Here is a 283,246-nt window from a genome sequence, read left to right as displayed (position 1 = left end):
AAACATAGGCGGCGCAATAGAAATTAATGAGTAAACTTTTATTTTTAAATTATGGTTCAATATTTGTTAAACAGTAATAATGTTGTTAACTGTTCACATTTCTTTATGAAATTGACACCAAAGATAATTAAAAATACATAATACAAATGAAATTTAACGTGCTTATTAATTTGAGAACTAAAGAAATAAGACTACACTTTGAATATACACATAAAATACATGAAAACGAACAATTCCTCTTCCAGTCGAATTGTCTAATTCATGACTAATGAAGAGATCACTTTTACTACTGTATAGTATTTTTACTACAAAAGCGATATTACGTAGGTCAAAATTTTTGACGTAAGAGAACTGTCAAAACATTAGAATGTGACTCTTCATTATATCCATGTTTATAATAAACATGGCAATAATGAAATTTCACATTCTAATGTTTTGACAGTTCTCTTACGTCAAAAATTTTGACCTACGTAATATCGCTTTTGTAGTAAAAATACTATATATAGGACATATTTTTGACAAGTTGAAATATATCACTATCCGTGTGTTCAGAACTTGATTCGACACTTGTCGTGTTCATAACTACCACACCAATATTGGAAAAGAAGTGAAAGGCGCAATTTACACAACAGTCAACAGTTATCAGACCAATAATGACATAAATACGCGGCAGAAACACGACTTGATACAGAAAGGACAGAAAGAATGCTAGAAACAGCAGAGATGAAAATACTTTGAAAAATCGATGGGATATGGGAAGAGGTAGAAGTGCAGATATACGACAGATATGCAAGGTGGACAACATCAATAACTTGGTAAAAAGCAGAAGAGTATAATGGAACAACTACATGAGCCAAATGACAAAAAACAAAGTAGTAAGGACGGCGAGAGACGGTTCCCCAATAGGAAGACGATCAGTTAGGTCTGTATCCCGCGTATGAAAAAAAAAGTTGATTAATAGTAAGCTGAAAATTTGTTAATAGCTTAAACGGTGTCTAGTCGGATAAACTGTGATATATGAGAACACTGTAACAGGGGCAGTTTTAATTGTGGTTAAAAATTTGGAACGGTCAGACTTAAACTCTCCGAACAGAGATTAAACTCTCATGCAAAAATCAGACTGCTATTTATCAGCTGTCATAATTCCTGTCATTTGACATATTCTACATGTTCCACTCATTAAAACGCCCATTTGGTGATAAATAGTAGGCTGATTTTTGCATGAGAGTTTAATCTCTGTTCGGAGAGTTTAAGTCTGTTCTGTCGGACAAAATACATGTGCCGTTTTCGTGGTCTGGCCGTTCCAAATTTTTAACCTGTTCCACAATTAAAACTTCCCCTATTCCAGTGTTCCCATTTATCAAAGTTTCTCCAACTACACACCCTTAAGCTATTAAAAAATTTTCAGCTTGCTATTAATCAACTTTTTTTCATACGCGGGATCCAAAACTAAGTGGGAAGACCACGAAAACGATGGAATGACAACTTACTGGAGCCACATTGAAAAACAGACAGTCATGTCTGCACAAGAAGAAGAAGAAGGAAAAGAAGAAGAAGACATTAATATTGGTGACAAAGCAAGATAATATTTTTATTTTACTTGAACTTGAGCTACACAATTTTTCCAAATGTCACTTTTGACTTGTAAGTATATATATTGTATTAAAACAGAAAATAGTGAAGAATTACCAAGAATGATGGAAGCACTAGATAGTGAATCGACAAAGATGGGACTGAACATCGCTTACAGTAAAACAAAAGCCATGACCAATCAACAAGGAGAACCAATAATTACAGTGGCACAAACAAGAATAAAGCAAGTAAAAGAGATATTCTAGGACAAATCACTAAATTAAATAAAAAAAATCAGACCGAAGAAATAAAAAAAAATAATAAGATTGGCCTGGGCATCACTCGGAAAACTGTCTTTTATTCTAAAGAAAAAAAAATACCCCCAATACCTAAAATCAAGAGTCTTCAATCAATGTACACTCCCTCTCCTCATATATGGCTCTTAGACATGGACACATACAAAGGAAAATATGGAAAAAATAAAAATATGAAACATGAAAAATTCCATTAATTACATTATCCAATCAGCGGACTGAGCAAATTGACGTCATTAAATCTCGCATAATATATGGGACATCCTGTATAAACAATACAGTTTCAGTATAATACAATACAATAAAATTTAAAATTGATCATTAAAAGTATATAATACTTACAAATGCAATTTAATGTGCTTATTCATTTTTTAAGTACTAAAGAAATGAGACAAAAAATGTATTATAAAAATAAAATAATTGTAAGTTATGACGACGACACTGTTTATTTAGTGTTTATATTGCTTGCCGCCTTTAAAACATGAGAAGGTATTTTGACCAGATAACGATATGATTTGAGCCTAAGCACTTCCGAACAATTTGACCAATTACTCTTCAGTATTGCCCAATAAGATACGTTAGAAAGTAGTAAGCCACACCCGCGTCCATGTGGACTAATACAAGGAGTGATCAATTTTGAAGCAAGCAAATGTTTATATGGTTTATCTTTATTTCTATGCTCTTCGTAGAATTATTGACCGGACCCCAAAAATGCTTCTGGTCCAACTGACATCGTAAGAACAGTACATCCAAACTAAATTCTAATAAATTTTAAAACAGCTCAATATACAGGGTGTATCAAATTTATGTGCCCGCGTTATTTAAAAAAATTTAATTTATTTTTATTTTGCTTTTGATTGATAAAATGCAAACACAATAATATATATATATTCTATAAATTTATTAAAATTTCGATGAATTTTAGGTGAAATGATGTTTTAATTACACATCCATAAACTTATACATAATATCCATTCGTACCGCGTATGCGTAGAAAGCTAGGATCTGCAATCAGCTTGTGCTTGTAGTCGGTTCGGTTCAGTTTATAATCCTTGGCGCTGTGCGGACATCTAAGTCAGAGTTAGAGCCAGTGGCCGATACTTTCTCCTGAATGATTAATTATTCAACAATTTGGGCAGCGATATACCGAAAGTTTCAGGCTACAGAAGAGATGCATTAAAAATTAAACACAAGTGCGGGAGTTGCATATTGCATAGGGTGTTCGCAATATATGCAAACAATATAGCGTTTTTCTCTTTCTATTTTCGAGAACAAAATATACTAACTTACAAAGAAAGATATTTGTGAGTTATTATGTAATAAAACTCTGTATTGCTATTTAGTTATTAAGAACAAAATGCAAAAAATGCAATTGTTTTACAATTTTTCCTAGCCATTAGAAAGGTAAATATTTGAAGTATGAAATTTTTTTAAAAACTTACACCTTTGATATTGTCCAAAGTTGTATCTTGTGGTACATAATATTCCCTCAATATTATACTCAAATACTGAGTAGTCTAGATGAATAGAAGGAAAACTATAAATTTATTTACTTAAAAACAGGAAAAAGGAATTGCTCAATTTGTCGATCGGATAGCCAAACGGAACGGGAGGTCGTCGGCACACCACTACGCTGTGATAGATGTTAGTTCAAATCCTGGCCCGGAGAACGGGAAAACAAAAAAGATAACAAAGCAGTTTAAAATTTTAGTATATGAATCTGAAGCTTAGACTGGGATACGCTGGTGTCTTATCGGTATATAAAAAGCAGTACAAGTACAGTAAGAGTTAAGGGCTTGCGGCTCAGTGATACTCCTCCATAGATCCCTACCGGAAGGCCGTTGACTCTTAAATACGGGTGTGTGTGTGTGTGTGTGTGTTTTAAACTACTCAGTTTTATCTATCGCTGAATTTTATTGATGGGATTTGATGTTCTTTTTAATTATTAAGTATTTTTGCATACATTACAAGTATACAATTGGATATTAAATGTACTATAATATTATTTATATTATTAGTAAAAACTTTTAATCAAATTACGTAAAAACGAAAAATATAATGGTACTATTAGAGTATAACAAAATAGAGGAACCTTAAATAACGAAGTAAGAATGATAGTAAGAACAAAAGAAAAAACCGAATACAATAAGGATTTAACGTTAAAGCCGGAAACACAGTTTTAAGGAGGGATATATAAATTTCCTGGCAAATCAAACGAATACGTTTGAAGGATAAAGAGAAGAGAATAATCTAATACCTAGTTTAGAGTGATTTTTTTATATTTGATTGAATTAAGAATATTTGACAAAATCCTATTTTTTAATAGTGGAGGATACATTGCCACTTATTTGGTAAGTTAAATTTAAAATAGTATCAAGCTTGGCTAGATGTACTATATAATATAATACAGAATATCTATGTGACGGCACTGATTAGACTATTGTTACCCTTTCGGCAGAACCCTCGTTAGTTACCAAGATTTACTGAGTAAATGCCAAAGAGCTATTCCATTGTCCGAGTCGACGAAATTACGCTGGACAGTCCATGAATATCGTACAAGGAAAATTCTGTATGTTAGTGTTATGTTCATATATCTTCCTGCTTGTTATGTCTTTCGGGAATCTGACCTAATTCGCCGGCATGTACAGCATTTGCTGCACCGTTAAACCTTGTGTGTTTTGGAGTTTGTAATAACATTCAGGCCTAAATTCATTTTAGACTAATATATGTCTCGCCAGAATAGTCAAGGCCATGTTCCATTAAATGATGTATAACTATTATAAGAGTCAGAGTTCAAATGAACGCTGACGGTAATGAACCTTAGCATCGATATACAGGGTGTTTGTAAATAAGTACGACAAACTTTAAGGGTTAATTGTCTTCTTCTTCTTCTTTTTTTTTTGTATAGACATAACTCTGTCTGTTTTTTCAATGTGCCTCTAGTAAGTTATCGTTCCATCGTTTTCGTGGTCTTCCCACTGATCGTCTTCCTATTGGGGAACCGTCTCTCGCTGTCCTGACTATCATATTTGTTGTCATTCGGCTTATGTGGTAATTCCATTCTATTCTTCTATTTCTTACCCTGTTATTAATGTTATCCACCTTGCATCTCCGTCGTATATCTGTACTTCTAGCTCTGTCCCATAGACTCTTACCATCGATTTTTCGAAGGGTTTTCATCTCCGCTGTTTCGAGCAATCTTTTTGTCCTCTCCGTGTCGGGTCGTGTTTCTGCCGCGTATGTCATTATTGGTCTGATGACTGTTTTATAAATTCTGCCTTTCATTTCTTTTCCGATATTTTTATTTCTCCATATTGTGTCACTCAGGCAACCTGCGGCTCTGTTTGCTCTATTCACTTGATCTTCCAGTTCTGTTTCGAGCCTTCCGTAGCTAGATAGTGTGATGCTTAGGTATTTAAACTCCATCACTTGTTATGTTATCTGACCTTCCAGCTCCAATTTACATGTTATTGAATCTGCTGTTATAACCATGCATTTTGTCTTTTGTGAGGAAATTAACATGTTAAATTTTCTGGTGATTATGTTGAATTGGTGCAGCATAATCATCTGGTAAATCATCTTCACTTTGAGATATTAGTATTGCATCGTCCGCATAGCAGATTATTTTAAGTTGTTTTTCTCCCATTTGGTATCCTTTTTTAGTTCTTACTTTTTTGAGTTATACTTCTTTAGGCGCGATTGAGATTGAGGGTGAATTTATATTATGCTGCGCGCATGCGCACACCGACAGTATGGTATTAGTCGTTATACAGGCTCTGATTAGGTGTTGAAATGATCTGTCAATAATAAATAATTGTTCAATATGAAGGTAAACAAATGTATAATATATTAGTTTTATTGTTGTGAGGACAGCAACAAAAAAGTTTATAATTGTAGTGACATTTAAATAGTTTTTAAAAGCAACAGGTACGTAATAATTGTAAATGTATCATAGGTACCTACCTATTTGAACCTACCAAAATACATAGTATGTAATACTTTTATTTACATAATTTGATTACCATCAAAATTTCTATCAATATTCACCTAATATATTGTTTTCTTACTCTATGTTTTGTTGTATTTTTTCAATTCTAAATCATTTCAATTCAAAATCAAAATAATTTGATTAAATTCAAAAATGTCAAAAGTTTAATCCGTTTAGTTAGTCGATCTTCGCACATAATGACACATTGTCTCCGTGGCGAAGCGTTTAAGGCGAATGAACCCCAATACCAACCGCGCTGATAAGCTGGTTCGAATCCCAATAGAAACTTTTATTTTTTTATTTTTTTTATACATTTTATGATTGTAAGTATATTTATTATATAATTTTATTTTCAGAAAATACGTATTTAGTTAAAAAAATTTCCGACAATTAATGTTCAGAAATCATTTGTGGCATTTTTAATGTGTTTGTGTGTGTTTTATTCTTTTATTATTTTAATTTTTGGCACTGTTTTAATAAAAATGTTTGAGAAGTAGTAAGTATAAATTAGTTTAATATTTAAATAAAATATAAATAAAAAGTATATTAATTTCGTTTAAATCGTATAATAGAAGTATAACTTCTTACGTGCGTACAAAGTACACACACATTCTTTTTTATTATTTCGTCCATGATCAGGTTGAAAAATACAGGACTCAAGGAATCCCCCTGTTATCCCATTGCCGGCTTCAATTGGGTCAGTTAATTCATCGTCCACTTTTACTTTTATTGTGTTGTTCTGGTAGATGTTTTCAATCGTTTTAATTATTCCGAGAGGTACCTCTCTCGAGTATAACAAATGGATAAGGTCCTTTAATGTGACCCTGCCAAATGCTTTCTTAAGGTCCACGAAACATAAATATGCCGGTTTGTTATATTCCAACGATTTCTCTTGAACTTGCCTCATTACAAATATAGCGTCAGTGCATGACCTTCCCGACCTAAAACCTTGTTGTTTTTCTGCTAATGTTATAATTTTATTCAATTTGTTTGTTATCACTTTGGTTGTTAATTTTAATGTTGTGTTTAATAAGTTAATTCCTCTGTAATTCTCCGGGCCAGATTTGTCTCCTTTTTTGAAGAAAGGTATTAGGATGCTTGATCTCCGTTCTTGTGGTATTCTGTTTTGTTCTATTATTTTTTGTATTAGTTTTAATAGTTGTTTAGTTAGATCTTGTCCTCCGTACTTTAGGAGTTCGTTCGATATTCTGTCCTCTCCTGGAGATTTTCTATTTTTTAATTTTTTCAACGCTTCCTTTACTTCTCCCTCCTCGATGTTTATTTCTTCGTTTGTTGTAACTTGAGGTGTTGGTGGTTTATTATCGTCGCCTTTAGCAAATAGAGATCAAAAATAGTCTGCCCATGTTTCCTTCTGAATGTGTTTCGCTTTTATTAATTCGCTCATCTTTTTTTTTCTGATCATTCTCCATACTTCTTTTTGTGTTCCACTGGGAAGGGAAAAACTGGGGAAAAAGGAGCACTGGCAGAGTTTCTCAAAACAGATGGAACACGACTTCTACGAAACACAAAAAGATGGTTAATTGTGCATGAAAAAAATAATTAAATTTTGTTCGATAAACGTATGTCCGCAAATGTTTCCAAGATACGGATGTTGAAATTTTTCTTACAAACTGACCATTTATTTGTTTCTCTAAAACCAGTCGAGATATGCAAATAAAATTTGGTGGGTTTGAAGACGTAGCTATTGCGCATTTTTTGACATACAAAAATAAAAGAAGTGAAGAAATTCTATATTAAAGTGTGTAATAGTTATTAAGGTACCAAGGCTATTATAAGGATAATACCGCTTGAAGTTAATGGTGTGTATCCTGAGGGTCTTTGGTCCGAGGTATATACGTTGACCGAAAGCGTTATTATCTATAATACCCGTGGTGCCTTCAACGTTTAATGTCCGACTAAATTATACTTTATATGCAAAAAAATTGAATGAATTTGTAATTAATTAATTTTCTAATAAGTACATTTACCAGAAATAGTCGTAACGTAATTGTGGTAACCATAGTTTTACTTAGAGTTTTATTTGTCAACTTGACAGTATTTAACTAGTTATTTAAATTTAACGCCCAAGGCCGTTATTTTTCACAATAACACCCTAGGGCATTATATCATACTTAACTGACTTCGAAATCATGTCAGTATTTATCAAATAATATACCAGTCGGATATTAACGTATTTTATTTCCTTAGCTAAGCGCTTTCGACAAAATTATCATCATCGGAGTTAATGGTCAATGTATGAAAAAAGAAGTACCACTACTTAAAGTCGTGTGCGTAACCATCATGTTGAACATTAGAAATTCTAAATATATTACAATATATAAATTAAATGCTTCAGTTGTCTCTTGTGCAACCTCGGATCTTGAACTAGAAAAAAAAAACAGCCACTAAAATGTTACAAACACATTAAGGCCGTCCGCACATGGGTCGATCGAAGATAAATCTCGAAGTTCGCGCGTCTTGCTCGTCTTGTACGAACCCTGCGGCACAAGCGATTGCTCTCCGCCCACTATAGTCGATTCAGTGTGCTCACATCTTCCAACCAGGAAGGACGCATTTTATATATATCAACCAAAACGATTATTTCGATCTGTGAAAAATACGGTATTGAAAAATACCATATAAATGTTGGAGTTGGTCTGTGCTAATTGAAATGGCAATTACCTAGTTTTTTCGAGCAGGGAAGCATGTTGCTCTTTAGGCACATACATAATTTAATCTTGTAACATCGACTTGTAGTAACAATATTTTATCAAAATTTATAATGTAAGCCATATATTATGAGGTTACCACCTTCATTGGTGTGCTAGTTACAACTACTTTGCGGAATGCACTGAAGATGTTCTGTTCAGAACGAAAACGTTTTGCAATCCATGTGGATGACTTTTAGATAGTTTTTAAATAAACGATTTTATACCAAAATACAATTTGAAGTTTTTACTTCTGTATAGGTTTTTTATATAAATGTATTCAGTTGATAGGTGATTACATTATTCTGCTCTAACGGTATGACAGCCCTGGCATTAAGGCTATCTTCTCCCGGTGAGGGTGGTTATCCCTTATCCGAGGGGTGGAATAATTGATACGCTTTTACTTGTTGAGTTGTTTTATTTACACTCGCATGAGCATAAGCTGGTAGCACCGCACCCAAAGAACGTCTCGTGAAGAAAAAGAGACACTATCTTTAATGTGGAAATATTACGTCTGATCACCAAAATAGAATGACGAATGTCTAATATAATAATAAGAATTCCCTTGTTATAGTTTTGCTGTTTATATATTTAGAAATGCCTATTCAGCATCGACCATGAAAAGTGTTTATAATTGACTCTGCAATTATTAGTGAATCGTGATCTAGGATAACAATATTTATATAATCGAATGAAGGTTGTAATATTGTTATGATGACATAAATAACTGAAAGTAATTATCGTAGATAATTACAGGGTGTTTTTAAGATATATCTACTGAGTACAGATGAATTCTTGTACAACGGCAGCAACCTCCCAAACCTAACTAACTAATTCGACTGACCCACTAATGCTCAAATCTGATTGTGTTCCCATATTTATCAAATACTTCGTTACGTAAATATGTTTGTATATATTCTCGTTACTGTGTCAAATGAATAGTCAACCTTGTTGATCTAAGCAAAACGTGGACTTTAGCTAAGGTGTTCTACTTTGCAATTATTATAACAAATATTCGTGATGTTTATTGTTTTATAAATAAACATCTAACGAATACTTTAGTTAATTTAAGGATTTTTAAAAGATCTTAATAATGAGATAAATCCCATTATATCATCTCCCTTAGAAAGAAAATTTTCTGAGCCATGTACCGTGCTTCATTTTCCTCCCCGAAGAGAAGAAAATTTTCTTACTATCATCATCAACTGATTACGTTATATGTATAGATTTATACAAATTTTTACAAAAAAATATATAAACAAAATTTACAAATATATACAATTTATTTCACTAATTATCAAACATCGTCTATTCTTAGTTATTTCTGTCCTTATGAGTTGCGAAAATCTATATTCATAAATTGTATTTTATACTTTACTTTGATTTCAGAGGTTTAAAAAAAATTACAACTCCTACATTTGAACTTACTTGTTAATTCTACTTCTTTACTAGACCTTTAACCAATCTTTTGATGTTCTCAAATTTTACATATTCTTCTATTAGAAATTATCTCTTTTTTCTTCTTCTTCTTCTTGTCTGGTACTTCACAATAATTACATATTATACTACTAGTGCTACAATCAACAAATATAACATTCACTTAAAAAAAACTAAAATTTAATTCAGCGCAAAAATCAACATAAAACAAGGAAGGAAATAATATATACTTGGAAACGTGCGTCTCACTCGAACTTTCTCGTGCGCTACCGATCGCAAAGGACGAGAGTCATACAAGACGAGTAGATTTGCAATCCTAAACGCCCCGTCTACGGAGCTCAATGCCACAACGAAGGAACTTAACTGGTGGGGAGAGATCTACGACTGGAATCGAGTCGACCACTTAGAACGTCGCCCCATGTGCGGACGGCCTTAAACTTTGATCATGGCGTGGGTTTTTTCCTCCAACCATTACGGCTGACGAGGAATAGTTGACTCATAGTTAACTGAGTCCAGACAGGTGGTCCGCATATCTCTCTTTACCGCGCGATCCCGCACATGTAACAGATAAAGATGGCTAGACCACTCAGAGAGTATTGGCCAATGACGTCCTTGATATTGGCGTTACACCTGGATTCACAGAGCGGCCCATACATTACCTAGTTTATTTTTATATCTATGTTATAGCGTATACTGGGAACCGGAAAAATAACGCAAAAGACACATAATACGTTGTGAAATAAAAAGAGATGGAAATAAACTTGTAGAGGTGGGAAATTATCAATAGAAGCCTAAAAATTTCAAATTATATTGATAGTTTGCCACCTTTAGACGTGTCGTAGGAGTTTGGCATCTGCCACTGTTTATAAAATTCTCCTGTGACAGTTTGACTACGATACTACGATTAAGGATATTATCAGCAGAAAGTGGTTCCACGAGAATTTTCAGATTTAATGTTTAGATCTGGGACTTCTCATTTCTCTTTAATAAATGTGACCACTACCGCTGTCGCTACAGCTTGATTTCGTTTCCATTCAGAGGGGTTCTCTCCACTGAAGAGGTCTGGAGAGACTCAAACGTACGTATGGGGATGGTGGATCATCTCTGAACCGAAATGAAAGATAAGCTGTGTTTAATTTTTAATTTAGTTTTAATTTTTTAGTTTTAAATGTATAGGTTTATATTGAAAATTTCCCACCTCTACTAGTTTCGTCTCCTTTAATTTCACAACACATTATGTTTTCCGTCTTTTCCGTTATTATGCCGATTATTATCGCACTCATCACTGAACTCTTTGTATCTGAAAATAAAATTATTGGTTTTACTATTCTTCGAACAACTTCATCATATTTTTCTCACCATTTAAACATTCTTTTACTTCTACACAATTACACATACAGGGTGTCCAGAAACTCTAGCGACAAACGAAGACAGGAGATTCCTCAGGTAATTTTAATACAATTTAACCAAATTCACCCTGTCCGAAAATGCTTCCTAAGTGAGCTAGGGCTCTTTGAAGAGGGCGTCTTGTATTTAGTTTTTCTTAAATGCCTCCAGAACGGTTCTAGTTAGAAAAACGAAAATTGATACGCATATTTATCTTCCAGAGAAAAATCGATTCCATCCATTGCGAATTTATAGTACCGGTCATAGGCGTCCGTTTTGGGTAAGGTAACGGTTATCTTACCGCATAACTTTTTTATCTTTACATTTTAAGCATCTTTCACTTTGAATTATTAAATTGTGAGGTATGTTAGTACTAAAAGGTACTCTTGAGTTAAGTCGGTAGGACACACCGTTTTCTAGAAAAATCGATTTAAATATTTTTCGTCTCTTGAATTTGAAAAAAAAATTGAAAAAAAATTTGAAAACAAAACGGTGTATTTTACCAACTTGAAGCAAGAGGAACTTTTACTACTAGAATACCTCATAATTTAATAATCTAGTGTCAAAAATGCTTAAAAATTAAAGACAAAAAGACAAATCACTGGAATATAATTGAACGTATAAGTTTTCGTTTTTCTAAATAGTTTTCTTTGAAAATTTTTTTTTGAAATTTAAAAAATGAAAAATTTTCAAATTAATTTTTCTAGAAAACGGTGTATCCTATCGACTTAAAATAAAAGTACCTTTTAGTACAAGAATACCTCACAATTTAATAATCCATAGTCGAAAATGCTCAAAAGTTAAAGACAAAAAAGATTAGTTCAGAGAAATAAGGAAAAAAAATAGCCTGTTGGTGACACAACCCCCTCCAGGCCGAAACCAAATTTTTTGAGTAGTGTGGACATCTATAATAATCACCTATATGTTTCCTGCAGCCGATTTTGATGATATACATAGTTATAAACAATTGAAGGTCAAAAAACGCCAACTTTTCGCTTTTTTCGTTTATTGCCAAATGGCTAAGCATTTTAAACAAATTTGGAAGTAAGAAACTCATAAACCATACAAAAAACTTCAATATGGCTCCCGCTGAATATGTCTATCCTTATTGGTTGCTTAGAAAATTGCAAAATAATTCATAAATTTTGAGTTTTTATAAATATTCATAACTTATGTAAAAATGAACTTAGAATCTTCTTATTACACAGATTGCTGATACTTCTGGTGCTTATATTATACACTAAATTTCATAATAATTGGTCAAATAGTTTAAAAGTTATTTAATTTGTTTATCCCGAATTAATTTTTTTTGTAACACTATAAGTCAGAAAATGATGAAGTTACAATAATACTTTGGATAGTTTATGAAAGAAGAAGATTTATACTAATAACTTAATTAAAAAAGAATGACAAAAAATAATTCTAAGTACCGCAAAATTATTTTGCAAGTTCCATTTTTTGCTTATAAACAATTAGAATAACTTTTTAACCATTACCCGTAGAAAAATTATTTTTTCACATTTAGAAAGACTGAATTTTTAAACAAATTTAAAAAAAGAAAAAATTGTCCTAGGACAATTAGGGACGAAGTTGCCGCCCCCCATTTTTTAATTCACAGCAACTTTCTTTATAACAATTACGAAATCAAATCAGTCACATTGGAAAGAACGTACTTCAGAGTTTTATTGTACCAAATATAAAAAATATATACTTTCAAACAAATCGTCCACAAAGCTTCAAAATATGACCCTTAAAATCGGCCGGCCTCGAAACTTGGGAGATCGATGAGAAGGGGGAAGGAAATGTTAGCTGTATCTCTTGTTCTCGGCTATGAATTTCGACGTTTCTTTTTTAATTTGTATGTACTTTTTGCGTACAGTACCAGTATGCATTATTTAAATAAATTAATTGTTATATACACCATCAAATTTATTTAAACAATTTTTTTTCAATTTTTTTTTAATAAAATTTGAAGTAATTTTAATCACAAAACATACATATTTATGAATAATATAATAATACATAGTTTTTATTAAACTTAGTAATAATTTAAAGTATGAAAAAACAAATTATCCCATTCGATGGTTTCTAAAAATAGTATTGGTCTATGGAAATCAGAAAATCTCAAATAAACTAGGTTTTATTTTTTTAGTAAACGTCCTATTAGATGAATGAAAAACTGAAGTTACAGAACCACCAAAAAAGAGATAAACGTAATTGATTGGGGTTGGACATTAAGCTAAGAACCGTTAGTCCGATCCGATCAACAGATCTTCTTTATATCAGATATTTTATTAAAATAAACTATCTGCTCTTGCAAAACTGGTTGCACCGAGTACTTGTTAGTAAAGAGATATAAATAGTTTATGGACTTCGATTATCAAAACCTCAATCTTTCTCTATTATCTATTTTGGAGTTTCTTTTTTAATCTGTATGTACTCTTTGCGTACGTTACGAATATGTTTTTTGTTAATAAAGTGGTTATTTAATTAACTATGTAAATTGTGTAAACAATTTTTGGAAATTCTTTTACGATATTTTTGGGATGACTTTGTTGGCAATTATAGGAGTGGATCATATGTACTTGACTTTACAAAAACTTATAATAAATGGGTAACTGATAATTTTTACGTTTTTCATAAAAATACAAGTATTCCTAGATAAACCTCCTTTAATTTTATTTTAATAGTCTTGCTATCATACCAAAATGTATGAAATATCTTAATTTTTGTTTTTTTGCAATCTTAAAATTATAACTTTCAATGTTGTAAGATACAATTATTACAATATTGTAGAAAAATTCTGAAAATAATTTTGTTCTTTTTATCCTCTCTCTAATTTTGTTACATTTCATTTTTCGTTTATCTAGTAGAATGTTTATCAAGAAATAAATCCTAGTTTATTTGAGATTTTTTATTTTCAATTTAATATTATAAGCCAATTTTAGATTTAGGAATAATTGAATAGGATTAGTAATATAATAATTACAGGATGTAACAAAAATACAGGTCATAAATATAATCGCATATTCTGGGACCAAAAATAGTTCGATTGAACCTAACTTACCTTAGTATAAAAATATGCAGATAAAAAAAGTTACAGCCCTTTGAATTTACAAAATGAAAATCGATTTTGTCCAATATATAGAAGAGATTTTTTATTGAAAATAGACATGTGGTATTTTTATGGCAGGAGCATCTTACAAAAAAATTATATTAAAATTTTGACACCCCATAAAAATTTTATGGGGATTTTGTTCCTTTAAACTCCCCCAAACTTTTGTGTTCGTTCCAATTAAATTATTAATGTAGTACTATTAGTTAAACACAATGTTTTTAAAATTTTTTGCCTCTTAGTACTTTTTCGAAAAGTCAGTTTTTATTGAGATATTTTAAATATTCGTCAAATCCACCACATATTTGTATAATATGGTTAAGTACGATTATGAAGACTTGGTAATCGTATGAAAATTTATTATTTATAATTTACATTTTTAGGCACATTTTGAACCATATTAAAAAAGAAGCCACATCTTGATAAAAGGTGCCTTATCGAAAAAATTCTAAGAGACAAAAAAGTTTTAGAAACATTGTGTTTAACTAATGGTAGCGCAGTAATAGTTCAATTGGAGTGTACACAAACATTTGAGGGGTGTAAAGGAACAAACCCCCATAAAATTTTTATGTAAACATATTAAAAAAGAAGCCACAACTCGATAAAAACTGCCTTATCGACAAAATACTAAGAGGCAAAAAAGTTTTAAAAATAGTGAGTTTAACTAATGGTACCACAATAATAATTTAATTGGGTTCTACACAAAATTTTGGGGGGTTTAAAGGAACAAAACCCCCATAAAATTTTTATGGGATGCAAAAATTTCACTATAATTTTTCTTTAAGATGTTCCTGTCATAAGAATGATACATGTCCATTTTCAATAAAAAATCTCTAAAATAGTTTTCGATATATTGGAAAAATCGATTTTCATTTTGTAACTTCAAAGGGCTATAACTTTTTTTATGTGCACATTTGTATTAAGGTAAGTTAGGACCAATCGATCTATTTTTGGTCCCAGAATATGTGATTTAATTTATGACCTGTATTTTTGTTACGCCCTGTATAACTAATATGTAAGTTTTACAATAAAAGTTACATCAAGTATTATTAAAAAAATTGAAAATAAATTGTTTAAACAAATTTGATGTTGTATATAACAATTAGTTTATTTAAATAACGCATATTCGTAATGTACGTAAAAAGTACAGACAAATTAAAAAAAGAAACAACGAAATAAATAATCGAGAACCAGAGATACAGTTAACAGCTCCTTCCCCCCTCTCATCGCTCTCCCAAGTTTCAACGCCGGCCGATTTTAAGGGCCACATTTTTAAGCTTTGTGGACGATTTCCTTGAAAGCAAATCTTTTGTATACTTGGTATGTAAAAACTTTGAAGTATGTTCTTTCAAATGCGGCTAATTTTATTTCTTAATTGTTATAAACAAAGCTGCCGTGAATTAAAAAAAAGGGGGCTAGCTTTGTCCCTAATGGTCTTAGGACAATTGTTTTTCTTTCTAAATGTGTATAAAAATTTAGTCTTTCTAAATATGGAAAAATTATTTTTCTACGGATAACGGTTAAAAAGTTATTCTAATTGTTTATAAGCAAAAAATCGACATGATCTTTCAAAATAATTTTACACTATTTATAATCATTTTTTGTCATTTTTTTTTAAATTAAGTTAATAGCATAAATCTTCTTCTTTCATAAACTGTCCGAAGTATTACTGTAACCTAATCGTTTTCTGACTTATAGTGTTACAAAAAAAATTAATTTGGGATAAACAAATTAAATAACTTTTAAACTATTTGACCAATTGCTTTGAAATATAGAATATAATTTAAGCACCAGAAGTCTCAGCATTTTGTGTAATAAGAAGCTTCTAACTTAATTTTTACATAAGTTATGAACATTTATAAAATCTCAAAATTTATGATTTATTTTGCAATTTTCTAAGCAACAAATAAGGACAGACATATGCAGTGAACGCCATATTGAAGTTTTTTATATGATTTATCAGTTTTCTACTCTCAAATTTGTTTAAAACGCTTCACTTTTTAGTAATAGACGAAAAAAGCAAAAATTTAGCGTTTTTTGATCTTCATTTGTTTATAGCTATGTATATCATCAAAATTGGCTGCAGGAAACATATAGGTTATTAATATATATGTCCATACTACTCAAAAAATTTGGTTTCGGCCTGGAGGGGGATGTGTCACGAGAAAAATCTTATTTCTCTGGACTAGATATGCGATAAAGTAACCGCTGCCCTACCCAAAACGGTCGCCTATGACCGGTACTAGAAATTTGCAATGGATGGAATCGATTTATCTCTGGAAGATGAATATGCATACCAATTTTTGTTTTTCTAGGTACAAGCGTTCCGGAGGTATTTAAGAAAAACTAATTACCAGACGTCATCTTCAAATAGCTCTAGCTCACTTAGGAAGCATTTTTGGACTAAGTGAATTGGGTTAAATTGTCTTAAAATTGTCTGAGGAATCACCTGTATTGGTTCGTCGGTAGAGTTTCTGGAGACCCTGTATTATATCAAAGTTAAAATTTGGCCAATCGATCCAATCGTTCTCAAGTTGCATAATACGATTAAAAAATAAAATGGCGTGTGTTAAACGTTGTTAAAGATAATGAAAATACCTGCATGCAGAGTGTGTTTTTTAATTTATTAATTTCCATAGGTTTTTATTGTTTAGAAGATTAAATGTGTACGTAGAATCTGTTTTTCTATTATTGAAAGCCCTGTTGTATTCTGCTATACGTTTGTTAAAATTTCGCCAGTTTGACTGATGTAAGTAAAATATAGACATAATTCTGAATGAACAATTTAAGACAAACAACTCCCCACTCCCCAAATTCATTTAAAGACTCTAAAGTACAGACACGCAGAAAATACTTCACTTGAGAAAGGCACTATGCCGAAACAGCTGTAGTATCATTAACTTATAATAAAGTTAGTAAAAATATTGAAAACAAAAGAAGTTTTTCTGTATTTTATTGTTCTTCTTCTTCATATACCATGCCCTTGCAGAACTTTGGTTACCATCATAGCTATCTTAATATTGATGCCGAGCTTATTAAAATAGGCGGTCATGAATTCTAATTTTATGAAAATGAAAAAGGTCCTATGTAGCAAAAATTTAACAAACTCATACAGAAGTAAAAACTTCAAATTGTATTCTGGTATAAAATTGTTTATTAAAAATATCTAAAAAGTCATCCAAATGGATTGCAAAACGTTTTCGTTCTAATTAAGAACATCTTCAGTGCATTCTGCAGAGTAATTTGAAACTAGCACACTATTTAAAGTGGTAACCCCATATATGGTTTACATATTTCATATTAGTAGAATATGTTGACTACAAGTCGATGTTGTTAGATATAATTATAATGTATGCCTAAAGGGCAACATGCTTCCCTGCTCGAAAATGATAAGTACTTGCCAGTTCAATGGGCACAGACCAACTAAAATTTAAAAATTTAACATTAGCTCTTAAAGTACGCCTAACAAAATGTTACGTATACAGTGTACTATACTATGGAGTGCAATCATGGACGTTAAATGTAGAGACAATGAGAGGACTTAACGCCTTTGAAATGTGGACCTATAGAAGAATTATGAGGGTTTCCTGGGTAGATAGAGTTACGAACAACGAAGTACTGAGAAGAATAGGTAAAGAGAAGGAAGTTTAACACAATTAAAGAAAGAAAACTACAGTATCTCGGAGATGTGATGCGGGGCGAGAAGTATGGCATCCTGCGACTCATAATGCAAGGAAAGATAGATGGCAGAAGCAGCATCGGAAGAAGATGAATTTCATGTCTGAAGAACCTGAGAGAATGAGTTGGATGCAGCTCAAAACAACTATTTAGAGCAACTGCCTCAAAAATTAAAATAGCTATGATGATTGCCAACCTCCGTAGGGGATATGGCATCTAAAGAAGAAGAAGAATCAATTAATAGAAAGGCCTGGCATCAAGAAATAATGCCGAAAGAATGGTGTGGTAGTATTATTGTAACAATACACAAGAAAGGAAAAAGGAATCATGCATGAATTACAGAGGAATCTCACTAATCAACACTACGTATGAAATATTGGCTTCGATATTATTAAAAAGATTACTACCATACGCCAAAGAAATAGTTGGTGACTATTAATACCAGTGTGGTTTCAGCCCTGGAAGATCGACTATTGGTCAAATATTTACAATAAGACAAATGCTTAAAAAGTATTGGGAATATAATCAGGACGTGCATCAGATCTTTATAGATTTCAAACAGGCTTATGATTCAATTAAATGTGCAACATTATGGAAGGCCATGATCGAGCTCGGCGTACCCAAGAAACTAACTGCGTTAACACAAATGTGTGTAAGTAACTCCTTTGCACAAGTTAGAATAGGGGGAAGAATATCAAATGAAGAGTACAGGGGAAAAACAAGGAATGTCACTTTTTCGTGAATTTTGGCTTTTCTCGCCATGTGGAAGCAAAAACTGAGGACTATCGACTAGTCTATCGATTCAGGATAATAACCAGAAAGGTCAGTCTATTGTACCTATACATTTTCTAAGAATTTGTATCCAGGCGGAATTTTTCGGCAAATTCATTAAAAAATTAGTCAAAATTCATTACTCTGGGGTTTTTGAGGTCGCTGACGACGAATATGACATCGGAACTGATCTCCGGAGTACCTGATGCCCAGGGTACCTACTGTTTACCTCGTCTTCCAGAGTTTTCGGCAAATTCATTAAAAAATTAGTCAAAAATCATTAGTCACGAGATAAACAGTAGGTACCCTGGGCACCAGGTACTCCGGAAATCACTTCCGATGTCATATTCGTCGTCAGCGACCCCAAAAACCCCCTAAGTAATGATTTTTGACTAATTTTTTTATAATTTTTTTGCCGAAAACTCCACAAGACGAGATAAACAGAAGATACCCTGGGCACTAGGTACTCCGGAGATCACTTACGACGTCATATTCGTTTTGAGCGACCCCAAAAACTCCCGAGTAACAAAATTGAACTTATTTCCGCAGATAGTTGACGAGTTCTAAATTTTTTTTATTGTTTGTTTGAGATGCACTTTAAGAATGCATTTTTTGTATGCAGTTTTTCAATATTATTATATATGATGTCCCTGGTTGACAAAGTTTCCTGGCGCATTCACGAATCGAATGCAAAAAGAATTATTAAGATCGGTCTTCTTTTTTTTTCGGAGGTTCAGTGCTTTATTGCTTCGACTATACAGTACTACGATTATAGAATAAGAATTGCTATAATTCGGCTAGGAATCTCCTAAGTAGTTTTTTAGATATCACAAGAATTAAACCTTTATTGGTGCTTATCTCAATATGTATAAAATCTGACATTCCTTGTTTCTACCCTGTACTCTTCAAATGCTTTCTGCGTAAATTCTGGACTGAGACAGGGACATTCGTTGTTCCCATTGTTGTTTAACCTGGCCTTAGAATATGTCATGCGACAAATTTATCCAAAAATCAAACCAGACATAACTGCTCGAGAAGCAAAAATCATACTCGCCTTTGCCGATGACTAGACGCAGAGGCACGATGCCGAACGAGCTGCATTAAACATGGGTCTAAAAAAAATGAAGACAAAACAAAATACATGGTTGTCTCAAAACAATAACGACGGCGAATAAGGCAAAGCATTACTGTAAACGATCATAACTTCGAAGTGGTTAAAGAATTTAAATATGTAGGAGCAACAATCGCAAATGTCAGCAAAATAGAGCGAGAAATTGAAACGCAAATAATAGCAGGAAACGGATCTTTCTTTGCAATGCAACATCTAATGAAGTCAAAACTTCTTTCACAAGGTGCAAAAATCCAGAAGGCCATAATACGACCAGCAGTCGCGTATGAAAGCGACACATGGACGCTAACAAAAAGAGAAGTAAATAAATTGCTGGTGTGGGAACGTAAGATCCTTCGAATGATATATAGCCCTTGCAGAGACAGCGTGACAACAACGAGTTAGAGCCTCTATGCGGAAAGGAAAATCTAGTCAGGTGTATAAAGGCCAATAGACTCAGATGAGCAGGACATGTGATACTCAGTAACGATAATCGCCTTATAAACAATGTGTTCTGGCAAAAACCAGATGGAAGAAGGTCTGTAGTACGACTTAGAAAAAGGTGGAAAAATACGGTCAAGGAAAATCTAGATAAAGTGGGAGCAAGACAATGGGAATTAGTGGCACAGGATCGACAAACATGGAAGACAATAGTAAACGCGGCAAAGACTCACGAAGAGTTGTAACGCCATTGATGATGATGATGACTATCTTAATTTTATTCACTGCCACCTATAATAGCATGCTTGCATCAATACCATACCAATTTTTTGTTGGAAAAAATCGATTTCCATCAAGTAACGTTCGAATCCATCACTTATAACTTTGTTTCTTCAAATTTAATCGACAATTATCGCCCATCAGTATGTTATTCTTATGATACATTTTGATTACAATTTTTTATCAGTGTACGTCTACGTGTACTGCGGCAAACCTTTTGTAAAAGAACTGCCTTAATGTTTGATCAACACACTGAATTTTCTGTAATGCATTAAATTTATTATAATGGGAAAACAGTACGTCTACGAAAATTTAAATTTATAACGATTTTAACTTCTTATACGAAGAAGCGGGAAGCCAATATAAGAAAGAAAATTGCAATCTTGCTGGTAGGGTTGATTTCGAATTTATTATAATATATTGTGTTCGGTCTCTCCTAAAATAAAAAAAGATTTGTCTACTACTTGTATTTAAAAGAATATTCATTTATTCATTGTATCTTCAATAAGAATTAAATGCAATGTTAGCTCGTTTGCTAAAATAATAAATGGTAACGTGGATGTGTTCCTCATAGTATTATAAATCACGTGATCATGTTTGCGATGACCTTAGATTCGCCAGCGGTGTTTAGGAGTAGGACAGTTGAGTATCAGTATTCAGTATTCGGTGTAGAAAGAGTAGCGTTTAGAGTTTAAATCTTTTCACAAGGAAGAAATTCCTGTAGCTGGCTCTATACCATTAATTACAAGTAAAATTTAATAAAAAAATTTTATCGTGGTTAAAGGTATATTAGTTTAAAAAGCCCCTATAGGGCTACAAACATAGAAACAAAACGTTTTCGCTCTGTAACAGGAGCATCATCAGTGTTACAAGCACATGGTGAGCCACCCAAAAATACAAAGGTTGAAACATTTTACAAATAGACTAAAAGTCTTATATAAATATAAACATCCTAAAACCCAAAAGATGGATAAAATTCCTACGGATATGGCTTTAGGGCAACATATGACTCCCACAGGTGGTAAGTGGGTTGAATTAATTAACCAGGCAGTTTTTATCGAGTTGCGGCTTCATTTTTAATATGTTTACATAAAAATTTTATGGGGTTTTGTTCCTTTGAACCCCCAAATGTTTGTGTACGTTCCAATTAAACTATTACTGCGGTACCATTAGTTAAACACAGTGTTTTTAGAACTTTTTTGCTTGTTTGTATTTTTTCTCTAATGCACCTTTTATCGAGATGTGGCTTCTTTTTGTTTCAAAATATACCTAAAAATGTAAATCATAAATAAATTTTCATATTATTACCATGTCTCCATAATCGTACTTAACCATATACAAAAATATGTGGTGGATTTGACAAATATTCAAAATATCTCGATAAAAACTCGAGTTTTCGAAAAAGTACTAAGAGGCAAAAAGTTTTTAAAACATAGTGTTTAACTAATGGTACTACAATAATAATTAAATTGGAACGTACAAAAGAGTTTGGGGGGGTTTAAAACAACAAAACCGCCATAAATTTTTTATGGGGTGTCTATCTAAATGTGACTATAATTTTTTCTTAAGATGCTACTGCCATAAGAATGCCACATGCCCATTTTCAATAAAATATCTCTAATAGTATTCGGTATATTGGAAAAAATCGATTTTTATTTTGTAACTTCAAAGGACTTTTTATGTGCACATTTGTACTAAGGTAAGTTAGGTTCAATCGAACTATTTTTGGTTCCAGGATATGTGATTAAATTTATGACCAGTATTTTTGTTACACCCTGTATATTCAAATTCTTGACAAAGACTAACAATTTCTGGATTATACTTATGGGTTTTGCTGGGTATCGGTTTCGATGGTAACTTCTTGATGTCGAATGGTACTGCTGTTTCTGCAACTGGCACTGGGGTTCTACTAGAGGCTGTATTCCACCAGGCTTACAGATGTTGGTCGTTGCAGTCTAGATGAGATTCATTGCAGTCTATTAGATAATTTGGTCCTTGTTGTTGTATCGCCGGCGATTGAGGATGCTTGAAGCTCCCGGAGGAAGAAAAGTGATTTTATTTCAAACTATAACTAGAAGATAAAATACATATCAAACATCAACAAGTTAAAACCAAAGTGTGCCAAGTTTGATAATAATAGGAAAAAGTATCAATAGATTAAATGGAATTATAGTGATGGTTACTAGTTAAATTATCTAATTTACATATGCATATATGTAAGTTAAACATTAAAATATTAAGACAACACACGTGAGTGGAGATTTGGAGGTTAGTTAAAAAAGATTATAAAAACTAGGTATTCATGTAGGAATGAATTTAATAATTAGAACTCTTACCCCAAGAGAAGATTTGATGAAATAAAACGGCCTAATTAAAAATCAATGGCTTTAATAATTTCATTAATTTTTCCCTCTCCATTACTAATTGTCACTCTCATTGACATGACAGCGCAAAGTAGAGGGAGATGGACAACCATGTTCTGTATTAATAGACAGATACCTACAGAGTAAGAATAAGTATATGAAGTACGTTCAGTGTGATTATTTAGATGTTAGATGAAAAGAAAGATAGGAAATAGAGGATAATGAAAGAGGGCACCAAACAGGTTTTTAACGGGAAACAAGTTAAAACGAATAAAGAAGATAATTATTAATGAAATGTCAAAGAAAATAAAGTGAAATAATTATTTAAAAACAAAATAGCAAAGATGTGACGTTTGTGACGTTGCAGAGTAAGAGTAGATTTCATACTTACATATCAGTTATTTGTAGTAACTTTGTATACGAAAATTTACGTACCTTTGATGGTTTTGTAATTACATAGATTGAAAAGGATGGTGTTTTTTAAACTGTCAACAAAATTTTTTCACTGTAAACATAATTTTTTCAAAATTATTCATTTTAAATTTTCGGATAAAATTTTTGATGCTCAAATAACGTGAATCTTTGGTTTTTTCTCACGAAAAATGAGGAATAGATGGTCTTAAGTTTATCATTAGTACCATATGAACTTAGGCCCTACCTGATATGCCAAAAAGTTCTGCAAAGTCACAGTGCCTTCTATATTGAGTATTTAAAATTGTTCGATAATATACATGGTAACCAGAAACTATCATGATAAACGAAGACCCGAGATTCGTTAGATAACTTTAACACAATTTAACCCAATTCACCTAGTCCCAAAATGCTTCCAAAGGGAGTCAGAGCTCTTTAAAGATGACGTCTTGTAATTGGTTTTTTAAATACCTCCTAACGCTTCTATTTAGAAAACCGAAAACTGGTACGACTATTTATCTTGCAGAAATAAATCGATTAGATCAATTGCGAATTTCTAGTACCGGTTATAGGCGTCCGTTTTGGGTAGGGCAACGGTTATTTTATCACATAACTTTTTATCTTTAACTTTTAAGCATTTTTGACACTGGAATATTAAATTGTGAGACATTATAGTAGTAAAAGTTACTCTTACTTTAAGTCGGTAAGATAAACCGTTTTTATAGAAAAATCAAATTGAAAATTTTTCGTTTTTTGAATTTGAAAGCAATGTAAAAAAAAACTATGCAGAAAAACGAAAACTGGTAAGTTTATTTATCTTACAGAGATAAATCGATTTCCCAAATTGCGAATTTCTGGTATCAGTCATATGCTTCCGTTTTGGGTAGGTCCACGGTTATTTTATCGCATAACTATTTTATCTTTAATTTTTAAGCATTTTTGACACATTATTATTAAATTATGAGATGTTCTACAACCCTCTCTTGTCGGTAAAATGCACTTTTTTTTTTAAAAAATTTTCAAATTTTTTTCAAATTCAAAAACGAAAAATTGTCAAATCGATTTTTCTAGAAAACGGTGCATCCTACCAACTTAAACCAAAAGTACATTTTAGTACTAGAATACCTTACAATGTGTCAAAAATGCTTAAAAGTTAAAGACAAAAAAATATGCGATAAAATCACCGTGACCCTACTCAAGACGGACGCCTATGACCGGGACTAGAAATTCGCAATTGATGGATTCGATTTATCTCTAGAAGATAAATAGGCGTACCAGTTTTCGTTTTTCTAAATAGCAGCGTTGTGGTGATATGAAAAAAAAACTAATTAAAAGGCGCCATCTTTCCTGCTAGGTGAATTGGGTTAAATTGTCTTATAGTTATCTGAGGAATCTCCAGTCTTCGTTAAGAGAGTTTCTCGACACCCTGTATATATATTATAAACTTACATAAATATACATGTATATTATTATACAGGGTGTCCCGAAAAGATTGGTCATAAATTATACCACAGGTTCTGGGGTCAAAAATAGGTTGATTGGACCTCACTTACCCATATACAATAGTGCACACAAAAAAAGTTACAGCCCTTTGAATTTACAAAATGAAACTCGAATTTTTTTCATATATCGAAAACTCTTAGAGATTTTTTATTGAAAATGGACATGTGGCATTTTTATGACATCAACATCTTAAAAAAAATTAAAGTGAAATTTGTGCACCCCATATGAATTTTATGGGGGTTTTGTTCCTTTAAACCCCCCAAACTTTCCTGTACGTTCCAATTAAATTATTATTGTGGCACCATTAGTTAAATACAATGGTTTTAAAACTTGTTTGCCTCTTAGTACTTTTTCGATAAACCAGTGTTTATCGACATATTTTGAATATTTGTCGAATCCACCACATATTTGTATATGGTTAAGTACGATTATAGAGACCTGTTAATAATATGAAAATTTATTTATAATTTACATTTTTAGGTATATTTTGGAAAATAAGCCATATCTCGATAAAAAGTGACTTGCCAAAAAAAGACTAAGAGGCAAAAAAGTTTTAGAAATACTGTGTTTAACTAATGCTACCGCAGTAATAGTTTAATTGGAACGTACACAAACATTTGGGGGGTTTAAAGGAGCAAAACCCCCATAAAATTTTTCTGTAAATATATTAAAAAAGAAACCGCATCTCGATAAAAACTGGTTTATCGAAAAAATACTAATTGGCAAAAAAGTTTTAAAAACGTTGTGTTTAACTAATGGTACCACAATAATAAATTAATTGGAACGTACACAAACGTTTGGGGGGGTTTAAAGGAACAAAACCCCCATAAATTTTTTATGGGGTTGACAAACTTCACTACAATTTTGTCTTAAGATGTTACTGTCATATGAATGATACATGTCCATTTTCAATAAAAAATCTCGTAACAGTTTTCGATATATTAAAAAAAATCGATTTTTATTTCGTAACTTCAAAGGGCTATAACTTTTTTTATGAGTACATTTGTACTAAGGTAAGTTACGTTTAATCGAACTATTTTTGACCCCAGAATGTGTGGTATAATTTATGACCAATCTTTTCGGGACACCCTGTATAGATGACGATTCCACAATAATTTATGGCAACACAATCATCATATCTCTGGAACGTAATCTTCAAATAAAAAGGGTGACCAGCTTTCACGAAATCAGTATATATGACATAAAAACCAATTAAAGTACACGATGTAAAACTATTAGGAAGTTGGAATAAATATTTCTTTGTTGCCTTCATGTCAGATATCGTTATCTCCCCCTAACTAATATTTGTATGTAAATGATTTCGCCTGGCAATTATAAAATTAAAAGCATTGAAAATTTATGTTCTGAAATATCATGTGCCCGAGCCCGACCTGAGGGGAATGCAATCAGAAAGGAGCATGGGGTGCAATCGTTTGTCATTTTTGTAATTAGTTTTGTGAATTATTTTGACATAAAATGCAAACTTTTATCCAACTTATTAAGCGAATATATTCAGGTCGTATTTGGGCAATAGATAGTATAAAAACAGCAGAAGAAAATACCTTCGTTTTATTAAACTTAATTTGGATAACATTTTCGTTAAAGCAGTTGATTATATTTTTCTAATATAATTATTTTCTATGTATCTACAATATATGCACATATATTGCTCTATAATAGATATATGATTTTACTTTTATCAATTTATTGTGGAATTTGAATTGCTGGTGTTTCTGATAGATGCTAAATATTGTTTACATCAAAATTTCTTTTCAATTACTTAAAGGCTTAAGTTTGTTGGATAACGGTGTAATATTACCTTTATTTGGGATTTAGAGTTCTTTAGCTCTAGTAGATATGTTCAGAATTAAGTACAGTCACAACCATCAATAAACCTCTAAATTTAAAGATATTTAAAATATTTTCGGCACTGTTCATGAATAATGCAGTGTCTTGGTGAACAGTATTATAAGTAGGTACTGCTAAGATTGCAGAAGGTTCGAGCCAGTCTTAAAACATTGTTCTAGTAGCAAGTACGTAGTATTATTCACATTTATTTATGATAATTGATTGTTTTTCTTATAATCTATTATTACTAATTTCCTATAAAGGGTGTTTCTTAATAAGTATGACAAAAGACTAAGTTTTCAATCTAATAGCACATAAAATAACATCAAAAATATTACTCTACATCCCACCAGACTAAAAACAATGGGAACCTTCTCTGGTTACACCTCCGAGGCTTCTAAAATTTGCAAGCCATAACGGATGCTGAGACCAAAGAAGATGAGGGAATTTTACAATTTATAATTCACGTCCCATTTGCTCAGCGCGGTAAAGTTCCAAAGAGAATGGTTCCCTTCGTACTTCAATCGAAGTAAATATGTAAATCAAAAATGAATAACCATTTTTAATTTCATTGCAACACGAAACTACCGCCGCACTATATTCTAGTTCAATCAGAGAATGCAGCAAGCACCTCTACCGGTTTCGAAACTTATTAGTCTCTCATCAAAAGGCACATGCTCTCTCTGACCCAACCAGGACAAACCCCGGCGTGCAGCCACGGATTGCAACGAACGAAATGGAAGGGATGCCCTAGCGGCAGCTGCTGCTATGGGTCGTGATGCTGAGCAGATATGACGTGAATTGTAAATTGTAAAATTCCCTCATCTTCTTTAGTCTCAACATCCGTTATGGCTTGCAAATTTTAGAAGCCTCGGAGGTGTAACCAGAGAAGGTTTCCATTGTTTTCAGTCTGGTGGGATGTAGAGTAATATTTTTGATGTTATTTTATGTGCTATTAGATTGAAAACTTAGTCTTTTGCTAGCAGTTGCCGCTAGGGCATCCCTTCCATTTCGTTCGTTGCAATCCGTGGCTGCACGCCGGGGTTTGTCCTGGTTGGGTCAGAGAGAGCAGCATATGTGCCTCCTGATGAGAGACTAATAAGTTTCGAAACCCGTAGAGGTGCTTGCTGCACTCTCTGATTGAACCAGGATATAGTGCGGCGGTAGTTTCGTGTTGCAACGAAATTAAAAATGGTTATTCATTTTTGAAGTATGACAAACTTTAAGGGATAATTCTACATGAAAAGCATTATGTCCGTAAATGCTTAGTTTCCGAGATATGGGGCGTTAAAGTTTTTCTTTCAAACGGCCAATTTATTTATTGCTCCAAGAATGGATCAGCTATGAAAATTAAATTTGGTGTATTTTAAGACATACCTAGTTATTGTTCTTTTTTTTAACATACAAATAAGAATTTTGTATTCATCATTGACGTGCATACAGGTAATGACTGAATTGTTTTAACCCGGGAGTAGTCGCGCTCACTTCTGTAACGTCGATAGTCGCGTGTGAGATTCTATCTCAAAATACGAATTTAAAACAGATTTTTATTTTGTACTATTTTTATCTACTTTTTATATTGAAAATATATATTTCCAACAATTTTATTAAAAAAACCTGTGTTAACGGCCACCTGCCAACATCGGCCACCTGTCCTAACGGCCAGTTTAAAAATTTCCTTCTTTCATTTTTAGTGGCCGTTACTGACAAATTTTACTGTACAGTAAAACCTGTGTTAACGGCTGCCTGCTAACATCGGCCACCTGTCCTAACGGCCAGTTTAAAAATTTCCCAAACTAATTATATGTAGACTACAAAAACTGGCAATAGCGGCCACCTTTCTATATCGGCCAATAGTTCTTTTATTTTTAGTGGCCGTTACTGACAGGTTTTACTGTATTACGAAAAAGGATGAAATATGAGATTCTATCTAACGGCGCGACTACTCGCGGGTTAAAGCTAATTGGCTCTCCCCAAAGCCATAAATTCCACAGAAAGAAGAAGAAAAAGAAGAAAAAGAAGAAGAAGAAAAATTCCTACGCATTACTACACCCTTCCTCGAGGCACTTCGAAATTTTTTCAAAATTGCAAAATTTTTCATCAAGTTATCGCGAAAAAGGATAAAAATTGAGATTCTATCTCACCGCGTGACTACTGGCGGGGGAAAGAAAAAATAGTACGCCACTGAGATATTTTGAGTTAAAAATTATTTTTAAATTCCACGTTTAATTTATGATAAAAAACCTTTATTGTCTTATTATCATGCGGTGCACCGTTTTTATGCAAAAAAATAAACATCTTAGTGCGTATTTTTGATTTTTTTATTACATTATCAAGAACTAACTAAAATACTCTAATACAATAATACTAAACTAAAACAGCATCAGAAAATAAGAATAATAAGATTTAAACTAGGCGCAAAGCTACAAAAAATGTTCAAAATGACCTCCTTCAGAGGCGTTGGCGCGTGTACGGGTAATGGTCTGAATTTCTTAATGAAAAAATTAGTACGCCACTGAGATATTTCAAATTAAAAATCATTTTTGAATTCCTCTTTCAATGTACGACCATAAATCGTTCTTCATTTTTTTCATATGAAGCGCCGTTTTTTGCGAAACAATAAAACATATTAACGTTTACAAAGTATGTATTTAAAATAAGTTTTTATGCATATGGAAACTACTACATACATAATATGTACATACTTCGAATACTGTGTGCGCTTTATTTGTGCGATTTATTTTTTTTTTTTTTTGTATAAAAATGGTGCGTCACATAAAAAAAGGCAAGATATATTGTTTGTCGCAAATTATGCGAGGAATTCAAAAAGTATGTTTAATTTGACATAACTCAGTGGCGTACTATTTTTTCTTAAAAAAATTCAGACCATTACACGTACGCGCGCCAATGATGAATATAAAATTCTTCTGTCACCAGTGAAGGAGGTAATTTTGAACATTTGTTGTAGTTTTGCGCCCAGTTGAAATCTTATTAGTGTTATTTTCTGTTATTGTTTTAGTTTAATATTATTGATTGTGTGGATATTCAAACACAATTGATAAAATTGGAGTACTATGGAATAAGGGGTACCATACACGACCTTTTAAAATCATATCTTACAGGAAAAACACAGATTGTTGCATTTAATAATCAAGAATCTAATACTTTACCAGTTTCAACTGGAGTACCACAAGGATCAGTTTTGGGACCTCTGCTATTCTTGATATATAGAAATGATTTACCAAGTGCCTTGGATAACACCAACTGTGTTCTTTTTGCAGATGACACAACCTTATTATGTAGAGGTAAAACTGATTACAGTCAGGAAATATTAAAAATATCTAAATCCTGGTTTAACTGTAACAAACGTAAGTTAAACGAGCAGAAAACCCAGACAATAGGATTTAGTTCTGATAGATGGGTTAAACCATCTGAACCAGTAAAGTTACTAGGTATTACTATGGATAAAAGGTTGAACTTGTCGCACCATATTGAAGGATTGTGTAAGAAGCTCGCCTCACAGATTTTTGCTATGCGCAGGTTGACTACTTCTGTGAGTCGAGATATTCTTAGATCAGTTTATTTTGGAATGGTTCATAGTATCCTCACATATTGCATACTTCTTTGGGGAAACTCGTCCTATGCATATAAAGTTTTCACTTTTCAAAAAGCAGCAATCTGAATTATTTACTCAGCGGAATATCCCGGCAGCTGTAAACCATTGTTTAAAAAGTATGGCATTCATCCTTTACCTTCAATATAATATATATTTGAAACTTTGTTAACTGTTCATAATAATATACAAGATGTAAAAACACATGCTGATCAACCAAGAAACAAAAGTCATATCATTATACCTTATTCCGATTGTGTGTTACACAACTTAATACAATAGACTATAATCTGTATAATTGTTTTTTAAACCTAAACAAAAATATTGATATTAAGGCAATGAATTCTAAACAATTTTATAAATTAGCAAAACACTTCCTGTTGGAACACCGTTTCTATAGTATACAGGAATTTGTTTGTTTGTGCTCCTAGTGTGGTGTTTTTATGAAAACTATATTACACCTAACTGAATTGTTTTTTTTTTTATTTTTATATTTCTATTTTTCACTGTATATGTTATATTATGTGTTCTTGTATTATTTCTTAGTTATTTCCTATGTATACAAAAGTGACTTATTTATATTGTGACATGACATGTAGTGCTTACTATGTAAAAATTGTCAATAAACGTATTAGGTCTGGATCCCGCGTATGAAAAAAAAGTTGATTAATAGCAAGCTGAAAATTTGTTAATAGCTTAAGGGTGTCTAGTTGGACAAACTTTGATATATGGGAACACTGGAACAGGGGAAGTTTTAATTGTGGAACAGGTTAAAAATTTGAAACGGTCAGACCACGAAAACAGCACATGTATTTTGTCCGACAGAACAGACTTAAACTCTCCGAACAGAGATTAAACCCTCATGCAAAAATCAGACTGCTATTTATCACCAAATGGGCGTTTTAATGAGTGGAACATGTAGAATATGTCAAATGACAGGAATGATGACAGGTGATAAATAGCAGTCTGATTTTTGCATGAGAGTTTAATCTCTGTTCGGAGAGTTTAAGTCTATTCTGCCGGACAAAATAAATGTGCCGTTTTCGTGGTCTGACCGTTCCAAATTTTTAACCTGTTCCACAATTAAAACTGCCCCTGTTCCAGTGTTACCATATATCAAAGTTTATCCGACTAGACACCCTTAAGCTATTACCAAATTTTCAGCTTGCTATTAATCAACTTTTTTTTCATACGCGGGATCCAGACCTATATCTATCTATCTATCTATTGTATTAGATAGTTCTTGACAATTTAGGTATTAATGAAATGAAAAATACGCGCTAAGATGTTTATTTTTTGCATAAAAGGGTGCATCATATGAAAATAAGACAAGAGAGATTTTTTATCATAAATTAAAAATTGAATTTAAAAATAATGTTGAATTTGAAATATATCAGCAGCGTACTATTTTTTTTTTCTTTAAAAAAATTCAGATCATTACCCGTATTTGCGCCAGTGATATAATATAAAATACTACTTGCATATGAAATAACAATATGAATGTGTAACGAAAGTTACGGTAAAATGTATCCTTCTTAAAAAATACTTCAAAAACATAAAAAAAACTCACACAAATACGGTAATAGTGTGAATTATATCATGATAATGAGGTGCTAGGTAAAATATGAAGATGTATGCAACTTTTTTAAAAGACTGATAATAGAGATAAGAAAGAGAGGTGTGTCCTACTGTCAAACATATTCCGGTAGTTAAAAAATGTTTGTATCATTGAAATTATTACATGACTTTTTATGATTAGATTCGAAAATATATTGTCTACAAGAAATTTGTTGAGTAAACAAAAAGAACATATTTCAAAACCGACAATATAAATAGTTGATGTTCCTTTAAAGATGATACCTTAAGATAATTTGAAATATTTGCAGTAGCGATACAGATATTTTCATTTAAATTTTTTTAAGTAACAAGAAAACCCGACCAAAGTTAATACATTCAACAGGATATTTTATTCAAAACTATATGCGAGTATGTTAAAAACCGACTAAAAGTGAAACCATGAACACAATCCCGAACAAAAGCGAAATTATATGCAAATCCAGATCTGCATCTCATTGTTGCCAAACCGACTGGAAGATATGAATGATTTCCACCCTGAAAAGGAGTATTATTTCGCAAGACAAAAGCTTGTGCTCCAGCCTACTACTTGCTTCCACGGAAACAGAGTAGGACTAGCTCTGTTTCTGATTAGCTCTGAATTTTAAAAACATCTTATCTAAACATATTTATATATTTAGTGACATTAGAAGTATTACACACAGAAGGAATAATTTCTTGAACTTAATTTTTTAACATGGTAAATTTACATCAAGAATGAAACGATAACGTTCACAATAATTTTATTAGCATGTAGTCATCATCATTCTCTTTGCCTTATCCCTATGCGAGGTCGGCTTCCCTAATTCCATTTCTCCACACAATTCTATCTTGGGTCATATCAATATTAATCCATTTACCAACATGTCCTGCCTAATCGTCTCCCCCCACGTCTTCTTTGGCCTTCCTCTCCTACTCCTTCCAGGAATCTGCACTTCAGCTATTCTTCGTATTGGGTGATTAACGTCTCGACGTTGAACATGACCAAACAATCTTAACCTATGCTCTCTCATTTTGGCATCAATTGGTGCCACACCTAGACTTCCCCTAATATACTCATTCCTAATTTTATCCTTCTTTGTCACTTCATTCATCCATCTAAGCATTCTCATTTTCGCCACATGCATTCGTTGTTCCTCTTTCTTTTACACTGCCCAACATTCATTTCCGTACATCATAGCCGGTCTTATGGCTGTTTTATAGAATTTTCCCTTCAGCTTCATTGGAATTTTTCTGTCACACAACACACCACTCGCTTCTTTCCACTTCATTCATCCAGCCCTAATTCTACTGCATGCATCTCCATCTATTTCTCCATTACTCTGTAATAGCGATCCTAGATATTTAAAACTATTGCTTTTCACAATCCTTTCACCATCCAAAAATACCATTTTATTTGTAGTAACTCCATCTTTAAATGAACAATCCAAATACTCTTTTTTTGTCCTACTAAGTCTTAAACCTTTTTCCTCCAGAGCTTGTCTCCACTGTTCCAGTTTGTGTTCTAAGTCTCTTTCACTATTTCCTACTAACACTGCATCATCAGCATACATTAGGCACCATGGAATGCTACCCTGTAGTTTCGTTGTTATTTGGTCCAAAACTAATGAGAATAAATAAGGAGTAAGCACCGAGCCTTGGTGCAATCCTACTTTCACCTGAAATTTATCAGTCTCTCCCACACCTGTCCTAACACTAGTCGTTACTCCCTCATACATATCTCTCACAATCTTTACATATTCGCCAGGGACTCCTTTCTTATTGAGTGCCTACCACAGAATCTCTCGAGGAACTCTATCATATGCTTTCTCAAGATCAATGAATACCATATGAGCGTTGGTCTCTTTATTCCTGTATTTTTCCATCAGTTGCCTTACAATGAAAATTGCATCTGTTGTTGACCTGCCCTGCATAAAGCCAAATTGGTTATAGGATATTTCGGTTTCTTCACGTATCCGTCTATCGATTACTCTTTCCCATATTTTCATGGTGTGGCTAGGTAGTTTTATAGCCCTGTAGTTTGTACATTGTTGTATGTCTCCCTTGTTTTTGTAGACAGGTACTAATATACTGCTTCTCCATTCGTCTGGCATTTGTCCAACTTCCATAATTCTATTAAATAGATCTGCTAGCCAACTTATTCCTGTCTCTCCCAATGCTCTCCATACTTCCCCAGGAATATCATCTGGTCCGACTGCTTTTCCTTTCTTTATTTTTTGAAGCGCTTGAGCCACTTCCTCGTTTGTTATTCTGGTAACCATTGCTGTTACTGTCTCCGTTAACTCCACAGGCTGTCTGTCAAATTCTTGATTTAATAAACTGTCAAAATACTTTCTCAATCTCTTTTTGACATCCTTTTTGTGAATTAGTATTTTGTTATTTTCATCTCAGATACATCTAATCTAATTAAAATCTCTTGCTTTCTTTGCTCTCTGTTTGGCTATTTTATATATCTTTGCTTCGCCTTCCCTGGTATCAAGTTGATCGTATAGGTTTGAATACGCTTCTGCCTTAGCTTTTGCTACTGCTACTTTCGCTTCCTTTTTGGCGACCATATAGTTTTGAAGATCTATGTCCGATCTGGTTTATTGCCACTTTTCTTATAATTTTCCATTCTTTTTTATTTTTCCTTGTACTTCATTTGACCACCACCAAGTCTCTTTATCCTCAAACTTCTTTCCTGACGTTTTCCCAAGTATTTCAATAGCCGTCTCTCTAATAATATTGGCCATTTTTCTCTAAATTGTGTTAGGGCTTTCTATCATGTTCCAACAGATTTTTTCTACTATTCTTTCCCTGATAGACCCACCACTTGATTTTTTGTGGTCCTCTCTGATATTTTTGTTTAGTTTCGCTTTTTACTTCGATGTCCAGAACAAACAGCTTATGTTGTTGGCTTATTGTCTCACTAACTATTACCTTGCAGTCCTTGCATTCACGTATGTCTTCTTTCCTTATCATGAAGTAGTCTATTTGGGATTGATGTTGTCCACTTTTGTAGGTAATAAGTTGAGTTTCTCTCTTTTTAAAGAATGTGTTAACAATCGCCATATCCAATGATGTTGCTAATTCAAGCATGTCATCTCCAGCTTCATTTCTAGTTCCAAAGCCTAATCCCCCATGTATTGTTTCATATCCTGTCTTGGCTTGGGCCACATGTGCATTAAAATCACCTCCAATTATAACTTTCTCCTCCGCTGGAATATCACTCAGTACGTCTGCTAATTGGTCATAGAAAGCTCTTCTTTCATTCTCACCCAGACCTGTTTGAGGAGCATGTTTGAGGACCTGTTTGAGGACCTGTTTGTTTTATTAGCATGTAGTCAAAAAAATATATAAAATATGTTAGGCGACTCTGTAGCTGAATATACTCCTGTACATTTCTAGGCATTGACAAAATGAGACGATCGATTTCTGCTTGTGGCACTTCCTTCCAAGCAACTCAAACTTCATGGATTAACTGTGCAAGAGTCTATGGAGGATGGTGCCAAGTGGACAGTCTTCGCATCATCCATCATCACCCACATATATTCGATAGGGTTAAAATCCGGTGAATGGGGTGGCCACGGCAAAACATTAACCACAGCTTCTTGAAGAAAGTCCATAGTTCGACGAGCAATATTGTTGAAAAGGGTAAAACATTAATATTGAAAATAAATACAGTTAATTGTAAAAGGTAAAACATTGATTAAGTTCAACACATTATGTCTTCTGGGTGTAACACTTCTAGTGTCACTAAGTATATTTATTGGTATTTTGTCTTTCTGTATGGATTAGTTACTAGTTTTGTATACTGGCATTCTAAGCCAGAGGGTAAGATTTCGATTCTCAACACCAGCACCGAAATTTTCGTCGATTCCTCTGCGACGGATTTAAATGCAGGGGTATGTGTCTATCCAAAGATAACCCAGGTATCTATATAGAATATAATAGAATTAAGCTAAAAACTATAAAAAAATCTAAAGATATCATAGAAAGAGGTAGGTATCATGAAGAAATATGGAAGGATTTAAAAAAAAATTAATCTCCGCGTCAAGTACACCACGAATAGCAGATAATAAAGATTATTTATAATTTTTTTTAACAAGACATTTCTTTTCTTCTTAAAGTGTCCTTCTCTCAATGGAGGTTGGCTACTACAATTATTACAAACTCTTGTCTGTCTTCCGCTATTCTTATTAGCTGTTCAAAATTTAGCCCTGTCCATTGTCGGATATTTCTTAGCCTTGGAAGTCTTTTCCTAACTAATCCTCTCGTTCTCTCGATCTTTCCTTTCTAACTTTCACTGTGTTGAGAAGTTCTCGTTCTTTGGCTATTCTATGCAGCACTTCTTCGTTTGAGACATGCGATGTCCATGAACTTTATAGGATTTTCCGGTAGATCTACATTTAAAAAGTCTTAAGTTTATTTGCGGTTGATGTTTTAAGGGTCCACGTCTCAATTGTATAGAGAAAAGTCAGTTTATACAGTTCCACTCTAATGTAATTGTATCCTCTCCTGTACACTTCTTCTTGTTCTTCTTTGAGTAAAGTGTCCCAATTTTTAGGCATGGGTAGCTTCCATAACAATTGGCCGATATTGTTGTAGAACCTTGATCGGCATGGAACAATTCGTCTACTGATAACACTGGTAAACACACAATTTGCTGCCGGAAATTTTTTTACTGTTTCTGGGTAATTTGGGTCTGCTGAATCCAAAAATGCCACCAGATTTGCTCCATCAGATCGTTTTCAGAAAATACGACAACAGATCACATTTCTAACATATAGGGTAATTTAACGCAGCACTACCTATATATTGGTAGTGCTGCTACCCATAAAATAAACCAAATACGAATAAAAAGTAAGATATTTATTTTACAATACTGTACTTACAAAAATCATCACACATATCTGCCAAAAAAACTTGACTTTTCTTATAACTTAACCGGCAGCGTCGCGACAAAAATCTGTTATTCAACGTCACCTACAAACTTCCTTTTATATGATTTTCTTGCAAAGGCTTTAAAAGGACGGTCCCTTTGAAGACTCCAGCAGTAATCCGCCATCATGTGATAGCCCCATCTCCCTGATACCCCTCTTCCATCGTTTTGATATCTTGTTGAAGATTTTCTGGGAAACGGTCTAAGTGGCTCTGGAGGTAATGCATTTTAATACGCATATGACAACCGTGTTTGTTAAAATTGTTGAGCATTTCTTCCACTCTAATGCCCAATTGGTATGCTTCCATACTTGTTGCCATTATGTAGAAGGACACACTTTAAACTTCATTTGGAACTGTCGATAAAAAGACGCCAGTGATCTGGTGTATACTCCGATACACAAATTTTTTCTAACAGTCCTTTAATATTGTTATAAAAAACCATATCACCTTGTTGAGAAAAAAAGGAAAAGATCTTTTATCTCTATTACGGTAGTATGTAATTTATGTCTGGGTGAAAAACATTCTTTTCTTTTAGTCTGGAGGTAAGCAACTCGGAAGAATCCTTTGAGAGGTTCAAATTTCTGATAATATCGCTTAGCTCTTCCTGAGTAAAGCGGTCAGGACGTATTGAATCCCCTTCAAAATTATTGTTGTCTTCCTCAAATCTACTAGTCTGCAGCTCGTCAGATAACGTTTCGGCATTATCCTCTGGTAACATAGGTAGACTGCTAAATATTGGAATGGGTATCTGCTCAAGCTGATGTGGAATTGGTCTTATTGCTGAATCCAGGTTAGGATATGTTCACGTATGTCGATTGTTATGATTAATGCCCTTTATATTCACAAGACAGAAATAGCAATCGTCAAAGTAATTTTTTGGTTCCGTCCATACCATTGGAAAACCAAATTTAAACATTTTCGTTGTCCTTTCGTCCACTGTCGCAAGTTTTCAAGACAAGTTTTGCACACTACATGTGGAGCTCAGGATTTATCTTGATCTCCTAAATGAACACCAAAATAAGCCCTTTTGTTCATTTGCCCATGTCTTAGAATTTTTTAAGTTTGTTTATAAACATATTGCAATTATAGTGGTGGAATATACAGAAATGTAAGAATATTTAAGTATTTGATAAGTATGTTATATCTCGAAAACTAGAGCTGATACAAAGAAAAGTTTGTATTTTTGGAATCAGCACAGATGAATTAACTAAAATCAGTTGATTTTTTTCGGAAGCAAGACAAACATTTTTTTTTGTTGGGCTGTGTAAGCCGTATTTTATTTGCTGATAGTCAATTAATGAAGCTTTCGGAGTCATGAATATTTCTTTCCACCAATTCCTCTTTTTCCCTTGCTCTTTTTGTTGATTATTAGGAAAATGCGGGATGTGCTATCTCTTATTATATATATTCTGATTTAGACGTCATGTTTGACATGCGTTGAACCCATGTGTTCTAGCACCAGTTTCAAACGGTTTGAAACCATCAGCCAATATTCGACCAGAGAGGATGGCACTGGTGACTGTATTATGTTCTCTCACTGACCAACTGTTTGCTGACGGTTTCTGACTAGTTTGACTGTTTGCTAGAACAAACCTACTATTCTAGTTGGGAAATAAGCCACAATTTAACTTGAAAAACGATTTTATTGACGTTTCGACTTCCACTTTCAACTGATATTTTAACCAGTATGGAACATGGCCACATCTCGAAAGCTTCTAATTTATTCAGCTGGATCATTCATGATCCAGATTTCACATACATATGGTAATACAGGATATACATAATATTTTAGGAAGGTTAAATCTAGTTTTAAGTTCAGTTGAAAATTTCAAGTTTTAATTTCTTCATCAGAATTTAGATTATCTAACATCCTAAGTATTTAAAATGATTAACTTAACAACATCTTGTTTACTAACCACAAATATGTGTTCCTTTGATGTATTTATGGTAAGGCCTTTATTGGAGCATTCTCTAATGACTCGATCTATAAGAAATTGAATGACTTCGATACTTTTAGCCATGATCGCTGTGTCATCTGTATACCTGACGTTATTAATATTTTCTTGATAGATGAAAAATCAATGTAAACCGTTACTTGGTGTTTTTGGAGTCGCTAAACACTAGTGTCCCGTCGGCAATAATGTGCGAGGCGTCTGGTGCCCAGGATAGGCGTCGCCTCCTGGATTTTTGTGGAAATTTGATACAAAGTCAATACAAACTTTTTACTCGGCGTGTTTTTGGGGTCGCTGCATATCGGCGATGGTCTCCGAGACACCTGGTGCACGTAATGAGTCTCATTTGGAGTTTAAACGAAATTCGATCCAAAAAGTGCAAATTCATTATTTTGTGAGGGGGTTGAGAACACTGATCACGAATATAATGACAGCAATGGTCTCTGAGCCATGTGGTGCTCAGGACGGCCATAGTCTCCTGGAGGACAGAAATTCTATACAAAAGCAATTCAGACTCGTTATTCGGAGATGTTAAGGAACGTTGAATACAAATATTATGTCGTCAGTAGACTTCGAGATACGTGGGGTCCAAAAAGAGACTCGTCTACAGTATTTTTATGTAAATTTGATACAAAATCAGTTAATCCGGCACAGCAGCCTCGGAGACCATCGCCGACGCCGACATGATGTTCATGTTGAGCAATCCCAAAAACTCCCGATTAACGACTGTTCAATTTGTTTTGTATCTCATTTTTACAAAACTCCTGGAGACGAGGCTCATAATGGTCACCAAGTGCATCAGAAATCATCGCCGTCATAATGTTCATGATCCCCGTCCCCAAAAACTCCCGAGTAATTAGTTTGCATGATTTTATATCGAATTTTCATAAAACTCTAGATGAGACCCATTTTGGCCATCAGGTGTCTCGAAGATCATCGCCAACGTGATATTAGGGTTTAGCGACACCAAAAACTCTTAAAATTGAACTCATTTCTGTCAATTATTTCTGAATTACAAATTTATCATTTTTCGTCACTTCAAAATGCATTTTAGAAAATACATTTTCCGTGTTCAGTAATGCAATTTGCATTTCTTCATCATAATTTTTGTTCACAAAGTTTATTAAGGCTTTTCCGAATCGAATGCAGAAAGTTTCTTTGAGAACTGCAAAAATTTGGTAGGTTTTGGGCCTTTTACTGTATCTACGAACAAGGATTTTTCTTGGGCATCAAAATATGACTTTTTGTTAAGTTAAGCCTTTAGGTTTTCCTTAGTTTACAATAAGAATCTTAATCTTTATATTATTTGCATTTATAGATCACCTGACTCTTCCGTGGAACTATTTTTTCAGAACCTGCTAAATTTGTTAGATGACCTGCCCCATAAAAGTAGAAACATTTTATGCGGGGACTTTAACATTGATTATGCTGCTGCTAGTGCTACACAAATATCCTTAGTCAACATATTTGAATCGTATGGTCTAACAATGCACGTCGATTCTCCTACAAGGATTACAAAAACTTCATCTACCATAATTGATAATACTCTCTCAGATTTCTCACCCCTTGATGTCCACTCTACAATTATTAATGCTGGACTATCTGATCATGAAGCAGTTTATACGAAGTTTAATATCTTAATCAAACCCTCCTCGGAAACCCGACGTTTAGGCAGCATTTTTTTCACCCAGAACTTTCGTAATTTCCAAAATTTATGCTTAACCTCTGAGTGGCGCTTTCCTGCTAGGGACGTGGATAATAATTTCAGTGATTTTTTAGATAAGCTTGTCTGTATCTTCAATAAAGCATTTCCTTTAATTGCAATTAAGCCAAAACATCGCAAACCCTGGACTACTAAAGATATCCGAATATCTTGGAAGAATATGCGTTCTCTTCTTATATGAAGAAATTGACTACCAACGTCTCTATCACTGAATATATCACCAAGTACAGGGCAACCTATCTTAAACTTATAAAATCAGATAAAAAGAGTACTACTATAACCGTCTGGGAAGCTCAAAAAGTGTTGCAAAAGAAACTTGGTCCATAATAAACGATCTTCGAAATAAAACCCACGCTGCTCAAACATTTTCCCTTCCAGACCCTGAAAATCTAAATGAATACTTTGTTAATGTGAGTAAAAATATTACATCAACTATTTTGCCACAACAAGATCCCATTTCTTATCTCCCTAATTCAAGAAAAGTCTCGAATTCATTCTTTATAAAACCAGTCGATAAATCTGAACTGATCCAAGTAATAAATAATAGTATCAAAAGTAGTGTTGCCCAAAATCGGTCTTGGTCTTGCAGTCTTTGTCTTGTTCTTGCGTTTTCGCAAGACCAAGACCAAGTTTTTGATGTAAAACGTTTCCTCCTTTTTTTATAAATTCTCCATTTATACCATCATTTCCTGGTGCTTTGTGATCTTTAAGAGATGCTATTGCATTCTTTACTTCTTGGAGTGTTGGTGGTGGTATTTCCACATCTGCAGAATGAAATGTAGTCTCTGATTCCTCCATCTCACTTTCAATATTTAGTAAATTCCGAAAGTATTCCTTCCATCGCTCTACGATTTCTGTTTCCATCATTATCAGTTCACCTGCTTCATTTCTCATAGCTTGTGTTACCCCAACATTTCCACCTTGTCTGACTGTCTTCACTTTCCTAAAGAATTTTCTTATTTGATTCCTCTCGCCACTTATTTCCATTACTCGTATTTGCTGTTCTATGTAGCTTCTCTTTTTAGTTCTGAGTAGTTGCCTTGTCTGTGCCCTCGTTCTGCGAAAATCTGCTTTGTTGTCATCTGTAGGGTTTTGTAGCATTTTCATTCTTTTGTGAGTTTTTGTTTCCAGCATTTCTTCGCATTGTTTGTCAAACCATTTCTGTTTTGGGCGAGTCCTCTTTTTCCCAATGGTTTCTTTCGCTGCTTGTTCTATCACTGATGCCACTCGCTGCCATGCATCTCCTAGGTCTACATTTTGGTCTTCCTCTCCCAGCAATTGAAATCTGTTGCTTATGGCTACTTGGTACTCCAGTTCTTTATTTGGTGTTTGAAGAGCTTCTATGTCCCATCTTTCTCTTTGTTCTTGTTGCTCCATCTTCTGTACTGATATTCGTGTTCTCAACTTTGATTTTACAAGAAAATGATCACTATCGCTGTCAGCTCCTCTCATACTTCGTGTATTAATAATGCTACTAGAGTGTCTTGCATCAATGAGGACATGATCTATTTGGTTACGTGTTCTTCCATCATTTGACACCCATGTGACCTTGTAAATGTTCTTTCTTTCAAATTGGGTGGATTTAATAATCATGTTATTAGATATTGCGAATTGTGTTAGCCGGTGTCCATTATCATTTGTTGTATCGTGTAGGCTATGTTTACCAATTACTTCTCTTAAATAGTCTTCCTTACCTAGTTTAGCATTACAGTCCCCCATTACTATTTTGATGTCATGTTTTGGCGCTGCTTTATACTGTTGGTCTAGTAATTCGTAAAATTCGTCCTTCCTATCTTCCTCGGCATCTTCTGTTGGGGCATAAATTGAGAATATAGTGAGATTGAACCACTTACCTTTGAGTCTAATATAGCAGATGCGTTCGTTTATTGGCTTGAAATCTATCACTGCCGTTTTTAATCTTTTTGCAATTACGAATCCACATCCGTATTCATGTCTGTTCTCACTACCCGACCAAAAGACTATAACATCTTCCATTTCTAAATTTCCCGTTGCTGTCCATCTTATTTCCTGTATTGCTGTTATATCCATGTTATATTCTTGCAGTTGTCTAATGGCTCTTGTCGCTATTCCAGGTCTGTACCAACTTAACACAGTCCACGTACCTATGCAAATATCCTTATTCCGTTGCGTGTGTCGTTTATATCGAGTATCCGTCTTGTTCCGAGGCAATAGTTTTGTGTTTCGTGGCTTCAAAATTTTCATATGTACGGGACGCCGGCCCATAGCACAACCCCCTTTTCGGAGGACCATTTCACCCGCTCTCGTCCGTTCCCGACCCCACTTTCCACCCGGGTTTGATACCGGATCTCCGGCGGGGTTGCTCGGTTTAACAGGAGGTACCAGCGTGAAGGTTAGAGTCGGATTTGAGTAGAAGAGGCTAAGTGGAGTAAACTGGAATCAACTCCATATATTCGCATTCTACCCCTTTACCCCCCTTTACTACTATCGGTACTCTCCAAAATTATTGAGAGACTCATAAAATCCCAACTTATGTCTTTTTTAGTTGAAAACAACATTTTATCACAAAATCAGTTCGGCTCTTTAAATAATAAATGCACCACTGAGGTTTATCAAGCACTGAACAATAATCTTCACACTGCCACCGTTTTTTGTGACTACGCCAAAGCTTTTGATTGTGTAAATCACAACATTTTGATAAAAAAACTAAATTTCTACGGAATTCGAGGTATTTCTTTAGATTGGTTCCAATCTTACTTGGATGATAGGAAACAACTGGTTAGAGCAAATGATACAGACTCTAGTCTCAAAAACATTGTATGTGGGGTGTCTCAAGTTTGAGTATTGGGTCCTCTACTTTTCCTTATCTTTATTAATGACATCACTAGTTTAAAAATCGATGGAAAAATCTTTCTTTTTGCTGATGATATCAGTATCCCTTGGAGCAACTCAAATATTGCAACTCTTTATGCTATACTATAACTTCTGATCTACTTACAATAAAAACCTGGTCTGACTCTAATTTACTCTCGTTTAACGTAGATAAAACAGTAGCCCTTGTCTTATAAAGCAGCTCTTCAACCCTTACCTCTTAATAACAGCCAGATCAGTACCGTTGATTCTGTAAAATTTCTTGGTATTTATTTAGATAGCAACCTTAAATGGTCCCACCATATCGATTTGTTAAGGAAGGAATTATCCCCAGCTTGCTATGCTATAAGATCTGTTTCGAATGAACTCAATTTAGCATCTTCCAAAATAACATATTTTTCTTTGTTCGAGTCACATCTTCGTTATGGTCTTCCTTTTTGGGGTTCTGGTACAGCTGCCCAATTCGATGTTATTTACAAATTACAAAAAAGAGCAATAAGATATCTGTTTGGCCTCAGAAGAACAACACATTGCAGAAGTTACTTCAAAGATCACGGAATTTTAACCCTTCCATCTTTGTATATCTTAGAGACTGTTTGCTTAATTCGTAAACATCTACATGTCTTTCCACCAAGACCTAATCATGACTACTTCACGAGAAATTTTACGTTTGACGTCTATTTGCCTACCCCGTCCTCTGAGTTACTAAAGAAATCTATATTATATTCCGCAAAAAAACTTTACAACCATCTCCCTCTACAACTTAAATCTGCAGCAGCTTTCCACAAATTCCGTAAACTAACAAAAGCCTACCTATCTGAAAGACCATATTATTCAGTAGAAGATTTTCTTAATCAATAACTAAGAAACTACAGTACCCTTTGCACAAATAGTATTTTTATTATTTTTTTGTCTATTTGGATGTCACATGCAGCAGCTTAACTTTTAAACTTATTAATTACTATGTAGACTATGCATTTGCAATTTATTTAAATTTTGCAATTGATTATTTCTGTTTAACTTCATTAGTATTATTATTATTGTAAAAATATTGACGATTTATGTAATTTAATAAATTGGATTGTTATTGTTTTGTTTTCTTGAATATCTATAAGCTTTGTCGATAAAATTGTACAATTTTTCATGACAATAAAGCATATTTCTATTCTATTCTATACTGCGTCATTGCCTTGCCTCAATTGAATGATAAAATATTAATATAGATCATTCTGTCCGTTGATGTCGTAGGTAGAAAATATCTGGCCAATTGTCTTTAGCCCAGTCCGTTCCTGGTTTGGTGGATAGCTTGTTGTGTACCAGCTTCCACAAAGACGTTTTATTATGCGATGATGAAGTGCGTATGTTTCTGTTTTTACCACCGCGACTTGATAAATGTTGAGATTAGGGATAGAAGATAGAAACAGAAACGTGAACGTAGTAAATTTCAGTCAAGGCTGAGCCAGCCTAAGTAGACATAAAAAACACAGAAGCACTGTCTACTTTTCATCACATTTCGGAGAGAGTGAAAGTGTTAGAGGGTGCCAATGGCCTTTATCTGTTTAATGATTGAGAAGTTAAAGACGTTTAAAGGGGTTAAGGACAACTCTATTACATCATTTGTCTTAAATGTCACAGTGAATAAGTACCTACGGTTATGATACTGCTGTTTTTCCATTTTTGTCACAATCGCAATTACGTAGTCAATGCAAATTGGAAAATTGACGTTAATATCAATAGGAAAAAAGAAAATTATAGAGCTATTGTTAATTTTTCGTAGTAGGTATACTTTTAAGTGTGTGGAAAAAAAGCTTATGTCAAAAGCGCTAGCGCTATTGTATGTTGAATTTGATAAATATGCAATATCCAGTAGAATAATTATTATCCTTCATATTTTATTCTGCATGCTGCCAACGTACGCTTCAGATGGTAAGGTTTTTTGACCTTACCATGATCAAATCTCTGTAATCTGTAATGTGTTTTTGTGTGAGAGTCCTTTGTGTCCGTATGAGATGTCCTCAATGTTTCAACCACAATCGACAACACCATCAATTTTTTTTCCAAAAGTCAGACAAAGTTTTTTCTACCAATAAAAAAACGGCAAACGAAGTAGAAGTTTTTTAAATCTTACATGGGATCCTTCTCTCTTCATAGTGATATTTTGAAATTATTGACCATAGCTCTGAAGATCCCGGGCAACCCCCGGAAAGAAGGAAAAGGGGCAGACCGAAAACAACCTGGATAAGTGGAATCCAGAAAGCCATGTCTGAGAGAGATCTCCGACCAGATGATTGGACAGATCGACGCGGCTGGAGAATAGGAACCGGAAGGCGCCAGACGCTATAAACCGGTGTTAAATATAGCTCTGAAGATGGCTATATAAGCCGGAAGCGCTCAGCCAGTCCCGGACTAAGAATCTGGAGGGCCCTAGGCAACCCAAGCTAGGAGGCCCCTTAAGAAACTTGTTTTTTCCCTCCAAAACCTCGGATAACCCCCTCCATCTCCGAGCGGTATTCCTTTGATATTATATTAGTTGACATTTTGTAGATTTATACTTAAATTTTTGTTTCATTTTGTAAAACTTCTTGCTTGAAGAAAAAAAAAACAAAGAAATAGTCAAGAAACTGACTAAAACTTTTCCAATAAAAAATTATCTTAATTTTTTTTTTGTTATAGTTATCAGTAAACGAACGATTAATATTAAGGAATAATAATTTTTCTTATAATGAAAAACAAAGAAGGTCGTAGAAAAAGTATAGTATTCTATTCACATGTAATGGCTATTAGTCACTCTGATGAATAACGACACTCGCCTTCGGCTCGTGGAATTGAGGATAATGCTATTCTATTTTGTGCCGGTGACAGTTTTTAATAATTTTAATTTTTGAAAATGGCCTGTTGCATTTGTAATCATTAGCGTAATGCCTCCTCTACATATCAGCAGACGCGTCTGCGGATGCATCTGCCGATGTATCTGATGCCTCCTCTACATATCAGCAGACGCGTCCGCGGATGACATCCCCGTATGCATCCTATGCACCCCATTCCTTTGATGGAATGTGTCTGAAGATATTCAACCTCTCATCTTCACTGATGAGCCCAGAGAGGTTGAAGAGGGCGAAACACATTTCTAAGAACTGGTGTTTGGATCTTTGATTCTATTCAAAAAAATTTTCCCAGCCCGAAATGGTGGCTGTGTGAATTACTCGTAAGGGGATTTTTCCACATTCTCCATTTCATTTGTTTGATTTCGTACGAGTGGTCGTTAAACCAGTACCTGTGGATCTTTTGATCAGTGCGTGTGTTTCAAAGATCTACATCTTTTGTTTTTTCATAAACATTATCTTACTTTAAGTAATTAGGGAATTAAAACTTGAGACTGTCATTGTCAGGTTGGGCGTAGATTTACGCTCCTGCTATGTCTATGTCTCGAATGTTGTTTTTTGATGGAATGTGTCTGAAGATATTCAACCTCTCATCTTCACTGATGAGCCCAGAGAGGTTGAAGAGGGCGAAACACATTTCTAAGAACTGGTGTTTGGATCTTTGATTCTATTCAAAAAATTTTTCCCAGCCCGAAATGGTGGATGTGTGAATTATTCGTAAGGGGATTTTCCACATTCTCCATTTCATTTGTTTGATTTCGTACGAGTGGTCGTTAAACCAGTACCTGTGGATCTTTTGATCACTGAGTGTGTTTCAAAGATCTACATCTTTTGTTTTTCATAAACATTATCTTACTTTAAATAATTAGGGAATTAAAACTTGAGACTGTTATTGTCAGGTTGGGCGTAGATTTACGCTCCTGCTATGTCTATGTCTCGAATGTTGTTTTTTGATGGAATGTGTCTGAAGATATTCAACCTCTCATCTTCACTGATGAGCCCAGAGAGGTTGAAGAGGGCGAAACACATTTCTAAGAACTGGTGTTTGGATCTTTGATTCTATTCAAAAAATTTTTCCCAGCCCGAAATGGTGGATGTATGAATTATTCGTAAGGGGATTTTTCCGCATTCTCCATTTCATTTGTTTGATTGTTTTTTACCATAAAACAAATCCATTTTGGTGGCGTTTTTATGACGCTCGAAGTCCAGCCGAACGTCATCTCGGACGCGTTTCTTACCAACAAGCGTGCTACAACTGCAGCTCAAGACTGCATTTTTAATTAACCGCTAGAAGACAACCAACAATAATTACAGCACCTGAATTGGTTAGCGACTTGCAGCGGGCACACCCGGTAACCATAGGCCGTGATAGTGTAAGAAATAGTCTCCATGAAGCCAACCATCTCCACAGTTGAAGGCCATTGAGATGTCCACCTATCTCCAAAGGCTCTATCTTTTGCTGCTCTAAGATCTTTTCAGAATGAGTTTCCAGCTGAATTCTTAATTTGGTCAGACCATCTAGTTGGTGATCGTCCTCTTAATCTTCTCCCCGAAAAGTTTCCAGAAACAATTAATCTCTCCAAACTATCGTCACCTTTGCGAACCACGTGACCGAAGAATTGCAGAATTCATTGCAGACATATTATGGATAGCCTTTTTAATCTCTGAGATGGTTTAGAATGAAAACGTTTGACCCATTAGATGTCCAAGGTATGCGCAGCATTCTTCTCCAGCACCACATCTCAAAAGCATCAATTTTTTGGCGCTCGAATGCGCAAAAAGTCCAAGTCTCTGCCCCGTACAGAAATATTGAGAATACCAAGGCGTTCACCAGGGCACACATAGTCGGTGGCAGAATGGACCTTGCTTTTCCAAACCGCTTTCTTACATCTCAGCAGTACCTCGACACCATTATACAACCTATCGTTGGTCCGTTTGCTGATGCGGCTGGTCAAAACTTCCACCTCATGCATGATAATACTCGTCCAAATGTCGCACGCCCAAAAACAGACTTTTTTACCAACGAATGTATTGATGTGTTGCCTTTGCCAGCCAAATCCCCCTACCTGAATCCCATCGAGCATGTATGGGAGATGCTTCAACGAATACTTACTCCATATATAGATAACGTATCCACGCCAAAAACGTTTGATAGAAGAATGGGCAAATGTACCTCACCTCAACAGGATATCTACAATAATATTTTATCTATGAAAGACAGATGTAGAGCCGTAATAAATCAGTGTGGACCCTATACTGTTAATTAATTTTGTTTTTTTTTATTACGGCCATATTTTGTGATGACCTAAGTTTTTTTAATTATTGAAATTCTCGATATTTTTTACATTTCCGATGTATAACGATATTATACTGCTAGGCATTCAAATCGTAAACACAAAAAAATGTCGTGTTAATAAATTATAATATAAAGGTAATAAATAATCTTATATCAATTCGATTATATAACTTAGGAATATGAAAAAAAATATTTTTATAATACGCTCGTAAAAAGACGATTAATTAGCCATCGAAGATATCTATGAAACACTTAACAGTTGTAGAACATGGACTCATGAAACCATATCCTTTCGTGTTAAAGGAAAACACTTTTTCTGAATCGACTAGTCTCTTCATTCCTGACAAAACCATTAAACCGGACTCATCACTTATCCATTAACAAAAAGCCTCGGAGAAACCTTTCTGGAAATCACCAAACCGAAAAGAACAGTTCATAAAAAACCCATCCATTCAACTTAACAAAACATCCTTGCATGAACTGTAAGGGCCCTTCCTATAAACAATAGATAATCAGTGGCGTGCTTGGTGATCTTATACGATCTTATACTACCAATAAAATATTGTATTACAGATAGTAACTAAATTAGAAACAATCGTTCTGATTCCTAACAGGATGATATAAAACGGTGACGAAATGCTGAAAAATATATAAAAAGAATGTTGTAAATATATCCTTTTTTTCCATATTTTCCCAGTGTCTATTTCTATTTTTTTTTTATTAATGTTCCAACAAACTTAGGGTACTTTTTACTGCAATATTATCAATAATGATCAATGAGCAGTTCTATTCTAGCCTAAATTACACTTCACTTTAAAATCTATAGTTCCATTCAGCCAGTGGCGGCCGGTCAGGGTCGGCAGGGTCGGCAGTGCCGACCCACACATTTATAGATATAAATTTTTTTAATATTTGTATCTGTGAAGTAAAAAAAATCTGTCAGATAATACAGACTAAATTTTATTCATGGTTTTTAAATGGATTTGATCAATCCGAGCATTAAGTGATCCCTGCGCATAACAGACTTCTCAAAAAATGAATGATCCGAGCCATTCATCTGACTTTTCGGCTAGCCGTACCCAACTCATCCGTAGCTTGACGATGTACACGTAAAACTCAACGAAATAACAAGTCGATGAGCAAGCGAAAGCGCACATAAAACATTCTCTCCGTAAGCATTAAGCGGTCAGGTACGGCACATTTAAATCTGCCGGTCGGTGTTTCATTTGGAGCATCGCATCGGCAGAAATTGTCAAAAATAATCACGCCGTTTTACGTCGTTTGATATTGTAATTTTTTTAAGTTGTCAGGAATTATCATTTAGTGGACATGATGGATCGAAGCATTTGTTAAAAATCAAAGTAATTATAGAAAATTAATAAAATTGTTTTAGAAATATTTACTTTCTGATTCGAAGGGTATTCGTAATATAGAATGAACTAATACATATATAATCAAATAGTTACATTTTGAATAACGTTATTGAATCTGAGAGTTAGAAAACCATTTGCTTTTCGCTGGAAGTAGATGAAACTTCTGATTATCATGTCATTCACAATTATCAATTATTGTTGTTCGATACGCGTTACGTGGTAATATTTATGAGAGGTTTTTAGGGTTTAGAGACGTGAGTAAAAGCAATAAGGCAGAATATATTTTTGGTGTTTTAAAGAACAGATTAAAATTTTTTGATATCAAAAATAAATTGGTAGGGCAAACTGGGGCAACCTTATGACGGCGTTGCTGTGATGTGTGGTGAATTAAATGGTCTCCAGGCAAAAGTTAAAACTATTGCACCATAAGCTTTATTTACTCACTATGAACTATGATGCGCATATTATAATGAATTTAGTTTTGCATGATACGTGTAAAAAAATAAAGAATATCGTCTTTTCTTGCCAGTTTAGCTCACCTAAACGGATTACTTCTTTAGAACAAATTTGTTTCGAAAAAACAGCGAAGAGTTTGTCAGACGCGATGAAATTTTAAATCTCGGTTAGTTTTATCTAAGCAGATTATCTCTAGTAGTTTTAGTATCTGTAGCAGATTTTCGTGAACAGCTTTTGAAATTTTTTGATTTTATTATCGAAGGCGACGATTTTGAAAGCGGCGATACCTCGATCCGTGAAGCAATCGGTTTGAGAACTTTATTAAATGATTACTCTTTTAATATTCTTTTAAATATTTTTAAGACAGAGTTGGCCCAAAATATTCATTGTTGTTCAAAATAAGTTCAATAATAAACTGACATTATTAATTCCAAAAATAGAATACGAAAGCTGGTGCAAAATCTCAGAGATTTCCGTAATGATAGTGGTTTCCAATATATACGCAGTGACGTTTTGGATTCGCTTGATATTTCCGAACCATCCCAAAAAAGACACTGAAATGATACATATCTCGAAAAACGAGTAGGTATATCTTGATATTTTATATACCTACTATTATATGCAAATAGATACTCGTTTTTCAAATTTTGAAGAGTTGCAAATTTTTGACCTCTTTTACGATTCAAAATTTAAAAGTTCCCTTTGCCAAATAATTTCCAAGATACTTATTATTACAAGTTAGGTACTTAAAAATTATGCCGATCCAAATATTTTCAGAAAGTGGGATAAGTTACAAAATATGTATGTATAATTCTATGTAGTAAGTACTGCAATTCATTACAACAAACTGTTCATCAATTTTCTTATTACCACCAATTTCTGCCTCAAATAAACTATATTTATCTTGTCTCGAAAGAATCAACACGTATTGTCGAAACACCATCAAACAAGAGAGAATGTCAAGTACATCAAATAAAAAAAAACAAAAAACAACAAAATCTCCTATGATGATTTAAGCCTTTTAGTTTGATGGTATACCTATATGAGGAGACAAAAAACACCTTGTTGACCCTGTCTCCAAGGTCACGAGCCGCCACTGCATTCAGTAATGTTTCTATAGGTAAAATCTTATTGGGACCGTGCAAGTTCGGAAAAGCGACACCTGGTTTCATAGCTCAGCAACATTATTTGCACTTTTAATTATATTGGCCAATTATATTAGTCCTGGTTGCTGGATAATTATTGTCAAGGCCATAGCCCAAAAAAATTATAAGAAGAAAAAGTAAGATTTAGGTTATGCTATTAAAAGGTAAACAATTGTATGTAGTGAATAAAATTAATTATCAAAATGCTGTTTGCAGTACTGTAACATAAAATTATTTAAATTTACTTTTATATAATAATTGCTTATCATATCAATATTGTAGAGCAACTTATAATTTTTCTTCTTCAATGACAGTAGATATGAAATATACGTGAATTTGACAATTTCAATTGACAATATGATTTATTTAGGAAAGTTTTCTCAAGATTTCTCCGCTATTCTCCCTCCACCTCCAAGTACTTGCACACCGCGAATATAGTAATATTTATACTTTACACAGGTATATTAGACTCACACAATGCTCTGAATTTACACTAACTTTTTGAAGTTATACTTCTTTAGGCGCGATTGGGAGTGAATGTAAATGTGCGCGAATTCATCAAAATTGTTGGTGCCAGGCGCAGCTACATTATACGTTAGCTCTGATTGGGTATTTCAATGAATTATCTAATATGGATTTATAATAATCGTACTGACTTTTTAAATAGTTTTTGTATATTTTTTGAACTTATTAATATAGAAAAAAAGTATGTGTGTGTACTTTGTACGCACGTTAGAAGTTATACTTCTATTAAAATTGTGTAGAAAATCTGACGTTTTTTAGATTTTCTAGGATTCTTCAAGGAAAAGCAATTGCTGGGATGCACCAGTTTGTCAAAAAATGACCGATTAACATTATTTATCGAAAATTTACCATTTCTAATGAATTTAAAATTTGACGAAAATACAGCGGAGATTCGAAACGCTAGTATTTAAAGGTATTATTTTTGGTATTATTTTAAGTATGTATTACAATTAGTTTAATATTTAAATAAAAATACAATTAAAATGTTTAAAATATATTTGTTGTGTTGAAATAAAAATAAAAGTATAACTTCTTACGTGCGTATAAAGTAGACACTCTTTTTTTCACATTTTTCAGTTAACTAAATCGAAGTGTTTTGTTCTCTTGAACCTTTTTTCTATACCTGCGGTATCGATATTCACATGTTGAAGTAGACGTTGTTCATGTCTGCTGGCACATTTGATTATTATTTGGTCCACTGTTTCCGTCTTCAGACCTCGGTGTCTGCAGCAATTTTTTACGTACCATGGAGCATCAACTCTGCTCCTTAGCACCATTAGCACCCTTCAATGTTGTTTTTGCTGGTACATCCCCATAGCTGTGCGTTGTACATCCATACTGGTCTTAGTATTTGCTTATAAATCAGTAATGTACCTGTTATCAATGGATAGTTTTGAATTTCTTCCAAGCATCCAGTACATATGTTTCTACATTTTAAGTTAAGTTCGCCTCTCTTCTTATTAATATTGACTTTCCAACGTAGGGGAAGGACGGAAGATGACGCAGCGTCTAAGATGGCGCACCTCTGTATTTTATCAAGTACTTCACTAAATTCAGTTTTTATACCCGTGGCGCCCTCCTTTAGAAACTACTATTACTTTAAAACTTCATCGGTCAGCTTTCGTACTGTTTAGTATCTGTGAGGCAGAGTAACGCGATACACGTTGATTTCTTGTTATTTTTGACACTGCGAATATTAATGGTAAGTTGTTTAAAAATGGTTCCATTGGATTTTCTTCATATTCATGGGAGTAGGTGATATTTATTTTCAGTTAGCGAGGATTTATCTGTTAAATATTTGATGATGGATAATTTTGATAACCATTTTTTGTAGGTTATGCTGAACAGGCTAAGTTGACGCAGACTGCGTCATCTTTGCTGTTATAGTGCGTCATCTTTGCCTTTTCAGTTCATTACCTTAAATAACAATGGAGTATAGAATATTTATTATTTAGTGTCTATTTTGCATTTTGAGGCATCTTTTTCTTTTTTAGAAATGGGAAAATATATACGAAAAACACAGAGAGGATCATTTTCTGCAGCAGCTCTTAATGCAGCATTGAATGCAATTTGTAGAGATGGTCGTAAAATTCGGGAAGTGGCAAGGGCATTTTCAATACCAGAAGCTACATTGAGGAGAAAACTTAAGGTTAAAAATTTATTAAAGGAAGTCAAATCAGAGTCTCTTGGTAGAGCCCCATTGTTTTCGGCACATCATGAAAAGGAGATACTAGATCATGTTCTCAAGCTGGCCAATTTATTTTTTGGTATCACTTGCATAGAGCTGAGAACCATGGCATTTGCTTATGCAGAACGCAATGAAATTAAACACAATTTTAATAAGAATAAACAAATGGCTGGAAAAGACTGGTATCTAGGACTTATAAAACGAAATCCTCAAATTTCCTTGAGAAAGCCAGAAGCTACAAGCATTAATAGAATAACAGCCTTCAATAAAATAGAAGTAGACCGCTTTTTTTAAAATTTGGAAACAGTGCAAGAAAAATATAAATTTCTGCCAGATCGCATTTACAATGTTGATGAAACCGGTATATCTACGGTTCCTAAAGAATCATGTAAAAGACTTGGACCCAAAGGAGTAAAGCAGTTTGGAATCATTTCTTCGTGGGAACGAGGGCAGAATATCACGGTAATAATGGCATTCAGTGCCTCCGGTAACTACATACCTCCATTATTTATATTTCCCAGGAAGAGGATGAGCCCACAGCTTCAGAAAAATGGACCAAGCGGTACGATTTACAACTGCACGGATAATGGATGGAGTAATACGTCTATGTTTTTATTATGGCTGAAGCATTTCCAAAAAAAAGTCCTGTCTAGTCCAGATAATCCCGTGCTGTTAGTATTAGATAATCACTCGAGCCATATTTCACTGGATATTTATAATTACTGCAAAGAGAATGGGATTATAATGGTTAGTATTCCACCCCACACATCCCACAAATTACAACCTCTTGATGTGTCATTTTTTTCTGCATTAAAATATGCGTATGGTCGCCATTGCAATTCCTTTCTAAAATCTAAGATCAGCAACTCAGAGTTTGAAGATAAAATTACTCCATATGATGTCGCCGAGATTTTTAAGTTAGCATATGATCAGGTGGCAAATATTGATAAGGCCGTTTCTGGTTTCGGAACGTGCGGAATTTTTCCGTTAAACTCTGATAAGTTCACAGAAGATGACTTTTTTCCTGCTGATAATTTAAACAATGATAGCTTGGATAGAGATGTTTCTCCTGAACCTGCACCTCAGGGAACACCTCCACTAATAACAACACCATCTATAAGAGAACCAGAATTACCACGTCCATCAACCAGCCGACAGTCTCCTGAAAGTCGTCACACAACCCCCACAAAACAAAATGAAATAACCAAACGTCCACATATTTCTCTTTCACTTATTTCTCCAGTTCCTTTGCCCAATAAAAAAATTAAAAGAAAATATGGACGACAAAAGCAACATTCTGAAATTCTAACAAGCACCCCTTTAAAAGAATTCTTAGAAGAAAAAGAGAATAAAAAAAAAGAAAAACTGGCGAAGTCGGAAGAAGGAAAGAAAAAAGTAACCAGACAAGTATTGGTTAATGATGCAGGATTAAAACTAAATAAAAATAAAGGGAAAGCCAAAGTAGAAAAAATAATGAAACAAAAAATAAACAAAAAAATCTTGGAGGATAGCGATACTGAAGAAAGCGATTTTGATGAAGAAGGTCTTTGCAATGACGATGAGTTGGATGACATAATCAACGAGGGAGGTGAAACTGATATGCATATTATGTGGAGACTTCGGCAAAAAGACGGAAACATGGTTCAGATGCACAAGTTGTGGACAATGGGTGCATAAAGAATGCAGTGGAGCTAAAAGTCCCGAAAACTACATTTGTGACTTTTGTTAATATGTTAAAAAAGCTTTGTTTACATTTTCTTACTTTCAGTATTAAAAAATAAATTTTCTTTTCATATCACTTGCGCTTTTAATATAGATACCTACATGCGCCATCTTCACCATCACTGTGCGTCATCTTTCCCTCGGTGGAAGGTAAGATGGCGCAAAACCATTTTTTTTTAAAGCCGCATAAAAAATACTTCCTTTTATTGAATTTAAAAATAATCCTAGAAATTGGTTATAGAAATGTCCAAATTACAGGCTCGTAGCATTCAAAGTTAGCTTAAATATTTTTTACCCTTAAATAAAATGTATTTTGCTTAGGTGCGTCATCTTCGACGTCCTTCCCCTAGGCTCTTGTCCAAATGTAACCCTAGGAATTTTGCAGAATCTGCAACTGTATGTTATAAATTCTAATAGATGATATCGCTCTCTTTTATACGCGAGATTGGCATGCACTCATTTTGTACCGTTTAGTTTAATTCTCCACTTTTTTGTCCAATGACTGATATTATTCCCTGATATAGTCTGTTCGCTAAACTCAGACATAACTGGCTAGTGATTTTAGTGGGTAATTTTTTTGTTTTTGGCCCATTTTGCCAAAATTGGCAAAACTACTAACTATTTAGTAATTATTCACTATTTAGTAATTATTTTTTGCCATTTTTACCAAATTGCCAAAATTACTTACTAAAATCACTAGCCAGTTGTGTCTGAGTTTAGCGAACCTGGAATTTGAATCTGGAGTTTTCTTACAGTTTTTTCATGGTCTTCACCAACGAAAAGAATAGCCTGATTGTCAGCAAAGGTTCCTATCATATCTTCTTCAAATCACCAAACTGAAAAGAACAGTTCACAAAAACCCATCCATTCAACTTAACAAAACATAAGACGAATAAATATTGTATTAGAGCAATAAGTATTGTATTAACTTAAACATGTTTTTAGAAAAAATCTTTTATATTAATTATTCTCATTTTTTCCCATTTCCCATTACCCATTTCCAATTTTGTTGAAATACAACCCACAACAGATTTTCACCTAAAAGTGAACTACAAAAAAAATTGAAAACGTACTACGATCTAAAGTCTTGTTAGTTATGTCAATTTCATTTTTTATAAAAGCAAAAACATCACAACAGACTGTATTTAGAAACAGTGTTATAGAAGAGTCTTGACAAGCTCCTTATCAATTCAATACATTTTCATTCTACAAAAGCAATTGTACGTAAGTCCTAGGTTTTCACTTTTTTCCTATTTATAAGCTTAAGCCACTTTTTACATTATCTTCGTCTTCTTATCTCCCTTCTCCTCTCTGCATGGAATCTTTTACCCATCTCTTCTTCGCTATATTCTCACCACGTGCCCTAACCATCTGTCTTTTTATTCTAATAATCTGGCTATTTTTTGGTTTCCTGCAAAGCAGTCTAATTTCTGCATTTGTTCATATCCTTCAAGAGTTTTCTTTATTTCTGATTCCACCGCAAATTTTTCTCAAAATATTTCGCTATCAGACATATTTCTGGTTTTTGCTCATTATCCAGGTTGCACTGCCGTAAAGAGCCGTGGGTTGGATTACTGCGCTATAGCCTCAGCTTTGCTGCCCTGGTAATAGAAGTTTAAAATAATGAAGTAGCTAAATTATAGTCTCCGAATATACTTCCAAAATATAATAGAGAGGCGAAATACAAAATGATAACATAATTTGTAAATATCTTAACATCACTTCCCTGAAAACGTTCATTTTTCTGAAGTGAACCCTGCAATACATCTTATTGACAGTATTTATGAACAACAGCCCATTGATTTCTATATTTTACTTATCCCCAAGACATTTCGAGTACGTGGGGAACTAACAAACCTTTATGCTGAACAAACGTTGAAAAATAAAAATATGGTGGATAAAATTTTGGGATTGGGACTAATGAAACTATCTCGCATAAAAACATATTGGAGTACTAAGATATATTCTAATGAAGTAAAAAAATCATATCCAGAGATCAATTTGAATAACTATTCGGAAAGATAGGCTCAGAAAATTATCTCCGTTTATAAATCAGTTGTAAGTAAGTAAGTAAGGTATGCTTTATTGTCAAAAAATTTTATCAATTTGTGGACAAAGCTTATACAAAATAAAAAAATACAATAAAAAACAAAAAATAATAAAAAACTACAAACAAAACAAAAACAGAAACAGACACCAAGTAAATGGCGTGAGTTATACTACTTAATATAATTTTATAGTTATTAAGTACACATTAAAAAATTTAAAATTTTGCAAACAATATGTATACAAGGTCAGAGCAAAAAGAAGGCGAACGAGGAAAAGGGAAAGGGAAAGTAAATCAAAAGTTCTATGCCGCTGCAAATATGTATAAAAGTACTCGAAAGTAATAATCCTGCAAGTCAATTTGCTGAATTCAAATCGTTTATAAAAAAGTCATTTACTGTATAAAAAGCTCTCTCCAGCAAATAAGCTTTCAAGGCCTTGCGAAAAGCGGGAAATGCTGCAATAGATTTGATGTTAGATGGCAGGTGATTGTACATTTTTCTCGAATTGTATAGTATAGAGCACTTAACCAGCTCAGACCGTGGGGTTGGCAGATAAAGATTATGCTCCACGTTTCTAAGGGGATAGTTGTGAATGGGTCTCTCTGGACCTTCTGATGCATGTTTGCGGATTAAACAAACGGATTCAAAAACAAACAAAGAAGGAAGAGTTAATATTTTACAATTTTTTAAAGAATTCTTGGCAATGAACTCTGCTATTGAGTCTCAGGGAGTAACGAAGAGCTCTCTTGTGTAGTTTAAAAATACGCTCAAATTGAGTCGCACAACACGTACCCCAGAATGGAAGGGCGTACCGAAGATGAGACTCAAAAAGGGCATAATAAACGGTCCTAGATGTTGACAAATTCATTTCCGTAGCAACTGATCTTAGCGCAAAACAAGCAGAACTTAATTTTTTGTGTAAGGCATCAATGTGTTGAAAGAGAGGTTTTAAACATTTGTTACCCCTTAATCTGAAAAAGAATGTGTGTGTACTTTGTACGCACGTAAGAAGTTATACTTCTATTATATGATTTAAACGAAATTAATATACTTTTTATTTATATTTAATTAAACTTTTAAACTTATTAAACTTTATATTTTATAAAACTAAATATTAAACTAATTTATACTTACTACTTCTCAAACACTTTTATTAAAACAGTGCCAAAAATTAAAATAATAAAAGAATAAAACACACACAAACACATTAAAAATGCCACAAATGATTTCTGAACATTAATTGTCGGAAAAGTTTTTAACTAAATACGTATTTTCTGAAAATAAAATTATATAATAAATATACTTACAATCATAAAATGTATAAAAAAAATAAAAGTTTTTATTGGGATTCGAACCAGCTATCAGCGCGGTTGGTATATTGGGGTTCATTCGCCTTAAACTCTTCGCCACGGAGGCAATGTGTCATTATGTGCGAAGATCGACTAACTAAACGGATTAAGCTTTTGACATTTTTGAATTGAAATGATTTAGAATTGAAAAAATACAACAAAACATAGAGTAAGAAAACAATATATTAGGTGAACATTGATAGAAATTTTGATGGTAATCAAATTATGTAAATAAAAGTATTACATACTATGTACTTTGGTAGGTTCAAATAGGTAGGTACCTATGATACATTTACAATTATTACGTACCTGTTGCTTTTAAAAACTATTTAAATGTCACTACAATTATAAACTTTATTGTTTCTGTCCTCACAACAATAAAACTAATATATTATACATTTGTTTACCTTCATATTGAACAATTATTTATTATTGACAGATCATTTCAACACCCAATCAGAGCCCGTATAACGACTAATACCATACTGTCGGTGTGCGCATGCGCACAGATCAATATAAATTCACCCTCAATCTCAATCGCGCCTAAAGAAGTATAACTTCAATAATATACAGGGTGTTAGTAAATAAGTATTAAAAAATTTTAAGGGCTAATTCTACATGAAAAATTAATACCAGTTTGCTCTATAAACATAATATGTCCGCCAATGCTTAGTTTCGGAGATACGGGGTGTTGAAGTTTTTATTTCAAACTGCCAATTTATTTATTGCTCTAAGACCAGTTGAGCTATGAAAATGAAATTTAGTGAGTTTTAGGAGGAAGTTATTACGAAATTTTTGACATACAATTTAGAATTTTGTATTCATCGTTGGCGCGCCTACGGGCAATGGTCTGAATTTTTTTAAAGAAAAAAATAGTACGCCACTGAGATATTTCGAATTAAAAATTATTTTTAAATTCCACGTCTAATTTATGATAAAAAACCTTTCTTGTCTTTTTTTCATATGATGCACCGTTTTTATGCAGAAAAATAAATCATCTTGGCGCGTATTTCTCATTTCTTAATACATCATCAAGAACTATCCAATATAACAATACTAAACTAGAACAATAACAGAAAATATTACTAATAAGATTTCAACTAGGTGGAAAGCTGCAAGAAATGTTTAAAATGATCTATCTTTACAGATAACAGAAGAATTTTATATTCATCATTGGCGCGCGTACGGGTAATGGTCTGAATTTTTTGAAGAAAAAAATAGTACGCCACTGAGATATGTCAAACTAAAAATCATTTTTGAATTTCTCGTTCAATTTACGACAAAAAATCTTTCTTTCCTTTTTTTCATACGAGGCGCCTTTTTTATACAAAAAAATAAAATATCTTAACGCTTACCAAGTATTTGAGGTAGTTTCCATATGCATAGAAACGTAGTTCAAATACTTTGTAAACGTTAAGATATTTAATTTTTTGCATAAAAACGGCGCCACATATGAAAAAAAGGCAAGAAAGATTTTTTGTCGTCAATTGAACGAGGAATTCAAAAATAATTTTTAGTTTGACATATCTCAGTGGCGTACTATTTTTTTCTTCAAAAAATTCAGACCATTACCCGTACGCGCGCCAATGATGAATATAAAATTCTTCTGTTACCTGTAAAGGAGATCATTTTAAACATTTCTTGCAGATTTGCACCTAGTTGAAATGGTATTAGTAATATTTTCTGTTATTGTTCTAGTTTAGTATTATTATATTGGATAGTTCTTGATGATGTATTAAGAAATGAAAAATATGCGCCAAGAAGTTTTATTTTTCTGTATAAAAACGGTGCATCATATGAAAAAAAGGCTAGAAAGGTTTTTTATCATAAATTAGACGTGGAATTTAAAAATAATTTCTAATTCGAAATATCTCAGTGGCGTACTATTTTTTTCTTTAAAATAATTCAGACTATTGCACGTAGGCGCGCCAATGATGAATACAAAACTCTTAATTGTATGTCATAAAATTTGTAATAACTACATCCTAAAACTCACCAAATTTCATTTTCATAGCTCAACTGGTCTTAGAGCAATAAATAAATTGGCAGTTTGAAATAAAAATTTCAACACCCCATATCTCCGAAACTAAGCATTTGCGGACATATTATGTTTATAGAGCAAACTGGCATTAATTTTTCATGTAGAATTGGCCCTTAAAATTTTTCATACTTATTTACTAACACCCTGTATACTAACGAACTGTAATTTCATTTATTAGAGGATGTTTAAAATTTAAACAATATATAAAAAATAAAAAAGCAAGTTTGTCATAAAGTAAAATTATGTTCTATGTGGGTACACGTATAGTTTCAGAAGATACCGCAGAGAGAACACTAATTCTAGTAGCAACACTTTATAAGACGTTTTTTCACTTTGATGAAGGATCCTTTTAATTAACAAAAGAAGATTCCCCTCTACTTACAATTCCTATTCGATTGTTTCTCTGGCGTCTTTTCTATTAGAAAACAAATTCATTTATTGACTTTGGGATGTATAGTCTAGTCGCAACATAGGGGGTCCCGTGGGAAATTCTAGCTCGCCGTGATTTGATGGTGGTAATATAGGTTTTTTGGGTCGCTGAATTCAATGTAAGTGGTCTGGAAGCCCAAATATGGTGCGTTTAATTGTTATTAACAAGTTATGGTAAAATTAGGTATTTATCAGGAATTATTAGAAGCATAAATTGATAGTGTTAATGTCTTGGCTGGTGTATTTTTGGTCGCTGAATCGAATGCGACTAGTCGCAGAAAAGCTCGAAATAATGCGCCATCTACAGCAAGTTTGTAGTCTTTTTCGTAGTATTTATATACGCTAAATCGATTGCCACTAGTCGTGATAGCTTAAACCACGCTCCGACTTTGTTATTAATAAAATATTGCAAAAATAACGGTTTATAGTACGTTTACTCACAGTTTTTGCTCTAAATTTTAAAAAATCACTTGGATTGACATAAAATTTGGCATACACGTAGCTAACATGTAACAGCTGGAAATCACCGGGAGGGAGATACAAGAATCAAATAGACCACATAATAATTGAATATAAATGGAGAAGCTGGCTGCAAGATGTCAGGAGCTTAAGAGGTACTGATGTGGGATCAGACCACATGCTAATCAAAGCGAGACTAAAAATGAAATTAGTCAGAGATAAAAACCAAAAAATCAGCAGAAGGAACAAGTACAACGTTGATGCCCTAAAACAAGAATGTATAAGAAATAAATTCAGTGAGAAACTGGCAATTAACCGAACAGTATCACAACAAACTGGAGAGTCAGTCGAAGAAACATGGAAATATTTTAAAGAAGTGATGATGAATACAGCAAAAGAAACAATCGGATTAAAAAAAAGACAAAATAAAAAATGGATTACCAAAGACACTCTACTACTGATAAAAGAAAGAAAAAAAATCAAAGAAGAAATTCTACAAAAGGAAGGATCGGAAGAAGAGAGGGCACTTGAAAGGAAATACAAGGCAAAAAACGCAGAAGTAAAAAACAAGCCAGAAAAGATAAAAGAAACTATATAAATGAGATGCTAAATATATCAGAAGAAGCAGCGAAAGAAAACGACTTAGGAACACAATATACAATCATACGAAACTTAACAGGAAAATCACAACGAAATATACGAGAAGTAAAGGATAAACAAGGAAATAGAATAAAAAATGAGAAAGAAATAATACAAAGATGGAAGGAATACTTCGAAGAGATATATGCTAAGCATGAAATAACTCAAATCATAGAAAATGAAGTAGAATCACCAGAGCTAGAAGTGAATATTGGAGAAATTACAATGGAAGAAATTGGAAACACCCTAAAACTACTAAAAAATGGCAAAGCCGCAGGAATCGACAATATACCCATTGACATAATAAAAGCAGACACCGAGCAGTCAGTAGAGATGCTACATACACTTTTGAATAAAATATGGACGGACGAAGAATTGCCAAAGGAGTGGAAAGAGGGATTGATTATAAAAATACCCAAAAAAGGAGACCTGAGCAAATGCAACAATTGGCGTGCAATAACACTACTAAGTGCCACATCCAAAGTGCTGACCAAAATCATTTTGGAAATATTGAAGCCGGAACTAGATAAAAAACTGAGAAACAACCAAGCAGGCTTCCGTTTCAACCATTCCACTATTGATCACATTTGCACCCTTAGAATTATCTTGGAACAAACAAATGAATGGAATAAAGATATAGATGTGAGTTTTATCGACTTCGAAAAGGCCTTTGACCGTGTAAATAGGGCACAGATGTGGAAAATCCTTAGATTATATGGGATACCACAAAAAATCATAAACTTTTTTAAACTCTTCTACGAAGGATACAAAGCCAAACTAGAACATTCAGGTGAAGTAACAGAAGAAATATCCATAGAAAGTGGAGTCAAACAGGGTTGTGTACTATCCCCTACCCTATTTCTTATTATGATAGATTGGGTAATGAGGAAAGTAATCGACGATCGAACAGGCATCAGGTGGAACCTTTTCAAACAGCTAGAAGATCTCGAATTTGCAGATGACATCTGCCTGATAACTGAACACCGAAATTATATGCAAGCAAAAATTGACAAATTGGCACAGTACTCCGACACGATCGGACTTCGAAAAAACACAGAAAAAACTAAACTTCTAAAAAATAATAACCATCCAAATAATAAAATAATGATAAACGGTAAAGAAGTAGAAGAGGTAGACAAGTTCACATATCTGGGATCTGTCATGGAAAGGAGCGGGGGGTGTAAAAAGGATATACAGACGAAAATAACAAAGGCGCAACACGCATTCAACGCTTTAAATAAAATTTGGCAAACAAACGAAATATCGGAAACAACAAAAATTAAAATTTTTAACAGTTGCATTAAAAGTGTACTGCTCTATGGAGCAGAAACATGGAAACAGGACGAAAATACAACTAAAAAACTACAAACATTTGTAAACAAATCTCTAAGAAAAATCCTGAAAATATACTGGCCAAACAAAATAACTAATACAGAACTATGGGAAAGGACAAAACAAACTAACGTATCTACTACAGTCAAGGAAAAAAAATGGAAATGGATCGGCCACACTTTAAGGAAAAACCAAAACAGCATAGCAAGACAAGTACTTGAATACCAACCAGAGGGGAAAAGAAAGAGGGGCAGACCAGACAACAGCTGGAAAAGAACAACAACGAGAGAACACGAAAAAATTGGACTAAGATGGGGCGAAGTCAAAAAGAGAGCAAAAGATAGAAGAGAGTGGAGGGAATTAGTTCACAATTTATCCAGAGAATAAAAACAAAAGGAGATGCGCTGTCCCGGCTAGACAGCAATCTTACACTTTTGGCCAAGAAACGCATAAGCGCCCAATACTCCACAAGGAGGGATGGAACGAGAGAGATCATTTCTAAGTATGTACCCCGAATATGATGCTTTTTATCTTTTTAATGGTTGTCAAAAGTTCTGTGTCTCTTCCCATTATGTGCAACACCATTTCCTTCGTAATATGATCGGTCCACGGTATTTTCAAAATTATCCTGAAAAACCACATCTCAAAAGCTTCTTACCCATCAACTAGACAAATAAATATTGGAACCATCTTTTTTATAAGAATTATAATTTGAATTATAATTCAAAACTTATATTCAATTTATATTTTTTGCAATGTTTGCAATAAAATTTCTTTTTACAAGTTTACAATATTTTTTTTTTAAGCACGCAAGATTTAATTTCTACCCCTTACTAGGGATGGGAAACCCTACCGGTTTTAACCTAAAACCGGTTTTTTAACTTCGCAATAACCTGTTTTATCGCTTTTTTTGTCCCGGTTATAGTCTATTAAGTTCTTACTGTGATTAGGATTAGGTTAAGTCTTATTTTGGATCCCAATCATAATTATTACTCTCAAGTAATTATTCCAAACAAAACCAGAATTCAAATTTTATTTTATTAATACAGAAACAAACTGAAAGTGCAAACCCACATCAGCCAGAAACAATTAAGTTTTATTATAATATTTCGTTGAAAAGGTATTTGTAATCATAATATTTACATAAGAAGTGATCTGGTTGAAGTAGACGCAAACATCATCTATTTTTCACACTTGACTCCCCAAGTAGCAATTTTTCGACGCATTGGTTGTCAGTACAAACAAATGCACTGTATATAACGTTGCCACAGTGGACTTTCAGTTGTTTCGGCCAACGACCCCTAACCCGACTGACATTACGATGTTACAACGTTAAGTAATGTCTTTAGTTATATGGGCAACTAAGTTATTACTATTGTGACAACTACATATCACAGTTAAGTTTTTTCAACAATCGCAACTACTTAAAAACGTTATAATGCTAAACTAATTTACGCCCATGGGTTTTCTGGCCGACTAGGTAGTTGTCTCTCACGACCCCAGGGCCTTTACGTATAGTTCTATAGATGTGTTTCACGCTTACGGCAACTTCAGGAGCAAAAAAAGAATTTACTTTATAACCTTACTTTTTTCTTATTATTTTATATTTTATTTTGCTGGAAATTTTCGATTTATTTAACAACCTGTTTATTTGTTTTTTATTAGCTGGTTTCTCCATTGTCCATTCTTTTATCAGTAAATTTGATAAGCTTAAATCTTTGTATCAGCTTTGCTAGACAGGGTTGCCAGGCCAATTCTTACTCTTTCAGTACTATATCCGTTGCAAGATAATTTGGCTGAAACTCCGACAAAATATGTACTTTTTGTACATATTTTGTCTGAATTCCATCCGAATCAGAGCCGTGCGGTACATCTTTTCAACATGATGCAAGTCTTCGGAATGCCGCCCCCTAAATATTATTGAAACTTAATACTAATACTAGTAATTATTTTTATTAAATGAAATTGCACAAAATGAACGAAAACTTTTATTTTAAAAGCAAAACATACTTTAAATTAAATGAAATAATATGTATTAACATTAAATAACATTTATGAAAATTACAATTTCATCCTTTTGATTTTAATTTTGGCAAACTCGTCAATCAGATTGGTGTAGTTTAAACTAGCAGCTAGTGAGGACTCTATTGAAATAAGTTCTAATTTTTTTAGTTTTGTTTTTCTTATGGAGCTTCGTAAAGAGATTTTAATCATTTTTAATTTGGAAAAACTTCTTTCCCCAAGCTACCGAGAGAGAGAGAGAGAGAGAGAGAGAGAGAGAGAGAGAGAGAGAGAGAGAGAGAGAGAGACTGTTAGTAAAATTCTTAGGGCCGGTACTTTCTGCACCTCGTATGACAAAATTCCTCTAACCGGGTTTTAATTGGAACAGATAATCCCGGCCCTTAGTGATATGTACAAGTATATTTGGGTATAAAGAAATTAGGTTATTTTGGCACAAATAGTTCAAAACCTCTAATAGGTCTGGATCCCGCGTATGAAAAAAAGTTTATTAATAGCAAGCTGAAAATTCGTTAATAGCTTAAGGGTGTCTAGTCGGACAAACTTTGATATATGGGAACACTGGAACAGGGGAAGTTTTAATTGTGGAACAGGTTAAAAATTTAAAACGGTCAGACCACGAAAACGGCACATGTATTTTGTCCGACAGAACAGACTTAAACTCTCTGAACAGAGATTAAACTCTCCTGCAAAAATCAGATTGCTATTTATTACCAAATGGGCGTTTTAATGAGTGGAACATGTAGAATATGTCAAATGACAGGAATTATGACAGGTGATAAATAGCAGTCTGATTTTTGCATGAGAGTTTAATCTCTGTTCGGAGAGTTTAAGTCTATTCTGTCGGACAAAATAAATGTGGCGTTTTCGTGGTCTGACCGTTCCAAATTTTTAACCTGTTCCACAATTAAAACTGCCCCTGTTCCAGTGTTCCCATATGTCAAAGTTTATCCCACTAGACACCCTTAAGCTATTAACAAATTTTCAGCTTGCTATTAATCAACTTTTTTTTCATACGCGGGATCCAGACCTATAAAGGTTTCATGGAGTATGGTATCATTTGGGATAAATCATGCAATAAATCTTCTAGAAAATCATTTGTCTCTATATCCGATTCTTTTTTTATGAAAAGTATTGAATGAATATTTTCTAGTATTTTTCTAGTATTTTATCATCTTTCCCTTTTCTTATATTTCCCTCAATTTAAAAATATCATATATAAAAATTTAAAATTTTTATTATGAGTTTCTCAAAGCGAAAATCGATCAATCAAAGAATTAAAGGCAATGTTTAAAATAGAGATGAAAACATTTACTTTAAATTTATCTTTCTCTGTTGAGAGCTAATCCACAGATCAAATTGACGCATTTTTCTCTTGCCTTAATATTCGTTTTCATCAGGAAATTCGCAACTTATTCACAAGATTTTCTGCAATTTCATTATCAGTAATTTTCATTTGGTCATAGCCAAATTGTCAGTAAATTTTCATTTTTTTTTTCCATAGTTTCTGACATTTTTACACAATCTGACATTTTTATAGTTACATGTTGCAACATCTTCGAGACTGAATTTATATAAAATAAAATATCATGCCAAAGAACTACACCGCATATAAATTTATAATTTTTAATATTTTTACTAATCCTCGTGCTTTGACTTTAGTTTCTGAATTATTGTTGACGTCTTCTATTATTTCGAATACGGCATTATGTATTTCACAAAATTGGAATCTTAGAGGTTTCAATGCATCTATTCGACTTAACCAGTACTCAACGGTTTTAGTGTTAGTTGTGAAACATTTTTTTTTCAGAACTTCCCAACGCTTTGTAAAACCAGAAAAAAAGTGTACAGTTCTTGTATAATACAAACAAAAGTTTGTTGTTTCTGTAGAAGAAGACGCTGCGTCATTTATGACTAATGTGGCATGCGCAGGGCACGTAAAACGCCCTCTGATATTTTTCAAATATTCTGTTTTGCACACCTTTTCTTATTCCTTTCATATTAACCCCGTTATCATAACCTTGTCCTCTGAGCCGTTTTAAATCAAGAACTATTTTTTTCCAAATTTGTCAAAATAAGTTCTGTTAAACCTTCACCAGTTAAATATTTTCGGCTGACACTTGGTCCTATATATACTTTTAATTGTTGAATGGCTCAATTTGTATTTTGATTTTACTGATTATGCCGCCTGATGCACGTCTATTACGCCAGATCATCCATTTCATAAGTCCATATTTGGAATAGTTTCATATTTTTTTGCTAATTTTTTGCTAATTTATTACCACAAAAACAAATTTTTTGCTCCACCCCTAACCGAGAAACAATGGTTGATGTAGCGTAATATTACGTCACATCAACGATAGCCATATCTCGCGAACCTAAAGAGCTAGAAAATCGTACTACGCGGCATATTTTTTTGCTAATTTATTGCTGTCGATCTGCATATGCAACATACCCCAACACCACCCCTGCTTCCCTTACAGCTAAACAACACCCCCAAAAAACAAAGAAAAATCTTGAAAAATGATTTTTGTGATATAGTTGACGGTTGATATTTAATTGCTAATTTTTTGCTGTCATTAGCCGCAAAAAACAATTTTTTTGCTCCACCCCTAACCGAGAAACAATGGTTGATGTAGCGTAATATTACGTCACATCAACGATAGCCATATCTCGCGAACCTAAAGAGCTCGAAAATCGTACGACGCGGCATATTTTTTTGCTAATTTATTGCTGTCGATCTGAATATGCAACATACCCCAAAACCACCCCTGCTTCCCTTACAGCTAAACAACACCCCCAAAAAACAACGAAAAATCTTGAAAAATGATTTTTGTGATATAGTTGACGATTGATATTTAATTGCTTATTTTTTGCTGTCATTAGCCGTAAAAAACAATTTTTTTGCTCCACCCCTAACTGAGAAACAATGGTTGATGTAGCTTAATATTATGTCACATCATCGATAGCCATATCACGCGAACCTAAATAGCTAGAAAATCGTACGACGCGGCATATTTTTTTGCTAATTTATTGCTATCTGAATATGCAACATACCCCAAAACCACCCCTGCTTCCCTTACAGCTAAACAACACCCCCAAAAAACAACGAAACATCTTGAAAAATGATTTTTGTGATATAGTTGACGGTTGAGATTTAATTGCTAATTTTTTGCTGTCATTAGCCGTAAAAAACAATTTTTTTGCTCCACCCCTAACTGACAAACAATGGTTGATGTAGCTTAATATTATGTCACCTCATCGATAGCCATATCTCGCGAACCTAAAGAGCTAGAAAATCGTACGACGCGGCATATTTTTTTGCTAATTTATTGCTGTCGATCTGCATACGCAACATACCTTAAAACCACCCCTGCTTCCCTTACAGCTAAACAACACCCAAAAAACAACGAAAAATCTTGAAAAATGATTTTTGTGATATAGTTGACAGTTGATATTTAATTGCTAATTTTTTGCTGTCATTAGCCGCAAAAAACAATTTTTTTGCTTCACCCCTAACTGAGAAACAATGGTTGATGTAGCTTAATATTACGTCACATCAACGATAGCCATATCTCGCGAACCTAAAGAGCTAGAAAATCGTACTACGCGGCATATTTTTTTGCTAATTTATTGCTGTCGATCTGCATATGCAACATACCCCAAAACCACCCCTGCTTCCCTTACAGCTAAACAACACCCCCAAAAAACAACGAAAAATCTTGAAAAATTATTTTTGTGATATAGTTGACGGTTGATATTTAATTGCTAATTTTTTGCTGTCATTAGCCGCAAAAAACAATTTTTTTGCTCCACCCCTAACCGAGAAACAATGGTTGATGTAGCTTAATATTATGTCACATCATCGATAGCCATATCTCGCGAACCTAAATAGCTAGAAAATCGTACGACGCGGCATATTTTTTTGCTAATTTATTGCTATCTGAATATGCAACATACCCCAAAACCACCCCTGCTTCCCTTACAGCTAAACAACACCCCCAAAAAACAACGAAAAATCTTGAAAAATGATTTTTGTGATATAGTTGACGGTTGATATTTAATTGCTAATTTTTTGCTGTCATTAGCCGCAAAAAACAATTTTTTTGCTCCACCCCTAACCGAGAAACAATGGTTGATGTAGCTTAATATTACGTCACATCAACGATAGCCATATCTCGCGAACCCAAAGAGCTAGAAAATCGTACTACGCGGCATATTTTTTTGCTAATTTATTTCTGTCGATCTGCATATGCAACATACCCCAACACCACCCCTGCTTCCCTTACAGCTAAACAACACCCCAAAAAACAACGAAAAATCTTGAAAAATGATTTTTGTGATATAGTTGACGGTTGATATTTAATTGCTAATTTTTTGCTGTCATTAGCCGCAAAAAACAATTTTTTTGCTCCACCCCTAACTGAGAAACAATGGTTGAAGTATCTTAATATTATGTCACATCATCGATAGCCATATCTCGCGAACCTAAAGAGCTAGAAAATCGTACGACGCGGCATATTTTTTTGCTAATTTATTGCTGTCGATCTGAATATGCAACATACCCCAAAACCACCCCTGCTTCCCTTACAGCTAAACAACACCCCCAAAAAACAACGAAAAATCTTGAAAAATGATTTTTGTGATATAGTTGACGGTTGATATTTAATTGCTAATTTTTTGCTGTCATTAGCCGTAAAAAACAAATTTTTTGCTCCACCCCTAACTGAGAAACAATGGTTGATGTAGCTTAATATTTTGTCACATCATCGATAGCCATATCTCGCGAACCTAAAGAGCTAGAAAATCGTACGACGCGGCATATTTTTTTGCTAATTTATTGCTGTCGATCTGAATATGCAACATACCCCAAAACGTATTTCCCAAATTATTTCCCATTTAGAATAGTTGATTATAATAATTAACTTACGTATAAAAATTATTTTAACAATATTTTGTACGTGTTATGTCAACTGAATACATATATTTATTTTGCTAACCTAAATATATACTTTTATATATACATTGATTTATTACAATTAAGTTTAAAACATCTGAATAGTTCTGCTTCCCTTCCTTTAACAAATATTTTTATATCAAACAAACACTAAACATATCAAAATATCTTGTACCAAAATATACAGTCACTGCGCACGCTAAATAATGACGTCACTGGCTATCTGAATAGTTCTGCTTCCCTTCCTTTAACAAATATTTTTCTATCAAACAAACACTAAACATATCAAAATATCTTGTACCAAAATATACAGTCACTGCGCACACTAAATAATGACGTCACTGGCTTGATGAAGTTTAATTCGCGTGTATTTTTTTCATACCTAACTTTTTTTATTGGCGTACACGTTAGCGTGTACCTAGACACAGCGAAATATAACCATAATAAAAACTAATGCAAAACTATGTGACGTCACGTGCCGTTTGAACTATTTTATACCGCTGAAGACTTTAAATATGTATTTCTAAGTTATTACGAGTTTTTGAAGCGTGAAATTTTGGAAATCTCATTTTTAGACAAAACTGAACATTATTATGTAATAAAAAAAAATTGTGCAAGTTCCCTATTGTTCGAAAAAATTTTATAACAGATTTCGAAAGCTTGTTGCTTGGAAACAGACCGACGCTGTAGGCGGAGGTCTGTTGCCTGTAAGCAACAAACTTGAGAAAGTTGTTAAAAAATTTTTGAGCATTTATCAATGTTCGAGGGAAGCAGGGGTGGTTTTGGTGTATGTTGCATATTCAGATCGACAGCAATAAATTAGCAAAAAAATATGCCGCGTCGTACGATTTTCTAGCTCTTTAGGTTCGCGAGATATGGCTATCGATGATGTGACATAATATTAAGCTACATCAACCATTGTTTGTCAGTTAGGGGTGGAGCAAAAAAATTGTTTTTTACGGCTAATGACAGTAAAAAATTAGCAATTAAATCTCAACCAGTGTTGCCAATCGGCGGATAATTATCCGATTTGCGTACCTTTTTGAGAGTTGTCGTATCTTCTTCGTATCTTTAAATAAATCGGATATTTGCGGATATTTTTCAGTGTATCTACCATCGACTAAAACTTTCTCATTCATATATTCCCAACACCAACAACACATTAATTTTGTTTGGTTCCACCCAAATTTTTATAAATAGCCTATACTGGATGAATGTTAGTGACATCCGATACTTTTCATCTTTTGACAAAAGAGACATGTGCCGATTATTTAGTTTAGAATTTAAATGCACAAGTGCATCCATTTAAGGCATACTAATCCCATTCAAATTTCAAAAACCGTCTGCCGTCCGATGTTATTTATGAGTTTTTAGTTTTTAGTCTTTAACCTATGAAAGCTAATTCACGCACGATTTAGTATTATTTTCATTTTATGTAGTGCAGTGCTTAAGTAAACGTTTCCCGATTTCTCGGACATGAGATGTAGTTAAATCTAGTTCTTTTTTGTAAAGTTCTATCAAATCTAATATCTTAAACAAAACCATTTCATCAAAACATGTTATACTTACCTAATTATATTTATGATTTCTTTGAGGAATGTAATGGTACTATGCAGAAAAGAACTTTCCGGCACAGAAACGTCACTTTTTTGCACACTACTGTCAGTTATGCTGTGAGAAAATATTAAGTTTGGTAACATAAAATTGTGCAGAAAAATGCATTTGGAATAGTGGTTGTAGAAAAATCTACTTATTTGAAACTAGTAATATCTAGATATCTACTAATTAACTCAAAAATCCTTAAAATTTTTTGCCTATAAAAATTATTTAGTCGGGCATTAACGTTGAACGCATCACGGGTATTATGGATAATAACTTTGATACCTTAATAACTACAAGACTGTCAAATACATCTCTATTTTTTAGTTGTAATAAATCTTTAATTGTTAAAAGAGCGTAGGCGCAAAATTTCGGACCAATAATCTTTAAACGTATTTATTTTTTTCGAATCCTGAGAAAACTAATAAATATTTTTGAAAAATTTGAACGCAGAATAAAAGATTACATTATTACCGAGGGCTGAAAGTCCCTTAGAATAAACAAAACGTTTCTTTTGAATGAGATATTTGAAATTAAAAATCACACTTAATATTCTCTTTTCCTTTTACCCCTGTAACATATTAGAATAAAAATTATAGAAATCTTCAGGGACTTTTGGCCCTCGGTAATAATGTAATCTTTCATTCTGCGTTTAAATTTTTAAATAATACTTATTAGCTTTTCAGGACTCGAAAAAAATAATCCATTTTAAAAGCATTGACCAGAAATTTTGCGCCTATGCTATTAATGTAGCTGTAGTTTATTTTGTATTGATTTATTTATTATTTATTTTTCCAGTACCTAGTTTTAGGTAGTTATTACGTTTTAATAAAATAATATTTAAAAGTGAAAATAATGAAATATTTAGATTTATTTATTTATAATTTAACACTTACGATAATACAAAATACGAATAATATAATAATAGTAAGTAAATAGTATTTACATCCATGAATTAGGTAATAATCAGCTAGGATACGAGATTTTCATCTATAAACGAAAATTTTTAAATTGTGAAATAGAATTGTTCTGAAGCTATTTTCTTGTGGCATTTTTACAATTTTAACTATTTATAATGGGAAATAAGCCACAATATTATTAAAAAATGATTTTTATTAACGTTTCGACGCCCAAATCGGGTGCCGTTGTCAAAATACAAAATACTACTAACATAAACAAAAATGTTGTTGCTTAGTAAAAAAATTCTTCTAATAATTTATTTAATTTGACTCATTTATATCGGCAATTCAGATACATATGATACATTTTAAAGTAGAAGACTTTAAAATGATATTGCCAATATTTATGAGTTACGTTCCTGGGACGACTTTACTGAAAGCTAGTTCATTCGATTACATGAAATCAATCCCAACTCAAGAATATCCGTCACAAAAAAAATCATAGCATGTGATCTGTCTTTAAAAAGACAACCGCATGCAACGGTGACATTAAAATTCTCGCGTTAGAGATCTCATAGTAATTTATATTATGAGATCTCATAACATCTCATAGATTCTACTTTAAAATGTATCATATATATCTGAATTGCCGATATATATGAGTCAAATTAAATAAATTATTAGAAGAATTTTTTTACTAAGCAACAACATTTTTGTTTATGTTAGTAGTATTTTGTATTTTGACAACGGCACCCGATTTGGGTGTCGAAACGTTAATAAAAATCATTTTTTAATAATATTGTGGCTTATTTCCCATTATAAAAAGTTAAAATTGTGAAATAGAGAATCCAGTAGATTAAAGGGCCGGTTGTTCGAACGCTAATCAAAAATGGAATCAACTGATCATTATCAAATATTTAATTACTGTCAATGTCAACTTTGACTGGGTTGCTGAAAACATAATTTATTACAATTATGAGATTAATTGATTAATCAAACAAGTATGTTAATAATTGTTACGTTAATTGATAATTAATAATTAATAATTCAATCAATTATGTTAATTATCATAATGATAATTGATTACAATCAACTGATTGGCGTACGAACAACGGATTTTGTTATTTGATGGTTGTTAAGGGGACTAAAAGAATAACATTGGCAACATTGATTTTAATAACAGAATAATTTTTGACCTAGCGTACCTTTTCGTGACAAATCGGATATTTTTCGAGCGATCATCGGATAATCTAGAAAAATGCGATTGGCAACACTGATCTCAACCGTCAACTATATCACAAAAATCATTTTTCAAGATTTTTCGTTGTTTTTTGGGGGTGTTGTTTAGCTGTAAGGGAAGCAGGGGTGGTGTTGGGGTATGTTGCATATGCAGATCGACAGCAATAAATTAGCAAAAAAATATGCCGCGTAGTACGATTTTCTAGCTCTTTAGGTTCGCGAGATATGGCTATCGTTGATGTGACGTAATATTACGCTACATCAACCATTGTTTCTCGGTTAGGGGTGGAGCAAAAAATTTGTTTTTGTGGTAATAAATTAGCAAAAAATTAGCAAAAAAATATGAAACTATTCCAAATATGGACTTATGAAATGGATGATCTGGCGTAATAGACGTGCCTGATGCGGCTGCCTCACCGCATCATAGCACCGCACGGCCCTGATCCGAATTATCTTGCAGCGGATAGTAGTTTTGCTTTCAAAAAATCCATAGAAATCAGTAGATTCTTTTTAGGTAAATACAGTAAAATCTGTGTTAACGGTTACCTGTCAAAATCGCCCGGTTTCATAATCAACTTAAAGTAAACATTTCACTTTAAAGTTGACATTTACCCATATATGAATGGTGATAAAGGTAATAGGTACCAACTTACTTAAAATTTAAAAAACTGATTATGAAACCGAGCGTTACAATCATTTTGAAAATTCTCCAAACCAATTATATGAAGATTTCCTTATTTAGATCTGGTATTTACCAGTTTCATTTCTCTGTCCATATATTATCATCATCTACGTCCTGAATCTTATTTTCGGTAATGACATTGGGAAATTGTAACAAAATGTCTGAAAATTAATTTAGAAATAGGGTGAATACTATTAAAAAGCAAATTTTATTTTAGTGAAAACAAAATATTGAAATATACCAAACATCTAATAAAAAACATTGCCTACTAGAATTTTTTAAATAATATCAAAAATATATCAAAACAGTAGATATCTACTAAATGTGGCAACGCTGTTAAGGAGAATGATGCACTTCATTGCACTGGTCACATGACCTCTGTCACCCAATAAGAGGGTGCGTTCTAAAGTGGTTAGGATAGTCGGTCCAGGCCGTGTTTGGTCGGCGATTGGACTTCTCGGTTGTCTCATCCGTCTATGGTTGGTAATAAGGTATATTTTAAGTAATATTGGTAATGTTGTTTAATGCACCATTTTGGTTTTTTTTTGGGATGTAAAGAAAATAAAAACACAAAATATAAAAAATGCAGGCATTTTCTAATACCTTTAAAAGCACCATCAATACATTAAATTTATACAAAACATCTTTAACATAAATTCTGGCTTTTATATTAAAATTAGATTTTTTAAATTTACATATTTTTTATTAAAAAGGTGATAAAAAATGAGCGCGTGTGTTTTTTAAAGGTGGAATATCCATATTTGACGGTAATCTGAGATGCGTTTATAAATTTCACATCAGGTAATTTTGTTTAAGTCCTTATTTATGTATTTATATAAATTTAAATACCTGATATGATGTCAAAATAGTTTACTTTTTATATAGGTAAAAAAACATAACCAGTCCGACTCTTTGAGCAACCATTGCACGCAGGCACTTTTTATGGTCGTTTCAGTTGTCTTATGCAACGCTTAAGGTTGCCTAGGCAACGTCAAGACAACTCAAAAATCGTCCACCAAATTAGTGCAGAATTGGGTCGTCTTCTAGGCAATCACAACGTTGTAACAAAACGTTGCCACGCGGTAGACAACGTTGTCGCGTCGACAAATTGCTACTTGGGTCTTGACATTGAAAGTGGGTGAATGACTTTTACTAGTTACCAAAAATAATGTTCTGACTATGAATATCGAATTACCGATTACGAATACGAATCTCCAAGTATTTCCTTACGTTTTCAAAACGATACACCCATACAGGAAGTATTAAATGAGTTAAAATATACCTATTAGACAAATATACAAAGGTGTTAAAAGAAATACATGATAATAGTTATTTATGAAACAGTTCGTGAAGTATGCTTTTTTGCGAACGCACGCGATGTTTAGAGCACGAGCGACAACGGAGCGAGTGCTATACAATATTTTATCTATGATGAACAAATAAAAAAACTGTAACTCTTCGTCACTGGAATTTATTTGTATTCTACAATTTTTAGAACTTTGACATTTAAAAATTCTAACTTCTTTCAAACCACAAAACTCTCAAAACTTTTGTCGTAATTTATTGCTCATTATGTCATCACCATGACAACGCGAAAGTTACGGATATTTGATTATATGAAAGTGTGTCAAAAACAGTGCGAAAAAGTAAGTCCCATTTAAAATACATTATTACTTCACGCACACTTTAAACACTTCACGCACTGCTATCTATAATGACAGTTTTCACAAACTAAAAACTTATACATAATATGACATAGAGTAGATAATTTTTTTTGATGGTAGTAAAAATAAAATATAAATTGCATTTATTCAATTTATTTTTAAGTAAAATATTTATGTTGATATTATTTTTTTTAAATCTCATTTCAAAGAGTCTGGGAAATTTTTTATAAGTTGAAATGGTTGGGTTAAATTGTATATTATTGCAATATGCATCCTCATGCATCCCTCATCTCCACCGCTGAATTGAAACGCTGTCAAGGTCGGTAGCCAACAAGGGAATCCTTCTCCTTATGCCTTTTGCAGAAAACAAGTGACGGACGATGTGACGAGAGCCTCCTGGTCATTATTGTGGTCACTACGTTCCGCCCTTCCGGGAGTTCGACTCCCCCGGGGTAACTTCTCTACATCTATCACTGTGATCCTCCTGTCTTTTGTCTTCGAGTGTGCTCCTAATTCATTATAAGTCAGTGGCAGCACTTCATAGACACAAAACATGCCATCGTTAATTTTGCAAATCTTTGGAATAGGGTCACAAATTTGCCATGCTTTGGACTGAATTTTGGTCTAGATTTTATTATCCAACATAAGCGATTGAATCAAAAAACAGAATGTTATGAAAATCTGAGGCTATAGTTGGGTTTTAATTTCAGTATTTGATAAATGTTAAAATATTCCACAGGGTGAGGTGAACTTTGAGAAAAAAACACAGTTTGATTGGTACACCCGGTATACAATGACAATTTACTTGTCTAGCAACAATATTATTATAACGATACTGTTAAAGAATAAGGCTACAACACATTTAAAAAATCACTTAAATCGGACGACAGGTTTAGGAAATTCGAGACATCAAAAAAACTCATTTTTATGGTGGTGCGTTAATTTCTTGGAATAGTGTATACATGTGTGATAGTAAAACTGATAGGACGATAGTTTTTTAAATTTGTTATGTTTATTTTTTTGTATATTAAAAGAATGACTGCATTTTTTTTTCATTAAGAAGGGGTTTTCCCTGTTAGATGGATTTGGTTCCATGCTGAAAAGTTTGGTCAAAGCCTGGATAACTTTATTTCCACCTTTTTTGATCGCCTTGATCACTACCTCGTTATCGCCAGGTGATTTGTTATTTTTCATTTCTAAAAGTGTCGTTTTGACTTCATAGAGCATTAGACAGCACTCCCTTTCCGTTTCAGTTTCTTTTAGTGCATTCGTTAGGAGATAATTTGCTTGCTCAATATCTTCTATTTCGTTTTCTAATGTATCTTCATACAGGTATCTATCTAATTTTTGACACTGCTATCTGGGCATATTAATATCCATTTACGCTGAGCTTTTATCCAAAAAAGCGTTCATCTTGAAAAAATTTGCTTGGAAAAAGTTGAGCAGACTTTGCCATCGTTCATTTCCTTCTGACTGTACAAAAAAAATAAAAGAAGATATAGATGACACCCAGTTTGGATTCAGAGGAGGACTAGAAATAAGAGAGGCTCTGTTCGCTTTTAGCGTTCTAGTACAACGACGACTAGATAGGAACCAGGATATCTATGTCTGATTTATAGATTATCAAAAGGCTTTTGATAGAGTACGACATCAGAAACTCGTAGAACTTTTAAAAGGAAAGAATATGGACAGTCGAGATATACGGGTTATTGTCAATCTGTACTGAAAACCAAAAAGCAAAGGTTAAAATCGAAAATTTCGAAACGGAAACCATAGAAATCAAAAGAGGTGTTTGACAGGGTTTCGTGAAGGAACTACAAGAAGAAGAAGAAGAATTTCCTTCGCCATATCAGCTATACTTGCCCATTGCTACTTCTGCTCATTTTGTTTAAAGCCTATTTTCGAATTAAAGTCGCTCATACTAAATTATTGTGTAATATGCTGGTTCTATGATACGTTTTATAAAATCATATTATTCAATTTATATAAATTAACATGTACTAAAACAATTTTAAAATTCATATAATTTTTATTGTCTGTATTTTAAATGGATAGTGGAATAGGTTTGTCCAAAACAAAAGAATTATATTAATTTATTTCCATATATATCATCAAAACGTTTCACAAATAAATAAAAAGAATTCATTAAATGCAGACATTTATTTTAAATATATTATTAGTAATTAATTTCACCACTTTTACAAAATTATAAAATGGTTTGTTGGTCAAAAATAAAGATATTTTGTTAGTCTGGTAATTATATTCAGAAAATTGTTTTAAAGAATGTTGTTGTTTTTCGGTTAATCTATTAGGCACTATTGCCTGTCGCGGTACCCATCGTTTTCTTTTTCATGTCATCCTGTTCTTCATCGTGAACAGGTCGCAGGTCAGAAATTTGTTTCAAGAAGGTGGTAACGCTGACCAAAAAATAAAGTTTCCTAAAATCGAGGGACTTGCTGTAGATCCGCGACAATATAATACAGAAACTCTGCAGCACTTCATGTGGGTCCACAGCATCAACTTTAAGATCCTCTGCTCTTGGCCTGATATATCCGGTGGCAGAATACTGTACACCAGTGTGGCTAAATAGCAGGCACACCCACCTGGTCGACACTCAACTAAACTGTGTTATGCGTATGATAACAGGCACAATTAAGCTCACCCCTACAATGTGGCTACCTACCCTTAGTAATATAGTGCCACCCAACCGACGCCGCGCTGCGAACATGCATTGGTTAAAGAATATAACAAAATAATGGACAGTCGCCAGCTTCTAGTCCACAACGACATCCCCGATATTCTTGGAAACCGTCTCCGATCCAGGTTACCCCCCTACAATCTGCTCAAGCGCTGCAGCAATCCAACTTTGACTTAAATACCCGATGGAGAGAAGATTGGGAGAGTAAGACAGATCCGCATTACCATAGTCTACCGGACATCATAGGAAAACCTGGCGAATTTGAACGTCCCGGTAAGATTTGGGCAGCCCTTAATCGAATTCGAACAAACTCTGAAAGATGTGCTGACTCCCTCTACAGATGGGGTAAACTTCCCTCGCGTTCTTGTGACTGCGGCGCTGCAAGATATACAATCAGTCATATTCTTTAGGACTGCCCACGCAGAGCATATACAGGCGACCCTATAGACTTTGTAATGGCAACCGAAGGGTCAATCGAATATATAAAAAAAAACTGGACATCTGTTTGTGATGCATAAATCTAAATATATTCTGTGATGTACTTAAGCCATAGCCTAAATAAATAAATTGCTGTGGATCATGCTGTATTCAATTAGTTGTGTATCGTGTATCTAAGGCTAGAAAGCTGAACAAGCCAAGGACTTGAAGTTGCGCAATGTCTAGGGACTAAGTCACTTGAAGGCATGAAATGGTTTGTTAGAAAGATTTCGTCGTCGACTTACTTTATCTGACAAAGCATTACTTTCAAGACATTATTTGGTAAATTCACTAATGTTAATGTCAAAAACGTGAAAACTTAGAAAGAAAGGCTATCGTAAAATATTAGGCTCCAAAAGATGTGTTTAATGCAGATGAAATGGATCTAAAAGTCCAGAACGAAATGGTTGGATGACGTGGAAGACGACTTGAAAGTCATGAATATAAGACAATGGAAGAGAAGGACACAAGAGAGATTTAAATGGAAGAACTTAGCCAAATTACTTAGCAGGGTAATGATTTTCAAAAAAAGGAAGATACATTCCTGTCACACACCTCTTTTTAGCTATTAATCTGTTTTTTTTACTTCATGTATCCGTTTTAAACTACACTACATATTATTTGCTGTGTCCTGATATTTTATAACATTTCTAGATCATTTCAGTTTCCCACATGAACTATATTTATAGTGTAGTCGATGTCAATTAATGTTTCGTGGAAATGTTTTTGATTTTGGAGTAATAAATCAAGTACTAGAATTGGAAAATGAAGTACATGACCGTCAAAAGAACCTTACAGTAAAAATATTATTTCAATAGACTACTACTATAATACCACTGAACGTGTACATATCTAGCAACATTAATGCACGTATTTCCAGTGGGAATTGTAGCAACCTATATGGTTGTGAAACCTGGGTAATGACGAAAAAAGATTAAGCACAATGCAAACCATTTAAGAGAAAGATACTGAGAAAAGTATATGGCACGGTGCAAGATGAAAACGGCACATTGAAAATCAGGAGAAACGAAGAGGTTAATGAATTGAATAGAGGGTATGATATTGTAAGATATTGTGGAAAAGTCAAAGACCGTCATGGCTGGGATACCTATATCTAGAGACAAGAAGATGCAAGAACAGCGAAAAAAAATATTAAGATGGAAGCCGATAGGAAGACGAAAACCAGGAAGGCCTAGAACGAGATGATTGGATGACGTGGAAGACGACTTGAAAACCATGAATATGAGACAATGAAGGAGAGGGGCACAAGAGAAATCTGAATGGAACGAGATAACCAGACAGGCAAAGACTCATCCAGGGTTATGATTTTCCAAAAGAAGAAAAAGTACACCCCTATCAGATACCTCCTTTTATCTATTTTTTACTTCAGATCTCCGTTTTCTTCTTCATCTTCGTCTTTATAAGCAATTCTGCTTGCTCGTTGGCGGATTGATACCTGTCCTGTTTGTAAGACTGTCACTCCATCTTTTGCGTTGTCGGCCAATACTTCTTCTACCGATTTGCTCTCTTGCTATTTTAACCACACGTGTATCCCCCATTTTGCTTATGTGGTTACTCCATTCTTATTTTCCACTTAGTGTGCAGTCGTTTATACACTGCATGTAACATTTTCTTCTAATGTCTTTACTTCTCTTTCGATCTCTCAGCGTCTATCTATCTATCTATTAGCCTTGCGACATCCAATATTGGACATAGGCCTCCCCTTCGCTCCTCCATCTTTCTCTATCCTGAGCCATGTGCATCCATTTTGAGCCTGCTTGGTGTTTTAGGTCATCTACCCATCTCATTTGTGGTCTCCCTCTCTTTCGTTTATATGTCCATGTTCTCCACTCTGTAATAATTTTATTCCATCTTTCGTCTTTTTGTCTAATCGTATGACCGGCGAATTTCCATTTTAGTTTAGCTGTTTGACGAGTAGCATCTTTAACTTTTGTGATATTCCTTACCCAGGAATTCCTTTTTCTATCTGACAGTCTTACGTTGATCATTTGTCTTTCCATTGCTCTTTGTGTTTTCGCAATTCTGTCTATATTCGCTTTTGTGAACGTCCATGTTTGACATCCATATGTTAGGACCGGAAGAATACACTGGTCGTAGATTTTCATTTTTAGATATTGAGGGTATTTTTTATTCTTCAATATGAAGCTGAGCTTACCAAACGAGGCCCACGCTAACTTCGTTCGTCTCTTTATTTCTGCTGTTTGGTTGTCTCTATTCAATTTTATTATTTGTCCCAAGTATATGTATTCATTCACTTCCTCTATTTGGTTTTGTTTAACTACGATTCTTAACTCTCTAATTCTTCTCAGTACTCTCTCTCATCTTTGCGGTTTCCAGTAGTCTTTGTGTTGTGGCTGTATCGGGTCTTGTTACTGATGAATATGGCATTATTGGTTTTACACTGGATTTATAAATTGTTGACTTCACTCAGTGTTAATATATATCGGTTTCGCCATATGGTTTTATTAACGCAGTCTATTTGCTTTTTGCGCTTGAGTTCTCATTTCTTTGTCCAGGTCTCCGTAGCTAAACGATGTAATTCCAAGGTATTTTATTTCCATTCCTTGTTCAATACTGATACCATCAATTTCTATTTTACATCTGATTGGTTCTTTACTGATTACTATTGTGTCAGTTTTCTGAGATGAAATTGTCCTATTGAATTATTTTGCTCTTATGTTAAATCTGTGGATAAGTCTTTGCAGACTATATCTTCATCTTGGGCTTTCAATATTGCGTCGTCTGCGTAACTAGTATTTGTTCTTCTTTATTTCCAATTCGGTGTCCTGTTCCTTTGTTGACGCTTTTGATGATTTCATCCATGATTAAATTTGTAAGCATAGAGCTTATCAATGAGTCTCCCTGTCTTATTCCGCTGCCTAGAGCCGGATTTAAGGCAGTGGGGGCCCCTGGGTAGAATTGGTGTTGGGCCCTACCCCATACCATTAAAAAAATTGTTGTTATAACTATGGTATACAGCCAACTACACGGTTTTCCCTTTTAGAAATTAAAAAAAAATGTTGATCTACTTTTATAAATATATTTTTAAATAATAAAAAATACAAGAGCTCTATCTTGTTACAGTAAATTATTAAAAATATTTCAATGCTCATTATAGAGAGCTGATTCAAACGCTCTTGGTCCATCATTGACCGAACTTTTGATAATGATCTCTTATAATTATCTCTCCACTGCAGTTACTTAGCATCAGAACTAAATATAAACGAAGTGTCACCACAACGTTTGGAAACGCATCATTCACATTCTTTTCTTTTAGCAGTCGGTACATTTGAAGTTCTTTACTTATCTATATTTGATGAGCCCATTTCGTCTTTAAATGAATTGAAAAATTATCCAATTTGTACCAGTTCTTCATTTAAATCATTGCCATAAATGTCGGTAAGCTTCAGTGAGTGAGCTTCAATTTTATTGGGAGTTAAATTTTCCAAATAATGTAAAAATCCAAAATTGGAATGAATGGATTCATATGCAGAAAGCCTCTGACTTAAAGAAGAAATGAAGGGATCTATAATAGCGATAACATTTTGAGTCCTAAATTTCTATGGTGTCATTTCAGTCTTTGAAATATTCCTTAAAAGAATATAAATTCTTTGAGCGATCTAAGTGCCGCCATTCCTGAATTAAGGTCAATATCTGGATCTTGAAGAATACGACTTGTGCTGTTTGTCCTCTCTAAGATTTCATTCCAAATTCCAAAATATTGCAAATATTCCTGTTTCCAGTAAACACATTCCATTATAAAAACCATTTGCATCGTTACGAGTTTCAAATTATTATGGCTCATCGTCTTCTGAAATTTTGGAAAATGCTCCTTTAATCTGGTTATAACATTTAACTAGTCTTTTGTGGCGGCACTTCTAGATGACTATCTAGTAGTATTTACTCTTTTAGGAACAATAATATTTCTGCCACGGTCGGCGTTTTAAACATTCGATAAACAAGTTGTATCTGCTAGTAATAGATAGTTGAAGTTTTATTTTCCTCTACTAGTAGAGGGAGTGAAAATTACATGGTTCATATATAGTCCTTCCAAGAAATCAAAGAATGATATGGTAGCAGGACAACACTTAGCTACAGCTTTTGCTTTTGCAACTAAATCTAGAGAGTGGGCGTAACATGGATCCACAACGCCAAGATATTATGTTGTGTAATTTTAGCCTGAACACTGAACACCATTGCATTTTCCACTCATAACTGATGCGTTGTCGTAGGACTGTCCTCTACAGTTTTTCAAATCGATAGCATCTTCTTGGTAGAATGTCATTAGTCATTAGAGAAATAAATATATTATCTTCTGCTTTATGACCGTGATTTGGCAAAAATACATTTTCAACAGGAGAGAAACCTTCCATGAAACGAAGTAATTAATTGATTGACAAACATTATTCTATGTGAATAATATGCTGATTTTTAAGTGTGGGTGTTTGTGGGGGCACCGGGCAGCTGCCCATCCTGCCCCCCTTAAATCCGGCCCTGCCGCTGCCTATGTCTATAAGTTCTGTAAGTTGTCCATCTATTCTGACTTCCATTTTGTTGTTTTGGGAGATGTTTTTAATAGTTTTTATGATAGAGAGGGGATCTATTATAGAGAAGATGGGTTACATCTTTGAGTCTTACTCTGTCAAATGCTTTCTTTAATTCCTCTGATTCATTAGTTCTTGTCGAATTTTAGTTGGAAGTTTTAGAGTAGTATTCGCAAGTTAATACCTTCTGTAATTTTCTGGCTGCTTTTTATCTCTTTTTTGGATAGTAGGACCTTCAGATCTCCGTTTTATCCTAGACTATTATTTGGTGTGTCCTGCTATTTTATAACGTTTTTAAATAGCCTCAGTTTCCCACATGAACTATTTATAGCTCGGTCGATTAATGTTTCATGGAAATGTTTTTGATTTTGGAGTGATAAATCAAGTACTAGAATTGGTTATTACCGCGAATGTGATTGTTTGGCCAATTCAGGGATTGTTTGAACGCTATGCAAAAACTTCAATTGCCCCATTCGGTTGCACAAAAGATCATTTGTCTGCCATGATGTATTATTTTAATCAGAATTATACAGGAAAGGCAGGCAGCGCGTTTTTGTTGCGGAGACAGTTACGATATTTCACTCTCGTGTTTTACTGTTGGTTATGAAGTGAGAATTGATATATGAGCTCTACCACCCTTATTGCTAAACAATGTAGCAAGAATAAAGGACTCGCCAGCTTTAAAATTAAGTTGTTTATATTTACATCAACGTATAGCATAGTAAAGATATGTGATTTTGGATAATACAAAATTTTATTGATTATTTCATTCGTAGAGATTCTGACCAATGGAAAGCTACATAAATAAAAATTACAGCGATTATTTCATTCATAGGAGATTTTGACCAATAGAAAGCTACAGAAATCTAAATTAAACTGATAATTTTTGATAATTTCCCGTCGTCAAGTATATTACGTCAGATGCCCTTCGTTGCTATGAAAAAATACATTTAGTGACATTAATGACCATTAATGTTTTAAAAATTATAAAAGTGATGACTTTCAACCGTAAAATATTTATAACAACTGTGTGTTTAATTGTACTAATTTGTACTTACATAGATAAATTACAATAAAATTTTGGTTTTGAACAGTTTTATTCATGAAATAATCGCAACAAATTACACTCGATCTCTAAAATTAATATAGAATTTTCCCTCGTGACACTTTGACATAATTTCACTCGCCTTCGGCTCGTGAAATTAAAACTGTCAAATTGTCACTCGGGAAAAATTCAATAATTTTAGAGCCCTTGTGCAATTACTACTGATTATTTCATTCATAGGAGATTCTGACCAATAGAAAGCTACATAAATCTAAATTAAATCAATAATTTTTGATAATTTCCCGTCGTCAAGTATATTACGTCAGATGCCCTTCGTTGCTACGAAAAAATACATTCAGTGACATTAATGACAATTAATGTTTTAAAAATTATAAAAGTGATGACTTTCAACCGTCAAATTAATATTTATAACAACTGTGTGTTTAATTGTATTAATTTGTACTTACATAAATAAATTACAATAAAATTTTGGTGTTGAATAGTTTTATTCATGAAATAATCACAACAAATTGCACTCGATCTCTAAAATTAATATAGAACTTTTGCCTTCGTGACACTTTGACATAATTTCACTCGCCTTCGGCTCGTGAAATTAAAACTGTCAAAGTGTCACTCGGGAAGAGTTCAATAATTTTAGAGCTCTTGTGCAATTAGGTACTACTGATAATTATTGCATAGTAGAAATCGAAAATTGCACTGTCATGTTTTTAATTGTTGAATTTGACAATCACATACTAACAACAGCTTTGTTTATTTAATATGTCAATTTGACATTTCATATATTTGCAAACATTTTTCTATAAAAAGGTCTCTAAATTTCTTTTCATCCAAAGGAATCGGGAAATAATGTAAACAATTATTATAACTGTCTCTTTAATAATTATTAGTTTTTTTAAGATTGGGTTTTGTTGTATTGTTAAATAAATTTTTTAGAAAATTATTATTTCTTCGTTTGATAGTTTCACTTTCTTCGAGTAATTTTCTCCCTAAATTACACTCGTGCATCAAAATACTCTAGACTTCAAACAGAGGCATACGACTCAGTCAAAAGCAACAAACTATACTATATATTGGCTGAATTGGCAATACCACACAAGCTAATAAGACTCATAAAAGCCACAATGGATGAAACTCAGACGTGTGTACGAATACAAACCACCGGACAGACTTTTTCAAACTTTCGCAGGGACTAAATCAGGGAGATGGGCTGGCCCTAGCATTGTTTAACCTGGCACTGGAGTATGCGGTTAGGCAAATGCAAACTGGACGAGGAAACCTACTGACCAACCGAACGGTTCAACTGGCCGCTTATGCCGATGATATTAATATTATGAGTAGAACATCAATAGGAGCACAGGAAACATACGCAGCGTTAAAAATGCAAACAAAAAGGCTAGGTCTGGAAATTGACACAGAAAAAAACAAAAATAATGATACAGACGAGAAAAAATATAGTCCCACAAGACATTATATGTACATGAAGATGACATTTAAACGGTTTGAAAATTTACATACCTGGGAGTAGCACTATATGCCGACGGATTAAAAGATGGAGAAATACGAAAGATAATAACGCAGGCAAACAGAGCTTATTTTGCCTTCTCCCATATATTTCGATCTAAAAGTGTCCACCGAAATAGAAAGATGAGAATATATAAAACTTTAATTCGACCAATAACATGCTATGGCAGTGAAGCCTGGGTGATGAAAGAAACATCTCAGAAACAAACTCGACACATTCAAAAGGAAAGTACTAAGGAGAATACTAGAATTTTCAGAAGTCGATACAACAACGAGCTTTATCAACTTTATAAGGAAACACCACTGTCAGACTTCATTAGAATACAAAGATAGGAATGGGCCGGACATGTGATAAGAATGGGAGAGGATAGGCTACCAAAAAGAGCACTGAATGGGAGAATCCAGGGAAAGAGACCGGTAGGAGTCCGTTTATAGAGAAGAGCAGCCACAGACAAGCAAGGGTGGAGGCAAAAAATGAAGGAGGCCAAGGATCAATTTGGGCTGTAGTGTCGTATAAGAAGAAGAAGAATCAAAATAATCAGATAATTTAGCTTTCAAGTGTATTGCCTTTTAAAAGCTACTCTCGTTTATTTTCACATTTTGGTGAAAGAGCCCTTCTCTTTCGGAGTCGGGCTCTTTCGCCAAAATATGAAAATAAACGAGGGTAGTTTTTAGGCAATACGCTTTCAAGCAAAATTATCGATAATTTTGATGCACTTGTGTAATTACCCCGATTATTTCATTCATAGGAGATTCTGACCAATAGAAAGCTAGAGAAATAAAAATTAAAGTGATAATTTTTGCTAATATCCCGTTGTCAAGCATTACGTCAGATGCCCTTCGTTACTAAGCAAAAATGAAAATTTAGTGACATTAATGACAATTAATGTTTTACAACTTGTTACAGAAAACGCCAAGAGAAACAGGTATAGCAAATATTCAGATGAAGATATCAATAATATATTAGTTAAAATTATTTAAAAAGACAGTTTTATTCATGAAACAATCTCAGCGAATTACCCTCGATCTCTAAAATTATTATCGACTTGTTGCCCTCGTACCACTTTGACATAATTTCACTCCCCTTCGGGTCGTCAAATTAAAACTGTCAAAGTGACACTCGGGATAAAAATCGATGATTTTAGAAAGCTACAGAAATAAAAATTAAAGTGATAATTTTTGATAATATCCCGTCGGTCGTCAAGTATATTACGTCAGATGCCCTTCGTTGCTACGAAAAAATACATTTAGTGACATTAATGACAATTACTGTTTTAAAAGTTATAAAAGTGATGACTTTCAACCGTCAAATATTTATAACAACTGTGTTTAACTGTAGTAATTTGTACTTACATAAATAAATTACAATAAAATTTTGGTTTTCAACAGTTTTATTCATGAAATAATCGCACCAAATTGCACTCGATCTCTAAAATTATTATCGAATTAAGACTAAGTTTTCACTCTAATGGCATATAAAACAAGATAATGCTATTATACACCCCACCAGAATAAAAACAATGGGAACCTTCTCTGGTTACACCTCCGAGGCTTCTACAATATGCAAGCCATACGGATGCTGAGACTAAGGAAGATGAGGGAATTCTACAATTTACAATTCACGTCCCATCTGCTCAGCGCGGTAAAATTCCAACGAGAATGGTTCCCTTCGTACTCCAATCAGAGTAAATGTAAATCAAAAATGAATAACCATTTTCAGTTTCGTTGCAAAACGAAAATACAGCCATTTGAATTTTCGAAATTGAAAATGGTTATTCATTTTTTATTTACATTTACTCTGATTGGAGTACGAAGGGAACCATTCTCGTTGGAATTTTACAGCGCTGAGCAGATGGGACGTGAATTGTAAATTGTAGAATTCCCTCATGTTCCTTAGTCTCAGCATCCGTATGGCTTGCATATTGTGGAAGCCTCGGAGGTGTAACCAGAGAAGGTTCCCATTGTTTTCATTCTGGTGGGGTGTAGAATAGCATTATGTTGTTTTATATGCCATTAGAGTGAAAACTGGAGAAAACATTATATGTCAGACCATGGAGTTTAGGGTGTCTACATTGTAAAAATTACGTGAACCTTATCCTCCATGCTATGGCATGCTGGACGAGCCATACAGTCTGTAGTCAACACCCCGAAGTATGAGCGGGAACACAAAGCGTACCAATACTCATACGCTTATGAAACGCACCTGGCGGATCATAAGGGCCTTCACATTTTACTCTTCTTCAACTTGTCTTGAGTGAAATGTCTTTAATCTTTTCTATCAGCCTCTCTTGGCTAACTCTTGTTTTTTTCCGACCCCGAATGGCGATTAGGTTTCCGAAGGCAGACGGGTCACTATATTTCTTTCTACCACAGATTCTTCCCATATACACCTTTTTCCCTCCCCATCTTACCCAACAAAATATGGAGAAAACCAGATGCAAAAAATCCGTAAGTTAAGGTGGAAGCTATCGTGCTAAAAACTGAATGGTCGCACGTCACGTGGCCGCTAACGATGCTCTTGGGACACCGGGCGAAATCCCATTGAAAATTAGCCTTGTTCCTGTACGCGGGGCTCTACAGGAATCGACAACGATCCCCAGCTACTCGTGGGAATAAATATGAATACTCACCAACATGCAAGGCAAGCACGGTGTTTAAATGCCACAAACCCGACCAGTGTAAACCAACCCTATTCAAAGTGCGTCAAAAATATAAACCTCAACATCGCCACATATAATGCTCGGTCGCTCTCTACCGAAGAAAGGTTCGAAGAAATGGAGGAAGAACTTTCAAAAGTGAATTGGGATATTGTGGGTATCAGCGAAGTTAGAAAAAAAGGAGAGAATCTTATCTCACTCCCATCAGGCCATCTGTGGTACTACAAAGGAGAAGAGGAATCGACAGTCGGAGGAGTCGGCTTCTTTGTTCACAAAAGAATTGCGAACAGAATTGTGTCAATAAACCAAATATCAACAAGGGTGGTCTACTTAAACATCAAAATGAGCACCAGATATATCCTAAAGTTCATTCAAGTATACGCACCTACTACAGGCCATTCAGATGAAGAAGTCCAAATATTCTACGACCAAATATCCTGTGCAATCAAGGAAAATCCTGGCCACTTCTTAATAATAGGCGGTGATTTCAACGCCAAAATAGGTACCAAGGAAGACCCCTCTGAAATAATATTGGGAAATTTTGGAAGCGAAGGCAGAAATGATAGAGGCAAACAACTGTTAACTTTTCTTTTGGAAAACAATCTCTATCAAATGAACAGCTTCTTTAAAAAGAAAAAACACAGAAGATGGACCTGGGAAAGTCCAGATGGAAAAACAAGGAACGAAATCGACTATTTCTTAACAAATAAAAAAGAATTATTTAAAGACGTAAATGTGTTAAACCAGTTCAGCACAAGCAGTGATCACAGGTTAGTAAGAGCTAAAATAACGATATCGATCGAAAAGGAAAGACTCAAAATGATAAATAAGAAACACCCAAAGAAATGGGTAAAACCAACTAATATTCAGGAGTTCGAAAAATATATTAATGATACATTGAAAGATACAACAACAACAGACATTAATATACTGAACAAGCAAATAATCACCACAATACAACAGGCTCAAACTAAATACTGTCCAACAAACCAAAAAGATGAAAAACTAAGTCAACCTACTAAAACCCTTATAGAACTAAGACGACAGATGAAAGGAGATACAAGTTCCAGCAAAGAAGCGCTAAATCAAATAAATAAGACTATCACAAAGTCAATAAGAAAAGACATAAGAAACTACAATGTAGAAAAAACAAAACAAGCAATAGAGCAAAATAAGAACATGAAAGTTTTGAAGAACGTAAGCGTACAAAAAGGAAAAATAGAAATCAACAAACTAAGAAACAGAACTGGAAAAGAAACTACAAACAGAGATGAAATATTAACAATAGTCGAAGAGTTCTACACAGAGTTATACAAATCAAGAAAAAAAGATGACAATGCGCAACCTCCAATTACAGTAAAAACTGGAGTATTAAATCAAGGATCGGATTTAATGCCCGATATAACAAAATCAGAAATCAAAGAGGCTCTGAAGAAAATGAAAAATAATCGAACCCCAGGTGAAGATGGAATAGTATCAGAAGCACTAAAAATTGGAGGAAATATACTACTTGAAAAAATTAAACAACTTTTCAATATCTGCCTTCACAACGCCAATATTCCAACAGACTGGAACAACGCTACTATGATTCTATTACACAAAGCAGGAGACAAAGCCAATTTAGAGAATTACAGACCGATTAGCCTCCTCAGCCATTTATATAAGTTATTTACGCGAATAATAGTTAAGAGAATGGAAAGAAAGTTAGAGACTTATCAACCAAGAGAACAGGCAGGATTCCGAAAAAATTACGGAACAAATGACCATCTACAAAGTATAAAAACCCTGATAGAGAAAGTAGTGGAATACAATAAACCCCTAGTTCTAGTTTTTATCGATTTTCATAAAGCCTTTGATACAGTTGAACTTAGCAAAATATTACAGGCGCTTAAAGAATGCAGGCTAGATTATAGGTATACAAAATTATTACACAAAATATACTTACAGGCAACAACCACTGTCAACTTACATACTAACAGTAATCGCATAAAAATAGAACGGGGGGTTAGACAAGGAGACCCAATGTCACCTAAACTTTTTAATACGGTCTTAGAACATGCTTTCAAGAGTTTGGATTGGATGACAAAGGGAATAAAAATAGATGGAGAATACCTAAACAACTTACGTTTCGCCGATGATATAGTCATAGTAGCTGAGGATCTAGGTATGGCAAGAGAGATGGTACAAGAACTCGTTGTAGCTACAGAAAATGTTGGTTTAAATATAAACATCTCAAAAACAAAAATAATGACAAATTTGGTACCCAACCAGAACATCAGTATTGGTGGGAAGGAAATAGAACTCGTAGATAGATATAAATACCTGGGACATGAAATTACGATTGGCAGGGATAACCAGACTCATGAGCTGAAGAGAAGAATCGGTCTTGGGTGGGCAGCATTTGGAAAACTGAGAGAAACTTTTAAAAGTGAGTTACCCACATGTCTAAAGAGAAAGGTATTCGATCAGTGCGTCCTCCCAGTCTTGACGTACGGATCAGAAACACTTACCTTAACTAAAGCCTCGGCTACCAAACTAAGAGTCACGCAGAGAAGAATGGAGCGGTCAATGTTAGGAATAACTCTGCGAGACAAAATCAGAAACGAAGAAATCAGGAGAAGAACAAAGGTGACTGACGTCATCGAGAGGATAGCCAGGTTGAAGTGGAGATGGGCAGGACACGTAGCCAGAATGACAGATGGGCGATGGACGAAGAGGTTATTGGAATGGAGGCCAAGAGAAGACAAGAGAAGCGTCGGTCGACCGCCTACAAGATGGACTGACGACTTAAGAAAGGTAAATAAAAACTGGATGAGGGCGGCGCAGGATAGATGGGGTTGGAAACGAGGGGAGGAGGCCTATGTTCAGCAGTGGACTTTTGAGGCTGGATGATGAAGAGTGAAAACTTAGTCTTGTTGTAGCAGTTGCCGCTAGGGCATCTATGCCATTTCGTTCGTTGCAATCCGGGACTGCACGCTGGGGTTTGTTTTGGTTGGATCAGGGAGAGCAGCATATGTGCCTCCTGATGAGAGACTAATAAGTTTCGAAACCGGTAGAGGTGCTTGCCGCATTCTCTGATTGGACTAGAATATGGTTCGGCTGTATTTTCGTTTTGCAACGAAATTGAAAATGGTTATTCATTTTTTATTATCGAATTGTTTTCCTCGTGCCACTTTGTCAGTCAAAGTGTCACTCGGGAAAAATTCGATAATGTTAGAGCTCTTGTGCAATTACTACTGATAATTTTCGATAATTTGCCGTTGTCAAGTATTACGTCAGATGCCCTTCGTTGCTACGAAAAAATGAAGATTCAGTGACATTAATGACAATTATTGTTTTACAACTTGTCACAGAGCACACCAGGAACAAGTTTAGCAAATATTCAGTGGAGCCCAAGCGGGAATTTTTTCAGTTATTCGAGCGCGTCAGATTATTACATGGTGAGAAACCATGTACCCTGAAAATGTACCTCTACCATATATTGGTTCTTAATGCGGGGGGCGAAAAAAAATCTATCCTTAAAAAAACTCGCAATCGTCAGATTAAGACAAGTTATACATTAAGACATTAAGTTAAGTACATGCAAAACAGTGTATATTTTAAAAATCTGACGATTTGAGCGGGGCGTAAGGAAATGAGTGAGTAACAAAGTTTCACAAGAAAAAAGCGAATATTTCGCGAATTTAATGACAGATCGAGAAGCTAAAAAATACGTACCTACTCAATATTTTTCAAAAATCTATCGAATGATACCAAACACGACTTCCCACGGAGAGGGGTGGGGAGTTACTTTAAAATCTTAAATAGGAGCCCCATTTTTTATTGCATATTTGGATTCCTTACGTAAAAATAAGTAACTTTTATTCGAGACATTTTTTAAGTTATGGATATATGGCGCTATAATCTAAAAAAAACCATTGTTGGAAATGGAAAATTAAACTAAACATGGAAAGTCCCCACTAAAATGGAAAACTTTACTTAACTTTTTTTGGTTTTAGGACCTACTCTTCACAACCCAATAGGTCCCCAAAGCGCTCAAGTGACTGCACATTTAGCATACTTTGCTCCCCTACTATTACCTAACTATTAGCCGGAGAGATAGAAGCGGATTTTGTGCGTGATAAGTAATATGGAAAAACTATATAGGGATATGTTGAATTAGTTGTGTACATGACTTTCACCAACGGCCGGCAATCAGAGTGGGGGACGAGGGTAGTTATAATGGTTAAAGTCGCGGTTTTTATTATTTTTTTGTTGTGACGCTCATGATCGAGATAGTGCACCAAAATTTGGGAATAAGTAGACCATGACATAACTAAGTAAAATCCCCAGAGCCGGAAACCAGAGTCGTGGACGAGGATAGTTATAAGAGGTCAAAATCGCGGTTATTATTTTTTTTGTGACGCTCATAATCGAGATAATGCACCAAAATTTGGGAATAAGTAGGTCATGACGTAACTAAGTAAAATCTCCAGGGGTAGAACGCTGCGTGGCCGACAAAGGGGTTGGGGTAGGGTTGAATATAAAAAATATAAGGGTTTTTTTGCGACGTTCGTGATTGAGATAGTGCATCAAAATTTAGGAATAAGTAGACCATGACATAAATAAGTACAATCACCAGAGCCGGAAACCAGAGTGGGGGACGAGGGTAGTTATAAGGGGTCAAAGTCACGGTTTTTATTATTTTTTTTTGTGACGCTCATGATCGAGATAATGCACCAAAATTTGGGAATAAGTAGGTCATGACGTAACTAAGTAAAATCTCCAGGGGCAGAACGCTGCGTGGGCGACAAAGGGGTGGGGGCATATGTAAATATAAAAATTATAAGGGATTTTTTGTGACGTTCGTGATCGAGATAATGAACCAAAATTTGGGAGTAAGTAGATCATGACGTAACTAAGCAAAATCTCCAGGGGCGGAAACCAGAGTTGGGGATGAGGGTAGTTTTAGGCGGTCAAAATCGCAGTTTGTATTATTTTTTTGTGACGCAGCACAACATTTGTCCCCCACGCACCGTTCCGCCACCAAAGATTTTATTTAGTAATGTCATGATCTACTTATTCCCAAATTATGCTGCATTATCTCCAATATAAGCGTCACAAAAAAAATCATAGAAACCGCGACTTTTACCCCTTATCACTACCCTCGTCCCAGACTCTGGTTTTCGCCTCTGGGGATTTTACTTAGTTATGTCATATTCTACTTATTCCCAAATTTTGGTGCACTATCTCAATCACGAACGCCGCAAAAAACTCCTTTAATTTTTTATATTCACCCCTGCCCCACACCTTTGTCGGCCACGCAGCGTACCACCCCTGGAGATTTTACTTAGTTACGTGTCATGACCTACTTACTCCAAAATTTTGGTGCACTATCTCCATCATAAGCGTCAAAAAAAATAATAGAAACCGCGACTTTTACCTCTTATCATTACCCTCGTCCACGACTCTGGTTTCCGCGTCTGGGGATTTTACTTAAGGCCCCGTCTCACCATCAAATAATTGACAGTTATTTGATCAAACTTGACAGTCAAACTTGACTAGTGACACAAACTATACATACTAACTGTCACTTTGTGTCACTAACTGTCAAGTTTGATCAAATAACTGTCAATTATTTGATGGTGAGACGGGGCCTTTAGTTATGTCATGTTCTACTTATTCCCAAATTTTGGTGCACTATCTTAATCACGAACGTCGCAGAAAAACCCTTATATTTTTTATATTCACCCCAGCCCCACCACTTTGTCGGCCACGCAGCGTTCCACCCCTGGAAATTTTACTTAGTTACGTCATGACCTACTTATTCCCAAATTTTGGTCCACTATCTCGATCATGAGCGTCACAAAAAAATAATATAAATCGCGACTTTGACCCCTTATAACTACCCTCGTCCCGCACTCTGGTTTCCGACTCAGGGGATTTTACTTAGTTATGTCATGTTCTACTTATTCCCAAATTTTGGCGCACTATCTCATCACGAACGTCGCAAAAAACCCTTATATTTTTTTATATTCACCCCTACCCCCACCCCTTTGTCGGCTACGCAGCGTTCCGCCCCTAGAGGTTTTACTTAGTTACGTCATGACCTACTTATTCCCAAATTTTGGTGCCCTATCTCGATCATGAGCGTCACAAAAAAAAATAATAAAAACCGCGACTTTGACCCCTTATAACTACCCTCGTCCCCCACTCTGGTTTCCGGCCGTTGGGGAAAGTCATGTACACAACTAATTCAACCTATCCCTGTATAGTTTGTCCATATTACTTATCACGCACAAAATCCGCTCCCAGCTCTATAAATTACAATTAAAGTGTATTAACATGTTTATGTTGCTATGATTATTTTATATTTATATTAATATTAATAAACCATTAAAAATCCATTAAAAAGTAGAGTAACTCTAGATTGCCCAATATGTATGAAAAAGTTATAACGCTTGTATTTAATATTGCCTATATATCAGGCCGACTAAATTAATATCAATAAAATGATACCGTTTAAAAATTAAAGCTCAAAATAAAATATTTATATTTTTTATTTATTGCATTACAATTTTTATCATGACCTAGCGTGTTTAAGGTGATTCTGATATTTTTCACATCAAAGGAAACACTTCGCGAAAAAATGACTGGGAAATTTTGATCATGTGCTTTCTAACCTTGAACTGATGGGAAACGTCAAATAGTAGGGATGCGCAAAAATGTCAAAACATCGATATTTACATCGAATGATGTATCAAACGACTAACATCGATTTTACTGAATTATCGGATTGAAAACATCGATGTTTTAATATCGAAACATCGCCCATTACCACAGCAGCCACCTACAGGATCTTTTAATAAAGTACAAATACAGATGACATGTTACATGTCGAATCTTTTATTTTGACAAATAACATTAAATATGTTTGTGTTTGTATTTGTAAAATATAAATAAAACAAATGTACGATTCTATGTTGTTACCTATTTACCTATAAATGAGATCAAACGTTAAAATAAGATCAGTGAAAATGTACAAAAATTTTCCAAAAACATCGCTAAAAACATCGACATAAATATCGATGTTCGCCGATATTATCGAAACAAAAAAAATCGATGTAAAAGTCGATTATCGAAAGCAGAATATCGATGTTTTTAAATCATCGATATATCGTGCGCATCCCTATCAAATAGTCAAATTAAATTTAAAAATAAATAATAATATGTTTATTTTTTAAAACACTACCATGTCTGAGATTTTATTGGAGCCTTCTTTAGAAATAAGAAAATTACGTCCTAGTCAGATTAGAGAATTATCATCTATTTTAGAGACCCATGAACTATGGAAACGTTTAATGAGCATAATTCCAAAAACGCTGGAGAAAACCAACTACAAATGTGATTTAACTACTCATAATCCTCATAAATATACTGCTGAACACTTTAGGTAAGCAATACAATAAGCATATCGACAAAGTATTTGAAATTAAGATATTTACAATTAGATTTAATGGGTAGACCCTACTCAAGTTTAATGATGATAAGAATCCTTCTCTTTCCTGTTTCTTGAAGATGTTAGGTTGTTGAGCAATGAAACTATAAAACCTACTAGAATTAAGTGATATTAAGATCTCTTCTCCATATATCTGTTTCTTAACTCTTAATCAGGGACATGCGGTTTGCTATACCGCTCTGAAAATATATTTTGTCATTTGAGAAACCTGACATGTCCAAAAAAATCAATTTTCGTTTTTTTTGCATTCTTACTAACCTTAGATATAGAGTCACATGTTTCAGAAGAAAGCTGACCCTATTACTTCCCGACTACCCGAGATACTTTTTGTACTTTTCCACAACTTTGCTTTTGTGGACATGTCAGGTTTCTCAAACGACAGGTGCAATTGTTCTGCATTTGGTATCTGAGTCCATTCACAAATGTTTTTTAACCAAGAAACTTGTTGTCTTCCTACACTTGTACGACCCTCTATTTTGCCTTTGAGGATCAGTTGTAGCATTTTATATCAATTACTTCTTATTATAATATGTCCCAGACTCCCAGTCATATGGCGAGACAGTCACTCGGATCTTGTTCTATTTGCTAGGCCCAGTCTTCCACCTCCCACCCTTCAATCGTATTGGGACCGTGCAAGTTTGGAAAAGCGACACCTGGTTCCTTCGCTCTGCACTTTTATTCGCACTTTTAATTATATTGGCCAATCATATGGTCCTGGTTACTGGATAATTGTCAAGGCCATAGTCCGAAAAAAAAATAAGAAGAAAAAATCAGATTTAGGTTATGTTATTAAAACGTAAACAATTGTATGTAGTAAATAAAATTAGTAATTAAAATGCAGTACTGCAAGCAAAATACAATTAATTAAATTTACCTTTATATAATAATTGCATATCATATCAATATTGTGGAGCAATATATAATTTTTCTTCTTAAATGACAATAGGTATGAAATGTACGTCAATTTGACAATTTCAATTGACAATATGAATTATTTAAGAAAGTTGCAATATTTCTCCGCTATTCGTGCACAATTGTTTCGCGTATCCCTTCCGAGTACTTGCACACCGCGAATACTCGCCAGTCCACTTGGTATGTGTAAACAACACTCGCTGTGTAACTGTGCATATTACCACTTTATCAGAGGAGACGACTTGTGATTCTCAAAAATAGCTAACAAATGGAACTCAGATAGGACAATAAAGTGTCAATTCTATAGAAAGTCATACCTGTGCTTATGAAATTTCAAATCCTTGGAGTATAAAAATAAACAAAAACCTGATGCAGCATATGTATCGATTGTAGAAGAAATAAATATTGTTGGTTTTAAAACTCAAGAAGTCAAAATAAAATAAAAAATTTAAATTCGACATACAGACAAGTAAAGACATAAAGAAATAAAAAAATCAATGAATCGACGAAATCGGGAGCAGCAAGATTTAGTCTTCTTAAAATCCATTGTCTATAGTCCAAAGACGCTTATCTCCTTCTCATAATATATCCCTTAATTCTTGTATATGTAATGGTCAAGCGGTCTAACTGTGTATACTTTTAGATGCATCTAATCTGGGACGGAACTGACGTCACATACTGTTTACAATTTCTGACGTGAAGTTGGCGTTGACAGGTGTTTATGTGGTTAATAAATAATAAATATTTTATTTGGTGACATATTTTAATGTAAAACACATTGTAAAACAGGTAACATTATGTATTAAGCCAGTATTAAGTCAATAATTTAATGCATTCCTGTTGGTAAATCAAGAAATTATTCCGGAAACCAAGAGTCGGCCATTGTTATGTCAAGTTATGAGCTACTTTTTATCAGCTACTTTGGACGCCAGAATTTGGCTCATAGGTTCTATCCTGGGTATTTTTATATCAATGGTAATGGTATAAGCCGTTTGATATATTTTTAAGGTTAGCTTTACGATCCATAAGTACCTCCTTGTTTTTGTGAATCGAAACTGAACTGACTCACCTCCAAATTCAAAAATTGCCACATACATATACAGTGAAACTTGGATATTACGGCCTAAGTAGTTACGTCACCTCGGTTGTAACGACAATTTTTAATAGGTCCGGCCAAAAACTATTCGATAACTTTATTAAAAACCCGGTTTTAGCGGTAAAAATAAAGTAACCCTCGTCTATAGCGTCATGAAATTTTACAGTAGGTTGTTGTGTTTTCATTTTATGAAGAATAAAGTGCAATGCGTTTCCAGCTTTGCGACATTGCTCCTTCCAAGAATGTGAGAAAGGCCCATTATCCTATTGTGTACAGTTATGTAGTCCTGGCAGTTTATGATTTCTTATTATTTGTCAGTGCCATCATAAAGAGTCAAATTTTCTGCTGTAATAAAATAGTGCGAATAATGCTGTAATAAAATTTTGCCTGGTTAAAATTTCATTTTTTTCTACCTCTTTTATAACGTCACTCTGATATAGCGTCATTTTTTTACTGGACCCTTCAATGACGTTATAACCAAGTTCCACTGTAAACCATCTCTCGGCCTAGTAACAGTTTGCTGTCTCGCCACTGTACTCGTTACATGTAATCAAGCCATTTGTACTTCTTCATTAGTTTTTCTTGCTGTCCAAGGTATCTTCAGCATCCGTCTATGAATCCACATTTCCAATGCTTCAATTCTGTTCATGGTTGATACTTTTAGTGTCCACACTCTTGCACCATACAAAAGTATAAACCAAACATAGCACTTAATCATTTTTTGTCTTATGTTCTAAACTGAGATGATTATTGCAAAGAAATGACTTCATTTTCAGAAAAGTAGTTTGAGTTGCTATTCTGTCTGGATCTAGTTGGTCTGTTGTGACAGTTCCCAAATATGTCATTTTATGAACTTTTTTAACTTGGGCTCCATTTAATTGAAGCTTTGCATCTGAATGTGGGTTATGACTAAAAACTAAAAATTTGGTTTTGTTTGACTATATTTTAATGCCCATTTCCTTTCCTACTTTGTGAATATGATCAAGCAGAATTTGGAGACCATCAACATTATCTTACAGAATTACAGTATCATCCGCATATCTAATTACATTATATAGTTCTCCTTAGAGTTTAATTTCATATGGCTGTGTCTCAAGTGCCTTTTTAAATAACTGGTCCAAGTAAATATTAAACAATGTTGCTGACAAAATGCAACATTGTCTGACTCCTCGTTGTATGGAGATTTCATTGGTGTAGTTATCTCCAATTTTTATGACAGCAGTTTGATTCCAGTACAATTGTTTAATAATAAGATTATCTTTGTCATATATTTCTTTATTTTTTAGCATGTAACATGCTCAGTGTCTGTTTCGATTTGGGTCTACCACATCTCCTTTTTCCTCCTGGTTGCCATAATATCATAGCTTTTGATACTGATTCTGGTCTTTGTCGCCATATATTATGACCCAGCCATTTGGTTCTTTGTACTTTTATTTTCGTTACTATATCTTCTCTATTTAATTCTTCTAAAATTTCTTTATTTATTCTCCTTGTATATTCTTGTTCTTCGATTCTCACTGGACCCAGTATTGTCCTTATTTTCTTTTGTTCATTTATGTTTAATTTCTCTTCTTCTACTGTTGGATCACTGCTAGAAATACTTGCTGCATTGGCGGCAATATATTGTATGGTAATTTTTTATATTTCAAAAATATTGCAGGTATCGGAATGTGGATAGTAGAATTGTAAATTAACTGTTTGCAGTCAAACGCAATAACAAGTAAAGTCTAAAAGCGTTTAAGTCATTGGAGTTTTTTAGCTACATATGCCTACTGAACTGTGTGTATGTTTGATTCTATTTATTCTAAAGTATTCGAATTTTGTAGAACTGAATTTAAAATGGACTTATATGTTAATTAAACTCTAATTTGGTCCAAATAAAATTCATGTTTTTTTACTACAATTTGTTGTTAAATTTTATTAGCATATTTTAAACACAAACTTAAATTAAATTTAGGTTGAACTATATTACAGACTAATGTAGGTATATATTCTTTATAAAGTCAACACAACTCCACATAAACACTTCTCTTTAATTAAAATGGAAACATGTGTAACTAGCATAAGTCATCATCATCAACAGGGCTTTTCATTCCGGCTGGAATGTTTGCCGCTCTTACTTAGAGCTCTCTGATTCGCTTCTTGTGGTAAATCACTCTGTATTCTACTTGTATGTTGTCAAAGTTTGTTGAATGACTTGGCTTTCGTTACAATTTTCTTCCACTCATTTCGATATATGCATAGTTCCCTCCAGTTTCTCACTTCCAGAATTTTGATATCTCTCATGACTTGGTCCTCCCATCTCTATCTGGGTCTTCCCCTTGGTCTTTCAGTTTCTGGTTTCCATCTGGTGATATTCTTAATCAGTAGGTCGTTTTTCCTTCTCTCTATGTGTCCCAGCCACCTCAGCCTCTGTGCTTTAATAAATCTAACTATATCTTCTCCCTTCATTATGTCTCTTAGTTTATGGTTCATTCTTCTTCTCATTTCTCTGTTGTCCATTCTTATCGAGCCCATAATCCGTCTGAGGATTTTCCTTTCGAATATTCTCAATTTTTCTTCATCTTTTTCGGTGAGGCTCATTGTCTCAGCTGCATACGTAACTACTGGTCTGATTGCAACTCTGTATATTTTCAGTTTTGTATTTCTGGATAAGTTCTTGTCCTTCATAAGCCTATGATATCTCCAGTATGTTTTGTTACCTGCTAGTATTCGTTCCGTTACTTCTTCACTTCTCTCGTTTTGGCCATTCAGTATTACTCCCAAATATTTAAATTGTTGGACTCTTTCAAAAGTGTAGTTTTCTATTTTGATTTCTCTCGTCCTGTTATCTTCTCTTCTAGAGCAGCGTAGATATTTTGTTTTTCCTTCGTTAATTTCTAGACCTCTTTTCCGTGCTTCTTTTGCCAAGATTGTTACTGCTTCTTTTAATATTTCCTTGTCTCTTCCCATAAGAACTAAATCATCTGCATATGCAACTATTTGTGTTGAGGCGTGGGCTATAATAGTTCCTTTAATTTTGCTGATTGACTGTTCCTTCTGCTGCTATGTTGAATAATGTGGTTGACAGGGAATCGCCTTGTCACACTCCCGTTTCTATTGCAATTGATTTTGTGCTACCTTCTTCTGTTGTTACTTTAGCTCGAGATCCATCCATGGTCATTTTTGTTAATCTGATTAATTTTGCTGGTATATCTTGATTTTTCATTTCAATAAATAATTTATTTCTTCCAATACAGTCAAAGGCTTGTCTGAAGTCTACGAAGAGGATGTGGAGTTCTATGTTGTGTTCGTGGCATTTTTCGATTGTTTGTGTAACTATGTGGATCGCATCTGTAGTGGATCTGCCTTCTCTGAATCCTTGCTGGTAGTCTCCAATTTTTTTCTCTGGAAATTGAGTGAGTTTTGTTTGATGAGGGCTGTTAGAATTTTATAGGTTGTACTCAGTAGAGATATTCCTCTATAGTTGTTGCAGTTTGTTACTTCTCCTTTCTTAAATATTGGTATAATTCTGGCTTCTTTCCAATCCTCGGGCGTTTCTTCTGCTTCTCATACTCTCACTATTAGGTTGTAGATACTTGTTAATAACTTTCCCCTCCGGTTTTAATTAGCTCATTGGGAATTTCATCTGAGCCAGGTGTTCTTTTCTGTTTAATTTTTCGAATGATGTCTAAATATTCATCATATTATGTTGGTATCCCTATTTCATTATCTCTAATGTCTTCCATTGCGCCTACTTCCTCTTCCGGGCTTTCTTTGCATCTGTATAGTTCTGTGAAGTGTGTTTCCCATGATCTATTGTCAATTTTAACTACTGGTCTGCTTTTTCTTTGTAGAGCTTTTAGGTATCCAAATTAGGTACTTGCATAAGTCTCACATACATAAAATTTTCATGTTTTGTCATGACAATGTCCATGTTTTACGATTTTCATATATGACATCCAGGGAACCTGTGGGAAAATTTGTGTTAGTAAATTTATATGAGTTTTAATGGTGTCATGTATTTCATGACAACGACAGCAAAGGGTTAAAGTCACTATTAAAAATATGCCTGTTGTAAGGTTCTTTCACGGGAGTTTGGTTGAATTCTTGACACATTGCACTATAATATATTCCGTTGATTTTTCGTAGATTTAGATCCAGCAATAAATAATGTGTATTGTCATTTTGCGAAAGTGAATAGTGCCTTTTGTATTTCGGTAATTTTTGGATGTGAGCTTTTATTGTATTTATACTCTGGGCTAATTAGCAAAATTCATGGAAAAGTTATTTACCAGCAATTTTATTGCTGGAATCGAATTATAAGATCCTATATATTAATAATATAGTTATGCAAAGTCCGCAGATAGTGTGCTACTTTTTTTATAAACAAAATGGCGCCGACAAATCGTATTTTTTTCAATTATTGCTCTATAACTCCGAAGATTTTAACTTTCAACAAAAACACCCAAATAAAAATTCACCGCAATTAAATTCTGCATAGAGATATGTTTTTCACGATTTGCTCCGACGAAAATTTTCCTCGGAAAATGCTGATTTTCCTAACAAAAACTCTAATTTTCAAATAAAGTTTTAGGTAAGTAATTATTAATCAATAATTAAATAACTTAGTGACATCAAAGCTTTCTTGGTATAGATTGTAATTATAGAAGCCGGTGAAAATTAAACGAATATTTTAGCACCAATTCAATTGTTAATTAACAATTTACGATCGCAATAATAACCAAAATAATCATGATACATTGATCAAACTTATAAAGATTATAAAGATGAGATGCTTATTTAATATTTTATCGACAAAATATAACTTTTTCTTTTTTTGCATAATCTTTAAATTTTGAAAAAAAAAATAGTTATAATACGCTGGTCTAATTAGTAATGTACAAAGAAAGGTTATTTACCGGCAATTTTATTGCTGGAATCGAATTATAAGATCCTATACAGTGCTAGTCAAAAGTCCGTACCCCCCCTCGTATCTTTTGAACGGTTATACCTATAATAGTGAAATTTGGAGATAGGAAATAAACGGACGTAAGCTTCTTAACTAGTCATGATAGGTGACGTAATAGTGACAGATGACTTTACAGCGCCACTGTGACAGATAATTTTAAATGGGACCTTATGGCAAGTGACACCTCGTTTGAAAGGTATTGAAAATACCTATTCAGTCATACTAATATTGTTTAAGTTTAAGCTAATTTTGACGAATTAATGAAATAAATATAAAATTGTAGTTTCATTTAATTAATTCAAAATTCAAAATTCCGCCTATGATTACTTGTCAAAAAGGTTGACGTTGACGTAAAAACTACTAGAGAATCGAAAAACGTCAACTTTTTTGACAAAAAAACCATAGGCGTACATTTGAATTTTTATTAATTAAATGCGAAGCTACAATATTATATTTATTTAATTTATTCACCAAAATCAAAATCAACTAAAACACAAAAAAATTAGTATGGCTGAGTAGGTATTTTGAATACCTTTCAAACGAGGTATCACTTGCCATAAGGTCCCATTTAAAATTATCGGTCACAGTGGCTCTGTAACGTCATCTGTCACTATTACGTCACCTGTCATAACTAGTTAAGAAGCTTACGTCAGTTAATTTCCTCCATCCAAATTTCACTATTATAGGTAAAACCGTTCAAAAGATAAGAGGGGGGGTACGGACTTTTGACTAGCACTATATTATTAATGTAGGTATGCAAAGTCCGCAGATAGTGTGCTACTTTTTTATAACAAAATGGCGCCGACAAATCGTATTTTTTTCAATTATTGCTCTATAACTCCGAAGATTTTAACTTTACACCAAAAACACTCTAATAAAAATTCACCCCAATTTAATTCTACATAGAGGCATGTTTTTCACGATTTGCTCCGACGAAAATTTTCCTCGGAAAATGTGGGTTTTCCCAACAAAATCTCGAATTTTCAAATAAATTTTTTGGGCCAGTAATTATTTATCAATAATTATATAGCTTGGTGAAATAAAAGCTTTCTTGGTATAGATTATAAATTCAGAAGCCGGTGAAAATGAAACGAATATTTTAGCAACAATTCAATTGTTAATTAACAATTTACAGTCGCAATAACAACCAAAATAATCATGAGACATTGATCAAACTTAGAAAGATTATAAAGGTGTGATGCCTATTTAATATTTTGTCGACAAAATATAATTTTTTCATTTTTTTGCATAATCTTTAAATGTTTAAAAAAAATTGTTATAAACAAATTAAAATTTCTCAGAAATTGTCTATTATATTCTAATTTTAAAAAATACTTAAAATGCGTATTTCATAGGCCTTGAAAATGAATGCTTTAAAAAAAATTTCCAACCATTTGCAAAAAAGTTATGAAACAGCAAAGTAAATATACGATTTTTCCGTTGTTTATAATTTGTTTTAATTGTTTCAAAGCTTAAAAGTGAGTCTATGGTACAATCTAATTACTCACAAAGAATGTCAAAAATTAGTGCAATGGTTATATTTTAATCAAAGATTAAAAATACTTTTTTAGTCGGAGCTAAAATGTTCACTCGAAGCGACTGACACGCAGCATACATTATTTATTAAAAGTGTACGTCGCGCGGCTGATCGTCGCTCCGAGTGAAAATTTTAGCTACAGTACTGTATTAGTCTAGTTTCGGTCGTGTAAATTACAAAAAAAATATATTTATAATCTTTAATGAAAATATAACCATTAAACTGATAATCGATATTTTTTTGTAAATAATTAGCTTGTACTTTAAACTCACTTCTACGCTTTGAAAGAATTAAAAAAAAATTATAAACACCGTAGTAATCGTATGTTTACTTTGCTGTTTCATAACTTTTTTGAAAATGGTTGCAAATAAATTCATTTTCAAGATATTAGAAATGCGCATTTTAGCTATTTTTTAAAATTTTAATATAATAAAAACTTTCTGAGAAACGTTAATTTGTTTATAACTATTTTTTTAAACATTTAAAGATTATGCAAAAAAATAAAAAATTTATATTTTGTCGACAAAATGTTAAATGGGCATTTCATCTTTATAAGATTTCAAAGTTTGATCAGTGTATCATAATTATTTTGGTTATTATTGCGGCCGTAAATTATTAATTAACAATTGAATTGTTGCTAAAATATTCGTTTAATTTTCACCAGCTTCTGGAACTATAATCTAAACCAAGAAGGGTTTTAAGTTACCGAATTATTTAATTATTGGTAGATAATTACTTATCTAAAACTTTATTTGAAAATTAAAGATTTTGTTGGGAAAACCCGCATTTTCCGAGGAAAATTTTCGTCGGAGCAGATCTGGAAAAACACGTCTCTATGCAGAATTTAATCACGGTGAATTTTTATTTGAGTGTTTTTGTTGTAAAGTTAAAATCTTTGGAGTTATAGAGCAATAATTGAAAAAACACGATTTTCGGGCGCCATTTTGTTTATAAAAAAAGTAGCACACTATCTGAGGACTTTGCATACCTATATTATTAATATATAGGATCTTATAATTCGATTCCAGCAATAAAATTGCTGGTAAATAACTTTTCCCAAAAATGGCCTATTCTCCGATAATCAGCCCAGACTATTATGGATTTAATAGATATTTTGTTTTTGGGTTGGTGACATCCCCTCGTGTCAGGTACTACAAATGTAAATACATAGTATTCTATCCTTTCTTACGACAGTTCATTTTTGGGCTTTGAGGAGCTTTTTTCCAATAAATGAAGCAAGATAATTCATTTTTAAATCATAATGTAGGCAGTTTTTGTGATTTCCTAATAGCCCAGTAAATGAACGGGAAATTCGGCGATACCGTGTAATTTTCAGGGGCAACTCCGAATTTCATGAAAATTTGGATTTAGGTTCTACTTACCCTCCACTTCAAAGTTGAAATTGTGCCGTTGGTTGCTTTTACTTGGGGGGTGACAGTTACCCCTTCTCGGGGGTGAAAAAACATACATTCAAGATAAGACCGGAAATGGATAAATTACCTGATTTTCAGCAACTTTTGTTCCATAGAGTTTTTTACTTAAGTCAATACTTTTCGAGTTATTTGCCATTGAAAATGTTGATTTTTCGACAAAAAAAAACTACGTTTTCAGACGGTTTTTCGCAAATAACTCAAAAAGTAAATATTTTATCGAAAAAAGTATCCTTAGCAAAAGTGTAGCTAATAAAAAACCCAAAAAAATGGTGTATCAGTAAAGTCTATCAATCAAATAAAAACAAAGTTGTAGCTCATGAAAAATACGTTCTTATTCGTCTAATTCCAAATCGACTATTTCAAGGTGAAATCACCGAAAAATTAAGCACTTTTCGGGAAAAACCCATTTAAACTTTTCTAAAGTGTTTATAAAGAGCTTTGTTTTAATTGTTAACAAAAGTTTTAGCATTAAAAATAAGCGAGTTACGCTCAAAATAAAGTTGGCCCTCTTTTTTTTTGTAAAAAATCATGAAAATCTCGCCGTGTTTAGCTCCCCAAATGAAATTAATCGCTACCGCTTTACAAACAATTTACTTACCTATCTATTTTTTATATGATCTGTCAGTCTTACCGGTTTAAAATGTTTATTTTTGAAAGGGTTATAATTGAGAAAGCTTGAATGGGTCACTAATCACGAGTGTATGCAAATTTTGAACAGCCATATCTTAACCAATTTTTGTCTTACGGAGAAACAAAATGAAACTAGCATATTTATAATAGCAAAACCTACATTTTTTTTACTCTTTAAGATTTTTCTTATCACTAATACTTTTTAAGTTATTTTAAAAAAATGAAATTTTTAGAAAAATTTTTTTTACTATAAAACCAAATGTTTTCAAAAATAAGCACTTCAAACCAATCAAACTTATAGATCATATAAACAATACACATACAGTTAAAATAGATGGTAAAGTCAAACGATTAATTTCATTTAGGGTGATAAATAGAGGGAGGTTTTCACGATTTTTTTTTACCAAAAAAAAGGGGCCAACTTTTTTTTCAGTGTAACTCGTTTATTTTTGATGCTGTAAACTTTTGTAAAAAACAAATAATACGCTTTTTTTCAATACTTTAAAAATGTTAATAAGGTTTTCCCGAAAAACGCTTCTTTCTTCGGTGATTTCGCGTTGAATTATTCGATTTGGAATTAGACGAATAAGAACGTATTTTTCATGAGCTACAACCTTGCTTCTTCTCAATTTGTAGACTTTATTGGTTCACCATTTTTTTCGTTTTTTTATAGCTACACTTTTGCTAAAAATATTTTTTTCGGTCAAATATTTACTTTTTGAGTTATTTGGAAAAAACGGTCTGAAAACGTAGTTTTTTTGTCGAAAAATCAACATTTTAAATCGCGAATAACTCGAAAAGTATTGACTTACGTAAAAAACTTTATAGAACAAAGGGTGCTTAAAAAAGTCAATTTATGCATTTCTGGCCATATTTTATACACGCGTTTTTCACCCCCCGAGAAGGGGTAAATGTCACCCCCAAGTAAAAGCAACCAACGGCATAAATTCAACTTTGAAGTGGAGGGTAAGTAGAACCTAAATCCAAATTTTCATGCAATTCGGAGTTGCCCCTGGAAATTACACTCCAAAACGGTCATTTATTGGGCTATAAAAAGTATTTGTCATTTCTCTAAAGAAATGGTTTACATCTATATCTGCAATACTTCTACATACAGTATGTATGCCAGAATTGTTTACTGATGGTATTTAGGCCATTTGTGTCAGTTGTGGTGAATTAATTAATCAGATATATTTTATTTTCCCTCTGACAAACCGACAGTCTATTTATGTTACATATAATTCCTGTTATGTTAAATCATTATACAGGGTGTCCAGAAACTCTACCGACAAACGAAGACAGGAGATTCCTCAGATTATTTTAAGACAATTTAACCCAATTCACCTAGTCCGAAAATGGTTCTTAAGGGAGCTAGAGCTCTTTGAAGACGGCGTCATGAAATTAGTTTTTCTTAAATACCTCCAGAACGCTTCTATTTAGAAAAATGAAAATTGGTATGCACATTTACTTTTCAGAGATAAATCGATTCCATCCATTGCAAATTTCTAGTACCGGTCATAGGCGTGCGTTTTGGGTAGAGCAACGGGTATTTTATCGCATAACTTTTTTGTCCTTAACTTTTATGCATTTTTGACACCGGATTATTAAATTGTGAGATATTCTAGTACTAAACGGTACTCTTGATTTAAGTCGGTAGGACACACCGTTTTCTAGAAAAATCGATTTGAAAGTTTTTCGTTTTTGGAATTTGAAAAAAAATTGAAAAGAACTTTTCAACAAAAAACGAAGTATTTTACCAACATAAAGTAAGAGTAACTTTTAGTACTCGAATACCTCATAATTTAATAATCTAGTGTCAAAAATGCTCAAAAATTCAAGACAAAAAATTATGCTATAAAATAACTGTTGACCTACCCAAAACGGACGCCTATGACAAGTACTAGTAATTCGCAATTAGTGAAATCGATTTATCTCTGGAATATAAATAAATGTACCAGTTTTCGTTTTTCTAAAAAGTTTTTTTTTAATTTTTTTTATTTAAAAAGCGAAAAGATTTCAAATCGATTTTTCTAGAAAACGGTGTATCCTACCGATTTAAAACAAGAGTACCTTTTAGTACTAAAATACTTCCCAATTTAATAATCCATTATCAGAAATGCATAAAAGTTAAAGATAAAAAAGTTATGCGATAAAATAACCGTTGCCCTACCCAAAACGGACGCCTATGTTCGGTACTAGAAATTTGCAATGGATGGATTATATTTATATTTTGAAGATAAATACGCGTGCCAATTTTTGTTTTTCTAAATAGAAGCGTTCTTGAGGTATTTAAGAAAAACTAATTACAAGACGCCATCTTCAAAGAGCTCTAGCTCCCTTTTCGGACTAAGTGAATTGGGTTAAATTATCTTAAAATTATCTGAAGAATCTCCTGTCTTCGTTTGTCGGTAGAGTTTCTGGAGACCCTGTATAATTTTATTTAGAACAGAGATTTTTAATTTTAGTCATAAAAAGTCTGTTCCCATGTTTTCTGGTGTAGCACTAGTTTTAAAAAAGTGTAGAAGTTCTACACTAAGTTTTTCCTTTACAAGGTGTATTGGCACAATACTCTGTTCCAGTTAAAAGTGAAGCAAAAAAAAAGTGTAACACCAATCTAGATAACTCTATACCTATTTCTGAGAGGGCGGCTATCTACACTCGTCTACATTTGTCTTGCGCCGTATCATACAACCGAGTTTGATAACTGTTAAGCTGTTAACAGTGTTTGTTTACAAAAAATATATTTTTCTTTTTAGTTTAATTTACATTTAAAAACTGTTAGTAGGTAAAATAGTAGTAACTGTAAAGTAGGTACCTACAAATTTCAGTTTAACTTAATTTTTTATTTTGTTTATTCTAACCTGACCAAAATAACCTGACTTTTTATAATCATAGACATATACCTAATTATTACATATATATATATATATATATATATATATATATATATATATATATATATATATATATATATATATATAATTCGGGTTCAAAACGTCCTCCGACGTTGTCCGATGCCTTGTTGCCAATATCTTCTATCATTGCAGTTTTCATCTTTAATCCTCGTACACTCATTGATCGTCTTACTCCTTGTATCCATGTCGTTCTTGGCCTTCCTCTTTTTCTGTTTTCTGTGGGTATCCATTTCATAATTTTCTTTGGCAGTCTTTCCTCCCCCATTCTCTGAACATGTCCGTACCACGTTAATTGTTTCTTCTCAATGCATTCTACAACCGTTTCTTGTAAATTCATTCTTCGCTTTACTTCCTCATTTCTAACCCGGTCCAATCTCGATGTTCTACTTGCTCTTCTTAGGGCGTCCATCTCAGTAGCTTCTAATTTTCGTTTTAGATGTTCCTTTATTCTCCATGTTTCGGATCCGTATACCAATGTGCTCTTAATCATGGTGTTGTATATTCGCATTTTTCTTTGTTTCCCTATCTCGGTACTCCATAAAACTCCGTTCAATGATTTAATTATCGTTCTTGCTTTATTTATTCTGCTCTTAATTTCTGCATCGTCAGTACCTTCCTTGTTGAAATTAATGCCCAAATACTTATATTTATCACAGCTAGTTATTTTCTGATTATTGTCCAATATCATATCAGTTGAATCCTCACCTAGGCATAAATATTGTGTTTTTTCTACATTCATCTGCAATCCCCATTTTTCGTATTCTTCCTTCAATTTGCGAGTCATATATTCCAAATCTTCTTTATCGTTTGCACATATTATCTGATCGTCTGCAAACTGAAGGGTGTACAGGCAGGTGTTGTCGTCGATTTGGATGCCCATTCCACTGCATTTTCTTTTCCATATTGCAAGGGCTTTGGCGATATAAATGTTAAACAGACTCGGTGATATGCAACATCCTTGTCGTAGACCTTTGTTGACTGTAAACAAATCTGTTATTTTGTTTCCTAATTTTACTGCAGATTTCATGTCACTGTATAAATTTTGAACAGCTTTTATGAGAGTAAAGTTAATGTTGGAGTTTTGCAGTACTTCCCATAGTTTCGGTATCGGTATATTGTCATACGCTTTTTGTAAATCTATAAAAACTAGGTGTATTGGCCTATTCCGTTCTAATTTTTTTCGATGATTTGCTTTAACGAAAATACATTATCCGTACAGGACCTTCCAGCTCTAAACCCGCATTGTTCTTCTTCTTCGTATTCTGAGTATTCTTGTTCAATCAGTTCTCTTAAAATTTTTGTATATACTCTGCTTATTGTATTTGTTACTGATATTCCGCGATAATTGCTACATTTTAGTTTATTGCCCTTTTTATGAATCGATGATATATAAGCTATTTTCCAGTCACTGGGTACATTTTCGCCATTGATGTACTTTGTAAATACATATGCCAGAGATTCGAAAAGTTTTTTAGTTCCATTTTTCAGTAGTTCGGCATTGATTCCACCTGGACCAGGAGATCTTCCATTTTTTAGTTGTTTAATTGCATTTTTAACTGCTACAGTGTTTATGTTTATTTCTTCCCCTACAATTTGTATTTCCGTCTCTGTTGGTTGTGAGTATTCGGGCCTTTGTTCAGTTAATAAGTCCTTATAATGTTGAACCCATTTATCTGTTGGTATTAATTGTAGTTTGTCGTTGCGTGTTTCGTTATTCTTGATCTTGTTTAGAAATTTCCATGATTCACTGCATTTTCGTCCTCCTATGTGTGCTTCGATTTCTTGGCACTTTCGATCCCAGGTCTCTCTCTTACTTTGAATGATTTTATGTCTTGATTCTCTTTTCGTTTCTCTATATCTGTTGTAGTCTTCTTCATTTTTTGTGTTAAGCTATTTTTGGTATAGTATCTTTTTTTCCTTGACTAGTCTCTCTGTCTCTGAATTCCACCAGTATTTGTTACTTTTTCTAATTTCTCTGATACCAAGGGCTTCCTTTGCAGCTGCTTTTATGCAGTATACTATATTATTATAAACATCTTCTGTTGTTAGATTATTCGGGCTTAGTATGTAATTGTCGAGTCTCGTTTGATAGAGATATTTAACACTTTCATGTAATAGGCTCTCTAAGTTATATTTCTCGTCTGTTATATTTGAAATATTTTTGTCTGCATCCGGGATTGTTTTCGTCTTCGTTATTGTGTGTCTTATCGGGAAGAATATTTTAGCTCTTAGGAAATGATGATCTGATATGTTACATATTCCTCTGCATACTCGTATATCTTCAACTTTCAATAAGGTTTGTTGTTTTAGTATTGCGTAGTCAATTATTGATCTTAAATTTCTTGTCGGCTGTGTCCATGTATATTTATGTACCTCTTTGTGGTTAAAATAGCCGTTGTTAATTCTTAACTGAAGTTGGTCGCATAAGTCTATAAGTCTTTCGCCATTGTCGTTGACTATTTCTTCACTAAAAGGTCCTATTATGTTGTTGTTTTCCATTTTTCCCGTTCGACTATTGATGTCTCCTAATATAATTATTTCTCTAGTGTCACCAATTTTCGATATCTCTTGATGTAACGTTTGAAAGAATATTTCTTTTTCACTGACGACACTATCATTTGACACACCGTATACTGCAAAAACAGTGAGTTTATGATGCAAGCTGTTTATGTTTACTCGTTTGATATTTTCATTTATTGCATCCCAATCTGTTATTTTATTCTTTAATGTCTTTCTAATTAATACCGATGTTAGTACCGGTTATTACATGTTTATGGTATTAAACAGTTAAAACTGTAAAGAAAAGGTCGCGAAAAAGATAGAAAAAGAATAGAAGTAGTAGAAACGGATTATCTAAGGAGAGCGTGAGGTATGTCCAAAAAAAGATCACATTAGGAATGAAGATATTAGAAGGAGGACAAATACTGTATATTCCAGTGTCGATCGAATTGAAACGAGACAACTAGTGTGGTATGGTCACGTGAAACGAATGAATGAAGGTAGATGACCAAAGAAAGTTTTAAATTACATACCACAACAAAGAAGAAGAAGGGGAAGGCCTTCAGTTGCCTGGGAAGAAAATGCACGGCACATCATGAGAGATAGAGCCATCAAAGAAGACGAATGGATGGACGGAAAAAGATGGCGGTCGAAATGCGAGAATCGGCAGAGGCTGTAGGAACCTCGCTTATAGATAGATAACTGTAAAGACGAAAAAAAACGCTAGAATGTTCCTTTGCTTATTGGCACAGCCATGATTTTGGTTTGACACTATAGCCTATACAGTTTAGCCTATTCGTGGTTTGCAAGTACTTGGAAGGGATACGTTAAACGATCGTGCGCGAATAGCGGAGAAATATTGCAACTTTCTTAAATAATTCATATTGTCAATTGAAATTGTCAAATTGACGTACATTTCATATCTACTGTCATTGAAAAAGAAAAATTATATGTTGCTCCACAATATTGATATGATATGCAATTATTATATAAAGGTTTTAATTAATTGTATTTTGCTTGCAGTACTGCATTTTAATAACTAATTTGATTTACTACATGCAATTGTTTACGTTTTAATAACATAGCCTGAATCTTATTTTTTCTTCTTATTATTTTTTTGGGCTATGGCCTTGACAATTATCCAGTAACTAGGACTAATATAATTGGCCAATATAATTAAATGGTCTAAGAGCTAGCAACGTTTTCGAGCAACTATTTTAAGACAGCTCATTCTTTAATGTATTATTCCCTATGCATCCTAGAACACCTTACCGGTCATCTGGCTACTGAGACAGGTTGCGTTCATTACTGCGCAGCTCACCTGTACAGCTAAATATATCGAATTTAAAATTATTTTAAGACGAAAAATTTTTTTGCCATTACTTGTAAAACATTCTTAGAAATATGAATTATAATTGCCAGACATTTCTTGGTTGCTAAATACGTGCCAGACACTATAGTCTAAATGGCTATCAACGTTTTCGAGAAAGTATTTTAAGACAGCTAATTCTTTAATATATTATTCCCTATGAATCCTCGAAAACCTTCCCGGCCATCTGGCTACTAAAACAGATTGCGTTCATTACCGCGCAGCACACCTGCACAGGTAAATATATCGAATTTAAAATTATTTTAAGACGAAAAATTTTTTTGCCATTACTTTTTAAACATTATCAGAAACATGAATTACAATTGCCAGACATTTCTGTGGTTGCTAAATGCGCGCCAGACGGTATTTATTATAAATAATAATAGAAAAATTTAAATCATTTTAGTATGTCTGTAATTTTAATATTATATTATTAACACATAAATACATTCAAAATTAATTTGCCATACATTAACTCGGTTGCAGTCATCAGCCAGATGGATTTAAAATCATTTAAAATGATATATATTTTCATCAAAACGTGCGCTGGCTGTGTTAAGAAATAAGACAAACAAAAGATACAGGTAAATATATTTGAAATTAGTTTAAAACGAAAAATTTTTTTGTCATTACTTTTTAAACATTATTAGAAACATGAATTATAATTGCCAGACGTTTCTGTGGTTGCTAAATTCTATCTGTAGTCTGTCTGTAGTCTAAATTATGTCTGTAATGTATGTAATTTTAATATTATATTATTAACACAAAAATAAATGCAAAATTAATTTGCCAGACATTAACTCGGCTGCAGTCATCAGCCATCAAATTAAAGTTGTAGGGTATTCCAGTAATATATTAGTTATTACAGAAATATAGCGGTAGAGTAGACTGGCGGAAAGAGACAGGAATAAAAGACAGGAATGTAATTTTGTTACCCACTCTGTTATTTTATCATATATCTTAACATCATTACAGGACTGTAAAATTTGTTTCTTACACTTCAATTGTTTTCGATCTTTTCCACAATAAAAACATATTCTTTTATTACCTGTGTCTGTTGACTGATGATCATCAATCGGCGGGATTTCATGACAAAAGTTTGTTTCTTGGAAATTTGAATTGGTACATGAACTTGAAGAAGCCTCGTCATATGCCACTGTTTCACTTATACTAATTGAAGTTTTTGGTAATAATGTCTTAGAACTAGATGTACCAGAAAAACCTGTCGACGATAAATTGGAAAATTCATCACTATCTAAAACAGTGTCACTCACACTTGACAGAGAAGAACGTGATGTATGACGAAGATTTGACAAAACTGAATTAATATCAGATATTTTACGATACTTAGCCATTAAGACTGCAAAAGAATTGTAACATTTTTTATGGTATCCCTCAGTGGAATTCACTTGGTCGGGTAACTGTACATTATTATATTTTAAATTATATTTAATACGCTCACTCAAAACTTCTTTACAATTTAACAGTTTTTCATCCACAAAAGTTATTACATTCTCGTTTTTTCCTTGCAAAACACACATTGTATTTTATTTGCCATTATATTGTATCACAATTACTTTTCACTAAATAGAAACTCGACAAGAATCGTTAACAAACTGTGAATTTATTGTGACTGACCCATCTTAATAACATGTGCGGACAACATTCACCCCCGAAATTGTCGTATCTTTTGTTTGTCTAGTTTCTTAACCCAACCAGCGATCGTTTTGCTGAAAATACACATTATTTTTATGATTTTAAATCCATCTGGCTGGTGAATGCAACCGAATTAATGCCTGGCAAATTAATTTTGCATTTATTTATGTGTAAATAATATAATATTAAAATTTCAGACATACTAAAATGATTTAAACTTTTCAATTATTATTTATAAAAAATAGCGTCTGGCGCATATTTAGCAACCACAGAAATGCCTGGCAATTATAATTCATATTTCTAATAATCTTTAAAAAGGAATGGCAAAAAAATTTTTCGTCTTAAAATAATTTTAAATTCGATATATTTACCTGTAAAGGTGCGCTGCGCAGTAATGAACGCAACCTGTCTCAGTAGCCAGATGGCCAGTAAGGTGTTCAAGGAAGCATAGGGAATAATATATTAAAAAACCAAGTGTCTTAAAATCACTGTTTTTCCGACGTTGGTCCAAAAAGTGCGAATAAAGTTGCAGAGCGTAGAAATAGGTGTCACTTTGCCGAACTTGCACGGTCCCAATACTAAACTACACTCGAAAGTACTACACTAGAAAACAAAGGAACAGACCTAATGTTAGAAAGCATTCAGAAACATCTAATAGAAACGTAAAGTATTATGCCCTCATAATCTGTGGTTTTCCAAAGAAAATTCTAAAAATATCAAATTTGCCATTGTATTCTGTTCACCTCAAAATTGTTATTTGTAGATTAATTGAAAATAGAAAAGACAAATCTAGATCATGTACAGAAATTTTATTAGATGAGTGGGGCACTTCAGGAAGAATAAGACCTGCTCTGGGACATCTTCTTTATCTTCTTACCAAAGCAAAGTTATTTCGAGCTGCAGATTATGTGGCTGTTGACCTTCTTCATCAAGAGAAGCCCAAGAGACCAGATGTCGGCCCTGAGGCAGAAATTCCTGTTAATCTTAGTGAAATAATTCAGCAAAGGGATGAAGATGAAGATATCGAGCATTTACTTGATGATGTGGATTATGTCACTGAAGCAGTGAATTTAATAAGAAGGTAAGAGCAAACTAAATTTGCTTCCAAATCAGTCATAAGCATTGTTATTATAGATACTCATTATCTAGGGAAATAGTTGTGTGAATTTCAAATAGTGTTTATCATCAATAATTGCTTTCATATTTTTGTATATCAAAAGTAACATTTTGCCAATTCTAATTTTTTTTTAAGAAAAAGACGAAAAGCCCCAGATACAAAGTTTACTATAATAATTAAAAATAACTAAAATAAAAATAATAAACAATATTTTAGATCTAAGACTTTTCGTTAAAAGAAACTGCTTTCTAGCAGCCTCCTAAATCCCTGGCTTTTACAATTTATAAGCACAGAGACGGCGAATATAGAAGAAAGCGGAAAGACACAGTAACGTATCCACTTTCTTTTCGTCTAGGAAAAGGTCCGAAAGACAGTTTCGAGTATTCAAAATCTGAGTAAAGATGAAAAGGGAAAAGACAGATTTTATTTTTATTTGATTCAGAATTGGACCACCATCTCAAAACAGCTGTCTGAAGATGGTGGTCCAACTCTGAATCAAATAAAAACAAAAACTGTCCTTTCCCTTCTCATTTTTTTAGTAGTCTTGCTGAAGACGAATCCTGAAGAAGAATCTTTCCTAGTGAGTCATTGCGTTCTTTATAAACTGTACTAACAAACGCCTGCCAGCCACCGGTAAGATGTTGGATGGTTTCTTGAGCTTGGCATCCATATCAACATTTGTCATTTTGGATTTGAGGGTCTTTTACAATTAATTTCAGTTAATGTACTTACTTACTTAAGCTGCCCTCTTATACCTTACGGTGTCAAGGTATACCTTCAGTTAATGTTTAGTTAGAATAATCTGATCCTAAATAGCAAATGAAACCCTCTGTCTCGGGAAACATATTTCCTGATGTGAACCAATAGTTTGATGCTGTATTGTCGACATATTCTGGGTTCACCTTATTGAGATGCCGCCCAAAATAAATTCTTAAATTAGCAATTTGTGTATCCAATTGCTCTCATAATATATTCATGGGTCCTCTTCCCCTTAGATACAGCGGTAATATTGTTCTCTCTGCTGCGCAGGATGATGTTTTTGAGCCTTTGTGAGAAGTGTCTTACTTTCCACTGAAGACTTTGTCAGGGCCGTAACTGCCATTGGGGCAACCGGGGCAGGGCTCCGGGGCCCCCGTTTCGTGGGCCGTGCATAGATTTTAACGAGGAAAATAAAAATATGTATTTAAAAACCGATCCAAACGAAATACTTTTAAATGACACAGTTTTAAAAAGACCGCAACATAGTTTTAATTTTTCATTGGGGAAATTAGTCTTTTCTACTAAAATGCAACTGGGACAGCACAGGGCCCTTGAGGCCTGAGCTAAGCTGGGGCCCCCGAAACCTTAACATAAAAATTTAAATTAATACTTAGGAAATTAGTTATTTCGGCGTAATAAAACCTAAAATGCCATTAGAAGAGGGGGCCCGGGCTAAGCTGGGGCCCCCGAGACCTTTCTTAAACATATAAATTGTGACTGAGGAAATTAGTTATTTTGGCGAAATAAAAACTGAAATGCAACCGAAATAGGGGTCCCAGGTCCCAGCTACTTTGTCTTAACCAATTTACCCCAGACCACATCTTGGTACGTGAAAGGAACCACATATTGAAAATAAAGATAAGATAGAATGAGCACTGAGCACATTAGGATCAGTCCCACCAGTACACTGACCAGCTTCACTGCGTCTGGTTAGCTCACACTGCAGTAGCTTAAGACACCTTAAGGTGCATTTAAATCAAAGCGAACACGAACGAAGGAACGAATTCGTAGGTGTTCGCTTGGTTATTCGTTCGGTACAAAGTAGTGATGTTAGAAGAGAATATTCTCAAGAGAATATTCTTGAGAACGAGAATATTCTCCAGAATATTCTCGGCCAGAAAATTCTCTCGAGAATATTCTCGGCAAAAATTTTCTATATTTTCAAAAATAAAAACTAGATACGGTTCAAATTATTATAATTTAAAAAATATGTAGATATATTATTTTTGCCAATCCCATGAACCACTAGCAAGGGTGTTTACAGTGTCAATATTTATTGTTTTGGTGCAATATTAACGTGCAAATATTAGAATGGTGTTCATCTAAGCAGAGAAGAACAAGTTGAGGAAACTGAGTTTGTAGATAATTTATCAACTTTAAAATATGGTAATGAGTCGGCTGAAAAAATGGCAGATTTGGCACTTTATCGGTCTAAGGAGGGATTTTTTGGAAAACCATACGTTGTAAAATCAATTGAAAAACTAGACTTAGTCATATGGTGAAAAGGTACATGTTTCGGAACAAAATTAGGTAACTAAAATAGTAGTTGATATATTAAGCATGCCTTCATCCAGTGCAGCGACTTAGGGGCTATGCTAGTGTAAAAGTACGAAATTCGTATACTTTTTTGAGAATTTCTAAAATAAAAAGTACTGTAGTACCAATTGTTTTGAAAAATTTGCATGAGCATTTATTATAAAAAGAAGTACATACATGTAACACAATTTTTATACAAAAAATATTAAAAATTAAACGATTTATGCGCCATCAACTGGCAAATGAAATGCTAAAATGCTAAAATGAAAACAGAGCTCCACTGCTGCAGTAATTGGGACTATATAATAAGAGATCCTGAAACATAAAATTTCAAAGTTATTATTGAAGTAGAAGTTATTTTCTGTACCATCAACTAGGAGTGTTTTGATCGGATAAAAAATGTCAATTTGGCAATTTTTGAAACTGAAAATGTTTTAACTAATTTAAAAAAAAAATTCAACACTTCGTCATTTTTCCAAATTTTAATATTTTTCAAAAATCCTAATTCATGGTATAGGAAAAAACTTATATTTCAATAATCACTTTGAAATTTTATGTTTCAGAATCTCAGTTAGTCCCAATCACTGCAGCTGTGGAGCTATGTTTTTTATTCACGGTGCCAGTGGATGGCGCAATAATCGTTTAATTTTCAATATTTTTTTATGAAAATTGTTTTACATTCACTTATTTCGTACTTTTACACTGGGATAGCCCCTTAAAGAATTTTCAGTACTTATGGTTTTTTTATCCAATTCTCTAAAAGAAACCGGCTCACTGCTGAACGGGCTCGTAAGGTAACTTTCATTGCTCACAATTTAAAATTGTTAGACGTAGACCAATCCATGACTGAGCTGACCACTCGTGAAAAACAAAATCCCACAACTCATCAGTACATTATAATGCAGATTGTAGATGACTAGGATGAGCTAATGATAGAAATAGATTCTGAATCTGAGGTCTCATCTTTTATCATACCACATCGATTTTTGCTGTTAAGAAGAAAATTTAATTTTTTTATCAAAGAAATTTTGTGTTTTCTGTTGTTTTTGTATTTTTTATATACAAAGAACACTGTTGTTTCGTCTCATAGTTTTGTATATAAGATCATGATTTTTAAAACCCTATTTTTCATCTTCAACAATATTCTTAAGTGGGTCATGGGGTTCATTCTCAGAAAATTCTCCATATTGAGAGTATTCTCGAGAATATTCTCCGATTTTTCATTCTCGAGAATTTTCCAACACTAGTACAAAGTAAGACCATTTATATTGTCACGAACGAACGCATTCGTTGATAATCCGTCCGCAATGTCAGATACAGATGAAGATGTAATCATTAGCGCTGCTAATTTTATAGTTATTACAGGACATGAAAAAAATAAAGAAGAGACTGTGGTGTTCTGACAGGAGGGAAAATGCACTTTCAAGAGGTTAAATATCAAACATTTTCCGGACCCCCTTGCGCTGGGGGTAAATTCCCCAGACCTTCCGGTAGGGGGCCTCCAGATCACATTTGTCCCGGGGCCCCCAACATCGTACTTATGGCCCTGCTTACGGCTCGCACTCCCTCTGAAGGGAAAATGCAATCATCACAGCTACCTACTGTATCAGAAGTATTGAGCTCTGGTGGGAATCTTTCCGTGTTATTGAGTATCCCCCAAAAATTTTCGTACGCATCTGGGCGTCGAGAGTAGCACAGCTTTCTGCATGGTCTTATAGAAATGTTCATTTAGACCCAGTTTTTTTTATTTTCTATGAGGTTCTTTGGAATGACTCCAATAGAAGAACTAACAATAGGTATTATCTGTGTACTTTCCATTCACCCATTCTCCATTGTCTCCTTATTTGTATCTTGAGATCTCTATACTTGGCGATCTTTTTATTTTGCTTAACATGCAGATTATTGTTGTTTTTCTAACTCGCTACGAGTATAAATAGTTTTTTATTTATATCATATTTTTATTTTAGATATTCAGATAAAACACCAAAGAAAGTTAACAAAATTCCTGACATTGTTATAACTCCAGATGTAGAAGAGAATAGAGTGCCAGCATTCCAAACACCAATAGTAACGGTCAGACCCAAAGAACCAGAAGTCCAGGAAGATGTATCAGATATGATTAAATTTTCAACCACACAAATTCAAAATAGTACAGTGACAGAAATGGATTCTCAAGAAATTCCAGCAGTGGTCAATATCATAAATTCTGAGAACGTGTCTGAGCCCCAGGAAATGAACATGCCAAATTTGTCCATGATTATGAATTCGAATAGTAACAATAGTAGCACTAGCAACAATGAGAGTACAGTTGACAATTCAGCTTCGTCCATTTCGAATACTATGTCCGAGAGTTATTCACAGTCTTCGGTGCAGTCTGAAAGTTCTGTTACTGACAGCTACAGCCCTGCATTCAGTCAGATTTTAGGTCCAACGATCCAACCAGAAACGACAGGAGAAAATGTTCCCAATCTGTCAGTTTTGAATTTGCAGCCTGAAGGGAGTGATTCGGAAGTAAATGTAGAAGGTAAGTTTTCACATTTCTCGTAGCACTACAACCGGAGTGGGTATTTGCTGGCTGCACAACTCGCTTACATCTCGAACGGTCGTCCATGATAGTTGGGTCAGTGGTTTGTTACCTATCCGTACTCTGGATCTACAGCCATTTCCACATATTTTAACAAGCTGGATAATTTTTTTTGGGGAACTGAAAGTTCTGTCATTGCACTCCATATCTGATCCCTTAATATCGTACGCTGGTTGTGGATAGTTCTATTGTTATAGTTTATCAATAGGTATAGGATGTTATAGGATTTTATATAGGATAGTTTTCACATCGACCTTAAATATTAGGGTTCCTTTGTATAATAAGTTTTTTTGCTGTGCGAAGCTCGAAGTTCAAATGTTAAATGGGGTGGTGTGTAATAGTCACTTCGCAGTTGTTAATATTTTATAATTTAAACGTTTATTGAGTATAAAAAGCGCTCTTAGAAAATAGATAACAACCTTGAAATTAAAAAGTTATATATTATTGTGCTCTCTGTATTTAATAATTAGATTAATTAATTATTTTAATTGCTACATGAAAACAAAACCAAAATTTAATAAAACTTTTCAATAAAAACTATTCTCAGGGCTAATTGATTGGATGTATTACCTTTATTTTGTGGCTTCTAGTATTTCTCGTTGCTTACTTTATGCAGGACAAAACAGGGAAAATAAATATACTCAAAATCATATAAATTGTATAACTATTATTTATTTATATACTATACGATAAATATAAAACATTAAAAATTTATGCTAAACTTTATTCTCTTGTAAAAATTTCTTATCTAATCAAAAATAAATCTTTAATTCTACTATCTCCTTTTTTGGACCAAAATTCATTCAACTGAATCGGTAGACTGTTCTTATTATTATTAAAAAAAATTAATTTTCACTTTTTAAATAGATTACTTATATCTTCTATGAATTTATGAATGCATAATTTATGCTGTGGAACTGTTAAGTTTACAAAAAACAAATATAATACATGTAAATGTAATACAAAATAACTCTCTCTTTTCACAAATAATCTGACTAACCTTTTCTATCATCCTTATTTCTTCTCCTGGATTGTGTTGTCCTCAGTTCTCCCACAACGTGCTCCTCGGATGTTGCAACTGTCCTTATACTTCAAACGGTTTAAAAAAAATAGCACTCGCTCGAATTCTCTCCTTAATTAAATCTTTGACTCGATAAAAACAATATCAATTTTTAAAATTCCAAGATTATTCTCTCGTTCCAGACAGAAACTGCAATCTATTCGGACACAAGGAGTTTGTACTTCTCGACTTGATCACGATTTCATCTCAACACGAATCTGCTTCCACGGTCACCAAATTAACACACTTTACACAAAAATACCGCTTTCAAACTGGACTGATCGCTTTCGATGTTAATTACCCAATAAATCTTTTTCCCTCATCAATCTGAGACTCACCACTCTATTCCCCTTCCATCGGTCTCCTCTCCAATCACAAGCATTCTCCACACATCATATCCCTACTTTTTTTCTTAGAACAAATATTGTTGTATACAAATTTTCTGTCTTGTAAATTTCCAGGAGATATTAAAATTAAATTTACTTACAGTCTAGAAAAACCCTCTATTCTAACTAAACAAAATTGTTTACGATCCGTTTCTTTCTGCGAAAACATTTAGAAATATTGTCCATTGCTTACTCCAACCGCGGATACGTTAACTTTCTAAAACAACCGTTTTTTAGTTCATTGTGTTGAAATGTATAAATCGTTCGTAGAAACTTTACCACTAAATTTTTACTCTTCCACGAAACACTGCTTACGGCTAATTTTTTTATTTGCAAATTTACTATATGCCATGAAAATTTACGATCTCATGGTCTTTGACATAAAATTAATTCTCTAAATTCTCCCCATAAAAATTATTTAACAATATACACGTGTTGTTTCGTTGAAAGTTGGAACTCGAATCCCTTTTTTTGGTAACTTTTCAATATAGCACCTTTGTAAGGGGCGGGGTAGTAAGAAAAATAAATCATATAAGCCTCATTCGCCTACTTGGTCGTAGTTTAAGATTAAGTAAGCGTAAATACAGTTTAAGCCAGTTTAACAACTTGTACATATTTATTTAAGGAAAATAAAGAGAAAATATTTTTTCGAGATGTGTAAAATATTGAATTTTTGGTTAAGGACTTCCGGTCTTAACATATCATCTGGTACCTGGAATGCGGAGATCGCATAGTTCGCCACTAAAGCAACAAGTACTCTTTGTACGTGCCTGAAATTTGTGGCAAATCATGAGGTCTGCAATCTAAAATAATCTATGATTTGATAGAAATCACGGTTACATTAAGACCATACTTAGATGTAATACTAGACATATGCATATGTAGGATCGCTCTAGACTCTAGACAGTGTTTATGTTACAGTTCAAGTTGATTCTCAGTTAGAGTTGACTCCAACTAGTTGGAGTCAACTCCAACTGAAACGAGCAGTAAAAGTTGATTTTAAAAATTTAAATTAACTTTTACTAGTTGGAGTTGACTTTTCCTGGATCGATTCAGTAAATGTTGATTATACGAGAATCTCAAGTGCATTTTTGATGAGTGTGCGTTTCTTTGTTTTGCCCGTTTCAACTACTTATTAGTATAGTCTGTAACGTCGCCCCCGTTAGGTAAATTATTCTGATTCGATTTTTTGCACAAACTTACTCAAAGAAATACATCCGTATAACAATCCTTATTCGCGGTGTGCAAGTACTTGGAAGGGATACGCGAAACGGTCGTGCGCGAATAGCGGAGAAATATCGCAACTTTCTTAAATAATTCATATTGTCAACTGAAATTGTCAAATTGGCGTACATTTTATACCTATTGTCATTTAAGAAGAAAAATTATATATTGCTTCACAATATTGATATGATATGCAATTATTATATAAAGGTAAATTTAATTAATTGTATTTTGCTTGCAATACTGCATTTTAATAACTAATTTTATTTACTACATACAATTGTTTACGTTTGAATAACACAACCTAAATCTTATTTTTTCTTCTTATTATTTTTTTTGGACTATGGCCTTGACAATTATCCAGTAACCAGGACCATATGATTGGCCAATATAATTAAAAGTGCGAATAAAAGTTCAGAGCGTAGAAATAGGTGTCGCTTTTCCGAACTTGCACGGTCCCAATAACAAATACACAGGGGTCACGCGGTACCGCGGTCGAAAAATTGTTTAACCAATTTCAGTAAAGTCAGTCAGTAAAGTGACTCTTTATCGAACGAGTCTGATATTACGAGCAGAGGAACAGACGCGTTCGATAAAGAGTATTGAGGTGGTGCGTACAAAATTGTATCGTCAATCATAAAAAACATTAACACTTACTTACAACTTTGAGGAAATTTTTTTAATTTTAGACGAAATAAAAAATTCGTATGACAGTAATGACAGATGACTTTTGCATGATGGCTGGTTTTGATGTTTAATCGATAGTTATCAATATTGTATACCTACCTAATTACTAAATCTGTAAAGTTTTGATTTATTTTGTATGAATATAATTGCGAAACACTACAGAATTTTACTTTTTGACATAAATTTTATTAATAATAAAATAAATTTTGTACAATATTTTTAATAATTAAAGTAAATAAATTTTAATTTCACTCAAATAAATAATCGATTGCTGCCATTGACCACTTGCATTCAATCTCGGTTAATTTGATTAATTATCGCGGCAGGCAAAGTAACATTCTTCTTTCAATACAACAAAGTGTTTCTTTACTGCCGAAAATGAGGGCAAATGAGTACAATAATGAATGATTTTAGTTAAGTTTGGCGATAAACAATGATTTTAAACAAATTCGCAAAAGTACATAATTTTTTCACTTTGTACAATTTTTTTTTTTAAATCCGTTGGGCCTTTTTTCTCTAAAATTGACGGTTGTCGAGTTATTAGCGACTTAAAATTTGAAAAACGCCAAAATAACCATTTTCAAGGTTTAATAACTCGGTTAAAGATAATTATTGTGAAAGTCGAGCGAGCGGCCGTGGAGTAACGGCATAATCGCTGGCCTCATACGCCAGTGCACGTGGGTTCGAGCCCTGCTAAAGACAAACCATTTTCATTTTCAATAATGACACGAGCCGTCTCACCGTGCCTCGGAGAGCATGTTAAGTAGTCGGTCCCCCTGGGCTAGTGTACATCGACACTAGTTACTTGAAACTGGGTTAAATATGTAATTGGCGCCGGAACTGTCCGAGAGGCAAAAATGCCATACGATATTATATATTGTGAAAGTCAGAAACTAAAAAAAAATCAAAGATTAAAGCTACCTCTATAAGATTCTGAAGAAATTTTTGTCATTATTTCATTAATAAGATATTATTTTTAATTATCAACAATGAGCACTAACCGTGTATTGAGGCGGCCGTCAATGTGAGTGCAAGTGAGATTCACCATTGGACGGTTGGAATGGTGCATCTCTTTAGCACTCACCATTGACGGCCGCCTAATACGCACTTAGCGCTCATTGTTAATAATTAAAGATAAAGCTTAGTAATAAAATAGTGACAAAAATTTCTGCTGGATCTTGTAGAGGGGCTATAAACTTTGATTTGGTCACTTTCTGACTTTCATAATAATGGATTTTAACCGAGTTATTAAGCCTTGAAAATGGCTATTTTCGCATTTTTCAAATTTTAAATCGCGTATAACTCGACAACAATCAATTTTAGAGAAAAACCACAAAATACCTTTTTTTGCTCAGAATAACCCAAATGATCTAAAAAAAATTGTTCGAAGTGAAAAAATTATTTTTGTGAATTTGTCTAAAAAAAATTGTTTAAACAATTTATTGATCAAGGTACTACCTGGCACCCAGTAGATTTGTTATAAGGACCTCTTTTTGAGTAAGTTTGTGCAAAAAATTCGAATCGGAGTAATTTACCTAACGGGGGCGACGATACAGCCTAGACTAATTTGAACATATTCAGTAACATTTCATTTCTAGAATCGGCTGTTTGTGTGAATTAGAATCAACTTTTACTAAATGGCATTGGGAAGAGTATACTTTTCCTAGTTGGAGTCTACTTTTACTAGTAAATGTTGAATATAAATCTTCATTTTATATTTATAATCAACTTTTACTGAAACCAGCTGTTCGACCGCTCCAATTAGTTGGAGTCAACTCCAACTGGATAATCAACTTGAACTGTAACATTTATAAGCTAACTCGGGCTCAGCATTTAAAACTCAGTCTGGAAACTTTAAGGTTTGGAACAGTGCAGTCCATGAAGATGTCTACATACAGTATGTCTCTAAATCAAGGTTTATAACTCCCACTAAAAATTATCATAAATGAGTGAGTTAACACAAAACTAAATCGCGCAATTCATAGGAAGTGCGCTCATATATTATACTAATGGGTAAAAATACATGAGGGAGTATGACTAGGCTTTACTGGTATTAATATTCGACTGTCAATAGCTGTTAAAATTACTTCTACAATTGTTCAAGCAGAACTATCCACACTGCAGTGAGGACTAGTAAGTTTACTAGTACTTAGTTACTGGCTAAGCATCCCAAAATAACCTTTTTACGGGTACCAAAGAACTGCTTTTAACAAGATTGCTAATAGTCGTGCTATTAGAGCTAATACTCCTTTGCAAAAAACCGCATGGGAAAAAGAACTTAGGTAGCCTACTGGGAAAATATTCGAGACTGAAGGCAAACGAGAAGGTTATTGCAACTTACAGAACTCATAGGTTCGAACTTCAATAGACTGAAGTAATCTCACAATCAGCCGTGTGATGGATGACCGAAGTTATCTTTAACGTTTGAGTTAAAGTTAAGATTACTCTCAGGTATAACGATGCCCATAACTATTTAGGTAAAATTCGGTGTGATGTATTCTTCACAGTTAGGAGATAGTTATTTTTTCAACGTTATTCGCGATTGAAACGTAATATAGAGGGCAGCTCGAATGCAGGAAAATGGCCGATATAAATGGTATAAACAAACATTGAATTGAGGAACAGAACAATACCGATTTGATTTAAAATATTTTAATGTAATGTAATGTAAATTCAACAATTTTCTGGTTTGTTTATACCACTTATAGTAGTTCAAATTTATTCCTCCAGAGGTCAGATACTTTGTTTTCCATCACGAATATTAGAAAAATAACATTTTAGGAACAAAGTTTGACGTAACAAAGAGAACCTTATGTAGAAATAGGACAAGTTAGAGTGAGCGCCAGAGATTGTACGGAACATGCTACAGGATGGGTAGATGACCGTAAAAGTAAATACCCATCGTCGGCCACCGTCGATAACCGAACAGTGCCTAACAGCAAACAGCTGTTCGGGTTCGGTGGTATTTCAAACGGTAGATAGAAACAGGGTTGCCAGATTGGTGTATTTTCCCACAATTTTTGGGTAATTTGAAAGCGTCTAGGGAAATTTTTGTAAGCAGAAATTGTAGTGGGATTTTTTGGGGGCGGAAAATTATGAACGATTTTAAGGTGTCATGGTAAATTAAATTTGCAAATGTACATAGAACTGTATATTATACTCCCTTATAATCGAAGACGATAGGAACTATGGATTATTTCCAGGGCCCTCATTGATAAGTATGTAGTATAATTTTGGTTTACTGTTCTCTTCATTTGACTACTGATTTATTAAAATGCGGCAAGAATTTAAATTTGGGGTATTTGAGCTTCAATTTGAGGAAATTTCAGTTTCTAAGTGGGAGATTTATAAAATATCATCTGGCAACTCTGGATAGGAAGCTCAGTGGGTACTTAAAATAAAATTTAAACTTATATCTCTCAATTTTATTTTTGTATAATTTTTAAAATTGTATTACCCTTCTATTCTTAATTATTAAATTATTAGCTTCTAAATTCACTTAATTTCTGTCTAAGAACAAGTCAAAAGATGAACCCAACCTTACATATCCTTACATAACTACAAAGTTATCTCATAACTTGAGGTTTAACGTCGCGTTATAAAGTTACAGTTGATATATTAAATAGCTCAAGAACTGTCAAGAAATAACGCAAGTAGTTAAGTTAAATATGATACATCGCACCAATTTGAGGATTAAAACTTAATAGTATAGTATAGTTGATCCAAAAGATGGCATAACCCAGACATCCAAAGTGAAAGTTATCCTTCAACACCAAATTGTTCTATATGGTCCACACAATGTCCAGAAAAAAGTCACACCATTTTGAGCGTCGGGTTTGGGGGAGAGAGGGGGGAGAAATCGGTAAATTCGTAGTTTTTTAAGTTTTTCGCCAATATTTCTAAAACTATGCGGTTTAGCATGAACAACCCTCTATACAAGATTGTTCTACATTATATTTGAAATAAAAAAGGTCCTATGCATAATCTTTCTAAAATGAATGGTTCCAAAGTTACGGAGGTAGTATAGTATAACTGGTCCAAAAAAAGGCCTAACCAAAACATCCAAAGTAAAAGTTTTCCTCCAACACTAAAATGTTCTATATGGTCCACATATTGTTCAGTAAAAAGTTACACCATTTTGAGCGTCCGGTTTGGGAGGGAGATGGGAGAGAAGCCGATAAATTAGTAGTTTTTATAAGTTTTTCGTCAATATTTCTAAAACTATGCTTTAGCGTAAACAATGTAATATGCAAAAATGTTCTACATGAAATTTAAAACAAAATATGTTCTACACATAATTGTTATAAAATCAACGGTTCCAGAGTTACAGAGGGTGAAAATTCGAAGTTTTCGATACTTTTTATATTTTTTGGGCAATATTTATGATTACTATTCCAAAAACCCAGACATCCAAAGTGAAAGTTATCCTCCAACACCAAATTGTTCTATATGGTTCACATAATGTGCAGAAAAAGTCACACCATTTTGAGCGTCGGGTTTGGGGGCGGGGGAGAGGGGGAGAAATCGGTAAATATAAAAAGTATCGAAAACCTCCACTTTCACCCTCCGTAACTCTGGAACCGTTGATTTTATAACAATTATGTATAGAACCTTTTTTGTTTTAAATTTTATGTAGAATATTTTTCCATAGAACATTCCTTACGCTAAAGCATAGTTTTAGAAATATTGACGAAAAACGTAAAAAAAACTACTAATTTACCGACTTCTCCCCCATCTCCCCCCCCCCAAACCGGAAGCTGAAAATGGTGTAACTTTTTACTGAACAATATGTGGACCATATAGAACAATTTGGTGTTGAAGGAAAACTTTTACTTTGGATGTCTGGGTTAGGCCTTTTTTTGAACCAATTATATTATACTATCTCCGTAACTTTGAAACCGTTCATTTTAGAAGGGTTATGCATCGGGCTTTTTTATTTCAAATTTAATGTAGAACAATTTTGTGCAGAGGATTGTTCATGCTAAACCGCTTAGTTTTAGAAATATTGAGGAAAAACGTAAAAAACTACGAATTTGCAGATTTCTCCCCCCTCTCCCCCCCCCCAAACCCGACGCTCAAAATGGTGTGACTTTTTTCTGAACATTATGTGGACCATATAGAACAATTTGGTGTTGGAGGATAACTTTCACTTTGGATGTCTGGGTTTGGGTCTAACTATACCATACTATAAGGTACTAGTACACTTTAGAAGACCAAAAATAATAATTTTTTTCAAGAATTTTTTTCTCAGAACCTTTATTAAAAATGAACATAAAACTTTTTACATATTAATATCTACCTCTTAGAGAGTACAAAAAATATATCTCTTTTCATGTATGCACGTACACTAATATTGTAGAGGGCGCAAAAGTCAAGGCCTCGAAAAATGATGGCGGACAGTTAATCTCAGGATCGAGATATCTGAAACAAAAAAATCGTACTGCATTTGACAAATAACGGTTTCTTACGTGACAATTTACCACGATTTGACCAAAAAATAAAAAATATATATTTTTTAACTATGAAAAACTGAAGAAAAACGGGCGATTTTTTCAAATTTCCGTAAAATCTTTTTTTGGCAGAATTTTTCACTAACGGTGGTAAATTGTCACGTAAGAAACCTTCCTTTTTCAAATTCCGTACGATTTTTTTGTTTCAGAGGTCCCAATCCTGAGATTAACTGTCCGCCATCGGAACTACTTTTTTTCGAAGCCTCGACGTTGGCGCCCTCTACAATATTAGTGAACGTGCATAAATTAAAGAAGATATAATTTTTGTATTCTCTAAGAGTAAGATATTAATATGTAAAAGGTTTTATGTTCATTTTTAGTAAAGATTCGGAGAAGAAAAATCTTGAAAAATGCTTATTTTTGGTCTTCTAAAGTGTACTAGTACCTTAACTACGTGATAACTTTACGTTAAAAATAACTTCGGTCATCTATCACACGACTGAATATCAAATTTATGATCAACTATCTGCTTTCTAACCAGTCCTTTGTTATCTTCTGGGGATTTCTAAGATGTCTTCGCACGTATGTAATAATTTACACAAGGGGACATGTAAGAGCTATCCCTCAATTGGAATGGAAAAGAAAAACTACTAGTAGTAAAGTGTAATACTACTTTACCCCTCAGTACTGGTGGAGGTAGTCAAGGAGCTTCTTTTGCGGAGATTCCAGAACTCCTGGGCTAATAGTGGATGTATGAGACAGGCTAAGCTACACATAACGGGGCGAGTCCAAAAGTCTTACAGCCCAACTTCTCCTTCTAAGCCAAAGAAGATGGCGGACAGCTTGGATATTAGTGCACCCTATGTAACCAACAGCTGAATCTTATGTTTTTGCGTTACAGTGTTGCCATACTGTTTGCTTTATTTCTTTCATAATTTCAATCAATGTTAAATGTACCTACAAGAATTAATAGAATAATTTTATAAGAACGTTTACTTCTCCGTCATTATACCAGGTAGAATGACAAATGAGGTGTCAAATGAAAGCTTATAATCCAAGGATTGTACTAAAGGTGAGAAATTAGACCTAGGTTGTCTGTCCGTCTGACCGCGAATATAACTCCTCCGTCACTATACCAGCTAGAATGACAAATGAGGTGTCAAACGAAAGCTTATAATCCAAGGATGGTACTAAAGGTGGTACTAAAGGTACGGACAGACGGACACACAGCCTATGTCAAACTTCTCACCTTTAGTACCATCCTTGGATTATAAGCTTTCATTTGACACATCATTTGTTGTTCTACCTGGTATAGTGACGAAGGAATTATATTCGCGGTTGGACGGACAGACAGCCTATGTCAGATTTTTCACCTTTAGTACCATCCTTGGATTATAAGCATTCATTTGACACTTCATTTGTCATTCTACCTGGTATAATGACGGAGGAGTTGAGTATACAGACAGACAAGACGGACGGACGGACAGACGGACGTGGATAATTCAACGTTTTCATATTTTTTCAAAATTGTTGAAAACAACAACATAATGAACTTTACTTAATTGGTGTTTCAAAATTACTTATTTTTTACACATTACACAATATTACAAGGTTTCTAGCAAGTTAAACTTCACACAATGATTTAAAATAATCAAGTAAAAACCGATCTATACATAACATATTAGAACATACTTAAAATACACAAATGATACATTTCACACACAAATATAATATCACAAAAAATTGTAATGTGATAGTATGAAAAAATAGAGGATACGGCAACGGTGTTACCTGTTATGCTCGGATCCAATGCCAAAATCTACACAGACATATTAGGGTGCACTAATATACAAGCTGTCCGAAGATGGCTGTCTGGTGGTCAGTACGCTTACCGGCCATTGTATACTCAGGCGGGGTCTACATCTGCTTGGATTGGCTGATTGTTCACGGATTGTCTGTGATAAGGAGAAGGAAACCTCCTCACATGTTCTCTGGAAGTACAGCACTGGCTTCTTAAGAGGAGGCAGATCCTGGGTTCGGCCTTTATCCAACACAGTCAAATGAAGGAGTTACCCCTAAACAGACTCGTGGATTTATATGAGGCCACAAGGTTACTCAAGGATTAGATGTTCGAAACGACCAGAAGAGCTCAGAGTTGGGGCCTCTGCTGATTCTAGCAGATATGGGAGCCCAAAATAGTCTGTGCCCCAAAAACGCCAGAGTCCAGGTCGGTATGGAGTTTATTGTTTATGGTATAAGTATACTTTTACTGCACTTATACCCTATAAATTTTCTCATTCGGGTCAATCCATGCCAATTGGTCCAATATAAATTAAGTTGGTTGCTTGACTATTTTTAATATTTTTTATTTTTCTACCTTTTAAACTTCAGTCTATAGAGACTACAAAATTCCATTTATTTTATTTTTAAAAAATTTAGTTTGCCGATGACGGCCATTTTTGTTAACGCGTATCGATAATTTCCACGGAAAACATGGCTTCACTCTTTAACCAATATTTTCACTGAGGTTTGTCCTAGAACAATAAATTAAAAACCAAAATTTTTAGAAAAGTATGCTCTAAAAAAACGGCCTATAGCATTATTTAATTTCAAACTACTCTTAAGGCCTTAAATGAACCTCAAAGTTTGAAAAGATAAACTGATAAAATTCTATTTCAGCATTTTTTAACAGCATAAGGCAAGTCGATAATGGTTTGTAATTTTTTTCTTGAAAAGACATACGTACATACTTTGAATAAAAAAAGTTTGAGCTTTGAGACTTGAGTAAATTTTTTCAAAAAAATCTCAAAAATGTAATTTTTTGAAAAATCTCAAAGCTTGACCCCTTATATCTCTGAAATTTGGCTGAATGTTAGCCCCTAGCAAGTAGAATAAGGAGTAAAAATTTGGAGTTGCAGACTTACGTCATATAGGAGTTACAGGCCTGAAAAATGGTCAAAAATCAAAATGGTCAAAATTTGAGCGTTTGCAGGCAGGGTAATTAAAATTTAAATAAACTGTCTAATGAAATAAAAATTAATGTATTTTCACCAGATTTCACAATGAATACAAATTTATACAGGGTGGGCCAAAGAGTCCACCTCGATATTTGGCAATAGTTACATATTAGATTTTAAGGAAATGACGAAATAGGTCCATTTTTATTTTTATTATATTGCAACTTTTTGGGATATATTTCATACTACGTGACGTCATCCATTAGAGTGTGATGACGTAATTGATGATTTTTTAAATGGGAATAGGGGTCTTGTGGTATTTCATTTGAAAGCGTGTTCAATTCTCTATTCAGTAATATAAACATTATGATCATTATTTATACAGGGTGATCAAGTTGCAATATAATAAAAATAAAAATGAACCTATTTCGGCATTTCCTTAAAATCTAATAGATAACTATTGCCACATATCGAGGTGGACTCTTTTCTTTGGCCCACCCTGTATAAATTTGTATTCATTGTGAAATCTGGTGAAAATACAATAATTTTTATTTCATTAGACAGTTTATTTGAATTTTAATTACCCTGCCCGCAAACGCTCAAATTTTGACCATTTTTCAGGTCTGTAACTCCTATATGACGTAAGTCTGCAACTCCAAATTTTTACTCCTTATTCTACCTGCTAGGGGCTAACATTCAGCCAAATTTAAATTTTTTTGATCCGTGCTCATCAAAGATATAAGGGGTCAAACTTTGAGATTTTTCAAAAAATTACATTTTTGAGATTTTTTTTTGAAAAAATTTACTTAAGTCTCAAAGCTTACACTTTTTTTTATTTAAAGTATGTACGTATGTCTTTTCCAGAAAAAAATTACAAACAATTATCGGCTTGCCTTATGCTGTAAAAAAATGCTGAAAATGGCATTTTATCAATTTACCTTTTCAAACTTTGAGGTTAATTTAAGGCCTTAAGGGTAGTTTGAAATTAAATAATGCTACAGGCAATTTTTTTAGAGTATGCTTTTCTAAAAAGTTTGGTTTTTGATTTATTGTTCTAGGACAAACCTCAGTAAAAATATTGGCTAAAGAACGAAGCCCTGTTTTCCGTGAAAATGATCGACACACTTTAACAAAATTGACCGTCATCGGCACACTAAATTTTTTAAAAATAAAATGAATACAATTTTGTACTCTCTATAGACTGAAGTTTAAAAGGTAGAAAAATAAAAAATATTAAAAATAGTCAAGCAACCACCTTTGGACCACTTGGCTTGGATTGACCCATTCTAGACTTAGTATTGGCATAATTTATTTTTTTACGTATTAAACAACTGCAACTTTTTTTGTTTTAATGTTTATGTATCCTTAATCGGGAACCTTACGATGGGCTGAAATTGTACTGAAAAATTGCAATAAAACTAATTCTAAAATCTTTCTTTTCTGTTTTCAACAATTCATTATTGCTAATGTAATTAATTTAACATTTTAGCGAATGAAACAACGTCAGAAGCCAACATGATGCCCGATTTGGATTTATTACAGCAACAGTCAGAAGTCATTACTGATTCAAATAATTTACCTGACTTTAACACACTACAAGTTAGTAACACAGCGAGCCAGAGTATCCAGCTTAGCACTGCGTCACAAGTTTCATCAGAGAGTTCAACAAAAACGCGTTCTTGTTCATCTCCTCTGCCGAATCTATCTTTGGATACCGTTTTGCCACATTACAGCTATCAAAACCTTGAAACAGCAACAAATTATTTTAACGAAAGTAAATATATGGGTCAGAAATATGAGGGGAGATTTTTAGGTTCTGGAGAATTCGGATCGGTTTTCTTGGCTCTAGGTTTGTTAAATAAACCAATTGCCGTAAAGAAATTGTTTATTGGTGATGTGGAAGTGGTTGACATCGACGACGAGGTTACTAAGCAGTTCAGAACTGAAGTTGAAGTGTTGAGCAAGTATAAACATGACAATTTACTGTCTCTTCTGGGTTATTCCTGTGATGGAAGCACATATTGTTTGTTGTATGACTACATTCCTGGAGGGCCGTTAAAGGATAGATTACAGGTAATTCATTTTCGAACACAAATGGAAGTTTATGCCTATATAACTGGTGGTGTAGGGTAAACCTATTACAATATGTATTGTAAACAAAAGACTCACGTTCACTTGTAGTAACTTTCTTCTTCTTCTTCCTACTTTATAAATAGGCTCAATGCCTGTTTTACTTCGGTTTTTAGCCTCAATTGACATTGCCTGACCATCTTTTCCTCAGTTGTCCCAATGATCTTCTTCCATTTGGCGATTTGTCTCTTGCTATTCGTACTATTCTATTTTCTGTCATTCTTTCTATGTGTTGATTTCATTCTGTTTTTCTTCTTTCGATCTGCATGATTATTTCTTTTATACCACATCTCGCTCGTATTTCCTCACTTCTTACTCTGTCTCTTAGAGTTTGGTTTGTTATTTTTCGTAAGACTTTTATTTCTGCTGTTTCTAGCAGTCTTTGTGTTTTCGCCGTATCTGCTCTTGTTTCCGCTGTGTACGTCATTATCGGTCTTATTGTTGATTTATATATCCTGGTTTTCGTTTCCATTGTGAGGTATTTGTTTCTCCAGATTGTGTTGTTGACACATCCTGCTGATCTGTTCGCCATGTTCACTTGTTTTTGTACTTCTTCTTCCACTTTTCCGTAGCTTGACAGTTTTACTCCCAAGTATTCCGTTTCCATCACTTGTTCTATTATTTTGTTATTTACGACCAATTTACATCGTCTCGGTTCCGCTGATATTCCTATCGATTTAGTTTTCTCTGTTGAGATCACCATGTTGTATATGAGAGCCGTGTCTTCGAATTCTTTAATTAATCTTTGTAGGTCATCTTCATTTTCGGCTGTTATTATGGCGTCGTCGGCGTAGCAGATTATCTTTATTTCCTTTTCTCCCATTCTATATCCTCTTCTTTTTTTAACTTTCTTTATAATTTCATCCATTATCAGATTAAATATTAATGGGCTCAGCGAATCTCATTGTCTAATGCCAGTTTCTTACTTGATAGGTTGCGATAGTTTTCCCTTACATCTTACCATAGCTATGTTATCTTTATTAAATCCAGTGATATTCCCTTTTCATATAATAAATCTATCGCGTCCCGAATTCTCACTCTATCAAACGCTTTCTTCAAATCTATCAGGCACATATATGCTGGTTTGTTGTATTCCAGGGACTTTTCTTTTATTTGTCTTATTACAAAAACTGCATCCGTGCATGATCTTCCTGTCCGAAATCCTGGCTGTTCCTCTTGCAGAGTTATGCGTTCGTTTATTTTTGTCGCTATAATTCTTGTTGTCAATTTGTGTGTTGTATTTACGCCTATATAACTGATGGTGTAGGGTAAACCTATTACAATACTGCTAAACAAAAGACTCACGTTCACGTGTAGTAACTTTAATGGTAATAATATTTAATTAAAACTTTAAAATTAATATTCAGTAATTCAACTTGGTTCCTTAAGTTCTGCAGCAGTAACTGTTGTTTCTATTTTTTTTTTACCTTCTTCGATGGTCACAATTTCGGTTTTTTCTTGTTTCCACCTTTTTATTTTTTTAATTACTCTTTATTTAAGGACCTTGCTCTTTTTGTCTTCTTTGGTTACAACTGGTGTCATTTGAACTTCTGGCAATTCTTCAACAGTGTATGTTAACTTCTCCGGTACAACTTCTTCGGGTTCTTCGGCTAAGATCTATTTATGACATATGGCCAAGCCGACACCTCACTGCCTAGTTCATTGATCCCAGTTCAAAATGTTTAACAAAAATTAGTTTAATGTTGGAAGTTGTCGTTTGTTCTCATTCGGTTTATAATCGTTCCATTCTACTCCGGTGTCGGAAAGTTGGTCAAGAACACTTCGTCGACGAAAAATTAGTCCATATTTGGTCGACAAACACAATTCATCGAATGTACAATTCGTCAACGAACATTTGATCGAATGGATTTTTCATCGACAAAGATCCAAAGGGAATAATACATGGCGGAAACACACTAATATATAAAGTTAGTTTCTTTGTACCATATCAAAAAAAATTATTTTATAGTTTGCCAATCCTAAGCCTTGGATAAAATGTGAAGGGAAGTTTATTCTCACGATTTCTTTACTTTTTTATTGATATTGACTGATTATTGCAGTCGAAAACATTGTACGGAAATGCCTCGATTCCCTAACAATTTATTTACCTCAGCATCTCGCATATTTCGTCTTGTCCGCAAGTGCCCCCAAATTTGACTTCTCCGGAAATACTCCGTTCGCAAGTGCGCCGACACCAAAAAGAAGAACGGTACAACATCACTAATTAAAATATCGGTTTATATTTGCAGTCTACTCTCCCACCGCAGCCAATTTTTTCATTAAATTTAAAAATAATTAAGATTTAGAAAAAAAATTAACAAAACCCCCAAAAAAATAAATTCAGATATGTATAATACAATATTCCAGTTACCAAAATAAAAACCAATAATCCGTCGTTTGTCACAATTAATCCCTTTATCCTAAAGATAAATAACAGTTTGTCGACTAAAAATCCATTCGAACAAATAGTCCAAGAGGACAGCGCTGAAAAATCTCTCTGAATTTACTAAAGCTAGTTATTTCACAGTTGATTACTGTGATTGTGTAGAGAAACATACTGCGGTCGGTCAAACGAAACGTAGAACAGGTGGTACTGACAGCTTGTCAAAGTTGCTTACCTGCGGAGATAATTAAATCCATTTACTAAGGCTGAAAATCATTACATACATTCTACATTGAATATAAATAAATTATTATAGTCGGTCAGCTGTATGATGGGACAGAGCCGGTCGGTCGGCCCCAATGAATGTACAGGGTTATTCACTATATTTTGACCCCCTCTAAACTGATTTATTTACAGAATTAGAAAAAATGTAAAATACAAAACTTATTCAATTTTAAATTATGATTTTTTTAACATATATATCGTACTAGTGACGTCATCCATCTGGGCGTGATGACGTAATCGACTATTTTTTTAAATGAGAATAGGGGTCGCGTGCTAGCTCATTTGAAAGGTTATTCAATTCCCTATTTAGTCATATAAACATTAACATGATTGTTTATGCAGGGTGTCCAAAAAAAATTTTTAATTAAATTAATTGTTTAATTAATAATTCAAAAAAAATTTTTGGACACCCTGTATAAATAATGATCTTAATGTTTATATTACTGTATAGAGAATTGAATAACCTTTCAAATGAGCTACCACACGACCCCTATTCTCATTTAAAAAATAGTCGATTTCGTCATCACGCCCAGATGGATGACGTCACTAGTACGATATGTATGTCAAAAAATCATAATTAAAAATCGAATAACTTTTGTATTTTACATTTTTTCTAGTTCTGTAAATAAAGCAGTTTACAAGGGGGTCAAAATATAGTGAATAACCCTGTACATTCATTGGGACCGACCGACCGGCTCTGTCCCGTCATACAGCTGACCGACTATAATAACTTTTATTTATATTCAATTTAGAATGTGTGTACTGATTTTCAGCCTTAGTAAATGGAAATAATTACCTTCGTAGGTAAGCAACTTTGATACCCTCTCAGTAACCCCTGTTCTACGTTTCGCTTGACCGACCGCAGTATGTTTCTCTACACAATCACGGTAATCAACTGTGAAAAAACTAGCTTTAGTTTTCAGAGAGCGAATTCAGAGAGATTTTTCGGCGCTGCCTCTCCGTCTAAAATGTTCGTCGACGAATTGTACATTCGATGAATTGTGCATTCGACCAACTGTGTGTCGACGAAATGTTCTCGACCAACTTTCCTAGACCCATTCTACTCTTCTCTTTCTTAACCACTCATTGATGTTCTCCCCTTTTGCATCTCCGTCTTATATCTGTACTACTACTAGCTCTATTCAATAGTGACATATACCATCTATTTTTCTAAGGGTTTTCATCCAACTTTTTCTAGCATCCTTTTTGTTCTCTCTATATTGGATCGTGTTTCTGCGTGTTATTATTGGTCCGATTTGTAAATTCCGACGTTCACTGCTGTCCCGATATTTTTAAAAATAATGTTGAATGTTAAAAAATATACAGATTGAGAAATAAAGTCTCTGTTTAAACTCGGAAAGTCCGCTTCGGATAACGATGAAAGTTTGCAAAGAGTTGCCTATCACGTGCCAGAGTTTTTAGTGGTACAAAGGTTTTAAAGAGGGGATGTAGTGTAGTATGTTAAAGATGACGAACGCCACAGGCGGCCTGTGGCTTAAACGTTCAAAAAGTGACCTAAGTGGTTCGAAGAGACAGTCGATTAAATATTGAAGCCAGTGTTGAACATGTGGACATTAATAAAGAAATTGTGACAAAAACTTTTCATGCGAAAAGTGTGTACTACGCTTCTACCCAGCCTTCTAACCTTTGTCATACCTTATGACAAAACATGTAATTATCAATATGACCCTGAGAGCAAACGGCAATCCATACATGCAGTGAAAGACTCAAAACTCTCACAGTCAAAAAAGCGAGGGTGAGCAAGTCCAAATTCAAGGCGGTGTTGTTTTCTTCGATATATGAAACTCCAGAGGATACAGAAATCCTGGATCCTTCATCACGACAAGGCGCTCATAACGTCTCGTCTCTCAAGGAGTATTTGACCACAATCCAGGTCTCAGTCATGAAGCGCCCACCTTATTCTCCAAATTTAGCATCCTGCGACTTCTACCTGTTCCCAAGAATCAAATGCTGGTTGAAAGGAACTTGTCACTAGTCATTTAAGATTAGTCAACTGTGAAGCTAGTCAACAACCCGTCATGAGTTGACCTATAGCACTGCCTCGTACACCTCTAGAAATTTTGAATAAAGTACATGTCGAATGTAGAAGCTGCTGGTTGAGTAGTACTCATGAAACTAGAGTATTGCCGTTATAATAATTACTTCTACATTTTTCTTAATTATTTCATTTAGGTGTTAAATTTTTTTATTCTGTTTTAGAATATTTCGAATATACTGTCGTGGAAACAACGATTAAATATAGCGATGGGAACTTCAAGAGCTATAGCTTATCTACACACAGCATTTCCAACACCACTTCTTCACAGAGACATCAAATCTGCCAACATCCTTCTAGACTCTCGAGGTCAGCCAAAGGTATGTACTCGAAAGAAATTAGACTTCTGGTAGAATTATAACAACTATTTACAGATTATTCTTCTACATAACTACAAGTATTAATATTTTTTATATCCATTGATGTCTCTAATAATGTATGAGCGCTTTTTTGAAATCATTCATGGTTTTTTGTATTTGTTTTGTACAGTCAGAAACAAAAAACATATTGTACAGCAATAATACTGCATACGAAAGCAGAATGAAACGACAAATGACCAATTGATTTCAATATTTTATCCATCAAATAATTAATTTCCTGTTGAGAATAACATTTATTGGTGAGTTTTTATGTCAAAAACTACATGGCTCTTTACCATTGATAAATTGATATAGTCGATTCATTGAGCTTGAGAATATTTCGACAGTAGTTCTCGGAAACAGACAACATAAAAATTCCTACCACTCATTATTCATCTTTGTCTTTTGGCATCACAGCACTGGACGGGTCTTTGCCTGTCTGACTATGTCGTTTCATTCAGACCTCCTTTGTGCCCTTCTCGTTCATATAGACAAGGCGAAAACGGCGGGTTCGTTGGGAAAAATATTCCCATGAGATTTTTTTGCATAATCACATTTGTAATACACCCCAGAATAAGGTTCAAGAAGTCGCCCACAAGAAAAGTGGTCCAAATTTTTTTAACAATTTTTTTTTAATCAAATAGCAAAAATTATTATTTTTGGTCTGGACTATTTTTTTTTTTTTAGTTTTTTTAGGCCATTCTGGACAAAGAAGGTCTCTTGTAATTTTTCTCTAAAGTTGATGGTTTTCGAGTTATAAGCAATTTAAAATTTGAAAAACGCAAAAATGGCCATTTTTAAGACTTAATAACTCGGTTAAAAATTATGAAAGTCAGAAAGTGTCTAAATCAATGTTTAAAGCCCCCCCTACATGATCCTAAACAAATTTATGTCATTAATTTATTACTAAGCTGTTATTTTTAATTATTAAAAATGAGCGGTAAGATCGTATTGACGCGGCTGTAAATGTGAGTGCGAGTAAGATGCACCATTGACTGCCGGAATGGCATATCTCTCGCACTCACCATAGACGGCCGCCTAATACGTGCTGGCGCTCATTATTACTACTTAAAAATAACAGCTTAGTAATAAAATTATGTCATCTACTGTCATCTATTCTGACAAAGATATAAATTCAGACAAAGAAAAGGGGGTGGCATTAATGTTAAATAAAACATCGGCCCAAGCATTGGTGGAATGGGAGAATGTCTCTGAGAGAATTATATGGGGAAGATTTCAAAGCAAATTTAGAAACTTAATAATAATTAATGCGTATGCTCCAACAAATCAACAAGAAGATGAAACAAAGGAAGAGTTCTACGACCATATGTATATGCTGCTAGCAAAAATACAAAAAAAAAACATATAAACGGGATATAAAAATCGTTTTGGGGGATTGGAACGCCAAAGTAGGATCTAATAATAATGGAAAGGAACATGTAATGGGGATTCATGGCATGGGAGAAAGGAATGACAATGGCACGAGATTAATAGAACTTTGCTCGACAAATAATATGATGATTGGGGGAACATTATTCCAACATAAAGATATCCATAAAACAACATGGACGTCACCAGGAGGAAAATTTAAGAACCCCAAATTGACCACATTCTCATTGAAAAGAAGTGGAAAAATTCCTTACAAGATGTGAGAGCAATGAGAGGAGCTGACTGTACATCAGACCACGAATTAGTGAGAGCAAAAATAAAAATTAGCCTCAAGGCTAATTATAAATCAAACAAAAAACAGAAAATTCAATACAAATAAATTAAGAGACTCTAGCATAACAAATAAATACCAACAAACGCTGGAGAGGCATGTGGGGAACCTGGAACAAGTAGGAAAATCTAGAATTGAAGGCATATGGGAAATATATAAAAACGCGTACATGGAAGCAGGGAAAGAGATATTAGGGTGCAAGGAGAAAGCTGATCAACCATATATAAAAACGCGGGAAATATATAAAAACGCGTACATGGAAGCAGGGAAAGAGATATTAGGGTGCAAGGAGAAAGCTGATCAACCATGGATAACGCTGGACACTAAAACAAAAATCAAGGGAAGAAGAGCAATCAAAACTGAATTGATCAAAACAACAAACCCGATAAAACGAAAAGAAATGCAGGAAAAATACACAGAAAAAAATAAAGAAGTTAAAAAACAAGCCAGAACAGATAAAAGGCTGTTAGGGTGGAGTGAAAAAATTTTTTTTTGAAATTTGATTAGCACTATTTAGCAAAAGTTGCCTTTGATGTAGTAGATGACCTGTAATTTTTTTAAAAATTAAAAAAAAAATTCTTCATTCCCTGCCGCAGGCCCAAAAAATTAAAAATATTTTTTTTCTGTAGATAATCTACAATTAAAAAAAATATATATTATAACATTTTTTCATTCCCCGCCATGATCCTAAAAAAAGTTACGCGCCAAAACTTGTTAAAACATTGGTCATTTTATGGCTTCTTAACATTAGAAAAATCCAATTCTCTATATTTACTAGAAAAAAAATTGTTTAAAAAAAATGCATAATTGTCAGTAAATAAAACATCGATTTGACCTTCAGCTCGTTTTTTTAACCCATTGCTACTTTTGTCAGCATCGCATATTATCGCGTCACGTCGGTTGAGAGCGCAGACTCTCGGCGCGGTCTCGGCTCTCGGTCTAGTCGATCTCAATCAACCACAGTTCAGTTCTTGGTTAATTGTCGCTTAAGTAAGTTCTGCTACGTAGTGCGTGTTGTGTTTTTGTACGAGAATAAAGAATACTTTAAATTAAGTTACCCAAATAATAGTGGTCGTGGATTTACTTCGTAGTAAATAATGACGACGCGAAGTAAAACAAATTGTCCTATAATTGGGCCTTCGATTGATTTAAATTCGGGAGGAACAATGTTGCCCTCTAGGGAACAAGTGCTTCAATATTATAATTTTATAAGACAAAAGAAACAAAGTGAAGGACAATACAAACCAAAGGTTGGTGAAATCTATGACGAAATTGCGACGACGTTGGAGGAAATATGGAAAAAAGCCTCTATTCCTACAGTTCATCATGTCACAATTACCAATCAAATAAAAATAGAGCACGAAAAGCTAAACAATATCCTTAAGTCTTATTCACACGCTCGCAAAGAAACCGAAAGTTTTAAAAATAAAGTGGCATCTTTTAGGCAAAATGCTTCTTATTTGTTTGACATAGCATATTGCAAATGCAAATCGTTTGAAGAATGTGTCTGCGACATATCACACAAAGTACCGCTATTAGAAAGGCCATTTCTTTTGGACCAGCGAACTACACGAGTCATGGCTATAGGATCCCTAGACCGATTAACAACTGACAAGCTTAATAAGAAAATGTTAAGAAAATCTAAGGAATCTATGCGAGAGAAACAAGTTGAGTTTGAAAAAAAATTCCAAAAGAGATGCCTAAAGAAAAAGAAGCAGTTCTTAAAAATTTGGAGGAAGATATTCAACCCACGCCGTCAACATCGCAAACAAGAATTAACCTGCCGACTTTTGCAAGAGCTTGTGATAGGTATGGAATCGCAGACCGGCCAGCCGCAGCAATTGCTTCTGCATTATTGCATGATGTAAATATAAATAAAGAGGTCAAGGGAGAAATAAAGTGTACTACGGAGGCGGCGATAATTATCGATAGAAGCAAAGTAAGGAGGGAAAGGAAAAAGATGCGACTAGATTTACAGGAAATGGAAAATGTTAGGGATTTAACTATTAAGGGCCTTTACTTCGACGGTAGAAAGGATAAGACGATGACAATGGTTCAAGCAGACGGTGGTATTAGTAAACGAACAATGGTTACAGAAGAACATGTTTCAATTATTTACGAACCGGGATCAGGTTATTTAGGACACGTTTCGCCATTAAGTGGGTCAGCTAAAAACATTAAGAATGCGATATGTATGTTTTTAACAGAGTTTAATATTAATAGATCCGATATACTAGCAATAGATTGCGATGGAACTGTAATAAATACAGGTAACCTCGGTGGTGTCATGTGTCTTTTGGAAAAAGAATTCGGTAGACATTTGCATTGGATTGTCTGCCAATTACATTCTAACGAACTTCCTCTGAGGCATTTAATTGAAAAGTTGGATGGAACCACGTCTGGTCCTAGGGGATTCTCGGGACCCATCGGAAAGAGCTTAGCAATTTGCGACCAGTTACCAGTAATAAATTATAAACCTATTAAAAGTGAACTGCCCGAAGTAGATAGAGAACAACTAAGTACCGATCAAAAGTTCCTCTTCGATATAAGCACCGCTGTAAGTACAGGTGAATTTCCTGCCAGTCTTGCTTCCAAGAATCCTGGTAAATTATCTCATGCGAGATGGCTTAGAGAAGCCTTTGAGATGTGGTCGTATCATAGAATGCTCAGAATATCTTGGGTTCAACGCATTTCAAACAGTGAAGTCTTAAACAGAGTAGGTCAAGGCGAAATGAAGATGATAAAAAAGAGAAAACTTGAATATCTGGGGCATATAATGAGAGGTAGCACATACAGGATGCTGCAGTTAATACTCAATGGAAAGATCGACGGAAAAAGAGGAATTGGTCGAAAGAAATATTCATGGCTCCGAAACCTTCGTCAATGGACTGGCTTATCAGCAGATCAATTATTACATGCCGCACAAGATCGAGAACGATATCGGCAAATTGTTATGGAAGCTACCCACGCCTAAAAATTTGGGCACGGTATTTAAAGAAGAAGAAGAGATGGCTTACCACTGCCAACAGAATTTTAAGGCTCTATGTAAGCACATTGAATCCATCAGAAAACTTAATAGAAATCGCAACTTTTATTAATAAGGTATATGCCCCAATGTGGTTTACTATTAAAACCAAACCAAAAATAAAAGATGCGCCGTTCAATTTATGGAAAAGTATATATTTGAGCCGATATTTAAAGAAAGATTTAAGAGAAATTGTTGATACAACTATACAAAGAAATGCATTTTTCGCCCACCCTGAAAGTTTATTGGTTGCAATGATAACTGATGAAAGGTGACATATTCGAGAGCTAGCTATGCGCCGAATATTATCCATTAGAGCAAAGAAGTCTGCAGCGGGGGAAGAAATTGAAATAAGAAAGTTTCAGGTCCCTAAAATAAACTTGTTGGCGACGGACTATGTTGACCTTATTTTTTGGCAAGAGCAAGTTATTAGTGAGTCAACATTAACCCAACATTTAAGTGACGAAGAGCTGAAAAATACAATCGATAAAAACTCACTTATCTCTCAATTAACTTTTGATTTACCTTGTCACACTCAAGCCGTTGAGAGATGTGTTAAAGTTGTGTCAGAAGCATCTTTAAATGTTTGTGGCGCTGGTGCTCGAGATGGTTTTATAAGATCGCAATATAATGCCAATATTTGAAACCAAACGGCATTATAAGGCGGAATAACGAGTTGCTATAAAGTAGAAAATTAAAAATAATAATTAAAATAGGGTGGTTGGAGGGCGAGTAGGGGTGGTGGAACACGAAATGCAGCCACCTCCACGTGGTGTGTTCTGGGTAGTTTATAAAACCAGCTGAGAGCTGCATATTGGTCTAAAACTAAAAAAATTAAATATTCTTAAGTTAATGGGGGAATGAAGGAGTGGTCAAAATTAACCAAAAAAAAAAACATGAATGATCTACTAGTGCCTAAAAATAGATTAGCTGATAGTGCAATCTTGTATAAAAAATGTGAAAATTTTTTTAAGGTCACGGCGGGGCATAATTTCAAGGTCAAAAAATTTTGAAAAAAATTGGTAAACATCTACTACTGTATAGGCAACTTTTGACGACACAAGGACACTTTACTCAATAACCAAAGAAATTAAAGGGCAAGAGCCAGCAAAGAACAAAACTAATGGGGAAAGAAGGAGAAATATTCATAACTCAAAAAGAAATTGCTCAAAGATGGACACAATTCTTCGCAGAACTCTATGAAGAAGGAATTGAATCACAAATAGAGAGAAACGAAACATTAATCATAAGAAACGACGAATTTACGAAGGACGAAATAAGGTATGCTATAAACCTTTTAAAAAACGACAAAGCGGCTGGTGTTGATGGAATTCCCGCAGAACTGATAAAATCACACTTAAACTTCTCAATGGATATGTACTACTTACTATTAAAAAAAATGGATCGAGGAAAAGATACCAAAAGATTGGGGTGAAGGAGTTATAATAAAGCTACCAAAGAAAGGAAATCTCACACTATGCGAAAACTGGAGACCAATCACTCTTCTCACTGTAGCTACCAAAATAATGGCCAGAATAATGTTGGAGATAGGGATGGACACAAGCTCGAGCTTAGCTCGGCTCGGCTCGAGGCTCGGCTCGTTTGACGAGCCGAGCTTCGAGCTCAAGCCTGTTTGTTTCTTGCGAGCCGAGCTTCGAGCCGAGCCAAATTTTTTTCGAGCCGAGCCGAGCTGAATTGGAAACGAGCCGAGCTTTCCTTAACGAGCTTGTCAATATTTTAGCTAATACTCTAATATTTTTTCTATTTATTTTTGATACCACTGATACTTTTGTTTGAGAATAAGTAATTTAGACGACAAATATGTATTTGCAATATACAGTGTGTCCGTAATGTATTAAATAAATGGGATATTTCCTAAACTAAAAGTCTTTTGAAAAAAATCTAAAACACGTCGATTTTTAATTTTAATGATCTACATTTTACAACCAAATTTAATTACACAGAGTGATACACATAAAGGTGATGACGCCATCGGATTTTTTGTAAATATAACAGCTTCATACACAATACCTGCAAAAGGTAAATATGTGGGCTAACAATTATCGGACCCTACTTTTCAAAGGTAATTGAAAGGAGTCGCATAACATCAGTCTTTAACGGGGTATCTCGCACCTACTTTAATTTATTTATTTCCCAGTAGAATTAATCCTGGAGGTTTTGATGAAAGTTTATGGTTTCAATAGGATATTGCGCCTCCGCATTATGCTGTAGATGTTCCAAGGTACGTAGACGAAATTTTTCCGAACAGGTGGATTGGAAGACGTGGGAGTGTGAAAATTTAAGATAAAGTCATGTATCAATTACTGGATTACTTTCAAATTCTTAGATTAATAATTTGAAATCAATAAAATTTATTTTCATAGCGCATATCTTTGAAATTCTGTCCGTTAGACCCCAAGTATCATACCTTTTTAACATCAGCTCATTTTTTCGATCTAAAAATGTCACAACGTAGGTACAGAGTGTACATTTACCTCATACATATCAGCTTAATGTATATCAACCTGGATAATCAAATTTTATGGTAGAAGGTAGAACATTAAAATTAAAACTCCACGAATTCCAGATATTTTTAAAAAGGATTAAGGAAGTATCTAATTTATTACATATTTTACGGACACTCTGTATAAATTCCTTTTTAAATAATATTCTTGCATTTCGATTATCCCTAATATCGTCACTAAATATTTGAATAGGATTTATAAAATGCAGTTATGTACTTCTCATTTTTACTATAGTTACTCGGAAGAGGTAAAAATTTTAATGAACATATTTTTTTGTTATGGTAAAATGTAAATATTCGCATTCCTAGAAGTTAGTCTTTTTGATAAACAAATTCTTAAGAAGGTTACAAGAGGCAGTTTAAGTTTATGGAGGATTATAAAATTGGGATTCTACCTCGTACCTCCATACTTGAATGGTTTTGGACATAATGATATGAATTTAACAATAGAAATTTACTGTTAATCTGTACAGTTGAATGTTTTATTGTAACTTATTTCTCAGTATAAACTTTGCTAAATCTGTAGGTATTAAGAAAATAATTCCGATTTTAAGAAAACTAGCACCTTTGTATTTTACGGGTAGTAGGAAAGAAATCTAATAGTTATTACAATCTTTTCAGTCTTGAGAAAGAAGTTGAAGTTGCTGTTCGTCCATTTCTGTTTAGGAACCTAATTCCAAATTTTTCGCGTTTTTAAAATGTTTAATTACGATAGTGATGATAGTTTTATGGACACAAATCTTCCTTCTCCAAGTCCAAGTGAAAATAGTGAAGTGTCAACTAAGTCGACTGAAAGCGTTAGCGGCGATTATACTCTTGACGAAACTTCGACATTTCGGAGCAAGTTTACATGCTTTTTTGAGTTTAAAATTATTGACAAAATAAACAAATTAGCGACATGCAAATTATGTAACAAACGAAAAATTAAAAGTGAGTTTAAAGTAAAACTTTCCGTTACAACTACTTTAAAAAGGCACTTATTAAGTAAACATCCAAAGGAATATGGTACTATTTTTCCAAAGCTCTCTCAACCTGGAACTAGCAAAGCTGGACCACTTCATAATTTCTTAACAATTAAGGTAAGAACACATTTTACTATTGTAATGTCAATATTCAAAGTATTAACGCCAAAGTTTTCGATGTGCCAAAACAATGCAAATATTCAAAAATAATATTTTATTATTTTTTTGCATGATGTTTCAGTTTTTATTTATTATTGTTGGAAAAAAAAGTGTAATAAAATTTTTTGTTCATAACCAGTTTTTTTGGGAATTTTCTTAATAAAATTTTGGTCGATGTAATAATCTGATAAATATTTGGCATTAAATAATTGCTTAACGTTAAACAATGTTGTCAAACTGAGTAAAATTATAAAATTTTAAGCTGTTAGTTTTCAGTACTAACAATTGCATTAATTATAATGAAAATTGATATACCTACTTAACCTAAAATGCAAATCCGAGATCCATTGTCTAGTCGCAACAGAGGGGGTCCCGTGGGAAAGTTCGAGCTCCCCGTGATTTAATGGTGGTATTATAAGTTTTTTGGGTCGCTGAATCCAATGGAAGTGGTCTGGAAGCCCAAATATGGTCCGTTTAATTGTTATTAACAAATTATGGTAAAATAAGGGCTTTATGAGAAGCCTTGTAAAGAAATTGATAGTATTAAGGTCTTTTTAGATTCTTTGGATAATTCTGAGCAAAAAAGGTCTCTTGTGATATTTGTCTAAAATTAGTTGTTGTCGAGTTATAAGCGATGACCTCTGCCAAACGTCATTTTAAAGAGGAAGGATGAATTTGCATTTTTTTATTATATTTTTTAAAAAACACTTTTAAACTTTAAAAGGTGATAATTCAATAGTAAATTTAATTTCGAACAATTTTGCTGTAGAAATGTATGTACTAAAAGGGCATAGAACTCATACTATGCACCTTAGTTCATAGGGGTTAATTCACCCCTTTCTCAAAAACGCACCCCTGTAAATGGAAGAACTCCGCGGTGTTTTCATATTTAGAGGTCCATTGACCATATGAAACAAGAAACAATAAAACCCCGTGAACGTTGTAGTTCCTTTTAGCCATCTTATTTTGAACATAATCAATAGCCTAATATATTCTCTTCTATTACATCATCATCATTATACATATTTGCCTTTTTTGTCTTGAGCCACATCAGAATAAATATTCTTTACCGCCATGTCATTCCTAACTTTACCATAACGGCTTCTTCTTCCTCTCTTACTAGCTCCAGGTGCGACACACATTTTCGCTTTTTGGATGAAATGGTACCTTTGCGCATTGTACGCGCCATAACCACCTTAAACTTATCTCATTTTATCTTTAATAATTGGTACCACACCCAAACTCTCTTTTATGTTTTTTACCATGTTTTATCACTTTCATTTTACTTTTATAAAACTTTTCCGTCTGCGACAAGTAATTCTTGCCGTTTTCGTCCATAATTTAGTTTTTAATTACTTCTATTTTTGTGTTGTTTGAAACCAAAGCTTACAAAAGTCTGAAAGGAACCAAAAATTAAAATATAAAATACGTAAAGAACATTTAACACTTAACAACCATTGTCTCCTTATTCTTGCTAATATTCTTGTTGGTTCAATTGCCGTAAAGTTGGTAAAAATAATTTTGTTTACCCGCTGGGCTGCTATAATAATTCTAAACAATTAGATAATTTCTCATTATCTATTACTACTTTTCTCAATGATTTAGTTTTTTAACAATGTAAATGATATTGACTTAAAGAACAAATAAAAGTTATAATTAAAATATTTTATATTTCATAATTTTCTAAAAGACTAGGTCAATTTAATTTGTTTATTTATGGAAAAACCAAAAAAAAAGTTCAAAAAATTCAGCGCCCAATTCGGTAATCCCTTTAGTGCGCAGTTCATTGTACCTACCCAACGACCTCCAATCCTATTTTAACTATTAGCGGGCTCTGGTAATTTAGTGTGAATTCATGTTGGCTGGGAAATAATAAATAGCAAAATAAATACAATAAAATAATAGCTTTATTTTAAAAATAATTCAAATTTACATTCAAATATCAAGTAATTTACACTCGTTTATGTTTATTGCAGAAATCCGTGAATGAACCTAAAGATGAAAACTTTATCGTTGATTGGGTGGCCACTAAATACCTACCTTTTTCGTTTTTTGACGACGAAGCAACAAGGAACTTCTTCGATCAAATCAAACCTGGAATAAACCTGCCTGGACGAAAAGCTTTAAAGAGAATGGTTGTGTCCCGTTTTGAACAGGATCAAAAAAAAGTTATGCATATACTACAACAAAACACATCAAGAATATCTTTTACCATTGATGGCTGGACGGCAATTAATGGAAAATCTTATTATGGGATCACCGCCCACTTTATTGATGACCATTGGCAACTCCAGTCTGTAGTTATCGATTTCTCACCTTCACATGGGCTTCATACTGGGAGAGATATTGCCAAGTTGTTTTATGAATCTTTGCAGAGCTATGGCATCACATCGAAAATTCAAGGCATAACTGTTGACAACACTGCAGCAAATACAACGTTCATGCAGGAGTTAAAAAAGCTTATTCCTTCTTTTGATGACGTTAATCAACATTTTAAATGTGTAGCACATATTCTGAACTTGGCTGTTCAAGATTGCTTAAAATCTCTGAAAATAGAAGAAGACGTAGGAGGGGAGGCTGAAGATGAAGAAAGCAGTAACGTAGATGAAGAGGTTGAGTTCGAACACAACGATGTTCTAGATGAAGATATTCAAACACCAACTAACTGTTTGGATAAAATTCGTTATATATTTAAGAAAATAAAAAAATCTGAAAAATTACGGATCCGTTTTAAAAGTGCGTGCCAAACTGCTGGGGCATCTACACAGATTTCACCTATTCTGGATGTTCCAACAAGATGGAACTCCACTCATGATATGTTGGATGTCGCATTAAAGTTAAAAAAGGGGATCGACTGTCTATGTGCAAGCGACAGTGTCAATAAATTAAACAATTTTCGACTACACCAAAACGAATGGCAGATGTTAGCTTCCGTCTGTAAATTTTTAAAGATGTTTAAAATAGTAAGCGAAAACCTTGGAGGAGACAAATACGCAACGCTTCCATCAGTGATAGTCAGTTTAAATATACTGTTAGACAAAATCGAATTACAATCAAAGTTGCTTGACGATAAACCGAATCGTTCCTGTGTAGATGAACAACTTTTAACTGCATTTCAAAAGGCCAGAGATAAAATTTTAAAACATTACAGACAAACAAATTGGATTTACTGTGCAGTACTTATTTTAGACCCAAGACATAAACTTGAAGCATTTGATAACTCACTTTGGGGAAGGGACTTAAAGAACGAATCGTATTCAGTGTTTAAAAAACTGTTAAAAAAGTATGAAGGAAATCAGCAAGCTGTAGAAAATATAACGCAAAGTACATCTGAATCGTCGGTGGTCATGGAAGTACAAGATGAGCTTGAAATCAATTTCGAAAGCTATTATCATTCAAAGGTCATAACAAAACCAAAAGACTTAAGTACTGAATTCTATGACTACATAGCACTCCCGCAAAGTACTGGCAACGAAGATATTTTAAAGTGGTGGCAGGTAAATAAAGGAAGATTTCCTGTTCTTGCTGAAATGGCCAGAGACTTACTAAGTATTCCTGCTACGTCCGTACCATCTGAGCGATTGTTTTCGAAAGCTGGCTTAATTATTCGAAAACAACGCAATAGATTGACTAATGAATCGGCTAAGTGCCTCTTATGTCTAAACTCTTGGGTAGAAAACCCAATTTTGAAAAATGTGTAAAACAATTTTTTTTTTAATTTTAATCGTTTAAATTAGTTCTAGGTTTAATTTTATTTATTGTTGAAGTAGAGTCGTATATGTATAATTTGGTAAGAATAGAGTTATAATGTTATTTTTAAATATATACCTACACTTTCCTCCTTTCCTCTTGTAAATGATTTTTATTAACAATGTAATTTTTTTTTAAATAGTATCTCCGATATAAAATGTTAATGGAGATACTATGTACCTATTTATAATTGACTGTAAGTGTACAAAAATATTTTTCAGGTGACACAGGTTTTTTAGTTACTTAATTAAAAAAAAAAGAGTTACAACTCATCTGTATTAAGTTTAGTGAAAGATTTATTTTATGCGAATCTAGTAATATAAGACAATAAAATACTTGATACTTTTTATTTATATTTTTTATTTATTTATGCAGGCCTTTTAGGTGGTAGGTACTACATTACAATATTACCAATAGTATTATACAGTGTGGCAAAGCCAAATGGAATAAATTCATTATTTCGTGAATGAGCGATTTTGGAAAAAGATCTCAAAACAGGTCGATTTTTATTTTTAAATTACGATTTTTTGGCATATATAATACCTACATATATCATACTAATGACGTCATCCATCTGGGCGTCATGACGTAATCGATTATTTTTTTAAATGGGAATAGGGGTCATGTGCTAGCTCATTTGAAAGGTTATTAAATTCTCTATTCAGTAATATCAATATTAACATAATTATGTATACAGTGTGTCCAAAAAAAAATTCGAATTAAATTAATTAACACAAAAAGAAGAATGTATGTAATTTATTTAATTCACAATACATTTTACTGCTGTCAGAAAACATAAAAAATGTTTATTTGACAAATAAACACAGCTTTTCGCTTAAATTAAATGTTCAAACTACCAAGAGGCAGGTGAGTGGCATCTTGAACATTGAATTTAAGTGAAAAGCTATGTTTATTTGTCAAATGAACATTCTTTCTGTTTACTGACAGTAGCAAAATGTATTTTGAATTAAATAAATTACATATACATTCTCATTTTTGTGTCAATTAATTTAATTAAAAAAAAATTGGACACCCTGTATATTATGTTAATATTTATATTACTGAATAGAGAATTTCATAACCGTTCAAATGAGCTACTATCATATACGAGTATATGCCAAAAAATTGTAATTTAAAAATAAAAACCGACCTGTTTCGGATTTTTTTTCCAAAAGCGCTTATTCACGAAATAATAAATTTATTCCATTTGGCTTGGCCACACTGTATGTACATATGAATATTGATATTTAAAAAAATGTTTTCATAAAATATGCTGCTTTTTCCTACTCCGATTATTTATGGATTAGTCTGGTCGTATTAGACTTTACTTTTTATTGTTATTTGTATTATTTATTATCACTACACTATACGAAATCCGGGTGTTATCAAACAATTCATCCACTATCTTGTCATAATACTTAATACAAATATGCCATCTTATTTGAAATTTATATTAAACTATCGTAATATATCTACCTATATAGTTTCTCAGCGATAAAACTATTTTCTTGGCTTCCTTTAAATCCGGTTATTTTAAAAAGACTGACATTATTTCAGGACGAACACTAAAATCATACATTATCATAGTTTTTTAAACAGAAATTAAGACAAACTGTGAAATAAACATTTTTAATTTCTCCTATTTGTTCATTAATCTAAGAAAAAAAATATCTCGCTCTTCTTGTCTCCTAACGTTACTATGACAGAGTATGTAGCTATTATGTGAAAAGCATTTAGTGAATTTCTTATTATTTCTTATATTTGACTATTATAAGTAAAAAAAATTACTACGAATGTTATATTTTACATTCATTATTATGTTTTTGAGCTCGGCTCGGCTCGGCTCGAACTATTCGAGCCGAGCCGGCACGAGCCACGAGCTCAACCTGCAAGCTCGAAGTTCAAGCCGAGCTTCTATCTCGAGCTCGGCTCGAAATTTCGAGCCGAGCACAAGCTTTTCAAAAGCTCGGCTTGGCTCGGCTCGAGTCCATCCCTAGTTGGAGAGAATTAAAGATCCCATAAATGAAAAATTAAGAATTAACCAAATAGGATTCAGACCGAACAGTTCCTGTATTGACCATATAAATACCCTAAGAATCATCCTGGAACAATCAGCGGAAATGAATCAGGAAATTTATATCAACTTTGTAGACTTCGAAAAAGCGTTTGATTCAATAAATCGTAATATGATGTGGAGGATATTAAAACTCTATGGAATACCAGACAAATATATAAGAGTAATAAGGCTTTTCTACGACGAATGTTTTGCCAGAGTTGAACATGAAGGGGAACTATCCCAACAAATAAGCATCAAAAAAGGAGTAAGACGGGGGTGTGTCTTGTCACCGACGTTGTTTATAATAGTCATAGATTGGATAATGAAACAAACTGAAGATAAAAAACAGGTATACAATGGTCACCATCTAAAAAACTAGAGGATCTAGAGTTCGCTGACGACATATGCCTCATAACATCAAACAGACAACACATGCAAAACAAAATCACCAGATTGAACAACATAGCAAAAACAACCGGCTTAAAAATAAATCCCAAAAAAACGAAAATACTATCAAATGGGGAAACGAACGGACACAATATATATTTGGAAGGGAAACAAATAGAAGAAGTAAAAGATTTCTGTTATTTGGGCAGTCTGCTAAACACAACAGGAGGCACAGAAAAGGACATAACACAAAGAATAAGCTTCGCACAAAACGCTTTCAACTCTTTGCGCAAGATATGGGCCTCGACAAACATCAGCAGAAGAACAAAGCTACGATTATTTGAAACTAATTTAAAGTCTGTCCTGTTATATGGAGCAGAAACATGGAAACACCATAAAAAATTCTTTCAGAAAATACAATCCTTCATTAACAGGTGCCTACGTATTATACTGAGAATATTTTGGCCAAACAAAATTACTAATGACGAATTGTGGAGAATAACAAATGAAGAAAGGATAGAACATACAATAAAAAAAACGGAAATGGAAGTGGATAGGACACACCTTACGAAAACCAGCAACAAATATTGCTAGACAAGCTCTACATTACAATGCTCAAGGCAAAAGAAGAATGGGTAGACCATCTTATACGTGGAAAAGAACAATGGAGAAAGAACTCAAAGAAAATAATTTAACATGGAACGATGCAAAAAAGATAGCAAAAAACAGAAGAGAATGGAGAAAACTAGTAAACAAAATTGGACGGAACTCAACAGATGATGCGTGGGACTAGCAACCTCACCATCATTCCTCATGCTACTTGAAACACCGCAAGGTGGCAAGGTACATCCACTTGGAGATGTATGATTATGATGATGATGAATAAAATTATGACAAAAATTTCTTCAGGATCTTGTAGAGGGGGCTTTAAACTTTGATTTAGTCACTTTCTGACTTTCATAATAATAACTTTTCGCCATTTTTCGTTTTTTTTTTCAATTTTAAATTGTTTGTGACTCGAATACGATCAACTTTAGAGAAAAATTACAAGAGACCTTTTTTGTCGAGAATGGTCCAAAAAACCTTGTACGGGCCAAAAATATTGATTTTTGCAATTTGATTAAAAAAAATTGTTAAAAAAAATTGGATCACTTTTTACGTGGGCGACTTCTTGAACCTTATTCTGGAATGTCTCACGAATGCGATTATGCAAAGAGAACGAACCCGCCGTTTTCGCCTTGTCTAATACTTTTCACGTCGTCTTCCACGTCATCTAGCCAACTCGTTCTGAGTCTTTCTTTCGTTCGTCTTCCCGTCGGTTTCCATTGTAACATTTTCTTTGTTGTTTTTAGCACTTCTTGTTATTGGACAAAGCCAAAGGACTTTTTACAAAGCATACAATGCTATCTCTCTTTTTCTCTCTCTCTCTCTCTCTCTCTCTCTCTCTCTCTCTCTCTCTCTCTCTCTTCTCTTTCTCTCTTGCCGTGGATCCATCATCAGATTTCATAATCGAAAGATCGAGAGTTGAATCACTCATTAAACAAATATAATGTACTGTTAATTTTATAATGGTAGGGGAGCAAAGTATGCTAAATGTGCAGTCACTCGAGCGTTATGGGGACCTATTGGGTTGTGGAGAGTAGGTCCTAAAACCAAAAAAAGTTAAGTAAAGTTTTCAATTTCCAACAATCGTTTTTTAGATTATAGCGTCATCTATCCATAATTCGAAAAAATGTGTCGAATAAAAGTTACTTATTTTTACGTAAGGAATCCAAATCTGCAATAAAAAATGGGGGCTCCCATTTAAGATTTTATAGTAACCCTCCACCCCACCTCCGTGGGAGGTCGGGGACGCCCGTTTGGTGCCATTCGATAGATTTTTCAAAAATGTTGAATAAGTGTATTTTTCAGTTTTTCGATATGATGTTCATTTCGCGAAATGTCGCGGGATTCGTATTTAAAATATTAAATTTACCTCCCACCCCTCTCCGTGGGAAGTCGTGTTTGATATCATTCGATAGATTTTTGAAAAATATTGAGCACGTATTTTTTAGTTTTTCGATCTGTCATTCATTTCGAGAAATATTCGCTTTTTCCTTGTGAAACTTTGGAACTCGCCCATTTCCTTACGCCTCGCTCAAATCGTCAGAATTTTGAAATATAGACTGTTTTGCATGTACCTAACTTACCTTATCTTAATCTGACGATTTCGAGTTTTTCTAACGGTAGATTTTTTTTCGCCCCCCCCCCCTTAGAATAGAATAGAATAGAAATATGCTTTATTGTCATGAAAAATTGTTCAATTTTATCGACAAAGCTTATAAAAAGTCAAGAAAACAAAACAATAACAATCCAATTTACTAAAATTACATAAATCGTCAATATATTTACACAATAATAACAATAATTATGAAGTTAAACAGAAATAATCAATTGCAAAATTTAAGTAAATTGCAAATGCATAGTCTACCTAGTAATTAATAAGTTTAAAAGTTAAGCTGCTGCATATGACACCCAAATATAGACAAAAAAATGATAATAAAAATACTACTTGTGCAAAGGGTACTGTAATTTCTTAGTTATTGATTAAGAAATTCTTCTACTGAATAATATGGTCTTTCAGATAGATAGGCTTTTGTCAGTTTACGGAATTTGGGGAAAGATGCTGCAGATTTAAGTTGTAGAGGGAGATGGTTGTAAAGTTTTTTTGCGGAATATAATATAGATTTCTTTACTAATTCAGAGGACGGGGTCGGCATATAGACGTCAAACGTAGAATTTCTCGTGAAGTAGTCATGATTAGGTCTTGGTGGAAAGACATGTAGATGTTTACGAATTAAGCAAACAGTTTCTAAAATATACAAAGATGGAAGGGTTAAAATTCCGTGATCTTTGAAGTAACTTTTGCAATGTGTTGTTCTTCTGAGGCCAAACAGATATCTAATTGCTCTTTTTTGTAATTTAAAAATAACATCGAATTGGGCAGCTGTACCAGAACCCCAAAAAGGAAGACCATAACGAAGATGTGACTCGAACAAAGAAAAATATGTTATTTTGGAAGATGCTAAATTGAGTTCATTCGAAACAGATCTTAAAGCGTAGCAAGCTGAGGATAGTTTCTTCCTTAACAAATCGATATGGAGGGACCATTTAAGGTTGCTGTCTAAAAAAATACCAAGAAATTTTACAGAATCAACGGTACTGATCTGGCTGTTATTAAGAGGTAAGGGTTGAAGAGCTCCTTTACAAGACAATGCTACTGTTTTATCTACGTTAAACGAGGGTAAATTAGAGTCAGACCAGGTTTTTATTGTAAGTAGATCAGAAGTTATAGTAGCATGAAGAGTTGCAATATTTGAGTTGCTCCAAGTGATACTGGTATCATCAGCAAAAAAAAAATTTTCCATCGATTTTTAAACTAGTGATGTCATTAATAAAGATAAGGAAAAGTAGAGGACCCAATACTGAACCTTGAGGTACCCCACATACAATGTTTTTGACACTAGAGTCTGTATCATTTGATCTAACCAGTTGTTTCCTATCATCCAAATAAGATTGGAACCAATCTAAAGAAATACCTCGAATTCCGTAGAAATTTAGTTTTTTTATCAAAATGTTGTGATTTACACAATCGAAAGCTTTGGCGTAGTCACAAAAAACGGTGGCAGTGTGAAGATTATTGTTCAGTGCTTGATAAACCTCATGTAGTACAGAAAAGATGGCATCAGTGGTGCATTTATTATTTAAAAAGCCGAACTGATTTTGTGATAAAATGTTGTTTTCAACTAGAAAGGACATAAGTCGGGCTTTTATGAGTCTCTCAGTAATTTTGGAGTACCGGTAGTAGTGCAATAGGTCTATAATTGCAGGTATTAGATATTTCACCACCCTTATGAAGAGAAATAATGATGGCTGTCTTCAGGCACTCTGAAAATTTACCTTTCTCAAAGGAATCATTAATTAGTGAGATGAGGACTTCTAACACATTTTCTGGGAGATTAGAAAAAATTTTTATCGATAGACCATCAGTACTACAGGAAGATTTGCTTTGAATACTATTGATTGTTTGGATCAGTTCGGATTTATCGACTGGTTTTATAAAGAATGAATTCGAGACCTTTCTTGAATTAGGGAGATAGGCAATGGGATCTTGTTGTGGCAAAATAGTTGATGTAATATTTTTACTCACATTAACAAAGTATTCATTTAGATTTTCAGGGTCTGGAAGGGAAATTGTTTGAGCAGTGTGGGTTTTATTTCGAAGAGCGTTTATTATGGACCAAGTTTCTTTTACAACACTTTTTGAGCTTCCCAGACGGTTATGGTAGTAGTCTTTTTTAGCTGATTTTATAAGTTTAAGATAGGTTGCCCTGTACTTGGTGATATATTCAGTGATAGAGACGTTGTTAGTAAATTTCCTGATATAGAGAAGAGAACGCATATTCTTGGAAGATATTTTTTGGCGAAGATATAGTTTGCGATGTTTTGGCTTAATTGCAATTAAAGGAAATGCTTTATTGAAGATACAGACAAGCTTATCTAAAAAAGCACTGAAATTATTATTCACGTCCATAGCAGGAACTCCCCTGCATTAAGAGCCAATATATCCTAGAGGTGCATTTTCAGGGTACAAGGTTTCTCCCCATGTAATAATCTAACGCGCCCGAGTAACTGCAAAAATCCCCGCTTGGGCTCCCCTACCATAATAAACTAAAATATACCTGAAAAGTGGTGGTCACGGTGGAAACTAACAATAGACATTCGTATGTATTATCTATTTACTTATCTAACCTATATGTAGTTGTTAGTTTTGTAATTTTTTATATATAATTTTTAACTTTTAGCTTGGTGATTTTGGTCTCATAAAGCTCATGACAAATCAGAATATCAATACGTCCACCACTGTATTTGGTACATCTGCATATATGCCCCCAGAAGCTTTTGGAGGAGACGAATCAGTGCAATTTGACACTTTCAGCTTTGGTGTGGTGGTACTGGAACTTTTGACGTCATTGCCTGCTATAGATAATGACAGAGAAGGAACTGATCTGGTAAGATATACTATGTTTGCTAAAATTTTGGATATCCAATTTGTCTCCCTTCTTTTTGAGTGTTAGTTCTTATTTATTCACTCTTTAAATTCTTAAATTCTTATTTATAAATTTTAAAATTCAGATATTGGGGCACTGCAAATAAATGAATAACTTATATTATGTAATACTGCATTTAAATTATGGAGAAATCAGACATTAAAAAGGGCTAGTGTGACAAAAAGGGAATATAATGTGGGTGGTATTTATTGTTGGACTGATTCTACAATTTGTTTGTGTTTGATTAGGGGTGATCTAAGTAATGGAAACAATTTGTTGTCAAGCGAGTGCCAGAAATATAAAATTTGACTAATATGCCATGGAAACATGCTCGATCAACACAGTCCATCAGATGTGTTGTCACGAGGAGTTTCGGTAGATAATTTAATGAATAATAAATTATCGTGGTCTGGACCAGAAGGGTTTCTTAAATATGGTAAAAAATGGAATATTTTAAATCTTGAACAGTATCAGAATGTACCAGAGGCAAAGGTTGTTTCTTGTGTTGCGGTAAATGACTTTAATTTGGTTAACTATTTGTTAAATATTCTCATTAATATCAATATAATATTCCCACTCCCTGTAAATATTCTCTTTATTCTGTCACTGAATAAAAAGAAAATTTTTGACTGTTTGGTATCTTTCTTGTCGGACAGTAAAATATGATTGTAATTAGTTCTAGGTATTTGTAAAATATGTTTATAAAAATTTAAAAAATTTAAACAAAAAATATATAAAAAAATGAAACAAAAAAAAAATTAAAAAAAAAATAAGAAAAAAATCACTAAGAGGATTTAAACCTCCGAGGGGTTGAACCGGGTTGACATATCGTAGTGACAAAAAAAACAAAACAAAAAAAAATAAAAAAAAAAAAGTTAAAAAAAAGTTAAAAAAAATCCAAAAAAGAATGCATTTATTTTAATATTAACATTAATATTTTTATTTGTAGAATGTATACACTATGTGTTCTTGATAAACATTAAGTAGTATAATATATTTATAATATTTATTAACATAGTATGTACATTAGCTGTACAATATGTATGGATATTAACATTGTAATATTATTATAATAACCATGTTTCACTAATTGGCAATATCTTTAATACATTTACTTTTGATTGAGACTGGCTGAATGACTGACTATAGTCCAAGCCAAAAAAATTATTTGTTAGAGCATTTTACGATTTTGTAATAATTGTAAAGTTAAACTATCAAATAGAAAGACTGGGGTACTAACGATGATCCTTGCCAGTAGCATAGATGAATTACAACAAGCAATGGAAAGGGTTAATTCCGTTAGTGATGAATACAGTGAAGTGAATGGACATAATTGCAAGAATGTAGTTTGGATCGAAAGCTCAACTGATTTAAGATTTCAGGAAATGAGTTGCTTGTGCCATTTTGGCTATTTTTAAATATTTCTACTCTATTTTTGTTACATAGCAGATTTACAGTTTAATATTTATTTTTTAAGGTAACCCACATTGCAGAAACTATTGAGAACGATGACATATCAGTTGTCGTGGACTACAGAGCCGGAACTTGGAAGGAAAACAACGTAGATTATGCCATGAAGTTCTATAAAATTTCGCAATCTTGTTTAGAAGAGAAAATTCGAAGACCTACCATGGTGCAGATTAAAACCGCACTCGATGATTTAATGAAAGATATAAGATGAAGGAGTTACAGGTTAATTGTAGAAATATATTTTTGTACTCAATAATTCGTCTCACTACTTTTGCAAATACCGTCCCTAAAACTTAAAAGCGTAGGCGCCAAAATAGGCGGGCCAATACTTTTTAACCCTCCGGTAGCCACGTCTCGTAAAGTTACATGAGTGGACACACTACGGTACCTAATGCCGCACATATAAAAAACGCAAAAGGCGCAAAATGAAAAAACGAGTAGTCAGTCTTACAATGTAATCTGAACAAAGAAAACGTTTACTACAAAAAAAGAATTCACAAACATCCCAAAAGTAAAATACATAAATACAAAATATAATTTACAATATATCATCATCATCATGGCTTATTCACTCCTGGCGGAGTGTTTGCCGCCCTTTGGGCTCTCTGATTCATTTGTTGCGGAGAATCAGTCCGCTGTTGTCTTTTATTATTATAGCAGCGTGTGTGACTTGGCTTTGTCTACAACTTTTCTCCATTCTTTCCGGCCCTTACAACGCTCCTTCCAATTGTAGATTCTCAGCTTCTTTATGTCTCCTAAGACTTGATCTCTCCATCTTGTTTTGGGTCTTCCCTTTGGTCTCCCTGTTGTTGGTCTCCAGCCAGTTATTCTCTTTAGCGTAGAGTCTGGGTTAGCTCTTTCTGTGTGTCCCAGCCACCTGAGCATCTGCGCCTTCACGAACTTAATTATGTCTTCACCCTGGATGACTTCTTTAATTTCTTCATTTGTTAATCTTCTAAATTCGCCTACACTTATCCTCACCGGTCCCATTATTCGTCGAATTATCTTTCTCTCTAAGATTTCTAATCTCATTTCATCTTTTTGTGTTAGGCACATCGTCTCTGCACTATAGGTGATCACTGGCCTGATTGCAGTCTTGTAAATTTTTAATTTGGTTGTCTTACTAATGTGTTTTTCTTTCAAGAATTTTTGGTAGTTCCAATAGGTTTTATTACCCAGTAGGATGCGTCCATTTATTTCATCCGTTCTATCATTTCTGCCATTCACCATCACTCCCAAATATTTGAAACGGTGTACTCTTTCAAATGAATATACTCCAAGCTTAATTTCTTTCTCGATGTTCGTATTCTCTCTTGAGCACTTGAGGTATTTCGTTTTGCTTTGGTTTATTACTAGCCCTCTCTTCTTTGCTTCTTTATCTAGTATTAATATTATATTCTGCATGGTTTTTAAATCTCTAGTAACGAGTGCAATATCGTCTGCATACGCTATCAGTTGGGCTGAAGATTCGATAATTGTTCCCCAAATTTTGGCTGCTCTTACTGCACCCTCTATGGCAATGTTAAATAATGTTGTTGATAGGGAGTCTCCCTGTCTGACACCTACCTCTATTTGTACTTCATCTGACGGGCCTTCCCTTGTTAAGATTCGTGCTTTGGATTCCTTCATCGTCATTTTCGTGAGACTTACTAGTTTTTCTTGAATGCCTAGTTGCTTCATATCATTAATTAGCTCCTCCCTTATTACACCGTCAAAGGCTTGCTTGTAGTCAATAAACAGTATATGTAGATCTATTCCATGCTCGTAACTTTTTTCTACGATTTGCGTTACAATGTGTATTGCATCTATTGTTGACTTACCTTCTCTGAATCCATGTTGGTATTCACCTATTTTTGTTCTCGTTTATTTTTCTATTCTTTGTCTGATCAAATTAGTTAATATTTTGTACATTGTATTTAATAGCGTGATTCCCCTGTAGTTAGTGCATTTCGTCTTGTCACCTTTTTTAGGGATTGGTGTTATCAGACCGCAATTCCAGTCGTTCGGCATGCGTTCTTCTTCCCATATTCGTTCTATCAGCTTGTGGATTCTGTGGGCTAGTTCCTCTCCCCCTTTCTTGAAGAACTCATTTATAATGTCGTCTGGTCCTGCTGCTTTCCTTGTCTTTAATCTGTTTATGGTCGCCAATACTTCGTTGTATGAGGGAGGCTCTGATTGTTCTTCATTCCTATTTACTGTTTGTACATTCCTTTTTTTTTAATATTTGCCGGAATCTTTTTCTTATTCTGTGCTTTTATGTGTTTATATAGTCTTGCATTATCGTTACTATTAGCTTCGAGTTCCAGCAGTAAGTCTTCAATCAATTTCTTCTTTTTAGTTCTGCAACATTTGTCTGACTCTTTCTTTTTCTCTTTATAGTGTAGGAGATCTTCTTGTTTCCCTGTGGCCAACCACCTGTGTCTTGCTTGGTCCTTGCCTTTACTAGCTTGCTCGCATTCTTCATCGTACCAATCTTTTCTTTTATTGTCGTTCATTAGTCCTATCGTCTCCTCTGCTGCTGTTAAAATACTATCTTTTATGTCTTCCCATGTTTCATCTATGTCCGATGGTTTTAGGACTAGTAGTTTTTCTTCCAACTTAGTGCAGAATTTTCTGTTTGCATTATCTGTGTTTAGTTTTGACCTATTCCACCTCTTTCTTTTCTTTCTGTCGTTTTTGTCTTTAAGTATCTTCAATTTCATGTCGCCTATCACCAAAATGTGATCCGAATCAGCATTGGCTTCCCTGTAGGACCTCACATTCTGTACAATTGTTCTCCATTTTTTTGAAATTAGGATGTGGTCTATTTGGTTTCCGTCTGTCGTTCCAGGTATTAGCCACGTTACTTTGTGCTCTTTTTTGTGCTTGAATTGGGTGCTAATAATAAAAGTATTGGTTGCTGCTGCTAGATTACATATTCTCCTGCCATTGTTGTTCGTATTTTGATGGATCGTTTCTTTTCCTGCGATTTCTCTGTTCGTGTCTTCTTTCCCTATCTTTGCGTTAAAGTCTCCTAATAGGATTAGTATGTCGTTCTTTGGTATTTCTTCGTACAATTCTTCAAGTTTTTCATAGAATTCATTCTTTTCTTCTTCGGGAGCATTCTCTGTAGGTGCATATATATTAACAAATGTTAAATTTGCTTGTTTATTTTTCATTCTTATATATGATATTCTTCCATCAACCGCTTTAAAGTTAATAATCTTGTCTCTTACGCTATTACTAACTAGAAAGGCGGTTCCATTGCGACCCTGTTTGCTTTCTCCTGCGTAGTACATTGTGTGGTTTCTTCTATTGATCATCCCTTCTCCTGCCCACCTTATTTCTTGTAGCGCTAGTATTTCCATCCTGTATTTTGTCATTTCTTTTGCCAACTCTTCCATTTTGCCTGGTCTTAGAAGTGTTTTGATGTTCCACGTTCCTATTCTTATTTTCCTGTTTTTGTCTTTTATTTTATTTTGTTTTTGTTTTATTTTTCGTCTTTTCTTACAAAATATTTTCATGTCCGTATTCATTGCCAACTCCGTTATACTGTCGCCGTCTTTTGTTATATGTTTTGTTAGTTTTTTGACGTCATTTTTATCAATTTTCCGCGTGGATCTATATCATCAGATAGGGGGGATCTGTCGTTTATTGTCCTAGCGTTACTCTTCTTCTCTTCAGGTTTCCTCCAGTAATTTATATCCATGCCTTCTAGTTGGTCCAGTGAGAACAGTTCACCATTTATCCATAATTTGTTGTATTTTAGTGCGGCTGTGTGTCCTTCCTGGCGTACCATTTTCATGTGCTGGAGAAGATGCTTCCTTTCTTGTAGTATTTTTTTCGGGAAGTCCTCATTGATATATATGTTAGTTCCTCTTAGGTTTTTAGCAGCCTTCAGAATTTCCATTCTCGTAGATTCCTTTTTCATTTCTAATAAGATGGGTCTGGGTACATTTTGGGGATCACCTTGTCTACCTATTCTTCTCATCTCTACCAGTTCTTCATCTAGGTTTGTTTGTACGTCGATTTTTTCCATTATCCCCTTTATCTTATTTATCATCTCTTGTTCGCTTTCTGTTTGGTTTTCTTCGACCCCCTGTATTATTATGTTTTTTCTTCTGGCTTGTCTTTCCAGTAATTCGATTCTAACTTCTTTTTCCGTGATTTTAGTTCTCATTGCTTGGTGATCTGCTTTCAACTGCTCGTTTTCTTTATTTAATTTATCCAGGTCTACTTGCATTTTATCTATTTTGCTTTCGATTCTTACATTTCTTTCATCCATTCTCTCTAATTTTTCTAATATCTGCTCCATTGTACCGCGGTAAGGGGGTCAGCCCAATCGACTTGGCGGAGCGTCAACCCTTCTCAGCACTTTGGAGTTTTACTCAGATATATATTTTCGTATTAATGTTTCGGCTTTATTGCAGAAATTTTTCAATAGCCGGCAACGTCGCTTTTATTTTCGACGAAACTTCACCTCTTATCGGAATGTTTTTGTCTGTTGTTTATTAATTGTTTGAGAGGTTATTATGCTTTTTGCAATGCTTACTCACTAGTTTCTGCTGAATTTTGACGAACTATTTTTATCGGGAGCACTGTCGTCTGTCTAAATTCACTATAGTTTGTATTCGTTTATTTTTCACTTTGTTACACTAAATTTTTATATTTTAATACGGAACGTATTTTGACAGTATCGTTCAAGTTCAAGCCTCGATGCCAAAGTTATATACATAAATACAAAATAATTGGATTAGTCTTATAAACACACATTGTACTGAATTTATTTCTCACTTTAATTTTTGAAAAGAAAATATTGAACAACTCTCACTTTAACGCTCAGTATCCAACTGATAAAACACTTTAGAAAATGCAATAGCCGCAGATAGTATTTTAAAGATAGTCACTCGGACATATGTATATCTAAATTGTGATGTGTACGAAAGAATACTGATAAAATTTATTAAAACTTTTAAATGCGGCACGGAGTACCGCAGTTTGGCCACGGGAGGGTTAAATACATTCATTTTTTTCGAAAGTATTTTTGAAAAATTTAAACTCAGAACGAAATATTACATTATTACCGAGGGCCTAAAGTCCCTGAAAAATTCTATAATGTTTATTTTAATAAGTTACAGGGGTGAAAAAGATGAGAAAATTGAGTGTGATTTTTAATTTCAAATATCTCATTTAAAAGAAACTTTCTGTTTATGCTAAGAGACTTTCGGTCGTTGGTAATAATATAATATTTCATTCTGCGTTTAAATTTTTCTAAAATATTTATTCGTTTTTTCAGGTATGAGATTTAAAAATCATTGGCCGAAATTTTGTGCCTACACTCTTAAAAACTTTAAAATAATTAGCATTTTCAGTACATTTCATTGATGTAATGTCATATGGTCAATATTTTAAGCTTAGAACTGTCTTGATTTTAAACAAAGCGAATTATAATATGTTTTCTAAAATAGTTTATTTTAAACTCTTCAAAAGACCCAGACTACCTGTTTCCTCCTCGAGTTGTGAAACCATCTCTCTCGCGTCTCTTGTGGAATTAACGACTGAGTCTATACTAAATTTAAATTCAAGATGCAGTAGAAATAAACAAACCAAGGCACGTTAAATAAATGCTACTAGGAGCACTCCCGAATCATAATTTACAATATATATACAATGTAAATCCCAAATCATTATTTCCAAAGTTTATGCATTGTAAATTATGATTCGGCAGTGCTCCTAGTAGCATTTAACGTATCTTGGTTTGTTTATTTCTACTGCATCTTGAATTTAAACTTAGTACAGATTATCGGCAAAGACAAACAATAGTTTTGATCCTCGATTCGCAAATGCCCCTGTCAGATTTACTTATTGCGTAATATATTCTAAGGCCAAATTGAATAGCAACGGTGATAAGAGGTCTCCTTGTCATAAATCCTGATGTTATACTAAATGGCATCGATGTTCTGTCGCCTGTCTTTACCTGTACATATGAGTCTGCTAGATATACAGCTGGTTCCTAAAAAAACTGATACGACTCTTGAAGCGTATTTTGTAGAAAATTGAGCAGTGTATTTTGAAGGATAAATACTTATTATTTACATACTGTCACTGCCAAGAGACTGTACATGCCTTTTGGAGAGATTAGAAGACTTTTTGAAGATGCGAAAACTGCAAGAATTATGTCACAGTTTCCGGGAAGAAAGACAACAACTTGGCGCAGAATTAAAGCATCGCATGTCTTAGGTACCGAACTGCAGCAAAAAAACTGTGGTTCTGCTTATGTTTTGCTGCCTCTGATAGTGCCCAGTTATCTTTTAATTTGGTTACAATTCTTGCTTTAATATACCTACTGTTGAGTTAAGTCGTTTGTTTTATTCCTTAATCATAATAAAAATAATAACTACAACCCTATTTTAAGTAAAAACTATCATTTATATTAGTGCAGGAACCGAAGCTTTTCACCTCGCAATTTTTACAGAATGGATCGATTTGCTTGAAAATTTGAGAATAAGTAGTGGATAGTCTACGTATCAAAATCTATATGATGCCGAGAGGCGCTACCATGGGGGTGGTTGCCACCCAATCTCGTGGGTGAAAATTTTGATTATATTTTGACCGTAAAAGTTGATAAAAACGTTCATTTTAAGCAAACAATGTTCTATACATTTTTTTGATAAAATTAATAGTTTTCGATTTATTCACTACCGAAAGTTTTATATCGAAAAAATCAATGTTTTTCGATATTATACGCATTTACAATTCATTCAATTCTTGCTGTAGAAAATTTTTTTTAAACCGAGAGCTTGGAAATTGAATAACCTACAATTTAATATTTAAACATTTTTTCGTATCTCTGATGCTAATCTTTCTATTCTGAAGAAAATGGCATTTTTTGCCAAACTGCAAAAATTCGTTATTCGCTTTTAACTCCATTTTTTTAAAAAGTAATCCTTCTAAGCCAGTCAAACGTCTGGAATGTCTTAATAATACATAAATAAAGAAGAATGAATAAGGCCAAGGACTAAAAACACCGCTAACTTACATTATTATATTCCAATTGGATTTCTCCTCTTTTTTTTCAAAAAAATATATTGATTTTTTAACCGTAACTTTTTTACTTTTTATCCTAGAAAGTTTGGTAAAAATAATTTTGTAGGTTTTTGCAAGGTCTATACGGCTATTAATATTAAATCCCTTTAAAATCCTCAGTCGCAAAAAGAGGTGACTTTGAAAGGGTTAGTAAAGGTGGTTTTTGCATGTTATTACAAGTTTTAATTGTCAACAGATAACTCAATTTTTGCTGTAGAAAAAAAATTTGCAAACCAAGTTCTTGGGAATTAAATAAGCTACAATTTTATATTTAAATATTTTTTCGTATCTCTGATGGTAATCTTTCTATTCTGAAGAAAAGGGAAATTTTTTATCAAACCACAAAAATTCGTTATTTGCTTTTAACTCCATATTTTTAAAAACAAATCATTCTAGGCCGGTCAAACCTCTAGCACCTATTAATAGTACATAAATAAAGAAGATCAAATAAGGTCACTGACTAATTTTAATCAGGGTGGTGAGTAGGGGAAAGTTTCCGATCACTTTTTCGCTGAAAAAAAATAGGTACTGACATTCTTTTTATTATAATTCACATAATTTTTGAGCTAGAGACTATTTTTTTATTTCTAGAGATAGATATTTTTAAATACTTAAAATTAGTTTTAACAAGTTATCCTCGATAAATGCATAGTTTTCCCGTCTTTTGACTGTGAAACTACAATATTTAGCATTTGACAAAGAAGAGCTAACATATAATAAAGTATAGCTCGATTACTATTGGTCTTAAAGAAAATAAAAAAAACGGTTTTGTCTACTTTTTCAAAAGGTACGCTTTTGTTGGGCAAAGTTGTTTTGATAAAGCGAAAGCTTTTTATAGAGTTATTAGCAGAAAACTGATTACTTTCGATAGCGAATAAATCGAAAACAATTAATTTTATCAAAAACATGTATAGAACATTTTATGCTTAGAATGAATGTGTTTATCAACTTTTGCGGTCAAAATAAAATACCCACCCCCATGGTAAAAGCGCCTTTTTCGGCCTCATAGATTTTGATCCTTGGACTATCTACTACTTATTCTCAAATTTTCAAGTAAATCGAACCATTCGGTAAAAATTGCGAGGTTTTGTCCTATTTTAAGCTTCATTACTTGGACTATGTCTATATACCTACTAAAATCTTACAGTCGTATCAGTTTTTTTAGGAACCAGCTGTACATCAATACACAAATTACAGGGATATAATGAATACTGTTTTGCTAACCAACACGTGATAGAAGTCGTTTCATTAGATTCTCTTCCGATTTTTGTATCTCCAAAAAGGCATCAGTCAAATTGTCTTATCGGAATCATCCTTGATTTTACATTAATATAATATCGTCATCTTATCCAGTAATACAGAGAGGAGAAGAGGCAGAGTAAGGCTTAGAAATAAAATAAATCAAAACTTAAGATCTATATTTATTAATCAACGAGGATCAATCAAAAATCACTAGACAAATATCACTTACATCGTACCAAAAGGTTATGAAAACAACTGTTTTATGTTAAAAGAAAACTAGTAACGTGTTTTATTTCTGTAACCATGATGATCATAGAAAAGTCAATATCTTAATATATGTGTTACATAACACATGAAAATAGTAAATGTTTCCAAATTGTATATTTTACTAGTTGGTTAGTTTGAAAATGTTCCTTAATTTCTTTGTAAACCCGATGAAGAATATGCCTTCTATGATCACCTTTTTAAAACTTTATGAGTATAGCAGAAAATAACATTTATCGGCTCTTGCCCACATCACACAATAAGAGGATTTCACAACAAATCAATCTAACAAAAAATGAACTTTCATAGTAAGTGTTCATCATGAACAATAACAAAAAAGCGGTTAAGCTGTTTCTAGAGCACTGGTAGATGAGCACCATGTTATTTGTAATAAGAAAATGACAAAAAACTAATGTTTATTCTGGCCAGTTTTGTCGCTCAGTCATGTCAGAGACCTTTAGACGTTTAGTGAAATATATCAGATTTTGTCAGATAACCGTTACCGTGTATCTTAGACGTTAAGTAAATGCGTTAGATTGTTTACTCGTGTCAGAGACGTTTCATAAACATCTCTGACGCGAGCTAATAGGGCTTTTCAACGCTTCTCATTTGTTTCGGGGTTCTGTCATATGTCGTATATTAATATTATACACCACGGTTATTAGACTTTATTATACACGGAGTATACGACATATGACAGAAGCCCTAAACAAATGAGAAGCGTTGAAAAGTCCTATGGTTATCTGACGCGATCTAATACGTTTCACTAAAGGTGTAAAACTATTTGACACGAGTGTCAAAAATGAGCAGTATGAACCTTAGGTTTTTGACGTTTTTCCATGTGAAATATCATGAAGGGCAACCACCAATGCGCTAGAAACTTTGTTAATAAAACCTATCGACATTTACAAAATTTGCTACAAGGATAAAATCTCCCAAAGATAATTTTAATAATGACTTTAATATACAGAAAATAATTTAACCTAATAAGACATGCATTTATTCTTGTTCTCGTGATCATTTTTCAGTGCGTCATTAATTATGACGTCATATACTGTATTGGCTGTGTCGAGACTTATTTCATGTAATTATTGACGAATCTGACAGATGCCACAATCGTACTTAGCCATAGGTGAAAAGCTTGTGGAATTAGTAATTTAGTAGATTTGATTTTTACACAATATGTTAACATGTAGGTATTTTTTATAAAGGGGAATAGAATTAAAAAGTAAACAATATTGTTAATTAAATTTATAAATATGGAAACATTAAAAAATGACATAAAACTATCCATAAACTGTGTTTTTATCTTCTTCTCTAGGTGCTGTCTCCGCTTCAAAAGTTAGCAATCATCAGAGAGATCTTTATTTCTGAAACAGCGGCTCTAAATAATTCATTGTTATTACATCCAAACCAGTTCCTAAGGTTCTTCAGCCATGAGTTACGTCTCCTTACTATGGATCTTTTTCTTGCATAATGACCTGGAGTATTAGATATACATCTCTCATCACATGTCCCATATATCTCAGTTTTCTTCTTATTTGTTAGTTCTCGTTCCTTATGCGTAAGTCTCATTACCTCCACGTTGGCTATTCTATCTACTCATGAGATATTTAGCACTCTTCGGTACATCTCGAACGTCTCTAGTCTCCTCACGTCAATGACTAACTTTTAACGAACTAAATTCTAAACCAAAACACAAAATAATGCACAAAGACGTTGTGAAACACAAGTGAAGTCGAATTCGAAATTTCAAAATGACAGGTACACAAAATACTGACCTGAATAATTACCGTCACTTGACTCTTTGACACTTCTAAAAAATGGCCAAAATGGACGAAGTTTTCGTCAAATGTTCGTAATACGTGTATTTGATTGGCTAGAAAAAACGCGCATTCTAAATATCAACGAATCAAACGTAGGTTAGGAATAGACATCTTATGTATATAACCATTGTAATGCTGCATTATTTTTGTGTTTAATCACGGAGCTACCGCTTTTTCCGTCTCATCTAACTTAATGCATTAGAGAGAAATCGAAAAACTGTGACGCACTGAAAAATGATCATGAGAACAAGAATACCCATATGCTGTTTCGTGTCTTTAAATAATTGAAGTCTTACACACTTTATGTAACAAATAGGTATGTTTGTTGGTTAATTAGCTTCATGATGAACACTATCTTCAACTTTTAACAAATAAATATCCTACTTACAAGTTGAATAAATAAAATTACCCTACATCAGTTATTTTAAAAACGTATTTAAGTCGAAACTGAAATTTAGAGAGCCCATATCAACTCCTCACATTGTCCTAAACTACTCGATTTTTCGTTTTTTCTTTAACTTATTTACTAGTGGTAACATATAAGTACCAGAATGCCCCAAGTTGCGTAGTGATAATCGTCTATTTATATTAAGTTTTTACAAATGTGAATTTTCTAAATTTTTCTAAACCACGTTATGAAAATCTAATAAAATAGTTTGCCAGAAATCATGCGCTATTCTTGTTGAAAATTAGATTCGATACATTAGGCTAGGGCTCCACGGGCTGGAAATTGACCTAGCAGTAGCCGCAAAACGAACTTAAGGTTCCGTAGAACGGAATAGGAATAGCCGAACTGTACCGACTACAGGACTTGTGCGTAGTCGGTTCAGTTCGGCTACTCCTATTCCGTTCCGTGGAACCTTAAGTTCGTTTTGCGGCTACTGCTAGCGTCAATTTCCAGCCCGTGGAGCCGTAGCCTTAGGAGAATAAAATAAGGGGATCCACTAACCATAACTCTGTTCATTGTTCAATATAATGATGAATTGGTAATATGAAAGAGAACATTACAGAACACTACAAAAGGAATGCTTACAAAAATGCTTATGTACGTCAAAGAATGTTTGAAGAAAAGCAAACATATGTACATTGTCTATAAGACAGCCCTGAGACCAAAAGTAGCGGTATATACAAGTGAAACTTGGAATTTGACCCAAGCAGGAGAAGAAAGCATTAAGGGAAAGAAACTTTTTAAGAGGAATTCTAATAGGAGTCAAATGAGGAGACCTCTAAAAAAGAAAAACTAACATTGAAGTAATTGATTTATATGGTAACTTGCAATAGCTAAAGTAACCAAAGCAGTGAAATTACAATGGCTAGAATGACAACAAAATGAGTGTTCAGAATAGCTCCAGACATACAGGGTTTTGCTCTGTTATTCGCCAAAGTCAAGGGAACTTGATAAGGCGCGTAAGGAAGAAGAATGACATTAGAAAGAAAGAATGATGAAAAGGAGCCAAAGAAATTGAGGCAAACAGATTCGGGAATTAAAGAAAAGAGTTTGACATGGTTGAAGAAATAGTTCTATAAGATGTACAAAGGCCTAAAACAGAAAGAGGTTAAAAACTGTCGAGTGAAGGCCAAAGACAAAATAGAATGGATTACAGTTCGAGATCCACCATTCTTTTATACGTGTGTTGCATGTCAAGAAAACTTGTGGTAGCTAGAACTGAAATGAATGGTGTTTATCTACATGACTGTTATAGTAACATGCCTGAGTACGGTAGTAGCGACCTCTATAGGAAGCAACAAGAGGTCAGGAAACTTCTGTTCTGGGCCGACTCCAATTCCGCAACTATCATAAATACGCTCGACTCCACGGGCAAATTTGATACGAGAATTATAAAAAAAATATACATTCACATCCAGATCCCGTAATTTCTCGAGCATTATAAAGTGAGTACAAAGACATACATATTTTTTTTTGTAAATCGTGCACTTCTCGTTGACTCTTACCGATAAGGTAGTTGTTAATGAATTGGGCCGCACCCTTCTGTCAATGGCGAATTACGTGAACTGCGAATCCAAGCTTGCTAGAAGCTATTGGACCCACAAACCATACATACTCATAGACGTTTCACGACCATGTTAATCTTTCGGATCGAATTAACGCCATCTCTTGATTGGAATGGGAACTAAATTAACAAATTTTAGTTACGTAGGAATTTCAAATTATACATTTTGCGGGATTTTTTATGAAATTTCGCAGAAAATTAAAACAACAGAAAGACAATTCAATGTTTTATTCAATATTTTACTGAAAACTTCAAATATTCCAATTTGTTTTCAAAATGCTAAACACTACTGCCATGTGTCACGTGAAAGCACTGATGTGTAATATTGAGTTGAATGAAAATTTTTGAAAGAATCTTGTAGGATGATTGTTTAGATGAATATTACCTTATAATCTTTTACAAACCTCCAAAAATATATAGGCCCGAAATGTCGATGACACACTTGTCTATTAAAATAAACTGTTTCAGGATCTATTATATTGTTTTTTTAAATATGGAGAAACACAACACGGGATGATCAATGTAAACTAAAAATTCTACTCATTAAAACAGAGAGGAGATTAATACAATTGATTAAAATTTTGATTAAACCTAATTAAAAACGTAACACCACTATAATAAAATAATTAAGCCACAAACTGCATAGGGATTACGTACACTCGATACGCATCGTATCCGCCATGTTTTCCCGTAAGGCGCTATGGGAAAACATGGCGGATACGATGCGTATCGAGTGTACGTAATCCGGGCCCTGTAAAATTAAAAGTAAATAAATTAATTTAATTGTCAACTGTCAGTTGTTAAATATGACAAGAGAATTGACTGACAGCGACATCTCTGGATTGGAATGGTAACTAACTTGCTGTCTTGACCTTGACAATTTACGTGAAACGTCTATGAGTATGTATGGTTTGTGATTGGACCATGTTAGGAATAACCTTTTATTTCGACAATATATCTACAGAACCTTTTACATTTACCTTACAGAACACCATCTTTTGCATTCTTTACATAGACAAAACGTGTTAAAATGAAAGTAGATGAATGCATTTTCTTTAATTAGAGCTTCACCATTATTTTACATGCGTTTCGAAGTTGCAAGGACATAACCAGGATACAGCTGGTAGCTTTGTTTACTTCAAGAAAAACACGAAATGTTGGTGGCACATTCCTCAGCTCGTACTGATAAAAACGTTTCATCTGGTGAACCTGATTTTCATCGGATTTTATCATCCAATCGTAGACAAAACAAGTTTCAAATTTTGGTAGATAGAAAAGACTAAAAGAAAACATTGTAAAATATGGGATATGCAGCTCATTGTTCCAATTGAACTGCATATTGCTTGCTGTTTCTTTTGCCTATATATTTACTTTGAAAAAACAAATCACCTTGATGAGATAATGTTTACAGTCTGATTTCTTACAGGATTAATCTCTTAAATATGTAGGTATTCACGACAATTTGTACTTTGGAATAGAGTCTATACTATTTTCAATTCCACAAGTGCCTTTATGACACTAATTCGTTCGAAATGAATGAAAAGTCCATACACAACTGTAAATAGTACTTAACGAATTTCGACCAATTTCGATTTCTGGCCAATTCGGAATGCCTACGCCTATGATGAAGAGACACACCTTCGCTCACCTACTTCGCTGTGTTGATATTCAACCTTTCCTGAAAATGAATGTATATTATGTTTACTGTTTTGGAAGCAACAAACATTGAAACTGGTCATTATAAAGTTTGCATGCCAAACCACTGAAGTGTTTATTCAGAACGCAGTAATTGTAGAAATTAATTAATTAGCTAGGTAAAAAAGCAATGGTTGTTAGCAACTAATTTTAGGTATTTTATTGGAACGCAACGATTCGAAAAGACAAACTATTTCATATTTCTTGTTAAACGAGAAACAAGCTACCGAAGTACTTCTATAAAATAGATACTTTTAGTCTATCTTTAAATTGTCTATAAACGTTTCTAGAGCTTTTCAATATCTAGTATAAGTTTTAAGAATCTTTCACAACCATTATCTCTAACCGCAACTTGGACAGTAATTGCTGAATTGCACGGACCCCGACCGATTTCTTTACATCTACTTAAAATTAGTATCTACAGTTTTAATTTATTTAAAAAACGGTAAAGAAATAATGTCAAAGTAATCATTCCTAAAGTTATGATGAAAAAATACTAAATGTATCCAGAGGAATCTTATGGGTTTGTTTCTGCAAAAATCAGAAACTTTACATAGTAGTTCGAGACGTGCGCAGAATTGTTACTGAAATTTATGAAATAATTCGCGCATGCGTTAAAAAATTTGGAATAGTTTCAAATTTTTGAAAGAACAAACCTCTTATAACGTATGTTATGACAAGAGATACTTATATCATTGTTTTAAAAAGAATGGTTGGTCAACGCAATGAATAAATGTGTTTGATTCTAATTGAGACAATCACCAGATGTCACCACCATTTCTGTCAGATAAATCCAAAATGCATAGACAACAAGTTGGATACGATCCTATTCATAACACACCAACTCGCATACATATTAAGAAAAATAAATAGATAGAAGAATATATTTAGAAATTGAATTAATGATGTCATGCTATTATATGAATAATGTATAGTAGCATGACATCATTAATTCAATTTCTAAATATATTCTTCCATCTATTTATTTTTCTTAATATGTATGCGAGTTGGTGTGTTATGAATAGGATCGTATCCAACTTGTTGTCTATGCATTTTGGATTTATCTGACAGAAATGGTGGTGACATCTGGTGATTGTCTCAATTAGAATCAAACAAAGTATAATTTTTAAACCAACTATTATTTTTAAACAATGCTTATACATTTAATTTCTATGAATTGGCTTTTCAATGTTTGTGAAAAGTTGCAATGTACCTACAAATATAACAGATCAGAGCTGAAAATAAAACACACATTTTATTAGTTTTACAAATAATATATAACAATGATTACGAATCAAATATATTTAAAACAGACATTTTACCTCTGGACACTGAGATTTTAGTAGTACATAAGTCAATAATAAGTAGGTAACAGAAACAATCGAATTTGTTAGATTTTTTAAGTAAAACTATAAATAAAACCGCTAGATTCGCATCAATGTTAAAAAATAACCACTAAATATGTGTAATCTAAAATAGAAGAACATATTTATTCTTTGTTTATAATATAAGAGAAGAACATTCAAAATTTATGGAAATGGTAATTTGGGATGTCAATCCTAATGACGGTTTTCCACCATACAGACTTAAGTTTCAAAACTAGCACCACATTTCAAATGCCTCTAATCGTTTTATGCATCTTCTTTAAGACTCCAGCTTTCTATTGTATCCCTAATATTGTAGCCCAAATAGCATATTTTCTCCACTCTTTTTAACGATGTATCGCTTATTGTAATTTGCAATAAGCATAACGTCTTGTCATAGACACTTAAATCAAACTATCGTGTAAACTCAAAAAGGCATAGGTTGTTCTTTTTTTTTTTTAATTTAATTTGTCCGTCAAACAACCTTATCAACACGAAACAATTATGTAGTACGTATCTACGCATAATACTTAACCAATCGAATGGTAAGTTTTATCTAGGGGAAAAGATTCTAGTTACTGCGTGTTGATTCCATGGTAACCGCATGCCTTTATCGGGCGTTATGAAATCAGCCCCGAATATAATGCGGACGCTTAAAACAAATTGTAAAATTTAGTTCAGTTGGGTAAAAATATTTTAATAGAATCAAATTTCAACAGAAAATGTTAGTGGTGTCCATTATTATCCTTAAATTTTTTTGGGAACATTATTAGAGAATAAATAGTTCTTCAAAAAATACAAAGAGTGAGGTTTATATGTAAAAATACATATAAACGTCACATAATTAGTGGTTCGTTATACTTAGTTGATGCGTATCATACAATAAATAAAAATATATATAAATAGACCAAACACAAACGAATAATAAAAAAAATATTCTTTTAAACACTAAAATATACACACTTTATCGCTTATCTTAATTTACATTAATTTTGTTGACTCCGAATATACACAGTTCTCATCAGAATACAGGGTGGCGCGAAATTATTCATCACTTTACAAATTTTCCGATAATATCACGTTTCTAACACATACAGTACAGAACAATCATATTAGAAATTTACAATAAACGTATGTTTTGTCTTTAACAAAATTGTTTTAATGTTGGTAACGAGACAAAGATCTGTCAAAGTTTGGTTACTAATACATCGCAAGACTACGAGAAAATGGGTTATTAAGAATAAGGTTCATTATCATTATCATCATGGAGCCTACACTCATAGCGGAGTGATTGTCGGTCTCTTTGGGATCTTTCGATTCATTATCGCAGGGAATTAGTCTGCATTAACATTTTGGTTTACAATTGACTGTGTCACTTGGTATCTTCTACAATATTTCTTCATTCGTTCCTGTTTTTGCTTTGGTTACCCATTCTCTAACTCCCGTTTTCTTAAGGTCCTCAACTATTGGTTCTCTCATCTGGTTTTGGGTCTTCCTCATGGTCTGCCTCTGGAGCCGCTGACTAGCCAAATTGTAGCATACGTTGGAATTATCCACTAATTGAGTGCTTTCATTTCACACCTATCTTAACTTTAAATGACACCAACTTTTATTTTTTTACAAAATATACAAATTTACCATTCACTTGAATGTTTACTAGAAATTTACAGTAGTAAAACATCCAAGATCATGTTTATTATGTATTTCTCAACTGTTTAAGAATATTACCTACGTGTTTTTAGTTCATCATTCAGCCCATACTTGTCCACTGCTGGACGTAGGCCTCCCGCAGTTCACCCCACAAATCCCTGTCCTGAGTTATGCCATTATGTCCTGTCCCACAAATCCTTTAGTTACGCACGTGTAAACAAATACGCGCACTCTGAAAGGACTTTCGTCATATGGCATAATTATTGTAAGAATAAAAATCTAATCATAGAATAAAGTTTTCTAATATGATTATTCCATGTATCGATTTTAATACTGTTCATTACTTACCTACATCGTTTAAATATATATCCACCGACTCTAACGATTATATTATCAAATCAAACACTATACAAACATGAACACATATCGATCTGATTGGTCACAGACCTAGCTGGCGTTATAATTAATTCAAATTTTAAAAGTTCTGCATTTTAGTTTTCAAATCGCATGTTTTGATAAATAGAACTGCTTTTATGCTAAGAGATGCTTTCGTTCATCGTACCTTTTTGATTGGCAGCAATGTATTCATGAAACGGATAAATAAGCACGAAATACTTTCTCATCCAATGTCTAGCAATGCAATCAGACGAGATAATAAAGTTACGTTGTGAATATATAGACGACTTCTAAAACCTGGATGCCATAAAACATTCAGTAATAAAGAAACCAACACAAAAAATCATATTTTGGGATTTCCTGAAACAGGGAAGCAGCAGAATACTAAGCTCAGGTTGGCCAATGCCCTTATTTTTCCTATTGCTACATACGCAGCTGAAATATAGTCTTTAAGAGATCGATCTAAGTAATATCGAAGCCTTCGGAATGTGGGTCTACAGAAGAGTTCTACGCGTTTCCTGGACAGAACACAAAACCAACCTGTCAGTTCTAAAAGAGCTTCATATATAAGGCAGGCTATTAAAAGAGACGAATAGGTCTGATATGGGCAGCATTTGGCAAACAAAGGCATATTCTAAAAAGTTTAATTCCCATGTGTTTAAAAAGTTGGGCAAGAAACAATCTACAGGTTCACTATTGGTGAACATAGTCTCCATACGGTCAATAATAAAATGGTTTACGGCTGATTGAAATCGCGACATCGTTAGGAATGGTGGTAGTAAGTCCGTGCTTTCTCCACAAAAACATCCATAAAGCCACGTGGCAGTCACTAGACGGTCAGACCAAAAATCAAATTGACCACGTACTTATCGATAGTCGACATTTCTCCGATGTACTGGACGTAAGAGCATGTAGAGGTGCTAATATAGACTCCGACCACTACCTTATAACAGCAAAACTTAGAGCACGCATATCTAACGCAAAAAGGTCACAGCATAAAATCCACAAAATATAATACTGAGGTGCTAAAATCTGAAACTGATAGAGCTAATTACATGACAATATTAAACGAAGCGTTACCAAAAATTGAAGAAAATTTAAGTATAGAAGAGCATTGGACTAAATGTAAAGAAGCTATGCACACAGCGGCTGAAACTGTATTAACACCTATCAAGACCAGAAAAAACGAAGATTGGTTCGATGAAGAGTGTAGACATATCAACCAACAAAAAAATGAAGCGTATAAGAGACTCCAGCAGCGCAGAACGAGATCAACTCTGGAAGATTATGAAAATCTTAGAAGAGAAGAAAAGAGAATGTTTAGAAGAAAAAAGAAAGAACAATACGAACACGCTCTAAACAAAATTTTTAACTACCACAACGGAAAAGACTCACGAAAATTCTACCAACAGATAAACAGCTGCAGAAAAGAATTCAAACACAGAATAATAGCCTGTAAAGATAGGGACGGCTCTATAATTAGTAACAAAGAACAGATACTAAACAGATGGGCGAACCATTTTGAAGAAGTGCTTAGTGGCAATCATGAAGATGGCGAGATTGAGGATCCCATGTTTCAAATGAATGAAGATAATCGCAACCACCCTCCACCGAAGAAGAAATTAGAGAAGCCATCGTAACACTGAAAAATAATAAAGCCCCCGGTTTGGATAATCTCCCTGCCGAACTTTTCAAAAACGGCGGCGACACCCTCCTGAAACACATGCATAAGCTGATAACTACAATCTGGCAACAGAAGGAAACACCCACAGACTGGAAGTTAGGTGTACTGTGTCCTCTACACAAAAAGGGAGACATGATGGTGTGTGATAATTATAGAGGCATCACTCTACTTAATATGGCATATAAAGTGTTGTCCAACGTATTGTACAAAAGACCGAACAAATAGTGCGAGGATATCAGTGCGGTTTCTGTCCTAATAAATCAACAGCGGACCAGATATTTACAGTGGGGCAGATCCTTAAAAAAACGCTAGAGTTCGGCGTCGACACCCACCACATATTCGTTGACTTCGAAGCCGCATACAACTCCGTTAATAGTAATGAACTAGGGGTTAGGTGGAAGAGCAGACGTACGTTGACTGCTAAAGCTTCTCTGTAAAAATATATTGTTAAAAGTAACGTGCGAACTGAATCTCGCCCCAAATTTATTTTCTGTTATTTTGTATCTTTTTTTTTGGAAGACATTAATAAAGACATTTATTATTATTATTATTATTATAACTTCTACTTGCTATGGTAGAATTTCGAATACCGTTTCATCTTGTCCAATTAACTGAACTTACACTCACAGGTGCAGGATGGACTATCGTGTCTCTTATTTTTAACCTGGCATTAGAAAAAATAATTCGAGAGTCCCAGATTACTACGAATGGTACTATCTTTAACAAATCAGTCGTTAAGAGCATCTGCACAGAGAATGGGACTAAATATAAATGTTCGAAAGACCAAATATATGTGTTTCACTAGGTCAAGCAACCCGACACTTACAAGAATAATAAATGATGACCTAGAACTGGAAGGTGTCGACACCTTCATATACTTAGGCTCGCTGATAACTAAAGATAAAAATGTCAGTGAAGAAATTAAAAGAAGAATAGTGCTCGCCAATAAGTGTTACTATGGCTTAAGAAGACAGATGGCCTCAAAAATGCCTAAAACAATTAAACTGACTGTATACAAAACACTAATAAGACCGGTGCTAACATATGGTTTAGAAACTTAGTCACTTACACAGAATGACCAAGAACTGCTCAAACGTTTTGGAGGCATAAAAGAATAAGGTTTGTGGCGCAGGCGTTACAACTTGTGAGTTGTATAGAAGTTTTGGAGAACCTAACGTTGTAAAATTCATTAAGGTAGCACGCCTTAGATGGATAGGTCATGTAGTCAGACGAGAGAAAGATGCCATAGTCAGAAAAGTTTTTGACCGAAGAGGGCCGATAGGACAATGAACAAGAGGAAGACCGAGACTTAGGTACTAAGACAACCTAGAAAATGATTTGAAATCTAGGCAGAAGGCTTTGGCTCATAAACAGCTGTAACGCCATTAGTGATGATGATGATGATTATATGGAAAACGTAGGTACTGTTCAGCAGCTAATACAAGGCACCTTAACAAGAACATATTCCTGCTGTCAATCAATAAGCGGTAAAATCACTCAGTTCCTGATTTTATTATACAAAACTTTTAAAAACTAAAATGCTACTTTCGAATTTTGTTTCCAAACACTACATGAACTTTTCTTTAGTGGTATCAAATTCAAAAGGACTAGAAACTAAATAAGCTATTAAATATAACATTACCATAACAAACGACATCTCTTACTGAGGTTTAATTTTAGCTAAAGAAATATTTCATTAGAATACTCAATGACAATATTACATTTTTCCCCATTTACGGTATTGGAGCTTTCGCCTATTTAATCAATATTTTTTTATATATTTGTATGCGTTTTTATTCAAGTACAAAATTTAAACTATTTATTAACCCTTAACCACTAACATGCGGTATGTTATACCGCAGTGAAGATAGTATATTTTGCTGTAAAACGTGATTTATGAAAGATTCCTAGAACAGAATCAGTGTACCTTCAAATAGTGTGTAATTTTACCTGCTCTCCACTGCTGCAATTTTAGTATGGTTTAGTCTTTGAGCTACGTTGACTTAAAGCTTTTTGCGGTATCACGTACCGCATGTGAGTGTTTACGTTTCTATAGTTAACAGCAGTCCAGCGTATTCTTTCGCTATTAGTATGGCAGCAAGTTCTATCAACATTATTTTATTATTTTTTAGTTACCAATACTCAAGTTCCTTTGTAATTCAGTTTATAAAGGATTTTGTAAGAACCTCCACCATTTTTTTAATATTATGCATGCGTTAATAATTTTCTTGAAAAAAAAAGTTTATTTTATTTGGAGCAGTATTTTATTCTAGAGCAGTGTGAGGAATCATTCCGTAGTTGATATAAAAAAAACAAATATGTACAGTAATATAAGACAAATTTCATATTGAAAACAAAAGACAATAGGCAACGGTATGACATACTGCATGTCAGATTCTACGTCCTGAAACATCCACGTCAATAGTTAATGGTTAACAGATTTTGTATATATAGATACAAATTATATTAACGTTAGGAAATGTAATTGGCCTAACGTCATAATACACCCCAGACGTCATCGATCGAAAGAAATACTAATAAAAAACGCACACGTAAAGAGCAATATATAGATTCAATTTACTATAATGCAAGACTTGGGAGTATATAGCATTTGATTTTTCCCCTTTTATTATGTTTAGACAACCAATGATTTAGATGTCGTGCAACCTATAAAAACAATGGATATTTGATACCACAAATAATCCGATACAATCTTCCTACTTAACTCCAAAAATAACTTAATGACTTGAATAGACGTTATCGCGCCCTCATATATGCCCAGTACGCTAATATTTCGTGTGCGTGACCATATTAGGTCAAGTGATCAAATAATAAATAGACCAGTTCAAACAGAATACCTTTGCACGCATTTATTTTGACCTGTGTGTGGTATTGCAAAAACAAACAAAAATATAATCTAATTTTAAATGATGTGGTTATAAGCGCAATTAAATTTTGTTAAATTAATTAAGTTCTATAATGGAATCAAACTGTCAAGGTTAGCGTTGATAATCCTGACCAAATACAAAAAAAAGATAAGGCCGTTAAACTAAAGAAGAAAAACAAGAGGCATTGACTATCAGAATATCCGAGTCATCAAAATATAAAGAGGAGTCCATTTGGGTTGCGTGTTGTCCTCGCTACTCTGCAATGTCTACAGTGAAGTGGTATTTAAAGAAGCACTCTTAGATTCAATTGAGGGTATATATCTATTAATGGAGAAATCTTGAATAACTTATGTTTTATGGACAATGTTGCAATAATAGCAGATAACAACAATTATGTACATAATGTAATGCTACGTCGCAATGCATGCTGTTATAAATAGGGGTTAAGATCAATTTGAAGAAAACTAAGTGCATGTTGATGACAAAATAAGTAGTGGTAGCGAATATCTACAAATACTCGAGAACATGGATAATATCAAATATAGACCAAATCTTACTACAAAAAACGTACTGGGCGAGAAACTAGAGAAGAGTGTAATGCTAGGAAGATTTCATGATGTACCTCTCTGTAATATTCATTATTTTGCGCAAAGAAAGTTGTACTGGTTATATGAATCACATCATGATGATAATAATATACTTTTTGTAGCAAAGTGTACAGTGTTCTTCTTTTATCGTTAGTTCTTCTTTCGGTGTCATATTAGGTTACCCTAACGTTGGCAATTACATTGGTGGAATGTTCTCGGCCTTCAGCTAATCGGAATATGGCACTCGTATTCCTGTCCAATCGCGAATATCCTTGAGACGTCTGCTTCCGTCCAATTCCTCTGCGGCCCTCGATTTTACCTTTTATGATAAGTTGAATGCTTCTGAACCGGTATCCTCTAAAAGAACATACCCTAGGTATAAGTTTTTCTTATTTTAATAGTTTTTAGTAACTCACGAATTACATTTGCTCTATTTACCACAGCTTCGTAGGTCTGCATTGCTGTTCAGGGTATTCGGAGCATTCTTCTATGCAACTGCATCTCAAATGGCTCTAGGCGATTGATGGTATTAGCCTTAAAGTCCAGGACTCTGTGCCATGGAACAACACTGACCGAATATATCATTGGATTATTCTTTGACGTAATTTTAGATTCAGCCATGGAGTACAGAAGCTTCATTTCATTCTTAGAAAGGTGCTTCAATTCTGCATTTCGCTTCTTGTGTTTCGTTAATTATAGGACTCTCCAAGTGTGGATACTTTTGTTCTTCCGTTCTTTTCTTATAAAGGTCAGCTTGAAAAAATATCAATTAACTTCTACACTAAACTGGACTATTTAATTTATTATTAAAGGAACTTTGATTTGAATTTGCCCTGTCTAATACTCTCGTAAAAGAAACCCAAGGTCTTTGACAACCTTCGTGTCGATGTTTATATCCAATATGCGGGAATTTTTCGATAGAAGATCTACATTTCTTATAAGTATTATAAATATTTCCTATATAGTGCTAAAAATAAAAAAAACTGTGGTATTTTAAACGTAAAATACCAAAGTAGCAAATTAGGATAGCGAATCCTTAGATAAACCTGTCCTATATATAATATAGGATGGATATCAGCAAAAAGCAGTGCGAAATATTTTGTACCAGGCAAATGTGATGGCCGCAAATTAACATTTCAAAAACCGTCAACGTACCGTCACTGTTTTATTGAAGAATTTGACAAATCAGTCGGTCAGGGTTTGTGTTGATAATTTTTAACTATATTGCAACTTCGTGATATGTTCAGTTTTTAATTAGATATAATATGCACTATAAATGGCAACTCTGCTTCCCGCTGCTCACCTACGCACTTGACTCGCGCCAATTCGTTCAGTTATTCGTCATTCTACGATGGCAATGCAACTCTTTCTCCGTAGCAATGTTGCCGATTTTAGCGCTTACTTCAGTGGGGTATATCTAATCAAACACTAAACAGTCTGTACCTATATCTGTAAGAGAAATCAGCATTTTCATAATTTAGGGAAATCCCTTCATTTTGTTTGCTAAGCAATTAGTAATTATCTTTGTAACAGACAGAAATTACAAAAGTAAAACAAGATGGTATAATCACAGAATTTTTAAGACAAGTAGTTATATTCATAATTATCTTATACAGGGTGAGGCAAATAAAGGGCCTATTAGAAATATCTCGAGAACTAAAGGCAACAGAATCATGAAAATTGGAATAAAGGGGTTTTGAAGGATGATCTATTAAATGAAAATATTTTCATCTCTTTGCAACTTCTGGTTATACCGGAAGTTGCTTATAACTTCGTTTTTTTTTAAATGGGACACCCTGTATATTTTTATATTTTTGGATTCTCTTCGATGTCTTCTTTCTTAAAATATGAGGTTTTGTAATATTATGCAGGGTATTTTAAAAGACAATTACGTTTTTTTATTAATTTCGTAGCAAAATTAACACCCTGTAGAATTGTAGTAGTTTGAAATCTAAAACTCTACTTACGTTCAAATGATTTTTAATATACTCTACTATTTTGAAGAATCATTAGTATAGCTAAATTTTTAATTATAGTATACAGGGTTGGTCGAAACTCGGAATGAGTATTTTCTGAGTTTTCATAAATGGAACACCCTGTATTTTAGTATTGTAATGAAATGATATTTTATGGTACTTTTTTATTTCTTAAGCATTCCCTATACCTAACTGCTTTAATTTGTGCTTAATCGCACAAACAATCTTAACTAAGTAGGTATTTCGATAGCTAAACCATTATTGGTAAATTTAAGGACCAGTCTGGATTAATATGTATTTATTTCTGAAAAATTATTTGGGATTGAGTATTTTCACGGCCAACCTAATAAAATTTTACGTATTTTTTGTTGCAATTAATGTTTAATTTGAATCACCAATAACTCACAAATTAAAGCAGTTAGGTATAGGAAATGTTTAAGAAATAAAAAAGTACTATAAAATATCATTTCACTACAATACAAAAATACAGGGTGTTCCATTTAAGAAAACTCAGAAAATACTCATTCCGAGTTTCGACCAACCCTGTATACTAAAATTAAAAATTTAGCTATACTAATGATTCTTAACAATAGTAGAGTATATTAAAAATAATTTGAACGTAAGTAGAGTTTTAGATGTCAGACTACTACAATTCTACAGGGCGTGAATGTTGCTACGAAATTAATAAAAAAACCGTAATTATCTTTTAACATAGCCTGTATAATATTACAAAACCTTATATTTTAAGAAAGAAGACATCGAAGAGAATCCAAAAATGTAAAAATATACAGGATGTCCCATTTAAAAAAAACGAAGTTATAAGCAACTTCCGGTATAACCGGAAGTTGCAAAGAGATAAAAATATTTTCATTTAATAGATCATCCTTCAAAACCCCTTTATTCCAATTTTCATGATTCTGTTGCCTTTAGTTCTCGAGATATTTCTAATAGGCCAGTTATCTGCCTCACCCTATATATACTCCATAGGCTCAAAATTATTATTTTACTGATAATTTTCTCCGACAACAAAGTTTTAACTTGCGTTTATTTGTCGTGTCACTTGTGTTAATCTTGATAACTATAGATTGGCATTTTCAAACCCAGGGGCAGAATAAGTAGAGGACGACCGCGTAGAAGGTGGGTTGTTGATGTGGAAAAAGACCGTGAGACTTTAAGGGTCATAAGATGGAGGGAAGGATTGGCGACTTCTCTATGAGCAGACCAAGATCAACTATTTCCGTTACGGATGTTGGAGAATTCATCACGGCCATTTTAACTTTAGGAGCAACTCTTTAAAAGTAGCCGTAGCCGCAGATTAATTATTTGTTTCGAAAATCTGGCCCAAATTTACTAAAATCAATGACGAACTATTAGTAATTTTCTTAACATTAGGGTATAAAATCCGTGCATTAATATTATAAAGGAAGTCAAGGCTACACGAGACAAATGAAGCCGGAAAAATGAGACGGCGGAGCTTAAAAACATGTGAATAGGTTTATGTGTAAAAATAAACCAACCCGAGACAGACTAAAGGATATAATGCTGATATTTTTATTTAGAGAGGAGCCTCAAGACACAAGATTAGGAAATACTTTAAAGACTTCAAGGAGAACTCTATTTGTGTGCGCTCATCCGGAAGAAAAGTGTCACAACTCAAAAAACAACTTTTTTCAGGAGAGACAAAAATGGATTATTTAGATCTTAATTTAACTGTCAGTTTTAAACGGTAACTAAATAATGATAAGTGAATGTTTCTAATAATGTAAGAAGCACAATCAAAATACTATGATATCTGATTTAACAAAGAAAAAAGATCAACATTTTAAGTTATGTCACTTTGGTTTTGAAATATTGGTCATTTTACACGACACTTCTCGAAATACAACAGTGTTTGTAATAAATAACGAACGTCAGAGCATAACTAATAAGTGTCTTTGTTGACACATAATGACACAACCGCCATCTTACGAAGTTGGAATTAAACATCTACATATGTGACACTTTTCCTGGTAAAAGTATAGGTTCTGTGGAGTCACTTTAACAAGAAAGGAATTATGAATTTTTTGAGTTGTGCCACTTTTCTTCCGGATGGGCAAATTACATATTATATTCAACTGTATACACAAGTATCTAAAGGCTCGTTTTCACGGTACACTTTGGATGATCAACCCGGATGAATCATCCAAAGTGATTACGACGATGAAAGTAATTATCTTTTACATGGATCACCAAGACTGAACTAGTCTGTTCACTTACAAATGGCGCCGACTGAAGTTGTACGTGCTGGAATTGGCATAATAAGTGAGTATCTTTTAAATGAACTTAGACATGTACTTGAAAAACAGAAGATTAGAAAAAAACGACATTGGTGGGTAAGGCTGTGGATAATTCGACGCTACAAAATGGGGGCGTCAACGTGTTTGTTAAAGGAATGGTCTACAGAAGATCAAGCCATGTTAAAAAACCATCTAAGAACAAAACACAACGTACAAACACAACAACTACACACTTTAAACGCGACAATAAACAACCACGTGGACCTGTTGCCGCCGTTCACTAGTCACTGCCGATGAATCACAGCAACAGATGCATGTTTACATGGTTCACTTTGGTTGATTCATCCGCAATGCATCCCCTGAAGTGAACAAAAGTAGAACTCGGTTCAACTTCGTTCAATATTCATTTTGGATGATCATTTTCGATAATTACTAGTTTACACGATTCATTTATTTTTCACTTTGGGTGATTCATCCGGGATGATCATCCAAAGTGTACCGTGAAAACGCGCCTTAATATATTTAATTTACTTAGGGCCGTTGGCACCGACCATATTAAGGCTAGCTTAAGATTAAGGCCAGCTTAAAGTAAATATTTTCGTTGCACCGTATGTCAAACTCTATTTAAACCTCGCTTAATTTAAGTTTTCTTAAGCCGCCGAATTTGACGGCTTAAATTATGTGAGGTTTAAATCGAGTTTGAGATACGGTGCAACGAAAATATTCACTTTAAGCGGGCCTTAATCTTAAGCTAGACTTAATATAGTCGGTGCAAACGGCCCTTAGTTGTATTGAATTTACTTATATCCAAGATGCTTTCCTTTCCTTAATCAAATCCAGCTACCCTTCATTCCTTGTTATTAGATATGGTATTGAAGATAGATTAGACTCGATTAAGTAGGGATTTGAATGATTTTTTAAGCTTAGATTTCGTTTGATCTGATGGTAGAAGGATCCTATTTGGTTTTTCATACTTGATAACCTCTGGTAAAAGATGTCGTTGGTTAAAATAATTCTTTAAACATTGGAGTCGTAGAGAATTTTCAAATCAAACAAAATATTTTACGAAAATATAGTCTTTCATGATAAACAGCCAATTGTTTTACAAGTAGGTACAAAGAAAAATGGCATATAGTTGTTTATTTATCACTACAAAACTATCACCATCATAGTAACCTCTAGAATAGTCATTGGACGTTTATTTACGTTTTCAGAAGAACTTCATTTTCTTGATTGGATTGAGATGCCTCTTTTTAAGTTGCAAACATTTTTTATACCTAAATTTCTCTTTTCTGGGGATACAATTTTCTGTAACTCTTGTCAAAAATGATTATTGTAAAAACATTTCAAATATTGAAAATATTCTTAAAAATATTCTCAATTGCAGTAACTGAAAATAATTAACGAAAACTGTATGATGTCAAATCGTCTCTAATACCTAATGGCATTGCATTATATACAGGGTGTCCCGAAAAGATTGGTCATAAATTATACCACACATTCTGGGGTCAAAAATAATTCGATTGAACCTAACTTACCTTAGTACAAATGTGCTCATAAAAAAAGTTACAGCCCTTTGAATTTACAAAATGAAAATCGATTTTTTTCAATATATCGAAAACTATTAGAGATTTTTTATTGAAAATTGACATGTATCATTCCTATGGCAGGAACATCTTAAAACAAATTTATAGTGAAATTTGTCCACCCCATAAAAAAATTATGGGGATTTTGTTCCCTTAAACCCCCCCCCCCCCCAACTTTTATGTACGTTCCAATTAATTCATTATTGTGGTACCATTAGTTAAACACAACGTTTTTAAAACTTTGTTGCCTCCTAGTATTTTTTCGATAAGCCAGTTTTTATCGAGATGCGGCTTCTTTCTCAATATATTTACGTAAAAATTTTATGGGGGTTTTGTTACTGTAAACCCCCCCAGATGTTTGTGTACGGTCCAATTAAAATATTATTGTGGTACCATTAGTTAAGCACAGTGTTTTTAAAACTTTTGCCTCTTAGTCTTTTTTTCATAAGTCACCTTTTATCGAGATGTAGCTTCTTTTTCAAAATATACCTAAAAATGTAAGTTATAAATAAATTTCCAGATTTATTAACAGGTCTCTATAATCGTACTTAACTCTATAAAAATATGTGGTTTATTCGACAAATATTCAAAATATCTCGATAAACACTGGCTTTTCGAGAAAGTACTAAGAGGCAAAAAAGTTTTAAAAACAGTATGTGTAACTAATGGTAGCACAATAATAATTTAACTGGAACGTACACAAAAGTTTGGGGGGGTTTAAGGGAACAAAACCCCCATAAAATTTTTATGGGGTGCACAAATTTCACTATAATTTTTTTTTAAGATGTTCTTGCTATAATAATGCTACATGTCCATTTTCAATAAAAAATCTCAAATAGTTTTCGGTATATGGGAAAAAATTGATTTTCATTTTGTAACTTCAAAGGACTGTAACTTTTTTATGTGCACATTCGTACTATGGTAAGTTAGGTTAAATCAACCTATTTTTGACCCCAGAATCTGTGGTATGATTTATGACCAATCTTTTCGGGACACCCTGTATAAATTCAACGAGAAATTTAAAGGACCGTAGAACAAAAAATTTCTTACGCTGGAAAACAAAATTCTGGTTACACCCGAATCCTATCCTTCTGTAATTTACAAGGCATAAGGACGATAAATGGATGGACATGGGGAATCTACAATATGCATTCCACAACACGTCAATTTAGGTAAAAATCCAACGAATTTTGATTCCTAGTAGGTACTCAATTTGTGAGTAAAACGAAGGTAATGAAAGGGAGTTTAAGGTTTAATTTCGTTTCAGAGACCACCACCATCCGTTTACGTACGTTTCATCCTTTTGGAATCCTCAGAACTGCCCGTGGTATGCTTTGAATCGAAACCAAATCTAACTCTCATTTAGGCAAATTAATAAGAAATAATTTGCAAAAGAACGCAACAGCGTCATCTATTTCAACAATTTCTCCTTGATTTTAATAGATATCGCTTATTAATTTGCTTACATGGCAGATTTGGTTTCGATTCAAAACACACTACGGCCTGCTCTGAGGATTCCAAAACGACGAAATGAACGTAAACAGGTGGTGATATCTGAAACTAAATTATTTTAAACTGTCTTTAAAGACACAATAAAGTAGAATAAGATACTACTTGATATTTCAATAACAGCCAGGAGCGTCTTACCAATCAAAGTAACATTAAATAACGAAAACATTAATACTAGTTAAGATCACATAGTTTTTAAAACCAAACAGCAGATCGAAATGTAAAATTTCACCCGGCATTCTCACCTCTTGTTCGATATCTTAGTCTAATCATTACCTAAAGATTTGGCCTCTGTACGACAGATTTGTCAAATTCACTCTAACTACAGTAGCATTTTGGAAGATACAAAAGGTTACTCAAACTTCACACGGTACTGTAGGCATTTCAGCCAAACTTAACTTCACTACAGTTACTTCTTTGCGTCAAGCGGGCGTCGTGGCGCCTGAATTACATGACACTACGGGCACGGTTTGGCTGGCCATGGCGGCCATGTTGTTGGCTACGATGTTGCCGATACCGCAGGCTTTTAGTTCGGTGAAGATTTCGGTGAAGTAACCGGGCTCGGCGTTGATCCGCAACATGTTTGACGACAGCCTGTCGACGATGTCCAAGCATCTGTCCCAGAATTTTTCTTTTGAGTCTTCGACAAGGAATGGCTTGAGGGGGTAGGAAATTTCGTTTCCCATGTATGAGTATGAAAGGTACAGGCAGGTGAGGACGACGGCTTGCAGGTCTTGCTCGCATTCTATGTCTGACTTGACTAAGTCTCGGACCAACATGTAGACGAAGACTACGTTCGCTGGGTTAATAAACGCTACATCCTGAAAATATACATTAACATTACTTATAAAAATAATTAAAATTTTTAGTAAAATAAAGACATAGTACATGACATTTAGAAAAATAATCATTAAGTTTAATATATTAGGGGAGTGCAATTAGAACGAAAACATGCATTGTTTCGGAAAAACTCAAACAAGCTTATATTTTTCTAAAACTTTTTTTGTTAGTTTATATACTTGTTAAATTAAAAAGTTCTACTCGCAGATTTGGCCGCTAATTGTTTATTAATTGTTTAAACAATAACAATTGTTTTGTATAAATAATTATACAAATATCGTCAAATTCATCATTTTACTTTGATCAAATATGTTTCTATTTTGTTTTTGATTATGCTGAATCCGAATATGGCATTGCAATTTGAAAATTCTTATACAGAAGCTCTTATACAATATGTCTACGTAGCTAGAAACCGCATGGAAAACTTTTTTATTATTAAAAATCCACTAGGAAGAATTTCCTGTAGCTGGCTGTATACCATTAATTACAAGTAAAATTTAATAAAAAATTTTGGTCTTGGTAAAAGGTATATTATTTGGCTTGGGAAAGGCTTTGACCTTCGTATTTTTTGGTTGGCTCACCATGTTCTTGTAAGTATAACCAAACTTTGATTCTACCTTGGTCATCACTTTAAGTTCAACATTTTGATAATTAATATGGTTATACTTATTTTAGGCAACACTGATGATGCTCTTTTTAGAGCGAAAACGTTCTGTTCGATGTTTGTAGCCCTATAGGGCTTTTTAAAATAATATACCTTTTACCAAGACCAAAATTTTTTATTAAATTTTACTTTTTATTATTACTTTTACGAAAAAAAGTTAGTCTTCATAAAATGCTCTGGATAGTCAAAAATTTAAAACTCAACCATCAGATATCAAATTTTATCAATTTTATACGAGTTATGTCAAAAATATGAATTCGTTAAAGAGTAAAGTACTTTTATATTCCAGAATATCAAAAAATGAGATTATGAAAAGTTGTTTGAAATTAAAAACTATGTTTAAATATACAATTACATCATTCTAATAAAAAAAAATTCAATTTTTTCTCAAATTACGGATACCTACTCATCATCATTTTATTACAATAATTATGATAACTATTTTATTCTCACTTTTACGAAAAAAGTTATTCTTCATAAAATGCTCTCCCTGGTTTAAAATCTTAGATACAGCCATCAGATATCAAACTTTTTTAATTTTATACGAGGTATGTAAAAATATGAATTTTTTGTCATTATTATTCACAATATTTTAATTAGAAGGATGTAATTGAACACTAAAACATTTTTTTTAATTCCAAACAACTTTTCTTAATAACAATTTTCGATATTGTGAAATGTAAACGTACTCTACTCTTGAGTGAAATTCATATTTTTTGACATACCTCGTATAAAATTAATTAAATTTGATATTTGATGATTAAATCTTATATTATATACGATGCAGAGTATTTTATAAAGAATAACTTTTTTTCGTAAAACTGATAATAAAAAAGTTATCAATAGGTTCCAAGTTACGCAGACATACTGTCTTCTTCTTCAGGTTCCTTCCCCTATCGGAGGTTGGAAGTCATCATCGCTATTTTAATTTTATTGGCCGCACTTCCCTTGTATCTTCCCTTGCATAATTAACCTAAGTAATACGTACTTCTCTACAGACATACTGTATAAGAGCTAAAAAAATTATTTTGCTGAACATTTATTATTGTTGAAGCTTATTATTAAATGTATTTTAGGTAAGTTTTACAGAAAAAAGTTTTGATCACTTTGTATAAACATATTTTAGCTGGTAATTTTCGGTTTTTGTATTACATTTTTGTTATTCGTCTTAATTTTCTCAAAAAGAAATGGTTTATTTCATATCTAAAGTAAAATCATTCAGTGCATTTTAAAGATTACATCCTAAGCTTTAAAAAAGCACTTGTAAAACTGTAATAGATCTGTTCAAACTTGAGTAATACCGTCTGAAAGTGGTGGTAATTCTATAAAACTACGAAGATTTCAAAAATTACATTTTTTGAGACGTAATATCATTTGAATTAAATTTTTGAGATTTTTTTTTGAATGAAGCATCATTTAGTAAGATGCTTGAAAGGTAAGTTGTGCAAAATTGAGAGTCTTATAAGAAAAATTGTATTAGTTACACATTTTTAAATCATTTTTAAACAAAATTCATGTAAGGCTCACTTCCCGCCCACACCGTACTTATGCCCATACATTTTATTTCTTTTTATTATAACCATAAGATAGCTTAATTATTGTTCTTTCATGTTCAATTTGTAAAATTTCATTTGATCCATTAGTTAAAGAATTACATTAAAATAACTCAACCGTGCACTTCGCCGTACGCTAGTTTACAGTGCGCCAATGTTTGTGAGAAGGGTGACTTTAGCGTTATAAATAAAAAATTATAGAAGATACAGATTTAATTTTAGAAAATTCTATAATATAAGGTTTTTTTGTAAAATTTTCTGAATTTTTCAATGGTCAAGTCAGTTTTTTTCTAAAATTTATATTTTCGGAGTGGCCGGAGAGTAAAAGGCCGGCGTAGCCGAGTGGTAGTGTGCTAGGCTAGCGTGCCGGTGGTCCGGAGTTCAAATCCTACCGCCGGCAAGAACAACTAGACATTTTTAAAATGTTTATAGGCCCCAGGTCGACTCAGCCTGAATAAAATGAGTACCTTTGGTAAAACCAGGGGTAATAATACGCGGTTGAAGCGTAGCACTGGCCCTGTTACCTTCCTTGTATACCGTAGGCCCTAGATATAGCAGACTACCCTGCTATACTCCCAAAGCCACGTGAGCGGTATAAAACAGGAGACTATTATTATATTTTCGGAGTTATTTAAAAAAAAACCCCTAATTTCGTAGTTCATTTGTTTAATAAAAAATGAAGCACCCACTTCTCGAGTAGAACTTTTTGATATGTTGTTTATTAAACATTTCTTATTGAAATTACAAAAAGTTCTATCCTGTTTTATTTTTTCCGAAGTGAAAATCTATATGCACTCCCGTATATTTAAAATTTAATGTTTATTTTTTTAAAAAATAACATTAATTGGGAAAGAAATTCAAAAAATATAGATTCCTCCTAAATTTTTTCGACACCTTTCAAAAACACGATTAGAGATGCATCAAGTCAAACTAGTTTGATTTTATTCAACAAACTTGACTTGACTTGAAAATCAAACTTTTTTTGTAAAAAAGTTTGACTTGACTTGATTTCGATATCTTTAGGTTTGACTTGAAATCAAACTTCTTCAAAAAGTTTGAAGTTTGAATGTCATATTGGCAACGTGTTTATTTCCAATTCTAATTGAGAGCGTACCGATTTTTTTGTGACTTATTTGGATAGGTCCGAATCTGTATTCTGCTACTCCGCAAATTAGTTTGTAGTTCGTTTTGAAGTGTGTGGCTTTGGGAGATAATATTTGAATGTGGATATTTTTCGGTTCAGAATAAGTACCAGAACAAATTGAGTCTGATATTGAAGGTATTCCCACTGCAAAAATTAAGAGAAACAATCTGTAGTCGAAGCAATATTAATTAAGAAAAATAAATATACTGATTTATTTGATGTTGCGGCAGGTGATTTCAAAACAATGAAAATTGCAAAGTGCATACATACTTCTATTATCTAAAAATAAAGAACAGCGTTATAAAATCACAAACAGTGAACTAATTATTTAAAAGGACAGCGTTACGCACAACCCGACCAAGCGCCATTTCTTTAAAATCGAGATAACAGCGGATTCTGTTGACACATAGCTAAAACTATCTTGGAAAAATCCCTGTTATTGTCACGTTAACGGTTGCTAAGTAAAACAAAAATAAACCAAGCGACATTCTGTCTATTAAGGGTTTTTAGTTTTGCATAACAAGTCTATATTCATAACTGCCATTCATAACTGCCATATATCCATAACTGCCATTCATAACAGTTTCGCAATTGTAGACTAAGCGCCGACTTTGGTCTGCTTATGCTAAACTAAGCGTTTGGCCAGAATAACAGTTTTGTCCCCGTTAATGTACACATTAATTTTGCAGTTTCCGTCAAAAAATGATGGAATTTTTTTAAAGTGAAAATGCTGTGTTTGTATATATGTAATTAAATTGAAAAATACAAATAATCTATATAAAATCTTTATATTATGTCTAACGACGTGCTATGTACTAAGAATATAGTATAAGTCATAAAATGGACCTTTCGGGATTCTTCTACATTTTGAATTTTGAATGTTTATTAATCATTTCTGTACTAAGAGTATAAATTAATAGCCTGTTTGTCATGTATAAATATTGATTTTATTCCAACAGTACAACTTTTAATTTTAAGTCTGCTTTGTAAGGTACAGGTCAACTTCTACTATTAGTACCTTCTGCTTTCAGTTACGCAGCTTGACTTTTAGTACACACCACATGTTATGAGATTATGGGGCGTTTGTATTGAAAAAATGTAGATAATCCAAGTTTGACCATAAAATTTCAAGGAATTAACATCCTTAAAAAGGGGTTGGTACGAAAACAGATTTTTGAGGTTCTTTGTTTTCTTTCTTTTTAACTTTCCTAAACCTTTTTTAATCACTTTCGTTCTGTCGTTGAAGACAGTGACGGTGTTTATTGTTATCGGTTATAAAAGCAGAAAATTATAAAAATAGCTAGATCCCATTTAACCAAAAACTGTTCATTTAGTATTTTTTTATTTCATTTTCTTGTGCGTTCTAAAAAATAGTTTACTGTGAAAGTGTCAGTGTTCTATTGTACATGATTTTTAAAAATGAGTGGAGGGAAACAAATACTAAAATTATTGGAACTAAAACTAAAGGATGATTTATATGGCACTCAATGTATTATTAAATTTCTTATCTTAATTGGCAACTGACATGTCTATCTCAACAAAAAATATATAAAAAAATAAAAAAAAAATAAAATACAGGATCCTTTGTAAAAGGTATATTTAAAAGACCCTAATAATGGTTACATCACAAAACAAAACGTTTTCGGATTAACAAGTAATCCATCATCAGTGTTAAGCCAATAACATGCATGCGTGAGCCACCAAAAAGTTGTGGGTAAAAACCCTTTAAAAGATATAGTTGACACTCAATTTTCAATATGTGAGGTTCATCCCTTTTATATCACATTCACGTGGGTTAGAGTCCTGTGTTGCCCTGGGTAATATCCAGGAATATTTGCAACATCTAACTATTTTAAACATAATATATAGTATAATATAAGATCTTATACCTTTTAAAGGGTTTTTACCCATAACTTTTTGGTGGCTCACGCATGCATGTTATTGGCTTAACACTGATGATGGATTACTTGTTAATCCGAAAACGTTTTGTTTTGTGATGCAACCCTTATTAGGGTATTTTAAATATATCTTTTACGAAGGATTTATGGTATACAGCCTACTACAGGAATTTTATTTTCCTCGTGGATTGTTAAAAAAGTATATCTACGAAATAAATTATTTTTCAAACTCTTTCAAACTAGTTTGACAAACAGTTTGAATTTTCAAACCTGTACGATTGACCAGTTTGACTTGATTTGAATTATTTGTCAGAAGGATTGACTTGAGTTTGACTTGAAATTAAGTCAAACTCAAGTCAAGTTCAAACATTCAAGTCCAACTTCTGCAACTCTAAACACGATAGTGTTTCATAATAATTTTGCAATTCTTCTTTTGCAATAGGGAATTTTTTAAAATATGGTGGTGGTGTTTGCCCATCCACCATAATTATAAGTGAATACCTAATCTTTTCTTCGACTACTATTGCTAAAAAAGTGTATAGTTGTCCTCTTAATAATATGTGCCCTAAGTATGTAGTATTCTTACTTTTTATACAATCAAAAACTTCCCTAACGTTGAAGCCTGCTCTTCTTAATAGGTACTTCAGCATTTCTGACTCTGCCCTTCGAAAATATTCTAAACATTCGGCACCACATTTCAACAACTTTAAAGGACCCCGCACAAACCTTATGGAAAATAGGTCCCAGTGGATTTCGTTCATACTTTCCAAAAATACCCTTTGAATCATCCTGATAAAAAGTTCTCGTGGACACAACTCAATCGTATGAAGGATTTTCAAGATATAGAGGCCCAAACTCGGAAAATTATAAGATTTACGGAGTATTCCAATTCCGTGAGTTACTGGTTATTTGGCAACATGTAGAAGTTTGGATCAAGGAAAAGTACTAGTAGTCTAGGATTTTTTCTTGGCTATCCAATGGCGACCGTTACTTTGACCTTGACCTTCATAACGGACGTCATCTTCTAGAGTTTCGAGGATTTTCGGCATTAAATTGATATAAACAGTTTACTCATGGGTTTTTGGGATCGATAAACACGAATATGATATCAGTATTGACCTCCGGATGACGTGGTGGCCAGGGCCTCTGCAAGGGACGTCATCTTCTAGAGTTTCGATGGTTTTCGGCATTTAATTGATGCAAATGAATTACTGGAGGGTTTTGTGAGGACGCTATACACGAATATGCCACCAGAACCGACTCCCGGAGCACCTGATTTCCAAGGTCAATGAAAGGGGCTCCTGGAGTTTCGAGGATCTTTGGTACTACATTAATGCAAACGGATTAGTTATAGGTTTTTGGGGTTGCTGAACACGAATACGTGATCAGCACAGACACAGGAGCATCTGGTGCCTAAGACAGGTTATCTTTTGGAGTTTCGGAGGAATCAAATGGATTACTCTTAGGTTTTTGGGGTTGCCGAACATGCATACATGCATACTACCGAACATGCACTATGGTACGTCATCTTCTGGAGTTTCGAGGGTTTTTGGTACCAAACTGATGCAAACGGTTTAGTACACACCGAGTACTCGGATGTTTTTTGGGTTGCTGTTCAAAGAAAGCGTATAAATTGATGAATAGTTTTTTTTGCTATTTGTAGATTTTTATTAAAATAACTATGTTGTGCTATTCAATTGTTTTAATTATTTATAAAAAATGTAAACTGAATTTATATCTGACAATATTTTTCCTTCATTTATTTTAATATTGATTTACTACATTCTATTTTGATAGTGGTATTCATCGTGGCCACTAGATACTCCAGAGTCTTTTATCTAAGTCATATTCGTGTTCAGCAACCCCAAAAACACAAGAGTAATCCGCTTGCATCAATTTAGTACCGAAAACTCTCGAAACCCCAAAAGACGACGTGCCTTAGGCACCAGGTACCCCGGTGTTTGTTCTGATGGCGTATTTGTGTTAAGCAGCCCCAAAAACTAATGAGTAATACCCATATGCATAAATTTAATGCCAAAACCTGTCGAAACTCCAGAAGAAGACCTGCCTTAGGCACCAGGTGCTCCGTGGATCGGATATGATATCGAATTTACGTTCAGCAGCCCCAAAAACCTGTGAGTAATCAGTTTCTATTAATTTAGTACCGAAAGCTCTCTAATCTCCAAAACATGACGTGCCTTTGGCACCAGGTACTCCGATGTCTGTTCTGATGGGGTATTCGTGTTCAGCAACTCCAAAAACTTATGAGTAATCCGTTTGCATCAATGTAGTACTAAAGACCCTCGAAACTCCAGGAGCCCCTTTCATTGACCTTGGAGACCAGGTTCTCCGGGAGTCGGTTCTGGTGGCATATTCGTGTTTAGCGACCTCAAAAAACCCTCCAGTAATTCATTTGCACCAATTAAATGCCGAAAACCATGGAAACTCTAGAAGATGGCATCCATTGCAGTGGCCCTGGCCACCACGTCATCCGGAGGGCAATTCTGATAGCATATTCGTGTTTTGCGATCCCAAAAACCCATGAGTAATCTGTTTATATCAATTTAATGCCTAAAACCCTCGAAACCGTAGAAGATGACGTCCGCTGAAGGTCAAGGTCAAAGTAAAGGTCGCCATTGGATAGCCAGAAAAAAATCCTAGACTACTAGTACTTTTCCTTGATCCAAATTTCTACATGTTGCCAAATAACCAGTAACTCACGGAACTGGAATACCCCGTAAATCTTATAATTTTCCGAGTTTGGGCCTCTATATCTTGAAAATCCTTCATACGATTGAGTTGTGCCCATGAGAACTTTTTATCAGGATGCTTCAAAGAGTATTTTCCCAAAGTATGAACGAAATCCACTGGGACCTATTTTCCATAAGGTTTGTGCGGGGTCCTTTGTTGATAGGTCTGGTCTTTAGCGTCCATACTTCCATTCCGTACAAGAGACGAGGAAAAACGTAATACTTCAGTATCTTGTATCATAGGTTAAAATCTAACCTGTGGACGGCTTGAAACGCCCCGAAGGCGCATAATGTATCTCACAGAGATTCAAATTACTGAAGCAATAACTTTAATTCAAGAAGGTTACTCAAGATGCCGTACAGCAGAAATGTTAAATGTTAGTCGTGTTGCAATAAATAGAGCCTGTCCAAACGTGAAATGTATTAGTACATTCTTTCACGGTTTTTGCTGTAAATTTGAAAGAATCGCTTGGATTGACATGAAATTTGGCATAGGCATAGCTAACATATCAAAGAAAAAAAGTGATATGGTGCCTACGTGTACTTTTGACCTGGGGTGAGTTTCACCCCATCTCGGGGGTGAAAAAATATATGTCCAAGAGTGATAAACTTACTAATTTTAAGCAACTTTTGTTCTATAGAGTTTTTTCACCAAATCAATAATTTTCGAGTTATTTGCAAGTGAATATGTTCATTTTTCAACAAAATAACCACGTTTTTAGACGGTTTTTCGCAAATAACTCAAAACGTAAGCATTTTGTCGAAAAAGATATTCTTAGCAAAACTATAGCCTATAAAGAAGTGAAAAAAATAATGTATTTATTAGGTCTAGCAAAAGCAGAGTTATACATAATGAAAAATAGGTTCATATTAGAAAAATTCCAAATAGAATAAATAATTCAATGTGAAATATCCAAATAATGAAGCATTCTTGGGGAAAACACATTACAACTTTTTTAAAGTGTTTAAAGAATGCATCTATAGATGCATTTATAAAAAAATTTCTAGCATCAAATGTAAGCAAGTTACGCTCACAATAAAGTTGGTCCCTTTTGTTTTGGCAAAAAAAATCAGGAAAATGACCCCCCAATTAGTAATTTAAATAAAATTAATCGTGGCCGCTTCACAAGTTACTTTACTTATGTTGTTTTTATATGATCTGTAAGTTTCATCGATTCAAAGTGCTTATTTTTGAAAAAATGTGGTTTTAAAATAAAAATTTTCAAAATTTTAATTTTGAAAAAAATTATTTTTTTCAAAATAACTTAAAAATTGTTAGAGATACCAAAAATCTTAAACAATAAAAAAAGTCGGCTTTACTTTTCTGAATATTTTCTATTTTTTTGTTTTTCTGTAAGACAAAAATTGGTTAAGATTCGGTGTTTCTAAATTTGCATACAGTCGTGATAAGTGACTCGTTCAAGCCCTTTTAACTACAGCTCTTTTAAAAATAAGGACTTTGAAGCGATGAAACTTACAGAGCATATGATCAATACATACGCGAGTAAAAAACTTGTGAAGTGGTAACAATTAAGTTCATTTGAAATGCTAATTAGGGAGTGATTTTCCCGATTTCTTACCAAAAAAAAGGGACCAACTTTATTTTGAGCGTAACTTGTTTACTTTTTAGGATAAAAAATTCTTTAAAAAACAAAAATAAGCATTTTTTAAACACTTTAAAAAAGTTAAATGAGTTTTCCCCAAAAAAGTGCTTCGTTTTTTGATTATGGCACGTTAAAATATACGATTTGGTATTTGACGAATATGAACCTGTTAGGCCAGGGTAATAAGCTAGAAATAGACCATGTTCGGGACACTCAAACATCGAGGTAGCTGACTACTTTTTTAGTTATTGTATACCTATAGGATTAAAACCTACCTGTTTCCTGCCTAGAGTTCGCGTCCGTTTTTTAATTATTAACAATTTAGTGCAAAAATCCCGATTTTTTCGATTTTTTGCACCCCATTCAAAAGCTTAACAGTTGACGTAAGACTACAAAATTTAATTTTTTAGAACATTAAAAAACCTTCAAAATGCCGATTTTTGAAAGTTAAAAAGTTAATTTGTTGCTACGCAAACTGGAAAATAAGTGAAAATCGTTATTTGTTAATAACTTTTACTAAAACTACCTTAGAACTGTAGTATTTCACCCAAAGTTGGGTATTGGGGGACTTAACAAACCCTCAAAATTTAAGACCGACACATTAATTAGTTTAAGAGTTATTCTATTTGTTTATCTCAGAGACCTTTATTTTGCAATAACATAAGACAATAATGAAGATAGGGCAACTCTGAGTATGCCAAATGAAAGTAGAAAACTGATACTATCAAAATGTACTAAAAAACGATAAAAATATTATCGAATATAGTCAAAAATCCTAATGCCAAATTTGTGAAATTTTGTAGTTTAAAAACATTTAGAATAACTTTAAAATATTGTCTGTAAAAAAAGTCATTTTACATATTATAAAAGCTGGTATTATACACGAATTTTTAAAAATGTAGTTTAACTGGTGACTAGTCGTGGTAAGTGAAGGGGGAGCTGGGAGCCGACAAATGCACGAGTTCAAAAACTAAAAAAAGCAACTTAAAACTGCTATCATTTTCTATATCTCGGGATCTACTGAATATATTTTGATCGTTCTTTTTTTAATTTGTATGTAATTTTTCTGTACATTACAAATATGTAATTTGTCTAGACATTTATTAATTAATAAACAGTCTAATTTGTTTAAACGATTTTTGAAAAAATAATTTTTTCCCAAAAATCCATGATTTTAATCATACTACCCCTATTAATCATAGAAAAAGTTAAGGTATACTTTAATAAATAAATTATCTTCAATAAATAATTATCTAATAAAAATCATTTATTTATTAAAGTGTACTTTAACTTTTTCTGTGATCATTAATAACACTATGATTAAAAAAATAGATTTTTGAAAAAAAAATATTTTTTCAAGAATTGTTTAACAAATTAGACTGTTTATTAATTAATAAATTTATAAACAAATTGCATATTTGTAATGTACGTAAAAATTACATACCAATTAAAAAAGAAAGATCAAAATCCATTGAGTTGATCTGGAGATACAGCAAATTATATTCGTTTGAAATTGCTTTTTCGGTATTTTAACTCGCTGGATTTGTAGGTTCCCCCTAGTAATCGTTTGCACTACATTTTTGAAAAATTGTAGAGGGTGCTGTGAAGGTATAATGTTTGTGCAAATTTTTTAAGAAAAAAATACAAATCCCCTTCTTTAAAATGGCATTAATGAGATTCCTTAATTAATATAAACAAATTAGCTGTGAATTAAAAAAAACATATGGCTAACTTTGTCCCAAATGAGCCCAAACTAAATTTTTTTTATTTGAAAATTCGTGTTAAAATACTATCTTTTCGAATATATAAAAAGATTGTTTCTATGGACAACATTTTTAAAGTTATTCTAAATGTTTATAAACTAAAAAATTATAAAAATTTGGCATTAGGATTTTTGACTATATTAATCATTTTTTTTTATCTTTTTTAATACATTTTGATACTACCACTCTTCTACTTTCATTTGGCATACTCAGAATTGCTCTATCTTCATTATTTTCCGTCTTATCTTATTGCAAAATAAAGGTCTCTGGGATAAACAAATAGAATAACTCTTAAACTAATTAATGGATCAGTCTCAAATTTCGAGGGTTTGTTAATTATCCCAATATCCAACATTGGGTGAAACACTAAAGTTCTAAGGTAGTTTTAGTAAAAGTTATTAACAAATAACGATTTTCACTTATTTTTGCAGTTTGCGAAGCAACAAATTAACTTTTTAACTTTCAAAAATCGGCATTTTGAAGGTTTTTCAATGTTCTAAAAAACTGAATTTTGTAATTTTATGTCAACTATTTAGTTTTTAAATGAAGTGCAAAAAATCGAAAAATTCGCGATTTTTGCACCAAATTGTTAATAATTAAAAAACGGACGCGAACTCTAGGCCGGAAACAGGTAGGTTTTCTTCCTCTAGGTCTACAATAACCAAAAAAGTAGTCAGCTACTTGGATCTTTGAGTGTCCCGAGAAAATCCTTATTACTCTGGACTATATAGGGTGAGGCAGATAACTGGCCTATTAGAAATATCTCGAGAACTAAAGGCAACAGAATCATGACAATTGGAATAAAGGGGTTTTGAAGGATGATCTATTAAATGAAAATATTTTCATCTCTTTGCAACTTCCGGTTATACCGGAAGTTGCTTATAACTTCGTTTTTTTTTAATGGGACACCCTGTATATTTTTACATTTTTGGATTCTCCTCGATCTCTTCTTTCTAAAAATATAAGGTTTTGTAATATTATACAAAGTATTTTAAAAGATAATTACGTTTTTTTATTAATTTCGTAGCAATATTCACACCCTGTAGAATTGTAGTAGTTTGACATCTAAAACTCTACCTAGGTTCAAATGATTTTTAATATACTCTACTATTGTTAAGAATCATTAGTATAGCTAAATTTTTAATTTTAGTATACAGGGTTGGTCGAAACTCGGAATGAGTTTTCTTAAATAGAATACCTTGTATTTTTGTATTGTAGTGAAATGATATCTTATAGTACTTTTTTATTTCTTAAGCATTCCCTATACCTAACTGCTTTAATTTGTGAGTTATTGGTGATTCAAGCTAAACATTAATTGCAACAAAAAATACGTAAAATTTTATTAGGTTGGCCGTGAAAATACTCAATCCCAAATAATTTTTCAGAAATAAATACATATTAATCCAGACTGGTCCTTAAAATTACCAATAATGGTTTAGCTATCAAAATACCTACGTAGTTAAGATTGTTGGTGCGATTAACAATTAAGCACAAATTAAAGCAATTAGGTATAGGGAATGCTTAAGAAATAAAAAAGTACCATAAAATATCATTTCATTACAATACTAAAATACAGGGTGTTCCATTTAAGAAAACTCAGAAAATACTCATTCCGAGTTTCAACCAACCCTGTATACTAAAATTAAAAATTTAGCTATACTAATGATTCTTAACAATAGTAGAGTATATTAAAAATCAATTGAACGTAAGTAGAGTTTTAGATGTCAAACTACTACAATTCTACAGGGTGTTCATTTTGCTACGAAATTAATAAAAAAACGTAATTATCTTTTAAAATACCCTATATAATATTACAAAACCTTATATTTTAAGAAAGAAGACATCGAGGAGAATCCAAAAATGTAAAAATATACAGGGTGTCCCATTTAAAAAAACGAAGTTATAAGCAACTTCCGGTATAACCGGAAGTTGCAAAGAGATGAAAATATTTTCATTTAATAGATCATCCTTCAAAACCCCTTTATTCCAATTTTCATGATTCTGTTGCCTTTAGTTCTCGAGATATTTCTAATAGGCCCTTTATTTTCCTCACCCTGTATTTTTCATTAGCTATAACTCTGCTTCTACTAGGTATAGTGACCTAATATATACACTATGCTTTTCACTTTTTTACGTCCTATATTTTTGATAAGAATTTTTTTCGACCAAATACTTACTTTTTGAGTTATTTGCGAAAACCCGTCTGAAATCGTGGTTATTTTGTAGAAAAATTTAACATATTCACTCGCAAATAACTCGAAAAGTATTAAATTGGTGAAAAAACTTTATAGAACAAAAGTTACTTAGAATTAGTCATTTTATCCATTTCCGGACTTATTTCGAACATATATTTTTCACCCACAAAAGGGGGTGAAACTCACCCCTAGAGGAAAAGCAGACATCGGCACAATATCACTTTTTTTCTTTGACTTGTTAGCTATGTATATGCCACATTTCATGTCAATCCAAGCGGTTCTTTAAAATTTAGAGGTTTTGCAATATTTTACCTTTAAAGAACGTACTATATTATATGGAGTTATTAAAAAACAACATAAGCATCGCGCAAGGGCGACTACAGCTAGAGAGGATCGACTTTTTCTCCGTCAGAGATCGTCGAAGTACTGCTACTGCTCAAACACTACAACATGAGTTAATAGAAGCTACGGGCATGGGCGTCCACAGGGAGGGGTAGAGGGGGGCAGCTGCCCCCCTAGAGAGGACGAGGCGAGTGTAAAATTGGTGAATAAGCAATATACAAAAATACAAAGGTGTAACTTAATCTTGATTTTCAATGCAACTACTCTATATCTACATTCTAGCTGGGATGAAAAAACCACATAAACTTAACAAAACTTTAATGCAAATTTGAAATCTGCTATTATTTTATTTACCTAATATTTTTTAAATCTGCAAGCAACAGCAACCACCCCTGAATTCGTATTTTCTTTCTATTCGAATTTTTTTCCACTGTGCGTCACACAGATTAAATTTAGTTGTGAACGATTTGAATAGTTTAAATGAAGTGCGAAATACTATTGCAACTATTAAAGATACAACCAATTTCTTCCGTGAATCAGTATTAAGAAGGAATATGATAGCAAATATCCCTAGCCTCTGTGAAACATGGTGGTTCGAGAAATACAAGGTAATTAGGGTTTTTCGAAAAAAATTCATTGAGATTGTACAGGCCTTGCAAACCCTATCCGTTGAAGGAAATTTGGTCACTAGAAAAACATCTTATCAGTTGCATTATGTGGCATGCAAGTCAGGATTTATCGTCGCTGTCATTGTGATTGCAAAATATTCCGAATACCTAGAGCCTATAGTCAACCGCGTACAATCTGCGTAAACTAATGTTTTAAAGGTAGCGGAACATATTCGTCAAATCATGGATATTTTAAAAACACAGACAGAACGCAGAGAATGTAACAAACACTTTATTGAATGAAGCCAATAAGGTAGCCGAAGAATGCGGTTTTGAATTATCTACCCCTAGAACTGTAGACAAGCAACAGCATAGAAGCAATCATCCAGCTGATACGCCTAGTAAATACCGAAGGCGATCCATGATTCTTTCGTATTGTCTCTAGAGACACGGTTTCCGAAGAAAATACGCCAGCATTCCCTCTGAGTCTTCTGCATTCCAAGCATTTTTCAAAAATTGATTTAAATGGCCATAAATTAGAACAACTGAGACAATCCTTAAACCACTATGAAATAAATGGAATATATGCAGAGCTAGAAGTATGGGTAGAACATTGGAATAAAAAACGCCTTAATAATGAGTTAGACATCTTCAACACCCTTGAAATTTTTGAACTGGTTCGAGCGTCCACTACTTTTTATCCGTTAACAAAAAAATTGCTGGAAATTCTCGTAACATTGCCTTGCACTACGTGTACAGTTGAGAGGTCGTTCAGCAGTCTTCAAAGAATAAAACATGGTTGCGGAGTACAATGGTCGAAGATCGCCTTAATGGGTTAGCTCTAATGAGAATTCATCGAAAACAAATATTAACAAAAAAGAAAGAGTTTGTAGAGAAAGTTTTACAAGAATTTACAATTGATCCGCGTAAATTGTTGTTTAAATAATAGTGTTTAGGAACAGACAATTTATCTTGCTTCACACATCGAAGGCTTATCCAGGAGGAAATAAACTTGTTAAATTTGCATCACGTTTTTGTAAAAATCATTAAATTTTTTTTAAATATTTAATATATATTTAGTTTGCTTCATTTTTGTATGAAATCATTGAGTTATAATTTTGGCTCCAAAAACGTTATTTTCAAAACTTTTCGTAGGAAACCCCTTCACCCTCACCCTCTCTGAAGACTCTCAATTTACGTCTATATTTATTATTGCTTATCTAACCAATTTTTTTATTTCTCAAATCTGCCCTCCCCTAGTTTTGATCCTGCGGACGCCCATGGCTACGGGTACAAGAGTAAATACTAAATACTCAAACTATACATAATCGGCTTCACGAACATGGGTTGAATGCAAGAAGGTCAGCTAGATACCTCCTTTGACCCCTGCCCATCGTATAGCCAGCCTATTGATTGCAGAAGAACACATAAATTGGACCATGGCATAATGGAGTGACGTGATGTTAACTGACGACACCAGATTTCTTTTAAATCAAGTTGATGGACGTGTTAGAGTCTGAAAAGACGAGGCTTTTTGAATTCCAAAAATCAAGAAACCCAGGCTTTTGGCGGAGGTTTAATTAGGGTTTGGGGTGGAATAACTTTAAATGGCCGCGCTGACCTAGAAATTCTTGAACCACATGTCGTCCCATTTGCTGAAAATGTGGGTCCAGAATTTATCCGTCAGCAATATATTGTGAGACCACACCTGGTCAGGATAGTGCAAAATTATTTGACTACCCACAATATTCAGGTTCTGGAGTGGCCAGCGAAGAGTCCAGGTTTAAATACCATTGAACATATTTGGGATACACTCGGAAAGCGCTTGAAGGATTTTCAGCCACTAAGAAACGTACACGTCGAGGAAGTTCCCGTGAGAGAATAGGGACAACTAGATCAAGAAACTATTTGAAATGTGATTGAAAGTATGCCTGACTTTTGTGTAGAAGTTCGGCTAGTTAAGGAAGCCCATATACGCTATTAGCTTTGTTTAAAAAAAAATTTAGCAACATTTTTATTAAAAAAAAAATGAATCGAATTTTTCACATTTGTCACTTTTTTTCGCAAGAAAAGTTACAGTTCGGTAACAAAAATTTTGCTATATTTATAGCAAAAAGCCTTAGATGTAATTAAATAAAAATAATATAATCATTAAACAAACGCAAGACAAATTACGTAGATGGAAAGAATACATTGAACACCTATTTTATGACCAAAAAGTAGAACAATTAGAAGTTGACGGAGAAACTACGGGACCAGAAATAATGAAAGAGGAAGTTATTTATGCCATAAAACACACAAAAGGTAGAAAAGCTCCAGGATCCGATGAAATACCAATTGAACTATTGAAGATAATTGATGAAGATAATATTGATGTCTTGGTAGACCTTTTTAACTCCATATACAAGACGGGACACATACCCAAAGAATGGCTTCTCTTAACTTTTGTAACGATTCCAAAAATCACAAATGCTAAAGATTGCAATGAGTATCGGACAATTGCATTAATGAGCCACACATTGAAAACCTTCCTTAAAATCATACATAACAGAATCCACGTGAAATTAGAACAAGAAATAAGTGATTCACAGATGGGTTTTAGAAAGGGTCTAGGAACTAGAGAAGCATTATTCGGAGTCAATGTTCTGACACAACGTTGTCTGGATATGAATCAGGACATATAATGCTTGCTTCATATACAGGGTGATCAACTTCTGTGACAAAGTCCAATATATCTGTTATTATACAATATATGAAAAAAAGTTGTTAATAAAAGTTATAGACAGCTTTAATGTACACATTTTAAAATTAGTGAGAAATATACAGGGTCCTCCATAACACGGTGCCAAACCAAAGTTATGTTTTTTTTTTAAATAGAACACCCTGTATTTTATTCAAAATCTGGTTTCTCTACATTTTTCTGATTCTAGAGATATAACACTTGTCTAGGGTTATACTAAGTGTTTCAAAGTTACGAGCACTTTTATTAAAAAATCATACTGATTTGATCGCCCTGTATGTTTCTAACGGTGTAATATAAAGTTATTTTTTTAATGGTTTTGACTGTCAATATTAAAGTAGTTTTGCAACAATGTACTATTTTTGCAAAACTACACAAATTGTATACAGGGTAAGTCAAAATGTAAATACAAGATTTTCTTCATAATTTTAAATGGAACACCCTATATTTTATATTATTATCGGAAAGTTCTATCACTATACTTACATATCTTTTAAATATTCCCTATACCTAAAGTTATTAGTTTTCGAGATATTTTAGTTTTATTGTTGATAACAACAACAACATGTTTTACTTAGTTACTAATAACAATACTTTAATTTATTAAAATTTATTAAAAAAACTAAATTAATTAAAAAAAATGTTCAACGTACTTCTTATGTTATAAAAGGTGTTCAAAATGACCTCCCATAACGTCTACACAAGCCTGAAGACGAGTTTCGAAAGACCTACTGATGTTTGTAAGCATTTGTTGTGTGACACTTTGAAAGGCGTTTTCAATCCTTATTTTCATATCGTCAACTATTGTTGGAGGTGTCCTGTACAGTACGTCTTTAATATAACCCCAAAAAAGAAGTCAACTTCGTTTAATTCTGGTGATCTGGGTGACCAGTGAACTGGCCCATCTCTTCCTATCCATCTTTCATCAAATAGTTCATCGAGTTCACCGTTGATAAGTGCGTTGTGGAGAGTAGGGGCTCCGTCGTGAAGGTACCACATATGTTGGCGGATGTTTTATGGTACATTTTCAAGTAGAATAGGTAAATGATTCACTAGAAAATTTAAATAAACCTCACCATTTACCGATTCCTCAAAAAAAATGGACCTATAACGTAATTGCCTATGATTCCACCCCAAACATTTAAGGACCATCTCGATTGACTATGTGTCTGAGCACAGTACGGATTTTTTGTGGAATAATAATGAAAATTGTGTCTGTTTACACTACAATTTTTGTGGAATGTTGCCTCGTCTCCCAAAAAAAAGAACGAACTCAAAAAAATCTCTCTGTATAACTATTTGTTGTTGTGACCATTGACAAAATTGTACTCTTCGTTCGAAATCATCCCCAACAAGTTCCTGATGTAATTGTATATATATGATATGGGTGCATGTTGTTTTTCTTGAGTATGTTTTGGATAGATTCATAACTTATATCTTGCTCTCTTGTAACATTTTGAATACTTGTATGAGGATTTTCTGTAACAGGCAGTAAAACAGTTAATTCATTTTCATCCGTAATTATAATTTTTGTTTTTTCCTTTGCTTCAAAAACAGAACCAGTACGATTAAACCTGTCTAATAAGTTGTCAAATGCTCTCTTATTTGGTTGTTGACGCTATGGACACCATTCCTTATAAATTCTTGAAACACTCTCCTAAAATCCATATCATGTCTGTCATTTCTTCACGACTAAAATGCATTGTTAGGTAACAAATGTAACAATATGGCAAACAATTATAATCAATAACAAAAATAAAAACGTACAGATAATTAAAATCTTACATCTGACAGTTCTTGTGTCAATTATTTCAGAGCCACCTTAAACAAGAACTTGCAATAATTTATAGTTCCCATTTCTTCGCGGAAAATTAATATCATTTTGTTAGTAAATATAAAATTGTCGTTATTGTATAGAATGCACCATAAACTTGGAGAAAAAATGAAATGCAGTCTAATTTAATTATCATTAACGAACTCATTGGAGGTTTCTAATATTAAGGGTAATTAATTTACTGTAATGAACGAATCTATGAGTTATCAACAATAAAACTAAAATATCTCGAAAACTAATAACTTTAGGTATAGGGAATATTTAAAAGATATGCAAGTATAATGAAAGAACTTTTCGATGGTAATATAAAATACAGGGTGTTCCATTTAAAAATATGAAGAAAATATTTTATTTGCGTTTTGACTTACCCTGTATACAATTTGTGTAGTGATAAAAAAATTGTACGTTGTAGCAAAACACTTTAATATTGACAGTCAACGGCAGTAAAAAAATAAGTTTATATTATACTGTTAGAATCATACAGGGCGATCAAATCAGTATGATTTTTTGATAAAAGTGCTCATAACTTTGAAACACTCAGTATAACCCTAGACAAGTGTTATATCTTTTTAATCAAAAAATGTAGAGAAACCAGATTTTGAATAAAATACAGGGTGTTCCATTTAAAAAAACATAACTTTGGTTTGGCACCGTGTTATGGAGGACCCTGTATATTTCTTACTAATTTTAAAATGTGTACGTTAAAGGTGTCTATAACTTTCATTAACAACTTTTTTTCATATATTTTATAATAACAGATATATTGGACTTTGTCACAAAAGTTGATCACCCTGTATTTTTAAAAAGCTTTTGACAGAGTTCAATATGAAAAGCGTTTAAGTATTCTTAAGACCAAAAACATAGATAGTAGAGATATACAAATTATATCGAATCTGTATCAAAATCAGAAAGCAAGAGTAAGAGTCGAAGGAGAACTGACAGAGGAAGTAAGTATACTTAGAGGAGTTCGGCAAGGGTGCATACTTTCACCACTCTTATTCAACGTCTACAGTGAAGTGATATTTCAAGAAGCTTTATTGGATTAGCATTAATAATATTAAAGCAAAATAGCATTAATAATATTAGATATGCGGACGATACGGTCATATTTGCAAGTGACATGGAAAATTTATAGTACATAATACAACATGTATATGTTACAGTTCAAGTTGATTCTCAGTTAGAGTTGACTCCAACTAGTTGGAGTAAACTCCAACTGAAACGAGCAGTAAAAGTTGATTTTAAAAATTTAAATCAACTTTTACTAGTTGGAGTTGACTCTTCCTGGATCGATTCAGTAAATGTTAATTATACGAGAATCTCAAGTGCATTTTTGATGAGTGTGCGTTTCTTTGTTTTGACCGTTTTAACTACTTATTAGTATAGTCTGTAACGTCGCCTCCGTTAGGTAAATTATTCTGATTCGATTTTTTGCACAAACTTACTCAAAGAAATATCCGTATAACAATTCTTATAACAAATACACAGGGTGTCACGCGGTACCGCGGTCGAAAAATTGTTTAACCAATTTTTGTTAACCAAATTCACAAAAATAATTTTTATCTACTCTATCTCATATTATGTAAAGCAGCGGCTCTCAATCTGTGGTACATGTACTACTGGTGGTACATATCATTATTTGCGGTGGTACACAAAACACACAAAAACTTAAAATAGTAGTACATAGTAAGTCTTGATTATACAATCTAAAAATATAGAAATATAATAAAAGAAACTTTAGATGGTACATGACTCAAAAAGATTGAGAACCGCTGATGTAAAGGTTTTATTGTGTGAAAATTGTAAATATAGATAGCAGTACATGAAGGGTTTAAAGTGTGTCTGAAGTAACAATGTATTTTAAATCGGTTTTACTTTTTCGCACTGTTTTTTAGCACACTTTCATATAATTAAACATCCTTGACTTTCGTCTTCGGGAGGAAATCAGACACGCCCTTGCAACGGCAACTGAAATGCTCACAAAACAGCGACCACGGAAGCAAAGATGGATGACAGAGGAAATATTGGATTTAATGGACGTCAACTAAAAAACAACAAATCTGTAGGAAAAGATGAAATACCAGCTGAGCTATTGAAGTTAATCAACGAGGAAAACCTTCTTAGACCTTCTTCTTGGACTATTTAATAATGTTTACAATACAGGGACTATCCCTAAAATATTTCTTGAATCAGTTTTCATACCACTGCCTAAAAAGAAGAACGCCAAATTATGCCAGGACTTCCGCCTTATAAGTCTATTAAATAACATTCTGAAGCTTTTCTTGCGTATCATACAGAACAGAATATATTATAAAAAATGTGATGAGGTCACCGGTCAAGAACAATTTGGCTTCAGGAAAGGTATGGGGACACGAGAAGCAATATTCTGTCTTCAAACTCTGGCACAAAGATACAAAGATCAGCAAGCAGACCTTTTTATCTGTTTCATAGATTTTGAGAAAGCGTTCAATAGGGTGAAGCACAAGACCTTGATAGAAAGATTGAACGACATCGGAGTCGACAAAAGAGATTCTAAAATTATAGAGGCTATTTATTGGCATAAAGACCAATGGTAATACGTCAAGGCCAATTAAAATACAACGAGGTGTTAGACAGGGTTGTGTGCTATCACCCATACTTTTAACGTCTACTCTGAGGTAATATTTGCGAACTCTTTATCGCACTCTTTAGAAGGAATCAGGATAAACGGGCAGAGAGTAAATAACATCCGGTATGCAGATGACACAGTATTAATGACTGATTCGGACCATAGTCTGCAGATACTGTTGGATAGGGTTACTGAGAGTTGTGAAAAAATGGGGATGGAGATCAATACTGCGAAAACCAAAGTTATAAGAATATCAAGGAACAAAAATTTACCTCTTCCAATAAATATGTAAACCAATAAATAAATACACATTCCAATAAATAGAATACACCACCAAGGTTAAAGTCGAAAGCTTACAGGACGACTCCACAAGATACTTATTCCAAAAAAGACTAACGGAAAAAAGCAGCAACACGTATATCACAGAAAGTGACGGAGTCGAAGAAAGCCGGGCAAAAATTAAGTCTAATATCTTAGCCTCAGCCAAGGAAGTTCTTGGTGAAAGAAACATTAATAAAAATAAATCGCTTCCAAGACGAAGAACTCCATGGTTTTGTACAGAAGTGAAGGAAAAATGTAGAGAAGAAAAAAGCTTACGTAAAATACATGTCAACTAAAACACAAGAGGCATACGATTATTATAAGACTATAAGAAACGAAACACATTCATTAGTAAGAAGAATAAAAAATGATCACTGGGAACGTTTTTCGAAAGAAATGGAACATGATTTTTATGGTCTCCAAAAGGAAATATGGCGCTTTATAAGAGGTCAAAGAACGGAGGTAAAGGAACTAATAGAACGAAAACACATAGAAAAGGATACATGGATTGAATACCTAAAAAAGCTCTATGCAGAGGAAGAACAAATGATGCTAGAACCGGACACACCAGAATTTACCACAAATGAAGATGTTAATATAAGTGCACAGGAAGTACGAAAAACACTCGAAAAGCTGAAGAACAGAAAAGCTGCAGGTAAGGATGGAATACCAAACGAATTACTGAAACATTGTGGAGCAGCAATGACACAACAATTAACAACATTAATTAACAAAATCATAAAACACAATAAAATACCGGAAGAGTGGAGAACCAGCGAACTAATTCTACTATTCAAAAAAGGAGATAAAAAGCAGCCAGAAAACTACAGAGGTATCAACTTGTTAAATACTACCCTAAAACTTACAACTAAAATCTTACAAGACGTAATGAATCAGAGGATAAGTTTAGCAGATGAACAACAGGGTTTTCGTACTGGAAGATCGTGTACAGATGCAATATTCGTCATAAAGCAAATTACTGAGAAATCACTAGAGCAGCATTACTATGTCTGATTGACTTAAAGAAAGCATTTGACAGAGTAAGACTCAAAGATGTAATCCATCTTCTGTATAATAGAGAAGTCCTTCTAGATATCATAAAAACTATTGAGAACATCTACCAAAATAACAAAATGGAAGTCAGAATAGATGGACAAGTTACAGAACCTATAGATATAGGCAGCGGAATAAGACAGGGAGACTCATTGAGTCCTATGCTTTTCAATTTAATCATGGATGAAATCATTAAAAACGTCAACAAAGGAAGAGGTTATAGAATGGGAAACAAAGAAGTAAAAATACTCTGCTACGCAGACGACGCAATATTGATAGCCCAAGATGAAGATAGTCTGCAAAGATTAGTCCACAGATTTAACATAAGAGCAAAAGAATTCAATATGACAATTTCATCTCAGAAAACCAAAGCAATAGTAATCAGTAAAGAACCAATCAGATGCAAAATAGAAATTGATGGCATCAGTATTGAACAAGTAATGGAAGTAAAATACCTTGGAATTACATTGTCAAGTTACGGAGACCTAGACAAAGAAGTGAGAAATCAAGTACAAAAAGCAAATAGATTGGCAGGATGCCTTAATAACACTATATGGCGAAACCGACATATTAACACTGAGATGAAGTCAAGAATTTATAAAGCCAGTATAAGACCAATAATGACATATGCATCAGAAACAAGACCCGATACAGCCGCAACACAAAGACTATTGGAAACGGCAGAGATGAGAGTACTGAGAAGAATTACAGGAAATACACTGAGAGATCGAAAGAGGAGCGAAGATATTAGAAGACAATGTAACGTACAGTGTATAAACGAATGGACACTAAATAGAAAAAAAGAATGGAACAACCACATAACCAGAATGGGGGAGACACGTGTGGTCAAAATAGCACGAGATAAATCACCAATCGGCAGAAGAAGTATCGGCCGACCGCGCAAAAGATGGAGTGACAACCTTCCATAGAGGTATCAATCCGCCAATGAACAAGCAGAATTGCTTATAAAGAGGAAGAAGAAGAAGAAGAAGAAGAATAAATATGTGAAACACCAACAGCTTGAATACGTAAGCCAGTACACATATCTTGGTTGCTGGTTCAACCATCAACTTGATTATAAACAAGAAGTCAAGAGCGAGAATAGAGGTAGCCCGACAGGGGTTTATCAAAATGAAAAGCTTATTTTGTAACAGTAGTATTAATATCAGCCTTAGATGTCGTTTTCTGCATTGCTATGTGTGGTCAATACTTTTTTATGGAACGGAGGCCTGGACACAACAAAATACTGATGAAAAAGTTGGGCGCCTTTGAACTCTGGCTTTATAGAAGAGACTTGAAAATACCTTGGACAACCCACACCACCAACCAATATGTTCTGAGGAGAATAGGTACAGATAGGGAACTGCTAAAAATCATTAAAGTCAGTTAAAGTAAAGAAAAGTTAGCTACATGGGACACATAATGAGAAAAAATAAGTACCGCCGCACGCAACTGATCATCCAGGGTAAGATTGAAGGAAAACGGGGTCCCAGTAGGCGCCAGATTTCATGGCTTAGAAATATCAGAGACTGGACCGGCCTTGATTTAACATCTTTGTTTAGAGCCGCATTGGACAGAGACAGATTTGCCAATGTAGTCGCTAACCTCCACTAAAGGAGAAAGCACCACAAGAAGAAGAACTTTCGCCTTGTCATGGTGATGACATATGTGAGCAATAAATTACAAAAAAAGTTTTGACAGTTTTGTGGTTTGACAGAAGTTTGAATTTTTAAATATCAAAATGGTGCAATGGTGCAACTCACTCGCACTCACATTGATAGCTGCGTCAATACGCTCCTAGCGCTCATTGTTAATAATTAAAATAACCGCTTAGTAATAAAATAATAACAAAAATTTCTTCAGTATCTTGTAGGGGGGTCGTTAAAATTCGTATGACAGTAATGACAGTAATGACAGATGACTTTTGCATATTGTATACCTACCTAATTACTAAATCTGTAAAGTTTTGATTTACTTTGTATGAATATAATTGCGAAACACTACAGAATTTTACTTTTTTATATAAATTTTATTAATAATAAGATAAATTTTGTACAATATTTTTAATAATTAAGGTAAATAAATTTTAATTTCACTCAAATAAATAATCGATTGCTGCCATTGACCACTTACATTCAATTCGGTTAATTCGATTAATAATCGCGGCAGGTAAAGTAACATTCTTCTTTCAATACAACAAAGTGTTACTTTACTGCCGAAAATGTGGGCAAATGAGTACAATAATGGATTATTTTTGTGACGTTTGGCGATAAACAATGATTTTAAACAAATTCGCAAAAATAATTTTTTCACTTCGTACAAATTTTTTTTAGATCTTATGGGCCTATTTTCTTTAAAATTGACTGTTGTCGAGTTATTAGCGACTTAAATTTTGAAAAACGCCAAAATAACCATTTTTAAGGTTTAATAACTCGGTTAAAGATAATTATTGTGAAAGTCGAGCGAGCAGCCGTGGAGTAACGGCATAATCGCTGGCCTCATACGCCAGTGCACGTGGGTTCGAGCCCTGCCAAAGACAAAGCATTTTCATTTCCAATAATGACACGAGCCGTCTCACCGTGCCTCGGAGAGCACGTTAAGCCGTCGGTCCCCCTGGGCTAGTGTACATCGACACTAGTTACTTGAAACAGGGTTAAAGATGTAATTGGCGCCGGAACTGCCCGAAAGGCAAAAATGCCATACGATATTATATGTTATCAAAGTCAGAAACTAAAAAACTCAAAGATTAAAGCTACCTCTATAAGACCCTGAAGAAATTTTTGTCATTATTTCATTAATAAGATATTATTTTTAATTATCAACAATGAGCGCTAAGCGTGTATTGAGGCGACCGTCAATGTGAGTGCGAGTGAGATTCACCATTGGACGGCCGGAATGGTGCATCTCTTTAGCACTCACCATTGACGGCCGCCTAATACGCAATTAGCGCTCATTGTTAATAATTAAAGATAAAGCTTAGTAATAAAATAGTGACAAAAATTTCTGCTGGATCTTGTAGAAGGGGCTATAATCTTTGATTTGGTTACTTTCTGATTTTCATAATAATGGATTTTAACCGAGTTATTAAGCCTTGAAAATGGCCATTTTCGCATTTTTCAAATTTTAAATCGCGTATAACTCAACAACAATCAATTTTAGAGAAAAATCACAAAATACATTTTTTTGCTCAGAATAACCCAAATGATCTAAAAAAAAATTGTTCGAAGTGAAAAAATTATTTTTGTGAATTTGTCTAAAAAAAATTGTTTAAACAATTTATCGATCAAGGTACTGCCCGGCACCCAGTAGATTTGTTATAAGGACCTCTTTTTGAGTAAGTTTGTGCAAAAAATTCGAATCGGAGTAATTTACCTAACGGGGGCGACGATACAGCCTAGACTAATTTGAACATATTCAGTAACATTTAATTTCTAGAATCAACTTTTACTAAATGGCATTGGGAAGAGTATACTTTTCCTAGTTGGAGTCTACTTTTACTAGTAAATGTTGAATATAAATCTTCATTTTATATTTATAATCAACTTTTACTGAAACCAGCCGTTAGAGTTGACTCCAACTAGTTGGAGTCAACTCCAACTGGATAATCAACTTGAACTGTAACATATACAATGCATGTGAAAGGTACGGACTGCAAATGAATCTCAAGAAAACGAAATCAATGATATTCTCAAAAAACCACAAAATGTAGATAACCTGATCATCAATACAACGATCGAAAGAGTAACAACATATAAATATTTAGGAACGTGGTTAACCTAAGATGGAGATCAAACAAAAGCAATCAGATCTAGAATAGAAATGGCAAGAAACACGTTCATAAAATTGAAGAACTTACTTTGCAACCGTAACCTTAATCTAGAGATCCGCACAAGAATGCTACGTTGTTACGTTTTTTCTACTTTACTATACGGCATGGAAGCGTGGACAATAAAACAGTCTGAAATCAAAAAATGATTTGAGATGTGGTGCTACAGGAGAATCCACAGAATGTCGTGGACTGAAAAAGTAACTAATATAGAGGTGTTACAAAGAATGAAGAAAGAATGTGAAGTCATAAAACTGTTAAAATTAGAAAGATTCAATATTTGGGTCATATAATGAGGGACGAGAAGTAGTAGAAGAAGTACTTAGGTTAATTATGCAAAGGAAGAGAAACCCAGGATGACGCAAAATATCCTGGCTAAGGAATTTGAGAGAGTGGTTCGGTTGCAGCTCACTAGAATTATTCAGAAGTGAGGCCAATAAAATTAAAATAGCGATGATGATTTCCAACCTCCGATAGGGGAAGGAACCTGAAGAAGAATATAATCATCAAAAGAATTTGTTCAAAACTACGAACATCTTTATATGTTGCTCCTTTTTCATTTTGATCAGTGTATTGAATATAAAAGCAGAAGTGACAACCATGACATATATTGTTTTAGCTTCTATTAAATAACCTTCGTTGTTTTAATTTTTGAAACAAAAGAGTAATCAAAGGTGTTGTCATCCAATAGCAGTATATAAAGCATTGTAGGTCGAGTGTTAAAGGTCGCCCTAAATACACGCCAGATTGCTTTTTTACTTCACCTTTCAGCCTGAATATATACACAACCTTTTATTTTATGGACGACATACTAAAAATAAATCTTATATGGGATAGGTATATGGTTTCGATCGTTTGACATCAATAGCTTAATTAAATATTTTTTATTCCTTTTCAAACAATTGTTATGTGGAGATCGTTTAAAATGCTGTTTTACTTGTCAATGAATAAGTGAATTGAAAATAGGTATGTTCATCGAATTCCTCCTTGGATTATGCAGACCCCTCAAACTAACACAAATTTAACAAAATTCAATAAATATGAAACACCTAAAGAACTCATGATAAAAGCTTTTTTTGAAATTATACACAATAACAACTTTGATCAAGTAATATACACCGATGCTTCCAAAAGTGATTTGGGGGTTGGCTGTTCAGTCACTTCTCAAAACAATCTCATTTGTGCTTCTTTTATTCCTCTTCTTTGCAGCGTACATACTGGAGAATTATATAGTATCTTACAGGCTGTTAAGAATATTGACCTCCCGAACATAAATGTTGCCATTTGTACAGACTCTCTAGCTTCCATTTTATGCATTCAGGAATTATGTACCGATCATCTTCTTGTCCAAAATATCCATCATTGTTACCACCACCTTTCTACCTTAAACACTAATATTACATTTATATGGATTCCGTCTCACATTGGTATACCTGGCAATGAACTCGCAGATCAGCATGCTATAACGGCTTTAACAGATACCACTTCAACAACCCACATCCAAATTTGTAAAGATTTGAAAACAGAAGCGTACAGATTCACATGGAGATTATGGCAAACGCACTGGAGCTCCTTAAATACATCTTTACGTGCAATCCAGCCCTCAGTATATAAGCCTCTTTACACTGGCCCCACAGGACTCTCTAGACAAGACCTTATAGAATTATAAGAAGAATCCGTATAGGACACACCAAACTTACTCACGGCTTCCTGATGTCATCAGATATCCGGCCTAACATGCCAGTGCCAACTTACCGTGAACCACATTATTACCGAATGTCATCAGTTCAGTGTAGTAAGACAACAGCTCAAACTCAAACCGCAGCTATGTGACATTCTAAGTGATACCAACCAGTTAGACATAGTTCTTTAGTTTAAAAAAAATATCATTGTATCATAAACTTTAATTTTTTTTTATGACATAACTTGTTAATGCTCTTTAATTATACCTCTTGTAATCTTCTTTGTAATCGTCCCGTGCGAGTGGCCATAGTTGCCGAGCACGTTAATGTAAATAAAAAAAAAGAAAATAGGTATTGACATCTTGCTCAGAGAAAACAATAGAAAAATATTCGAAAACTTTGAAGCAAATTAGTTATAATCCAGTCATCAGAGTCGAACATGCCACTAAACCTCTAAAAATCAAATGATGAAATTGTTGCTGGTGTGAGCACATGATTAAAGTTAGGGTATAAGGAGTCTAATGCTCACAATCTTATTGAAGACAAGCCTTTTGTTACAAAAAAGGATCTCCTGATTACTCAATAATTTTTCCTGGATTTAAAAGGTTTCTTTACTTTTACGGTACACAATTGGCACCGCAAATTTATATTTTGTACATAGTGATATACAGTATGTGCAAATGAAAGGAATAAATTCGTTATTTCGTAAACCGGCGACTTTACAAGAAAAATACCGAAATAGGTCGATTTTTATTTTTAAATTTTGATATTTCGGCATACATGTGATACTAGTGACGTCATCCATCTGGGCGTGATGACATTATCGATGATTTTTTTAATCGTGAATAGTGGTCGTGTGCTAGCTCATTTGAAAGATCATTTAATTATCTATTCAGTAATATAAACATTTACATAATTATTTGTACAGCGTGAGTTATAGTACAACGACCGCTACCATCCAGTATATTCTACCACGTGTAATCAACACGAGGCTACGCCGCGTCGCAGCGTTGAACATTCTGGACCTAATTGCGACGTATTGGACAGCAAGATCAGCAATTATAAAATTATAAAACACCATGTAAAAATCAATATTTTTCAGTCTGATTAAAAATAGTAAAAAGTAGTTTGATTTAAATGTTAAAGTAAAGTCTGATTTTAAATTATTGAGTTGTATCTAAAATCTTTGTTTGTCGAAATAAAAGTTTTAATTGTGAAGTTCAGTTTTTTAAAAAAGTGTTTTTCCAAAGAACATTCATAATTGGCGCAGAGTCAGTACGGAAGTGGAAGAGTCTTTACAGATCCTCGTCACTTTTAAGTGTTTGTCCACTGTTCCAAGAACCAGCCCCAGGGAAACCGTTGCAGAGTTCACCCAAGGGAATTAGCAGTTAGAAATAGAAGTTAGGAGCCTTCAGGAGCAAAGGAATGCACATCGGCATCGTCTTTATCCTGTAAGCGATTTTTATTATTACTTAGACTTAGATTAAGAAGATAACAACAAAGATTTGAATAAATTAATAGAAAGATTAAAATAATTTAGAAATATCTCCTCTAAGTCCTTAGATTGACTTTAGAGCCAGATTTAGAAATTTATTTAAAGAAAAATTTGAATAGCTTAATAAATACTATATATTAATAAACACTAGAGATTAATAGATAAATAATAAGCAGTTTAAGATTGATATATTTGAAATTACTATACGTATTTGACTATTGACTATATATATTGAAATTTTTTTGAAGTTATACTTCTTTACGGGCGTAATGACGGTGAAATTTTATATGGGAAAACCTAGCGACCGGGCGCATGCGCATTATAACTTTGTTCTGATTGGATGTTCAAATGACATGACAAAAATTATCCAATATGGCAGCTGTGGCACAGCTGTGGGACTGTGCATGGTTTGGTTATAATGTATGCTTGTTGCGTTTTAAAATTTGTAGGAAGAGAAACAACAAACAAAAAGTTAGTTAATGGTTATACTGCCTTTTTAAATAGTTTTCATATTATATTTTTGGACTTATTTACATAGAAGAGATGATTGTTGCATGCCAATGTGAAAGCTCATCAAACTGTGCCTAGTATGAGTGCCGCAGATCTCGCTTATTCAAAGCTAAAGAATCTTTCACTGGTAAGTGTTTTATCAATAGTTGATCCAATTTTGTTATGATATTTGAACATAGCCACTTTGCACGACGCAAGTGATTGCGAAATTTATTAGTCGTTATACGGGCTCCGATACCTACCTTGAACCTACCAAAATACATAAGTAGTATGTAATACTTTTATTTTACACCTTAATATTCACCTAATATATTGTCTTCTTACTCTATGTTTTGTTGTATTTTTTCAATTCTAAATCATTTCAATTCAAAATCAAAATAATTTGATTTACATAAGTTAAAAATGTCAAAAGGTTAATCTGTTTAGTTAGACGATCTTCGCAAATAATGACAAGCTGTCTCTGTGGCGAAGTTTTAATGCGGGTGAATCCCAATACAACGCAAATACCAGCCGCGTGGTAAGTTGGTTCGAATCCCAATAGAAACTTTTATTTTTTTATTTTTTTTTATACATTTTATGATTGTAAGTATATTTATTATATAATTTTATTTTCAGAAAATACGTATTTAGTTAAAAAAATTTCCGACAATTAATGTTCAGAAATCATTTGTGGCATTTTTAATGTGTTTTGTGGCACTGTTTTAATAAAAAAAATTTAATAAAAAGTATAAATTAATTTAATATTTAAATAAAATATAAATAAAAAGTATATTAATTTCGTTTATAATCATATAATAGAAGTATAACTTCTTACGTGCGTACAAAGTACACACACATTCTTTTTTTAAATATGGCAGTTCCACAATTTGACGTGAAAAATTTATGCATTCTTCCAAATTTAGACGGAAACCCAAATGAATTACATGAATTTATTAAAGTTTCTACAATACTTCTAAACCATTATTATGATAGACTAAATATAGCTAATATCCAAAATAAATTTTTGCTTCATGCCAAAGAAGGTAGAGCCAAAGAAGTTATATCTGTATATGGATGCGAAACTTTTGACGAAATAAAAAATGCATTAATTCAAAATTTTGGAGACCAAAGAGACGAAAATTCGCTTACAAGAGACTTAGTAAATTTAAGACAAGGAGCAACAGAATCTATCATGCATTTTTACGAAAAAATAATGGGACTTTTAAGCTGTATCAACAATTACTTAGAATTACATACTGTAAATGCCGACATTAAAAGAAGCAAACAGGAATTTTTCCGTCAACAAGCTCTTACAACATTTTTAGCAGGCCTACGAGAACCAATGGGCTCTGTTATCAGAGCAATGAGACCAGGAAGTTTAGCTACGGCGATACAATACGTACAGGAAGAAAATAATGTTAGATATCTTCAAAAAAATCAAATAAGTCAACCTTCAACATCAGGAAGAAGCGAAAATTATCAAGAACGCCGACCTCAGAGACAGCAAATGCCTTTACCTGTCCAAAAACCATTTTATCAACAGCAAAATTTTGCACCTCCGCAATGGCAGCAACCAATCAGGCAATTCTACCCACAAAATCAGTTTCAACAACCCCATCGACAACAAAACTTCAACCAATTTAGACAAAATTCAAACCCTCCAGCATTCAGGACCCAGAACCAGTCAAATGTATGGGCACCCAAACCCGGACAGCCAAAGCAGCCTAGATCAACACCTATGAGTGGAATATCAGAAACCACAACCGGAGGCCGTCAAAAATTTACACCAAATTACCGAGCACAACCAAAATTCACCGTAGAAGAACTTTACAATATACAATGCCACGGAGATGAGCAAGAAGAGAATGCCGACTACAATGATTACTATGAACCCGAATACGACAATTTTCTACAAGATACATACGAAAATCAACCAACCGAATACGAAGAAAACGTAAATTTTCGAGAGGACCCACCAGAAGCAGCCGAAACGTAATTGAACTTCATTCATTTCCCGACAAGAAGGAGCTACCTTACATTGAAATTTCTGAGCCTTCTTTACGACTTTTAATCGATACAGGATCCACAAAGTCATTTCTTAATCCAGAAATAGCTTCTTCATATTTTCCAAATTATATAAAACACGAACCCTTCATCGTCACATCAATTTTTCAAAATTATTCCCAAAAATATTGTGCTGAAATTCCTTCATTTTCAGAATTTAATTCTGACAGCAAAATGAAATTTTATCTCTTCAAGTTTCACAAAACTTTCGATGGTCTTATTGGCCTCGATAATCTAAAACACTTCGAAGCCCAATTAAACTTTCCTAAATCACTTCTAGTTACAAAAGATTCTACAATCCCTATCAAATATTATGAAACAAACAAAACACAATTTTATTCCATCCATTTGGAGCCAAATTCAATTAGCCAAGTCAAAATTCCAGTCAAAGAAGAAAAAGGAACCATCATTATTCCAACTCAAAAAGTACAAGGCGTCGTAGTACGAGAAGCCCTTACTAACGCCGAGAACCACCTCGCCTGGACCGAAATTGCCAACTTCACGTCAGAACCCATTCACCTTTCTCTTATGGAACCACTCGAAAGCCAGGAAATAGACATTCAAGATTTCCATATAAATTCCATGGAAACAACCTCCGGACCAGACTACAGACTTAATTAAAACCGAACATCTTAACGAAGAAGAAGAGGATCAAGTTCGTCAACTATGCCGAAAATTCTCCGATATATTTCATCAACCAGACACTCCTCTCAGCTTTACTAACGAAGTTAAACACCACATCAAAACCAAGAATGAAGAGCCTGTATATACGAAATCATACCGGTATCCGTATGTGCACAAAGAAGAAGTAAAGAAACAAATCTCTTAAATGTTAGAGCAAGGGATCATTCGACCAAGCCAATCGCCATTGTCCTCGCCCATTTGGATTGTGGCAAAGAAACCAGATTCATCCGGTAAAATAAAGTGGAGGATAGTGGTAGATTATAGAAAGGTCAACGAGAAGACAATTGACGACCGATACAGAATTCCTCACATTAGCGATATTTTGGACAAATTGGGAAGATGTCAATATTTTACGACCCTCGACTTAGCGAGCGGATTTCATCAAATCGAGATGGCTGAAGAAGACATTCCCAAAACAGCATTTAATGTGGAAAATGGACACTATGAATATTTAAGAATGCCATTTGGACTTAAGAACGCTCCGTCCACGTTCCAACGTATGATGGACAACGTATTGAAGGGACTTCAAGGAGAAATATGTCTCGTCTATATGGATGACGTAATAGTATACTCAACATCATTACAGGAACACATAGTAAATCTCACAAAAGTATTTCAACGATTAAGAGAAGCCCGACTAAAAATCCAAGTTGACAAATGCGAATTTTTAAAAAAGCAAGTTAATTTTCTGGGACACGTAGTCACACAACAAGGAATAAAACCGAATCCAGCGAAAATTGAAGCAATAGAAAAATATCCAATACCGAAAGCAGCAAAAGAAATTAGAGGATTCCTTGGACTCTTGGGATATTACAGAAAGTTTATTCGAGACTTCGCAAAAATCACAAAACCTCTAACAAGATGCTTGAAAAAGGACGCAAAGATCGAACATACACCCGAATTCGTAGAATGCTTTGAAACATGCAGGAAATTATTAATGAATGAGCCTTTATTGCAATATCCAGATTTTTCCAAACCGTTTAACCTCACAACAGATGCCAGCAATTTTGCTATCGGAGCAGTACTTTCCCAAGGACCAGTTGGCAGTGATAAACCAATTGCCTTCGCTTCCAGGACACTAAATGAAACTGAGACCAAATACTCAACAATAGAAAAGGAAATGCTAGCAATGGTGTGGGCAACTAAGTATTTCCGACCCTACCTACTTGGAAGGAAATTTAAAATACTTTCAGACCACCGTCCCTTGCAATATCTATTTTCCCTAAAGGAACCCAACTCCAAACTAGTACGTTGGAGATTAAAATTAGAAGAATTTGACTACGAGGTAATTTACAAAAAAAGGAAAAGCTAATACCAATGCCGACGCACTGTCTCGAATCGAAATTCACACAAAGGAAACTAAGGACATCGATTCACAAATTAAGGAAGTCTTTGACGACTTAGTAGACATGGAAGACGATGGATGGTCAACGACTAATAATCCAGATGCAGATCGAATAATCGACGAGATTGTAGAAGAAAAAGCAACAGAATTAATCCAAAAAAACATCCCAGAAGACACTGTTGAAAACGAAGATCAAAACATCCAAGAAGACACTGTTGAAAACGAAGATCAAAACATGGATGAAGACGGAAATGAAACAATACATACAGCAGTAGAAAACCCAATTCTTGGTATACCTATTTCGGAAAAACCACTTAACTTCTACAATAACCAAATTATAGTCAAAATCGTCAACTACAATCCACGACCTCCAGCAATTATACAAACCTTTCCGAATAAAAGACGTTACCATATCCAGCTATCGAAAGATCAGCTAAAAGCTGATACCATAAAAATTTTTAAGGAACACCTCAACCCGAAAAAGAAGTATGCAATTTTATTTGAAACAGAAGAAGAAATTTTTGCAGAAATTTGCGAAATTATTAGAAAAACTTTTAAAAACAACGCATATGACTTAGTAAAATGTAATCTTTTATTGGAAGATGTTAACCTAGAAGAACAACAAAAGGAAATTATAAAAAACTATCATGAAGGTAAAACGAACCATAGAGGAATAGCTGAAACAGAAAGCCAAATAAGAAGAAAATATTACTGGCCTAATATGAAGAAAGACATAGAAGATATCATAAACTTCTGCGATATATGTCAAGAAAATAAATATGACAGACTTCCTCCCAAACCAAAATTTATGGTTACACCAACTCCCACTAAACCACTGGAAATAGTTCACATCGATTTATTCCAGGCTGATGGACAGAAGTTTCTAACCATAATAGACGCATTTTCGAAGTATGGACAAGCCTATCCAATAAATGGAGGAAACGCAATCAATGTACTCAACGCCCTACTAATTTTTATAACCCATCATGGACTCCCAACAATGATAGTAGCCGATAATGGTACAGAATTCAAAAATGGAGTAATACAAGAATTTGTAGACTCTCATAAAATCTCAATCCACTATACGACACCAGAGAATCCGCAATCCAACGGGATGATTGAGAGATTTCATTCTACATTAATCGAACATCTTCGAATCCTAAGGAACACCAAGGCAAAGCTCCCGATAAAAGAACAAATGCTATACGCTATAATTGGGTACAATAATTCCATACATTCCGCAACGAAGTTACGACCCATTGACATATTAAACGGCCATATCGACGCAAAAGATCCCTTTGACGTTGACATACAGAAAGTAATACTGAATAATTATATTCAAAATCATAGAGAGATAACAAAGGAATTATACAAGGAAGTAAATCAGCATATACAAGAAAATAAAAATAAAGTCATCGAAAATAGAAACAAATCGAGACAAGACCCTATTACGTATAAACCAAGTACAAAAATTTATACCCGAAAAACAGTCACTAGAAATAAATTACTTCCACGATATTCTGCAAAACTTATAAAGAAAAATAACGAAGTTACTGTAAAAACATCAAAAGCTACAGTACATAAGAAGAACATAAAACATCAACCTAAATTAATAACTAATTCGGAACCTTCCCCACAAGATCAGCCAGACGATAGGAAAGAAATTAAAGATAAAGAAACTGAAAAACAAACCAGAAATAATTCCCCTCAACCTGGGACAAGCAAGGATATAGATTACTAACAGACAACAAAAAAAAATGATAAAGAATAAAAATAAATTTAACTTTTCAAAATATCCAGAGTTATTAAATTCAAGAGCAAACGTTCCAGATAAATCGCGAATACTTCCCAAAAATTAGGACTACAGAAATTCAAACCATTCAGGATAGACCACATCCCTTTAGAAAAATTCCATAAACTCTCCGAAGGAAGAAGAACATTCAGAAAAAATAACCCAAAATTATGGAACCATAGCCATAGCCATTTTTGGTTAACTCCTGTATAGATTTTTATTAAAATTATTTGCCTTGTATATGTTACAGATACAAAAAACAAATTCTAGCAACGAAATTCCAAGAGATGCCAATCCAAAAGTTTTGTTCATCCCTTACAAAACTTCTTCAGGGGATGGAGTAGTTATAGTACAACGACCGATACCATCCAGTATATTCTACCACGTGGAATCAACACGAGGCTACGCCGCGTCGCAGCGTTGAACATTCTGGACCTAATTGCGACGTATTGGACAGCAAGATCAGCAATTATAAAATTATAAAACACCATGTAAAAATCAATATTTTTCAGTCTGATTAAAAATAGTAAAAAGTAGTTTGATTTAAATGTTAAAGTAAAGTCTGATTTTAAATTATTGAGTTGTATCTAAAATCTTTGTTTGTCGAAATAAAAGTTTTAATTGTGAAGTTCAGTTTTTTAAAAAAGTGTTTTTCCAAAGAACATTCATAATTCGTGTCAAAAAAAAATTTTAATTAGGTAAATCATTTGACAAAAGAAAAGAAGAATGTTAATATTTTTTTTAATTTAAAATGCATTTTACTGTTGCCCGTAAACAGAAAAAAATGTTTATTTCACAAATAAACATTGCTTTTCGATTAAATTCAATGTTTAAGCCAGCTCCCGCCAGCCACCTGCATCTTGGAAGTTTGAACGTTTAATTTAAGCGAAACGCAATGTTTATTTGTGATATAAATATTTTTTATCTACTCTATCTCATATTATGCATACGTTTTTAGTTTGTGAAAACTGTCATTATAGGTATCAGTGCGTGAAGGATTTAAAGTGTGCGTGAAGTAACAATGTATTTTAAATGGGGTTTACTTTTTCGCACACTTTCAGAACGAGCGATCCACAATTATTGGGATCAAAGCTAGCCGTGCAAAAAATTACTTACCTATGTCTTGTTTTAATCTGAATTTATATCATTGGTTTATCAATTAATTTTGATTCACATTATAAAACATAAAAATTCAGTTAAAATCTTTAACACAGAACGTTAATCAAAAATAAAAAGAATTAACAAAACAATAATAAATAAAATAAAATAATATGCTGTATATTTATGTCCACCACCAACATCTCTACATAACCTAACTTTTCTTGTTAAGTTGACATACACTGAAAATGTGAGGTAAACTGGAAAGTATATCTGAATTAAGAATAGACATGCACTGTATATGCACTCTGTCGTTATAATCAAATATCCTTAACTCGCGTTGTCATGGTGATGACATTTGAGCAATAAATTACAACAAAAGTTTTGACAGTTTTGTGGTTTGAAAGAAGTTAGAATTTTTAAATGTCAAATTCTATAAATTGTAAAATAGAAATGAATTCCAGTGACGAAGAGTTACAGTTTTTTTATTTGTTGATCGTAGATAAAATATTGTATGAAACTGTGCGTGAAGTACTTTTTGCGAACTTACGCGATGTATAGCACTCGCCCCGCTGTCGCTCGTGCTCTAAATATCGCGTGCGTTCGCAAAAAGCATACTTCAGGAACTGTTTCATAAACAACTATTTTCTAATTGCTGACAGCAGTAGAATAAATTTTGAATTAAATAAATTACATACATTCTTCTTTTTTGTCAAATAATTTAATGTAAAATATTTTTTTGGACACCCTGTACAAATAGGTAATTATGTAAATGTTGATATTACTGAATAGAGAATTAAATAACCTTTCAAATGAGCTATCACACGACCCCTATTCTTATTTTAAAAAATCATCGATTACGTCATCACGCCCACATGGATGACGTAACTAGTATGACATATATGTCAAAATATCATAATTTAAGAATAAAAATCGACCTGTTTCTTAAAGTCGCCGGTTTACGAAATAAGGAATTTATTCCTTTCATTTGCACCATACTGTTGTTTGTCTTTTTCGTCTGTGCAGTCATAAACCAACTTCGTTTTTTGTCATATATTTTGTACACTGTATTACAATACATTATACAACTAAATGATCTCTTACACATTTAGAGTGGAACGTAGTTGATTCCTAATTAACCTATTAATTGGGACCGCGGCCGATCCGGATTAGCCAGAGAATATGGTAAAGATTAATAAAATACGGTATATTTACAGATAAACTCGATTATAATTGCAAAATCATACATATGCACAATTACGTACATGTGTGTATTGTATTATTTATTTCTCGTTAAAAAACTCAGTCAAAGTGAAAAAATGTTAGTTTTGTCTGATGAAAATCGGTCCAGGTTAGCCAGACTTCCGGGTTATCGGAGGTCGACTTATCGGGGTTCCACTGTATTTTACTTTGTTCTAGCATAATTTTATTTATAAATCATTAAATAAAAAATCAATAAAATAAAAAAAATCATTTACTTATATGCGGGATTAAAAATGAGATATACTGACGCATATGTTCAAAATCTACCTAATATTTTATGTAGGTACTATGTAGGTACTTAACTAATCAAGAGACACATCAGAACACCTAGACAACAGAGTTACATGGTAAACACTTACATGAGTTTGAAATCGACGAAGACATATGGGCTTTAAATTACAATTTAACACCACATTTTATACTGTACAGTTCTTGTACTAATATCTTGTTCAGCTTCTTAAGGGCCTGATGATGGCATATATATTGTGAATGCCGAAAACGGTCGCCCACAAACTGTTTTAAATAAACACCTTCAATAATATTGTGACTACAGTCAAACCCGCTTATTAGAATACCGGTTAAAGGAATATCCCGGTTTAAGGAATAGAAATTTGAGGACCCGAAACTTTTCTTGTAGCTACCAATGATCGGTTATTAGAATATCCCGGTTATAGGACTATTTATTCTTGGCACGAAGGCTATTCCAATAAGCGGGTTCGACTGTATTAGACTCCTTATACCCTAACATATTACTTTAAAAATCATGTGAACAAGATGAATTTCCCCGGGAATGTCAATTTTGCTACCCCAAAATAGATACAAAAAAGTTCTTCACTCCTACCCTCGGGCTTACTGCAGAACCCTACTCGTAGGGGATGATCACTTCCATTGACCGATTGCTGTGGAGTTTTCATTGCTGAAACATAATCTTCAAAACCTATAACATGAAATTTCGATTTTGTCAACAAATATGGGGCATTTTAAATGTACCTAAAATTCGCTGAATTCATATTTTCATATTAGAAACGATCTAAAACGTTTAAAAATGGTTCTTTTCGATTGCACGAGTATGTTTTTATAAATTACAGAACTTCAGCTACAAATTCCACCTAATGCCGTCTTCGTAGAAGCATTTCCCGTGACGTAAGATTGTTTGTAATGTGAAAGTTTAAATTCAGCATTTTTTAAGCATATTATTTCAAGTGCCTCATATTTGTTGCCAAAACTCAAAATCTAAATTTCATGTTATAAGTGGGTATTGAAGATTAGGCTCTAAAATGGAAATTCAATAGCGACGTTTGTTTAGATGTATAGAAAACGTTTGTTTCCTATACTTCCACAAAATTTATTATAACTATGTGACTACAGCTGTTGAGGCTGAGGAGTGGAGAGCTGTTTATCTTGAGTTGGTCATTCAGAATTATATCTGTATTTTTCAATTTATTAATTTCCATAGATTCTAATAAAGATAGCTTAAGGCCTTTATTTTGAATATGCAAAATTTGAAACTCTTCATTAAAAGAATGATTATGATCTAGAAGGTGAAGTGCGTATGTAGAAGTGTCTGTTTTTCTATTGTTGAAAGCCCTTTTGTGTTCTGCTATTCGTTTGTCAAAAGTTCTGCCAGTCTGACCGATGTAAGTTTTCGGACAGGCACCACAAGTTAGTTTGTAAACACCACTATGTAGTTGCTTTCTCTTTCGGCTCTTATTGTTCTTAATATATTTGCTTAAGTTATTGTTAGTTCTGAAAGCTGGTGTTATTGCTTTCTTTTTTATGTATCTGGTTATTTTTGTTGTTGTCTTGTCAGTATATGCAACTTAAGCAAATATATTGAGAACAATAAGAGCCGAAAAGAAAGCAACTACAGAGTGGTGTTTACAAAATAACTTGTTGTGACTGTCCGAAAACTTACATCGGTCAGACTGGCAGAACTTTTGACAAACGAATAGCAGAACACAAAAGGGCTTTCAACAATAGAAAAACAGACACTTCTACATACGCACTTCACCTTCTAGATCATAATCATTCTTTTAATGAAGAGTTACAAATCTTTTAATGAAGAGTTTCAAATCTTTTAATGAAGAGTTTAATGAAGAATCTATGGAAATTAATAAATTGAAAAATACAGATATAATTCTGAATGATCAATTCGAGACAAACAGCTCCCCATTGCATACGAAAGCTGCACTCTTTGCAGTTAAAACGCATTTTGATTTTTGTCGATATGACACTTCGATCAAAAGATTCCGAATTTCTAACGACGAGTTGATACAAATTTTATCTAAAAAATTGATTTCACGCTTGTAACCGACATTCAAAATTGTCAGTAACTTCATGTGTTGTTTCTGAGAGAACGGTTTCATGTTTGAAATATTTTTTCTATGGCATGCAGATTCTTAGTAAATCGATGTCCTCCCCTACGAGGGGGCTTTTAGGGGAAAGCCCGGGATAGGAATGGGGTTGCAAAATTAACATAGTAAAATTCAGCTTGTTCGTCCCGTTTTAACAGGTCAAATCTGTGACGAATGGACTATAAAGCGTAGGACTAGACCTATTCTTTCCTTGCTGTACTGTGAGGCCTAATAATCATAGAAAATCCCACTACAGCTATTATGCTAAATTTCTCGAGAAATGTTAAGTGTATTATTAGTATTTAAATAAAATATTTGTCATATAAAAATTTGGTTGTGTGCAGATCAAATAGAAGTAAACAAAAACCAGTACATGATTTTTTCGTTTTGTCTCGAAAAATTATTACAATTTTATGACAATAATTTGAAAGTTTATACAACATAAAAATAATATTTAGTCTCTTTAACTATTTCTAGCGTATAGCAATGTTAAAAAGGAAATTAAATCATAATAGCAAATTAAAGACACAGCTAAGGGATGGTGAAGCAGCAGGCTCTGATACCAGTAGAACTACTCAAACTAATGGACAATCAGTCAGTAGCAATAATCACAAACATACTCAACAGCATATACAACTCTGGAGAAATATGGTACCAACATAATAGCTGAGGTCTAGTTTGTTGTGTTGTACTTTCGAAAAAACTGGGAACCAATAAATGTGAAGAATACCGTACAATAAGCCTCACGAGACGTCTCCTAAAACTGTTATGGAGCTATTATCTGGTGGCATTTTAATATAATTTACTATTTTTACATTAACCAAAATTTTACTTTAAATTAATATTTAAAATATATTTATTTTGATGGTTTGATTTACACTTCGGAAGTCATTGTCAACACCATAGTGATCATCCAGTATTGGCTGACATAATTGCTTATTTGTCATGGAACATTCCGGGCGTACGCTAAGCGTTTTGGAAAGGCTAACTTTTATCATGCCGTATCTCGGTTTGAATGTGTCTTAAAGATATTACAGAAAAAGAATTTGGTTTGTGTTACTAAAAGATACAATTTTGATATCTACAGTTTTTTTGATTAATTGCATATTTTTCGAGGTATTCTCAAAAAACCCTCTAAAAAAAGTCGATTTTTTCATCGAAAAACTGTTATTTTCAAGCGCGAATAACTCGAAAAATATTAGTTTTACAAAGAAAATGTAAAAACATTTTTTTCTTAGAATTTTTCACAGCGGTTTACATGGTTAAAATGTAATAAAAAATTCCCGCCCCGAGATGGGGTGACAACCACCCCCAAGGTTACAGCGGCATGATATAGAAATGATCCTTGGACTATTCCCTACCTTCTGTGAAAATTTCAAGTAAATCCATGCTGGAAGAAAAAATTGCGAGCCAAAATGCTTCATTTCCTCGACTAATTATGTATCATTCGACCCGTCGGAATTCTAGTCATCGCCCCAAGAAGACTATCTGGTAATATTCTCAAGTGTAAGATCTGGAGGGCCTTAAATCATATAAGTAGTACCCCGAGTTAAGACATCCTCAATGGATGGAGTTAATCATCAATGGCTTAACAACTCTTCGAGAGTCTTTGCCGCGTTTACTATTGCCTTCCATGTTTGTCGGTCCTTTGCCATTATTTCCTATTGTGTCAGTCCCGTTTCCTCCAGATCTTCTCTAGCTGAATCTTTCTACCTTTTTCTAGGACGTTTATATATTAGTTAAGACGAACAAACTCAAATGAGATTTTCCAATGGCAAATGGTGCTCTATGCGCATGTAGATAACAAGAATATATACACCTTCTATCATGCCGCCCAATATATCACCAAACTGTACCCTACACGATCCATGATTGGCCAGCGATACAGTAATGGACGTGAACTGTTACTGTGTCTAAAATCTCAGTTAGAAAGAAAAAATAATTAAAACTAAAAGTAAAGATGATTCAGATTTGATTACAGAACATGGCTTGCACTATGTGCTTATACGTATTTCGATTTCAATAAATCTCATCAGAGCACCTCTGTTGAAGCACTGAACTGGAATTAATTTTTTGTCATTGCTCTGCTATGCTTTATATTTACATCTTAAAAAGCACAAAGGATAATAATCTGAATTTTAGTTTCCGCCTCTTTGGACTTACGAAAATACATAATTAATTTCGTGCTTTCAGTGTTTCCTAAATTTATATAAAAAAGCCGTTTTGACCGCAAATAATACTTTTAAAATGAAATTTAATAAAAAAAATATTTAATAATAAAAAAAAATAATAAAAAATTTTTGTCCTGGTAAAAGGTACATTAGTTTAAAAAGCCCCTATAGGGCTACAAACAGAAACAAAACGTTTTCGCTTTGTAACAAGAGCATCATCAGTGTTACAAGAACATGGTGAGCCACCCAAAAATACAAAGGTTAAACCTTTTAAAAATAGACTAAAAGTCTTATATAAATGTAAACATCGTAAAATCCAAAGAATGGATATAATTCCTATGGATGTGGCTTTAGGGCAACATATGACTCCCACACGTGGTAAGTGGGTTACCAGGTAATAATTAATTAGATCATTATGTTATAAGAGGTAACAGGCAACATAAAATGTTCATAGATGTAGAAAATGGTTTTAAAGTAGCCAATAAGCCATGGTTTGTCGTCGCCAGTTTGTTTTCCATCATCCTAAGGTTGAAATTACTAATTAATTAATCCAATTATTGTTCCCGTCCTTAAATTTGTTTTTGGTTAAAGAACAACACAACCCTAAACAATAAACTTTTTATTTACTCTCCTGTTTGTTAAATTATGTGATCAAAACTCTCCCACTCACGGTACACACGCAAGCACATCAAACTCGAAATTCATCAGGATCAGGTAAACAAACCACGCCACCACACGCTTTCATCGCCGCCTCCACGCTATACCGCCGATTCCAACGTTGCCAGGTTAAATCAGCGTAACACTATTAACAGCTTAGATCCCCATCCCCTATGATAGGATCCCGTCCCTTTCGAGGAGGGAGGAATTTATTTTAAAACAAATGAATTTGGTATTTTAGATAAAAATTGGATGAGCAAATAAAAGATATATTACAAAGTTTGTAGTTATAGAAAATGTAATTTTTCCTCACAAACATTACTCTAAAACTTAGTTCCGACACGATAAAATTTTGAAATACATAATATATATACAAATATAGACCAGGACTAATCTGTAAAAAAAACGTATATTTTGTGAAAAAACGGTGAGAGGTAAATAGCATTCGGATTTTTGCAGATAACGTTAGGTGAAACCTTCAGTAATAATAATTGACTTATGCTCCTTCTCAAATAGCCCGGAGCATTAATAACAAAATTAAAATATTTAAAAATTTCGAAAAACGTCGATTTTTTTCTCCTTTCTTTGCTTATAACTTTAAAATATTTCGTTTTGGAACAAAGTTGTACAGAAATAAAATAAAGATAATTGAATTTTGTATGGTATACGACTGGTCAAAAATGTCTTAAGGTATTACCTTTTCTGTAATATACCAATAAATACAAAATAAGGGGACAAAATAATCCTTTTGTTACTCAATGTTTCTTAACCACATTGGTGGCACTTAGAACCTTAGTAATTCGCTTAGAAAATTCTTATAACTTACTTAAATGGTCTACCAAATTTCATTAAAATCGACCTAATGGATTTTGCATAATAAATTTGCAATGTAAATGTTTTAAAAAAGTTTAAATTTTTTAAAATCTTTCTGAACAAAAAGTAGACCATTTAGAAGTTGGCTAATTTTTTTACATATAAAGAGGTGCTCTGCCTATCTAATACACTTTACAGAATTAAAATCCGTTTATTTAAGGGTCCTCAGCAATGTTTTAAAATTATAAACAATTTTTTGGCTTATAAACAAATAGCTTTGTTTAATAATAAAAATACAATACTGGTATTATACCTCAAGAGTGGCTGCTGTCTACATTCGTTACACTGCCAAAGAAATCCAATGCAAAAGAATGTTCAGAACATCGAACAATATCTTTAATGAGCCATCTACTAAAGATATTTCTAAAAATCATCCACAACCGAGTTTATCGAAAGTTGGAGTCAGATATTAGTAATACACAGATGGGGTTCAGAAAAGGACTAGGTACTCGAGAAGCTCTCTTCGGTTTGAATGTTCTTACACAAAGATGCCTAGACGTTAATCAAGAAGTACATGCATGTTTTATCGATTTTGAAAAAGCGTTTGACAGAGTACGCCACGATAGGCTAAGAGACATTCTTGAAAGAAAAGACATAGATAATAAAGATCTGCGAATAATTCTCAACTTATATTGGAATCAGAAAGCTAACATCAAAATAGAAAACGAGATATCAAAAGCAATAGAAATACGTAGAGGAGTAAGACAGGGATGCATTTTGTCACCACTGCTATTTAATGTATATAGTGAAAGCATCTGTCAGGAAGCCCTTTTGCAAGCAAATGAAGGAATCGTAATCAATGGAGAGGTTGTAAATAATATTCGATACGCAGACGACACTGTACTAGTTGCAAGAACAGTAGAAGAATTACAACGATTACTTACAAACATAAATATTGCTTGCAACAATTAATATCAAAAAAACCAAGTATATGGTCTTCAGTAAAATCATGACACAACCAGCACATATTAGTATAAACGGCATTCAAATTGAAAAAGTATCAAGTTATAAATACTTGGGAACTTTAATAAACGAAACTGGAGACCAAAACAATGAAATAAAAAGACGTATCGAAATTGCCAGGGCCACCTTCATAAAGATGAGAAAATTCTTCTGCAACAGAGATATAAGCATCCCTCTACGATTAAGAATGCTAAGTGGCTACGTATTTAACACGCTATTATACGGTGTAGAGGCCTGGACTCTCAAACAGAACAACATAAAAAATATTGAAAGTTTCGAGATGTGGTGCTACCGTCGAATGCTGAAGATAAGTTGGGTTGAAAGAATCACAAATCTTGAAGTAATACGAAGGATAGGAAGAGACCCAGAAATTTTATTAACGATAAAACGAAGAAAACTCGAGTATTTGGGTCACCTGATGAGAGGTCATAAATACGCATTACTTCAAAATATAATGCAAGGAAAAATAGAAGGAAAACGGAATCCAGGCCGTAGAAGAATGTCGTGGATGCGGAATTTGAGAGAGTGGTTTGGCTGCACCACTAATGAACTTTTTAGGTCAGCTGTAAACAAAGTCAGGATAGCCTTGATGATTTCCAATCTCCGATAGGAGTGGCACAAGAAGAAGAAGAATAATAAAAAAATTAATTTTTAGTAATGTAAATAATTAAAACCGGTATAATTTGACTTAAACTTTCAAATGCTGTCAGCCGAATTGCTATTTTATTTTTTAATCAAAAGTTATTCTCGTTCAAAAATTGCAATTTTTCGATTTTTTGAATGTTCCACCGCGTTTATCTCGAAAACTATGCATCCTACGAAAAAACTTGTAAGAACATTTTTTGCTTAGAATTACACAAGAAATACAAAAAATGTTTTATTTTGCGAAAAATCGATGTTATGTAATTCCTCAAGTTCTTTGTTTATAACAATCTTATCGACATCCGGATCAACTGTTACCCAAAAAATTCATGTTCTACGGGTCAAAATACATAAAAAACTTGGGTAAGTCCATCTAAATAAAGTAGCCCGTAGCACCCCCTCTTGGACACAGCACTAATTTGTTTATAAGCCAAAAAATTGTTTATAACTTTAAAACATTGCTGAGGCTGCTTAAATAATCTGATTTCAATTCTGTAAAGTGCATTAGATAGGTGGAGTGCTTCTTTATATGTAAAAAAATTGACAAATATTTGTATGTTCTAGTTTTTGTTGTGCAAGATTTTAAAAATTTTTAATTTTTTAAAAAAGGTTTAGATTGCCAAATTATTATGCAAAATCTAGTAAGTCAGTTTTAATGAAATTTGGTGGACGGTTTTAGCAAATTACAAAAATTTTCTAAGCGAATTAGGAAGGTTCCAAGTGTAACCTAAGTAATGGAAAACCATTGAATAAGGACAGGCTTGTTTCGCCCCATTATTTTATATTTGTTGCTATTTTGCAGCAAGGGTGTTAAATTAGACATTTTTAACCAATCGTATCTGATAGAAAATTTAATTATCTTTGTTTTATACCTATACGACTTTGTTCCAAAATTAGTCGTTTTAAAGTTATAAGCAAAAAAAGTAGAAAAACACGAAATTTTTTGAAATTTTTAAATATTTTATTTTTTTATTAATGTTCCGGGCATATTTAAGAAGGAGCATAAGTCAATTATTATTAACGAAGTTATCACCCAACTTTATCCGCAAAAATCCGAATGCCACCTCTCACATCCACCTAAAATCAGATCCTTCCTGGTCTAATAAGCAACTGGACTTCGTAAGTCCTAGGTTTTCAACTAAAAGACCGGAAATAGAACCGGAAGTCGATATTTGAACTCTTCCTGTAGCGTTGCGTCGATTGATATACGGTTTCACTAATTTTGAGTCATTTTTACCAAACTTCGTGTCATAACTTTTTAATCGGGAATGACATCAAAACCGGGATTAAATATTCGAGCTCGACTTTTCTATACGCATCGATTGATACGTCACATGTACTATTTCTGCGACTATAATGTGGCACTTCCGGTTACACATTTTTAACCTGAATTGATATAAAGATATAAAATTATTTTTCTCGTCTTGCTAAGAAGCGTCGAATACTTAATATATCACTTGTATTATTTCGGCGACTTTCAAACAGTACTTTCGGTTATAACTTTCGAGCCAGAAGTCCGAGGTCAAATTGTTTACCTTTACTACCATCTATGGATTATACGCTCTCATTCGACACGTCATTTGTCATTATAACTGTTCTAATCTTAGACAAGGAAAGAGAGAGGACGAGTAATCCTATGACCAAAAGTGAAGCCAAACCGACACCAGAGATTTTGATCATCGACGTATCTTTGGGGTATTGTTATGCATTGAGTATTTAAAATAAAAACATGAAATGTATTTAAAATGAAGAATTTGTGTACGGTAAATGTTTTATTAAGTTGCTCATATTAGGTACATATGTTTCAATACATACATATGTTTTTATTACGAATTTTAGATGATGATTTACTTTATTTTTTATGAAATTTTAACCTTCAACGAACACCCACCACTGGCAACCCATTGTTATTTTTGACGTGACCGCCATGTTTTTGGTGACAAACAAACCAAAAACTGGCTTCACTTTTGGAACGTGTGTGTTAAATGAGTGTTACCCGTCCTCTCTTTTTTCCTTGTCTAAGGTTCTAATAACGGAGGAGTTGTGGTTACAGACGGATAGACAGACATGGATAATTAACCCTGATGTGCCTGACGTACAATAAATTGTACACCATAAACATGTTTTGACTTGTACATATTATGCACATTCTTTGTCTTGGTAACATCTTAAATACTTTCAGTAAGTCTTAACCAACCATAAGGTGTAGTTGTGAATTGCTCACTTTGTGATATCTGGCGATAATTTTGTGATAAAGATTATAAGTTTTATAATACGGCTGAATTTGGAAAACGATTTGCTAAATAATTAAATATTTGTTATATTTATGTATAAAATATACATATTTTTGAACATACCGGTAGAGAACACTTATATATTTCTATTTAGATTTAGAAATTGATTAAATTTTTATTCTACAATATGCGTTGGGCTATTTCATTTTAGTGTACAAAATATAGTACGTCAGGAAAATACCATACTATTTATTATTAGGGGCTTTTCACTGGAGGATGCGCTTGGTATGTTGGAGAATCATGAAAATTTAGTAGCAATTGTAGACAGTATTGCTTTGGAGTCTCCAGTAAATGCATGTGATGTCCTAACAGACGAAGACTGATGATGAGATATAAAGGCAATGGATAATTTACCTGGATCGCAATTATAACCTCGTTCTCAAATTTAATATAATATGTGCAAAATAATGACGAAGGCATATTGTTACCTGATTCTCAGTAAAACATTCCATTCACAGAGCTGAGAGATAAATGGACAGGTAAAGGATCAAAGAAAAAATACATATCACTATGTAAAAGAAAACATGTAGAGAGAAGGTCAATGTATTGATGAAAAAGGAATTTCCAAAATATGATTCTTAGCGTTCCGCTGAATGTTTTTCACTTTTCGTTGATAAGTAACTTATACTAAAGCTTATACCGTCAGCAACTAATCGATATGCTTCACAGAAGAATCGCCAATAAGAAGTTCGGGAGTATGAGGTCAAAGCTTTTCTGGGAACTCTACTATTGAGTGGTTATGTCAACATTCCTTGGAGGAGAATGTTTTGGCAACGTGAAAGGGATCCTAGAAATCGACTTAAAGCTGTGACAGATGCCCTTAGTTACAAAATTTGATCACTTATAATTTAGAAGACGCTAATTTAGATTAGGTCGTCCATCTGCCAATGAAAACGTCTAAATTTGCTATGATCGGCTAGACCATTTGGTGATTCCACAGGAAAACGAACTCGATAGTATGATTTGTGCCATAATATTTCATAAATAAGGTGTTCACAATGCAACGTATGCTTAAATTTCAAATGTTTTGTTTTATACTATACCCAAACCTAATAGTAGGTTATATGCCTGGTGTATGAACTCAAAATAATACCATATTTTGTACAGCATTTTTTTTTTACTTATTTTACATAAATATTTTGTTTTAACGACAAATATGTTTTTGTTACCTTACATAACACGTAAATTTGAAGAAAAATATTAAAAAATATTTTAAGGTAAGTTTTAGGCATATCTGGGTTAAGAATTTCCAGTTTTTCTTTTTCCTCCTTCTCTTCTTCTTCTTCTTCTTCTTCTTCTTCTTCTTCCTCTTTATAAGCAATTCTGTTTATTCATTGGCGGATTGATGCCTCTATGAAAAGTTATCACTTCATCTTTTACACGGTCGGCCAATACTTCTTCTATCGATTGGTGATTTATCTCTTGCTATTTTGACCACACTTGTCACGTTATATTTTCTTCTAATGTCTTCTTAGTATGCCGTTTCTAGTAGTCTTTGTATTGTAGCTGTATTGGGTCTTGTTTCTTATGCATATGTCGTTATTGGTCTCACACTGGGTTTACAAATTCTTTACTTCATCTCAATGTTAATATGTCGGTTTCGCTATATAATGTTATTGAGTGACGATAATGAACCACCAAAACCTGAAGTGACAACAAACAAAGAAATTGAAGATGCGAAGGTAATAAAGCAAAATAAAGCAAAAACATTGAAGATGCGAAGGTAAATAAAGCATTAAGGAAATTAAAAAATAGAAAATCACCAGGAGAGGACAGAATATCGAATGAACTCCTAAAGTATGGAGGACAAGATCTGACCAAACAACTATTGAAACTAATCCAAAAAATAATAAAACAAAAGAGGAGATCAAGCATTCTAATACCCATCTTCAAAAAGGGGGAAAAATTGGACTCGGAGAATTGCAGAGAAATTAATTTATTAAATACAACATTAAAATTAACGACCAATGTGATAGATAACAAATATACTGAATAAAATTATAACATTAGTAGAGGAACGACAAGGTTTTAGGTCGGGAAGATCATGGACAGACACTACATTTATGAGACAGATTCAAGAGAAATCAATATAATACAACAAACCCGCATATTTATATTTTGTGGACCTTAAGAAGGCATTTGACAAGGTAAAATTAAAGGACGTCAAACAGTTACTGTAAGCAACAGAGGATCCTCTAGGAATAATTAAAATGATCAAAAATATCTACCAGAACAACACAATAAAAGTAAAAGTAGAAGAAGAACTAGAAAAGTAGGCCAATTACAACTGATACAATTGTAGCTGGCAATGCGATAAGACAGGAAGACTCCTTAAGTCATCTGTTGTTCAACCTGATGATAGATGAAATAATAAAAAAGTAAGAACTAAAAGAGGATACCAAATGGGAGAAAAACATCTTAAAATAATCTGCTATGCAGGTGAGGCCATACTGATCTCTCAAAGTGAAGATGATTTACAAAGTATGCTGTACCAATTTCATATAACCGCTAGACAATTTAACATGTTAATTTCCCTAAAAAAGACCAAATGCATAGTTTTAACAGAAAATCTAATAAGATGTAAATTAGAGCTGGAGGGTCAGATAATAGAACGAGTCATGTAGTTTAAATATATAGGCATCACACTATCTAGCTACGAAAAGCTAGAAACAGAAGTGGAAGATCAAGTGAATAAAGCAAACAGAGCCGCAGGTTACCTGAATGAAACAATATGGAGAAATAAAAATGGTAAAGAAAGTGAAAGGCAGAATTTACAAAACAGTCATTAGACCAATAATGACATATGCGGCAGAGACACGACCTGATACAGAAAGGACAAGAAGAATGCTAGAAACAGCAGATATGAAAACCCTTCGAAAAATCTATGGTAAGACACTAAGGGATAGAGCTAGAAGTGCAGATATAATAGTCACATAGATATAGAAGTCACATTGAAAAACAGACAGAGTCATGTCTACAGAAAAAGAAGAAGAAGAAGAAGAATTGTTTCCAGATTTTAATGTTATAAAATGGGTGAAAACAATATTACTCGAGGACAGACTCAAAGTAAATATTACAGTGACAAATTACAATGTCCAAAACAAAACAGTATTACAGTTTCCTTCACATGAAACACAGAAAGTACTGGAATACTTCAGTATACCACACACAGCTAATGAACATTTTTAAAAAAGATAGTTACCTGATAAAAAATGATGTTATTTAAAAAAGCCATTGTTTAGAATAAAAAATGAGTAAGATAAAATAATAATGTAAGTGAGGATAAGTTAATATTTACCTTGATGCTATAAGTAAAAACACCAGAACGGGTTCAGACCGGGAAGATCGACAATTAATTCCATGCATACAGTGAAACAAATCATTCAAGAATCGACAGAATACAACACAGAAATGCATGTAATATTCATAGATTTCTAAAGCGGTTTTGATACAATTAATCGGACGAAAATGATGGAAGAGCTAGAGCATCTTGGAATCCCGGAAAATTAAGACATGCTAACAGTAAACCTAAAGAACACCACAGCAAAGATCAGTTATAACGGAACAACTTCCAAGGAGATCAAGGTCTGTTTAACCTGATAATTGGAAGCAATAATAAAGAAGACAAACTTTGTGAACAAAAAGATTATTGCAGATCAACTTTAAGTAATAGCATATGCAGATGATCTAGTCATCATAGCAAAGACGAAGATAGTACTCATAAAAGCAATTGAAATCAGGAAGCAATCAGAATAGAGCTAGAGATAAACCAGCACAAAACAAAATACCTGATGATGGGAAAGGACGACACAACAACTCAGAAATATATAATAACAAGGAACCATAAATTTGAAACTTGAAACAAAGGAAAGAATTCTGAAAGAGACAAAACATATGAAATGAATAGAAATCTGCTGAGAACCAAGACTCGTAAGTGAGAGAATAATGATGATATAAACCTCAATCTAACATTTTACTACAAATGGGATGGAAACAACGACGATTAACAACAAATAGGCAAATAGCCTGAAGAAGAATTAAAGAGAAAAAATATAATAAAGAGAAATATTGTCAGTTACATAAAATCTCTTTGCTTATAATGGATAGGATATATATACAGAGACGCCCACACTAAGATATTTGAGAAGGATAACTAACCAGGTGTAGGGTAAAGCCTAGAAGAAGATTTCTGGACGATGTCGAAGATATAAGAGCAATGCATGTTAAAGAAAGACTGGAAAATTCAGTGCAGAGACATGAAGAAATGGAAAAGAGTCACGACAGCAGCAAAGACTTACAGCAAGCTATAAATCGCATAGAGGAGTAATCCATATCACCTAAGAATGGGATTTTGAATGCCATGGTGTTAGCTATAATCTCCAGGGATTGTAATACTTAATGAAAGAATGAATACCCTCACAATGGATTATATTTTCCGTAAGAATAATATCGTCGTCCATAATAAAATCTAGTTTTTTTTGTCAGGTTCTGTATATTTACAAGAATAAAAAACCGTTAAACGCCGTAAAAAAATGAGTGGCACATACAATATTTCAGCTACAAAAGATCTGATATGAATATTACGTGGCGCGAAAATGTATTTTCATTTTGATGCAAAACAAAATTCTAGTTTTGTTTTAAAAGATTTTTCCATAATATTTGCTCAATTTGAAAAAAAAGCGTCACAAAAGAGTTACTTTGATACAGTTTCAATTTTGGAACTCTTTTGTGGCGCGGTTACTTCAAATTGAGCAAATATTATAGAAAAATCATTTAAAATAAAACTAGAATTTTGTTTTGCATCAAAATAAAAATACATTTCCGCGCCACGTAATATTCATATCAGATCTTTTGTAGCTGAAATATTGTATGCGCCACTCATTTTTACGGCGTTTAGCGGTTTTTTATTCTTGTATCAGGAGTTTTTTAAAGCTATTTATAAATTAAATGTATGGAGTTAAATGCAATGTTTCTCGATTACACGTTAAGCTTTATAAATGGTCGCCTTTGTCGCATTATCTCCCAAATGATCTAGTGTTCATCGAATGTACACTAGATTTTTTTTATTCGCAATAGATTGAAAAAAAATATTGGGATGGCCGGTAAATAAACTCGGATTGCCCGTTGCCAGATCAAATTTAGCGTCGTAACCACTACAACTAACTAAGCCATTTCGAAAATGATCGTTAATTGGATTATACTTTTGTAGCTTAATAACTTCTAAACGGCTTAACCGATTTTAATCACTAAACATGAGTTTGAAACGTATTAACAAGTAGTATCTGATGCATCTAAGGTCAAGTATGATAACTGAAGCTAGTACGGGAATTATTGAGCTTGAAAAACCGTTTTTCCCATAGATCATAGACTTGATCATACTTATGAAGCCTATAACTTAAAAATTTGAATTTTTCCGGCTATGAGGTATACACCGTTAGATTCGTCTAGAGTCCTTCTAGAAACGCTCAGTTATTGGCGCAATTCGTAGGTTGAAATTTTGAGTAATTGTCGAAAAACCAAAATTTTCAAAGTTTAGTTTTTCAGTTTTTCGGCTATACTGAGCCGTGTGATCCTGACGGCTTATACACCATTTGAAAGCTTAACTCAACACTATTGATTTGGTGTATTTGCGGTTCTCCTGTCTCTTCTTGAACCGAAGATATATTATACCCCCAAAAAATATGCCGTTTTGTACCTACCAAGTCCTATAGCTGGCTTATGGGTGGTCAAAAGTCACAAACTACACCGGTTCTGAATCGGCCCTGAACCCCTCTTCAAATACAGAAAAAAAAATGGAAATTGAGTCATATTTCTAAGCTCGGTAACTTTTGAATGGTATAACCGATTTTCAAAATTAGACATGCGTTGGAAAGTAGTGATGTTGATTATAGTTACTTTCGAGTATTCGTTACAAATCGTTACTTTTGTATAAAGTAATCATTTACAGTATTCGTTACTTTGATTACTATGATTGCTTTTGTTACTTTTGTATTTGAGTACCGGTTATCATTATCTAAAATCGTATTTCTCAGTAGGTAGCTATTTTGTATAGGTATTCCGATATAACAACGACCTTCACCGATCTGTTTAAGGGATAAAACTGATTTGATTACTATGATTACTTTTGTATTTGAGTACCGGTAATCATATCGAGAATCGTATTTCTCAGTAGGTAGGTTTGTATAGGTTTTCCGATATAACAACGACCTTCACCAATCTGTTTAAGGGATAAAAATGATTTGATTACTATGATTACTTTTGCATTTGAGTACTGGTAATCATATAAGTAGGTATTTTGTATAGGTATTCCAGGAGCGTCATTTGAAATTTTGATAAGGGGGGGCAAGCATTATATATACAATACATTTATATGCAAACATAATACAAAATTGATCTATTTTTTCTAAATTTCAGTAATTTTCAGGGTCAGGGGGGCAAATGCCCCCCCTGCCCCCTATCAAATGACGCCCCTGAGGTATTCCGATATAATAACGACCTTCACGAAGTACGAAGTAATCAGAGTAATCAAAGTAGATACAATAGTCGTTACTCGTTCTGTTACGATTGGTACGAAGTAATCAGAGTAATCAAAGTAGATATAATAGTCCAGAGGTGGCCAAACTGCGGCTCGCGAGCCACATGCGGCTCTTTGAAGGATTACTTGTGGCTCTCGATTGTACCCGAGTTATTTTTCAATTTTGTATTAGATATGATTTAAAAATATATATTATCTTTCCATATGTGTTTCAAAATGTCTTTTAAATTACTGACAACAAACATGAAAGACTTTGTAACAAATTCCATTTTCATTCAAGATAAGAATGATATGACACATCGAAAACTGCGCTAACGAACATTATATAAGAGTGGCGCAACGTAAAAGTCAGTGATCAACCGAATCCAGACCGATTTTTGTATAAATTTTGCTACTAGACACAGCGAAAACGGCGAGTTCGTTGAAAAAAATATTCCCATGAGATTTTTTTGCATAATCACATTCGTGAGACATCCCAGAATAAGGTTCAACAAGTCGCCCACGTGAAAAGTAGTCCAACTTTTTTTTAAAAATGTTTTTTAATTAAATTGCAAAAATCAATATTTTCGGCTCGGAAAATTTTTTTTAGGTTTTTTGTAATATTCTGGATAAAAAATGTCTCTTATAATTTTTCTCTAAAGTTGATTGTTTTCGAGTTATAAGCAATATAAATTTGAAAAAACGAAAAATGCCGATTTTTAGGGCTTAATAACTCGGTTAAAAATTATTATTATGAAAGTCAGAAAGTGACTAAATTAAAGTATAAAGCTCCCCTTACAAGATCCTGAAGGAATTTTTGTCATTATTTTATTACTAAGCTGTTATTTTTAAGTAATAATAATATGCGCCATGCACGTATTAAGCTGCCGTCAATGGTGAGTGGGAGAGAGATGCCATTCTGGCAGTCAATGGTGCATCTTACTCGCACTCACATTTACAGCCGCGTCAATACGATCTTGCCGTTTATTGTTAATTATTAAAAATAACACCTTAATAATAAATTAATGACTCAAATTTCTTCAGGATCATGTAGAGGGGGCTTTAAACTTTGATTTAGTCACTTTCTGACTTTTATAATAATAATTTTTAACCAAGTTATTAAGTCTTAAAAATGGCAATATTCGCGTTTTTCAAATTTTAAATTGCTTATAACTCGAAAACGACCAACTTTAGAGAAAAATCATAAGAAATCTTTTTTGTTCAGAATGGTCCAAAAATTCTAAAAAAAAATGTTTGTACCGAAAAGATTTATTTTTACAATTTGATTAAAAAAACGTTAAAAAAAAATTTGGACTACTTTTCGCGTGAACGACTTCTTGAACCTTATTCTGGGTTGTCTCACGAATGTGATTATGCAAAAAAAAATCTCATGGGAATATTTTTTCCAACGAACCCGCCGTTTTCGCCTTGTCTATACGGATATAATTTGTAATTTGGATTAGGTACACATTTTACATTTTAGTCATTTTACTCGACTTAAAAACATTTCTTACAATATTAAACTAGAAAAACTCAACGAGTAGGTATATAACAAAGCCGGAAAGAATATTGACCGAACTCCAAAATAGATTTGAAGACTTAAAATATGATAAATCGTCTCTTCATTTTTTTCTGAATTCATTTGAAATGAACATAGTTCATAAGGTGAATTTTTTATTATTACCAATATATGACCCAAACAACATCTGAGGAATTAAAATTAATAGAGACGCAAGAAGATCAAACTCGAAAATAAAACTATAATTTGACGCCGAATACCGAATTTTGGAAATTTGTACCAGAAGCCAAGTAGGTACCCTAAAAAAGGATGCTTGTCGAATTATTTCCAAATTAGGAACAGCGTACTTGTGTGGACCATTTTATTCATTTTAATTCGTGAAATCCTAACACCTATCAGTATTAACTAAGCAGCATCTAAAAGAATTACTGAGAAGTACTGCCACATACTAATCAATCACCAAATTGTAAAGAATAGTCAAAGGAAGGAAAATAAAAATATAATTAAGTTTTAATATTTCGTAATTTTATTTCGGTTTTCAGTAAGTAAAAGTTCTGTTAAAAAAATTGTAAATACCTTCTTTGCATACTTTTTGAATACGTAGGTATTTGATTGTGGCTCGCGAAAAACTTTAGCTTGTGAAAAGTGGCTCGGACTATTAAGGAGCTTGGCCACCCCTGTAATAGTCGTTACTCGCTCTGATACGATTGGTACGAAGTAATCAGAGTAATCAAAGTAATCAAAGTAGATACAATAGTCGTTACTCGCTCTAATACGATTGGTATGAAGTAACGAAGTAATCAGAGTAATCAAAGTAGATAAAATAGTCGTTACTAGCTCTGATACGATTGGTACGGAGTAACGAAGTAATCAGAGTAATCAAAGTAACGATTTGCCTCTCTGTATAGTAATCGTTACTTTCGGTATTCGTAAGTAACGAGTACTTTGTAACGAATAGTTACTTTTTCAACATCACTATTGGAAAGATAATGATCAGTACCATTAGAAGCCGCAAAGGTCGAACTTAAATTTTCGAAGTTTTTGGGAGTTTTGGGGACGAGAACGAAAAACAGACCCTCAATAGAAAGGGCCGTAAAATCCACACCCTTGGACCAAAATGGATGGTTGACATATGAATGGGTGAGTCTTTTCCTGAACTTTAAGATGGGACTTGGCCTATCTTTCAAATCAGTCAGATTTAGAAAATCGAAAATTTCGTGTATATAATATAGTGTCGCGTGTAGGGGGGTGTTAGTGTGCGCCACTGGCGAGAACTGCCGTTCTCTGGTAATGTTACAGTTCAAGTTGATTATCCAGTCGGAGTTGACTATTCCTAGTTCGAGTCAACTCAAACGGCTGGTTTCAGTAAAAGTTGATTATAAATATAAAATGAAGATTTTTATTCAACATTTACTAGTAACAGTAGACTCCAACTAGTTAAAGTATACTCATCCCAATGCTATTTAGTCAAAGTTGATTCACACAAACAACCGATTCTAGAAATTAAATGTTACTGGATATTAGACCAGGAAATGAAGCATTTTGGCTAGCATTTTTTTCGTCCAGCATGGGTTTACTTGAAATTTTCACAAAAGGTAGGAAGTAGCCCAAAGATACGCTAAAACCTTAGGGGTGTTTGCCACCCCATCTCGGGGCGGTAATTTTTCATTACATTTTAACCATGGAAATCGATGGAAAATTTAATTCTAGAAAAAAATCTTCTTTACGTTTTCTTCGTAAAACTAATATTTTTCGAGTTATTCGCGGTTGAAAGTAACAGTTTTTCGACGAAAAAATCGATTTTTAGAGGGTTTTTGGATAATAACTAAAAAAATATACATTTAATAAAAAAACTGTAGTTTTAAAAATTGTATCTTTTAGAAACACAAACAAAAACCTTTTTTTTATAATTTTTCTACAACCAATACAAACTGAGATACGGCATGTTAAAGGTTAGCTTTTTTCGTCAAATGCTTCGTCAAATAATAAAATATAGTCGAAATAAAAAAAAAACATAAAACGAATGGAAGGTCACAGATAATTTTAAAAAAGTCATAAGACTGCTCATTAAGTAATATTTATGATAGTTGAGTAACAAAATCAAACTTCGACAAAGTTTCTGAGTAAAAAACTAAAAGATACATAGACTAAACTTTTCTAATTTTCTTCGGTGCCATAAATTCTGCTTTGTAACTACGAACTAAAGCGGACCTGTCCATTTTGGCATCACTGGCCTATTCCAGTTTTCCAAATAGCCAGTCATTATCCTTTCAGTCTTACTCTACAACGATACTACAGCTGGACGATCATAGTGGGATCGATGCGACGCGCTCGGCGCCGTCTGCAAAATCAGACTTTGTCGACGCCGATTTCTGAGCACCGCGTCGTTACCAATAGAGGTGCGTCATTCGGAAATAACCGGATTATAATGAATGGTACTTAACGTGAGTCAGTGAGTCGAAGATTGCTTATACGCTAAATTTATCTTGTTAACTAAATAGACAAATTTGTCTAGCGTAGGAAGCTAAATACAACTATTTAAAGTTATGCATGATTAACAAACAAAGTTCTGAAAATTATTTAATTATTATATCTTTATGCTCTATGAGAGGGTAACTGCTAAATCGTGTAGAACTTTTACAAATATATCTGTGGCTTCTCATAATCATACAGAACCAGAACAATACGGAAATGCGAAAAATAGGAGACACAATGTGAGCTTTTTGACGACGCTACTCGAGAAAATACACATACTATTTGTGGAACAAGATCATTTACCAGTGTATTGAAGTCAGAAGTCAAATTAAAAAGGCAATACAGCAAGTAAAAAATAATATGGCACTTGGATCTTCTCAAATACCTGCTGCGCTGCTTGAGCGTTTGTAAGAGGAAAGCACTACTTCAAAATTACTGCAAAATTTACAACAAAGGATCAATACCAGATGATTGGTTGTAGTCGTTATTCTTATCATTGATAAAAAAAAAGAATCACCAATTGCTGCGACTGAGGCTGCTCAGTGTAATGAGCCATACACTTAAAATCTGTTTACAAATTCTACAAACCTAAATATTTTTTCAATGCTAAAGCAGAATAAATAATAAGTTATCAAAGAGATACTGTTTTTTGCGCTTTCTCCTACTACAAAAAATAATTATGAAGACGAAGTTTTCGATCCTAATAGCATTATTAATAATATTTAAAAAATATTAAAATATTACTAAAAGATTTTTACATTGAAAACTTTGAAAACTTATTGGTCCATTTCCTTGGTAACACCTCCAAGGCTTCTAAAATTTGCAAGCCAAATGGATGCTGAAGCGAAGAAGACAAGAGGGAATTCAAAAAACTTACAATTCACGACCCCGTCTGTTCAGCTGGTAAATTCCAACAGAAAATGGACCTAGTTACTCGAAGGAGTAAAGACCAATATAAAAATAAAATAAAAATTTTATTTTTAATTCAGTTGCAATGCGAAGGCAAAACAATCTTACTTTTCAATTAGAATACGGAGCGCAGTCCAGTCCTCTGAATCGCGATTTTCGGCTCTTATTGGAGCCTCATCGGAGAGAACGTAGGCTTGTTCGCCATACTCCAAATTGAAATTATTTTATATGAAAATTGGTGTGAAGAAAGAGGATAAAAATAAAAAGGTGGTGGTTCGAAAATTATGATCCTACTGTTTATATCTTTGCCGTAAATGCCGGTTAATTTTGACCGGTTGTATCTCGGGAACCACTCATCACAATTAAACGTTTTGTCTTTTAAAAGAAGCGTCCTGCCGCCTTTTTTCCAATACTGTTTTCGTGATTTAATTTAATTTAATATTTCCCGAGATATTCTATTTGTTTGTAAGCCAAAAAATTGTTTATAATTTTAAAATATTCCTGAGACCGCTTAAATAGTCCAATTTCAATTCTGTAAAGTACATTAGATAGGTACAGTGTCTTTTTATACCAATAACATAGTTATTCTTATGTATCATAATTATTGTGGTTATTATAGCGACCGTAAATTTTTAATTAACAATTCAATTGTTGCTAAACTGTTCGATCAATTTCCATCGGCTTCTGGAATTATAATCTATAAGAAAAGAGCCTTTATGCTATCAAGTCATTTAATTATTGATAGACAATTACTTATCTAAAAATTTAGTTGAAAATTAAATATTTTATTGGAAAAACCGGCATTTTTCGGGGAAAATTTTCGTCGAAGTAAATTGGGAAAAACACGTCTCTATGCAGAATTTAATTACGGTGAATTTTTATTTGAGTGTTTTTGGTGTAAATTCAAAATCTTTGGAGTTATGGAGCAAAAATTTAAAAAACACGATTTTCGGGAGCCATTTTGTTTATAAAAACAGTAGCACACTGTCTGCGGACTTTGCATACCCATATTATTAATATATAAAATCATAAGATTCGATTCCATCAATAAAATTGTTGGTAAATAACTTTTCCTTGTATTTTGCTAATTAGCCCAGAGTACAAGTAGTCTTTGTTTAAATTGATAACAGCCGTACGCAAAAACTATGCATTAAACGTAGAGTACGACAAGGCTGCATTTTGTCAACTGTTCTTGTCAATATAATCTACGATGAAACTATTACGGAGGCTAAACATAATAGAGAGTAAGTAGTAAGAATAGGTGGAGAAATAAAAATAATATTATATACGAGATATTGGATATGAGAACATATGAGGTCCTCCACAAATCAGTATAACTGGTTTCAAAATTAATATTTAAAACATAACTGGTAGTCCAAGTAATGAAGCTTAAAATAGGACAAAACCTCGCAATTTTTACAGAATGGATCGATTTGCTTGAAAATTTAAGAATAAGTAGTGGATAGTCCAAGGATTAAAATCTATATGATGCCAAAAGGCGCTTTTACATTAGGGGTGGTTGCCACCCCATGTCGGGGGTGAAAATTTTTTTATTATATTTTGACCACAAAAGTTGGTAAAAACATTCATTCTAAGCAAAAAATGTTTTATACATTTTTTTGATAAAATTAATAGTTTTCTATTTATTCGCTATCAAAAGTGTTAGTTTTATATTAAAAAAATTAATGTTTTTAAACAGTTTTCTGCAAATAACTCAAAAAGTTTTTGTTTTATCAAAACAACTTTACTTAGCAAAAATGTACCTTTTGAAAAAATCAACAAAACCGTTTTTTTAAATTTTCTTTAAGACCAATAGTAATCAAGCTATACTTTATTATATGTTAGGTCTTCTTCGGCAAATGCTAAATATTGTAGATTCAAAGTCAAAAGACGGGAAAACTATGCATTTTTCGAGGATCACTTCTTTAAACTAATCTGAATTATTTAAAAATATCTATCTTCAGAAATAAAAAAAAAGTCTTTAGCTCAAAAATTAGGTGGCTTATAATGAAAAGAATGTCAGACCTTATATTTTTCAGCGAAAAAGTGATCGAAAGCAAACCCCTAATCACCACCCTGATTAAAATTAGTCATTGACCTTATTTCGTCTTCTTCACTTATGTATTATTAATAGGTTTTAAAAGTTTAACTGGTTTAGAATGATTAGTTTTTGAAAAAATAGAGTCAAAAGCAAATATCGAATTTTTGAAGTTTGGTAAAAAATTCCTTTTTCTTCACAATAGAAAGATTATCATCAGAGATACAAAAAAATATTTAAATATAAAATTGTAGCCTATTTAATTACCAAGAACTTAGTTTGCAAAAATTTTCCCTACGGTAAAAATTGAGTCAGCTATTGACAATTAAAACTTTTAATAACATGCAAAAATCACCTTTACCAATCCTTTCAAAGTCACAACTTGTTGCGACTGAGGATTTTAAAAGAATTTAGTATCAATAGTCTTATAGATCTTGTAAAAACCTACAAAATTATTTTTTAACAAACTTTCTAGGATAAGAATTAAAAAGGTTAAGGTTAAAAAATCAATATATTTTTTTTCAAAAAAAAAAAAAAAAAGAAATCCAATTGGAAGCATAATAATGTAAGTTAGCTTTGCTTTTAGTCATTGGTCTTATTAATTCTTCTTTATTTATGTATTATTAATAGATTTTAAAAATTTGACTGGCTTAGAATGATTAATTTTTAAAAAACTAGAGTTAAAAGAGAATAACGACTTTTTGTAGTTTGGTAAAAAATGCAATTTTCTTCAAAATAGAAAGATTAGCATCAGATATACGAAAAAATGTTTTTATATGAAATTGTAGGTTATTTAATTCCCAAGAAAGAGGTTTGAAAAAATTTTTTCTGCGGCAAAAATTGAGTGAAAGGTAAATGAGTATATATCGAAAAACATTGATTTTTTCTATATAAAACTAACACTTTCGATAGCGAATAAATCGAAAAGTATTAATTTTATCAAAAAAATGTATAGAACATTTTTTGCTTAGAATGAATGTTTTTATCAACTTTTGCAGTCAAAATATAATAAAAAAATTTCCACCCCTAAGATGGGGTGGCAACCGACCCCATGGTAAAAGCGCCTTTCGGCATCATATAGATTTTGATCCTTGAAATATCCACTACTTATTCTCAAATTTTGAAGCAAATCGATCCATTCTGTAAAAATTGCGGGGTGAAATGCTTCGGTTCCTGGACTATGGATGATAGTGGGGAAGTTGAGTGAAAATCAGTGTCAGTTTTAGCTAGATACCATTTTAAACATTTTGTCAATTGGTTGAATATGAATGTTGACTCTCATGAAAAACGAATGACTGTGACAAGGGCAAGTGGAGTCATTAGAATTCAAAAAACTGGCTTATTTATGTTTCGTGGACCTTAAGAAAGCATTTGACAGGGTTAAATTAAAGCACGTAATTAAAAGTAAAAATAGAACTAACTGAACCAATTAAAGCTGTTAATGGGATAAGATAAGCCTCTATTGCTCAACCCGATTATGTTTCAAATAATAAAATAAGTAATAATGAAAAAAAGGATACCAAATCAGAGAAAAAAAACTTAAAATAATCTTCTCTGCATCAAACTGAAGATGATTTACAAGGTACACTGCGCCAATTTAATATAACCGCCAGAATATTGTTAAATTTTCCCAGAAAAAATATGTTAATGTTTCCAAAAATATTTACTAAGATGTAAATTGGAGCTGGGGGTCAGATAATAGAACAAGTGATGGAGTTTATATTTATCTAGACATCATACTATCTAGCTACGGAAAGTTCAGTATAGAAGTGGAAAATCAAATGAATAGAACAAACAGAGCAACAAGATGGTCGAATAAAATAATATGGAGAAATAAAAATATCGGAAAAGAAATGAAAGGCAGAATTTACAAAACAGTCATCAGACCAATAATGACATGTGCGGCAAAAATACAACCCAACACATACAGAACAGCACGAACGTAGGAAACAGCAGTTATGTGAACCCTTAGGGTAAGAATAGAACAAATGGGTCAAGGTGGAGGTGTAGGTCGCGGTGGATGCTACTAGTTAAGTCGCGGTCGATGTCGACAGCACATAGCAAGGAGGTCACCTGCTCTGTCAGTCGAGCTAGAACCACTATCAAGTGAAGTAGTTTAATGAAATTTGAATGACAAAAAGACTGAGCTTTTGCGATGTTGTGTCAGTCAAGTGATGATAGTGATGAAATGTCAGCTGTTAATAATCAGATCCTCCTTCATATTTCAAAAATTAACTGAATTTAAATTCTTTAGAAATTCAAAAATAAACTGAATACAAAAAAGGGATTATATAAAAAGTATCAACTCAGATAGCGCAAGTAATGACAACTTGGCTTCGAACGGACCAATCACAGGGAAGCATCATTGTAGGCCGCGCAGTAGACATCCATGTAAAACAAACTCATTTTATTTTCAAAAGCATCGATGTAAACCTCCTGGATGGCATCGCGCTAAACCTCCACCGCGACTTACCTGCTCTGTTCTCTTCCATTCACTACAATGTGTTTGTGTTACATGGATATCGACATCGACCGCGACCTCCACCTCCACCGCGACCCACTTGTTAGGCTCTTATTCATTCGATGTAAATATATTTCATTTCTAATTCGGTTAACCCAACTTATCCGTTCCTATTACTCGTCGATAGATCCACATCTCAAAGGTCTCCAATTTTTTCATTAGTGTATCTGTAAGGGTCAAGCTCTCCATGAAATACTTCTTATTCGTATTCTTATTTATCTATTTACTACCATCATAAACATTCTAAATCAGATATCCGTGGATGGTTAAATTTATATAAACGTATTTAAAAATATCTAAAGGGTGATTCGTTTAGAGGTACTTTTCTTGGTGAGGATGTGTTGGGAGATCGTGCTTGAATGGTATCACCTAAAGTTGATTTCTTATTCAGTATAGGGCTTTTCATCGATTCTCATTTGTTTCGAGCTTCTGTCATGTGTCACATAATATTAATATATCTACGTCATACGTCTTTGGTTTGTATCATTGGTATATGCCAATAACGTATGACGTAGATATATTAATATTATGTGACACATGACAGAAGCTCGAAACAAATGACTGTGAATGAAAAGCCCTATTGTTTGACATTTCATCCTAGAAATACTTAACTCGGCACAACGTCTAGAAATTATTCATGTATTATTATCAGCTGTATTACGAAAATGGGCGTTCAATGAGGAATGTGTTTCGTGCGCTTAGAGCAAAAAACAATGTTTTCCGATTAGGCCCGTTTTTGGCTTATTGAGGACGTGAATAAACAAAATGCCCGTATTTGGGTTGATGAGCAACCCAAAGAGGTTTAAGAGTTGCCAATACATTTAGAAAAAAAACCACTGCTTGGTGTGGTTTATGGGCCGGTGTCATCGACGGTCCATGTCTTGGAATGGCCAGAATGTTACTGTGAATGGAGACCATTATCGCGCCATGGTAACGGACTATTTGGCAGTGGCGGCCCGTGAGGTAGTGCCATAGAGCCATGGCACTACCTTGCTAACTATCCATAAACATATTTTTTATCTTCAAAACTTTTTAATTCCTATTAATTTTTTTGTGTGTATTTCTTTTGATCTTCATAAATTATATAAAATATGGCAACTATGGGCGCAATACAATCCCTGCCGACAGCGGAGAGTATTCGACAGGAGAATCTCCTTCGCGCCGAAGTCAGTACTGGCACGAGCAAAGAGAGAAAGATTTTACGAGCATTATATGTAAGTGACAGAGAAAGAGCTATATTGGACTATTAGTATACCTTAACATTAGAATCTCTGTGCCAGGCACGAGGGTATGAAGCCAGGTCTATTTATTTTGAGTTTCTTTACGTGCTGGTTTGTCGCTTTTATTATGTATATTTTCTGTTAAAAAGTTTTTGTATTTATAATTAAACTTTTAGTGCATCATGATCGTGGGTATTTGATAATATTTTGATTATTTATTACGTTTAATTTATTAATTGACAATAAAGATTAGTATTTTAAAAAAATTTTTTGGTGGTTTTTCGCTAGAAAAAAAACTACAAATGTTATAAGGTGTTGTGGAGCTTTCGAGTTAGCTTTAAGAGGTCACGACGAAAAAGAAAATTCAGAAAATAGGAGTATATTTAAGGAGCTGGTCAATTTTAGCGCCGAATTAGACAAATACTTAATGGTTCATACTATTCAAAGTACCAGATCTTTCAAAGGTCTACCTTCTCCGGACATTTAGTTGCTTCTAATTTATTTATGTCCGAGGAGTTTTCTGCCTATAAGCATCAGTTCTCCGAATCATTTCTTAATGAACCATGGAGACAATTTTAATTTTTAAGCAAAACTCGGTTTAAAACTGAATTAGAAGTAGGTACTGTATTAGCGAGACGAATTAAGTACTACCTCTGGGGCTGTTTCGCTATCGGTTTTATTGTAGAGGGAAGGTTTAAAAAGCACATTTGAAGAAACTATTAAACTTTTAAGTATTTTAGTTACCATTCCTATATCAACATCTGAAGCAGAACGCTGTTTTTCGATGTTTACATCGAAACCTAGTGCTTTAGGTATGCTATCTGCAGAAAAGCATTTTGTAAATTGTATTGATAATTTTAATTATAAAGTCATTGAAAACTTTGCAACCAAAAAATAGAAGAATGAACTTCATATATCGTAAACTTTAAAAGTGACATTACAAAAATTTGTGCATGTGTGTGAATAATGAAATAGTATTATTTTTATAAATTGGTAAATAGAGACTAAATCGTAATAACAATGTTCAAGCACTATCAGCAGTAAATGCTGGTGGTAGGTTAAGAGGTTTTTATTATTAATTAATTTACGGAACTGTTTTGATCAATGTTGGACAATTTCTTGGCACCTCAGATCAATAAACTTAAGATATAGATAAAAGTATCTGCGCATATTTTTTTTAGTTTTTGTTGTCAGTATACCTTTTTTTGACAATATCGTGAATCCGTCACTAAAAATTTTGGCGGCTTCCCGAGTTGTGGCACTACCTTCTTAAAGTGGTACGAGCCGCCACTGCTATTTGGTACCAGAAATTGAAGTTCGTAGTTTAAGTGACATTTGGTTCCAAAAATATGGCGCCAACTGCCATACATCCCGTGAAATCATGGCTTTCGGACCAGTGACTTGGCCGCCTATATCCTGTGACATCACACGTCTAGTCGTTTTTCTCTGGAGCTACCTCAAGTCCAAAGTCTACATGAATAAACCGGCTACGATTGAGGCATTGGAGGCCAGTATTAATCGAGTCACTGGTCAAATACCAATCGAAAAGCTCGAACGCGTCATCGAGAATTAGACCTTCAGAATGGACCGTCTTAACCGCAGTCATGGTCAACATTTGAAAGAAATTATCTTTAAGAAGTAATTGTAAAGAATGGTTCTTTTTTACGACAATAAAGATTTTCAAATAAAAGTCATTTTTTTCATTGTTCTTTCTTTTTTAAAAAAGTACCTCTAAATGAATCACCTTTTATATCAATTCATGATATAAAATTGAATAAAAATTAAAAGTTCTCTTAAAAACTATGTGTCTAGACTGTTCTCTTCGACATCAATAAATTTTGTATATATTTGGATCACTGTTCAAATCCGATTGAGCACATCTCTAGTTCTTAAATGCCAAGTATGAGATTTTCGCCTTTAGAGCCGATTACTGGGAACGACCCACTCGTGCCGAGTATTAAATCGGATTAAGAGACTGTATATAAAAAGAACACACGTGACCTTTTCATTAAGTACAGATGACAAATAGAAAAAGCAGACAGAGGAGTAATTTGCTTTAGAAGTTTTTCTTTGCTTTAACCTTTTATAGAAGCAAAAAATGTATGGAAATATATCATAGGATATGAAAATGGAATTTTGGAAAATGGTAAATACAATAAATACATAAAATAGAAAGAGTAAATGACTAAAAACAAGGAGGGAAATATCACATTTGAAGTACGGGAATTGTGAAAGATATCATAATTAAAGCAGAAAAAAACATAGGTCACAAAAAAACCAAGGCTTAATTTTAGTTTGGTACAATAGGGAAGTATTGAGAGAAAGGTAAAGATGATAGAAACAAGAAAAGACGGAGTAGAAGTAATGGAGCATGTTAAAGAAGAAATAGAAATAGTATAGAATAATAAAAAAAGTGGCAAGATTTTCAGATAAATTCAGAGATAAATTGCACAAAAAAATTGTTGATACAGAGGAGATGGACAGCCTAATAAATACCTACAAACACAACGTTGATAGGTACAAAGTTTTGCAGATGTCAAATATGCCATTTTATTAAGTTATTAATATTTATTTTATTAAGTTATTTATTCTACATATTTTTAGTCCTTCATGTTGTTTCGTTCAGATGTCCTGAGGCTCTGTTTACTCTATTCACTTGATCTACAACTTCTGTTTCCAGGTTTTCGCAGCTAAGTGATGCTCAGATAATTAAAACTCCATATTTTTGAAGTTATACTTCTTTAGGCGCGATTAAGATTTAGGGTGAATTTATATTGATCCGCGCGCATGCGCACACCGACAGTATGGTATTAGTCGTTATACGGGCTCTGATTGGGTGTTGAAATGATCTGTCAATAATAAATAATTGTTCAATATGAAGGTAAACAAATGTATAATATATTAGTTTTATTGTTGTGAGGACAGAAACAAAAAAGTTTATAATTGTAGTGACATTTAAATAGTTTTTAAAAGCAACAGGTACGTAATAATTGTAAATGTATCATAGGTACCTACCTATTTGAACCTACCTATTTGAACCTACCAAAATACATAGTATGTAATACTTTTATTTACATAATTTGATTACCATCAAAATTTCTATCAATATTCACCTAATATATTGTTTTCTTACTCTATGTTTTGTTGTATTTTTTCAATTCTAAATCATTTCAATTCAAAATCAAAATAATTTAATTTAATTCAAAAATGTCAAAAGCTTAATCCGTTTAGTTAGTCCGATCTTCGCACATAATGACACATTGCCTCCGTGGCGAAGCGTTGAAGGCGAATGAACCCCAATATACCAACCGCGCTGATAGCTGGTTCGAATCCCAATAAAAACTTTTATTTTTTAATTTTTTTATACATTTTATGATTGTAAGTATATTTATTATATAATTTTATTTTCAGAAAATACGTATTTAGTTAAAAAATTTTCCGACAATTAATGTTCAGAAATCATTTGTGGCATTTTTAATGTGTTTGTGTGTGTTTTATTCTTTTATTATTTTAATTTTTGGCAGTTTTAATAAAAATGTTTAAGAAGTAGTAAGTATAAATTAGTTTAATATTTAAATAAAATATAAATAAAAAGTATATTAATTTCGTTTAAATCATATAACAGAAGTATAACTTCTTACGTGCGTACAAAGTACACACACATTCTTTTTTTTTTCTCTTTATGTGTCCCTCCATCTCCATTTTACATCTTAGCAGATTTGTTATTACAACCATACATTTTGTCTTTTTTGGTGAAACTATCATGTTAAATTTTTTGGCGGTTATATTAAATTGGTGAAGCATAATAATAGTCCAGGAACCGAAGCTTTTCACCTCGCAATTTTTACAGAATGGATCGATTTGCTTAAAAATTTGAGAATAAGTAGTGGATAGTCCAAGGATCAAAGTCTATATGATGCCGAAAGGCGCTTTTACCATGGGGTGGTTGCCACCCCATCTCGGGGGGTGGAAATTTTTTATTATATTTTGACCGCAAAAGTTGATAAAAACATTCATTCTAAGCAAAAAATGTTTTATATATTTTTTTGATAAAATTAATAGTTTTCGATTTATTCGCTATCGAAAGTGTTAGTTTTATATCGAAAAAATCAATGTTTACGAATACGTTTAAGAATCAATGTTCAAAAAATCATTTACGATTCACCCAATTTTTGCCGTAGAAAATTTTTTTTCAAACCAAGTTCTTGGGAATTACATAACCTACAATTTCATATTTAAACATTTTTTCGTATCTCTGATGCTAATCTTTCTGTTCTAAATAAAAATGGCATTTTTTACCAAATTACAAAAATTCGTTACTCGCTTTTAACTCTAGTTTTTTTTTTAAATAATCATTCTAAGCCAGTCAAACTTCTAAAACCTATTAATAATATATAAATAAAGAAGACTGAATAAGGCCAATGACTAAAAACACCGCTAACTTACATTATTATGCTTCCAATTGGATTTCTTCTTTTTTTTTTCAAAAAAATATATTGATTTCTTAACCGTAACTTTTTTATTTTTTATCATAGAAAGTTTGGTAAAAAATAATTTTGTAGGTTTTTACAAGGTTTATAAGGCTGTTAATATTAAATCCTTTTAAAATCCTCAGTCGCAAAAAGGTGGTTGCAGGTGGTTTTTGCATGTTATTACAAGTTTTAATTGTTAATAGCTCACTCAATTTTTGCCGTAGAAAAAATTTTTACAAACCAAATTCTTGGGAATTAAATAAGCTACAATTTCATATTGAGACATTTTTTCGTATATCTGATGCTAATCTTTCTATTCTGAAGAAAAGGGCATTTTTTACCAAACTACCAAAATTCGTTATTCGCTTTTAATTCCATTTTTTTTAACTAATCATTCTAAGCCGGTCAAACTTCTAGAACCTATTAATAATACATAAATAAGGAAGACCAAATGAGGTCAATGACTAATTTTAATTAGGGTGGTGATTAGGATGCTGCTTCCGATCACTTTTTCGCTGATAAAAATAGGGACTGGCATTCTTTTCATTATAAGTCACTTAATTTTTGAGCTAGAGACTTTTTTTATTTCTGGAGATAGATATTTTTAAATACTTTAAATTAGTTTAAACAAGTTATCCTCGAAAAATGCACAGTTTTCCCGTCTTTTGACTTTGAACCTACAATATTTAGCATTTGACGAAGAAGAGCTAACATATAATAAAGTATAGCTCCATTACTATTGGTCTTAAAGAAAATAAAAAGGCGGTTTTGTTTATTTTTTCAAAAGGTACATTTTTGTTAAGTAAAGTTGTTTTGATAAAACGAAAACTTTTTGAGTTATTAGCAGAAAACTTATTAAAAACATTGATCTTTTCGCTATAAAACTAACACTTTCGATGGCGAATAAATTTAAAACTATTAATTTTATCAAAAAAATGTATGGAACGTTTTTTGCTTAGAATGAAAGTTTTTACCAACTTTTGCGGTAAAAATATAATAAAAAAAAGAATGTGTGTGTACTTTGTACGCACGTAAGAAGTTATACTTCTATATTATGATTTCAACAAAATCAATATACCTACTTTAAACAGTTTTTTGTATTGTATTTAAATATTAAATTAATTTCAGAAAGAACTAAAAGAATACCAAAAAAATATGCATTGTCCGGGATTCGAACGTGGGACCTTCCGATCTCTAGGCGAATGCTCTATCGACGAGCTACCGAGGTTACCCTTATGTACGATTTTTCTCGGTCATAATAATAGGTTTGTTATAGCATCAGTTTCAAAAGGTTTGAAACCATCAGCGAATAGTCGACCAGCGCGAGTAGAGGGGATAGCACTGGTGACTGTATTATGTTCTCTCACTGACCAACTGTTTGCTGACGGTTTCTAACTAGTTTGACTGTTTGCTAGAACAAACCTCATGACAATCGCGGTGACACATAGATAATTGAATAAACATTTTCAATAATATTTATTACCGTATTTACTAAATATTTACTATGGGCCATTCCACGAACATACGCCTATTTTGGATTACTTCGACAACGAATATTTTACTGTGCAACATAAAAAGTACGAAAGTAAATGGCGCGAATAATTATTCCAATAAACAACAATGTAATTTGCAATTTACTTTCGTTCTTCTTATTTTGCACAGTAAAATATTCGTTGTCGAAGTAATCCAAAACAGGCGTATGTTCGTGGAATAGGGTATAAAAACACTAATATATTCTTTTCGCCCACACCTTAGTTGCGCTACATAATTTAAAAGATTTAGCGACTAACACCATACTGTCGTTGTGCGCATGCGCCGGGAATGTTAAAATTTCACCCTCAATTGCGCCTAAAGAAGTATAACTTCAAAAATTTCCACCCCCGAGATGGGGTGGCAACCACCCCCGAGGTGGTGTGGCAACGACCCCCATCGTAAAAACGCCTTTCGGCATCATATATATTTTGATCCTTGGACTATCCACTACTTATTCTCAAATTTTCATGCAAATGGATCCATTCTGTAAAAATTGCGAGGTTTTGTCCTATTTTAAGCTTCATTACTTGGACTATAAAGTTTGGTTCAGAGAATCCGCTTGTCTTATCTAATTTCCAGCCTTAATTGGGTCGATATATTCTATTTCTACTTTTACTTTGGAAGGTAATGGAACTGAAAGTCCTATTCTTCTTTAAATAATGAAAATAAAAAAAATCATCTAGGTCACCTTATTTTCTTGAAATAGTTTTATAATTTACACGCCTTTGGAATACCTGAGCTAATTCTTGTAATTTCTTGTAATAATTGTAATCATAATTTATCTACTACTTTACTAAAATAATTTACAGACTTTAAAAAACTTTTATTGTTTGACTTAAAAAGTTATAGATATATACAGACGTATTCTTCTTATTTTTGTGAAGCAGTGTATTTCAAAATAATCTGTTTATATGCATCGCACTTCCTATACAGACGCAGTTAATTGCTTGGTATGGCGAATGAAAGATGGGAGCGAATATGCGGTTTCTTTATTTTTGCGCTCCCCTGCAATTTCAACCCTCTGTCTGTTGTATGCAGAATATTAATACATGCATTAGTAAAATCTTGAATCCTGCTGAGGGAGAGTTCGTTCATGAATAGGTTCTTGACCTTTCATGTTGCTTTATATTTACAAATATTGTTCTTTTTGGCATATTGTAGAAAACATTTTTGCTTTCGCGAAAATCTGAACACACAGTCAATATTGATCAGGTGAAAATTATATTTTATTAAAGAAGGTCAAAAATAACAAAGCACCAGGACTAGTGAACCTAAAAATGGATCTGCTGAGATATGGAAGTGCAAGGATCGTATCCTTTATACGAGTATTATTAAATAAAATTGAAGCAGGGCAAGAGATTCCGGATGAGTGGAGCCTATTATATATTTCCTCCATTTTCAAAAAAGGTGTTAACAAATAACTATAGAGGGATCAGTATAATGCTTTCAATATCAAGAAGCTTTTCATAGTTATAAAAGAAAAAATAGAACAACACATGGATCAATATGGTAAAGAACAATCTCGATTTCAGAAAGCTAATAGAAGATATGTAATAGCTAATAGAATCTTTCAGAAAGGTAATCTCGAAATAATTATTCATCATGAAACAAGTGATAAAAAAGATCAAAGACAAAAATATTGAAATATAAATGACCTTTATCCACTTGGAGAAAGCAAACGATAGCTTGCCCAGGAGGCAACTATGGGAAGCAATGGCTATGTACGTTAGAGAAATGGGTGAATATAAGTCAAAGAGTGTATAAAGAAACAAATGTGCAAATAAAGTTGGATAATGAAATAACAAAAAAAATCATATGATATAGAATATGTGGAACAATGGGCATACCGGTACAAGAGAATATATTATATTCACTACTTTTTGCAGGTGATCAAGTCATTTTGCACAAAACAGGGACGACATGGAATAAATGGTAAGGAAATTAAAGGAAGAATATGAGCTATGGAGACTGAAGATAAATATGTGTAGGACCAAATGCTTATGTTTTGGATATGAGGTTGCAGGTTTGCACTTTAGTTTAAAAGAGACTATTAAGAATTGTAACTTGTAAGTATTAGGGTCAATGACAAGCCGGGATGGTACTTGTATGAAAGATATAGAAATAAAAATAGCACGGGGTAAACAAGCCACGAAAAAATTCCGAGGAGTGATATGGAATAACACTCTAACCAAATGTGTTAATATACGCGGATTTTTCAGAGCATAATTACAAAAACAATACAAAATAAAATAAGAACAGTTGAATTGGACTTTATGAGAAGATGTCTACAAATCAACAGAAAAGAATATTGGACTGGGGCCCGCCCTGAAGAAGGAGAAGAAGACGTGCTATATTTATATCTACACTAAGTATCAAAATTAACGCACCATCTTAAAAATGGGACATTTTTGATATCTCGTATTTCCTAGACCTGTTTTCCGATTTTAGTGATTTTTTAAACATTTATAGCTTTATTCTTCAAGAATATCGATGTAATACTATTGTTGCTAAACAGATAAGGGTCATTGTATACTGGATGTAACAATGATAGTGTATTTTTTTCTCAAAGTTTGGAACACCCTGCGGAATATTCTAGCGTATATAAAATATTGAACTTAAAACTCAACTGTAGCCTTAGGCTTTCTGAATACATATTTTGTTTTTTGATTCATTCGCTTATGTTGGATAATAAAAAAGTTAGGTACTTTAACAACTAGCAACCTTCTTCATCAATACGATGTGTTTCTAAATAAGTGCTACAAAGGGCCTAGCCGGGTAAGATGGTGAAAAGTGCCCCCAACTTGATTTAAATTCCATATGGGCCACTTTTTAGCACATATAGAGGAACTCACTTTCTGAAATTTTTAGCCCCCTAGGTGGTCACTGGACCCCCTAGAGCCTACTTAGGCTTTTTATGTTTTTATTTTTTATCTCAGCCGCATCAAGAGCTAGCCAAAAACTTTATTTAAAAAAGTTGTAAGTGTCAAAAAGATCTATATGAAAAAATTTTTTTAAATTTTTTGGCGGGAAATTCTAATTTTTAGAACAATTTTAAACTTTTAAATAGCTCTGAAAAAAAAACTAAGACACTTGTTTTTACGAAAATCAAATATGATGTGTATTTTTGCACAATCTTTCACCTTGAATTTTTTCAGATTTTTAAAATTGGTGAAACGTACCTTTAAAAATAAAAAACCGCATTTTTTCGTTTTTTTTTGTTTTTTTGTACAATTTTATACATATTTTTCAAAAAAGGTAACACCGTCACTAGAATAGGTAAAAAACTGAAAAATAATTGGGGTTTGCTTAATAAAAATTTTTTGTAACGCCATCCATTTTCAAGATACAGGGCAGGGTTGAAGAAAACAAAATTTTACACATTTTTTACGATTTTGCTGAAACTACTGGCAACATTGTAATCAAACTTGGCGGGTTTTAAGAGGTAGTTATTGTGCATGTTTTAACATACAACTAAGGATTTGATATTCATCATTGGCGCGCATAGGGGTCATGGTCTGAACTTTTTAAAGAATAAAGATAGTACGCTACTGACATATTTCAAATTAACAATCGTTTTTGAATTCCTCGTTCAATTTGTGACAAAAAATCTATTTTCTTATTTTTTCATACGACGTGCCATTTTTATTTAAAAATTAAAAGATCTTAACCCTTACAAAGTATTCGAACTTCTAGTAGTTTCTACATCTACATAAACTCGTACATCCATTATAAAAATTAATGCGAATACTTTGGAAGCGTTAAGATATTTTATTTTTTGCAACAAAACGGCGCGTCCTATGAAGAAATGAGAAGATAGATTTTTTATTGCAAATTGAACGAGGAATTCAAAAATGATTGTCAATTTGAAATATGTCAGTGGCGTACTATCTTTTTTTCTTAGAAAAGTTCAGACCATTACCCATATGCGCGCCAATGATGAATATCAAATCCTTAATTGTATGTCAAAACATGCACAATAGCTCTACCTCTTAAAACCCGCCAAGTTTTATTACAACGTTGCCAGTAGTTTCGGCAAAATCGTAAAAAATGTGTAAAATTTTGTTTTTTCAACGCCGTGTATCTTGAAAATGGATGGCGTTACAAAAATTTTTTATTAAGCAAACCCCAATTATTTTTCAGTTTTTTACTTACTCTAGTGACGGTGTTACCTTTTTTGAAAAATATGTATAAAATTGTATCAAAAAACGAAAAAAAAAACGAAAAAATGCGGTTTTTTATTTTTAAAGGTACGTTTCACAAATTTTAAAAATCTGAAATAAATTCAGGTTGAAAGATTGTGCAAGAATACACATTATAATTGATTTTCGTAAAAACGAATGTCTTATTTTTTTTTCAGAGTTATTTAAAAGTTTCAAATTGTTCTAAAAATTCGAATTTCCCGCCAAAAAATTAAAAAAAAAAATTTTCATATAGATCTTTTTGAAACTTACAACTTTTTTAAATAAATTTTTTTGCTAGCTCTTGATGCGGCTGAGATAAAAAATAAAAGCCTAATTAGGCTCTAGGGGGGTCACGTGACCACCTAGGGGCTAAAAATTTCAGAAAGTGAGTTCCTCTATATGTGCTAAAAAGTGGCTTATATGGAATTTAAATTGAGTTGGGGGCACTTTTCACCATCTTAGCCGGCTAGGCCCTTTTAAGGGGTAATTCTGCATGAAAACATAATGACCGTTTGCTTTATAAACATATGTCTGCAAATGCTTCGTTTCTGAGATACGGGATGTTGAATTTTTTCTTACAAACTGACGATTTATTTATTGCTCTAAAACCGGTTGAGATATGCAAATGAAATTTAGTAGGTTTTAAGAGGTAGTTATTGCGCATTTTTTGGCATACAATTAAGAATTTTATATTCACCATTGGCGTGCATACGAGTCATATTACCCGTACTTTGAGGAAAGAACACACTATCATTGTTACACACGGTATACAATGACACTTATCCATTTAGCAACAATATTATTACATCGATATTTTTGAAGAATGAAACTATAACATATTAAAAAAATCACTAAAATCGTACAACAGGTTTAGGAAATACGAGACATCAAAAATGTCTAATTTTTAAGGTGATGCGTTAATTTTGATGCTTAGTGTATATTTTTTTGTTTGTTGCTGACTGAAAAACTTATTAAATTTTAAGTTTATATATTATGTATTTAATTTATGTTCACACACTCACATATTTAAGAATATATCTTGTATCGGCATCATTATTCAATTTTGCTGTATCGAAGACCTGATGAAGCTTTGTAAATTATAGTAATATAGAATATAGAATAATCTATTCTACCAGAGTATTTATTAATGATAAATATTAAATCAAGGAACAACGAAATCAAATGATAGTTTTATGTAGAAATAAATACCCATTGAAATAATTCCAGCTCAGTATGATTAGTTTTTTAGGGAAATGAAAAGCAATTTTCTTTTCCTAAATCTTCCGACTTAATATACATATATGGAATTTATATATTCAAGAATGCCGCCGCATGTGACTAATGCCAAAGTTTTCCCATTTTCCTTCACAAAAGTAGAAATCCAAAATATTACATGTTATGAATCACGTTTTCGTAAAATACATTATTCATTTTGGATCCTCCTATTTTTCCTTTAGCCCTTTTCCGTTGCTAAGAATACGTTTCTAGATGAATTTTGAAAAAATATATATAGGTATTTAGGGATATGTTAGAAGTGTTAATGCTAAATACTTTTTAGGTATAAGTAACGTTGTTGCATATACAACAATTCTTCTTCTTCACGTTCCACTCCTATCGTAGATTGGAAATCATCATGGCCACTGCGACTTTCTTAGCAGCGCACCTAAAAATTTCAATGGAACTACACCCGAACCATTCACGTAGTTTGCGAAGCCACGATATTTTTTTCTTCTCACACTTCTTTTGCACTGAATGATATTTCTTAAAAGGTCGTACTTTTCATCCCTCATAATGTGCCCCAAGTATTCCATCTTTCTAGTTTTTATCTCATGATTTATAATTTCGCATTTTTTTTTTCCTGGAAAAGACATAACACCGCAGCATTCGTATTCGTAACTTTATATTGATCTCTTTTGTTTGATCAGTATCGTCTGTGATCCAAGCACCTAGATATTTATAACAGGACACACGCTCAACAATACAACAATTAGCAGAACTTAAAAAAAAATTAACATGCCTTTTATCTGCCTTATATGCCTCTAGGATTACCACATACGATACCATATGTCGTATACTAAGGATAACAATATTCTTCTTCTTCTTCCTCTTTATAAGCTCTTATTCTTTGTTCCTTGATGGATTGATACTTCTATAAAAGGTTGGCCTCCACAGAGGTATCCATCTTTTGTGCGATCGGCCGATACTCCTATCGATTGGTGATTTATCTCTTGCTATTTTGACCACGGAAGCTTGGACCTTAAATGCGGCATCAATGAAAAAACTGGAATCATTCGAGATATGGGTATATAGAAGAATTCTAAAAATATCATGGACAGAATATGTCACACACAAAGAGGTTCTGATAAAGATGAATAAAGAAATGAAAGTCTTAAACACAATCAAAACCAGAAAATTGGAATATCTCGGACATATTACACGTGGAGAGAGATATAACTTGCTCCAACTCATTATGCAGGGAAAGATTCAAGGAAAAATAAGCATAGGGAGACGTAGAATATCGTGGCTACGCAACCTGAGAGAATGGTACGGATGCACATCAAACGAACTTTTTAGAGCAGCCGTCTCCAAAGTCCGAATATCTATGATGATTGCCGACCTCCGTCGCATAGATGGCACTTGAAGACGAAGATTTTGACAACACGTGTCTCCCCTATTCTGCTTTTGTAATTACATATTCTATTCTTTTTTTCTATTTAGTGACCATGCCTTTATACATGTAGGTTCCATTTTCTTCTAATGTATTTACTCCTCTTTGGATCTCTCAGCGTATTCTTCTTGGTACTCTCATTTCTGCTGTTCCTAGTAGGTAGTCCTTGTGTGGTGGCTGTATCGGGTCTTGTTTCTGATGCATATGTCAGTATTGGTCTTACACTGGTTTTATAAATTCTCGACTTCATCTCAGTGTTAATATGTCGGTTTCGCCATATAGTGTTATTAGAGCATCCTGCCAGTATATTTGCTTTTTGTACTTGATTTCTCACTTCTTTATTCAGGTCTCCGTAGTTGGATAGTGTAATTCCAAGATATTTTACAAGATACAAGAAGAAAATTAAAGAACAACAAAATAATGTACAACACGATTCAGAGACAAATAAGAACTGAACTACGAAAGGCCAAAGAAAATTGGTTAAAATCACAGTGTGAAGAGATAGAGTTGTTAGAACAAAAACATGATACGTTTAACATGCATAAAAAGGTGAAACAAGCAGCTGGTCTTCAGAAATCCAACACAGCTAGCAAATTGCGAGACCAACAGGGCAATATCATCTCAGGCAGAAATCAATAAATCTGCATATGGACAAAATACATACAGGAACTCTTTGATGATACTAGATCCAAACAACCTCTATCCTACATATGTGATGACCACTTACCAATCACATCGGATGAAGTGGAAAGAGCAATTCCACAACTAAAAGATGGCAAAGCTCCTGTACCTGACAATGCATAATATGCTGAATTAATAAAACTATTTAACACCGACGGTACTCAACGCCTTACCAAAATATTTAATGAAATATATTTAAGCGGAGTAATACCAAGAACATGGCTGAAGTTGACGTTGATTGCTTTACAAAAGAAACAGAATCCGTATCCTGCAGTGATTTCCGAACCATCAGCTTAATGAGCCATATTTTAAAACTGTTTCTAAAAATTATACATCAAATGATATATAGACTGTGCGAAGAAAAATCAGCCGTACACAGTTTGGTTTTCGAAATGCAGTGGATACAAGAGAGGCTCTATTTAGTATACAAGTGCTATTTCAACGATGTAGAGACGTAAATTGCGATATTTATGCATGTTTTATTGATTACCATAAAGCGTTCGATACTGTAAAGCACGACAAGCTGATGGAGATACTAAACAATATTGGAATAAACACCTGTGATTTAAGGATTATCAGCAATCTGTACTGGAATCAAACATCATCTATCCGGACAGAGGCAGGAGAATCCGACGATATCAAAATCAAACGTGGGGTCCGTCAGGGATGTATAATATCACCACTGCTGTTTAACATCTACTCTGAGGAAATCTTTCAAGAAGCAGTGGACAATGTTGAAGCCGGAATTCGAATTTAATCGAAGCCAAGAGTTAATGAACAGAATCGTAAAAGTCAGTCAGAGATACGGTCTTTCGCTGAACACTAAGAAAACAAAATGTATGATGATATCTAAGAAGGAACAGCAATTTGGACGAATCAGTGTGAACGGTCAACAAGGAGAAAGAGTAAAAACATACACCTACGTTGGTACGAACGTCAATGAAAATTGGGACCATTCCATAGAAATCAAATGTAGGATAGAGAAAGCAAGATCTGCATTTCAAAAAATGTCAAAGTTATTCAAATGTCATAACTTTCGATGTTTATATCTTTCCTATACTGTTATACGGAGTTGAGTCGTGGACTCTCATAGACGCCACCTGCAAGAAAATTAAGGCGTTTGAAATGTGGCTTTATCGTCGAATTCTGAAAATATCTAAAAGCGACCACATTACTAATCAGGGTGTTTTGCTGAGAATGCAAAAAGAAAAAGAGCTGTTAATCACAATAAAAACAGCCAAAATCGAATACCTCGGTCACATCATGAGGAACAGTGAAAGATACGGAATGCTGCAACTAATCTTGCAAGAAAAAGTGGAAGGAAAGCGAGGACCAGGAAGGCGAAGGATTTCTTGGCTGAAAAATCTACGTACGTGATTTAACACAACAACCACAAATCTTTATAGAGCAGCAGTGTGCAAAGTAAAGATTGCTATGATGGTCGCCAACATCCGAAACGGATAGGCACTACAAGAAGAAGAAAGATATTTTATTTCCATTACTTGTTGAATACACATTCTATCCACTTCTATTTTACATCTGATTGGTTCTTTACTGATTACTCTTGTTTTAGTTTTCTTAGATGAAATTGTCATATTGAATTCTTTTGGTTTTACACTGTGGACTAATCTTTACAGACTCTCTTCATCTCGGGCTACCAGTATTGCGTCGTCTACGTATCGCGTAACAGAGCATTTGTACATCTTTGTTTCGCATTCTATATTCTCCTCATTTGTTGACGCTTTTGATGATTTTATGCATGATTAAATTGAAGAGCAAAGGGCTAATGAGTTTGCCTGTCTTATTCCGCTGTCTGTGCATATGGGTTTCGTAAATTGTCCATCTATTCTCACTTCCATTTTGTTGTTTTGATAGATGTTTTCAATATTTTTTATAATATCTAAGGAAACTTCTATACTATAAAGAAGATGGATTACATATTTGAGTCTTACTCTGTCAAATGCTTTCTTTAAGTCAATCAGACATAGAAATGAAATATGTGAGTAAATATGTAATTTTGATATGCAGGGTTTAAATAAAGTATGGAACCAAGTAAATATCTTTGAAACGAAAAAGATGATATTTATGGAACTTTGCATATAAATGTAATAACATATAGCGCATCTGATGCCATATCTTTTGTTACTAATCTAGTTCTGGTTTCACAGGAAATACTCTCAACTTATTTAATTTAAATGGGACATCTGTATTTTTGCAGGTTTTAAAACAACTTTACATTTACAGTCCTAATTCATAAGTACTAAGTTTTCTAGAAAAAAAAAACTTGTTTGAAATAAATCACTTTATACAGTTAAAGAATAGGTAAATTTATTTTTCTACGAGCGTGCAAAAATGTCTACTTTCGCGCACGCATTTTAGTTTAGAAAGTTTCACTTTTCCGCACGCGTGTTACTTTTCCACACGCGTGTTACTTTTCCACACGCGTGTTACTTTTCCGCACGCGATTTTTACTTTTCCGCACGCGTGTTAATTTAGGTATGTTAATATGGCCTTAAGGTAATTATAATACATGCAATAAACTAATATTTAGATATTATTTACTAATTTATTTCAAATATATCTTATTGTGTTCCTGTTTTAATGAAATTAACGCGACAATTCGATGAAATAAAATTATTTTGACATAATATTCGAAAGTCAAATCGGTAGACAATAACAGTCGTTTTGAATCATCGTCATGGAAACCAAGATCGTCGTCATGCTAACTAATTATATTGAAAGTTTGGTTTTGAAAAACCTTGTCAAAGAATTTATGTATTTTCATATTAATTAAATTAATTTATTAAGATTTGGTAATTTTTTAAAGACTCTTAGAAAAAATATTGTTCCTAACTCTTGCAGAAAGTGTCTTTTCCGCACTCGACTGCTTGCCGAACTCCCGCTTCGCGTCGTTCGGCAAACTGCAGTCGCGTGCGGAAAAGAATGACTTTCTGCACTTGTTAGGAAAATAACTATTTCCAAGACCAGTAAAAATATTACTTTTAAAAATCACTCCACATGTTTAAAATGCTCGCAGTTCACATCCTGATAATTATATTATAAGCCCTATTAATTTATTTTAATAAGAATAAAAACGTAAACTTATAAGTTGATAGAAACAGGTTCCGTGGCGCAACCTGCGCAAATTGTGACGTCAGTGTCATCTATAGGATATGAGGTGACGTCACAATTTTATTAGATCTGGGAAAATTTTATTTATCTAATTTTCAACTGTAAGATGATTTATTTCTCGTTTTAACAAATTGTTTCTACTAATCTTGGTATCTATGAATTAGAATTAATTAGTTCTTTTAAAACCTACAAAAATATGCAAGGTATCCTCTTTAAATCAAACTTCTTAAAGCAGCAGTTCTCAATCTCTGGTACATGTACCACTGGTGGTATATGTATCACTATTTGCCGTGGTACACAAAACCCAAAAACAGCCAAATTCAACACCACTACTATAGTTAATTAGATTACCTAGGTACATAAGTATTTCAGTTAGGTGGTACCAAAAATAATAAAATTTTTTTATAAAATACGAAAGAAAGGTATGTCGGGTGAAACCGGAAGTACAGCAGTAACCAAAAGTATGGCATTAGATGCGTTTATGTGTCATTGTACTTTGGCATGCAATGTTTCATGAACATTGTCCTTTTCGTTTCATTGATATTTACTTGATTCCATACTTTATCCCAATCCTGTATTCCTCCATCATCCTATATTTTCTATTCACACAATCCTTCTAAAATAAAACAACAATTCAAATCTACTATATCCAGATATCCTAATTTCAAACTAATTTTTACTGATGCCTCCAAAACCAGCATTGGTGTAGCTGCTGCAGCTATTTTAGAAGAAAGAACTTCTGTCACCCGCCTAGCCGTGGAGTGTAGCATATATATTGGGAACTGCAACGAATGTACCAGCAACAATCGAAATTTTATCATTAAAACTGATTGCCTTAATTGGAATACCTTCACATCATGAGGAGCAGTGAAAGATATGGACTGCTGCAACTAATCTTGCAAGGAAAAGTAGAAGAAAAGTGATGACCAGGAAGGCGAAGGATTTCCTGGCTGAAAAATCTACGTACGTGTTTCAACACAACAACCACAAATATTTTGAGAGCAGCAGTGTGCAAGTACAGATTGCCATGATGGTCGCCAACATCCGAAATGGATACGCACTAGAAGAAGAAGAAGCCTTAAATGGTGTCAAACAGATGTATCCTACTTCCGGCAATTTAGGTCAAATGAAAGACATGCAATGGAATGCCCAAATACGTGGCAAAAACAAACAATCTTATGGGTATCATTCCATGTTGGGATAATGAGTAATGAAGCGTCTAATAATAATAAAGAAGCAAGCAGAAGCAAAGGAATACAATTATGGAAGTCAAATGAACGTGGACGAGTATACAGAAGGTCTCGGGAATGTTTCGCAGAATATAATCTTGTACATAATGTTAGCTTTGGTGGCGGTTCCATTAGACTATGGACTGGCATTAGTTGGGATAGTCATTCGGAGCTTATTAAGGTAAATATTCGAATGAATTTTACAGGAATGTTTTCCTTATGCCGGCTTCATTGTGTGTGATATATTTGTGCTAATTCTTGATAATGCCCGTGCACATAGCACAGGAAGAGCCATACAATATATTTAGGATGTTGGAATTGATTCTCTAGGCTGGCCAGCAATGAGTGCTGATGCAAATTCCATAGAAAATGTATGAGATATCGTAAAACGATGAATACGGGCAAGAAATCCAGCTCCAAACTCAATTGCAGAATTAAAAATTGCTGCACAGGAGGAATGGAATGGAGTTCCACAAGAAACCATATGTCTAAATGAATACATGCTATCACTAGAGCTAGAGGAATACTAAATAATAAATTATTACAATGTTAAAAAAGTGTTCTATTTCATTGTTGTTTCTGTTTCTAATTAAATGTTATAAAGCAAAACCAGAATATTTCATTAATTTCTCTAAAAAATTGTTGTAGTTCTTCGATACGTACCTATAACTAAATTTAAAATCAAGATACAGTAGAAATAAACAAACCAAGACACGTTAAATGCTACTAGGAGCACTCCCGAATCATAATTTACAATGTATAAACTTTGGAAATCATTATTTGGGATTTACAATGTATATGCATTGTAAATTATGATTCGGGAGTGCTCCTAGTATCAGTTAACGTGTCTTGGTTTGTTTATTTCTACTGCATCTTGATTATGAATGTAGTATAAGTTACTTGATCTTGATAATGATTATAAATAGAATAGTCCAGCACAACTTATTTTGCAATAAAAAGTACAAAACTTTTCAAAGGGAAAAAATATATAGTCCTGTCGCCAGGGGGGGTACAACGGCCTCGTTAATTCAGATGGACTTACCCAAGTTTTTTTTATGTATTTTGACCCGTAGAACACGAATTTTTTGGGTAACAGTTGATCCGGATGTCGATAAGATTGTTATAGACCAAGAACTTGAGGAATCAAATAACAGCGATTTTTGGCAAAACAAAACAATATTTTGTATTTTTTGGGTCATTTTAAGCAAAAAATATTTCTACAAGTTTTTTAGTAGGATGCACAGTTTTCGAGATAAACGCGGTTGAACTTTCAAAAAATCGAAAAACTGCAATTTTTAAACCCGAATAACTTTTGATTAAAAAGTAAAACAGCAATTCTGCTTAGCGCCTTTGAAAGTTCAAGTCAAATTATGTCGGTTTTGATTATTTGCATTGCTAAAAATTTATTGTGTTACTGTTAAACAAAGCTACAAACAACTAGTGCGTGAGTGATGTTTCTATGATTTCTCATTTAAAATCGAACGAGTAGGTAGAATAGGTACTAGTGCAATCAAGACTATTTCTACGTTACATGCGTTAAAACGCATGTAAAAGCACGGGAAACCCTACGTGTTTATAGCTTTGTTAAACAATAAAAAAATAAATTTTTACCAATGCAAATAATCAAAACCGATATAATTTGACTTAAACTTTCAAATGCGGTAAGCAGACTTGCTATTTTATTTTTTAATCAAAAGTTATTCGGGTTCAAAAATTGCAATTTTTCGATTTTTTTAAAGTTCAACCGCGTTTATCTCGAAAACTGTGCATCCTACGAAAAAACTTGTAGAAATATTTTTTACTTAAAATGGCCCAAAAAATACAAAATATTGTTTTGTTTTGCCAAAAATCGCTGTTATTTGATTCCTCAAGTTCTTGGTCTATAACAATCTTATCGACATCCGGATCAACTGTTACCCAAAAAATTCGTGTTCTACGGGTCAAAATACATAAAAAAAACTTGAGTAAGTCCATCTGAATTAACGAGGCCGTTGTACCCCCCCTGGCGACAGGACTAATACTGCAAAAACAGACTCAAAATAAAATACGCAATGTTATTGTAGGAGAGTGTAGTATAGTATGACACATTTGTAAATAATGTTGTGAAGCTTATATTTTCGTTTTGTTTGGGAGGTTAATATTTACGTTATGTTATTAAATAGGTAGGTAATAATATAATGTTTATTTAACATTTTTTAGAATATATATTGAAATGTATAAATTACGAACCAACATAATAAAATGAAAATAAATTATAAAGCATTATGTACATTATTATCTACATTATGTAGATAATAATGATACAAACTTAAATTAGGGCAACACCCTTAAGGGAAATCAAAAACCGAAATTACCTGCCATCCCTGCAAGAGCAAACTCCTGTCAACCGTCCTGAGCCACATGACCGCATCTCCCGCCTGAAAATCTCTTAATTTGTAGCATTTGGCGTGCAAAAACATTCCTAAACACTTCAATAATTCAGACGTGGAAGCTTGTATGACAGTCTTTTTGGGTGCAGCTACAGGAACGACCTGATTCTGCGAGTTGATAGAGCTTTGGCTCAAAATGACCTGCTTGTTAACAACTTTATCGCAGTGCAAATGATTGTTAGTGTTATTGTTAGCATTATTCACTCGTACAATGTCCAAAGCAAGCGCGGAACTACTTTTTGAATTCGAGTAATATGAACCATGCTTGTTTTGATGAATATTTTTGTTTTTGTCGATCACCGGATGAATATTGTCGACCAGGGGTTGCCGAAAGACGGTTATGTTTTTGTTTTTGTTGTTGTCCAACTTCTTTTTGTTGTTGTTCGTCGTGGAGAATCGCTTCCAGGACAGGGCGTTGATGAAAAGAGAATGCTTCCTGAGGTTCTTTTCCAGCGCGTTTTTCTCAGATATAATCCTAGCGTTTTCATTATTGTTTATATTATTACACAAATTATGATTATTAGAGTTTGTTACACTGCAGTTGCTTTTCGAGTCACGGTTCTTTACGTTGTTTAGTTGTTCGTAAGAAAAGTTGTTGAGGGTAAAATCGCCCGTAGAGCTTGTTGTGTACACAGGCCTTCGCTCTCGCGGGGAAAAACTGAGCACCGTGCCCATTTTGCACTAACCAAAACACTAACTATTATAAACTAACACATATTTTTTGACTGGACCTTAATGTCAACGATTTTCTCGTCTGCAATGCTAGCCCAGGGGTCGATCTCGTGAAGGCGGCGCGGCGCCGGCGCTAAGTTTCCTAGCAACCCTCATGATGTCATAAGAAATCAATATAACCACCCTCTGATACGAAGCGAATGTTTTTACGCGATCTACTCGCTGCAAAGGTATTTATTTACAGTCGCATAATTCGTGTGAATGTACGAGATTCTAGGGGGTAGGCGTCACTATGAAAAATCGCCTCTTCTGCTGCTTTAAGAACGTTGAGCTTTAGGGATGATGCCTAACATCATCGGTATTCGCGCTACATCAGCTGCAGCTCGCAAGATCTATATAACATTTATGCTCACAAGTTTTTTTGTTTATCTCTTTAGAAATGACGGAAATACACTCCTGGTAAAAAAATCCGGACACTTGCATTTTGTATGTTCTTTTAAATTATGTAGGTGTTAAGTTGTTTAAATATGGAGGAAATCGTTTATTTAAAACACCAAAAAGTAATAAAAGGAAAAATAAGTATCCCAAAAGAAAATAATAACTAACGCAAAAAATTAACATTGTTAGAAAAATTAAACAAAAAAAAAATAAATTTTCATTGCTGACAGCTGTTCTTTAGGTTTAGTATCGTGTGTTACCTCCTTATATCTGCGGATGATTTCAATACGTCTAAGCATACTTGCAATAAGTTGTTGAATCTGCTCTTACGGTAGTAGCCCAATCAAGGAACACAACATTTTACGAAAACCTCCAAAAAAATAAAGGAAGGATGAAAATTTGGGAATAGGTAGTTAAAATTGTCTATTATTATATAAGAAAAAGTATACAATTCTACATCCCCTCCACTTTACAAAAATTAGGGAATACAAAAATACGGGGTGAAAAATATTTTCTCGGGGGTGAAAAAATATACGTTCAAAAAAAGTCCGAAATTGCATAAAATGACTAATTCTAAGTAACTTTTGTTCTATAGAGCTTTTTCACTAAGTTAATACTTTTCGAGTTATTTGCGAGTGAATATGTTCATTTTTAACAAAAAAAACATGTTTTTGGACGGTTTTTCGCAGATAACTCAAAAAGTAAGTATTTTAGCGAAAAAAATATTGTTAGCAAAAATATAGCTTATAAAAACTGAAGAAAATCGTGTATGCATGAGGTCTGTAGACCCAGTAGAAGCAGAGTTGTAGCTAATGAAAAGTAGGTTCTTCTTCGTCAAATTTCAAATCGAATATTTCAATTTGAAATAACCCAAAAACGGAGCTCTTTTCAATGAAAATTCATTACAACTTTTTTAAAGTGTATAAAGAAAGTTTTATTTTTGTTTTTTAAAAAAACTTTTAACATTAAAAGTGAGTGAGTTACGCTCAAAATATTGCTGGCCTTTTTTATTTTTTACTAAAAAAATCGCGAAAATCACCTTCTAATTAGCTTCCCAAATAAAATTAATCGTTACCGCTTCACAAGTTTCTTTACTTATGTATTGTTTATATTATCTATAAGATTCATTGGTTCAAAGTGCTCAGTTTTGAAAAAAATTGGGTTTAAAATAAAACATTTTTTTTTAATTTTGAAAAAAATGTTTAAAGTAAAACATTTTTTTTTAATTTTGAAAAAAATGGAACTTTTTATGGAATTAACTTAAAAATTATTAGTAATACCAAAAATCTCAAAGAGTAATAAAATGAAAGTTTTGCTTTTCTGAATACTTTTGATTTTTTGTTTTCTTGTTAAACAAAAATTGATTATGCTATGGCTGTTCAAAATTTGCCTAAACTCGTGATTAGTCACTCGTTCAAGCCATTTTAAATACAGCTTTTTCAAAAATAAGCACTTTGAACCGATGAAACTTACAGATCATATAAACACTACATAAGCAAAGAAACTTGTCAAGTGGTAATGATAAAATTTACTCGTAATGCTAAATAGGGGGTGATTTTCGCGATTTTTTTTAGCAAAAAATAAAAGGGACCAACAATATTTTGAGCGTAACTCACTTACTTTTAATGTTAGAAGTTAAAAAAAAATGTGTGTGTACTTTGTACGCACGTAAGAAGATATACTTCTATTATATGATTTCTTAAAAATAAATATACTTTAAACAGTGTGTTTTAATTTTTTTTTAAACACCAAACTAATTTTGTTCTTATCGCTTTCAAAAAAATAAAAAAAAAGTATAGGATTGCTCCGGACTCGAACTCACGACCTCTCGATCTCTAGCCGAATCCTATACCAAATACGCTACGAGGACTGTGTCTGTATCGGTTCGGACGTACCTAATGACAATTCACGGTAACAAACAGACAAGGCGAAGTATAATAAATATACAATAAAATGTTTTAATAATACTCATCTTACTCCTGAGGAAGACAAATCCAAAGACACAAAAATTATAATAAATAATACATTTACTAAAAATACTAATTAGTCGAGGCATTGAAGCACAAAAAAGCCCTTACTGTCGATTTCTGGCGCAGTAAGACGGATTTTAATGCAGTTTGGTTCGTTGGATTCGTGAGAATGTCAGGAAATTTTGTGAAGTAATGTAATGAATAAGAAATCTGAAATTGCATTTGTGCATAAGAAAAATGCATTTCAAAAGTGCATTTTGAAAGAGGCAATTATTATAAATTTGCAACTCGGTAAATAGTTGGGCAACATCCCGATTAATTATTTTAATTATTTTTAATCATTTTTTAAGTCCATATAATAGTCTAAGATGTCAATAATCA

The 283,246-nt window shown here is 33.4% G+C and overlaps 2 protein-coding genes across 3 annotated transcripts; one reads left to right on the top strand and one right to left on the bottom strand.

The window, feature by feature from the left end:
* Positions 1–97,176: 97,176 nt before the first annotated feature.
* LOC114326355 (interleukin-1 receptor-associated kinase 4) lies at positions 97,177–168,079 on the top strand. Of its 2 annotated transcripts, XM_028274690.2 has the most exons (7): positions 97,177–97,455; positions 117,283–117,600; positions 121,899–122,455; positions 135,769–136,352; positions 141,298–141,453; positions 160,920–161,126; positions 162,643–168,079. In XM_028274690.2, the coding sequence occupies exons 1-7, from the start codon at positions 97,256–97,258 to the stop codon at positions 162,844–162,846; spliced, it is 2,226 nt and encodes a 741-aa protein (XP_028130491.1). In that variant the 5' UTR covers positions 97,177–97,255; the 3' UTR covers positions 162,847–168,079. The 2 variants fall into 2 exon arrangements, with proteins under 2 accessions (XP_028130491.1, XP_050511305.1); XM_050655348.1 differs by lacking the exon at positions 117,283–117,600 and having other exon boundaries at positions 97,183–97,455.
* Positions 168,080–192,058: 23,979 nt separating this feature from the next.
* Positions 192,059–280,552, bottom strand: LOC114326353 (cyclin-dependent kinase 5 activator 1). Its single transcript, XM_028274689.2, has 2 exons — positions 279,711–280,552; positions 192,059–193,476 (listed from the first exon to the last, which is right to left on the bottom strand). The coding sequence occupies exons 1-2, from the start codon at positions 280,458–280,460 to the stop codon at positions 193,078–193,080; spliced, it is 1,149 nt and encodes a 382-aa protein (XP_028130490.1). The 5' UTR covers positions 280,461–280,552; the 3' UTR covers positions 192,059–193,077.
* Between the last annotated feature and the right edge of the window lie 2,694 nt (positions 280,553–283,246).

This window comes from Diabrotica virgifera, chromosome 7 (assembly GCF_917563875.1).
Source record: "Diabrotica virgifera virgifera chromosome 7, PGI_DIABVI_V3a".
NCBI lineage: Eukaryota > Metazoa > Arthropoda > Insecta > Coleoptera > Chrysomelidae > Diabrotica > Diabrotica virgifera.
Note: the sequence above shows the minus strand (reverse complement) of the source record. Positions and strands in the feature narration are given on the sequence as shown.

What these genes read in the sequence shown, in the direction of transcription:
- LOC114326355 (XM_028274690.2), top strand. Translation starts at nt 97,256, where the DNA reads ATGTCTGAGATTTTATTGGAGCCTTCTTTAGAAATAAGAAAATTACGT. An exon ending in CGTTAAAGGATAGATTACAG is followed by an intron (nt 136,353 to 141,297) that starts GTAATTCATTTT and finishes ATTCTGTTTTAG; the next exon opens with AATATTTCGAATATACTGTC. An exon ending in ACAGAGAAGGAACTGATCTG is followed by an intron (nt 161,127 to 162,642) that starts GTAAGATATACT and finishes TTATTTTTTAAG; the next exon opens with GTAACCCACATTGCAGAAAC.
- LOC114326353 (XM_028274689.2), bottom strand. Translation starts at nt 280,460, where the DNA reads ATGGGCACGGTGCTCAGTTTTTCCCCGCGAGAGCGAAGGCCTGTGTAC. An exon ending in TGCTCTTGCAGGGATGGCAG is followed by an intron (nt 193,477 to 279,710) that starts GTAATTTCGGTT and finishes GTATATTTTCAG; the next exon opens with GATGTAGCGTTTATTAACCC.